Source organism: Fomitopsis serialis, assembly GCF_022376445.1.
Source record: "Fomitopsis serialis strain Sig1Antser10 chromosome Unknown B0H18scaffold_35, whole genome shotgun sequence".
Classification (NCBI taxonomy): domain Eukaryota; kingdom Fungi; phylum Basidiomycota; class Agaricomycetes; order Polyporales; family Fomitopsidaceae; genus Fomitopsis; species Fomitopsis serialis.
In genome coordinates this window covers 1-255,153 of record NW_025954995.1, presented here as the reverse complement: position 1 = coordinate 255,153, position 255,153 = coordinate 1, and the positions used below count along the sequence as shown (strand labels likewise).

Sequence of the window (255,153 nt, the reverse complement as noted above, 5' to 3'; positions counted from 1 at the left end):
CTTTCAAGAACTTGAAGTAGGGTAGGCCTACACCTGCAGTTAGCATCAACCCACACGAAAGATTGTGGTGCACATACTCATCATGGGAAAGTCTGGCAGTGTGTCCACGTTGCGGAAATACGCGTTCGAGACGGCGTAATGAGCATGAAGCGACAAGAACTCGCGCAGCTGTCGATACACCACCCATCGCACGGCACCGTTCGCGTACTCGCACTCGATGCGAAAGACGGCCTTGTTGCCGTGAAGCGGGTGCAAGCTATCACTGACGCGAATGCGCAAGCGGTGGAAGAGGATGGGCACGCGCCTATGGTCTCGCTCGTCGCGTTCAAACCATAGTCTTAGGACGAGCGCGGACAAGCCCCCTGCGATCAGCTCGTCGGTAATGTTCACCGACTGCGGGACTACCGCGGATGCCTGAGCCGGCTGATGGCTCTTGTTCTGGGATGCAATCTGTGGGATGAGGGAGCGCAGCCGATTCCACTTCGGAGCGACGTTCGGATGTTGTTCAGACTGGCTGCGCTGGATGTGCGGCATAGACTGTGAATGCCGAGCGTGATAGCTAGACGGACTGCCGGACGCTTGCGGTGTGCTGGGGTCCACGGTAGGGCTCCCGACCTTGTCATGTTTCTCGTTCGCCTCCGGTTCCACGCCTTCCTCTGCCCTGCCCTTGTCCTTGACCTCAGAACGCTGTTCCTTGTCTTCCTCGCCGCCTTCAACCAGCCAACGAAAATGGGATTGTTCCTCTCGCGGCGTGTCCAGCCGCTTCTTCATCGCGTTCCAAATATCATGGCCAGCGGCGCTATCGCGTCTTCTGGCCATTTTCTCAGCCCTCTGGCGTTCGCGCTCGCGCTGATGCGGATCCTGGTACTCCATGGCATCCCGGAAAGGAATGGTGGTACGAAAGTCACAAGTGCGGTCAGGACCTTCGTCCTCGTCCTCCCCAGGCGGTCCGTGGGGCTCCGACGCACGCTTTTGGTGGATACGTGAATCAAAGCCACCGGGCTGTGAGAGTGAGTAGCTCCGCGAGATCGACCGAGGGGGACCTGTGCGTCCAGAAGGGGTGTTGGGAGGTGGCAGACGAACACCGGAAAGTGACGACCGCCGCGGCCTATGCTTGGCCTGCTCACGCGAGATCAACGGAGATGGGGGTTCGTCGTCTTCTTCTGGTGAGTCCGTTCGACGAGAGGCCTCCTGGACCTGCGAAACCGCAGTCGGGTCTGCTTCGCCGTGCTCATGTGGCGGCGGTTGCTCATTCTCGTTGCCTTGGACCGCTTCAGGATTCACAAGCCGCTCGGCTTGGTCAGTGTTGCCAAGAGGCGGTGTTAGAGGATGCTCTGGAAGGTCCTGGTCTGCCTCGTGGTCCTGTAGACGGTGTTCCAGGGCATCATGAACGATGTCGACGAGGGTGTGCGGAGGTCGTGCGATGCTAGCCATCGCGACGACAGCTGCTGCTACACACGAAGATGGCCGTCAAGATGCAGGGGACAATCGTTATGCAGCAAGTATCAGAGAAATAACATACAGCACAGTCAAACGAGAGACAAGATAGTCAGAGGAGATATGGCAGAGGACGTCCTTCAAGTACTTAGCGTTCGTCACGTACCCCGCCTCAGCGCGACACGCCCCAGCCACAGCGGGGATTAAATTTGGCAGCTCTTGAGGTCATAACCTCCCGAAAGGATCACTCGTGAGCGCGTGCATTATGTAAGCCATAGGCGTTCAAACCGGCTCCACTCTAGGCTCGTTCCCAGCCGTTCTGGCGTAAGAAATTTCAAACTCAGTCGTGGCACTCCTCACGTTCGCCAGAACGGCTGGTCCAATTGGGCGCGCTTTACCTGAGTACCCCCGTGGGAAACGGGACTTAGAGAAATCGCGCACATCGTCTACTGAGCACAGAGCACCGAGAGCTCGTCCAGCGGCCCAAGTCGCTGTCCGTACGGAGGAAAGTGGTTTTATTTTGCATAATAGTATCAGGAACCAAACTCGAAGTCGCCAACACGGTCAGGATCGAGTGCTACATCGCCCGCGGTGTCAAGCGAGAACATGATGTCCTGGGGCTGTGCGTCTTCTTCTTCCTCTTCATCGCTATCCTCGTCGTCGTCGTCTTCTTCGATGTCACTATCTCTGTTCTCGTCGCCGCGTTGCATGCCATCCAGCGCACCACCACGAAGCTCCGAGCTGCTCGGCACTGCTCGACCTACATCGCTCGGCCCAGCAGTCCGTGAAACAGTCTCCGAGGCCAGACTCGACGCGACTGTCTGACCCGGATACTTGCCGCCCACAAGAGGCGTGGTCCGACAGCGGGCTTGGAGCTTGGAAAAGGTCTGATTGAAGTCTTCGAGTGGCCCTTCAAGATTCTCTAGCCCAAGTGTCAATGCGTCGGGGACGACAGGTCGATCATCGTCAATTGTGCGGCCGGGAATGACCTCGTAAACACGATGGTGCCGCAAGGAATTCATGAGTATGTCGATATCCTTCTTGATGCTCGGACTTGTGTGCTTTGACCCTAGCTTTGCACCGAGGGACGCATTCATTTGTGTAGATAGGCGGCGAAGGATGTCGATACACGGTGAGATCATCGCAAGCCATTCCCAAGATGCGTTGCTCCCGTGCGCCCTATAAATCGTCTGTTAGACGGTGAGTCGTGTCACAACAGTCAGCTCTTCGTGCTCTCATGCCTAGCTGTAACGGGCCTATTTGGATGTCATCACAACCTACCCGATATGGGATATCTTATCTATATGCTGTTTGCTTATGTTTGTACTCCCCTCGTATGGCGCGCCAGCGCACTTCCTGTAGTCTCGAACTACCCTTTAATCACTGCCTAACGATACACATAGTCTGTAGACTTCTCTTGAATAGAGATTGGATACAGCGTATCTGCGGGTGTGAACTGGGTCGTTACATATTTTTACGCTCCTCTGAACTTCTCAGACTTCTACTCTGGGGAACTCTACTGGCAACAAACTCTCGAAACTTCGAACTCAAACTCGAAATCTATGCTTTTTGAAACACTCTAGTCGACCTCGCAATATCTCAAGAATATGGCCGAGTCGACAACCAACACTTCCGAGCCCACGCGCAGCAGCCGCGGGTCCCGAAGTGGAACCCGCAGCAGGCTGAAGGCGTTGCGCGCGGAAGTCCGAGCTAAGCTCGCCGCGAGTCAAGAGCGGCTGAACGAAGTGCTCGCGGAATCCATCGCAAGTCAACAGCGAATGGAGGCTGCCCTCGTAGAGGCAGCCGCAAGCCAACAGCGGATCAACTCCGCTCTCGAGGAGTCTCAACAACTCCAAACGGACTTGCTGGAATCGGTCGACAATGCGTTGACCGAGGCCAGCAACCGTAGCAGGTCTTCCCGCTCGAAGACCGCCCGGACTGAGTCCTCCGACCCAGAGAACTCAGCCGGAGCACTCACGAAGCAGGTAGCATCCGACCACGAGGTCGAATGTGCACCGCGCTCTGAGCAGCTCACGCCCGAAGTCGAGCTTGCTCAGAGCCGCCAGGAGACTCCGTCTCCACCTGCTCCAGCCCAACCGACAAGGCTCGGCACCACAGTCAAGAGTGGTGCACGCGCTGGGCTCGACGGCGCCGCCGTCGCCGAGCCCGCGCCCGAGCTCAGCGAGCGGAATACCGACCCGACTCGTATCCGCGCCCGGGAAGGGATAGGCACACTACCTATCCCCCGGCCCAGCGAGAACGAGTCGGAACTCGCAAGAACACGCGTCGCGCGCTCAGAAATGAGCCGCGACAGAAAAAATATATTAATGGCGTCGACCGACGCGCTCGACACGGTCACCGACGCGCTTGACGCAGCCGGCGACACGCTCGACGCGGCCGGCGACGCGCTCGACACCAGAGGCGTTGAGAATCACGAGCCCGCGTCGACGGTGAGCGCTCGCAGCGCTAGCGCCCAGCGCCCAGCTCTCGACCGCCACCACCGCTTCCTCACCTCGCACCTCGTCTCCGATCTCGACTCGGGCAACCACCACGGCCACCCGACCTCTTGTCAAGGCGCTCGCACTGTCCCAACGGGCAGGCGAATTGAAGTCAGCGACTCCCTAGCTGAACTACCGACAGTTCAGTTAGGAGCGCCCGACAACCCCTCTGCGCGCGGTACAAGACCGGCGCGACCTTCCTCTCCCGGACCTCCAACTCCAACCGCGAGACCTACATTCGATCCCCTCACCTCATCTCTCCACCCTGGCGACCTCTACCCCGATCTTCGCGACCCACGCAATACGCAACAAGGCCGCGCGGCCCAGGACTCGCACGACGTGCGTGCAAGCCCAGCGCCGAGCAACAAGGTCGCGCAGCACGCAGAAAACGCGACGCGAGGGAAGCCAAAGAAGGAGGAGAAGAAGGAGGGAAAGAGAGAGGAGGGGGAAGGGTGCGGGGCGAGTAGACAAGACGAGCACGAAGGCTCGAAGACCGCAGGTACGCCTTCGCTGGCCGTCCCTGCCTCGCCGCCTCCGCTCCCAGTGCCCGCGCCAGCAGGCGTATCGACGAACGAGAAGCTCGTCGTGCGTCCTGCTGGTCACCAAGACGGCACCTCCGCTTTCCGGGATGACTCATACGTCGTACCCACCGCCTTGGACGGTACCACGGCAGACGCACAGAGCTGCGCGTCCGACGTGCCCGTTCCATCGCCACTGCCCGCGCCAGCAGGCGTAACGACGAACAGGAAGTCTGTCGTGAGCTCTGCTGGCCACGAAGACGGAACATCCGTCTCCTGGGACGACTTCAGCGTCGTACCCGACATTCTGCAGGGTAGCTCGTCGGACGTACATTGCTGCACGTCTGACGTACCCGTCCTTCTACGAACCGCTGCACAGCGTGTACATCGAGCCTACTACTCGATGTACAGGTTGTCGACGAGGACGACGCTGCGCCCGGCGTACTCGCAAACGTACCCGGCGCGCTCGCCGACCTCTCATGCGCGAGCGACGGCCCCGAGGTACACCCTGCAAAGGTGCACCCGGTACGCACGTCACCAGCCGCAGTGCCCGCGTTGGGAGACAACACAACGAACATTGAGTACGTTGCGTGTCCCTCCGACGTTGATGACCGGGTACTGGGCCTGTGCAGTAGCACTACAAGTGTGCCTGCTGCTCATACCTCGCGAAACGGCGCGTCTGGAGAATCGTCGAGCTCTGCCAGGCCGTCTCCTTCTGTTTCCTTACCACCGCACGCGGCGGATACGTCGAGCCTGTCGCTCGATGTATCCCCCGATGCTTTCTTTCTGGATGCGAGCGACGCACTTCCGTCCGCGCTCATCGCCATCCAACACGCCCCTACTTGGCGTAGCGACGCGCCCGGAGAACACGCTAGATCTACCGGGTCGTCCTTTTCTTCTTCTCTACCATTTCGCGCTATGCGTACGTCGAGCCCTCCGCCCGACGTGCACGCAGCCGAGTCTTGGGACGCGCGCGATGCACCGTCAAGCGTGTTCGCCGCGATTCCTCAAGATTCCATCTCGATGTTTTCACGTCCGGTGCCCACACCAACGCATGGTACAACGAGCATTGAGCTCGCTGCACCCGGTGTTGGCGACCTCACGGAGCCACCGTATCCGTTCGACGCGCTGGCTAACGAGCTCAGCGGCGTCACAACGCACGACGTGTTCGGCATGCAATCGAGCATGACCGACGCGTCTTTTACTTCTAATTCTTATCCTTTCATAGCAACATCCGCGCGTTACGCAGGGAGTACAACGAGCTTGAGGCTCGATGCACCCACTGTCTGTGATAGTCGGACTCCCGTTTCAACGGCTATGTGTCTGCTGCCCAAGCCAGTGGATAGTACCACGAGCCTTGAGCTCGCGGCACCATCCATTCGTGACCCTACATGGGTAGCAGTCCCTCGTAACGGCCTGGCTAGCGAACTCAGCGCCGTCACGATGCACGACGTGTCCGGCATGCCGCCAAGCACGACCGGCGCGTCTCATCCTTCAATTGCAACATCCACTCTTCGTGCGACAAGTATGTCGAGCTCCAGGTTCGATGTACTGGTCGCCGTCGAGTGTCGTAACGCGTGCGACGCGCTGGCTAACGAGCTCAGCGGCGTCACGACGCACGACGTGTTCGATGTGCAGACTAGCACGATCGACGCGTCTTCTTCATTTACTACAACACTTGCTCTTCGTACAGAGAGCACGCCGAGCTCGAGGCTTGACGCGCTCACTGTCGATGAGCCTAGCAACGCGTGCAACGCACGCCCTAACGTGCTCGCCGCGTATTTCAAACCTCATGTACTGGGTACGTCGAGCAACAGCTCGCTCGACGTACACTGTATTATTCCTTTTCTTTTTCCAACTTCGGAGGAGGGGGAAGGACCGCCCACGGTTCTCATTACGAGTCTCAAGACACGAGATATACAGGTACTACACGACGGACTCCGATGGACGTACAGAAAAGCACGTCGATCAGTTCGTCGGTACCTGGTGTATCTGTGAGGCTCGCTGCGTCCAGCGATGCGACCAGCGTGCGATCGAGCACGTTTGGCACATCCACCTCCGCCTCCAAGACTGAGACTCACAACCATGACCAGGTCATCGTCGACGTACTCAGAAGCACGTCGACGACGCCTCCTTCGTCAAGGTACAAGAACATCGCCAAGACTTGGTCCAGCGACGCGATCGGCGTACGATCCAACACGACCGACGCGTCCGACACCATGGTCAAGGCATACTCGTCGAGTACGGCGAGTCTCTCACTCACCGTACATAGCGAGCCCAACGCTTGCGATGATGCCGCCATCGACGTACCTTTGAGCACGTCGATCGGCTCATCCGCATTGACGTCTGCCACTGGTTCGACATCGCGAGAGGCAGACTCGCCCACACCTGTCTTCAAGACATCACCGCATACGGAGAGCTCGTTGCTCAACGTATCCGGCGAGATCAACACCGGTGACAAGGCTGCAGTCGACGCGTTCAGAAGCATGTTGACTGCCTCAATGTCAACGGAATGTAAGTCTCCCGAGTCGACGCTGGCCGTGTCGTCCAGCATCAAGGATCCGACTACGATGGACGAGTGCTCAGCGAAGGACAGTACATCCAACTCGAAGGATGTACTGACTTCGTCGGCAGCCCCATCCTCCAGTACCGTGACTCGTGCGCAAAACGAGCCGTATCGTTCGAGCTCGTACGAGCGGTACAGGCCGCCCGCATTACGCGATCAAGCCCCAGTCCACGCACACCAGGAGCCGACCTCGCAGGCGCAGGATTCCTCGATCGACGAGCAAGACCCAAAACGGTCTGCACCCAAGTCGGAGGAGGAAGTACCAGCTTCTCATCAGTCGGATACCTGCCGCACGCACGAGGAGTCGACCTCGGACGTGCGCGGTACATATTCTCAAGCAAGACATACTCGTCTCGTACGGCGAGCACCTCGCTCACCGTACACGGCGAGGCCAACGTTCGCGATGATGTCGCCATCGACGTACCCTTGAGCACGTCGATCGACTCATCCGCATCGATCTCTGCTACTACTTCGACAATGCAAAAGGCAGATTCGCCCACGCAGGCTGTCAAGACAGGTCCATCGAACACGCAGAGCTCGTCGCTCAACGCACTCGGTGAGACCAATGGCCACAGCAATGCGTGTGGTGTACACTCTCAGGCGTCTGCTTCCGCCGTCAAGACCTCCGACATTGGCGGTACCCCATCGACGCGCTCAGAAGCATGTCGATGGGTCCGCCTACGTCGGAGACTGCTGCTGTGCCGACGACGTGCAAGCCCAGCACATCGACCTCGTCTCCAACGCTGCAGCTTGGGTATTACACGATGAGCTCGCCGCTTATCGTGGGTCCTACGCGCGACAACAGCTACCTGTCGGACGCATGCAAGAGCGTACCGAGCACGTCTGCTGTGTACTCGACCTTGTGCGTGCACAGTACGTCAACCTACATATCGGAGACCGCGCCCCGCGATGCGATCGGTGTGCAATCAAGCACGACCGGCGCATCCCATTCAATCATGAAGACACGACCGTCGCCTACGTTGAGCTCGTCGTTCTGCGTACACGACGAGTTCGAACCTTGCGACCAGGCCGTCGCCGACGTATTCAGAAGCACGTTGGCCACGCCTAGCTCGTCAAGGCACAAGCTCCTCTCGGTCAACGCCCCGTCAAGCGACGCCATCGGCATGCGATCGCACATGTCCGGCGCGTCCTCCTACGCTGTCAAGACACCATCGTCGAGTACGGCGAGCCCCTTGCTCACTGTACACGGCGAGGTCAACACACGCAACGATGACGTGGTCGACGCGCTCAGAAGCACGTCGACCAGTTCATCAACATCGCTGTCCGCATCCGCTTCGACAACATCTGGCACACGGACCCGCAAGGACTTTACGTCCCTTGCAGGCCGTGTCAATGAAAAAGACCCAAGCTTACGCAAGGCCGACCTCGACGTGTCTGCGTCGAGTTGCTACACATCGGATACCGGCCGCACGTACGAGGAATCGACCTCGCGTGTGTTCAAGTCCATCTCCACCGACGAGACGACCGGCATCGGCGACGCCACTATCGACGTGCTCATAAGCTCGTCGACAGGCTCGTCGACCTCAATTGCCGCTTCAACATCGACAACGTGCACGCTCGGCACCGTCAACCAGGACGAGCAGGAAGACGTGAAGTGCAGTACATCCAGATCTCTAGATGTACTGGCTTCGCCATGCTCGGAAGGCCTGTCGACGGTCCTGCAGCTGGACATTCCACCTGGCGCACGGACCAGCAAGGACTCAGCGTCCATCGCAGGCCGTGCTGATGATGAAGATCGGTGCAAGCACGAAGCCCCGTCTATAGTTCTGCAATCAGAACTGTCGCCTGACGCACGGACCACCAAGGTCTCGGCGTCCAGTACAAGCCGCCTCGATGGCGAAGAGCTGCTCAAACGCAAGCTTGACCTCAATGCACCTACGTCGAGTCGGTATGTGTCGGGTACGCGCCGCACGTACGAAGATACGATCTCGTGCGTGCGCACTCCGTCAACCTCCACGTCGACTGGGCGAGTCGTCGAGCAGCCGACGAGGCACAGTACACCCAAACTGCTGGATGTATTGACCTCGTCGTACTCGATAACCAAGCCTACGTCGACAACCTTCAGGTTGGACACATCGCGTCCACCTCAACATCGCGGCGATACTCATCCCGCAATCAATGCCGACCGCCGTACGCACAGGGATGTGACCGTGCGCGTGCGCAACGTACATTCGAGTACCGCGGGCGCATTCCAACCATCAAACGTACTCCGAACATTGGGTACGTCGAGCAGTAGCTGGCTCGACGTGCGCAATGCTACGAAGAAGTGTACCTCCCCCGGTGTACTCTGCGAAGTACCCGGACTACTACCACCTACACCATTACATGGAGCTATGGTGACCTCGTCGGTCACTATAATTCATGCTGGTGTTAAAATCAAGACGGAGGAGGGGGAAGGGACCGTACCGCCGCCGCCTGTCCTCTTGCCGCCGCCGCTACCTCCCTCGTCGCCGCTATGCAGTACGACGAGCTCAATGCTCGTCGTCATCGCCGACCGCAGCAACAACAACATGTCGGACGTACCCGAGAGCGCGTCCAACATGTCTGTTGCAACTACTATGGTCAGCGACACGGTAGAGGTGCGGGTTCGCATGGTCAACGGGCATGTCATCACAGTGACCATGTCCTGCGATCCGCTGCGACACAGTCGGCGCGCGATCGGGCACGACTGACGTGTCCATTTCGCCCACCATGGCTCGCTCGTCGCGTACATCGAGCATCTCGCTCAGTGTATACGTCGAGCCCATGTACCGAAGCACATGCGACACATGTCATACCCGCGGCTTCATCTCTCGCGACGACCGTGATCAATGCGCACGGAAGCACGTTGATCGAGGTGTCTACACCATGTGCTCGTCGAGTACGTTGAGTTCTGTCCTCAATGTACATGGCGAGACCATTTCCCACCACCCATCGTGTACACGAGGGTTCAACCTTGTGTGTGCGAGAGGATGTTGTGGATGTAGACCCCTCTCGTGGTCGTGCCATGTTCTTCTTTCTTCGAGACTACCTGCATTCCTGAACTTGTTGGATGTTCAGGTGCAGGCAAGTAGTATGCTGGCACGATATAGTATGTTTTCTCTCCTTGTATGTCTTCTCATACCTGTTGCAGTATGTTCTACCATCGATGGTTGAACATACTCAACCCCGATGAGATCATGCTGTGTACATCCATTTGGGATGTTCACTACATGGACTGCTCTACTTCAGGTCCGTTTGGGATGTGGTTAATTCACAGAGACCCTGTGGATGCCACATGGATTACTGTGTTCCGAGACCTGGCCCACAGTCTATCCTACCTGGACCTGATGTGAGTACTCTGCTACAAGAAGACAAGCATAGTATGTTATCTTCATTGTCTTTTGCTGGGACTCGTGAGACGAGTCCAGTGGGGGAGAGTGTAACGGGCCTATTTGGATGTCATCACCACCTACCCGATATGGGATATCTTATCTATATGCTGTTTGCTTCTGTTTGTACTCCCCTCGTATGGCGCGCCAGCGCACTTCCTGTAGTCTCCAACTACCCTTTAATCACTGCCTAACGATACACATAGTCTGTAGACTTCTCTTGAATAGAGATTGGATACAGCGTATCTGCGGGTGTGAACTGGGTCGTTACATCTGGCAAGAACATGTATAATTGTATTACTTTACTGATGATTGAAATGTATCTACTGCGTCCACAATTCTCTGCCGTTAGTTTCTTCAATACCGCGCGCTCAGTGTGGCTGCAGTCGGGCGCCTGTACATGGGAGCTTTTCAACTTGCTGCGGCTGTCATTCCACACTCTTGTCGCTCTTCAAGAACTCCCACTCGCTCTTCATTCACTCTATTCGCTCATCTCACACTCTCCATCATGTCCTACGTGATCGACCACGAGCTCTACAAACTCGTCTGGCAGTACATCCGGCCGTTCGAAGACATCGCCTATGCTCGACAATGCCCGGAGAACAAGGTGATATCACATGTCACCGTGCTCTGCATGGAGAAGGAGCACCTGGGGCGCCTTTTCGACTATGTGAGTACTAACAGGGACATGTTATATGATGGCCGTTGACTCACGTCCCATAGTGTCCACTGTGTCTCCCGTCAGACTGCCCCATGAAGGCTTCTTACGTGCAGCCCAAGTTGGCCGCACGGTTGGCATTGAGGGACGCGCTGGAGGGTCTCCAGAACCCTCCCAAGCTCGAGGGATGGCTCTTTCCTGGAGCCATCAAATCGGCGTTCAGGCCGGGGGCGTTGCCGGCAAGCCTCAACGGGGATGGAGAGCTAAGGGTTATCCTTGCTCTGGTATACGTCAAGGTGCATCTCAGATCTTCCACCCTTCTTCTGTCTGCGTAGCTAACCGCCATCACGTTCCCTGCCTGTAGGAGAATGAATCTCCTATGTCCATACCTCTGGTCGTCGAGGTCGTGAAGGATAGGCTGCGGCTCTTCTTCCGCCAGCCCATCACCACCCAGATCTTCACCGGGCTTTGCTGGTGGAGGGACCCTACGCTGCGGTACCGGCCCGAGGCCTTCGACATGTACAACCTCAAGTACAGGACCTGGGAACGCCTGCCATCCTCCCCCGAGCCACCCGAGAGGTGGATTGACAACTCCGTTTACCTCCCCCTTCCTCTTCGCCACATCCCGATCTTCAAACCGGCGTCGCTCGTGACCACGCCATACCCTGAGGGATTTTCGCTCGGGCGTAAGCGTATCACGGCCGTTTGCTCGATGAAGGTCAATTTTATTCCCCACATCGAGTTTTTGTGGCCGCGCGGCCTCAAAAACCTTCCATCGTACGTCAAGGCGAAGTGGACGGTCGGTTCTGACGATGATGGGATCGTCGCGACCTGCCCTGGGTTCGGCGAGGAAGGGAATGAGATGTGGGAGGTTGACCCAGAGCGGGAGGATGAGGACGCGGCTGCGGCTGCTTGAGCGGTGGGACCGTGTGCGTGTAGAGTATAGTAACGAATTTACCTTGTACAATGTAGACTGAGCCTGGAACAACGTGTACTACTCTGCGTCAAATATCTATTCAGCTTACCGTGACTTGGGAAACCTTCAGACAGTGATATCTGAGTGACTACCAAAGTATGTATCCATTTCTATTCACTCTACTCATCATTTTGTGTAGCTACCTGCGACTTCGCGCTGTACAGCGTGCTCGGTGCGGCGCCTGTGGCTGAGCGCCTATTCGTGGGACTTTAATTTCGAACGCTCTGTGGCCGTCATTCCACGCTCTTCAACCTCTAAACACTATCTTTGACTACTCAAACGCGACTTCTTTCTCAACTCCGTTCTCACCTCGCTACTCGACATGGCTTCCTACGACAAACGCGTCTTCTTCTTTGCCTCGAAGATAGTCCTTTCCAACTCGAGCATTATCTCACGCAGCCCCGTCTGCCCCCACCGCAAGACGATCAAGCACATCACCGTTCTCTGCCTGGAGGGCGAACACTTCGGCATTCTTTTTGACTATGTGCGTATAATCCTCGTCTTCTGTATTCAGGTTACACTAATATTCCTTTCAAGTGTCCAATATTCCCGTCGTCACAGTGCCCAACGCTGGTGTCGTACTGGCTTCAGCCGGCGATGCAACAGCGGGAGGCCCTGCTGGACGTGTTGACAGAGCTCGAGGACCCTCCGACGCTGGAGGGCTGGCTCTTCCCGGGGGCCATCAAGGACTTCTACCACCCGCTGATGATACCGGAGTTGTTGAAGGCCGACGATGAGGGGAAGGAGAAGGAATTGAGGGTGGTGGAGGTGCTGGTGTTCACTGAGGTACGTTCGATGTTCCTGCATTCTCTACGCTTATCTAACTGGTAGCGCTATGGGACGCACTATAGGACGAATGCTTGCCCATGTCCCTGCCCCTCATTTCTGAGGTGACTGGGAACGTGCTGACGCTGAAGTTCTGTCAGCCCATCACCGCCCAGGTGTTCCCTGAGCTTCCGTGGGACAGGGAACGCCAACGCCGTAAGGACGACCCGCCGGCCAAATTCGAGTACTACGACCTCAACAGCAGGTCGTGGGTTCAGGCCCTGGCAACCACCTGGAAAGCCGGCCGCATCAGAATCCCTCTCCCCCTCCGCCAGCTCCCCGTCTTCAAGCGCACGGACGTGCTAGTTACGCGGAAGGAGGCCGAAGACTATTCCCTCGGGCTCCTCCCTCTACCGCCTCTCTGCTTGATGCTGGCGAACTTCTCGCCGCATCTTGAGTTCCTGCGCCCTACGGACCTCAAGTACCCGCGGACCTACTCCGACGCGCAGTGGACCATCGACAAAGAACAAGTCGCGACGTGTCCCAGCGTCTGGGACGAGGACGCTACCGCTGCTGGCTCGGAGACGGGGGAAGGCGGCGGCGAGTCAGAGGGGAAGAACGGCGACAGTTTGGAGGAGTGAGAAGGGGCGGCAGATGCTTGTGTAACGTCGTGACTGGTTGTATCGTACAGACATGTAGTGTTCTGGGTCGCAAAAGTCATGTACAATGTACAGTATAATGAGGCGCAAATGATGTACATTCTTCACAGTGCTTGAAAATGTGGTGGAAATCCCATAGCTTGAGACGAGTGTGCTTGTGAAGTGTAGTGAACGGTTGAGACGTACAATCAATTATTATGTGCTTATAGTAGCTACTGAAGCAGATATGTAGTTTTAGTGGTGTCAAGGACTGCTGAATGGACGTATTAACATGGATATAGCGCGTGCAGAGCTGCTCAACCGCGTTTTGTGAGCCATAAACCGCTCTTTGTCGCTCATATCGCAGTTCATGCTAATTGGGAAAAATCCCAAACCATTTGGCGCCGAAAGTGTTTTTCCTGATGTTTCACCTGCCAAGGGTTTGCTTCACCAATGGGCAAAGCATTGTCTTTGGTCTCGGGCCGAAGATTTGAGTACTGCCTCGGGCCGAAGAGTTGGGCATTTTCTCGGGCTGAAGATTTGGCCAAAGCTCGGTGAAAACAGCCGGGCTGTCGGATTGCCATATAAGGAAATTTGGTATTGACTGGTAGTACTTCATTGATAGACTATAGTATCAATTCCCTAGTGACCAAAGATGTCTAGTTAGGCCAGGATGTGCAAAACAAGATTTACTCACAGGCTTCTTTGCACAGCAAGTTAATCAATTTCTGAAGCCAGTTTTCTTTTCCCACACTGTTTGACTATCTAGGATGTGTTGTTTCAATGCATAGAGTATATCCCCAACAGGAATAGTCTTATTCTTTGAAGCTGAATACAGGACAACAGATAAGGGGCATACAGGTATGGTACCGTGCTGAACAATGTTGACTCCTGCAGACAATCTACATTCAAAACACTGTTTCACAACCTCTGATGGTTCATTTACCCATAGGGAGTGAATCCTCCAAAGGAACAGTCTTATTCACATAAGCTGAATGTAGTACAGAGTTAAGGCAAGGGTGTATGGGTATACATGTCATACTGTGTTCACTTCCTGAAGCCAATATGCTTTCCCCACAATGTTCCACAATCTAGAGTAGCACATTTCAATGCAACAAGCAAGTCTCCCAAAGGAATAGTCTTATTCTTTGAAGCTGAACTCGGGGATGAAGATAAGGTGAATATGCATTATATTGTGAGAGACATACTTTGGATTATTGTCTGTCTGGGTGTCACACTGAAATGTTGTACCAGCATGCACATTGCACTTGCCACAGAAACATTTACATTGGTAACAGTCCGGCCGGCCAATCCTCATCCTCATAGGAGATGGTCCGGCCGGAGTGCATGATCCCCTTAACTCTGTACCACATTCAGCTTGTGTGAATAAGACTATTCCTTTGGAGAACTGAGTCCTTGTGAGGAAATGAACTATTCTAGATGGTGAAACATTGTTTTGAATGTACATTGGCTGCAGGAGTCAACATTGTTCAGCACGGTACCATACCTGTATGCCCCTTATCTGTTGTCCTGTATTCAGCTTCAAAGAATAAGACTATTCCTGTTGGGGATATACTCTATGCATTGAAACAACACATCCTAGATAGTCAAACAGTGTGGGAAAAGAAAACTGGCTTCAGAAATTGATTAACTTGCTGTGCAAAGAAGCCTGTGAGTAAATCTTGTTTTGCACATCCTGGCCTAACTAGACATCTTTGGTCACTAGGGAATTGATACTATAGTCTATCAATGAAGTACTACCAGTCAATACCAAATTTCCGTATATGGCAATCCGACAGCCCGGCTGTTTTCGCCGAGCTTCGGCCAAATCTTCGGCCCGAGAAAATGCCCAACTCTTCGGCCCGAGGCAGTACTCAAATCTTCGGCCCGAGAAAATGGTCAACTTTTCGGCCCGAGACAATGCTTGCCCGGTCGGGTGAAGCAAAAGCTCGGCCGGCAAAATGTCTGGCTGCTTTGGCCGAGTTTTGGCTGTACCCTCGGCCCGAGACATTGTGTTTTCGGCCGGCAAAAAGTCCGGCCGGACCATTTGTAGTGGTAGGGCCTGAGGCCGGCCGGCTCGTTTGCAATGCTATATCTGTTGACCGGCCGGACTGTTTGCAGCGTGGACTGCCTGGCCACTTTGAATTCTGCCTGCTCCGGCCGCAACGTTGGGAACGAGGGATGACCGGCCGGCATACCCTCCGGCCGGAGCATTGCAACGTTGGGTGAAAGAGGCCGGGCGGATCGTTGAGAAGTGGGGGGGCGGCCGGGGTGTAGTCCGGCCGGAGCGTTGCAACGTCCAGTGAAAACAGGCCGGCCGCAACATTGAGGAGGGGGGGCGGGGCTGGCATGCACTCCGGCCGGAGCGTTGCAACGTACCATGAAAACAGGCCGGGTGGATCGTTGGGGACAGTATTCAGGGATGGCAAGGCCGGCCGCAACGTTGGAGACGAGGCAGAGCCGGCCGGCATGCACTCCGGCCGGACCGCTGGCAACATGCTCATCAGGAAATCATGCAATCTGTCTGAGGGCCATGTCAGGGGCTTCAGAAGCCTTCAGAAGCCTTCAGATTGCCCCAGATTGCTTCAGATTTTCAGCCCTCATGACCTCGATTTTTTTCGATGCTAACTCGTCAGACAGGATTTTCAGAGTGTTCAGACACCCTGTCAGACTACCCAGCTCGTCAGCCTGATCAGCCAGGACATAGAAATCGATTCAATCATATTTTATTGATTGCTACTACTGTACAAATTAGTGATTGCTAATCATAATGTATCGTACACTTGTACGAGCTACCATCTGCCCAGTGAATGTACGTGGCGGACTCGCTCCCCCACTCGTTGTGTCCATACTCGGCGGCCGAGCTCCTTCTCGGGCTGGGATGCAGCACGCTCATCCTTCACGGGCCTATACACGGCGAGCTGGGGCTCGGCAGGCCCTTGCGTGCCGCGCCGGGTGCCTGGTCAAGTATTGCTTGTCACAATACTGCTCGTTGAGCTGTGTCGTACCGGGCTTGGGCACGTTATGTACGGCGAACTGGCCCGCGTCTTACCAGTGCGCATTGGTTCGTGATCTGTATTCCAATTCTTCGAAGTTCGATGCTGGTGGGTCCGTCCGCGGTATGTGGCGCAGCGTCCGCAGGATGAGGAACGTGCATGTCAACCATTTGTCGGGCTCGCATGTGCCAGGCGGGTCATTGCTCGGCGGACTTGCACGGAGCGGCACTGGGCGGGCTGGCACTCGCTCGGCTCGGACTCGTCAGGCGGGTGTAAGTATAGTGGGCGGGCCATGCTCCTCGCCATGTTCGTACTCAAAGGATAGATCCTTCTCGAGCTTGTGCATGGCAGCTAGCGCCGAGCACGGCTCGGACTCGGACCCATACCAGCACCGGTACAAACCCGCCACGGCGAGTACGGGTGCTACGCGGGTCAGCGGGTCTGGGGGGTCATGCACGGACTTGTGCGGGCATGCGGGACGGTGGGTGAGCGACACAGCGGGTAAGTAGGGCGGCGAGAGGGACACAAGTGTGAGGGACGACAGGGAGAGCGAGACGGTGGGTGAGCAGGACGGCGGGCGAGGGAAGCGACAGGCGAATTGAACAACAGGCGAGTGGAGCGGCGGGCGCGTGAAACAGCAGGCGAGTGGAATAACGGGTGAGCAAGACGGCAGGCGAGCGGGTAGGCGAGCTAGGGAGAGAGCGAGGGCGAAAGCGGGTGACTGAGCGAGCAAGTGAGTTAGCAGACAACCCAGTAAAGGGACGCCGTGGGGTGCCCGTCCTCAAAAGCCTATGCGCGTCGGACTGGGGCATGCCGGGCTGATGCGCGGCGGGCCCTTGCATGCCGCGCTGAGTGCCTGGCAGGCTGTTGCGCATTGCGGTCCTGCTCGTTGAACGGTATCATACCGGACTAAAAAGCGGCGTACTCACTTGACTCGCTGGCCCTGTTGGCCGCAACCCGTGTTCCTCCCTGCATGTTAGCCCTTCGCGAGCCTCCTACGACACTCTTGGTGCGTCGCTGGGGCTCGTTGCAGTTGCGTACAGCACGACCTTGAGCCTTGCAGTGGTCCGGCACGTGCCGTCTCTTGCGGATGGGTCCACCGGTCTGTACTGGGTCGGCGGTGGGCAAGCGAGGGCCAAGCAGAGAGGGAGGAGGGGCTGAAGGCGGACTATGAGACTTGAGTGTCGAGAGGAAGTCCGGCGGGCGCGCGTGTGACGTGTCGTGTCTGAGGCGCTTAGCACTTCTCACCAGCGTCGACGCCTCCTCCTCCTCACCACTGCGCGGTAGCGTCAACTTGGCGTCAACTTCAAAGCACGCGCAACCATCGACGGAGAAGGGAGGGTAACACAGAGCTGACGAGGCGGGGCACGGAAAGGATAGTACAGGTGAGTGCGATGCTTGCCCATTTACGCTCGTCAGCCCATCTCACCAGCCCGCCCATCTTCTCGCCCGCCCATCTTCTCGCCCGCCCGTCTTCTCGCGCGCTCGCCTTCTCCCGAGCCTGTCTGCCAGTCCGCTCGCCCGCCCACCTTGCTCGCCGACCTGCCTGGCTTGCCCACCCACCTCACTCGACTATACTTCCACCTCGCTCCCTCACTCGCCCACCTGTTCGCCCGCCTAGCGAGCACATGCGCCTTGCGGACACATCTGCCTCGCTCTCTTGTTCGCCCACCCGCCGGCCTGCTCGTCCTCCCGCCGCCGGCCTTCCCGCCCGCTCGCCTCCCCATCTCCCCTTCTTCCCGTTCGCTCGCGCCACCTCCCTTACACTCATTCACTGACCTGTCTACGTGTTTGTTCGCTGACCCGCCCACGCGCCGACGTGCACCAGGCCAGCGCGAGCCGGAAGGCGAAGCCGCCTACGCGGTGATGAGCCCTTAGCTCATCTACCCACCAAAAACGCGATTTACGGTCGGTACGACAGTACACTAAGTCAGAACGGTCGACGCACTGTCCGTCCGTTCGAGGGAATCGCCCGATGTTCGAAGCTCAAGCGTCAATGTTCGGAACCCTTAGTGGCAAAGGCAAGCGGTTTAGAAGTGTCGCTACATTGGTAGGACTACGGGCAAGTACACGGCTAGGTCAAACTAACTAGTGACGGCCTCGGCAACTCTCGTATCTATGGCCTCGACCTCCACACCCATGACCACCACCCCTACCCCTACGAACAGACGGACCGGCGTCGAAGCTACGGTCAGTGTTGACGCGCTCGAGCAGGCTTTCGAGCAACCCGACGAGGGTGCTGTGCGTGCGGCGCTGGTCGACTGCGATGTTGTGAATCGCTCGACCCATGGACTCGAGGTTGTCGGGCAGCTGGCGGAAGTCGGACAGGATCAACGTCTCGCGCTGATACTGCGGGTTCGCGAGAGGACGACGTTCGGCCTGGTTGACTTGTTCGAGCAGCACCAAGGTCTCGGACCACGCGATCGTAGGGTAGGGCGAACCTAGGATGTCCCCCTGGTTGCCATCGCGGTGAAAGACCTCGTCGAGGTAACGCATCAACTCGTCGATCTCGGGGAACGACCTAGGAGCAGGAAGCGTATCGTTCGCTAGCAGGATGGCCCGGCTGCGGGACTCGAACAAGAATCGCTGTTCGAAGGTCGGTTCGATGGTTCGAACGATAGTCTAAGTTCGGAGGCACGTACAATCATCCAACGGACTCCGTGGGCCCAAGCCAGCCACTCTCCGGGACTGTTGGCATCGTATCGCGGCTCGACAAGTCCCTCGGTCTTGAGGACCTCTAGGAGGCGGTAGTAGCGGGCAGCGTACGCCTCGGAAGTTGGGTCGAGGTGCGGCATGTTCGTGTAGGTCAGGCGAACTCCTGCAGCTGTCTCATATCTTCGAGGACTGTCACCGGCTCCGGTTATGACCTTCGCCGTTCGGGGACGGTCGCCCGTTATGCGGAACCTGCGGAAGGCCGAGTTGGATTCTCTCATGTGTTAGTAGGTCCGGGTTGAGCGTTGTGACATTCTCCGATTGGCTGCTTTCCTTATCACTTTCATTCATCATTTCTTATTTCTCTTGGCTCTCTTGGTCTTCGGACCGTATTTTCCTGTATATACTCTGGGACTTGTTCCCTTCGAATCGGAGAGACCCCCTTACCCTCTCAATCTCACCTCGCACCGGCGAGGTTCGTCAGTCAGCCAGTACGTTCGAAGTCAGCAAGTTCGCCAGTCAGTCAGTACGATCGAAGCCAGTCAGTCAGTTCGCCAGTACGTTCGCCAGCTCGTAGTTGCCCCGAGAGGCTCTACACTTCTTCTCCTGCCGTCGCTCGCCTTCCTTGTCGCCGTTCGTTCGACACGTCTGTCGAAACTCCCCCTCCTACCTTCGAGGCTTAGCCCTCATCTTCGAACAGTCTTCGACATCTTCGAAGCTCTCCCACGTCGTTCGGAGTCTTGTCCGTCCTCCCCCTTCTTACCTAGACCACTGTACAGTCCCCCGTACATCTCATAGACGCAGAGGCCTCGCATACCACTGCTCGACCTCACGGTTGGGTTTTTGTGTGGCTTTTGTGTTCTTTTCGGTCGCGTCAGCGGTTGATGTTGATGATGTGTTCAGAGCGCGACTCAAACCAGTGGGCGGGAACGCGATGTTCATCGACAGGAGAGGAGGGCTCGGCAGTGGGAAGGCAACGTTCGTCAACGGGAGACTGAGGCTCGACAGCAGGACAGTGAAATTTGTCACTGGAAGAGTGAAGCTCGACGGCGTGAAGTGCGATGGCGAGAGAGTAAGGCTCTAGCGCGAGGTGTGACAGCAGGAGAGCAAAGGTAGGCAACGAGAAACAGTAAGCACTAATCGTTGTGGTGGACAAAAGCTAATTCTTGTGATAAGGACATCGGCAATTCCGTGGGCAGCTGGCAGCGCAGCAACAAGAGCTGCTCCGTGTCCGACGCAAGAGCGTCAACCTTCAAGCATGGCTAGCAGAACATCAAACCCAGAATTGCGCTCGAGAAGACGATGACGACACAATGGTGAAGACGGTACCACACAACAGAAGAAACCCAAATGGAGCTCGACGATGACGAGCCTGGTAATCCTGCGACGCTGGTCTCAACATCCGGGAAGCGGTTCGCAGCGATCGTCAAGCCGTGTCAGTGGATTGTGCCCGTCGTTTGGATGTACATGCGCAAGACAGCCAAGAAGGCAGCCAAGCGTATGAAGACCCATGCGAGCGAGCGAGCCACTCGAGAACGAGACGCGGTGTGCGGACGACGCGGAGCAGCATGCTGCAGCGCCTGCGGGCATTGAAGGACACTTGCGAGGAAGCTGGGGCTCCGCTCACTGAAGCACATTCATGTACGGGTAGAATATACAATATTACAGCTAAACAGAGATGTTGAAGACATTTATTGGATGTGCGACTACGGGTACTGGTAGTACTACAATATCGAAGAATGATAAACGTTCTGATACTTACTGTGCATCTGACGTGATCTGAGTGTCCTGAGGCATCTGGCACTCTGAGGGTGTCTGAGGCCCTCCTATCAGCCCGTCAGATGTTCAGGCAGTGCACAGTTTGCTGATGCTGGCAATGACAACGTCTGCAACGTTGACCCGGACCCCTCCGGCCAGCGCCGGCCGCACCGTTTCAGACGGCCAGATCTCACTCCGGGTTTACCGTTCGGAACGTCAAATCTTACTCAGTAGGCTCGTCGATGGTGGGTACGCACGAGCGAGGAAGATGGTGGGGAACACGGCGAGGACTCAGGACAACGGGTGCCGCCCGCTTGCCCGCGCAATCACTCGCTCGCCCACCCGCCCGCCTGCGCGAGCTTCTCCGCCGTTCTGCCCACTCCCCCACTCCATCACCTATCTGCTCGCCCATCCGCGCATGGAGCCGCAGACCAGCGAACCCGCACATGACCTGTATCCGCTGCACGGGTACGGTACCCGGGCGGGTACGGGTACAGGTACAGGTAAGCCCCCGGCAATTCACAGCTTGCGACGGGTCTGTACCCAGGGCAGGTACGGGTAGACTACTACCACTGGCAGCACTGGCGGCGGGAGCTACGCATACGTACACTTTCAATACCGAAGTTGATTACTATCAGTACTTTAGCACCCAATTGATTAGTATGATCCTAAACCTTATGATGCGACGTCACTACAGCCGCTACACCACGGTTTGTGGGAAGTATCATGCTTATAGTATGAAATAGCATGCAATTTTGTGAGATAACATGGCCTCACCGAGACCATATCTTCCATGAAGTAGTGATAATTCGTTCTCTCTAAGTGTCATTTAGATCTAATTAGAAAGGGGGTAAAGCAAAATGATCTAATCTCTAATGCGGCTAATTAGGTGACATTTTGCACAATTATGCCTCATTTTGCATCATGTGTCCTCATTTGCGAATCTGGATTTCCCTGATGTGACCACAGAGGTGGATGGTGGGCGAGGATGGGTCGGTGACAACGGGCAGGGCCAGCAGACGGGATTGCGAGCAGATTTAGGGCGAGGACGGAGGGCAGGGCAAGGGCAGGGCACGGGCGAGGGCCAGGGGGGTGGTAGAAACACACAAGAGTGAGCGAGCAGGAGGGGGCAAGAAAATGGTAGGCATAGATGAACCCGCGGTTCACCACCAACACTGGCAGTGAATCCGGATGGGGTCTGGGTAGAACCATAGAAGGCCTACATGGTTGGAGTTGGGTCCCTTTTACTAGATTTTTGCCAGCTTTGGTCGGCTCTAGTCGACTTGAACCAACTATAACCAACTTTTGTGAAGTTAGGTTATAACTAGCTCATGACCGGCTATATCAATTAGTCAAGCCTAGCTCGACCGAATCTAAGATAACTAGCTAGGTTACATTAAGCTGCCAAGAAAGTCTGCAAAATATAAGACTATATATGGTTATGGGCTAGTTTCTAAGTCTGTGCATCACTAGTTCTGTCTTCTGTCTTTAGCAAATTTCCCGTACACCGGCTTAGGTTTGGCTTAGTACCAATACGCCAAGCGAATCAGTAGTGTGAGTGCCCCAACTTGATGGGCCCGCTGTGTGCAAGCCCTCACGACGAGCATGAGACTAGGAACTGTGATACCCAGGCACAAGGTGAGTGTGAATCCATGGCACAGAGCTTGATGAACTACCTGCCCATGTCTGCACTTAACTGTTCCATCTGCTCGCCCGCTTGCTCACGCCCTCGTCCCTCGCTTGCCCGCTCTCCCCCTCGTTCACTTGCCCATCTGTCCGCTTTGCTGTCCGCCTGCTTTCTGCTTGCTTGCCCTCTCGCCCGCCCGTGCACCTGCCCTGGCCAATCTCCTGCTTTTGCTAGCTCGACTACCAACCGAACCATTTGCCCTCGCCTCCCCCGTCTGCTCGCCCACTCTTGCGCACGTGCTCACTCCTTGCCTGCCTACTACCGTATCATCTCGCAATTAAATACATTTCCCACACCTAATGTTATTTCTGTGCTCTGTGCTCTGTGTTGCTGACAACTCTTGAGTGACCAGTACAAGCCTGTACGATCAGTGCTAATATTACTGTCATTCTATTGTGTACTATGCTGTTCTACGTCGCAGGCCATATAGGCATATGTTTGTATGAAATCCTTGTAGTGAGCACAAAGGGATCATACATAAATGCCTGTACTTACCTGGGCCTGCTTTCATACATGAGCTGCCACTCGCTCATGTATGAGCGAGGCGCCGTCATGTATAAACGAGGCGCCGTCGGTCATTCCCTGATATGGCAGCTACGCCGGGGCAGCCCGGTCCCTTCGTCCACGGCTGGGCGGCGCCACTGGTGCGTGATGCGCAGCTTCTCCATTTGGATGGCACATCGGGGTCAGGGCATCTGAGATCAGGTACGATCTCGGATCCCCTGCGCCGCCGCCCTGCCGCTGCGTGGTCCTGGCGTGGTCCTCGGACAAGCACGGAATGCCGCAACGAGCCGAACGAGCGACGAGCGGTTCCGCCCGCCGTCTGCGACCTCCACCATCCCGCGTCGGTCACCGTCACCGTTGGACCGCAGCGCACAGCCACAGCCGACGAACAGGTGGCGGGTGCGTCAGCATGGCCTAGCGTCGAGCGAAGGTGAGTGCAGACGCATGAGCGAGCGAGCTGACCATGGGCACAGGGCGCGTCGACGTGCAGCACAACACGCGCGTCGACTGCGAGAACGCAGGGCTAATGCCATGCGTGCAAACGCAGCCGACGGGCGGAGCATAGGCACGGGTACGAGGGTAGGCGGGTGAGCAGGTGGGCGGACAGGCTCCGAGCACGCGGGTGGGTAGGTGGACGGGCGATTGGATGGGCGTGTGGACAGGTGGGTAGGCAGATGGACAGGTGAGTGTATGGGCGAGCACGCGGGCGGGTAGGAGAGTGAGCAGATGGGCTCGTTGGCAGGCGACAGCACATGTTCACCGCGAGCGCGCTGGGAGAATACTCAGCACGCAAATGCAGCCGGCAAATGCAGCCGACAAATGCAGCCGACAAATGCAGACGCAGGAGAGGAGACGGACCATTGGCCGGGCGGACAAACGGGCGGATGGACGAGCGGCGGGCGAACGAGCGGGCGGGTGGACGAGCGGCGGGTGGATGAGCGGCGGGTGGACGAGCGGTGGGTGGACGACAGGCGGGTGGACGACCGGCGGGTGGACGAGCGGGTGAGCAGACGGATGCGTTGACAAGCGAACGAGCGGGTAGGTAGACGGACGAGCAGGTGAGCGGGAAACTGGGAGGGCGGACGGGCGAGAGGACAAGCGGGTGAGAAGGCGAGGGCGAGAGGGCAGGCGAGCATAGGGCGCGGACCAGCACCACACGCACGGCGACGGCGAGCGTGCAGGGCGAACGCCTAGCACGCAAACACGGCCACCGAACGCAAGATGGGCGCATGAGCGAGAAGTGGGTGACCGCGACGGTGGGCAGGGCCGGGACGCACGCAACACATAGAATAGATCCGTCTGTTTGCTTTGTTTAGTTTGAAAACGTCGCGATTGTGGGCAATGTTGAAAGTTCAATGAACTGTAATGGCGGAATATAACCTATACAATGAAAGTGTTATCACCGAGTCCAGTATGTATTGCGCCGCAACACTCATTACGACTCGAGACTCGACTGAGAACCAGTACAGTACACTAGATATCTTTATTGAACGCGAGAATGCTGTCCTACATCTCATCTGCTGTGGTAAATGCTACCAAACATGTCTCTAATCCCCATTCCAGCATACAATACGTGCACACATGGTGCGGAAACGTCCCGATCACAAATCGCCGGTATGTTGCAGGCCTAAGTAGGACCAATAAACGCGTTCTGATTGGACAGGAACAGCCCGAGCACATCGGGGTTGCCAAATCTGGTGAGACAACAAATAGACACAAACGTTGAGTTTACGGGCGCCCGCGAGGCTCGCCTCACTTCCGCATGCTACTGTACCTTTACCGTCCGGCTTTCATGTTCAACTCTGTACGGAAGACGACGGTGGACACTCCGAGATGCATTCAAGAGTGAAATCAATCAGGTAAGCATGCTTGACTTGATTATGTATGCACACGGATTAATCGACTTTCGTCAGAGCGTGTCGAATGGCACGTCAACCAGTATGAACGGCACGTCAGTGATTGCGAACGGCGACGCGCCAACCAGCACGAACGGTACGTTGGTGGGTACAAATAGCGGCGAGCGGGTACAGATGGCAGTGCGTCACCGAGTGCAAACTGCACTGTACACACTAACTCTTGTGAACAAGCCGTTGGCTGGAGGCTGCCGACACGGGTCGCAGTTTTTCTAGTTCACCACAACTCCGGAATGCTGTATCAGGATCGAATGAAGGCCAGCACGTTGGTGTCGCGTCGGGATCAAAACCCGACGAGATCTCCAAATTGGCGGAGGCCGACCACATCAATATGTATGTGTGTGCCTTGCCCACCATCCCGCTGAGTATCGCTAATGCTGTACCTGTTGTACCCGTTCTCTCTCCCGGTGTCTTCTCGCTCCCCGTTTGCTTGCGAGGTCGCGCAGAAGCTGTCGCCCGATTGACCAGTTGGCTATACCCATTAGCCCGGAGCCGCGGGCTGGAGGAGCCCAAGTTGATCAATGCAAGTGAAGCATGGGATGCTGTGGGTGATAGATGGGATGACACGGCGTAGGATGAATTGCATGGGAGATGGGTGGGGAAGTGATGGGTGGGATGGTGATGAGCAGGTCGGCGACGGACAGGAGGTGCGGTCGATGTTGCGTTGTAGGGTGCCCAGTGACCACGCCCGCCTGTTCACGTTCCAGCAGCCATGTGTACTGTATTGTACACTGTCAACCATTTGTGATCAGTGTATGTCATGAGGTGTGACATATAGGGCATATGTCGTGGACTACGACACACAGGCTGTGCACTTTCAGACCTCGATACCTACTGAACTGTCCTATGCTACAAGGAAAACAGTTAGATGTGGTGCTGCGCCTAGCCCGAAAAGATATGTCGTGGAGCCCAACATGTGTGCTGTCCATATCCGAATCTGGATACACGCATCAATCAGGCACCGTAGTGAACCAACTGCTATATATGGCGCAGTGTGCAGCCCGAGAACGGGTGAGATCTTACTGATCACCCATCGCGATCACATTCGCCCGATGGGCCCGCAACAGGACCCAAAGAGGAAGAGCGCGCGACGGCGCCCATTTTGGGTAGTGCCGCCGCCGCGAGCTTTCCCCGGCGCCGGGGGTGACCTGGGCGGTCCATAAAGGGCAGCTGCCCTTTCGGGTAGCGAGCAGGGCGCCGGCTGCAGTGATTACTGCGCCTTCATACATGAAGGGGGATTGTAAGTACTGGGATTTATGTATGACCTGTTTGTGCTAACAACAGGTATTCATACATGAGCATGCCAGCATCTGGTGTACGTCGACCATGGTGGTACTATGACACACTACAGACTACTACAGATTCTGCAAGCATGCTATACACAGGGGGGATTGCAATGAGCCTACATCAACTATGTGTGATCCCTATATTGGCTAACCTAGGGATTGTCATTTTTCCTGATGAAACCCCCCTCCCCCCCTGCCTTCACTCAGGCAACACCATGCTCTGGCTTCAACATGGCAAACAGGAGGAATGAGAGCCCCCCCTAAGGGCTCATTAGAAGTGCTGAGAGACCACATGATCAGCACATGCCACGCAGCATGACCTTTTTTGGGGATGAGGTGAACCCCCCCCACCTCCCATGCCCCCCCACAGGACAGGGGGGTGGGACTTCACCACAGTTGCTGGGAATGCAGCTGATGGATGCTCTAGGGGGGTTTTCTGGGGTGCTGAACGTGATGGAAAGGTCAGATGATGTGGCCAGATAGGCAGGGAGTGGGTTTTGGGGCGGAAATGGCCGGCAGGGTGGTGGGCGGACAAGCATATTGGGTAGGTCCGCTACTTGCGGGAATCCCTGGGATTAGAGAAGGTCGATGGCGTGATGGCAACTGTCATCAACGCGCGCTACGCGGAGCTTCGGCAACGCGGGCGTGTGCCTCGCTACGACCGACGCGTCGACGCCGATACGGGCGTCGTCGATCTCGTTCCCCGAGGATATGTCGAGAATCCCATTGCCGTCCAACTTTGGACGCAGTGTCTCGAAGACGCCTCCTCCTACGTCGAACGTGTCCGCCTCTTCGTCGAAGGGCGGCACCAGGCCGAAGCGGCCAAGTTGGCGAAGAAGAAGGAGATCGTGCGCAACGCTGATGTCGTGATGGCGGATGCCTCCGGCTCGACCCCGAACACCGCTAGTTCGGCGTCGATTGAGAAGATCATCAACGCGCGCGTCAAAGAAGAGGTTCGGAAGAGCCTCGCGTCTTCTTCGGCTGCGGCCAAGAAGAAGTCCGGCGCCGGGAAGGTTAGCGCCTCCCTTATCAGACGCCCACGGACTAACGTTTTGTCTGCTTATCTCCCAGAAGGGCGAGAAGCGCGACGGCAAGAAAACGTCGCAGAACTCTTCCCAGAGCAAGAAGGTAGAGGTACTTCCGTATCTCCCGCCGCCATCTCGGTACTTACCGAAATTCGGCGAATCCGTGCTCAAGGGCTTGAAGTTCAAAAAGAACAAGCCGTCTTCTTCGACATCGAAGGCCTCCTCGTCGAAGCCGAAGAAGCAGGACAAGGGGAAGGGGAAGGCGAAGTGAGCGCGTATCGAGGTGAGTATCACTTCGGCAACGCCGCCTCCCTCCCGGACTATTTTCTCACAGTCCCGTTGCCTAGAGCTATCAATTATGTAATCAGTCGGACTCCGCTGGAGATTGTCGAAGCATCCCGCTTCATGTATTACGTCCATAGATCGCCTGGTGTAACGTTGCCCGATGAAATTGCTTTTCAACTCAGCGTCGGGATGCGCTTTATGTATCATCAACCTATTAAGTCCGCCCTTATTTGGGATTCATGGATGGAATTTCAGCGCCGTTTGCGCTGGAGGTTGAAATTTGAGTTTGAAGGCAAAAATCAATTCTACGACCCAGACTACGATTGCGGCGAGGATCCTGATGAGAATCAGGAAGAGCATCCCCCGCCCACGTTACCGTATTATCTCGAACTGGGACTCGTTGAGGGAAGGAAGTTCGTGCGTAGCACGATATCCAAAGTCCCCGACGAGGATGTGAAGACCTACCTTAATCGTCTCGGTCCTCACACCCCGACCATTCGAGACTTCCTGTTGCGGAATAACTATGTTATAACGGGAACCGACAAGAACCTGGGAATCGCGGTGTCAGAGCGAACCTGGTTAGTAGAAAAAAGTCTAGTGCTTCTTAACTCTCGCGCGGATTACGAACCGCTGCGCGAGACGGAAGCTGATGCTATACTGGACGTTAAATGTGCACAAATGGACCTACTCGCCGCCGACGCGGACAAGTGGGTACCCGCTGCAGGGAAACAACTGGCTAAGTATTTGCGGTCAAAAATTACAAAGCCTAAGAGTAAACATTCGGTACCCGCCTTCTATGTGATCCCTAAGATCCATAAGACGCCGACGGGTTTTCGTCCGATTATACCATGTCACTCTGCCGTCATGAATCCCGCAGCTAAATTTGTCTCAAAGAAACTTAAACCGATCATTGCGTCGGCGCCATCCGTTATACACGGGACCAAAGACTTGGCGATAAAATTAAGTAAGCTTCACCTCCAACCCGGACGCAAGTTTTATATTGTAACCGGGGACGTTGTCGCCTTCTATCCTAATATCGACCTTAACAAGGCGCTGCTCATCGCAGAGTTAGCGTACCTTCAATATTATTGGAGTGATAGAAGCGATCGCGACTACGAAAGTGGCGCAGCGGAACAAAAGGTCTTCCGCGACGCTTTGGAGATTGGAAATACGAAGCTTGTCACACAGTTCCAGGGTAAATATTACCGTCAACTACGCGGCCTCGCTATGGGGGTCGCGGATAGTCCCGATCTAGCTAACCTTTATGGGTGCTATTTCGAGGATAAAGTAGGTATTATGAACGACCCCTGCGTGCCCTTTTATGGGCGGTATATCGACGACTGTCTAGCAATTGTCTACGCGTATAGCGAGCATGAAGCGTTAGCGCATCTGGAGAAAGTCAAGTACGATAACTGTGTGATTGAATGGCAAGCGTCTGAAACGTCCCAAGCATTTCTGGATATGCTCCTCTACCGCGACGGGCAGGGGAACCTGCAGCATATGCCGTACCGCAAGGCGCAAAGTCATCAGGAAAGAATTCCGTGGATATCCTCCCACCCGCTCGATGTTAAGCGGGGTACGTTTATTGGGGAGATGTCACGGTTAGCTACGCTCTCATCGCTGTGGTCACACTATGAGGATGCAATGAGAGGGCTGGTTGCCCTTTACATTAAGCGTGGTTATCCGCAAAAGGTTGTTATATCTTGGCTTAAGGAAAATCTCCACAAGCGTTGGGAAAATAGACTGCGTGAAAAAGCAGCTGAGCACGATGAGGTGCTTGTCCTAAAGACCGAGTATAATACCGCATGGAACTATTTCCATGCCTCGCAGCTTCAAGATGCGATTTTTGGGTACTGGCGGGAATGGTGCGATCGCGCCGACCGTGCGGACTTCAATCTGAAGTTCCCGAGACCTTCGGTGAGGGATGTGCACACCCTTGGGGATCTTCCTCAATGGGTGATATCGTGGAGTGATGAGCTTCGCGATGGCCCGCCCTTGCCGGACGTTAGAAAGAGCAGTATCTTAAATCGTCGATTAATCACGAGTCGCAAACGCACTCGTAATCTCTTCGACCTTTCAACTCTTTGGAAGAAAATCGTTCTTGAGCAGATGGATGAGCGCGTCGCTCAAACCGTCCTGGAAGACTACTTTGAGCCGGTCGCTAAGGCCGCCGACTCAGAAGACGTCCCAGAGGCGGGTCCTTCCACTGGGCCTGTGCCTAAGTTGGACACGACGCTTTCTGCTTCCGTCGATGAATTTCTACATCGTGATGGTCCCCCTCAAAGGGACGACTCGGATGACGATGTGATAATGGTTCATCGGCGCTCATCCCCCGTTCCCCCCGCTTGGCGGTACGGCGGCTTCTAGGAGCTGCAGTAGGACGGCGATTGTGTGAAGATGGGAGAGTGGCTTTCAGTTAGATGGTTGTGTCGTCGACACAAAAAGACTGAGGGCCTGCGGTAGCACTAGGGAGAATATCTCTAAGTCGAGTGCCTGTGGTCCAAGGGAAGTGTTCCCCGGAATCCACTAGTTGAGCGAATAGTTTAACTACTCCCGAAGCCGCCAACGTGCTTCCCTTAGCGGGTGTGGATGTTTCCATAAGTGAACACCACTGTTTGTCCGCTTTCTTCATTGAATCCTCTTTTCCGTTTGAGGAACCTGCCTGCGAGGCATTGTACACATCTTGTAAGTACTACGTTTATGTCATTCACGACAGACGGTATTAACCGGGGTAGTTAGGAACCTTACCGAGACCTAACCGGACCTAACGTACGTATCCATCTTAATCGATGTATTGCTGTACAGCTGACAAATGTCGGATTAGCTAACCTAAACCCTAACCAGGCGCGCTTACCTAATCCTAACCCTAATCTAATCCTAACCGAATCTAACCGTACCTAACCAAATTGGCTAACGGTCGGACCAGTCTGGGCCTAGTCACGTGATGGTATCACGTGTGGCCTAGAGCGAGTCACGTTTAATCACGTGACGCGTCAGGTGCCTTCGGTCACCCGGGCTCCGCCCGGGCTCCGCCGTGGTCACGTGCAGCCAGTGAAGCCTCCGGGCGCTCCCGCTGTCCGGACCACTCCGGAACAGGATCACATGGCGCTGGTATAAGCGCTGATCTTGGATTCTAGATTACTGACGTCACTGCGTTCTAGAGCGACTCCAGCCGGGATCCGGCTCGGTCTAGAAAAGAAGTCCATCACGGACATCGCAGCATTTGCAAGATGATATGTGTCACCCTGCCCAAATCGGGCTTGTTGTGGTACTGTACAGGTAAACGTGACTAAACAATGCCAAAGGGACCTGATGAGGCATATAAGCCGAAAGGGTCGCGCTGTGGATCCCCACTGCGCTCTTGTCCCTTGGCTCCTACCGCCACCTCCTCAGTCTAACGCCGCTTCGCGGCGTGTTCAGGCGATTAAACCACCTAACCTAAGCTAAAAGCTAAAAGCTAAAAGCTGGGAGCTGGAGACTGGAGACTGCGGTTCACACGTGTGTGTACTGTGAACTGTGGGCTGGGGTTCACACGTGCAGACTGAGAGCCAGGGTTCACACACGTGTGTACTGTGGCTGGGAGTTCACAGCCCAGGGGTTCACACGTGTGGACTTCACTGTAAGCTCAGAACTGTGACCCTGAGGTGCAGTTCACACGCACAGACTTCACAGGGAGCTTGGGGCCACAGTTCACACGTACAGAGTTCAAGCTTAGGTTCTACACTACACGTGGGAGCTAAGAACAGTACACTGTGAGCCTGCAAGTACACACTCCTACTTGCACTTCAAACAGTTGTGTACACCCTCTCACAAAGTCCGTGTCTACAGGACGTCAAGAGCTCACCCTAAGCACAGTACTACGGCCCAAGGACTACGCACTTTGAGTACGCACTGGGTACCGGGTACTGTGTACGGTGTTCTAGCTTGTGCGTACTGGTTTCTGTGCTCTACGTACTCGGACTAGGCACTAAGTTCTGGCTCACAGTTTCAGTTACCTACCAACAACCAAGTACTCACACTTGTGTCCTACAACGTTCACACTGTCCACTTCAAGCCACAAACGTACTCCCTGAGAAAACAAAGTCGCTGTTGGCAGTTCAGCAGCCTGCGAAAAACACAAGGAGAGTTCCAAAGGACACACTGTTTGCTCTGTGCGTCGGTGGCGTGGAGAGTGAGTCTGCGAGCCCTGCGAGCCAACGAACTCTCCACCCACCACGCACACAGCAAGCAGTGTCTGTCCTGCGAACTCTCCTTGTGTTTTGCACAGGTCGCTGGACTGCCAACAGTGACTTGTGTTTTCTCAGGTCAGCTCTCCTGTACTCGTAACCAACGTCTCACAGTCTTCTCCGCACACTTGTCCAACTCACTGTTTCAAACTCTCTACTCACACTGGAACACTGCCCACTCACGCGGAACACAGCACACAGCAACTGAGCTCTAGCACACCCACTACTCACGTACGCAGCCCCAACTGCAAAAACAGCCACTCAGACAACTGCACTGTCAACTCACAGCTCACAGCACAAGAGTGAGAACCAAGAAGCTGTGGATTTCAGGACACAACGATTCAGGACAACTCAAGAACAAGTGCACAGAAAAGAGCAGAACAAGACAGTTCTCTACAGTGCTCGTCCTTGCATTGAGGCTTGGCTGTCACGTTCAGCAAAACTCTCCTTCACGGCTGTACTGTTCACGCTTGTTTCCACCAAGTCTGCTTCCCAGCAGGAGTGTGCAGTCGTGTGCACTCCAAAAAAGACAGACTCAGTCCAGAGCAACAGAGCTTGCAGTGACTGGGTTAGCTTGTCGCACAGAGCACGATATCGGGCATATATTGAGCCTTTTTGGAAACAGAACTGGACTTTGCAACCACCCATGCATGCTGTCGCACATCGCCTCCAGGCCATTTGTGCTTGCACAGATAAATCCTGGAACAAGTCAGTCAACTACCAGGAGATGTAAGCACTACTGGGAGATGTAAAGTACACTGTACAGCGAAAGGAATTCACTGATTAAGGCACCGCGCACACAGAACAAACAGTATGAGACAACAGAGCGCAGGTGGTCGTGCACTTGAAACTGAGCAGAGACAATGAGAACACCTGGTATCCGCTAGGATTCCCCACTACACAGCTTGCATTTTTACCCGCGTGACAGCTGTGACATTTGCTCATGAGCTCTGTCAGTGTTTAACCTCCCGTATCATTGTGGCCATGCTCCCGTAAATTGCGAGATGCAGTGGTGTCCAGCCAAGTCCAGTTTTTTTTGCTCAGCTTCAGTGAGAAGGTTATTATGATGAGCTGTCAACAAAGCCCAACACCCAAAGTGCAGAGGCCTACAGCCAACACCCAAACTTGGTAAGGCTGCAAACAGTCAATGATGTAGACTACATGAGGATGTTGGAGTTGGAGGAAAGGTCAGGAAAGATATCTGAACTTGAGTACCAGGAGAGGTCACAATCATTGCCATTTTGCAGTGTTGGTATGAACAGAAGGATTTGAAAAAGAGAGAAGTGGGACTTGGGAATGAATTGATGTGTGCGGCAGAGAACATGGAAGACTGGGTCACGGAGCCTTAAAGAATGGATTGCCAAGTTGTGAGAGTGACAATAATAGACATGTTTGTTCCAGAAACCCAGCCAACTACTATGTGGCCTCCAACTGAGGTGAGCAGGATTTGGACTGTATGAGGAGTTTTGCACAAAAGCCAAGAATGTTTGTCAAGCACTGCACGGACTGTGGCTGAGCATAGCTCTGTAGCTCTAAACAACATGGATGTACTTATAGAGCTGGCGGATATTCCCTTGAAGATGAGAGATTGACTTCTGGACACTCTGGCCTGAGTATGATTGCATAGCATTGCCTCCGACTTCATGGACACCTCTCGTGAGCCCTATCATGGCACTGTGCAAGGAGCATAATTCCACACGAGTCGCGCCCAATTTATTTGAGAGAACCCAGAGACTGTACGTGAGGAATTGAATGATTTTACACAGCTGTCTACAAGACTTGCATGGGGCGGAATTATTAGCTTAGGCCATTTATGTGGCATTTGTATGAGCGTGTAGTGGTGCGTGCTCAGAGTGCTTTGTTACTTGTGCATGAGCATATGAAGCTCCCTCTTATCCCACCCCCATCCAGTGAGTTGGATTGCGAAGGTCTTCATGACATGCAGATAACGACGACTCAAAGCAAGGGCACACATGGGCACCTGTCTAATCACAGGATGCACGGAGAGTGTGTACAACATCACGCAGAATGATATCGCACAAGCACGAGATGAATTTGACAGACTATGCTGTTGATCTTGGACACCTAAGCACCCAACAAGCCCTTCTTCCTCTGCATGGGCCTTTGAAGTCATGTACATAGCTATGTCAGAACAAATAAATAATAGTATCAGAAAAGACACAGTCCTTGAGCGAAGCTCATCCTCTCCTCGAGAATAATAGGGTCAGCGGCACTGACTAGGAAGTCCGTCACATCTAGCTCAGTGCATTGCAGGTACCCAATATATGCCTGTGATTGGAGTCTGTTATGGACAAGGGGTGCCGAGTACCAAGCCAATGATTTTCCCTGCACGCAGATCACCCTGCATTTGCCTTGAAATCAATTATGAGGTAGAGAGATGGATGGGAACAGGAAACAATTTGTTTGATGACTGAGTGACCAAGTTCCAAGGCTGTCCAAGACGGTGACCCAACTCCTTAGGAAAGATAGCATAGGAAGTATACAGAACGGTGGAGGGAATCATCATTGGTTAGGAGAGACGGTGCGGAGGGATTTATATTCGCAGTGTGCGTGTTCGTACACAACAACGCCCACCACGTTTCACGTGACATATATGTGAAATTTAACAAACTCATAGGATGAGAGTATCATTGATAGAATGACGTGAGCGCACCGACCCCCCATTTTCCCGTTTTAACGGTGTATTTTACCCCCTTTCGCGCTGCCTGCACGAGTGCGGGTAAGGAACGACCCAAAGACCATCATTTACCCGCACTCGCGCTGTCGGCGCCAATGCGGGTAAAACAGTCACGATAAGAGCGATTGTAACCCGCACTCGCGCTGGCAACGCGAATGCGGGTAAACACAAATGATATTACGATCGTAGCAGTCCATGAGTGGTGTGCATTACAGGAGCAGATAGTGTACGAATGTATCTAGGACTGCATACGTTCAAGACGGAAGAAATTTCTCAATACAAAAGATGCTGCGGCCATCACCGCTGTGAATACGCATGCGTTTGACCTGCCGCTGGCGACCATTCCCTTCAGATATGACAGACATGCCATCATCACTCACATGCCCCTTGTCTTCATCGTCACGAGCACGCTTGCCCGTGCGAGCAGGCTCAGGTTGAGGGGCCGGTTCAGGGAGACACTTTCGACGACGGCGAGGAGAGACGCTTCGTCCCAAGTCAGAGATGTTGGTTTGGGTCGAGGTTCTTTAGCCGCCTGTTCTGCGTAATGTCGCTCCAGACGAGCCTTCAACCGATCCGTGGAACTGGGCATCTCTGGCAGTGCAGTGCGGGGAGACGGGAACCGGGACATGCCAAACTGAACGTCCTCCACAGGAGGGACAGGCGTGACCGGTGGTCGTGAAGGACGACTGAGACGTGGTGGACGAATGCGTGGGCGGGGTGGCGGCGGTGGAGAGGGCGACTCTGGAGGGCTCTGTCGTCGTGATGGACCAGGCGTAGCATTGCGTGGCGGTGGTGGTGCAGGCTGCACCGTACGAGGTCTTCCTTCCGGTCGATGATGTGCGACGGTGGGTGCGGAAGGCCCAGACGACAAGGACCCACTGCAGGTACTACACGCTTGCTGCCCCTAGAGTCCCGCCGCACGGGCTTCTTCTTGACCAAATTGCGAGGCAGCGGTGGCGGTGGCAGGGCATCCTCATCAGCGTCTTCGGTCAAGTCAATATCAGCCATCTGATGATCCTCCGTAATAGATCGAAGCGGGGGCGGTGGAACTGACTGCTGCTTGATGCGCGGCGGTGCAGGGCCTGGATGAATGCCGCCGCCGCTCATAACACGTTTGAGAGATGCGACACGTCGGGATGTAGAGGGGAGCGTCATGATATCGTCTTCGTCACCCGACGAGATGCTGATCACGTCGTCCTCGAGGGCAGGCAGCCTACTCGACCGTTGATGGGGTGGCGCACGAGAGGACGAACTGGCGGCAGCGTTCGAAGGCTGAGACAGAGGCAGGGAAGATGGCACGGGAACGCCAGGGCGTAATTTCAGCTGGGACCCGAATTTTGGCTTCGTCAACTCGACGGCCATGCGGGGCCCAATCAGGCACCGGACCGCCTCGAAAGCACCATACTCGCCCGCTTTGAAGAATTTGCACACGTCCTTGTACAGGGCGATGAGCACCGCCGGCTCACGGACAGTCCAGTTCACGTTGAACCGGCCTCCGTTGATGATGCCCTTGCCGAGCACGACAGCAACAGCAGCTCGGTCATGTTTATGCCACCGATGCCCTTCTCAGAGTGCTTCTCGACAAACCAGCGGTCGAGGCCTTCAGTCCCTGGGGGCCGAGCTCTGTAAGCCACCATGAGGGGACTGCGCTTGTCCAGGATCGCGATGATGAAGACGGTGACCATCGTGATGAAGGGGTGCTTGTCCTTGACACCGCGCCGGCTTTTGTTGAAGAGCCACTCAGTGTCACGGAGCACTCGGGTCATCTCCTCCTTGCCACGGGCCGGTGCGTCTCCCCACGTGAACGGCTTTTCCTTTGTGTAAAGGAACAGGTGAGGGGCGAGCTTCGAAAAGACAATGGCAATGATGAGAGCCAGGTGATGGAGGGGATTGCTGAGCTTGATGTTCAAGCCCACCCACTCGTACGTCTTGTATGTCACCCACTTCTGGGAACCTGCCTCGGGTTCGGGCCCTGTCAGCCCTAAGCCGCCCACTGACCTGACGTTGAACTCTGCAGGAGGCTCCATCGAGTTGAGCTTGTCGCCAAGGTGCATGAGATGTACGTCAAGCGCGTTCCACTCCGCCTGAACGCTCTGCTTCATGACGCGCTTTGTCACCTTGTTGGCGATGGAGTCGTGCACGTCCTTCACAGTGCGCTGATTGGCAGCACCCTGGCTGGGCACGAGAGCCTCACCGGCGGTCCGGCGGTCCAGATTGATCCAAGCTTTGTAATGTGGCTTGATGGGCTTTGACCCGCCTCGCGCGGATTTCCCCTGGCTCCTTTGTGATCTCATGTCATTGATCCACGGAACGAACATGATCCGCCGCTGGCGAATGGCAGTGTGCAGGACGTTGATCGTCCACCGGTCGAGTGCACCCTCCGTGCTGTCGTCAATTTCGGCATACCGGGCGATGTGTTCGATCGTGAATCGGAGGACGGCAGGGGCGGAACCGGCACGGCTCAACGGTGCGTGCAGCCCACGAGGACGCTCAGAGCGGCAACAGTTGTAGATGATTCTCGCCAGCTCTTCCTGGGATATGTCGATCTGCTGGGATGGGTTGGTCAATCCGAGAGACATGTCGCCCGTTGAGTCGCTGATGGCACAAAGGAGCGACCTGAAAGCCTGCCCTGCGTGGTCGTGAGACAGCGGGTTTTCGGAGCGAACCCACTGCTTCAACGATTGAAGTCGCTGTTCGTGGTGATACACTTCCTTCGCGGGCATCTCCTTGAGCTGCGAGGCTGACACGGCCTTGACGGACTGCTGTACACCGATGGACACCAGCTGGACAATGTCCTCGACCAAGACGTTGAGGGCAATGTGGGCCATCATCAGGGCGCGGCACTGCGACATGTCGCTCTTGAAAGCGAGATACTTGTCCGGCACTGGCAGGTATTGCGAGATGTAGAATTGCATGTACGCTTTGTGAGCCTGTCGCAGAACGACCTTGTCAGATACCAATCGCAAAACGGAGGTGATTTACCCGCATTCGCGTCGCCGGCGCGGATGCGGGTACACGAGGCAACAAAACAGGAACTCTTACCCGCACTGGCGCACTCGGCGCGAGTGCGGGTAAATCATGCAAAAAAGAGACACGTCTACCCGCACTCGCGCCGAGTGCGCGAATGCGGGATAATAATTGCATGGAGAAGAAGACTCACCGCCGCAGGAGACGATCCCCAAGTCAACTGGACTGCACGCAGAGACGCCATGATCGGCTCTCGTTCCGCCCCGCGACACGGCCAGGATTCTGCCTTGATGCGGACTGCACCAGACTCGGCCAAGGCGAAGTGAAATATCTTCGGGTGAAAGACGGGCAAAGAGTCCCACAAGAGACCGCGAGAGATCAGGAGCTGATCCATGAGGGACGTCATGAGGACCTTGCCACTGCCAGTGTATGCGTACGCAAGGCATCGCTCCAGAAGGGCCACCAGCTCAATTTGCGTGGGCGGGATGATGTTCCGCTCGCGCAGGAATTGGCTAAAGTCCTCGAAGAGCTCCACCAGCAGGGACGATATCGGGAAGGTGGTCCAATGATACACAGCGGGAAATACCTGTCACTCACAGGTCAGACAGCAGCACCGTCAGACAACAGAAACGGAGACGTACTTTTGGCTCAAAGACCACAAGGTGCTCTCGCAGGGGCAGCTGGATGTCCGGGCTGAGCGTTCGTGCGATGAGCTGGATGATGATGTTCCGATACAACACCCTGGTGAACATTGAGGTCAGCCCAGTAAATCACAAAGTGCCGCATAACACGAACGTACTCTCCGGTTCGCATATCAGGTGGAAGGTTGTCGAAGTTGACCACGAACATGTTCTCCAGTCGTAGGTCCCGTGCGACGCTCTCATCCATCAGCAATGTCTTCAGGCGTTCGTGCGGAAGCTGCCCAGTGAGACGGCTGAGCAAGTTGGCGAGGACAGCCTGGGCAGGTTTTGAGCGGGCCCATGCACCGGTGAAGGCCTGGGTCATCATTCCCGTGCAGACCTCGTGGGAGCGAGCGGTGGGCCGCATCCTGTGTGAGAACGCGTTGTACATCTGTGACGACCATGCCTCGATGATCGGGCCCAGTCCACCGTGGGCGAGCACATACTCCAGCTCCGCTTCTTCTTGTTCAGACAGAGGTGGGACCCTTGGCCGTTTGCGAGACGACCCAGCATCCCCCGCAGCAGCCGCTGCCTCGTCCTCAAGCACGGCAAGGAACCGACGCATGACCTTTCGAGTCGTGAGAGACTCCTTGGAAAATCCTGCCGGTGGGGGCGGGAGTCCCCTGCGAAGCTCTCGTTCGATGTCGAGGATGGTACTGTTGTACTGCTGGAACATGCGCGTGGACTGCACGTTCCCGTATCTGCCGAGCAAAGCCTGTGGGTAGGAGTGCACAGCGAATGCCTTGCCACTTCCACGTTCCGCCTCCATCGCGTCCAGCTCTTTTGCCAGCCGTGTTTCCTCGTCGTCGACATCATCATCGCTGCCTTCAACACCTTGGTCCTCGTTGAACTGGGCCCGGAACTCTTCGTCTTCGCTGTTGTCCACATCAGATCCATTGCCGTCTCCGCCATTGCCTGCAGCCTGCTGCCGTCGACGTCGGGCAGCTTGCCGAGCATTCGCCACAGTGTCGTACATGTCGTGGATGCTCATCAAGTCGCAGAGCACACCACAGCTGAGCTTCGGGTCGTAGTCTTCGTTGGGCACCCGTCGAGCGATCCGCCGACCCTCGTAGGTGTAGATTGGATTCTCCTTGCCGTCCTGGTCCAGAAGTGGATATGTGTACAGGTCCACGGGGTCATCGCTGTCGTAGCGGTCGTGAGTGTCATAGACATCACCGTGTTGGTCGAGAATGTCGTCCGGGTCAATGGGTGTCCAGTCATTGACCACCCGAGCTCTGTTGTCCAGGTGTCAGAGGCCACACAGCGGGATTATGTGAGATGCCACTCACCCAATGTGTGTCGCAATGGCTAAACTCGCCGTTCGAATCCGAGACCAGTCACGTTCACCACCCCATCTATCCCGCTCATTGGCAAGAGAGTTCTGCACGCCAATCTCCTCGTTCTGCCCATACCGAACTGACATGATGAGGGGTGTGTGATCCGTGAAGAACCTATCTTCCTTCCACGCAGCTGGCATCTCCCGGACAAATCGCTTCCACACTCGCGGCATGCACTCGTCCAACGCCCTTGCCTGAGCGAGGGTCACGTTCATTGCGGGGCCCGAACTGTGCAAAGAATGTGCGTGTCAGTCAAGTCAAGTGCATCACCACCCATATCTTACCCGCACTCGCGCAGTCTGCGCCAATGCGGGTAAATACGAACAACAAAGGCCTGGAGAGATGACCCGTTTCGACAAGCATCTCTTCCCGCACTCGCGCTCGCTGCGCCAATGCGGGTAACCGGCCGGGCTACTACTATATGGGAACAGACCGACTCACAAGATGTTGCAGATATCGTCAAAGGACCACTTCTTCAGGTCCGTCCCTTTCCCATATCGGAGATGGTCGGCCAGAGAGATGTCCCGGTAGTGGATCTCAGCGAGCCAGTGCACGACAAAGAGCGTGTAAATCTTGAACCTCGTGGGGTGAGACGCGAATCCCCTTTCTTCACGTTGTAGCCAGACGAAGGCGGAGCACGTCCAGGATCGTACATGTCCGCAAAGAACACGTTCGGCGCAAAGACCATCCAGAGGTTCTCCAGACCGTACTTGCCAAAGTACGCGCACCGTCCATCCGTATCAAAACCGGCCTTGCCCTTCGCTTTCATCTGGCTGTTCTGCTGCTGGATCTGCAGCACCAAGACATAGTTGTGCATCGAACGTGCCTTTGGCAATGCGACCGGAAGACCCTGCGTGCGAGGTACGTACATCACAAAGTCAAGGTAGTGCGGGCCACCTCGCCAGTGCAGGCGCGGATCGTCCGGCTCGATGATCATGTTGTCGTCCACCTCCACCTTCGTCCTCGTCTTCAGCAGCGACACCGCCTCCTTGATCGTCCGACGGTTGACCCCCTCGCTCATGCGCTTGAGTTCGGACAGCTTGATCCGCCGCTGCTTCATATTCGTCCACACCCGCTCTGTCTCATTTCGGTCCACCGCCGCGGTGTGCGCCTCAAACGTGTGACGACCCACATCATCCTGGCTCATCGGTTCGTCAGTGGTGAGGCTCATCGGCACGTTGTCCAGATTGAAAGGCTCGTCCAAGCCAGTGAGCGCACGGTCGAGCTCTTCGTGGTCTCTGCATCAATTTGAAACGGTGAGTCACAGCAGTTGACGATGACGACGGACGGTAACTCACATGGCAGCATCTATGACCCTCTGGTGAGCTTCTGTCAGTTGGTCTTCGTCCCCCGGGTCCTCGTCACCGCTGCCACGCCCTTAGCATACTCGCACAACAGTCAGATTTGTAGGAGTACGCACAACTCGTAAAAGTCCCTGTTCCCATTTGCAGGAAGGGCCAGCGGTGCGTCGCGCGGGTCCAACGGAGCAGACCGGTCTTCCTGTGGTGCGTCATCGCTCCGGGGCATCGTTGCTGGCAGGCGGGCAACAGGGACAGCAGCGGGCGACAAGGGGAGGGCAACACACACGCAGACTCAAGGAAGGAAGGACGGGGGAGAGAGAGAGAGAGAGAGAGACAAACGGACAGTGAGAAGGATGGGCACGGTCTAGGGTGAGCGGAGACAAATGCCATCAAATTCGAGACAGGGTCGCGTCGCAACAGCGGCGGGATGAGCCTGGAATAACATTTCCGGCTGTGAGCTTGTGCAACGACTCTTCGGGCGGAGGGACACCAAATTAGGCGACGCACTGTGGCTGTGAGATGCAACCGCACCTTCTTGATCGGCGCGTGTTGCGCTGAAACACTCCAAGCCGATCGAGCTGCTACAAATGGTCATGCCGCCGCAGCACCCTCGGGCAGTTCACAAGTCCCCGAAACCGCAGCCCGCGGATGGCGGAATCCGACGTGTTTTGGGCTGAAGTCAGAGAATGAGGGACTGAGCATTGTCTCTGCACTTGACAAGTTAAGTTCAGCAACGGCGAACCACGTCCGATGCACCACATTTGTTTGACCGCGTTGCGTTCGAGCGAACAGAACGGTCAATTGACACACATACCCAGTTTGTTCCGTTTGGACCGTTCATCCTCCCTTGGCCGGTGTGTGCTCTTGTACGTTGATTACCACTGTAGATATACATGATGTTGTCACTGTGACTTAGTCATTCATTTTTGTGCGTGTTCCCAACCGCTCTTGTTGCTGTTGCTCTGGTTAGTCACCGTTTATCATACCTCCGCAGAGTTGCTCTTTTGCAAGTTCAATCGCATCGCCTGTGCTGTTGGTGAATGATTACAGCTGTTTCCAAAACGATGGGCCCCGCATCAAGAAACCGCACTCAGGCGGAGTGTGTCGGTCTCCTATTCCCATCAAGATTGGACCATAACCGGCACGTCGAGGGCGAGCCAGACTACGGCGGGTGGCTGAGGTCGACTGGCAGAAGGTGCGGATCACCTTGAAGGCAAGATCCGACGCTCTCCGCCCGTGTACGCATTTTTGATGAGGGGCCTATCGTTTTGGAAACAGCTGTAATAACGGTGCGTGCTTCAAGACGGGATTACTTATCTGTTGCGAGATGTGTTTGCATCGTGTAACGGCCACGTTACACAAGCCCGCTTAGGGACACGATACAATGTGTCACGGACTATCTAGGACTTGACCGATGAGATAGCTAGGGACGACGGACATGTTGTTAGGGACTTACCAGAAATGTCCTGGCCTATCCCGTACTCGCGCTCTCTGGGATGTATTCCCTTGTCTTGCCAATGGCAGTGTCTGGGGCTCGCGCCCTTCTTTGTTCATGAATTCGTCGTGCGCTCGCTTGCTCTTGGTCATCCTCGTGCCTCGACCTCTCAACTGGACATAACAGTGATCAACCCGATCCGCGCGTTGCACATGGCACTCACTGTTGTAAACTGGCGTGACATGAGCAAAGTCAACTTGGCCATGCAATGGCCATGTTGTCATGCCAACACGAACAGGGATTCTCCACTTTGAGGCACACACACAGACTCGGCGAGATCAGCGTCATGAAATGTCATCACAGAGTCACAGCAGAGTATTGTACATGAAGGGCCACAGCGAGCGGGGAACGACGTGAGAGGCATAGATGGCGGCACTGTACACGAGAAGAGATGCTACTGAAACCAAGTCAGCAAAAGGATCACGTGCAGCCACGTGACACAAGGACGTACCGAGGATATTGATGAGTACACAGTACAAGTGCTGCGTGGTTGCTGCATGCGCGTGAGTAGGTGCGAAAAACGAATGAAAGCGGACTCACAACACGAGTCGCCAAGCAATGACGGTCAGCACGAACAACGAGACGGGAGAACGAACGACACAGTACACCAGCACAGACACAACAGGACACGACGTACAGAAGACGGAGCGAACGTACCAAGGACACGCGCGTGCGACGATCAGAGCGACTGACCAGGGAGGCCACCCTGGATGATAGCGTCGTCGCTCGTATCGGGCGGTTGACTGCCACGCCCTTGCTGACCGCGAGGCCGTGGTTGACCACGAGCACGACGATTTCCAGGTCCACCGCGACCGCGAGGCTGGGGTACCGGCGGAAGAGACGGTCCACGGGTACTGCCGGAAGTGCTCGCGTGCGGCTGAGGTTCCGAGGTGACTGACCGGGAGGCTGCCGTTTTGCCAGCACCAGCTCCGGTCAATCGAGTCGAGCGACGGGGGCCAGCAAGTTGTTGCTGAGAACGATACGTCGTGAGATTGACCGGTTCTACACAGAGATCAGATCACGTACCTCTTCGACGGGTCGCATCGGCTCATCACCGTCCATGTCGAGCGTTTGCTGAACGGGCTCGCTCTCGTCCTGAGCCGGTGCACCGGAGGTCACACCGCTTGGGTCCGTGCTCGGGTTCGCAGTGGCCGGTGGTCCGCGGCAACGCGTTAGCAAGGCCGTTGCAAAGCTGTCGTTCAACAGCGAGGACGCTGCGGGGCGTCGGACGGCTGGATCCTCGAGCCATTTAGTGAGCAGAGTGGCGAGAGACTCTGTACCACGCATGTGAGTGAGATGCTTCAACATTGCCTGGAACGACGCACCGGTATGCTCGCGAGGTAGTCCGCGACTCCTTGAGGGCGATGTTGTCCGCGATCATGTCCTCGAGCAACAGGAGGTAGTACACGCGCACAGTGAGCATGCCCATCTGCGTCGCGTGATACCAAATGTCCTTCTCGATGTCTTCGGCATTGAACGTGGGCGCGATCGGAAAAGACGACAGGAGATCGGAACCTGTGAACCAGGTCGCAAACTCGGACTCGCTGGACGTCTGCTCCGCGATCGCCTTGAACTCGTCGAGCGTGATGCGGATGTCCCAGCGAGGACACTCGGCTTGGGCCTTGGCGGGCTTTCTGCTCTCGAGAATGACCGGTTCCAAGCACAGGAGACGGATGATCTGTGGCAAAAGACCCATAGCGATGACTGGAAGGTAACAGATCAGTGGTATGTTCGGTACAAAGATACCGATCCAACCCGCACTCGCGCCGGCTGCGCGAGTGCGGGTAATGTCAGTAATATCGATGCATCTACCCGCACTCGCGCCGTCGGCGCCAACGCGGGTAGCGACGTGTCAAATACGCTGCACGTTACCCGCATCCGCGCTGTCGACGCGAGTGCGGGTAGTTGCTGTAAATGCATGCACGTTACCCGCACTCGCGCGACAGCGCCAATGCGGGTAGTGACGTGTCAAATGTATGGCACGTTACCCGCACTCGCGCTCGCTGCGCGGATGCGGGTAATAGCAATACAACTTGACGAACGTTACCCGCACTCGCGCTGGCGACGCGAGTGCGGGTAGTAGCAATGAAAATAACGTACCGTCCTTGACGTGGTCGGCCGTCACGTCCGTCGGGAGTACGAGCTTCGGCGGGTCCTCCTGACGGTTCTTCTTCCGGTTAGGCGAGGCCGTCGTCTCCGAACGCGTGCTTTCGTCACTCCGGCGAGGACGCTTGGAGGTCTTCGCGGCGGCAGTCGCGTCGTCCATGGTCACATCCGGGTCGGCCGGTACAGGCGTGTTCGGTGCAGCGACACCGACGGGAGGCGTAGCAGGGCCGGCTTCCTGAGAAGGCAGCGGTGCCGGGGCCCCGGCCATAGCATCGTCCTCGGACTGGCCAGTCGTCTCGGCCGTCGTGTCGGCTGGCGCGCCGCCCGCCACGCGTGTCTGGTCGAACTGCGTGCGGAGGTGCTCGACATCCGCGTCCGCAGCATCTGGCTCAGGCTCCGCCTCGTTGCCGGTATCCATCGCATCGTCCGTCCGGCTGGCAGGACGCACGACCTTGGAGACGAGTTCAGCATCGCCGGCCGAGCTGGGCTCGTCCTCGCTGAACCGTCGCTCCAACCAAGCAATCTGGCTTGGAGACGGAAGCGAACGACCCGTCTTCTTCGAGACGCCCTCAGCCCAAGGGTCTGCGCGAGCGACACTTGGGATCCTCTCGGCCGTACCCCTCGCCTTCTCGATGAAGAACGAGTGCGGACTGTCGACGAACATCCAGTTCGGCAAGCCCGACAGCTCCTCGTCTGGAGAGTCGACGAAACCGTCGAGCTTGCGAGGCCACGCGCCCAAGACATCCTCAAGCGTGATCCGTTCGAACGTGTACAGCTCGTCGTTCGGCTCGTACACCGCGTCAGCATCTCCGGCCTCCACACGGTACATCATTTGTGCAGCCTTGTACATCATCGTCTGCAAACACAGGTCAGTCTCATCATACCGCTGATGGACGATTCTGACGTACGTTTGCAAGGTGCACGGCTGACGACATGATGTGCGCATCGAGCGTCCTGTGCTGCAGGATGTACCGCTCGTTCTCCGTCACCGTCAGCCCGTACATCTGCGGCACCGTCATGACCTGCTGCACGATCGACAGAATGTCCGCGCGCATGTTCTGCAGAGGTACGAATTCATTCTTGACGTGCTTCCGGAACGCTGCCGTCGCGACAGCAGTCGGATTCGGAGTTTTGCCGTCCGGATTGCCCTCGGTTTCGTCCTCTTTCGTCCTCGCCACCTGTGTCGACGATCCGCTCGCGACGGGCAGGTCATCAAACGCGTCAACGTCGATGGGCACGGATTTTGATGCGTGCGCGGGCTGCTTGCCCTTCTTGTTGACCGTGATCGCCGACGTACTCGCGGCTGGCTGCTTCGTCGCGGCTCCAGGGAAGAACATGCTGATCCCCAGCATGGATCGCTGTTCCATGTAGTCGAGCGCCTCCGTCTTGTACCTCGCCTCCTCCGCCTTGATCGCCGCCTTACCTTTCCCCTTTCGCTTCTTCCCTTTCTTGCCCGCCTGCGCTGCCGACTCCTGCTCGCCCCCTTCAAGCGGTGTCCCGTCCGCACTCACCGGTCCCTTCCCAGATCCGAAGCCCGTCAGTCGCCGTATCGCTGGGTGCGTGAGCAACCCGCGAAATCGCCCAATGTCCGACAACCGGCCCTTCGCATACCATTCCGGCCAGTTTTCCGGGTTCGCCGGCTGCTTCACGACGAGCGACCAGCGAGGCCAGAAGATGGCGTCGTGCGTTGGTATGGTCTGGAACTGTTTCATCAGCGTCGTGAGGTCCTTTAGGTACGTGACGATCGGCGGAAGCAAGAACGATTCGCGGGCCATGATGGTCTTGTGAGCCCACGCAGCGATGCACGCAAGCGCGACCGGAACATAGTTCCGCGTCCAGCCTTTCTCCTTTGGCAGCGGAACGCCCGTCCGAGCAAACGCTAACGCGCCCGGTATGTCCCACGTCAAGTCAGGTAAACGGATCGGCGGGCGCGACGGGCCTGCCTGCGCTACCGGAGCTTGTGCCGCAGGCTTCGGCTTGTTCTTCGCCGCCGTGCGTCCAGGCTTCGGGGCAAGCACGACAGGCGGAGTTTCCGCAGTGACCGATGCCCGTGGACCACCGAGCACGTTGCGGTGGCCACAGAGATGGACCACCCACGTCAGGAAGCTGGGCTCCTTCGGGAACGCCTGCTTCAGCGAAGGAAAGAGCTGGCGGATCATGTCCTCCGCCTCTTTCTCCATGTCCGCCGGCTTACGTTCCTTGTTAGCAGAACCGCGCGCACTACCTGGGGCGATGTCCGTGACACCGGCCGCAATCGGCTTGTCCATCCCGGTACGTATGTGCTTGTACTCGGTGTCGAACTCGATCTGCTGAGCGGTCAGCCTCCCGTAACAGTAGGCCAGCAACGGCATGAACCGCGTCCGTTTTGCCCACGACAACATCACGATCTGACATCATCCGGTGAGCACAGTCTCCGATCTGTATGTTGTGTACCACTGACCTTCGCGGCCAGGCTCTCGCTCACCGGCCCAATGTGCTTCTTCAGACCGCCCATCAGCTCAAGCGCAGTCAACGCGCCCACCAAGGCACCGGCCGACTTGTAGCGCAGGTCGTTGCCGACCGCACAAGCAAACAGCGACATCGGCTCGAGCACGAACGCGAGCTGACACCGGTGAGTAACAATCACCAGAGCACGGAGCGATGTACTTACCCAGATCCATCCCAACTCGTGCGTCGCACGGTCAACCAACAGGCACGAAATCAAGCCGTGCGTGATCAGCGGTGCGGCCGTGACAACCGCGGCGCCCTGCGCCTCCACACTCCACGGATGGTACACGAACCGGATCCGCGCGAGGACCGCTGCACGATGCGCAATCTCCGCATCCGTGTCGCATGGCAGGAGGTCAGCCATGGCAGCATGCAACGCATCACCGTACGCACGCATCTGCTTGCAAGCGTCAGTCGTCCGCAGGTACAGCAGGCGCGGATCGTCCTCGACGATGTGCTTCTGGTGCAAGATCTCCAGAGCCTCGAAGACTTCCGGAGTGTACATAGAGTAGTCGGGCACCGCACGCAGGAACGCTGACCGAAGCCGGTTCATCGTACCGTACTCCTTGATGGTGTCCAGCGCGGCACTCTCCTGGCCGTCCGCACCGTATATCTTCTCGCCCTCCTTCGCATGGTGCGCGTGTACGAACTCGTCCCAGTCCGTACATGCTTGCGTAACCTTGTCGTCCGACAGCGGGAAATCCTGCTTCGAGCCGATCAGGCCCATCGTCCGGTGCAAGTCGAGGACGGGGTAGATGACGCCTGTATGACGTAGATAGTTAGCCACAATCAAAATGGATTAACCTGATACTCACTCCAAATGTCGTCGTCGCTTCCTGCTCGAGTTCTCGCCACCGCATGATGCCGGTATTCTCAAAGTGGGACCGAGCGACGTGAGTGCGATGCAGAATCGTGCGAGCGGAAGACAGTGCACGATGCGCGAGAACATCGTGTTCGCGTGGTGCCCGCCCTTGACCTGTCGTTCCGCCTGCTGAGCCTCCTTGTGGGTCTCCTGCTTATCGCGCAGGACTTGGACGAGTTGCGACGGTTTGATCTCACACAGCGACTTCATCTCCATCGTAAACTTCTCTTGATCCCCCTCCACCTTCTTCCGTGCGTCGCGGTTTCGCGCGAGCGTGTTGATCGCCGCAGGTGAGAGTTTATCTAAGGATGGTATGAGTGATCGTGCGAGATTTGTGAGAACGATACGAACGCACCGCTATCGAAGACCTCCGCCAACCACCACGCCCGCTCGTGCATGTACGCATGCGCATTCTCCACGTCCTGTTCACGTTGCTTGAGTTCGGCCCTCCACGCCTCCGACGTCTTGAACGAGGCCTTCCAATCGTCCACGCGCTTCTCCGTGCGCACGATCGCATTCTCACCGTCCTGGTGCCAGTCGGCAGACGCGTGCAGGCGATGCTGCCCGGCGATCACGTCAAGCACGACCTTCGATTTCTCGTCCTCAATCGCCTGGGCTGCAAGCTGCAGCTTCGGCGTCTTCGAGCCCTTGTGACCGGATACGATGAACGACTCGGGGCTGACCGATCCACCCGGTACGGCGAGCAGAAGCGCGTTCTCCTTGAGTACGTTGCGAGGCTCGTGCTTCAGGTCTTTCACGATACCCTCGCGGTGGTGAGCATCGAGCGGGCGCGGGTTCCAACGTTGGTACAAATAGTCGACCTGCATTGCTCTCATAAGCCAGGGCGATGCCGGCACGAGCGTGAAGCCGAGGCATGCTTCCGCCGCTCTGCGAGAAGCTCAGCCTCCCGATCCTGTTCAGCGCCCTGACCGGCCGTCATGGGCATTGGATCCCCCGATCACGTCCAAGTCCGGTTGAATCTACATTGACAACTGTCAGTGTCGATCGGCCACTGATTTGATAACGGTACGTACCTCTTCATACTGCAGCGACTGATCCGAAGGCCCAGGCGACCGAGACGAGCCACGGTCAGACATGGCACAGCACAGATGACAAGCAGAGTGAGATGAAGAGCGTAGAGATGTGCGCGAACGCGCGATCGATCTGTGGGCGTATGTTTAACAAGGTAAGTGTGCCCCGAACGCATGGCTACGGATACGTCCGAAGCACATGATCGTGTGACATTACCCGCACTCGCGCAGCCAGCGCGAGTGCGGGTAAAGATACCGATTAAGATCAATGGATCCGGTCTCTCGATGCTACGGTCTATCGTTATTTACCCGCACTCGCGCCGGCGACGCGAGTGCGGGTAACGGTACATCAAATTGTACTACAATACCCGCACTCGCGTCGCCGGCGCGAGTGCGGGTACTGTTCATGTAATTCTATCGTTATTTACCCGCACTCGCGCTGGCGACGCGAGTGCGGGTAGCGTGTCACATTATTAGTGTGTCGTTACCCGCATTGGCGCCGTCGGCGCGAGTGCGGGTAAATGACTGATTCGTAAGCTTCTTTACCCGCACTCGTGCCGGCAGCGCGAAAGGGGGTAAAATACCCCTACAAAATGGGTATTCGGTAGTAAGTGCATGAGTGACGCATGAATCATTGACGTAGCTATATTATTACTGTACTGTGTTAGTGTGTTGTGTAGAGTAATGATCCGTCTATTCACCCGCATCTGCGCTGTAGCGCGAGTGCGGGTAACAGTCTCGGACAGTGGTCGTTTACCCGCAATGGCGCACGTAGCGCGAGTGCGGGTAGGGAAATGGGAAATTGATGGGTGTTCCTCATGTGCAGAGGTCCAGTTTTTTGTGGAAATCTGCCCCTGACCCCTCCCTGACCCCGAAATTGGTCGAAAATCCCCTATAATCACCGTGGCCGAAGATGGTACCGCGACGTACGCGCCAAATGAAGAAACCGAGAACATGGAGGTTCCGGCAGCATGCGCAAGAAGTGGCTCAGCGTCCCCAAGAAAGCTCCACAGACCGGGAGGCGCGGATCCACGCACAAGGGAAAGCCGTTGCCTCGCGGGCCCAACGCAGCTCCCGTGACGAGAGTGAGAGGTCTGACACGGCGCTGCGTGCGGGCCCAGCCGCAAGCGCCGTCGGCGCACCTCTGATGCTACGTCTTTCGTACCGGTACGTCGATTTACACTCGCTACTTCCTCTTCACTCACCTTCCGATTCAGTCCGATGCTTCGCGCTCGCCCGCGAGCGTTCGGCCCACCAGTAGCAATGAAAGTGTCGACGAGTTGGACGAGGATGCGGACGGGGGCACAGGTGCGGTAGGAGTCACCGCACGGACGAGGACGAGATCGACGGTGAAGACGATAGTGCCGAGGATGACACGGAGGATAGCGAAGCGGAGAAAGAGGCAAATTGATCGCGAGGTTAGGGCCGAGCCGGAGCTCACTCGCAAATGGCTCAGCAAGCCGCGAAGGAGCACGGGGATGGACCGGTACGAGCTCGCGGCTGAAGAAGCCAGTCTCGCGACAGACCGCAGCAAGCTCGCCTTGGAGATTGCGAAGGCCGGCGGGGACAATGCGCATTACGCCGCCAACAAGGTAGAGGCGGCGGAGCGCAGGGTCGCTATTCTCGAGCGCAAGGTCGCAAAGCTCGAGAGCGACCTTGAGGACAGCAACCAGCGCACCGCGACGCTCGAGTCCCGCCTCGCGAAGCTCTCGAAGGACGTCAGGAAGATGCGGAAGTGACTTATATTAGAAACAGTGCAACTACCCGCACTCGCGCCGTAGCGCGAACGCGGGTAGATCGATTCACTCGTGACACTGGGCGTAACTACTGTACATGTATTTGTTGACTGTGGGAGGTCGTAGTATCGCTCGCTAAAATGAATGAATTGACGTGATCGTACTGCCGTTTGGAACCATCAAAATCCGTCGAGCTGCCTCAGATTTGTACCCGCACTCGCGCCGTAGCGCGAGTGCGGGTAGCATGTGTGTTAATTATTCGCACGTCTCAGATCGTTGATCAAGTGCGCGTAGTTCGGTGGTCAGATAAATGAAACAATATGTGAGCATGCTCAAGAAGTGGTAGTACATGTGGTTTACATACATGCAGGATGCGATACACTATCCCGACCTTCCTACTCAATCATCTTCATCACCCCCATACCGAGCACGTTTCTTCTTCGTCGCCTGAAGGCACCCCGCAATCTGGCGACCTCGTTGATGAGCCGCGCGATCACCCCTGATGGACGTTCAATCATTCGGCCATAGGGAGATCCGATGATCGCTTGACATCGCGGATGATCGCACTGGTGTCGAGCTCGTTGAGTTGCCTGTACCAGCATGAGTGTTCCGTTTCTCAATCAAAGAATGAACACTTACGTCTCGCGACACGATGGGCTCCAAAGTTCGAAGGCCCAGCACCTGCGTCAACACTGCTTGATGTTCCTGGCGACACAGGATCCACGTCCATCATCTGCACCACTGAGACGGTCGATGGGCTTGCAGAAGAAGCGGGCGAGTGCGACTGTGCAGATGCAATACGCCCGGCCGGCAGCGGGGATGATGAGTCGGATACAACGTTGGGCGGCGATGCGGGCGTCGAGCGAGTGACAGAACGCGAGGGCGAATGCGATGGAGAAGGCGCGGGCGAACGCGATGACGAGCGTGCACGTGGTAGAGAGTCGGGTGCGGAATTATTCTGCAGCACAGGTGCCAGGGACGCGCGCGGCGAGTCAACCGCCTCAGAGGCTCGTTGGTCTGTAGCGAGTGAGCGCGTCACAGAGAAAGACAGAAATACGACATGACTTACCGTGAGCGAGCAGTTGACCTTCCTCCTCATACAGCGGTGACAGCACGTCTTCGCGAAGGGCACCCTACACTCATCTCGCCGGTCATTCACACACCGCTTGCACCGCGCGGCCTCGACCAGCTTACAAGTCAGTAAGCATTGGCTGCGATTGAGATAAAAAAGGAACCACGTACCACGTTGTCGAGCATGGCGGCAGCGGGAATGCTCCCTGGGGCTGCGATGCCTTCGTTGTTCTTCCTTGCCGCGGCGCGCTCTGCGTCCGACACAATGGCTGAAGTCGAAGTCGTTGGCCTCATGTGAGAGAGGCGGTCCACCTGGGATTGATCGAGCGACTGGTCAGTGCGGCTGGCCAATGGAGAGCGGTAAGCAACCGCTTACCGGACCTGACACGGTCGTTGCCTGCAGTCGAGCAGCTCGCGCGTGAGTCCATAGTCGCGCAACACATGAGGACTTACGGATCCACCACTGCTTCAAGAACAGCGCGAGAGACGCGCTCCTGGTCTCGCGCGAGCTGTCCTCTTCGAGGGTGACGTATGGTATGCGCCTCCACATGAAGTATTCCTCCATCGTGTTCGGGAAGTGCCCTCTGCGGTCCGGTACTGCCAGTTGAAGCAGGTCGCGAGCACAAGGGGGAACTGGTCATATTGATTTGACTGTTTCAGCGACATGAGCCACGGGTCGGTCTGTCAACGTGTCGTTTAGCGCGGCCGTATCTCGCGGCAACACGAAAGCTTGACTTACCAGGATGTGGTGCTGGACGATGTACTGGAATGTGTCCCACGAGACAGCGCTGTTGAGCAACGAACGCAACAGGCGGTTGAGCGCCTTGAGTTGCTTAGCGGTCCATTCGCTGGGCTGCGGCGGTAAGTCCGTGAAAATGTACATGTTGTGCACGCGGCCAAAAGCCGCTTTCCGCGCGTTGTCCGTGAGGTCAGCGTGATTGATGGTGAATGCGCACTGAGCAAGCGCAAATTGTTGGAGGTCGTAGGTACCGACCATAGTGATGCGAGCAAGATTGACAGTGGGATTGGGCAGTGGAAACGGCAGCGGTGCGGACAGACCAGTCCACACGGCGCGCACGCGCTGCACGCCTGGTTGAAGCGATACACCACGTGCGAGAAGCGATGCTGGTGCTCACGTGTACTCTTACCCGCAATCGCGCCGTGGCGCAATTGCGGATAACATACTCGGAGTACCCTACCAGGGGCATCCTTTGAATTAAATTCCTTGATTGCCTGGCACTCTGCTTACTATACAAAATAATATTATACTTGCACCTACGTTTACGTCCCAGAAAACCTTGACACAAACAGTGCACTTACCCGCGTTCGCGGGTAAAGAGCATTCACAAGTACGTCTGAGAGTCTCTCAGAACAGTGCACAGTACCTGTGTTCGCGCCGTGGCGCAAGCGCGGGTAGACGATGAAAACAAGGACAGTGTGCCTATTCGCAATCGCGCGGATAGAAACACACAGGGCGCACCGATAGGGTGCCGCAATGATCATCGAGGCGTACCCAGTAATACGAGCAACAGCCCGGGCAGGTGGTTTGATGCACACTCTCGAGCGAGTCCTGTCGCGAGCAACCCGTCGGTATGGCGAATCATCCAGAACATCGGGAGGTGAGCTTGTCGTGTGTCTCGAAACAAGGACACTCTGCTGATGTATACTCGTCTGCCGCGTTATCAACTTGCGGGCGACCGTGTTTCGCACTCACAGAGGTCATCTTGCGTGCACGTACCTTACGCGCGCACAATCTCCGTGTCGCTGTCTTCATGCGCAGGTACGCACATCACCTCAGGGCGCGGTGGGCTTGCTGGATGTAAAAGAGAGGGAGGCAGGAGGCAGGAGAGGCGGGAGATGGTGGTTGTGGGCAGGAGATCGTGTGAGCGCCCGTTGGTGGCTGAGCAGGTGGCTGACGTGATCTCGCCTGCCCTGTCACTGCACATCACTGACACACAACACAGAATGGACGCTGCATGCGGAGGGTGTAATGGATGATGTGGTACACCACAGATGCATGCCCTCTGTGGCACACGAGCAAGTCGGTGGGTGCCTGTGAGATCGGGCGGGCGCTCGGACTTGCCAAACAAGGCAATGGATGTGCGGACTCATCCGCAATCGCGCCATGGCGCGATTGCGGGTAAGGGTGACTGGCAGAAGGCAGTCGCAGACTCAAATGGAGACTGCATGTTACCCGCGTTCGCGTCATGGCGCGAACGCGGGTAAGAGTACCTCGCATCCGCAGTCGCGCCATGGCGCAAACGCGGGTTATGCACGCTGAGATTCATGCTGCGAGGGTGAGACGTTTAATGCTCAGAACGTGAAAATGCCTTCCTCACCCATCCTCACCCCATCCTCACCCTAAGGATTGGTCAAAAAGCCCCTATAATGTTTGATGTTTGAGAATTCAGAGAGTGTGATACTGAGGTATCCAGTATATATGTGGCTTGGTGAGTTAGAGTATGCAGTTAACAATGTCATTAGATGTGTGCTCCGATATATATTCACATCACAACACAGTTCTACTATTTTCCTCAGCAACTGCCTTATGTAACACCCTGACCCAATGAGTGTAGGAATGTATCCTGTTCTTGTTGTCCTTAATACAGACAGAGAGCAGACAAACACAATGGTTGAAAAAATTACAAATGCCTATAGGTATGAAAAGATGCAAGTTGGGACACATGAACACTGATGTGACCCATATAGCATTGGGATTCATGGAAAGAAGCATCAGCAACTGTTAATGTCACAATAACATTTCAAGAGTGGGACACAGTACATATATAGTGCATGTATGCTGATTAATGATTCTCCATATGCCTGCCAGTTGCTTGAACTGGTGCATTCATCCACTCTGAATATTCTGTCATTTCTACAGCATCTACTGGCCCACAAGGCATTGCCCAGTGTGTGATTTCCCAATGGGAGGGCACCTGCCATATGTAGTAATAATGATTATGTGATAGCTCCTGCTTCACAGATGCTCTCATAATTTCCCTAGCCTTCATGGTTCCTTATGCTATGCATGGAACAAATCATGAACATGTGCAGGATATTCATTCTAGGCCACATAACCTCCTTGTATAGGCTCAGAAAACCTCCAAACACCCCAGAAAATTTATGAAGTATTAATGAATCACATATAAGTGGTCATTGTGCTCACTCAAAGCTCTGGCAGTACTTACCATACTTTGATATGGGACTACAGCTACCTCATTTGAAGGGGTGCAAGATATATGCAGACTGCCTGCTGCTATGCAAGAAAGAAACAGTGATGTTAATGATACAATCCTTGTTTACAGGTTCTTGCTCTCCATTGAATATGAATATTCATAACACTGCCTGTGACATATTGCTTAGGTCATAAATTAGGAGATCTTGGCTGTAACATGGCTTTGATAATCTGTGGATGCTCTCATTTGTTCGCAATGTGAAGTCCTGAGTGTAACTTGTGAAGCACCTGTTGAACATCATGTGCCCACCTAATGCATTTAACAGGTTGCTGTTAGTGACTTGTTACATATACCTGGATTGACAATAACATGGAATGATGTCAGGATAAGGGATGAGGAGAGGAATGCAGATGATCATTCCAGTATACCGCATCAAGAACATGTGACTTACTGTTTTTCCATAGCATGAGCCACAATTCATGAAGAGGTATCATGAGTGTACCAAAATCAGCATGGGTGACATGAACAGACTCTAACATTGGGAGGTCTAGGCCATTGTAGTATCAATTTGTAGGGAAGTATGACTTACTCAGTTCAAATGATACAATTGATTCTGATCATTGTCATTGTTGAGTTACTAACAGTCCCTAGACAGATTCCATGATACAACAATCTCCCACTAGTAAAGTAGTATTGTTGTTCAGTGTTTTGAGACAGTGCATAATGTCCCAGACATGGTGACAGGGCAGCTCAGGTACAGTTGGGCAAGAACAAGTCTGCGACCACACATTCATTGGATAATGGCTGTATAGCAATATTGGCATAGCTATCTATGATCAGTAAAACTTTCTGATGAAGAAATATGCACATTATGGATTCTCTAGGATACTCAACATTTGGGATTTGATGCTTTGTGTCCTGTGGTACTGCAATGAGGAATGAGCTAAGCAACAATAATGTAAGCACCCCTGTTACGACTATGATACTCCTTGATGATTTCAATTTGGCTTGCGTAAGGGCACTGTGATTGTCACAGTTTGACAACTACTTGATAAAGCATAGAAGTTAGTCTCACAGACTAGTATATATCAATGCATTTGATAAGTGAGATTCAAGCAATGATTTTATGAGCCAGAAGACAAAAGACACAGACAATACAACTGGGATCATATTGCCATGCATGGCCCACTCCCCAGCAAGTATTTGTGGGTGTGCTTCAGAATGAAGGGATCATATTCAGGTCTGCAATGATTGCAAGAAAGAAAGCAGACACAGTGCAACATTTCCAGTCAGACTGGCAAGTGGTCATTCTGTCAAGCTGCTCATGCTCAGTAGGAGTGGCACCACTACATGTACCATCCAATCTGAGCAGTCTCCTCTGTGCAAAGGAACATCCCTCCATGCCATGGTACTCATACAGCCCTACTCTGACAGTAGGGCATACTTAAAAGTTAAAATGTGCAACCACAGTAACCAACATGATTACGGTAGATCATCCTATAGACACAGAAGTACCATACTGTGCAGGAGATCAACTAGAACTGAACTGCTTGAGCCCAAGAGAGAAATCAGTGAGAGCGAGCGAAATGAGGACAGTGTCAAAGACTTAGGACAACTTGTTTTGTAGGGTTATCCGAACATTGTTGATATTCATTCTGCCTCTGAAAAGGTTCCCCGTAAAAGCCCATGTTCTTAGCATTTTCGGAGTCTGAATAAGTTGGTTTGCCCGCGGTGATACAAAAGACTCCAACCCCGGACTAGTACTCGCCTCTCTCAGAATACAACAATCGTCTGCTCCCATGTCCGACGCACGATCTCTCCTACGTGCGAAGCGGCAAGAGGTGCGCGTCAACCACCCACTCGCCTCCTATTCCGTCGCCGGACAACTGCGCTGCATCGCATGCGGAATCAACATCAAGCAGGGCACGTCCTGGGAGGGCCATGTCGGCAGCAAGCAGCACCGCACGAACGCCGCGCGGCTGAAGGAAGAGGAGCAGCGGAGAGCGCAGGAGGAGGCACTCAGGCAGAAGCGGAAGGCGGAGGAGGAGCAGTCCGATGAGGAGGATGAGGGAATCGAGGCTAAGCGGAGGAGGGTAGGTGGCGGTTCGGCGGACGAGGACGACGCAGATGACGACCAACCACAACCTGCATCGCCGGCCGCGAAGGGAGGGTTCCCTGCAGACTTCTTCTCAGACCCATCGCGCGCACCGCTGCCGCCCTCCGAGGATACAGACGAAGAAGACGCACCAGGTGCGCGCCCTGCGCCGGCCGCACTGGCCACGAAGGGCGCAATGGACGAAGAGTGGGAGCGGTTCCAAGCATCGGTCGTCAACGCCCCCGACGTCCACGAGGCGTACGAGCGGGCAACCGTCTTCGCTGAGCCTGAGCTCGCGCCAGAGGTCCCGGAAGGCTTCCCGCCGCAGGCAGCAGACGACACCCAGGATGAGCAGAACGCTGTGCCGGATGAGGCAGAGATTAGGAGACGAAAAGAGCAAGATGAACGGGAGTTGATCATGGACAGGTTATGGGAGGAGGAGCGCGTACAGGAGGAGGCAGACGCGAAGGTGTCGCTGTTGAAGTCGAGGCTGGAGGCAGTCAAGAGACAAAGGGAAGCCAGAAAGGCGATGAAGGGAAAGAGCGGACAGACATAGCGGTGAGTGCGGACATTATGGACATTTAGCAATGCGTCTCAGTATTGATACAGTGTACGGCGAATGCGATCTAGCTCTCAATGACCTTGCTCTCCTCCTTCTCGACCCAGGAACCCCAATCCAGACCTCGCTTGCAAACCATCATGAGCCCGAGTACCGCAGGGAGATACGCCAGGTAGTAATGCCAAAGCTTCTTCGCGTTCTTCTCCGTGGTGTGCCTCCAGAACTGCCACGCCGCCCGTGCGCAAATGACGTTCGGCACGAGGCTGACGAGCGCGAACGTCCAGCTCGTCAGCCCTGAGAGCGGAACGAGGACGGAACAGATGGGGATGAGGAGCAGGGCGTGCCGGAGGGAGACGAGGGCGTTCTTCGCGGGCGAGAGGACGCAGAGCATGCGGTAGCCTGCCTGGGCATAGGACTCGCGGACGAGGTAGGAGATGGCGTTGAAGTGCGGGAACTGCCAACTGTAGAGGATGAGGAAAAGGACCCAGGGAGCGAGCGGGTTGTCGATGAGCGCGAGGTCGGTTGGTGTGGAGGCAAGGAAGGAGGGTAGAAAGAGATGTATTGGGTACTCTGCAGATGGGAGAATATTACCCCCGCAAGCCGTCCAGCCCATGAGGGGAGGGATTCCGCCGACGACTGAGCCTACCCAGGTATTGAGGATGCTCTTGCGCTTGAGCCATGTATATGCACCGGCGTACAACGCGATGTTGGCCGCACCAAGCAAGGCAGTGGTCGGGTTGCACATCGTCCAGAGAATGGCGGGACCCGCTAGGCCGGTGGCGGTCGCAAAGCCGACAGCGTGGAGCGGGGTAATGGCTCGACGGACGAGCGGGCGCATGCGAGTGCGAGGCATTTGTGCGTCGAAGGGGACCTCTTGGATTTGGTTGAGAGTATTTGCAGACGCCGAGCAGAGTGCGGTCCCAATGGCGGTGGACAGGAGGACGGGGAGGGTGGTCGGGAGAGGGGAGAGGGCGACGCCGGACATGGCAGTGAGAACGACGAGGACGGTGAGGCGTGTTTTAGAGAGCTCAGAGTATACCTTGAGCAAGCGGCTCGGTGTGAGCACGTTCGTCCTGCGATATGGGAGGACGGAGGGCGGAGGAGGATACTGCCCGAGGTCGACGGCTTGCCCTGCGATAGTCTCTGTCAGTGGGGGCAGCGGCGGGGCTCTGTGTCCTGACGGAAGACGTTGTGCGGGAGCACTGGTCTGCCAGCTTGAGTTGTGGAAGAAAAAGGACGCGAAGCTGGCGGGCCTGTCGACGGCGAGTGACGAGGACGGTCGGTGCAGACTGGGTCGGCCTCCAGAGCGCCGCACGCAGTCACGACATAGGTATGTCCAGGGCAAGCGGTGCGCTGCCCTCATGCTGCGGTTAAGCGGGTAAGTCTCTGCGCTGGCTGATGCGATGAGCACTGACCTCGACGTGGTAGAGCGTGGTCGTCGCTGGTTCACGGTGTGGACTTGCACGTCCGCAAATGAGGACGCCGCCATTGGCGCTGGCCCACCCCGCTGCAGTTCGCAGGCGCTGGCAGATCTGAGGTCGTGCAGGCGCCCGTGCCGATCGCGACTTGCAGCCACAGACGCGCCTCCCTCTCCTGTCGTCTACGCCGTCGCGTTGTCTCTTGCGAAAGCGACGATGGACTTTACAGAGATCTACAAGCAAACGGGGCAGCTCGTCTCTTTCTCCCCCGGTGCCCACTTTCTGCTTACCGCCATCCAGGACCGTCTCGTCGTCCGCCGCGCGGACTCCTTCCAGATCACCCGCTCCTGGCAGCTCGATCCCTCTCTCTCCGCCACCGCCTCCACCATCGCTCAACCAGCAAACAAGACATCTGCGCAGTCTAGATTTACTACCTCGAGAAGACCTCTTGCCCGTACCCTCGCACCCTCAGACGGGAGTTCTAGCGGGACCACAGGCTGCCCAGTGGACCGAGATAGTTGGATCACACACGCAGGCTGGTCGTGCGATTCAGAGTACATCCTCGCGGCGTGCGCGCGCAAAGGTATCGTGGACGTCTTCAAGATGCGTGACGAGGAATGGCGCGCGCGGATAGAGGCCGGCGCTGAAGGTCTTGTCAAAGCCGAATGGGCCCCCGACGGACGAAGCATCATCTGCTGGAGTGAGTGGGCGGTACGTTCCATGCACTTCGTATCCCTGTCGCCCCGACGTCCCTCATATTGCCGCGCGCCGTAGCTAAGAGTGACCGTCTGGAGCTTGGTGACAGGCTCCCCGACGTACATCCAGTATCCTGCTCATCCTGACCGAGGTCCGTCGTCTATCATCGACTCTGACCCACTTGCTAACGTGCTTCAAGGGTATGCCTTCCGCTCCGACGGGCACTACCTCGTTCTCGCAGAACGTCACAAATGCAAGGACAGCATCGGCGTGTACGACGCGACTGCCACATATCGCATGGTCAGGGTACGTCCGAGCCGCCTTCCCTTCTCTCACCACGCCCAGCGAATGGCATGTGCGAGCTCACGAGCAGGATGATGTGTGTCGTTGCATATAGCACTTTCCGCTGCCTACTGCGCTCTTCTCCGCACTCAGCCTTTCGCCCACGGGGAACCATGTTGCAGTTTGGGAGGGCCCGCTCGAGGTTCGTCATGTCTACGCTATTGGGTCTTTGGGCGGCACTCAGCACGGATGCAGCACAAAGTATACGTCTTGAGCTTGGCAGGCGAGCTCCTTGGAACGTTCGCGCCCGAAAAGGACCCTGGCTTCGGTATACGAGCAGTTGCATGGCATCCAGCCGGGATATTCCTCGCCGTTCTAGGCTGGGACGACAAGGTACGCCGATAGGATTTGCGCAGTCAGTATATTCCGACCAATAGCATCAGGTGCATGTCCTGGAGAACCTGACATGGGGCCCGATCGCCACATTCGAGCTGCACAGTCGAATACCGGCGGGTACGGTAAGCTTCCAAGCATCTCGACGTCACCGAAGCGAGAGCGAACAAGATTTAGCAGACGATATGGCGTGAACCATCTGACTGGATCGAGACCACCGGGGGACGTGGTTTCCTCTCATGTGCGTCTTCTGCGGAGATCGTTCACTGCGATTGCTCACTTCGCGTCCCGCAGACGAACGCGTCCAAGCTCCTCACACACTCACCCTGATCTCGCACGATCGTACCAAGCCTCCACCAGGGCTCTCCACAGCATCCAGACCGTCGACCTCTGAGCACCTGGCGTGGAACGTCGACGGAACGACTCTCATGGTGCGCTACGGCGGTGCGCCGGAGGCAGTCTGGCTTTACAACTTCCCAAGCTTTGCCCGACCGTCCGGAGACAAGGCCGGCGAGCCTACGCCCACACCCGTACTTAAGCCAAAGCTCAGGAGCGTGCTGCTGCATGCAAGTGCGGTGACGAGCGTGCGGTGGAATCCCGTTCGGAAGGGCTCTCTCGCCTGTGCGACGGGCGGCGGGGCTGTCTATCTGTGGAGCGATGAGTGGGAGTCCACGTCTGCAGAGGGTGGGGCGAGCGATGGAACAACAGGAGGAGTGGCAGAGGAAGTGGCGGAGTGTGTAGGGGTACCTGCGAGGAAATTCGCGGCGCATACACTGCGGTGGGCGCCGGATGGCCGGGGGCTGGTGTTGATGGACCGCGAGACGTTTTGCTGTGCATTTGAGGTCGAGGAGGGTGAAGATACGCCTGTCCCTGGGTAAGCAGATGATATAGAAGCTTGCGTATCATAGTGGAATTTGTGTAGGATTAGGGCGAGCTATACAGAGACAGTGTCAGCAGTATTGCAGCGCCTTTGCGAACCCTTCAACTATTGACAGTCAGTGTCCTGCGAGCTCCGTGCGCTGTGCACACAGGCGGTTTGGCCTCTTCGGTGTCGCAAGAAACGAGCCAGCTGAATTATCGCACTACGCGGAAATACATGTACTTGGACGGTACCAAGCAAACGGTCATGCAATCTCTGAAAGACGCTCTTTTTGAACCCGAGAGATGTACGTCCGGCTGACAATGTTGACTGGAGAGAGTATGAGCATGAAGCGGGCGAAGATCGACTGACTACTCACAAGCCTCCATGTAACGCTGCAAGCAGTTGCTCAGACATGTCTGAGGCCCACGATTAAGCTCGGCGACAGCGAGGCACGTGAGACGAGGACGTACCTGTTCTGAACCGGAGAGCGAACTGCCGGGCTTTGCGACGCACTTGGCGAAGCATTTCTCGTTGCATTTCTACGCGCCATATAAGGGGTGGCAAGGAGTAAGTAGGGGCTAGTGACATACAGTCATCAGCTCCTGTGCGTTGGTGAGAGCCATTTCCTGGCGGTAGCTGTCCATGAAGGCCTGCTTGCGAGTGGCCATGTCTGTGTGAGCATGCAGTGAGTGCGTGGACGCGTTGCAGGTGAGGCCAGCCTACCTGGCGGAGGGGTCGATTTGCCGGATGAGCCGAACAAGCTGGACATTGTGCACGACGGGAAGCGGGCAGCGAGCGGGAGGCTGAGGTCGCTGTGGCGGGAGAGAGAGACGAGGCTGCTGGCGGCGACTGCCGGCGGTGGCGGCGGGCGGTGGCTGAGAAGAGTCGTCGATCGCGATCGAGATCCGCCGCTGCGAGTACGCTCGGCGCTAGCCGTCTCAGCCTCTCCCGCCCACCACAGCCAGGCGATGGGCAATCGCGAGTCGACCACGAACGGCGCGCAGGACGATGGCCAGGCTGGCGCCGGGGCTCCCGACTACTACGCTCTCCTTGAGGTCGACGACAATGCGACTGCAGATGAGATCAGGGTACGCCTGCAGTCTCCGTCCGCATCCTACATGGAGCTTACTCTGCGTCCAGCGATCCTTCCGCAGGCTCGCTCTCATCCATCATCCAGACAAGAACCCCGACAACATAGACGACGCGACAAAGAGATTCGCGACCCTACAGCAGGCTTACGAGGTTGGTACCTCTCTCCCGCTCCAGCCGTTCCTTCTCTCATGTGTCTCCGCTCAGGTACTCAGCGACGACCAAGTGAGTCTTGTCTTCCATCATCTATACACAAGCCTCACTTATTTTGTCAAGTAGGAGCGCGCGTGGTACGACAGTCATAGGGCCTCTCTTGCCCCAGAGCCCGACGCTGGGTCCGTCTTCGAGGACATCAAGCGCGGCACGCCCCCTCCGCGCGCACGCGATCGCGGTCTGACCGTCCGACATCTTGCTCAGTTCTTCGACGCGTCAATATATACCGGGTATGACGACGGACCCAACGTACGCCATGTTCGCTGCGCTAGGCAAATGACCCCACTCACATCCGCGTCCCTTCAGAGCTTCTTCACAATCTACCGCAACCTCTTCGACCGCCTTGTTCACGATGAGCGCCAATATGCCGATGCTTCCTCCCAGTACCCTGCTTTCGGAGATGCGACATGGCCATGGGTGCCCGCCAGCAAGGACTCAAAGGATAGAGCCACGCGCACGTTCTACAACTCTTGGATGAACTTCGTGACTGCCAAGGACTTTGCTTGGGCGGATGCGTGGAACGTGAACGAAGCTCCTGATCGACGGGTGCGGAGGTAGGTGGCGAACCCCGATGAGCGACCACAGTGTGATTCACGGATCCTACGAATGGCACAGGCTAATGGAGCGAGACAACAAGAAAGCGAGGGATGACGCTCGTAAGGAATACAATGATACTGTCAGGGTATGTTCCCCCATCCTCTACGACTTCCCGTATCCCAATGCAACATCAGTCTCTAGCAACCTTCCTTCGAAAACGTGATCCACGCTACAAGGCTCATTTGGCCGCCCAAGCTGCCGCCGCGTCCTCTACCGCCTCCACGCCGAAGGGCGCACGCACACCCACCACGCGACCGGCACCTCCGTCCTCCCAGGCCGAGTTCGTCGCGCAGGACTGGCAAAAGGCACAGAAAATCTCTGACGCTGAAGACCTCGAGTGGGCCGCTGCAGAGAACGAGCAAGAGGAGTGGGAGTGCGTCGCGTGCGGTAAGACCTTCCGGAGTGAGGCGGCCTGGACTAGCCATGAACGCAGCCGGAAGCACTTGAAGGCGGTCGAGGACCTCCGGAAGCGCATGAGGGAGGAGAGCGAAGAGCTGGGGCTGGGGGAAGTTGATGAGGAGGACGAGGAAGAGAGGGGAAGCGACGAGGAGTATGAGACGTATGAAGATCCCCCGGAAACGCCAATTATCCCCTCGGAAGCTGGAGAGATAGTCGACGAACCAGCAGAAGCGCCGGCACTCGACGCTGACAGCGGCGAGGAGGATCAGGAATCTGAGAACAGCACCGAGAGAGCAACGAAGGGATCTCGAGCAACGTCACCGGGGACGGAGGGCGGTCCCCCACACGGAGATGGCGAGACAAATGTCACTCAGCCTACGTCTAAAGCAAAGACGAAGGGCAAACAGCCGCGCGCCCCCTCTCCGGAGGTCCTCACAAAGTCACGGCGTAGGGCGAAAGCTCGGAACGAACCGGCCAGTGCGGCGGCTTCTGCTTCCGGTCCTCCTTCTGTGCTTACTGCTGAGCCTGAGGATCATACTCCCCACGAAGCAGCCGAGTCTACGTCCACGCCAACGCCGCAGCCGGAACTCTCGAAACGGGACAAACGCCGCGCTCGCGAGGCTGCGAAAGCAGCACGCGCAGAGACAGTGGGCCCTGTTACTGCCAAGGAGGTGAGTACGCACTGCGCAGTTAAGTTGCTAGTGTATTCACGCTGTTTCTCTCTGCACAGCAGTGTAACATTTGCAAGTCGGAGTTTGACAGCCGGACGAAGCTCTTTGCGCATATCAAGACGACCGGACACGCTGCTGCAACCCCGGCTCAGGCTGACGAGGGTCGGGGAGGAGGTACGAAGAAGGGCAAGAAAGGCAAGAAATGACCGACTGTCCATCGGCGATGTCACACTTGGGACGTAGATGCCAGCCAATGTAGCAAGGAAGATGTTGCTGTAGCCTTACTATTTGCACTAATGGAGTTTTCGCTGTACGATATGCCGCTTAAGTGGCCCGAAGGAGCTAATGAAGACGTCTGTCCCCAGTCCTGTGTGTAATTATAGAGCAAACTGTCTGATGCTACGCGCAAGGGCGTTGTCATTCTGTCCCCGCAGGCATGTATTTCCAGTCGCATCAATCATGACGGTGTTGCAAACGACCAATACTAAACTCTGCATTGCTAGTGACAGCGCCATTCATGAAGAATCCTGACTTCTCCATCTGGCTTCATTACGGTCGGACTCGGATTTCAGGAACTGCCAGTGTGCTACAGCCGATACAGAGATATCATCCCGCATGGTGCAACCATCCCCAATGACGAGTCGCTGTTTTTGCGTCGTTGATGCCTACTATTCCTCAATCCGCGGCACATAGAGGACTGACAAGAAGTCAATGAGTTGTTGACATAATAATATGGTTATACACAACGTCGGAACGAGAGAGAGAAAATCATGCTACGCATGGGGCTTTCGGTGAGCTATGAAGAATCCGGTTTCAATGTCGCCAAGTGACAGATGCTTCAGAGCCGTGACATAGAGCTGTTCGTTAAGTCTGTCTCGCGTTGAACAAACTGCGGCTGACACATGTCGTGTTGGTTACGCAGTAGCTTAGCTGGATACCCATGTGGTAGTCCAGTACGCCCCGCCCGCGCCGTTGGGCTGATTCACGTCGGTGCGTTTAGGCGACTGTCCAGTGATTACAGCCGTAGGGTGGGGCCGGGACGAGCGGACGTCGCAGAGCTTCGTTGCAGCTACAGGCCTGTACAGTGTATCGCCGCCGATCGCCATGTGCTTTTTTATGCCTCTGGGAAGAACTGTAGAGCGGACGTATTCGTGATAGCCTGAAGAATCCGCGCACAGTTCTGCTCAAGAATTGTAAAACAAGCACCCCGCGGTTTTGGTCCTTTGGACGGTTGTGTTCGTCTCCTGCTTCCTGTCGTTACGCAGATGATCAGTGCGTGCTTTGCGGATGGTTCATGATCTTCTACTCACAGCGAGTCACAGGAAATCGACCAGCCATTGGTTCCGAGCTCGACGATTGAACGGGGGTAGCACGGAAACCAGGCCATGGTTTGGCGGAACCCTTGGTTTGCAAAGGGGCAGTGCACAGAGAAAAGACCAGCGGCCACGGGTCAAAAACGAGAAAAATGGTTGAAGGGAAGTGATGGAATGGGGAGATCCGAGAGCTGAAGACCCGCGACCAGGAAGCCATAGAAGATGTGGTCGATGAATCAGGGGACGACACCATTAAGCCGCTCGGAGGATATTCAGAAACGTAGAGCGCGATGCGAGATGCCTTTGCGCGCACGAGAACGAACCCGGGCACATCCGAGGGCGAACGAGTGGCATAGGATTTCTTTCTGACGTTTCCATGCAATTTCCAGAGGCACCAGATCGCACTCGAGCTTGAAGCCTGGGTTGGAAGTGACAGGCCCCCTTTGATATTCAGCGACATCCGTCACTAGAATAAGAACACGTTCGAGCTCAACCACTGCCAACGTACGACTTGGATGTTCTGGCACTGCCATGACTACCTTCTTCCGTCCCATGCGCACAGGCGTGGTCGACTTTCCCGTAGAAGTCGACGCGCTGGAGAAGACAGGAGGCGTGCTTGCGACAGGCGATTATATGGATAGTTGCTTGTGAGGTGGATGGTCCGGCGTGTAGTGATGGCACGAAAGATGGCGCAAGCAACAATAGCGTCTTCTGCAGAATTTAGGCCCGACTTGTCGAGATACTGCCACCATGACATCTTAACGACCAGACTGTACTGAAAGACCAAAGCCATTAAATACGATCCATGGCCATCGAGAAACTGACCGACTACAGCATTGCCGTGCAACGTTTCAACCGCAACAACCACCGACGCAGCCCGTGGTGGACACTATACCCTGCCTTGAGTTACCGCGAACGCTGTCGAGCACAATACGCACCTCATTGACCACGCAGATGGCACATCTTTGACACCAGAAACCAAAGAGCACGTCTCATTGATTGATACTCGGCGGCTATGCAGACGAAGCATGCGTTCAAGTCCCTGTAATCCTACACACATACACACATCCTAGCTACACAAAGTTAGAGCAAAACAGTGACGAGATTCAGTATGTCGTGCCTAGATGACCTGATCATCGCTTGCAAAGTACCCAAACGCAAGATGAGTCGGTGATGCGCATGAATGGCTACCCCATCAATTGAGTCACGTCGTATGGCGGGTATTTCGTTTGCGAGAACGTCAGTAACCTGTACGATTGAACGGTGAGCGGGTTATGCAAGAGACACATGCCGTGCAACGTACCGCTTCAGACTCTGGATATACTTGCGGCTGACTTCGTCGTTCAGAACATGCGCAACCTGATCTGCGGAGATCTTTTCTCGTGCGGACCGTTCGTGAATACTATGCAGACCGAAGTCATTGAGCGGCAGTGTTCAAAGTCCGAAAGTGACGACGTACCCAACCATGGTAACACCGATTGGCCATGGCGCGTTGCCGATGGAAAGACGAAGGTATGAATCGTTGGCTTTTTGGTATTGCCGACTTTGCATGTAGTGGACGATCTCAGCTACTCGTGCGAGCATGTCCGGAGGAAGATTCTAATATCCATTTCTATGAGGACAGCGCAGCGAATGTGCCGAAGGAACGTACTCTTGCTCGGATCAGCTTGAAGAGTGGCTTCAGATACTCTGCACTTTGTTTCTGCGTTGCGGCAGCAAGCTTCCCTTGCATAGTACGCTTCACGCTGTCTGTCGGTAGAACATCGGTCGGCGCGGACACACATTATGGCCGCAAATTTACCTGGTCGCTCATCCATCCATTCTTCCCATTCCTTCAGCGTGCGCTTGAGCGCGTAGTAGATGATAGGGTAGAGTTTGTCCGGGTCTGTCTTGACAAGATTCATGTCCAAGACTTGTTGCGCCTCTGCCTCCTTTCCCTCTTTCTTCTTGCCCTTTTCCTTCGTTCCTCCTGCGCTCGCGTATCCCTCAGCAGACGTTCAACATTCTCGACATCCTCAGAGCCTTCTTGAATTCGTTTTGTCCGCCATGCCGTTCGCTGTTCTTCTCCTCAATGAGCTCCAACGCACGGAGACGTAGGCGACGATCCTTGTCGGATTCTCCAAACAGGCGGATGGGCTGGCCTTTGGCTCGGAGACGGCGAACGGTTTCTTCATTTGAAATGTTGAATGCAGACTCTGGGGCTGGAGATGCGCTCGCGGCGGCATCTACGAGGGGGAATCTGTGCGCGCACGAGAAGAGGACGGCTGTTCTCCAATGTCGCATGAGCGGGGTCGTATGCATAGCGATGAGAGAGGAGACACACTTTTGATCTCCTGCGCTCTTCTTCCTCGGGCTCCTTCTTCTCTCTAGCCTCCTTCTCCTCCCGCTCCTTGCGTGCGCGCTCTTCCTTGAGCCGTTCGAGGTCGCCGCGGCGCATGTACTTTGTGGGGCGCTGCGCGAGGACAGGGTCCTCTTGCAGAGCCTTGCGCTTGACTGCGATTTCTGCCTTGAGAGCATCCATGCTCGAGGAGAGCGGCGGGGGGACGGTGGCTGGTGGTGGCTGGAGGAAAGGCGGGGGCGGGGATGGCCGAGGTGAGGCCGAGAGGGAACGAGCCCGGGCGCGTTCCATCATTTCCCGAGGTCGCCTCGTCGCCGCACCCGTCGTCTTCCTCCTCCTCCCCATCCCCCACCATGTCCGACCTCTCCAGGTTAGCCCGCCCTCGTCGCACACCGTGCGTCCCGTTCTGACCGTCTCAATTTGCAGCAAGTACGTTCTGCAGACCGCGGGCTTTGACGGTCGGTATCGGGCCATTTTCTGCGCGCTCGTCTCCTGACGTGCCACTTCACCAGCCCGGTTCCCCAACACGAACCAGACGAGGCACTGGTACATCCCAATCCCTCGTGTTCTGCTCAGTTTATGACGAACGAAAACCGCACCAGCTTCCAGAACTATACTGACTACTTCAAGTGTATCGCTGCCAAGGGTGAGGACTTTGCCCCCTGCAAGCAGTTCAAGCGGGCGTACAACTCTCTCTGCCCCAGTACGTCATTCATTCTCCATTTCCTCTTCACTTTGCCTCACCTTGTTCTCCCGCACAGACGAATGGGTAAGCCTGCATTGCGTTGCACGTTTCCTTATCTCCACTGATACCTCCCCACTTCAGATTTCCAAGTGGGACGAGCAGAGGGAGAACGGCACCTTCCCTGCATCGCTCGAACCCTGAAGGACCGGTCCTTTCCGCAGTCCGTCGGTCGAGGTCACTGTGGTCTACATTGGCCGACGGCTGTTCTAGGAGATCAATCAAATGTCATTCTATTTCACGGGCCAACTATTGAACAACTCTGGCGACCTAGAATTCAGCCGGCCTGGTCATCTATTCATCGCATAGGCCGATTCGCTTCGCGTGCCAGTCCGAAAACTGTTAATTGGTTGGTTGGTGTGGGACCTCTGAGCCGAATGGTTGTCTATCAGAGTGTTGTCATGAACGGCATGTGCCCTTCGTGCACTCTGTTGAACACCGAAACGCGATCCATAAATCGTCTTTGGTATAATTAAAAACGGTGTTGTTCAAAGTCCTGAGAATCCATCAGCGCTCTGCACGCGAATTTTGTGGTGGGGCGTCTTACATACGTCTTGCAAGTTCGCTACAGCCGCGTTGGCTGTAAGTGAGGTCACACTTGTTGCGTCCTCAAGCTCAAGGCCTTAGGCCTTAGGCCTCAATATCAATGCTTGCAACCCACTACGTTGGCTGCCTCCCATTCAAGGCGACGAATGTAAGGCGATGAGCGAGTACGATCGTGGAAAACATGGTCGGTGACTTTGACTGCATAAATACTTCGTTCTGGCAGTAATCAGTATTCTGCGAGCTCCGGGTCACCGACGTGTTGACATGATCTGGCTGTGATTTGGTATACACTCTACTCTAAGCAACTATGGTCACACAATAGGCATAACGAGTAGGTAAGGTGAGCAAACGGTGCCTAAGCGACCGTGGAACAGTATCCCAATCAGTGTACTGCGGGGCAAACATGACGACAGACATTAACGCGAACACAGACCTGGAAAGCAAACAGACGAGCAAAGCGCACGAGGACATCATTTAATAGAGGGAAGGACGTGCGCGCGCGAACGACGAGCGACGGGTTCAAGCCCGCATTTTTGCATACAAGCCGCCGGAGGGCAGCTTGCAGCGCCGGACTTAGATCGTCACCTCGCCGAGCTTCTCCGTAGCTCTTCCACACCGTTCTCCTCCGTGACCTCCTCTGGGAGATCCTTCTTACCTGCAGCAGCGCTCGCAAAGCTGAAGCTGGGTCGGATGCTCGCTTCGGCGGTGTTCCTCGGAAGGGACTTGTGGGACTCTGCGCTCGGCGAGACGGGACTCGTCATGGCGGAGGCGGCGGCGTCGGGCCTTCGCGAGTACGCCCGCGCTGAGACGCCTGCCGCGAGGATGTCCGTGACATCGTGTGCATCGTGCGTTCCTTGACGGCCTCCTTTTCCTTCTCGAGGCGCTGCTCGACTTCGTGCTCCTTGGCAGACACATCCACGGGCCTGCAGGAATACAAACGTCAAGACACAGACCCTGGAATGATGATAGACGACGTACTTGCGGCGCCAAAGGGATTTGAACGCGGGGCGCTCGCGGCGTTGGCAGGGTTGGGCGATGCGAGGGGGAAGCGGTGGCTGAGGGTCCGCCCGTGCGCGGCAGCAGTTCCAGCTTGCGGCGGCCCATCTGAGGGGTCGGCGGTGTCGAGCCGCTCGCTGGACATCACAATAAGACTGACTGCAGAGCGTCAGGAAAGCAACACGGACAGATACGTACGTGAAGTGCTGTTGCGCGAGATCGCGCTTGGTCGCCGCCACTCGCCATCGTCTGGCGGACTCTGCGCGGGTGGACCCATGTCGCCCCTGCCGCGCGAGCTTCCGAACCTGCTGCCGGGGCCCTCTGGGGGCGCTGCGCTCGGCTGGAACCTCGCGCCTCGAACCCAGGTATCATCCGCATCGGCGCGCGAGGGGGGGCGTCCTCTCGGAAGGACGACCGGCTCGCGAAGCGCGGAGGGCTGGGTCCCCGGACCGGCCCGCGGGCGGCCGAACGCCAGTCAGAGGTCGTCTCGGAGACAGAAGGTGGGGCTGGCTCGCGGTCGCGCGGCCCAGGAGGGCCATCGAACCGTCTGCGAGACCCATCGCGAGAGGAAAGGTCTGGCAGGGGCCCATCGCGCCTCCAAGGTTGTCGAATTTCTCGTCATCAAACCACCGCTGCCACCAAAGCCGGAGCGTTCCTTGGCTGTGGTCGAGGTAAGGCTTTGTGGACTTGCAATGGACGAGGCTGGGGACTTACGGGGCTCGGCAACGCTGACTCTGACGGTACGGCCTGCAAAGCTCTGTGGCGGGATCAGCGGATCGTGCCCAGGAGTACCTGGCGGGTACGTACCGAACCAGACTTTGCCAGAGCATCCTTCAAGCCGTCCAACTCTGCAAATTCAATGTACCCAAAGCCTTGGGGCGATCGTCCCTATCCTTGATGATTTTGACCGACTTGACCTGCGACCGTCGTACTGAGTTTACATGCCGAGAACATAGGACGAAAGGGGCACACCTGGACCGGGCCGAAGAATTCCTCGAGCTCGCCTTCGGTGATGTCAAAGGCCAAGTTACCAATGAAAGCCGTGTACGGGGGCTCCGTGGGGAGAGGGAGATCTTCGCGAGGAGGACCGCGATCGGCTAGGAGGAGGCTATAGACGGGAGTACGGATCAACAGTAGCAGTACTCACAGCGCGAAGACATGTAATCATCCCTCCTCATGCGATCGGGGGCGCGTGAAAGGCCACCCATCTCATCCGACCTAGCCGCTGTGGTGGGAGACGGCTTGAGCTCAGGAGACGTGCTGTCAGGAAGCGGGAAGCTTACGAGCGGTCGGGAGGGCGTCCATTTCGTCCGCCCATGATCCCAGGGCTGGAGATGAGAAGGTGAGCTATGCTGGCATGAGGCCTGTGAGAGGAGCACGGACTGCTGTCTTCCAAGAACGCGTTCAGGCTCATCTTCTGTGCTTTCTTGGGCGCTACATGACGGAACAGTGAGACGAGGAGACGGAGTGGGAGCAGATGGCTACGACGCACCCATGTTGAGCGTGCAGATGCAAGTATCGCTGGGCGAGACTGGCTTTTCGGCGAGGACGATGCGCGTGGCGGGAGCGGGAGAGGGTGGTTGGAAGCGAATGACCAAAATTCTCAAGTCCCATCGGGCGCTTGTCTCTCACGCTCGCTGGCCGTGTCCTGTCCTCCCTTCCTCCCCACCTGCCCGCCTCACGTCTCCAGACCTCCTCGCAGGGATGCTGCGTCGCCGCTGCCCTCCCGCTGAGCTCGCTGCGTGCCCCAGCCGCCGCATCGTCGCGAAGAGCGTGTGATGCCGCGGCCGGCATCTCTCGTTCATCACTTGCCATATCGGTCGACCGATGCTTGTCTTACGTAAACAGATCTCGTAGCCTGCTGCCCGCGCGCGTAGTACCTACCTACCTGCCTGCGGCCAGTCCTCCTAATCTCTGCTGGAGCCCTACTCGGAGCACGACCGTCTTTGCTGCCAACCGGCCTGCCTGTAAACCATGATTCTCCTCGAGGTAACACCGCTCATGCCACCTACTCACACACCCGACTGACACGATCCTCTCCAGCCACAGAACTACATCATCCAGAACACCCTCGCGGAGAAAGTCGTCAAGTTCGTACGCATCTTAGGCCTTCATGTCACGCGTCTGACCTCCTGGCTTACAGGCCGGGCTATGTCGATGTCCAATTCGTAGACTTTGACGGCGTCCGCTTCAAGCTCTCTACCCCGGACAAGAAGTCCGTCACCACGCTCCTCTTGTCTATGAACATTCGCTGCTGGGACGAGCTCGTCAAGTACGGTGTCAAGGATGTGCTCCGACAAGCGTACGGTGGGCTGGTCGCTGCGCAGCCGGAGCCCGACTATAACGTGAGCCTCGAGATCAACACCGAACAGCTGCCTCCGGCAGGTGGTGAGTGTCCAGTCTAGCGGAATGCCCGCCGCTATGTTGTCCATGTAGCCAACAATCTCTTGTTCCACGCGCAGAGCAGCGCGACGAAGCCATCAAGTCCATCGCGCTGCTGAAGCGCAATGCCCTCGCCGCGCCATTCGAGCTGGGCTTCAAGGCGCAGAAGCAGCTGGAGGCGTCAGGAAGCGGCCAGGGAGAGCTCATGGCGCTGCACTACCGAGATGAAGAGGTCATCTATGTACAGGCCTCGCCCGACCGTGTCACTGTCATCTTCTCCACCACCTTCCGGGAGGAGACTGATCGCATCTTTGGCAAGGTGTTTCTGCAGGTCAGTCCCCAGCCGATCTCACCGTACTGCCTTGTCTCATCGATCCACCGCAGGAATTCGTCGATGCGCGACGGCTGCCGACAATACAGAGCGCGCCCCAGGTGTTGTATACCACGCGTGATCCGCCCCTGGAGATCCGTCATGTCCCGGGCCTCGTCGACTCCGAGGACGTGGGCTACGTCACATTCGTTCTCTTCCCCCGCCACTTCGCCAACGCAGACGTCGCCTCTGCGACGATCAGCCACATCCAGCTCTTCCGTGATTATCTGCACTACCACATCAAGTGCTCGAAAGCGTACATGCACTCGCGCATGCGGCACCGTGTGAGCGAGTTCCAGAAAGTGCTCAATCGCGCAAAGACAGAGGTCGCGGTCGTAGACCGAAAGACAGCCACGTACGTCCAGATTTAGTATGCGGTGATGCCAGAAGATCCCTCGCTAACGCCCGCTTCGTACAGCGGCAGGTCGATGATGCGGTGAAGGGGATCCACGCCGGGGTGTGATCAGAACCCAGGGTCGTAGCTGATGAATAGAACAAGGAGGGATCTGTACGAGTAGAATTTCGCGAAACGACTTAGCGTGCGTCGCGAACCCCACCCAGGCCTCAACCCTGGTGTTGTCCGAGGCTGTCCGTCTCTGTTGGGAACAGATTGATGACGTGCGATATGGAACATTGATTCGATCTTCATTCGTAATCCAAGCTAGCCAGGATACGCGGACGATGGCTGCGATGTATTCAAATTGGGTTCCTTAGGCTGACATTACGCCTCTACTACTAAGGTGCATGCGAAGATGTGTGAACGGTCTAGTGCGTCGCAGACTGAGCCAGTGATGAGGATGACAACGAAAGCCGAGAACAGAGAGCGAGTGACTGGAATAATGATAACACGAGGGAGAGACGACAGCAATCTCATAAATACTGCGGATAGCCAAAGAGGGACGGGACGACACACCAAAAGTTAGGCTACAGTTTTGACGTTGCGGAATACAGTACAAAGCGCGGAAGTGCTCATTTTTATTTACCAGTCGAAAGCGAAGGAGACCCGTCATCCGTAATGTTTGTCCGGCATCGAGCCCGATGGGTCATATCCGTACGGCGGCATGTCTGTCCCCATATGAGTGCCCATGTGTATTTGCCCACGCATCTGGTCGTAACCCTGTGCGTCATAGAGCGATTGAGGCTCGACGAGAACAGGCTCCCCCCAGCGCTGCCGAGGGCCGCCCATGTCGACGGTGTTCGGTGGACTAGGGAGGTCGAAGGACGATTGGCCGGTAGAGCTGGATGATGCCGGTCCGCTCGACAATGAATTGTAGGACTCGGAGTCACGCTGTGGAAGCCCCTGGAGTTCGCCATAGTACCCGCTCATGAACGGGTTGAGCGTGTCTATCGAGGCCGGTGGCGAGGCAGCGAGAGCCGGAAGTCGCATGGGATCAGGGGGCTGCACGTTGTAAGGAACGATGGCTTCGGTGCAGCGGACATTGGGTAGTTCTCTGCCCAGGCAGGGACGCCATGATGCATCGATACATATTGCTGTGATGACGTGGGCTGGATGGGCGGCGAGTCCCACGGCGCGGGAGAATGGGTCGTTAGGGAAGCTTCGGAAGCACGGCGAGCGAGCATGGTCGGTTGCATGGGATGGTGTCCGGACGCGTAGTCTGTCCGTGGAGGTTGGTACATGCCCATGTGGCCGGCCACGGGTACTGGCGCATGGACGGCGGGGACGGGGTCGAAGGTGACTTGCTCATCGGGATACGTATACGGTTGCGCCGTGAATCCATGCACGGCGTGTCTGCCAAGTTGGTATCTCTCTACAAAGTCTTGTGACAGTTGGGCGGCAGCGCCACGAGCTCGTGCTGGAGCATTTTTGATGCCTGCCTGTCCTCCGTCCAGTCAGAGCACGGTTTCCAAAACCGCGTAGCCGAGGCGTCCGCGCCCAAGGCCGGTCTGCTCTCGAGAAAGAATGAGGGTGGCCGTGACAGCCTCAAGCAGACCATGGCCATCCCGGGTGAGACGCCGTCGATTGTCACGTCCGTTATGGTGCCAAACGGAATCTCCATTTTGAAGCCGGTGCCGTCGCACTGCACGTACCATGCCACGCACTGCTTGGCTTCGCAGACATAGGCCAGCAGGTCGTACCTGTCTTGCAGGGTCGCGATGCGGCGCCAGGTCCCAATCGCCAGGTCCGTGCATGAGATGAGCCTGACAGCTGAGGCACCGCCCATGGGTCAATAGGGCGGACGGGCGACAGGAGACGGACTCACGTCCGTCTTCGTGGATCCGTCCACGAAGCTGTGGGTCGTCGGCGAAGTTGAGGATGGGAGGTATGTCGGGGGACGGGGCGGTCGATGGTCGTCCCCTGTTACTTGCCTGCAGCTTCGCCTTAGCACGCCTGTCAGTGCGGCCAGATCAGCTGCCGCACGGTCGCCGACGCCACTACGCACCTATTTTGGAACCATATCTGCGTCTGGCGCTCAGTCATGCCCAGCATATCGCTGATCTCCTTCCTGCGGGCTGCAGTGGGGCTCCTGTTGGCGGCGAAGAAGGTCTCGAGCTGGGTGAGCTGCTCGGGGGTGACGCGCGATCGTTTGCGCTTCTCGCGAGAGTCTCGCGTGCTGTCGCCTGCGGCCCCGCGCGCAGTGGACCGGCGGCGGCGGTGAGAGGACGATGAGGGATCCCCGTCGATGCGGTCGTGTCGGTGGGTTCATCCGTGCCCTCGGACGGCGGGCTGTCGGGGTGCGCATGAGGCGAGGACGCCGCGGAGCTAGAGGTGCTACTGGCGGCCTCTAGAGCAGACTGTTGTCGTTGAGGCATGTGGAGATGGTGGTGGTGGTAGCAGAAAGGGTCTGGACACGTGGGATGACGCGTCAGACGCGTCGCGGGGAGAAAGCAACAGCGCAACGTGGAGACTCACCGACCTGGGAGAGGAGCGTGACAGCGAACGCGGAGGAAGGAGCGGTGGCTGGGAGGAGGAAGGGCTGGTCCGAGTTAGAAGAGGAAAAAGCTCGGGGGCTCCTATCCGGAAAGGGATGGAGAAGATAGAGAGATGGGAGCATATGAAAGGCACGGACCGCGGCCGGGCCAGTGGGAGATGGGGGTGTGGCAGTGCAGCGAGACGAGGCGGGGAAGGCGCGCAGAAGGCAAAGTCATCGGTGCCCTTGGACGCGGTCTCGTTCGAACGGCGAATCTTGATCTCTGTATGCACTGGCGCCAACACCCCGGCTAGCAGCTTTGCGCTCCGAACGATCTGCAGATCCTCAAACGTTTCCACTGTTTCAGGTGTCAACATGGCCCATTGTCGGCGTGCTGTTCCCTCGACATCAGTGGGCGCGTCAACAGCCGCCGTCAACGGCAGTGTCTGCCACCCACGGTCGACGTCGGCAGCGGACGAAACGCAAGGCCGCGGGCTGCTGCGAGGCAGGCGCGACGTGCACGGTGTCATGCGCCGGGGTAGTGTAGGACAGGCAGGGCCGGCATTGGGTCACCAGGAACCAGGATGCGATATGGAAGAGCTGGTTCGAAGCACGCATGGAGGTGCACTGCGTGGCGCCATGCTGATAGTGGGTGTGACCCCTTTGCGCGCGCGAGCCTGAGAGAAGGCGAAGACGGCCGTCGACTGGGCGCGCTCTGCCTGTGGAATTGAGTGAGCTAGTCGCCACGGAGACGAGGGCCAGTGACGTACCGCTGTGTTTGTGATGAATTAGAGCAGGTCTCTGTGTGTGATCAATCGCCTGCGACAGACTGGATGCAGAAGATGCGCTCGTGCGCAGACGAGATCTCGGACTCGCCGGAACCGCCCTTTCAGGGGTTGTTTGGCAAACGAAGCCCACGGACGAGGTCCGAGCGGACCGGCGAGGGAATGCACCGCTGGGGCTGGGGAGGAGGCGGGGTGGCGGTGCAGGACTGCGACGTCCGCACGGGGCGGCTTGGTTAGTCTCCGTTGCTGACATGCTCGTGCGGGAGGTCAGCAAAGGGCTAGCGACTTGGTAGCGACTGCCAGCCACGGCAGGCAGCCCTGCGCTGGCAACTGGAGGCTAGAACCGCAGGCTGTCTGTGGCAGATGGGGTTGCCTGCCTGAGCACGCGCCGTGTCCCAGGCACTGTCCGCCTCTCGCATCCACCCCGACGGTCGCGCCTCGTCGTCGTCCGACTTACTGACGTCTCGTCTGCGTTGCGTCTGCGTGTCTGCGAGTGCGGGGTGCACGCGCCCTGCTGGCAATCACCGTGCACCAACGCTGCCGCCGGCTAGCAGCAGTGGAAGCAGCACAGCCTCGCCTTCATCGCGCATCGCATCGACCGTGTCTGCAGCTGCCTTCGAGTTGCCTTTGGGAGTGATGAGCCCTTGAATCCCGGCCAACCCAGCAGCACGATCGCTTAGGCGCCCGCAGCCATCAGAGTCGGCCAGTGGGAGTCGAGAACGCAGGGGCAGCGCGAGCTCACTTCCCTCGCCTCTCCCCTGACCATCTCGCCGATGATTGGTCTGCTGGCGACATACCGCCCACTGGGAACAGGCCGCGACAGCTTGGCGATCTTACAAATGCAGAGGCACGGATCCGTCAGCCACCGAGTCTACCTAGTAGCCCTTCTCCATCATATGCACCCCGGATCCATCCCTCTCCTTCGAGAAGGGCCGCCGTACCTGCAAACTCTATCACCACGCGCTCTACCCCGGCCCCGTCCCCGGCCCACCCGATAATGGCCTATCCTCCGACCCGGCATGTAAATGTGAACACTCTGCGATTCGCCCGCCCTCACTGTACGGCACACCTTTTGCGCAGGCCCTACTTCCCGAATCCGGAACTGAGCCGACGTCGAGGCAGCATGCCGTTTCGTCACGTCTGTCGCACACAATTCTCTGACATTGACAGTCAGCGCGGCTACAGGGACTCGGAGCGCGAGCACGTACCATCTCGGCGCTACTTTGCGCGACACTGCGGGCGTTGCAGACGCGACGGCCGCCGAGGGTCCTGGGGGTTATCGTAATGCCAGTAGACAAACTCATCAAGCAGATGCCGATATCATCGCCTCCCGTGAGATCGCTCGGTACCGCTCAACAGCCCTCGAGTCTCAACTTCGCCTTGCGCATCATTTGACGCGCACATCGCCTTGCAGGTCCAACAGATTCCGATTGCGAAGACGCGCCCGTGCACCCACAACTTCCGTTCTCATTGACATCACTGCCCTTCCTCGGCAGTCAACAGTGCACACAGTGCCTTCAGAAGAGCCTGAGAAATAGATTCGGTAAGAGGCGGGTGGACAGCATACTGGTCGCTGGAAACGAGGATGCTTTTCGAGGGCCACATCCAGGTCTCATGACGCCGTCAAAGTTCCTGCCGGAGAAAAGATCGTGTGAGGGGCAAACAGGTAAGACAACGCACGGAATGCACCGGTTTCAGACAGAATCTGAACAATCGACTGGACACGCTCGATGATCGAACAATCCAGTCGAACACGTTGATATTGCGTGGAGTCCTCGAGCGGGGCCGATGAACACAGCTGCAGCCCCTCGATGGATCGGGTCTTCCTTGCACCGTTCCTACGGTCCATGCGCATGATTGGGCCGCCGGTATGCGCCTCGTGTGACTGGCGGCGGCCGCATTCGCATCACCGAGCAACGCGTCGGGGCAAACCGCTGTTGGCACCCGCACACTTGGCCGCGGCCGCGGGGGTCGAAACAAGCTAGACCAGGGTAAAACAAAACGCACCTTGACTTGCACAGAAATAAGCGAGCACTTCACGCTTCCTTGGTGAATGTCGAGCGACTGAACGCGATTGACCAATTCAACCCGCGGTGATATGCAGTACAGCAAAGGCACCATACATACTTGCCTCTTCATTACCTGTGCAGACGATACAGAACAACCATACTTACGGAACCGGCCCAGGGCCGACGAACAACAAAGCAAGAGCAGCACGAAAGAGGGGGGGAATGAGAAACGGATGGCGTCACCTGCGCGAGCCATGCATGAGGGGCCGCAGAACGTACGATCGCTATCACCTATCAAGTCCGCCACGCAGCAGTGCTCCTAACTCCTAACCAGCGGCGATCGCCCTCGCATGGCATGCAGGCCTAGTACCGTGGACGTTTTGCGTCGCGATCGTCGTATCCTCCCGGTCCGCCTTCGCGCTTGAGGTCGCCGCGGTACCCACCCCGCCCAAATCCACCACCACCACCACCACCGCCGAACCCTCCTCCAGGCGGACCATACCCACCTGGCCCGCCATCGGGAGGCCCACCAAAGCCTCCACCAGGGCCGCCAAATCCACCAGGTCCATTGGGCGGACCGCCGTACCCGTTTGATCCGTGGTCGCCGCCGCCGAAACCACCGCTGCCTTGGAAGCCGATGCCTCCACCACGGCCCCTGCGGAAAGAGTGATCAGTCACTAAAGGCGTGAGATGAGACGTCGGCGACTGCGCACCTGTGTCCTCCGCCACCTCCAAAGCCTCCACGACCACCTCCAAAGTCGTCACGATCCCTGAAGCCGCCACCGCCAAAGCCTCCTCTGAAGCCGCCCCCACGGCTGCCCGGAACCCACCTCTGTCGCCTCCACGGAACCCACCTCTGTCGCCCCCCGGAACCCGCCCCGGAACCCACCACGGCTGCCGCCGCCACGACCACCATCACCGCCACCTATGAACGGCGCTGCTGCTGGTGCTTCTGGCTTGGGCCTGCCTCCCAAACCACCACCCAGTCGACGGGGTTTCCATCCCCTCACTGTCCTCCCTCTCTCGACATCCACGAGAACACGCTTGCCCATGATCTGCAGCCTGTCCGACTCCTTGTAGGCAGCTGATAATTACCATGAGAAAATGCGCGGGGACGCTGTTGGGTCAGTATGAAAATATAGGATGGCGAGCTATGTACCTTTCATGTCGCGCTCTCGCTCGAAAACGATGAAGGCAAACCCTCTGCTTCGTCCCTTTTTGTCACGGACGATCCTTACCCGCTCGATGCTGCCGTAACCCTCAAATTCCCTGCGGAGGTCGCTATCAGTGGCGTTTTTGTGCTGCCAACGCATGAACGGTGAGCAGTTTTTGATAGAAAAGTACAACGTACCAGGCGAGCGATGAATAGTGTTTTGTATGGGTCCCCGACGGCTTCGGGGTCATCCGCGGGCTTGTCTGCAACCGGGATGTGAGCGGTAATCGAGGCAGACACCAACACCCACAGTCTCCTTGGCAGCTTGGTACTCCTCCTCCCTTTTCTTCTTGCGCTCCTCTCTGCGCACCTCCCGCTTTGTCTGTTCTGCATACGTGAATGCTGGTTCTTCCCCTCCTCCATGCCTTCGCTGGCGCCCGACTCCATCATGCCCTTCGTCTTGTCCTCGCGGAGCTGGGCGAGTATCTGACCGACGCCTTCGACGTGCTTGGGTCTGACGCGGTCGATGTCCCTGTCGAGGGGACGCGTGTATGGGAGAGGTGGCCGCGGTGCGAAGAGCTTGAGGAGATTCGGCGGCAGTAAGTGCGTGCCGGGCATGCTGGGCAAGCAAGTGGGGGGAGAGTGCGGCGAGGGTGGGCAGAGAAAGATATGTAGTCGGATAAGTTAGGAGCACGACAGACCAGCACGGCGCAGGACAAGACGTCGACGGCGTCGGCAGTGCGGTCGTCGCAGTCGTGAACAAGGGGCCGTGGGAATTCCCGGCCAGCAGCCACACGCACTCAACAGCCCCCCAGCGCCACCGCCATCCCGTCAGTCTTTTCGTTGGCGTAGAAGTCGATTTGGCACAAGCCTGCACGGTCGTATCTCATTCGCCTACCTGTTTGATTCGACAGCGAGATGCGCAGAGCCAGTCATACCGTGACAGAAAGGTCCGCAATGCCAGTGGGTGGACAATACGTAAAGTAATGCAAAAAGAAACTGCGTGGTCTTCCGCACGTTGTAAGCAACGCACGCGAAATTGACATGGGCACGTACCGTAAATTGCACGGTCTGGGTTACCCGGCGAAAGATTCTCCGTGTTATACAGGTGACTGCCATGTGCAGTCACATCTGTCCTGGCTCTGATGCAGTACCGATGCTCAGCTGAGATTTATGGATGTAACGCCCACCTTACTGCCCTCCCCTGAATCTCCATTCTGTCCTTACCAGTGTTCGCTGGAACGGCCGTCTATATCAGCACAACCGCGTGGCCAGATGTACCTTGCTCATTCATGCTGAACGCGCAACATAACTACGCCCGTCTGCTCAGTAAACCGGGAAGTCAGGATCTACATCCGCCGCCCACGCCCTCAGTCCCCCCACCAGATCTTTCACCACGCCATGTGTGGTTTCAGCGCGCAGTGCATCAGCGGCGATCTGAGAGTCATTGCCAAGGCGGCAGACGACGTAGGTTTCCGTGAGACCGTCTTGTCCGTCTCCATCGGAAATCGGAGGCGCGTCTGGGCGGCCGGCAAAAATGAATTTATCTTTGGTTGAGGGTCGGCAACGAGTTGTTTGAGCGGTATGTCTGTGTAACGAGGTCATTGCATGGTCGCCTTGCACCGGACGCAGGACACTGACTGAATGATCCTGGCAGGTGGCATATCCCGAACTCGGTCGGTGGCCTGACGTCGACGACTTTGACTTGCCTTCCCGAGGAGTTCAGCGCTTCATGCAATTCCTGCGGCCAACAAGATGAGCACCATCGCAGGCGGCCGCATTCGAGATGCCACTCACCGTCGCACGTATTCTCTTTATTCCATCGTCCGCGCCTTCCACACCGCGTGCCACCCAGTCTGGCCGTGGTCCTCCGCAGAATGCAACGTAGTCGGTGTCGTTGATCTTCTCCACACGTTCTCTCTCAGGCACCGTCCCGCAGGCAGGACAGGTAGGACGCCGGGTGCGTAGCTTGATCGAGCGGAAAGACGGAGTAGTTAGGGCAGAGTACATCAACATGGTTGGTCTACGATCTGCTCCAGACGCTCAAATAGCTGTGCAAGCAGTGAACACCGTACATACCGTGCAATCCGGTTATGATCTTGATGGTCTCTGTGGCTTGTAGGACGCCGATGACGCCTGTCACCGCACCGAGAACACCGAGCTCCTCGCAGCTCCCAGCATTCTCTGGCGCGGGTGGCTTCGGGAAGAGACATCGGAAGCAGGGGCCTCGTTCTTGACCCGTATCCGACAAAGGTAGATTGTAGACGCAAAGCTGTCCGTCAAACTGTTGCGCTGCACCGCTCACCAACGGCTTTCCGAGACGAACGGCTGTGTCAGAGAGTAAATAGCGCGTGGGCAGGTTGTCCGTGCAATCCAGAATTATGTCATAGGGCGCGAGGAGCGCCAGCGCGTTTTCAGACGTCAAAGCCTCTACTATAGGTGTGACATTGATGCGAGAATTTATTCTAGACTGGCGGAATGAGAGGCAGACACTCGATGGAGGGAACGCATGACACACTGCTTGATGGCATTCGCTGCAGACAAGGCTTTCGGTGTACCCACTCGCGCTTCAGTGTGAAGAACCTGGCGCTGTAGGTTAGAAAGTTCAACGGAATCGTGGTCTATTACGCCGATGGTCCCTATCAGTGCGCAGGTGCTGAGCGTTCGTAGGGTTAGTTAGCATCGAGGGAGGTCGCACCTACGCCCGCGCCGCGAGGTATTGCAGAGCAGGGCATCCGAGTCCTCCTGCACCTACTACAGCGACGATGAGTCTCGCACATTCAGCTGACCTTCACGAGAGGATGAGCAATTCGCAAGTCGGCGGTGAGAAAGTGAGCAGACCGGGGAGACCGATGCCATTGAGAATCATCTGCCTGCCATACCGCCTGTAATCGTCTAGTGGTAGAGGCGCTTTTGACGCGGGAGCAGACATTGCAAGGATGGTTGGTGATTGAGCGCGGCGACAAGTTGGCTGGACAGGTGTGGCTGGATGTGGCTGAAGTTCAAGATCGGCGGCGCGCTGTTCTTCAGCCACTTCAGCCACAGCCGCGACGCTGCCCGCGACAGTCACATCGTCCTCTTCGCCTACGCGCATCTCTCTCACTACTATTTCTCTCGAACCTGAACATAACGGCCCATTTACGATGCAAGCGATGCCTATGCCCATCTCGCTACCTAGCATCAGCGGCACGGGCATGGCCATTGGCAACCTGATGGGCCACATGCCTGCCGATGGCACACCCATCATCCACTCCAGTGCGCTTTACTTTGCCTCCCGTCTCACCCGCCGTGAGCTCAATGCCTGTAGGTAAGAAGCTTCCTCAACTGCCGTGGCCAGACATAGGTCACCTTGCCAAGTGGTCCGTGTCGTCGTACAAGTTTGGGTTCGGCCCGGAGTGTCTGACCGACGACGATCCAGACACTTTCTGGCAGTACGTTGTTGCTTCATCGTGGTAGTTCTTGAGGTGACGCGACAGACTCGTATGCTTAGCTCAGACGGCCCGCAACCTCACTTTATCACCATCGAATTTCCGCGGAAGGTCGCGGTACAGGTACCATACCTCGTTTGTCCTTCGCACTGGAAGCTTACGCCTCTCTTCCTTTGTGCTCATTGCCCATCTCAACAACTGTCCAATTGAATACAAAGAAACTCAGCGTCTACCTATCATTTCCGCTCGATGACTCCTACACACCAGCAACTCTAGCCGTCCGTGCGGGGACAGGTCCTGCCGATCTTCAGGACGTCCGTATCCTCACGCTCGAGAAACCCGACGGCTGGATCACGTTCGACGTGAGCGCTGAGCCTAGTGAGGATGCTGACGGCTGGTGTGTCCCGTTTCCTGCTCAAATTACAGCTCATTGAAGTGTCATGTTGAACTTTAGCAAACCGATCAACGCGTACGTAGTGCAGCTCATCATTCTCGCCAATCACATGAATGGGAAGGACACGCACGTCCGTGGACTGCACATCCTGGACCTGTTGAGTACGTCACTTTGACTTGTCTCTTCTTCCTCACAGTGTCCGCCTTGCAATATTTCTCATCACGCTTGCAGAGACACACCAGCAAATAACGAAGAACCATTCTCCTGGGTTTCTCCTGCGTTCAAGATGTATGAATGTATCCGATGACAAGACTTATTAGTAGCTCGTAACGTTCTGTAGCATTATTGTTGTACCAGTATGTATAGTGTATCTACGATGTTTATTCCCTGATCAAAACAATCGGTGAGTGGCAGGTCCGTTAAAGTTACTCGCTTGAAATTGATCGTGTCGGTGATCGGTGGTATGTACAGGTGAACACTGTGTGGGAACTACTCTCGGTCATCAATGCGAGGCAATCACGGTCAATGTCATACTCATTGTTGAGTGAAGTAACGATTTGAATGTTGGCTCCGGCTGATGATGCTTTGGTTGGCGAAGCGTGGTACGCGTTTCGTCCGCTCACATCGTCACGATACACCTGCATTTCAACCTTCGCATAACTGTCCACCGATCCCACATCTGTAATGATTTCCTCATTTCTACAACTCGCTGACCGAGGGCGACCCCGACTCAGTTGGTGGCCAGATTTCTGCGCAGCGACAGCCGGAAACTTCAACCTTGCGTTCGCCAGTCAACGACGTGGTCAGTTGCCACCGCCATCTGGTAGCTTCTCCGCTGGGCAGGCCGCTCACACCAGAGATCGTGTGCCGTATCGCGAGTGCGAGGTGTGTATGTTGCGTTTCGAGCGGGACCACCGCACCACATGCGGAGCTCGGGGTGCTTCATGGCGCAACTTTTGTTGGGCGCGAGCCACCACATCTGCCGGAGCCACGAGAATAGAGCGGGATGGCGGCATCTTTCCTCCTCCATTGGTGTCATCAAGGAGGGATGCAATGTCGCCGCAGGTGTCTCGCTCACGAAGCCTGAACTGCCCACCAGAAGGCTACTTAAGTCGCGGCTTGAGGTGCGTTGCAGAACAGTCTCACACAACTGTTGTGCTTTCTCGACCGCCCCGCCTCATCGTCCCCAGTGAGTAGGTTCTGCATTCAGGCCTCGGTTCGACTCACGGGTTGTCGTATGTCAATGCAGGCGGACTCATTCTCGAATTTCCCGAGAAACAAACCCTCTCTTTCCCGACCTTCGTCGTAACAATGGCAGACGCGCAATGTTGCTTCAATCAATGCGGCAAGCCCGTAACCCCGACTCAAGACGGCGTGAAGAGTCACCTCGACCAGGTTCATGGAATCAACTTGCAATCTCCGGCCGACTGCACCTGCATGTGGGGGGGCTGCAACAGAAATGTTCCCGGTTCTTCACTGGTTCGCCACGTTCTCGCCCACCACGTGAAGACATAAGAGCGTCGGTGCTGGCCCCCCAGCTTCAAAAGAAAGCACGACAACGCGCAGGCCCACTCGCCTCTGTAATACAATACGTCCTATCATAGCACCAATCTATAATCGTGGTCTAAGTTCGTCATGCCAGATGCATTGCTGCCCAAGTAGCTTCAAGCGCTTCAAGCTTTAAGCTCGTCGTCGACCAAGGACAAGAAGCCATTGGTATCACCGATATCCAATGATTGAGGAATACAACATTGACGATCCGACATTACACGAGAGATATAGCGATGATAGCGAAATCAAGAACACAGTCCAAGGCAAAGACTATCTAGACGAACTTACCAATGACCTATATACTGCCACCAACGCGCGCACGCTATGCCCATTAGCCGTGACGCGAACGTGCACGCTCAGTACATTCCGCCATTCCCCTGCGGTACTGACGCTCCGGGTGTATGATGCCAACCATTTTGCTGAGGCTGGGCATGCCCGCCTATGCCGCCTCCGCCTTGCAGAAATGCGAGCGATTCCGCGGCGGAGCGGACAGCACTGTCATTCGGGGGCAGGTGGCCGTTCGAGCTACTTGAAGACGCCCACTGCGAAGTGCTAGCGGGAGCCTGTCTGTGCCCAAAGTTGGACGGCGGACGCGCAGACGTGGAGGCAGCGCTCTGGTGTGAGGACGATCAGCATACGGGAAGCATAAACAGCGGGTTGAGATGAGTCATACCTGGTACGAGGTTGACCCCAAGCCGTTGTAGGACCCTCCATACTGGTGGCTAGGCTGCGCAGTCGAGTACCCGTTATTCCATCCATGACCAACTGGGGGCGAGGGCGTGCTCTGTTGAGGGTTACGTATGCTCGTGAAGGCGCGATGCTCCGGTTGATAGTGCGAGAACGTGAGCCCGTTCTGCGTCCTCGTATAGCCCGCCGGTGTCGGTGCGTCTTGTCTCGGGTACGACGTGTGATTGAACTCTACACCATTTGCAGATGGACGAGGGACGACCCCAGCTTGTGAACGAGGATGATCAGGGTAATATGTTGTGGCGCGGCCAAAGATTTCTGCGGGTGGATCGAGGGATCAGCGGCAGCCTGGGACCAGGACGATGAATGTGAAGGATGGGGCTGCGGCAGCGGGTATCGTTGATGGTTGGAGGCGATATACGACGTGCCATTCGAAGCGCGGGCACGACATTGCTGGCAGTAGAACTGTTGGCGCTCCCAATCTCTACGCGGACGGCTCATCCGCTGATCAGCCATGTCATGGCAGCCAATGTGCTGCCATTTTGAGCACATGCCACATGAGACCATAGGCAGACCATCGTCCTGTGTGTCACATTGTGTGAGTCCATGAGACTGTTTCACGGGTGAGATATCCTTACGAGATTGGCCCCACGCTTGCCGCAGATCTCACAGTCGAGCATCCAACCGGGCGTCTGGACACCCGTGGGTGTCGGTACACTACTGAGCAAAACCGACTCAGTCGAATGAGTGCCCGCAGCAGGCGTGGTTGTTGAAGCACGCTCCTCTGCTTGTGCACTGTGAACACATCATTGAGACCTTCAGACCCGACGGTGAATCTCAGAGTAACATACCGTCGCTGAGCGCGCTCCTCTTTCTGCCTCGCTCGCTCCTCGCGCTCTTCCCGCTCCAAACGCCGCCGTTCTCTCTCCTTGTCTCGTTTCTGGCGCTCGTCTTCTTCTTTCTTCGCACGCGCCTCCATCCGTTTCGCCCTGGAGAGCTTATCGTCCTCTTCCGCCCTCTTCTTCGCGACCTCTCGCTGTTGTTCCTTCTCGCTCTCTTTGATGGCTATCCGCGACGATCGCTTTCGATGAACCACTGCCTCTTCGATTTCTTCCTCTTTTCCGCTTCCTATTGAAGATGCCATGTGAGATCATGCTGATATATGGTTTCAGAAGCCATACCCTAAGCTCCGCGGTCACTAAAGGTACGATGTTCTGCGTGAGCATCTTGTACAGCGCCTTCTCCAAGTAGTGAGTCGCCTTCTCGAAGCGTTCTGCGATGTGCTCCCATTCATGCAACGTGACGCACACCTAAGGCAACGTCAGGAACCATCGCGCTGCATTGCGTATGTACGCACCGCTTCCCATTCCACAAAATCGTCTGGCAACGCGGCAGGCTCCTCCACGGGTTCTTCCAAGTGATCGGCGTCTGCATCGTGAGTATCCTCTGCTTCTCCCGCACCGTCCTGGCCAAATGTGGTGTCCTGCTTGGCCTGTGACTCGGCAAGCTCAGCTGCGCGAGTTCTTTTCCTCGACCGAGTCGATCGACCCGTCGGTTTCGGAGTAGGCTCCCGCGCTGCTTCTTCCGTACCGACTTGCTCCTCGGTTCTTCCGACACCGACAGTTCCGTCAATTCACTAGCGGCATCGCTCTCCAACCCGGTCTTTGGCTCATCAGACGGCATGACGGGGTCCTCGGGGGCGACCTCCTCCGGGGCAGCGACTGCTTTACCCTTGCCTTTCCTCGCGCTGCTCCGTGTAGGCGGCCGCGCTGACGGCTCGGGGGCATCCTGCAGCCAATCCTCGGGTATCTGCTGCCATTCGTCGCCACCTTCCTCGTCTTGCGCCCCACGAAGCCTCGCGCTCGTCCTCGTGCCGAGCGCCGCTTTCCTCGGCGACCTCGTCGACCGTGTCGGGCTCGAGTGCGGCGTCTCCGCCTGTCCTCTGCTCTGTCTCATCGGTCGAGACGACCGGTTTGCGGCGGCGAGGGTGGCGGCCTGGCGCTGGAACTCGGCGAGCTCTTTCGCCTGTACGTCAAGCATCTTGTTCGCTTGCATTTTGGCTGCGCGGCTGCTGCCACGGCCGCCGGTAGGCTCAGGCTCGGGTTCCGGAGCAGCCTTGCGGCTGCGCGTAGAGCGGACGGCGGGGCGTTGTGGGCGAGCGGCTGCGGCCTTCGCTGGGGTCCGTTGAGTCCGTTTGCGCTTGGGTGACTGCTGCTGCTCTGCCTCGGAGTTGTACTCGTCATCGTCTAACTTGCTTGTGGATGCCTGCGCAATGGACTTTCTCGCGGCAGGGCGTTTGCGCTTGAGACCTTTTGGAGGCTTGGGTGGGACGCGCTGAAGCCATAGTCGATCGGCTGAAAAAGTGACGTTGGGTCAATGTAAGATACACAAGTTGTGAGAGCACGTACGGCCGATCAACCAGTAAGCATTCGTTTTTGCGTCGTATCCTATCGGCTCGATACGCTAGATTCGCGAACAGACTTGGTCATTGAATGGTCTCCGACGTGTCCACGCATCACTCACCCAGCTCGCATAGTCGTCGTCGCTCTTCATGATTTGCCTAAGGCGATGGGGGTTTTGGAAATGCCACTCGGTCAGAAGATACATGGAGTCTAGCTTGTCCACCATGGGGAGCTCGAGCCAGTCCTTGCTCTCTTCGGCGTCCGGTTGCGGAGGTTGCTCGCGGGCGTCTTCCTCCTTGACGTCTTTTGCGGGATGTACAGAGCCATTCCGGACGTCTACCTCGCCCCCTGCGTCCTCGGTTTGAGCGGCTTCTGCGTTCTCTCCGTCAGGGAGTTCGGCAGGTTGGTCGCCGTCGGCGGCAGGGGTCGCTACGGTGCTCTCGTTCTTGACGTCGACGGTCAGAGGCTCTGAGATCTCCCGCGTAGTCTGACGAGACTCGGCAGGAGGCTCAGGGCCGATCGGATTCGCCGCTGGGTCGCGCCTAAGGTACTGTTTGCGAAGGGCGGTCTGCCAGTTGTCGATGCTGCAGGGAGAAGGAGTGAGAACATGTGGGCGGTGGAGGGGCTGATCACGCACGATATCTTCCTGTCCTGGGTCAGGGTGTAGAGAAGCCTGGTCATTATGCGCGGGAGGTAGAGGGTAACGCCTCGGGCGAGGTCGTCCTCGATGTCCTGTTGAATCGCGGTCAGTATGAGGGCCACGACGCGTCATCAACAGCGACGGAGCGAGGACCAGCGGTCAGAGGTGCGGAAAAGGGCGACTCACAACGAGGGAGACATCGCTGGTGGCAAAGAGAGGCGCGAAGGTGTAGAAGAACTGGCTGAAGGCTGCCCATTTCCAGTGTCGGCGGAGGAGGCGGAGGCTGGCGGCCCAGTCGGGGTCGGAGAGGTCGAGCTGGGCGGGGTCCTTGGGGAGGACGGCGGGGGGAGGCGGGGGCGCGGGGGTTGCGGGAGTCAAGGTGCGTCGAGGCATGGGAGGCGCAGGCGTCCGACCTTTTTAGAGCAACTGAACCCGGACAGCCACGAGCCGACGCGAACGAGACAGAACAGGGAGAGGCCGCGCGTGCGATGCCGCAGAGCGTGTCTGGTCGTCGGTCGTCGTCGCTGGGGCGCGGTGAGGGCGGGCGGGGGCGGGGACGGCGGCGGGATGGGTGGTGGGCGGGGAGAGGACTGGCTGGAGAACGTGAGCGCGACTCGGACACAGCGCCCCACGCGCCCTGCCATATCCGGCGCTCCCATCACGGGATCTCCCTGCCCATCTCGATCGCGTTCATCCGTCCGCCACCACAATGTCCGACTCTCTCGCCGCACATCAACTACGCATCACAAACCACGGAAAGATCAATGCATGGGTCCAGTTCGCCTTGCGTTTTCTCCAGGTGCGCATCCGTTTCTCTGCCTGCGACGGAGTTAACGTGCAGCCGTACAGGAAAACCCAGACCAACCCTTGGTCTTCCACACGCTGCCTGCGAAAGGCAAGCAGGTCCACCATGCTCAAGACGACGTGTCCATAGCCCCTGCAGAAGCCCAGCCCAGCGGATCGGGGGCCGTGGCCAGCAAGAAACCTCGCAACCACACCTCAATGTCAACCATCCCGCGCCTCGTCAGCGTAGTGGAGATCGTCAAGCGGGAGTACCTCAAGACCCTCGATCCCGCACTGTCACAAGCGGGGAAGCTCTCTGGCCTCCACCAATACAATCACGTCGGCGAGCTCGAGCAAGACGAGCCTGAAGCTTCTCTCAGCCCCGAAGAGGAGAGGCAACAGGCCATCACTCAAGCCTTGTCCGGGAAGCGGCAGTGGGTCGCTTGCTCCCGCCCGCTCTGCCGTCACTCACTATCAGAGCAGTCTCAGACAACACAAAGTCGCCTACATGAAGGTCACGCTCTGTCGCAAACAGCTGCCGGACTTGGTCGAGGGAGGCGCGACGTGAGTGGCTCTTGCTCGTCGGCTACTCGTATTGACGCTTGTCTCTAGATACCAGCAGCCGGAGATCCGTGCACTGTCCAAGTCGGCCAGGACTCGTCTCAAAAAAAAGCTGAAGAAGCCCGAAGCCACGACCTGAGCTGCCTGTCCTTGATGGCAACCCGTCCGCGTCTGTCCCACAGCTACTCGACGAATCGACATGAACGGCATCCTCACGTCGAGCGTTTATGCTTTGAAGTTACCGCTCTCATACGCATAGGCATCCGCCCATGCGCCTTCTAAGTAGCTACGTGTCAAAAGTAGAAGATTATTGGAGTAGCTCGAAAGACGACGAATATGATACATCGCACACGCCTACCAGTGCATTACTCAGTCCCGTGAACTATGGAGTATCGACATTTCCTTGCCAGACAGCACACCGACATGTACAGAGCAACTGGCCAGAGCAGCCATGGCATCATTGCACACGCATGATCTCAACAATACAGGACAAGCATACACTATCTAAGAAACATGACGACCGTTGTGGAGAAGGACGTGCATCTACAGCTCGGTGACCTTGACGCAGAACAGTCTAACAGCGATGAGAGCATTATGACCGACGGTGCGGTGTGGTAGAATCTATCGTTCAAGTCCCCTAGGAAGATGGGAAGGATGGCGAGAGGCCAGCAGGCGAGTGACGCGGAGCAGCTCAGAGATGGTCATCGAGAGTGCGAGCGACGTTTACCAGCGGTCGTTCCTGCTGCCGTAGCCGTTGTCGTGGCCGCCGTAGCCGCCCCCGCCGCCACCTCCACCTCCACCTCCGAACCGGCCGCCTCCGCCTCCACCGCCACGGCCGCGACCTCCACCACCTCCGCCGAAACGGCCTAAAACGCGTATGAGCGACATTGACCAACAACACATATCAATATACACTTACTGCGACCTCCACCGCCGCCGCCAAACATCGACATCTCCTCGAGTTGAGGCGGCACGTTTGCCTTCGCCTCACGGAGGATACCAATCAGTTCACGAGCGCACTTGGCGTTGTCCGTGGTGAAGTACGTGTACGATGTTCCCTTCATACCAGCACGCTACAAGGTCCAGTCAGTACGCGCGCGCAAGACCCACAAATCTCTCCTACATACCCCAGTACGACCGATACGGTGGATGTAGTCTTCGCAGTTGTTGGGAAAATCATAGTTCTGATAAGGACTACGATCAGCGGAAACCAGGCAAAGCAGAGAGCGACACGTACCAAGACATAGCCGACGTCCTTCACGTCTGCACGTGCAACAAAGCCAGCAGACCCGAAGAGACACAAACCGTGAAAGGGACGCACGGTCGAACAGGGAGCGATGGACGGGACATGAAAGAAGACACAGACATGGTCAGAAAACACAACACGGCACGAACGCAGAGCACAAGCGCTCGACAGCAACATCCGCAGACTGGTCCCAGGTCTCCTCAACCGCGGCTGCAGCTGAGGTCTCAACGTCCGAGCTATCGACAGGCAAGTCTTGTACGCGCTAACCCCAGTGTTGAAGGCGAGCGAACTTTGGTCCTTAGATTCCGCTGCTCGAGTCCATAACCACTACCATTTACCATACGAAGAGCAGTGTTCACTGTTCGTGTCAGGTCAGACCATGTACGTCACGCAACCCAGAGGAAGCAGCGTAGTCAAGGTCCGGTGGGTAGGTCAGAGGGAATCTGGCAACGATCAGGAAGTTCGCCGGTTCTGGGTGCGCGTGTTGAACATCTTGGCCTGTCTTGCTCCGCCAACGAATGACCTGAGTACGCCGTCACTGCCACCCGCAGTTCAGCGTTCAAGCACGACGGCCACTCCGCCGTGCATCCGAAGTCATGCTGCAAAGATGTCGTAGCGCTTGCCACTCAAATGAAAACATACCGAGACCACGCGACGCAACGTCAGTCGCAATGAGGATAGGCGAGCGGCCTGCCTTGAACTCGCCCAATACCCAGTCACGCTCACGTCTGCAGAGAATCGTTGAGGATCAAGGTGACGACAGCGAAAAGGATGACTTACTGTTCCTTGTCACCGTGGATGGCCAACGCTGGCCATCCATCTTGACGGAGATACTTGGTGATGTCGTCCGCCACTCGCTTTGTGCCGACGAAGATGAGTACTTTCGCGTTCTCCTGACTGATTTGGTCGAGGTGCTTGATGAGCTTCGATCGCTTCTCAAAATCGCTGCAGACCTCAACGATCTGCTGGATGTTGTGGTTGGCAGTGAGCTCCGTGGAGCCAATGTTGACCTGAATGAAGTCTTTCAAGAAGTCCTAGCGAGACAGATGAGCAACCAGGACAAAGGCACCAATACGACAAAAAACACACGTTTGCCAGCTTCTGGACATCCTTTGGCCAGGTAGCAGAAAACATCAGCGTCTGTCTGTCCGGGCGAATCTGGGCAACGATCTTCCTGATCTGAGGTTCGAAACCCATGTCAAGCATGCGGTCGGCCTCATCCATGACGAGGTAGGTGATACGCCGGAGGTTCGTCTTCTGAGACTCAAGCATGTCAATCAGGCGACCGGGCGTCGCGATCACGATCTCGACACCGCGCTGCAGGTCGCGGATTTGCGGGCCCTTGGGCGCACCGCCGTAGATCGCAGTGTTGCGGATTTTAGAGTTGGAGCCGAACTTGCCACATTCTTGTTGAATCTGCACTGCGAGCTCACGGGTCGGTGCAAGAATCAACGCGATGGGACCATCGCCAGGTGCCAAAAGCGGTTGCCTAGAGTTTCCATGAGCACGCGCTCCTCCCAAGCTTAGATCAGGGTCGACTTACGCATTGATGTGCAACATGGCAGGAAGTGCAAAGGAAATGGTCTTGCCACTGCCAGTCTGGGAGATAGCGACGACGTCCCTACCGGTGAGCGCCATGGGCCACGCCTGGCACTGAATGGGAGTGGGCGCAGTGAAGCCCTGCGCGCGGATGGTCGACATGATGTACTCGGGGAAGCCGACTTCGTCGAAGTTGGAGACGGGCCTCGGGACGGCGCGCCCCTGCACCTTCATCTCCTTGACCTTCCGGAACTCTTCGATCTCGCGGTCGCTCCGTGCGGTCACGCGCTTGTCTTCGACGTAGAAGTTTTTCTCAAAGGTCGAGAGCTTGTGTGCGCTCCAGTCGACAGAGCGCAGCCCGTTGCCGAGGTGACCCATGCGGTCGTCTCCGCCGCCTCCGCCTCCGCCCCAGCCGCCTCCACCAGAGTATCCTCCACCGCCACCACCGCCGTAGCCACCGCCGCCGCCGCCGCCGCCGTAGCCGCCGTAAGACTGAAGAAAAAAAATTGTCAGTCAAATTTCGTCGCACGAAAGGTAATGATCGCAAGGAAGCATACCATTTTGAGATTTGGTGAAGTAAAGGGAAGAGAATAAAGGCGCAACGAGGTGCGATAGGGAGCCGGGTGATGCTCTGGGGGAGAGGGACAAGAGAGGAAGGATGAGCCGGAAACACGCACCGCACCGTGCTTATATATGGCCCAGACCCCGTGCACCCGGTATCCGAGACCCCGGTAACCGGCGCCTACGTACCGCGCACTCTCATCTCAGAAGGGGCTCACCCGCGCATGTACAATAGCTGCGTGTCACAACTCTCCAATAAATATGTAGTAGAACGCGCTAGGTTGTGTGGCAGGAGTGGGTCCAGCCGTGCAGTCAGACGTATCCACCGCAAGTGCAAAGCGAGCCGTAATTCATACACCGAAGACAAAGCACATACAGATATGTATAGAAAGCATAGTGCGAGACGGGGAATGCGAGTGTGATGATGCGGAGAAAGCGGGGGTGACGATAGCGTTATGTATGCAACAGGGGTATACGTGGGTTCTATAGCGCGATAAAAACTACATCTGCACGGTGAGTCAAGCATAGGCATCGGGAGATGCGAGAGAGACGAGGCGTACCGGGTGGGTGGTTAGCATGGCTGCGACGGGAGACCAAAGGAATGGGATGCATCCGAGAACGACGGGGACGGAACGACGGTGAGAGAGAGCGGCGACGATCCGATCTCACATAACAATACACGGGTCCTTCTTGAGCTTGCTGCGGACTGGGTTCCTGTCCGGGGAGTGCTTGCGCATCTGGCGGACGAGGTCTTCGAAGACGTCTGTGACGTGCCAGTTGCGTTTGGCGGACGTTTCATAGAACGGGAGCTTCCATGACTCGGCGAGCTCGTGGATGGTTGCGCGTGAGACTTCGCGCTCGTTGCTCTGTGATGAGTCTCAGCTGCGGCGGAGAGAAGCCGGAAAAACGTGTTGGGCGTACTAGATCGAGCTTGGTGCCGACGACAACAATGGGAATGTCCTGTGCACAATGCACGGTTAGCGAGAGATGGGCGGTAAGCACGACGGAGCGCACCTTGTCGGAACCCTTGGCCAAGTAGATCTGTTGTCTGAGGTTTTCGATGTCACGGAGGCTAGACTCTTGCGTGAGGCTGCAACGGCGATCATGGGTGAGGGTGAGGACAAAGGAGGCAGGATACAGACCTGAATACGAGGAGGAAGCCGCGGGCGTTCTGGAGAGACGCGGTGATGATGGTGACGCGTGCGAGGAGAAAGGAACGAACCTTGAGGTACTTTTCGTTGAGTGCGGTGAACTGTTCTGTGCCGGCGTGTCGAGGATCTCAACCTGGAGGAGGATGAGCGCGTCGAGGGGTGGATAACACGTGAAGGGACATACGACGCATTTGTGACCGTCGACGATGAGCTCGCAGCGGTACTCCTCTGCGGCACGAGTCAGCGAGCACGAAGGAGGACAATATTTGGAGGGACATGCCTTCGATGGTGGGGTTGTATTGTTCGATGAAGACATTCTTGCCAAAGCGGATGGTGAGGGCAGATTGCCGACCCCTCCAGCTGCGGACAGCGCGTGTCAGCGACGAGCGGGGAGGGAGAGACGGGCGCACCGCCGAGGACGACCGCGTTGAATTTGCGCATGGTGTGTGTGCGCGACGTGTCGGACGAGGAGGAGCAGGTCGTTTTTAGCGGTTACGGCATGCGGGTGGGGAAGGAGGCGAGAAGGCGCGAGCGGGACTGCCTCCCACCATCACTCCCTCCCCTGCCTCCTCCTGCCTAGCCTTCCCCTGCCCCCAGCCGCTAGCTCGCCACGCCGCTCCCGCACGCCATGGTGCGCCCACGCGTGTTCTTCGATCTCGCCGTCGACGCGCCCCCGCCGGCAGGTCAGCAGCCTCCCCTCGTCCATCAGATCCTCACCCAGCCCTGATATACCCTTCCAGGATCATCTTCGAGCTCTTCACCGACGCAGCCCCCAAGACCGCAGAAAAGTACGTCCTTGCGCTCTGACGCGCCACTACGTGCTCATCGTGTCGCCCAGCTTCCGCGCACTATGCACCGGCGAAAAGGGCCTCTCCCCCGTCTCCGACCGCCCGCTCTACTACAAAAATAGCATCATTCACCGTTCCATCCAGGGCTTCATGGTCCAAGGCGGGGGTCCGTAGCCGACCGCACCTTCCATCGCACTCTGCTCACCCGCGCTCTTTACGCAGACTTTACAAGCGCAATGGAACGGCGGCGAGTCCATCTACGGCGGCACATTCCCCGACGAGGACCTCACGCACCCCCTCGACGCCGAAGGCCTCCTCTGCATGGCCAACAAGGGCCCCAACACCAACGGCTCCCAGTTCTTCGTCACCCTGCGCGAGTGCCCTCACTTGAACGGTGCGTGCTCTCGTCTCCTCGCGTTTCACCCAGCGTGCCGACGCGTCCCCCAGGCAAACACGTCGTGTTCGGACGCGTCATTCGCGGCTACGACGTCATCCAACAGGTCGCGGACGTCCCCACAGACGCGAAGGACCGCCCGACCGTTCCCGTCACCATCGAAAACTGTGGCGAGCTCGTGCTCAAGAGCAAGGCCCAGTCACAGGAGCCCGAACGTGCGTCCGCATTCTCTTTCCTTTCTACTACATGTCCCGAACATCACGCCCCAGCAAAAGCTGCCTCACCCTTGTCAGGCAGCCAGAGTGAAGACGAGCGGCGGCATCCTCAGAAGCGTAGGCACCGCCGCTCGGACGGCTCTGACCTCGATCACGACTCCGCCGCCGCCTCCGATGACGACACCGGCCACGACCGCGAGAAGCGACACCGCAAAAAGTCAAAGCACAAGCACAAATCCAAAGGCAAGGATAAGTCGAAGCACAAGAAAGAGAAGGAGCGGGAACCGTCGCCGTCCGCGCCGGTGCCGCCTGGGGAAGAGACGGAGGAGCAGTACGACGCGCGGCTTGAGCGCGAGGAGCGAGAGAGATTCGAGGAAGCGAAACGGCAAGAGCTGGAGAGGCTGCAGCGGCGCATGGAGGAGCGGGAGGCGAGCGAGTCGGGCAATGGTGTGCGGTTTAAAGGTGCGTGCTCTCTGCAGTTGTCGACGAAGCACTGACGAATGTTCACAACATCAGGACGTGGACGGATGAAATACGTCGACCCGGAGCTCAGAGGTAGTCGTGATCTCTGAGGGACTTCTTTCAGTCGGGATTTTGCTGTCAATTTTTGGTAATTTCTGCTGCAACACGCTCTGCAGCCTCGTCAAGTCTACCACTGCACTGCTGCCGTCGCCGCTGCTTGGCCATTCTCATCGACTCATTGTACACTAGTGCACATATAGAACGACTCCATGCCGTAATTCTTTGTCAATGCTGGCATCCTGATATCCCGTGTACTGTACAACATATATGCAAATCTTCGACGTCCAATCGAATCTTCGTGATCACCCCACCGCTTCCCCTACTTCTCTGCAAGCGGACGCCATTTATCAGTACTTGACGCGCCAAGGCCGTATATCACGTACTCGTCCCCATCTTGAACCACTTGGGCATCTTCTTCTCCGCCGGCGGCGCTTCCGGCGCAGGCTGGCCGGACAACGTCCGCCCTGCGGGCGCCGTGGACGCCGAGCTTGCCTTCTCGTCGGCGTCGAAGTTGGGCGGCTTGGGGAGGTCCTCGGCCGCCGCGAGGATGGACGGATCGAGCGGCGCCGGCGCGTCCGTGTCTGTCGGTGTGATGAAGACCCCGTGCGATGAAATTGCGATGGAGACGTACGGTTGAGACTCTCGTCAAAGAAGCTGAGGAGAAGGACGGAGGAGGGCGCCAGTTGCAGCCCGGCCAGGGTGAGGTCGCGCACCGCTGGATCGGACACTTTGAACTCGCGTTTTGGTGGTGTTTGGTCTTTTGAGCGGGCGAGATCAGTGGTGCAAGTGCAGCTAGGAAGGCGGCACATACAGAGCACGAACTTGATCGGCTTCACGTCCTCGCGCAATGAGTTCCGGACAAAGGCATACACGGCCTTGATCTTGTCCGTCGATGGGAACGTTTTCTCGAGCTGACTGCGGTCACTGAACTTGATTCGGATAGTGGTCTGCGATCGCGCTCAGAGGGTCACACAAGCCGTCTGGTGGATGCGCGCACGTACAGTAGGCCATCTCGCACGTTTCGTCTTCTCTTCGGCATCTCGTACCGCCTGGGTCTTCAGCGGAGCATTGACCAGCGCGTGAGTTCGCCGCGACAGCGACGCCTGGGCAGCCTTCAGGTCTGCGGTACTAGGCTGAAATACGAGTCGGGGAGATCTTCTACGGACGAAGGGGCCAATGATGAGCGGCGTGGACGCGATCGGACGAGCAGACCTACATACTGCGCTCTGATCCTCCTTGTGGAGGGCGGAAATACCGAAAGGCAGGCAGCTCACTGCCGTCCTGCGTGCTCGTACTTGTGGCTGCCGTGTGCGACGACGCCGGGGCTGCTGGTACGCTGGATGTGTCCGCCATGGCAGAAGCGATTATAGGATGTATCGGTGGGACAGTCTTTGAGAGGACGGTGTTGGGACGGTGTCTCGAGACGGCGAAGGTGTAGAATGGGTGGGGATCAGCGCTCACTGGATCGCACGCTTAGCTAAGGACGTTGACGGGAACAATCTCGAATTCACCGGTACAGACAGATACACTAGACAACGCTACAGACACAATCCAAGGACCTATGGCGACAGTCTGCAAAGAGGTACTGAGTCAGCACAAAGCAGGAGACGGAGTGGCAGACACAGTCAGAATGATCGAAAGTTGTCTCATGGCCTCCGTCCCAGGGCACGCCGGCGAGCGGCCCCTTTGGTGTGAGACGGAGACATTCGAACGCAAATTACGAAAGTACACATCATGTACACGCACAGAACAGAAGAGCGCACTCACCAAAAAGTCTGCGAGAGTCGACGAACAACTTGTGCACAGAGCGCAATTTGAGGACGAGCGCGTTGTTGGTCCTTGTTTGTCCGCTGTGGCTCCACCGTGCGCTCCTCCAACATCGCTTCGAAGAACTCCTGCATACTTACTTTCACCATGCCTCATGATCACGACCACGGCGGCTGCAACGACGACTCCCACCATCACGACCACCAGCACGACCTCCCGGAAGGCGTAGGGCCCCGGGACAACCTCTACTCTCGCATTGACCGCGACAATGTCATCGCGCTCAACGTGCAGGCTCCTGCAAAGGGCCCCGAGGTCATCAAGCCATGGGACCAGCGGCTGGATGAGGACAAGGTACGTCTCTGCGCTCTTGATGACCCTGAGGTGTCAGCGGCGCAGACCGCTTGTCTCCAAGTACCTCGAGTCCGACGCGGACGACCAAATGTGAGCCTCCGTTCTCTGTCTTCCCATATGTCAAGTTTAATGCCTCCTAGGATCATCCGCATCCCCTTTGCTGGAGCGGTCAAGCTGCGTGCAGTCCTCATCAAAGCAGGCCCTATTGATCAGACCCCCGCCAAGCTGTCCATCGTAAGTCAGGCCTCCTAACGTGAATGAAGGCGCACCTATTCTTTGCCTGTCAAGTTCACGAACCTCGACCACGTCGACTTCTCCACCATCGCGACATGAAAGCAGTACAAGAGTTCGATGTCGCACAAGGGAGAGACGTAGGCGAATATCACGTCATGTGTGTCCGCTCTAATGATCGCATTCGCGTTGACTCACGGCGGCCGGGTACAAGGCCAGCTAAATTCTCCAATGTCACTTCCGTCACCTTGTTTTTCCCCGAGTCTCAAGGTGCCGACACAACACGGCTTTACTACGTTGGCTTCCTCGGCTCATTCAGCGGCGAGGTAAGCTAGACGACTTCGTCGACGATTCAACGCACTCTGAAGTGAAATGCGCTCTAGCGCAAAGGCCAGCCGATCATCACCGTTTACGAGTCACGTCCGAACATTGCGGACCATCCAAAGATCACAGAGGCGTTGCCGAGCATGCAAGGGTGATTGTAGGCATCCCGGTCGAACACAAAGAACTGCTGTAGCCATTCTTGTACATTACTCTGAGACGTCAAACTTCAATCATGGAAATCTCCCGTCATCTGTCGTCGGTCTGCACCAAAGCGATTTCAGAACGTTCAGGTAATAATTAGCTAGTGATACAAGCGGAACAGAGCTACATGATCATACAACCAAACAAGAAATCAAGCCAGTAGACTATGTTGGGCGGCAACAGACGTATCGAAGATGACCGCGCTCACAGACCCATCCCACCACCCATGGCTCCGCCCATGCCCCCCGACCCGTCCTGCCGTCGTTGCATGAAGGACTGCATCATTTCGTGACTGAGGTTCACGTTCCCCGTGCCGCCTCCGCCGCCGCTTGGTACGCGCTGATGCATCCCTTGCCCGTCCATGGAACCAGGAGTCGCGCTGGGCATCCTGTTGGGCATCTGCCTCTGCGCTTGAGGTCTACCTCCACCAAGTCTCAGCATCTGATCCAAAGTAGGCGGCGCGCCACCCATGAACGGGTTCATCGGAATCAACGTGTTGAGATTGTTCGGCGCGATAGGCTGACGCTGTTGGATAGGAGGCTGCTGTTGCGTCATCATGGAAGGTCCCATTGTCGCCATCGTCGGGTCCCCCTGCGTGTTGTCCTGCGTCTGGAATTGCGGCTGTGGAGGAGCCTGCCGATTTTGCGGCGCCTGCTGTAACAGCTGCGCACGCTGCTGTTCCTGCGCCCTCTGGCTATACTGTCGCACAAGCTCGGTGATCTTCGCCTGCTTTTCGTGAGCAGCCGTCGCCTCCAGCTCGGCCGCCTCCTTCGGTTGCAAATTGAGTAGCAGTTGCGCTATGGACGGCGGAACGAGTGATACACGCATCCCTCCCACGATTGACGGCGGGAGTTCCGGAATACCTCTCGGCCCATGGAAGAATGCGCCGGCATACTGCCCGGGGCGAACAGGGAACAGCAGCAGTCGTTTCGCCGGATGAGCGCCGGAGGGGTCAGCCAAGCTAGCTATCGCATACTACTTACGCGGATGAGCAAGGCGAAAACGCACACACGATGAATGGACGTACACGATGCGAAAGATAGACGGATCGCCAGATGACCATGCACTGCTCTTCATTTTGTTTCGGGTCGTTCGTGGTGTTGTTCGGTGCCGCAAACAACATCGTATATTCGGATACGTGTGCTTTCAGCCACTCCTGCAACTTGGGCATTGATACCCTGAACTCGGTTGACGGCTCCAATGTCAAGGTGGCTGGCCAGGGGAACGCTCGTCTGAAGGGAATCAACTTCGTAAATGCGAATTACATGGGGCCGATTGGCAGCTGATGCTTACAACATGTCTGAAGCGTTGACGAACATATGCGCTTGCATCATTCGCCCACTCTTGGAATCAACCCAAGCGGCAGGCCCTTCCCATATGCGTAGGAGGCTAGGGGCTCCTCCACCCTGAGACGGTCCGGACGGCTGCGGGACTTGACCCTTGGCCATTGCTGGCGATATTTGAGACACATCGTGTGGCGGACCGTTCACCATCGGCGGCGGGTTGGGATCACTCTGTCTTGGCGGCTGTAGGGGCATGTGGGCCGTGAATGGCGCAGGGTTCTGCGACGATGACATGGGCTCAGAGTTGGACGATGGCTGATGGCCTAGCTCTCCGATATGGTCGTCGGGGACGGGTAGGGGGTCAGCATGCATGGCACTGCTCGACGTCGATGCAGCATTGTTCATCGTCGGCATAGAGGTTGATCCTGGCATACCAGCTGTACCTGTCAGCATCGAGTCGGTCGCCGATCCAGGTTGCGGGGCGCCAGTGTTGCCCAGAGCCGCAGGCTGCGATTGCGATTGAGCCAACAACGCTTGGTTCTTCATCTGCTGGATCTGAGTCTGTTTGAAGGCCACCAACAGCCTCTGCACATCTCTCTCGCCCTCTGCCGCCTCCTTCGCACGGCCCATTTGCTTGTGTTCACTCACTTCCTGCTTCTTCTTTGCTACGAGCACACTCATATGGTGGAGCACTTGGGGATTGATCATGCGAATGTCAGCATGTGGGGGACGAGGCGGCTGCGGTGCGGGCCGATGCTGCGCAGATGGCGGTGCAGGAGCAGGAGCAGCAACATTGACAGGAGTGGTCTGGACTGGCTGCGGTGGGGATGCGGGAGCAACGTTGTCCATTGGTGGCGGCTGTGGGGGCTGTGGGGGTGACGGATGGGATTCGACCTTGGTCCGCTTGAGCTCTGCGGCTCGTCCCGCCACGTTCGCACCGTCGGCAGAGCGTTTCGCACCTGTTGCATTAAGCATAAGGACCTGGCGGGAACTGGTATTACAGGCAAGCTATCTACCTTTCTGCAGAGCGGTTGGAAAGCCAGTCAGGTGCAGGACGTGATGCGGTCGGACGGCAAACCAAGGCTGCTGTGACGGACCTGCTGCTGCCTGTCGTGAGATAGGCGTGAAGTTCGAAGTAACGAGCTGTAGCCCTTGGCCTTACCGAAATGTGCAGCTCCTTGAAACGGGCAGCTGCCTCAACAGGATGTTGCTGTAATGTATCTTCCTCTGTTTCGCGTTGCACAATCAGCGGTGAACGTATCAGAGGCGTGTTTCATCACCTTCTGGAGCTCAAGAGGGAGAGTGTCCCAAGAGATGTCGTCGAGACCAGCAGTCATATTCCAGAGAGGGTGTTCAGAGCCATCAGGAGGAGCTGCTGCTACATGTATGATGTGCGAGCTCGTGACCTACCAGTGCGTCAGGAAAGGGCACATACCACTCATCGATACCTCACGCACCTCTGGCGAGTCTTTCAGCGCGTCGAACAACTGACCAGACCGTCAGGGTGGGCAATGAGTTCAGACGGCCGACGCACCTCGACGGCGGCAACCAGTCCTTCGAGCGCAGCCAAGCCAGCCGAGTCACCCAAGCTTGAGAGTCCAAGACCCATCTTCTCGGGATCCTCGCGCATGTCCCTGAAGATGACCTGCGGTGGCCCGAAGAAGATCTTTCCGAGCGGCGTTGGTCTTGTCTCGGCAGGCCCGTAGCTCACCACGCCCACGCGGAACTGAACAGATGAGGGACAGATGGCGCGGATCGGTAGGTGAATGTGCTTACATGCGGAGTTGAATGCAGCTCTGCCAGGCGTTGGAGGAGGGGGAGCATGTACTCTCCGAAGATTTGTCCCCACTCCGTGGCGAGTGCCAGCGACGCGTCGACCACATACACCACGGCAACGACGTTCGCCATTGAGCGTCACTACGATGCGCTGGACAGAATCGGTGTGGACGCGGTTAGGCAGTGTCCCCGGACGCGTCGGGACAGGACAGGCCGGTAGCCCCGACGCTGATCTCGGTAGCAAGCTTGAGCTTGACGGGAGAAGAGGACGTCCGTGTCGTAGTGGCAAAGGGTTCCAACAGAACCGGAAGCTACTAATAGTGGTATACGAGCGTGAGGGAGAGCGGAAGGATCGCCAATCCATGACGCTGGCTCCTGTAGCTAGCAGTTCATGGTCCCACGGTATGATATAGGCGCCCCGACATTATCGCATTTGGTTCCCGCGCAGCCAAAGATATAACAGGACATTGTTCACTAGATAGCGCGTAGTACGGGATGAAAATGCCTGTATAGATGTGCTATGGTCCAGACGGGATGGAGGGAAGAGAGAACATGTGAACCGCACACGGTACTAGAATACAAGTCCGCGTGTCCGCACACCGAGCCTACGACAGAATCTCTTCATGCTACCAACAACATTCCACCACCCAGAATTGCGACGAAGGAACCCAAACCACCGAACAGCCAGCTCATGTCTCGGAGCGGAGCTGCGGAACTGACGGCGGTCGCAGCCGATGTAGCCCACTCGCTGTACTGCAGTACCGTGCCCGACGCGGTCGGAGTGCGTGTGGTAGTGGGTGCGAACGTCGGTATGAACGTTGCTTGTTGCACGACCGTGTTACCTAGCAAGGCGTCAGTATCGTGATGCTCGTTGGGGCCAAACTACACGTGGACAGACCTGCAGCGTCGGTAGTCGAGTACTGATACACGGTTTGTGTCGCCGCGCCGCCCGTCGGAGAGTCCTCGACGGCGCCACCGTTCTGTGTGGCCGCCGTGGTTGTGGCTGTGGGCGTCGTTGTCGTGAGCGGTGTGGTGGTGGTCCGCGTTGTGGCCCCAGTAAGCGTCGACCTACGGGGCGGTCAGAGGACGGGTCCAGCAAGGTAGGCAGGTACGCACAGGGTCTCCGTCGTCGCAAGGCCGAGCGGGTTGAGGGTGATCAATTCAACGACCGTTAGGCCCAACCTGCGGGAAAGTGGATGAGAGGATGAGGAAAGATACAGCGGACGCAGAACTTACGCGTTAGTGGTCGTGATGGTCTGGGCATACGCAGAGAGGGCAAAGACAGTGGCAAAGACCGCCTTGAGGAGGGCTGATCTCATGTCGAGTGCGTCGTGCGGGTGAACGCAGGGTGGTGGGCAGCGAGGACGGCAGTGAGAGACGGAGGACGAGCGCAGTGGAGCTCGCAGCGGCAGTGGTCTCCACTCGACTGCGGTCGCTGGGTCATGTGACGCGAGCCCGACTGAAAAGGAAGGTGGGCGCTACTGCCCTTGGTCGGAAAATTGGAGGATGTGGGATCGATTGGGCGTCCGACTCGCCCTCCTCTCTTCCCCCGCCCGCTCCTTCTCCTCCTCCCCCGCTCTCGCAGTCAAGAAGAGGATGCCGCCCAAGAAAGCCGCACCAGAGAAGAAGACGCTGCTTGGCCGCCCGAGCAACAACCTGAAGATTGGCATCGTAGGTCTGTTCCGGTACCACGTCGAATAATGCCCGTCTGACCCTCGCTCAGGACTCCCAACGTCGGCAAATCCTCCTTTTTCAATGTCTTGACTAAGACTGGTCAGCACACGTAGCCCTCCGTGCACAGCGCATCGCGTCTCACCGCGCGTTCTCCCAGACCTCGCCGTCGCGGCGAACTACCCCTACGCGACCATGTATGTTCGTCCCTTGCTCCGCTGCGAACTCTCTCACATCCGTTGGCTTTAGCAACCCCGAAGAGGCGCGTATCCCCGTGCCTGACACCCGCTTCGACTGGCTTTGCGAGTCGTACAAGCCCGCGTCTCGAGTGCCTGCACACCTGACGTGTCTCGACATCGCCGGCCTCACCGCGGTACGTCTCACACGTCTCCCATGACGAGCGTCCGCAAACCATGCGACCAGGGCGCGTCCAGCGGCGAAGGTCTCGGTAACGCCTTTTTGTCGCACGTCCGCGCAGTCGACGGCATCTTCCAGGTCGTCCGTGCTTTCGACGACGCCAACATCATCCACGTCGAGGGCGAGGTTAACCCCATCCGCGACATGGAGATCATACGGACAGAGCTCCGACTGAAGGACATCGAATGGGTCGACAAGCATCTCGACGGCTTGAAGAAGACGGGTCGCTCTCTCGGAAACTCCAGCCTGGCAGACAAAGCAAGGAAGGAGGAGATCGTGCGTGAACAGACCTTGCTGTTGTTGATGGGCTGACGCGTCGTTGCGCTGAAGGCTACGGTCGAGAAGATTCAAAAGGTCTTGACCGTCGATGAGAAAGATGTCCGCAAGGCGGACTGGACAAACAAGGAAGTAAGTGCGCATCTTTCGTGAACCCATGTATGTCGACCATCGTACGGCCCCGGCTGCACCGGACATTCGGCCGTAGCCTACCCGAGAGCGACGCTAGTGACACGGCATCGCACGTCCAACCCTATTCCGTGGAAGTGATGACAAAGAGCAGTATGCTCGATGTAACCCAGCTCATTGAGGCGGGAGTAACGCCCCATTGTGCCTATGAGAACAAATTTTCTTCTGATCCACTTCGTTCCCATATTCCGCAACTACTTTAGTCGACATTACCTTGACAATCTACTTACACAGGTCGATGTGGTGAACGGTCTCCAGCTTTTGACGGCTAAGCCCGTCACGTACCTCGTCAATCTCAGCGAGAGAGATTATGTGCGCAAGAAGAACAAGTGGTAAGTGATATCACTCGGACTACGAAGCATGGATTAACGCAGCGCAGGCTGCCGAAGATCAAGGCTTGGATCGACGAAAACAATACCGGCGACCCGCTCATCCCCTTCTCCGTAGCACTCGAAGAACGGCTGGTCAATATGTCCGATGAAGAGCGAGTAGAAGAAGAGAAGAAGATAGGTGCCGTCAGTGCGTTGCCTAAGATCACTACCGCAGGTTACACGAGCCTAGACGTAGGTGTCTAGACTTGTCGTTCGCTGGTTGCTCTCTGATTTCGCTCATCCATCCACAGTTGATCCGTTACTTCACCTGCGGACCCGACGAAGTACGAGCATGGACGATCCGTCGCGGGACGAAAGCACCACAGGCTGCAGGTGTCATTCAGTAAGCTTTGCTCGTGTCTTGTATGCTGTTCCTTGCGTACTCAATCCCTCGTCACTAGTACCGACTTCGAGAACAAGTTTGTTTGCGGGGAGATCATGAGCTTCGATGACCTCAAAGAGCTTGGTAGCGAGTCTGCTGTGAAGGCTGGTGGTAAGCTACGGCAACAGGGCAAACCTTACGAAAGTGAGTTGTTCTTAGCATTCCTGTGGTACCTTGCTGACCGTCAACTCAGTGGTCGACGGTGATATCGCTTATTGGAAGGCTGGCATGTAGCACTTGTACAGCTGTAGCAAATAGTAGTTGTAATTTGTATGATCATCTCCATTGATCATGCAAGCTGTGTACATAATGTGATCTAAGGTATGAGATCATAGAGTAAACACCAGTTCATTAGGTTTGAATGTTGGTCAGAGATGCTGTCATGAAGGCTTCCTCTGTAGGGACAGCCTAAATTTCTAGATTTGTTTTGGCTGGTAGTAAGCATAATAGTAAGTAAATTGTATGATCTTTAACAACTCACATGTTCTTAGATCAAGTCACTGTGCCACCAGATATTATCAACAGATTGCTCCAAATGGACCACTGCCTATCTTTTGGTTGTTATCACATCAACACCTACACCCCAATACTGGGAAAACCACCACAGCTTATTGATACATTGAGTGATGGCATGGGAATATTTTTCTATTCACAAGAACAGTTGGTGATTGTGAGGCCTGCAAGTTCCCAATACTCACACAACTGAAACATGTCCCATGATCCCAAAATCCATTGCCATGTGATTCAGGATCCCCCATCTGAGGGGAGTGAATGATCCCCAGACCCTACAGCTACATAGCTGTAGTGTAGCCATAGCATAGCAGTCCACAATCATGGCAAATTGGACTGTAGCACATAGCAGTTTTGGTTTGTATTGGATTGTAGCGCATGGTGAATTACAATCCCTGAGGTATGAAGGAATCATTCTTATGACTGGAGAGAATGTAATGCTTGGCATGGAGCCCAATGTGGCAGGTTTTTCCCACAGTGCATGTGACTGTTTGGGCACCAGATAACTAAAGGTAAGTAGCTCTTACTATACTCACATGAGCTGAGTTTTCAAATTTCAGACTCCCAGACGGTGCAAGTTGCACCAACACACCCAAACAGATGCTGTGGCTGACAATTCCCCATGGATTTGGGGCTCCTGTAACACCTAGCTTGGAGCCCAAGATGGAAAGTGGTGAACATGGCATGTGACCTCACCAGCAGCAGCACTGGGCTCCAATATAATCAATCACTTTTTGCAACAGTAAGCATCCACAAATAGATATGGCAAATATATAGTCAACTTGTAGCCATTGTTTCACAGAGTCTACAGTAATTTTGTTGGGGCCCAGATGTGGCTAGTTAGGCTAGAAAATGCAAAATACAAAAAGAAAAACAAGTGACTTTGCAGAATTTGAACTGCTCAGTTTCACCCTAGATATGAAGCACATGACCATGTGTGTCAGACATCATGAAAATGCTTTATGGTGCCACAATAGAGCTCAGAATGGGCAAGGACAGCTAATTTGATGCTTGTACATGGTATTATAGCTTACCTTCCATATATGGTAACATGCTGTAAACATCACAGACCTCATCAACATGCCATAGTACTCTATGAATATCTTCTGATTTATCTGCAATTTATGAACCACCAGACATTCACTTTATGGAGAATTACTGGATTTGGAAGGTTGCTCACCATTTAGGGCAATGTGAGCTTTTGTGATACTTCTTGTGCAAAAGGTCTCCCACAACTTGCCTGGAATGTGTATTTTCCTGGATAACATCAGTTACAGATCACTGTGTATGTGTACATATCTCTGTTGCACCAGAAAAGGGACAGTGGCCACTTGGGTCTAGCCAGTCACATGATCCATGATGTGGGGTTGCAGCACCTGCAGCGGTGTTTTATCGCTTGCAATGCTGTGACATGCAGGCCACCACCTGAACAAAGGAGCAGACCGATTATAGGGGATTTTTGACCAATAGTCAGGGTAAGTATAGGGTGAGGATGGGATTTTTCACCTGTATGATTCATTCATTGCCCTTGAAGCACAAATCTAAGCAGGAACTCATCCTTGTTTGCGCCACAGCACGATCATGGATTGCAAGGTACTCTTACCCATGTTTGTGTCATGGCATGAACACGGGTAACGTGCAGTCTGCATCTCACTCTGCGGCTGCCTTCGGCCAGTTGCCATTACCTGCAATCACACCATGGCACAATTGCGGGTAAAAAGTTCATGTGAGCATGGTGTCACTTCTCGCACATGGTGTGTGGCTTCCACCAGGCGCACAGCACCACTGTGCCTCTAGTCCCCCACTGTTAATATCTGCCAAACCTCATGAATGCCTCAAGCTTGGGCATTGTTTTCATACATGCCCCTGAGCTCATACTCCCTCAAGATTTGTTGCTTGCAATATTCACTGTCACATATTCTCTCCATGATATCAGTGAGTGTCTTGCCCATTGTTCTGGATGCTTTGCTGATGTCCTTGAAGGTTGTCTGGCCTAGAAGTATTGAGCTTACTGGCTTGCCTGTGGGTGTCACCACAGCTCTTGATGCTGCTACCAAAGCACTCAACAGGTTTAATCTTGATGTAACCTGCACCATAAGTGCTGCACCTCCCGACCCCAGCAATATGGCTGTCCTTGGTGCCCCCTTTCTCCCCCCCTGTAATGGGCCCCCTGGCCCACTGACCCTTGATCCTCCTGTTCCCCCTGACCCTGCTGCTCTTGCAGCCCCAGCTGCTGCTCCAGCAAACCCCACTCACCATTCTACTCCACCACACACTGCAGCCCAGCTCAACCGGGCAGCCCAGGCCACCCTCACTCCTGATCACAGTGGGCCAATCAACCACCTGCATAATGTCTTCTTCAAGCAACTCCCATCTGCCCCTGGGAACAACATACACATCACAGCCAGATATCTAGACAACCTGTCCCTTTGGTGGGGACTGGCCCAGGATGACGCACAGGTGACCCAGCAACTACTTCAAACTCCCATCCTTAGGACTGCACCATATGAGCAGGCGAAGGAGGGTGCTGGGCAGAAGGGAGCCCGATATGAACCCGTGCTGCTCTGATGGCCGGGGCACACCTTAGGACGGCGACCCCGGTCGGGGCATCACCAAACTCAGTGCCCACGTCCAGACGCTGCACGATGGTCAACGAGCTCGTCGTGCATTCCTCCAACATCAATAGGGTACTGGGCTCAACTGGCAGCACGGCAATTGCGTCTGTTGCTATCGACTTGCAAGACAGCACGTCCGGAGAGCCTCCTAGCTCTGCTGGGCCGCCTCCTTGTGTTTCTTTATCCAGGCATGCGGTGGATGCGTCGAGCCCGTTGCTCGATGCATCCACCACTACCTTCTTCTATTGGAATGTGTGCGAAGCACGCCCGCCCGTGCACGCCACCATCTACCAAGATTCCACTTCGAAGAGCAGCATGCCCAGCGAACTCTCCAGTTCTACCGGGCCGCCCCACCCTTCCATCATGCTGCATCGAGCTATACGTACGTCGAGCCTGTTGCCCGATGCACACGCAGCCGATCCCCAGGACACATGCAACACCTCTTCAAGTGTGATCGCTGTGCCCCTTCATGCTCTCGTCTTGACTTCTCTGAGTCTGCCACCCACACCAATGTGTGGTACAACAAGCATTGAGCTCGTTGCACCTGGCGTTGGTGACCTTAGGGAGCCACCGAAGCAGTCCGACGGTCTGGCTCACAAGCTCTGCGCCGCCACGACGCACGACGTGTTCGGCGTGCTACCCAGCACGGCCGATGCATCCAGCTCCATCACGAAGGGCGCACCCAGGCAGCCTCGACATCAGGACGAGCTATGTCTTCCATCCATCGACCTGAGGTGAGTCGTTACAGAGGTTCATCCAGTTTAGTTCTGCTCTAAAACTTCGTGCAGTTCTCGTTGATCAAGAACCATTTGGAAGGTCAACGGCTTTATATCCATGTTACGCATACTTGCAACAGACTGAGACTGCTGAGGCACTGCATGTAGTTCAAATCGTCGCAGTAGGATTTAAGCCGCGGTGTGGTTATTTCTGTTGCAGCCGCGGAGAGTACGAGTGTTCAAACACTGGTCGTTGTGAGTGTCCAGGACACTTACCAGAGTGGCAGTGTCCACCGCCCTCAACGCCCTTGTGAATCGCCAGCGTCGCCGCTCTGCATCGCTGCCTGTGCGGTGCCCGCCCGCATCGCACGTGTTAGCGCCTGTACAGCTCTGCACGTGTGCTTCCACAAACCACCTCTCTTGCTCCCCCACTTATATCCGCTGTCGCACGCGCATGTTGACATCACCACACCTACTCACGCCATTGTCCCGCACATTCTGACAGCGCAGGCACACTACTGGCGAACACAGCGCACCAAGCGTGGGACATGCAAGACCGCCGCGTCAACCATGAACACGTCACAAACACATCTCAAGACGCACTTGGTGGGCCGGGAAAGGCCCAGGGTCACTAACGGCAGGCGTGGGACACGTTGACGTGCACCACGACCGTGGGCACGCAGGGGTAGGCACGGCCAACGAACTAGCGGACGAGCGGCAGCACACGCAGACCACGAGCACGCTGGGCAACTGCCCAGCGGGCAGACATGGTCGATGAACGTGCAAAGCTGGCGAGCAGCCCACGGATAGACGGACGGGCACGGGGCAAGTGGGAGCTGCGAGCGGACAAACAGGTCAGTGATCATTCTGACCCCGCATCGTCCATCCCGCAGTCATCTGCACTGCGCCTCACGACGCACCTCGCCGCGCCCACTCGCTCTCCTCCCTCTCCCTCGCTCATGAGCCTCCCATCTGGACCATCAACCTGACGCGCGCGCCGCGTAGCCTATCAAGCGTGGGGTGGCCTTCCCTTGTCTCCGTCTCCGCCTGTGCCGAATCCTGCCCAGGTGCCCTCCCGCCAGCCCACCTCGCCTCTGCGCACGTCCCTGCGCACCATCCCTCCCTCCCACACACGTACGCAAGTGGTTGAGCCATATGCGCGGGATCCAACGAACCCTGGGGTGCGCGCCTCTCCGTCTTCCCTACCTGCCTGCGCACCCAAAACACGTACCTACTTGTGTCCTGGGGCCACTGAATGCGGGCATCGCGCCCTACTCACTCCCCGCGAGCTGCGCGCCCTGCGTCCGGACTGTCCCTCGAACGAACGAGCATGCCATGCCACATGCCGCCACTGGAATACAGGCGATCCGATCTGCACACAGACAGAGGTGAGCAACAGTCGGAAAGGCTTACGTGGTGTGATGTACCCCTTTGCTCGCTAACGAAGACGGACTTGGAGGCAGAGGAGTGGGTCGCAGATGGCAATGCGAGCCAGACACCAGGTGTCATGAGCCATCGCAAACATGCCCGGATGTTGCGACGGGACGACGAGCTTGGGCGAGTCAGCAGCTGAAGACCCGCGATGGGAACGGGATGGCTTGCCACGGGGAGGATGGGTCCGGTGGTGAGGGACGGACAGTGTCAGCATGCGCGAGTGGCAGAGACAAGCGGGAGCACGTACGCAGGCAGGTGAATCTGTCTGCGTTGTTCGCGGGCGAGGCCCAGGTGCATCGCGTGCGCGTGCACGACTTGCGTTCGCGACTGCCGGCTCGCTGCGGAGCTACGACCACGGCGATCAAAGGGTGGACGTGCAAGATCGAGGAGGCGCACCAGGCGCGACGAGTGTGGAGTATGGACGGGAAGGAATGGGCACTGGACAGGGGAGGATGAGTGTCAGCACGGATGAAAGAGAGGAGAGGCGAGACGTACCAGTGGGGCGACTAGGGTACACCTCGGGACACCCGCAGGTGTACCTGTGCTCTGCACTAGAACTCGTAGATTATATGGTAAAACAACAATGATCAATTCATCTACTACCTGGGTCGGCTGGCCCGGGCTTTCTTTCGCAGCAAGCGCGTCACACTCGACAAAGCAAGCGAAGTGCCAAAATGCTTACGGACTTGGAAGCACACCGTATTCGCGCTAATACTATATTATGTAATGGAAATATGTAGGGGGGTGGTCTGAAGTTGTGGAATATGTAGGACAGTCGGCACGATGTACGTATATGTAGTGCGCACGGCCAAAACATATGTAGTGGTGCAGCGGAAATGTATGTAGTGGTACAAAAGTGTATGTAGTGGGCGCCGAACATATGTAGGGGTGGTTCTGAATGTATGTAGGGGGCATTGATTTTTGCATCAAACGGTACGCCATACTTTCATGACACAATAGTAACAGTACCACATTGGGTGTTACCTGTGGCCACTCTATGATATCTTGGAGTGAATGCTCAAGATGAGAGCACAATGTTTAATGTTTGAGGATTCAGACAGTATGACATTGAGGTATCCAGTACATATGTAGCCTGACAAGTGAGAGTATGCACATCTAACAATATCACTAGACACAGCCATGTGTGTGCTCCCAATATGTCTGATATATGCTCACAATCACAACAGAGTGGGTCTACTATTTTCCCCAGCAATTGCATTACATAGCACCCTGTGCCAATGAATGTAGGAATGCATACTATGCTAATTGTCATTGATACAGACAGAGAGCACAATTGAGAAAATTTCAAATGCCTATAACTATGGAAAGATGCAAAATGGGTCACATAAAGCACTGTAATCCATGAGAAGGAGCATCAGCAACTTTTAATGTCTCACAATAGCATTTCAAGAACAGGACACAGGACACATATAATGCATGTATGCTGACTAGGCCCACAAAGCATTGCCCAGTGTGAGATTGCCAATTGGGAGGGCACCTGCCATATGTAGTAGTAATCATGATTGTGTGATAGCTTCTTCACAGACCTCCTCATAATTTCCATAGCCTTCATATGGAACAAAGCATGAACATGTGCAGGATATTCATTTTGAGGCCACTTAACCTCCTTGTGTAGGCTCAGAAAGAAATCCCAAACTCCAGAAAATCAATGAAGTAATGAATGACATATGTGGTCATTTTGCTCACCCAAAGCTCTGGACTACAGCTGATCCTTCTGAAGGAGTGAAAGACTTATGCAGACTGCCTGCTATTGTGCAGGAAAAAACAGTGATGTTGATGATATAATTCTTATTTACAGGTTCTTGCTCTCCATTGAATATTTGTAACAATGTCTGGGTCAGATTGTTGCTAGTAACTTGTTACATATGTCTGTAGTGACAGAGACATGCTATGGAATGGTGTTGGGACAAGTGATGAGGAGGAATACAGATGAGAATTCCAGTATACTGTATCTTGACCATGTGACTGACTGTTTTTCCACAGCATGAGCTAAAATTCAGGAACAAGGATCATGAATGTACCAAACTTAACCTGAACAGACTTTGACATTGGGAAGGTCTAGGCCAGTATAGTAACAATTTGTAGGGAAGTATATGACTCCCTACCCAGCTCAAATGGTACAATGAACTCTAATAATTATCATTATTCATTGATTAGCATGCTCTACACAGATTACGTAATAGAAAAGTCTGCCAGTTTGAGGTGGTATCATTGTTCAGTGTTTGAGACAGTACATTATATCCCAGACATGGTAAAACAGGACAGCTTAGCTACAGTTAGGCAAGAGCAACTGTGCAACTGCACATATCATTGGGTAATGGCTGTATAGCAATATTGGCATAGCTACCTGGAATCAATAATTTTTTTTGAAAGGTTATGGATTGTCTAGGACACTTAGGACTCAGGATTTGTGTTACCACATTAAGGATGATGAGCTGAGCCATATGAATGTAAACATCTCTGTTACTACTATGATACTCCCTGATGAATAAAATTTGGCTTGTGCAAGGTTAGTATCATTGTTAAAGCTTGACAACTGCTTGGTCTAGTCAAGCACAGAAGTTAGTCTCACAGACTAGTATGTATCAATACATAATACATATAATGATTGATAAGTGAGATTGAAGTGATAATTTGATGAACCAGAAAACAAAAGACACAGACAACACAACTGGGATCGTATTGCCATACATGGCCCACTCCCCAGCAAGTCAAGTGTAGTGAGGCACAGTTGGGCAGGTGTAGTTGTGAGCACATCCGGTGCTAGCCAGAGCCGCATATGTGCGGGAAACTCTGGAACCAGTGCTTGGGACTTCAGCTCTCGTGGCAAGCCTTGCGTCTTGCGTCGACCTCTCACCTTGCTCCTCTCAGCCTCCACATCATCCCAAAGCCTGACGGCTCTGCTCCTTGCGTTGACAAGCTCTAAGGTGAGTCCGAGCTAGGTGCTTAGTCTAGGTACATGTTGTCATAGTGGCCTGCCAGCACAACGGTGACATGGCTACGCAACCTCCCTGACGACTCCTGTCCAGCTGCCCGGTATTGTCAGATCTTTGGTCGCAAGATTGTCTGTTCTGTCCATACTTCATACTTACCTGTTATTTCCTCCTGCACACTTGTCCCACATTTGTCATGCCTCTCAGCACTGCTCCTGTCGCATACCTCGTTCACGCACAACATGCCTTCCCATGACGGTGGTGCCGTCCACGTCTTGCACTTGCTGTACATCATGAAGGCCCATGTGCATACCTGATGGGCAGCAGACAAGCCCTGCACCATTGCCGCCTCTCGCGTGTCAAGGCCGGTATACAGACTGTCCAGCAAGGCCAAGATCATTGTGAGTCCACCCGACGGCCCCGAGTCAGCGAGACTGAACTGACCTTTTTACCCCAAGCCAGCATTCCACGCAACGCACCAGACGGCATCCAGATGACCATAGCGAGTGCAGCGTCAACAACACCACACAAGTGCAGCACTCGGACATGTCGCTCACTGAAGACACTGGTCTCTACTAGCCTGGTGAGTCGATTGGTACCGACTGTGGTTTTGTTGGACCTTGGCTCATGAGACCCTCACTCATCAGACCACATTGGATTGGAATGACAGTCATGCACGGATACGTGAGCGTATGGCAGAGCCAGACACACCCACAAGCGGACATGGACACCTCGCCCAACAGCCACACACACTGGTCGCAGCCGCCCGCAATGAGGACAACAGCATCGACCATTGCACTGATTCAAGATTATGGCTGTTGACACTGCGTAAAGACGTGTGGGACAGGCTTACAATGCTTCAGAAGCCTTGCTCAGGTGAGTATATTCTTGAATTGTGTTTCCTCACCGTGCCACTCACTGTCCCTCAGAGACCTCCATTGAGCAGGTGGTTGCAGAGAGGTTACTGGGTGTGTGGCGGTCTTGCACAGCCCAGTGTTCATCCTGCAGATCGTCTGGGCAGGTCATTTTGAGGTCGTCAAGTAGCTGAGCCGTGTCAAGAGGAACAGGGCGTGGGAAGGAGGCGTGGGTGAAGGCGAGCGACATGAGGGTAACGAAGCAGGCGAGCAAACATGCAAGGAAGTCGTGGGCACGTCAGACGAGAGCAGGCGCACTGTGGAGCTTGAATGTGAGGGGATGAATGGCGAGGGTGAAGAATATGCCAGACCTGTACGAGCACCAGGTGAAGGTGTGCAAGATTCTCGAGTCTGATGATACAAGTCTCATCAACAGCGGTCAAGGTACACAACAAACACGTTAAAAAGGAGAAGAAGGTTGCAAAGAAAGTGGCTAATGTCACAGCTGGTGAGTCCTGTGTCGTGTGTCCATTGTGAACCAGAACCAGTGTACTGATGGGTACACTTTGTACTTTGTGAACTGGCAGCTGCACTCACGTATGTGATGAAGAAAGGCATCCTGCTGCCGTACACTGTGGATCCATCATCTGATGGACCCATCGCGGACACGGAGTGCAGCAACCCTACACAGACAAACTCATTCTACATAAGAAGGGTCTCAGACACTGTCTCCCCTTGCTCCCATCCCTGCCTTCCCTACCACTCATCAGGAAGCAAGTCGGCTTCATTGACTGGGTGCGAGGGGTAACTCATCTCGCTGTCTGTGACTGGCTTCAGCACGTCTTGCTCATGCTTGTCGACAGTTGGGGGTACGCTGTGCCTGTTCAACACCTCCCGCACGAGCTGCCACTGTTGTTTCCAGGGCTCTTCAGGCAATGACAGCAGTCATGCTGCTAAACCCACATGACAAAGAAGCAGGGCGGCCTCGTCTCTAACAATGTGATCTGCGAGCTATGTTGTAGTACTTCGTCCCGAGTCATTGTCGTTGTTCTAGAATAACAATTATGCATTATACTCTGTAATGATCCTTGTATGACACTGCATAACCAGAAAGCAAAACAAAGAATGCACATCCCCCAAATTACTCTGATACACGTCAGATAATGTGCAGCGAGTGCGTAGAAGTGGTTTGTATTGAATGTAATTGCCATGAATTCCCACAGGAAGTGCTGGGGGGTAAGAGAAAAAGTGATTCTCTGGGAAACGAAGAACAGGTGGTATTGCAGATCTTTACCTAGAAATGCTGATTATTGTCAATATTTCTTTGTCATTCTCAAATGAAGCTTTTCCAGATGTGTGCGTCCACAGATGCACTGGCGAGCTCGGACGGCTGCTCGGTCAGTGAGTCCATCCAGTGCTGCTGTGGCCAGATGTCATACATGGCGACCAAGGCAGGGCCAGGTGGGAGCTGCACCAGCACATTGGGCGGTGGGTAGGGGTAGTTGACGGGCGGAGGTGGGGAGGTGCGGGTGGGCAGCAGATGTTTCTTCGGGCACCTGCACCTGTGTTGGATCAGCTGTCCGTGAGAGCTCGAGGCCTGCAACAAAGAGGCTGTCGCTTGGAGTGCAGAGCCCACTGTGGACAATCCAAATTTGGAAGCTGGCTTCCTCACATTTGCAGTCGCAGGTGGGTTGGCCGCGATGTCTTTGGGGTGGGGGAGGTAGTCCATGATGGGGTGGTTCCTGTGTGATGGTACAGTGGGTGTAGGCAGATGCGGCGACTCCATGGTTGGAGTAACCGGGGTCATGGTGTTCCCAAGTGTGTATGACTGATTGTTTTGGATTGGCGTGGAGATCCTGGCTGTGTAGTGGACGTGTTCATACAAGTCTTCATCGGGAGGTTGCAGGGGCAAGATATAGGACACATATGGCCAGGATTGTGGCCGACATGCAAGCCATCCTCGGCGATGTAGGGTGTGGGCTAGGCTGCCATCAGGAAAAACCTGGGTTACTTATGTGTCCTTTTAAAGGATTGAATGTACATTTTGAGACTTTGAGCCCTTATACAAGTACAAGAGACAACAAAGCTGCTCAATAGATGCACCTGGCAAGATACCTTTGACCGACAATATTGTCCAAATAACATACTTTGCCCCCCACTCCTCATCCACTAATATTGTCCGCATCCCTCCATTGCTACCTACTGGGGCCCCAACAGGTAGCCTACGACTTACCCAAATATATAGTGTAATTTGTAGTGCAAAACATATCCCACCTTTTAGTGCGCACCTTACCCCGATCCCTAGTGCACAGGTTAGTGCCGATGGTTAGCGCGCTCCATAGTGCACAGTGTAGTGCTGAACATAGTGGTGTATTTAGTGCGACTCCTAATACGTCCATCTTGCTACACGTGCACTGGCCCAGAACCACTTGACGCACGCCGCTGCATGAAGAACGTCAGTGTGCCTTTGACACGTACTATTGCAGAGACTCACCTTCTAGCGCCCACTTGTCCAACGTCCAGCGCCGTGGTATGTGTTGTCCCGCCAAAGCCATGAGACACGCTCATTTTGGCAACCTGTGTTCTCATCAGCAATGACTGGCGGGCGACACTGCTGCTCTGTGAGAGGTTCCAATGAGCAAGGATTATCCGCCGAGGCCAGTCGAACGACCCTTGTCCTGGTGAATTCGTACTCCTGTCATAGTGACTGGATTTTTGCCCTCTTGGTCTCCTTGAGCTTCGCATACCTGGTGTGGGCTTGCTGCCATACAAGCCCGTGTTTTGCGCGCAAAAGAACACTTCAAAATGAAGCTTCTGCCGGATTTTCTTCAGGAGGTCTTTGGCATGAGCATTGCGGAGGTGCCACTCTGCCGAAACGAAACTTTGGAAAAGGGTGTGCTTGCAAACAGGTTGGGGGTACGTGGATGGGACCAATAAAACGACATTTTCCGCATCCGTTGTTGCACGAGTCGGCCACTCACAGTCGCAGAGTTCCTCCTCCAGGATTAGCAATGTCGCGCCCATCACTTGGGCTTGCCACATCAGCCAATCTTGCTGCTTGGTATGGAGCTTGTCCCGTTCGTTGTCGATCTCGTTGTACATCTCGGATGACAGCTCCTTCTCGTATTCTCGCACCTTCCTCTTTAAGGTTTCCCTGTTCTTGGCTGTCACCTATCCATAGACACCCAGTTGTCGTGTTCACTCACTGTAGACGTTCCAGTGCAATCACATCCAAGAGAAGGTCGCCCAGACCTTGCCTGCGAACAGTCACTCCCCCTGCCTCGTCTTCCATACCCGCCGCCTTCCGCTTCACCCCTTGTCTATCCATCTCGGTGTCACACTTGGCTGCGTCCTCTTCCTTGAGTCGTGCGATAATGTCTTGGGTCGATGGTGCTAAACCTGTTGAGCTCAGGGCCCGTTCAACTCAACATCGCGACTCACCTTCATCGACAGCTACCTGGTATTACGATCCCTGAGGTACGAAGGTATCGTTCTTATGATGGACCACCATGAAATGCCTTAGCAATTCCTCTGGAATGGTAGTTTGTTCCCACAGTGCACGTGACTTGCAGCCACCCTGATAAGCAGAGATAAGTAACTGTTAGTATGGGTTGCTTATCTGAGTCTGAAATTTCAGACTCCCAGACAACGCAACTTGCACCAACAGATACAAACAAATGCAGTGGCTAAGCGCTCAGTTATGGATATGAGGCCCATGAAACGCCTTAGCAGTTCCCCCAATAAGGAAACTGGTAAACATATCATGTGACTGGCAGCTGGGTGGCTCAATGCTGCAAGCGCTTACACACTGTAGTGCCTATATAGTCTCAGCCAGTAACAAATCATAGTATACATAGTATGCTCATCTGATAGCCCTTCATTCAGAGAGTATACAGGAATTTTACTGAGTGCATACAGTGGCTGGCTAACCCAGGAAATGCAAAGCAAAAAAATGCACATGTGCCTCTGCAGATTCAATCTGCTTGTTTATGACTCAAATATGATCTATATGTACACTGCAATGTATATGTGTAGTTCAGACACTGTGGACTACTCAGTAGCTTCAATAATACAGGTAACAAGGACTATAATGGGTAATCTGCGCATCTTTTGCCATATTATGGCCCTTGCATACAATGTAATGGTAACCATTGCAGCTCAGGGCAATCATACACTTGTCTTTGATGTGTCTGTATATTTCATAGACTTTCTGCATTTTTCTGAGCCCTACATGCCCCTGTTTGTGTATGATTCCTCTTTGGGGAGGTCACATACGCCATATGGTAATTATGCATCCACTGCTGGCTTTGTCTTGCTCACAGACACAATCTAGGGATACATACCTGAATGTGTACTTACACTATGATCTTATAGGGTTGTCCAGTACATGAGCAGTTCCAAGAGTGAAGTAGCAGGCTTATATAAGCTCACTGGGGCCACAGCAACCATCTTTCCAGGTTATTGAGAATGCTATCTGATCTGATGTCAAACCCATGCAATATACAGCTTCATTCACATTGCCTGGATCATTTTGAATATTGTCTCAATTTTCCGCTTTTTTCGGAGTCTAAACAAGCTCTCTTAAGCACAGTAACAGTCCGCACTTACATCACTTACTAAGCGCCCATCAAGCGCCCAGATGCCGTTCGGAGGTGCAACCGTGCGGAAATTTGGCACGGTTGCACCTCCGAACGGCACAAGAGGGATGCCGAGCTGCTCTGATTGGTGCAACAAGCCCTTTTCTGCCCTAATCAGGCAGGCTGCCGAGGTTTTGAGCTGAGTTTGAATCTCAGCCACAGGCTCCTTAGTGGCACTGTACCTGCTGTACTGTGTGTGGCCCACTAAAATGCGGAAAATTCCCAAAATAATCTCTGTGATAGGTATGATGTCATAGAGTCTATAGCTGCTGTGACTTGCCCATTACCTTCACTGGTCATGGCACAATTCACAAAACAAAAAAACATGCAAATGCCTCTGTGCACATGAGCGCATCCCTTTTCACCTCAAAAGTCTCTCTTTTGAAGCCTATATGCTGCCCACAGATTCTCTGACATCTCAAACCTGCTAAATAGGGTAGCTGACCTTCCTAAAATGGTAATTTTGCTTAACCTGCTCAGTCTGGGCTCACAAAATGCAGATAAAATCAGGGAATATTATGTGTAATCAGACTCATCTGTATTGCCTTGTATATGAAGGCAATTCATCTTGTATGGAGGCCCCCACAATATATCACTAGTATGACTTGCCCAGTTGTTTGAAATTCAGGAAACAGAGAAACACATGCATGAATGTGGCATTTGACTGGGATACACTGACTGAAATCTAATCAACTCTTATAGAGGTTATAGAGATGATAAACTCATTTGATAGCCCATCATTTCAAGGGTTAATCATACATTGGAGGAATGAAGAACAAAGGACAACATTTAGAGAATCACAAGTGACTGTGCAGATATGAATGGCTTGTTGTCTCTGAAACACATTGCCTATGACCTGTATAGATATGTGCATAGTTTACAATGCATGGATGTGTCTGGAAGTTGCACAGCACAGCTATTGGTGGGGAAAATGGTAATAACATGCATGTTTTGATGTCTCAGCACTGAATGACCCTATAGGGAATCTTCTCCACTTTTAAATATGCTCAGGGATGCTCCACATATATCCTGGAATATTGTCTGATTAATCCGCATTTTCTTGACCCCAAAACAAGTGAATTGTGCTGCAGTAACAGTGTGCACTTACATCGCTTACTAAGCGCTCGATTGAGCGCCCGTTGCCGAAGCGGAGTCGTCGACAGGCCGGAATTCCGGCCTGTCGACGACTCCAGTCACTCAAAGGGGATTTTGGAGCACTCCCATTGGCTGAAATGCTGACAAATGTTCCCTTTTAAAGTAATCTTTCAGTGTCAGCTCTTCATGCCGAGTTTTTTGATGGCTTCAAGCCACACTAACTGAGCTCTTACTAGAGCCCCATTAAATGCAGAAAAATCCCAAAATATTGCTTCTCCATGGAATGCCCCTTGAGTACTGACAAGGGTGCCCAGATTAGGTGTTCTTGTTGTTTTTCACAGAGTACTGACCTTGGCAAGTGATACTGGGGATATAAGCAAATGTTGGTGTGTGTATGATGCTTGTACAAGACAGTTCCACATGTACTGGCTATGTGAGGTGGAGGATATCAAACATACAAAACTGCCATATATGGTTAGTCCCCTGCCCATTTGGGAAGTTGGCCATGCATGGCCTCTGCAGGACTGGATAAATAGCAGGAAAATCAGAGAAAAATTAGATAGTACTATGGATTTGTATTGGGTTGACTGTTGAGGCTCCAATATGGCAGAAAACATATGATAGTTCAGAATGACCCATGCATAGCCAGATACAAGACACTCTGTCAGTGAGTCTTGGTCCATCTTGTAAGAACCAGTATCACCTCAGGGACTGGCAATTCCAGACAGGATCCTAGGCTATTCTGTTTGGTTCAGCTATTCAATAGGCCCTGCAAAGGCAGGCTATTGGGCTGAGTTTGAATGCAAGCCACAAGCTCATTAGTGACACTGTATTTACTGTGCTATGGTCTCCCAAAAAATCAAAAACAATTGGGAATATTCCCAGTCATGTATATGATGTCAGAGAGGCTGTACATAGTATGCCTTCCCATGGATTCATATAAACATGGCACCCACCATTCACAAAGCAAAATAAAATACATATTCCTCTGTACACACTGGCTCTTTCACTTTGTTTGTGTTTCCTGTGATGCTTGCCAACTGCCTATGGATTGTGTGGCTATATGAGACCTGAATGAAACCTGCCATATGTGGTACCTGACCTTCTCAAAATGGAAAGTCCGAGTTATCTGCTGTGTCTGGGCTCAGAAAATGCGGATAAAACAAGGGAATATTCTGTATGATTCCACTCACCTTGTACTGCTTGCTATAAGTATTGATTGGCTCATGTCTAAACCCTTTGGCAGGCAATGGCATATGCAGAAAATGGTGAACACCTGTGGCACAAAGGCCACAGTTAATGCTGAGTATGTTCATAATATTGGCTCTGTCTCACATGTGAATGGCATAGCTATTAATATTATGGGTTCGCAGAGCTTTATGACACTGTACTGATCCTAGAAAGTGATAGAAAGACATTGTACAAGTTGTGCATCTACTACTGTTGCTAGAAAGTCTATAGGCTAGCAATGTCATAAAGTAGGGACACCACACATAGGTGATCAAATGCTTTGATGGTCTCTGCAATGCTAGATAAATGGTAGGAAATGAGATAAAATCAGATGATCCCATGACATCATGCTGACTGTTGTAGGCCAATGCATGACAGTACATCTCAGATGTGCTGATGCAGAGTTCACAGCCTGATGTCTACAGCTCTATTGTCCCAGTCCAGTATAAGCATGTCTTTGACTGATTGTATCAATATGAAGCAGTGCCAATTATACAGTATGATGGTGCTATGCTTGATTGTTAATTGCTCATATAATTTTTGCCTGGAGCATATCTAATGTCTGTATGCACTACCATCATCCTATTCTCATGCAATGGCCCTTGGTATGTGAAGATAGAATAGGCAGCTCTTGGCTTGTTCATATGGGCAAAAATGTATTGACAGTGGTGTCTGTTTGTGCAATGTCTACTATCACTCATATTGCAGTGTATGCTGTGATTTCTTCCTGATTGGGCTCAGAAGAAGTCATGGTTGCCATGGAAATAATGCAGACTTGCATTGCTTACTAAGCAACAGTGAAGAGGCCATATTACAATGGACTTCTGAGCCAATATATGGCTGTCCTTTTATGGATCTCTAGTCAACAATATGACTTTGGCAGTACTCTCATTTGCTGCAACTGTTTCCTTTTACATGTGATGATAAAATATCAGCTACTCATGTTGGGTCCTTTCATGTTATATGGAAAGTGGAAATATAACACTTTAGACCCAGGTGTGAACATGTGTGTGTGATATTTGAACAGCATTGGAAATTTGTGGCAGTGTGCCTACCAGTACACCATTTGGCAGTTGATCCTGGGTGGTATCTGCCATGCCCAAGGAATGTCAACATGAAAAATATAGTGTGTAATCCAAATATAGTACCATACATTGTATGTGCACACAAAATAATGAACAGTCAGCCAGAAAATGACCCTGGTGATTATCTTGGGAGTATGTCTGAAGATATAGAAATCCTTGGACTTATGATCAGAGAGCATGACCACTGATAGTAGGCATTACTAGAATACCCAGGAAAGGCCCATGTGCAAGTCTTAGTATGCAGTCCGTTGTTAGGGACAAGGCATTGAAAACCCTTTTTCTACAATAGATATGGTCTTTGAATAGGGTAGGCAGCAGGAATTGTTATCACTCCTGGGCTTTGTTATCTTTATTGTAGATCCTTTTAATGGACTTCATTTGGGTTCACAATGCCTTCTGACCAGATTTCAGTGATCTTTTTTTCCCACATTGTTATGCTTTGTGGCACCTATTGGTGTATGTTCTGACTGGACTATTACCAATCTCCTTAGACCCTTGTGACCAGATGCTTTGAAAGATATTACTGGGGTTCTATTAGCTCAGACTATGTTATCTATTGATATATTATCCCAGCTGGCAGGCAATCTATGAGTGACTAGTGTTCATAAGGCTGTGCTAGTGTTTCAGGACAACATGCAAGTGGTGTGTCATGAATCACAGAGCACATCCTTGATGATCAGTGAGAATTATTGGCACATCTACCCTTGCCTTACAATGAGCCTGTGAGCTTATTGTGCATTTGAATGGCCTTGGAAAGTGGTGTACTGAGTCTTCTACTATTTTGTAGAATTCTATGAAGTATTTTATGTAGCTAAAAGGCTGTGCATAATGCACAAAAGGAGCATCCCTATGAGCAAGTCCAAACATTTATCTCATCTACCACTTGCTTCTGTACTCTTATGCCAGTGTACCTTCAATTCATCAGTGATCAATCCTGCCCATGACTCTCTCAGTCTTGATGGCACTTACTATGGTGATACATTGCTTCACATTGTACTACATGAGCCCATTACTATTGACTCAGGAGCTGAGCTCCAATCCAGTAACATACCTTAGTATGGCTTTGTACTACTGGTCAGTGTCTGGTAACTGTTCACTTATGGTGAGAGCAAACTGCACATTCTTTGGTTGTATTCCTTGTATAACACATCAATTCTTGACAGGCCTTTTTCAGAATTCCTTACTGGTATACTTCTCCTCTGTATATTGGTTCCATCCTCCACTGTTGATTGGTTTGGACTTGGGGAAATACTGTTAACAATCTACTGAAAGACATCCTTTGGTATCAGAATTTCTCTGATCAAGGGCTAATACTTGGACAACAGCACTGACAGCAAGTCCCACCTGAGTAGTGGTTACTGTAGTCAACCCCCAGATTCCCCTTCCTTGAGTTCTAGTTGATCTAGAGGCTCACCTTACTTCTTTGCAACATTCCCAAGCTATTTGCTCTATGTTACTATCAATACAAACCAGTAACACTGCTCATTAGTATTCAGATCATGTTGATAAGCAACTTGGCAATTTACCAAGTAAGAAACAGATCCATAATGTCTGTTGCTCATGATTGCAAGCTATGATCCTCATATGACAACAACCTAATAAATTAGCAGGCTACTCTGAAGTGCAAAATGTGGAAGATATGTCAGTACTCTATGCATAGGCAAAATACTAGCAGTCTTGCCAAGCATGACTTCTGATGTGGGCAGCATGAAGTTGTTCATAAATTGACATGTATCCTACCAAAGGGATCGTACTGCCAGCTATGGCCCTCTCCCCAGCAAGTATGCTGCTGCCAGTACATGTTCTGTTCTCGGTAAACACAATGCAAAATGCCCAGCAGACTGTCAAATGCACAGCTATATGTTTCTTCATTCCAGTCAAAACAGAGTGGCATATTGCTATTATTTGCCAGTGGTCGTGCTCTCTTTGCTGGCCTGTCATTACTATCTTTATGTGTCCCTTGTCCCAGGGGCCTCTTGCGCATGTTACCACCAGTGTCTGTACTCACAGTTGCAAGCTGTACAGCCCCTTTGGCAGGAATATACTTGGCTGTTTGCAAATCCTGTTGGGAGATCTGTTGTGTATCTTCACTTGCTGCTTGCTCAGCAAGCTCATCTGTGCTTCCTTGTTTTGCATTCTTCTTCTTTGGATGCTCTACTATATCCCACTCAGCTTCCTTGTATGGAGCCTCAATGTCAAAGGGCTGCTTCTCAGACCATCTCAGTGCAGTGTGCATGGTCTTGGGCATGTGTTTAGCACCCTTTGTGTTCCTGTAAGCATGGATGAGGGCTACACGGGTGACCCCTTGTACTGTTGGAGACAATGTTCCTTCATATCTCAATTTTGTGATCTCATCTAGCAGCTCCAGCTCTCTGAATTCCTGTCTGAGCCAGCCAGTGACACCGCCCATGAATTTAGAGTTGTCAAAGCCCTGGACAATAATGGTCCCCTGATAGCTTGAACCCCTGGACAGACACGTGTACACAGATTGGTGATTTTTGCAGTTCTGGAGGTCCACCACATTGTATGGCCTGGTACGGCCTTGGGAATTGAAATCAGTCATGGCAAAGTTGGGTATGAGAGCCACTTGAGTTCTGTGGATAGTCAGTGTGCGGTCATTGGGCATCAAGCAGGGAATCTTTATTGTCTGAGCAGCAATTGGGACTACATTCTCTGGTAAACCATCAAGTTTGACAGGAGTGGGAGCAGCAGTAAGCTTCACAAATACCACATCCAGCATTCTCTTGTCTCCTGTGAGTGGCTTGGATTCCCATCCTACAACTACTGCCTCTGCTCCATTGGTGACATTGCACTCCGTGGCTTCATTGGCTTTAATCATGACAGGAAGTCCTACACAGAGGGATATTATCCCTGGGTGATTATTGGAATTTTTATTTGGCAATGCCCAGAGTTGATTTTGCAGATGAGGATGGATCTTGTCCACCTTGCGCCTGACATCCGCATTTTTCTTCATTTTGCGTGTTTTTTTACTCTCCTCAGGACTCCCATAATGGTCTAGAGAGTAAAAGGATTCCAGAGTCTGGCCTGTGTCCTTTGCAAACCTGGCTACACCAAGTTCATTGATTCGGTCTCTGTGGGAATTGTATGACAGTATGATAGACACATTCCGGAAGTTGGGATCACTAAGCTTTGGTTTGCCTTTGCCCCGGCCAGCTATACGGCCTCGCAGAAAATTCACATCTGCCATTGTGCAAGCTTTGTAGCGTAAGTTGTCCAGCAGTTTTCTGAATTTTGCATCTTCAGCACTCTGAGACTTCTGTCTCATATTTTGTCGGAGAATCACAACTGTAGTAACTTGATGCCAAATTGCCTTCCCAAGGGATGCCTCCTGTTGTCTCCAACTTGACGTAGAGTGTCTGACACTGTTGACCTTTGCTGAGAACAGAGAGTACCCTGTTCCTGGTGGCTCAAGCTGTGCAAAATCACCAGCAAAGATCATATTTTTGCCACCAAATGGCTCACCAGTGTTGCTATATATGCGGCATAGACGTGCAGAAATATCATAGAAATGGTTGCAGTCAACCATGGAAATCTCATCCAGAAATATGTAGTCCACATCCTTCAGTCTGTCACGGACATTACGCAGAGTCCCATTATTAGCATCACCATATTTGGAGAATCCCAGCATGGAGTGGTATGTAGATCCAGAGATGAGGGATGCTGCAGAGCCAGTGGGAGCCATGCATGCAAAGTGATAGCCTTCATTGCGATCTTGGAAGAACCTGATCAAAGCCTTGATGACCTGAGATTTCCTGGTTCCAGCCATTCCTCCAAGATACATCTTCAGCTTCTCTGCAGGAGGCTGAGTTGCATGGTTAGCAATTACACGAAAAGCCCTTTCCTGCTCCTCATTCAATGTGAAGCTTTTCACTATGCCATCAATAAGTGACTGGAGCTTATCATCTGCTGCTCTGAATTTGACTGACATATAGTTGTAGTCTACCGCCTTCACATTATCCACATAGTCTGCAGGTTTGTCATTGCCATTGTTGTGGCTACCAGGTTCATCTCTGGGCTTGCTTGCTGCCTGCTCCTCTCGCTGATGGAGAATATCTTCCCGCTTCTGGCTGAGAACACTTTTCCACTCTGGTCCTGTCATGGTGCTCACGGGCTGGAACTGGTCCATTGGTGAGAGTGATGCTTTGTCTTTGGAGTCATCAAGCCAGCCACTAGCATGAGCAATGTTCTCTGCCTGTTGCATCTGTGCAATACGGGTCAGGGACTTCCTCCCGAGAACATCCCATTCTGGATCATAGTCAATTGCCCCATCATCACCTGTTACACTGCTCTGCACAACATCAATGTAATCATCATTGTCAACTTCCTCTTCTTCCTCAAAGCCCAGGCCTCCATGTTCTCCTTTGTCCTGTCTGTGCTTGGAAAAGTCATCTCGACTATCATTGCACTCATACTTTATGTGGAAGAACTTCATGACCTCTTGCTGCCGTTCTGTGAATTCATGGCTAGCAAATGCATCATCCCATGTCTGAGAAGTATCCTTGAGGTCTGAGCCTTTATGCCAAGGCTTGAAGAGCATGAGCATGGTCATGCAATATTCCTCTCTATTACCTTTGTCTTGACGTGGCAATGTGCCTCCAACAAAGTTGGGCACCCGAGCACAATGATCTGGTAGCATGACAGCCATGTGTGTTTCATACTGAGGATGAGTGGGCTGGAAGCGTGTGGGCTCATGGTAATTTGTGATAGCATCCATTTGCTCATCCTCTCTAGCCTTCTGTGCTGTCTCCTTTGTGAGCAACAATGGGTCATCATCATCAGACTCTTCCTTCCATTTATCCTGGCCACCACCTCTGCGACTAGGCAATGGCTTTATATCTTGTTTGCTCTTGTCCTCATTGTTCTCCAATTTAGCAATCTTCTCATGTACTGGCTTGAGCTTCTGAGTAGCACGTTTCATGGCACGTCCCATGGTTTGTTTGTCACTCAGTCTGATCCAGTCGTACAGACACACTTGGGCATATTTAGTTGGCCTGTACATGTAGTCCATTTGTTGTGTAATGCCTACAAACTTATCATGGCTTTTGCCTATGACTACTTTGGCTGGTTTCTCATGTGGAGTGTACACTGGCTCCTCAGTCGGCCAGGCCTTGAGGACCTCATACATGTAGCTCCTCCAGTAGAAGGGCCGGAATGTATGGCTGGTGTAATGGTCTGGCTGATTAAGGAGGTACATGCAAGCCATTGGTGCACCTGTTTCTGCACTGGCAGTGAGAGCATTGACAATTTTAGTGATCAGCTTCCGTGCACACACCTTGCGGTTGCTATCTTCACCTGCTTTGAGATCAGGATTTCTGCTGAACACTGTCTTCACAGCTGAGAACATCATATGTGTCTTCAAAGGAGTCTTTGTGATGTAATCTGTAACATATGCAGTGATTGTTGAGCTCGGAATTTATTCCGCATTTCTGCGAATTATTCTGAGCGTCATTGCCCTGTCCAAGTCGTGGAATGTGTCCTGGTGTGTTCTCCTTTATTCTACATGGACGCCATCACTATACCTTGCATACTGTACCTTTTCCGACGTCATTCCCTTCAGTCTACCATTTTCCATAATGTTTGCATCTTCAGGGATTTGAACCCCTGCACTCATCCGATTTTTTCACTGCTTCGTTGATTTCCACTTTGTGGCTGTTTCTACTGTACAGTTATGGTCACCTTACGTAACGCACACCGTAGACAGTCCGCCTCGTCGAGCTCCAAGTCCCTAAGACTTTACAGAGCGCGACTTAGGTGTGTATCTTTGATTCCTAAATATAAAAGACTTTACAGAGCTCGACTTAGGCCTTTGGAATCACTCTGAGGTGCACTGTAGCCAACAAAAACCGTGGCCACTTCACGGGAAACAGTTGAGCATGGGAGAGCCTGACGCAACTGGGTGCACAGATCGCACCCAGGGCCATTGGACAGTGGCGGATTCGTGCCGAGCGCTTAAGCACAACTCTCCTGGCATGGGAGAGTCACATCCATCGGTTGTGTGCAGGAAGCGGGGTGGGACCAAGGAGTGGAGGTGGGAGAGCAGGGGTGGTCGGTCACAGGCACACCAACTTCGATGGCAAGCTGCAAGGCAGGGAGTGTGGGCGTGTGGACAAAAGCGGGTTGGTCAATCTTTCATTGTGACATACAGTACTAACCATTTCTAGCACCTCTGCTGCATATCCCTTTGTCTAGCACCTCTGCTGCATATCCCTTTGGGATCCCTGCAAGCATCATCTTGGATGCGCCTGGGGAGTGGGTCCCGGTGGCTAACCGCCCCAAGTCAGCTCCTCCGCTGTTCATGGTGAATGAGCACCCGCGTAACCCATACAGGGGAGATGTGAACACGACGTGCTACCTCACGTTCGTCAATAACAGCGAGCGCGCCACCACTGCAATGACCGCGAGGAAGCCGTCAGATTGGGATCTCCCACATGTCTCGGAGGACGACGTGTGGGACAAAGGTAAGCATGCAATCCATCTCATGAATGAGAGCTTATGTATTGCTAGGGTGGCACGTTCTGCGCCCACGAGACTCGCTGTTTGCACGGCCCGTCTACGTTGCGTCGCCGGCCGGCCCAGGCTGGGATGATGATGTCCTGCGCCAACAGATCTTTGCCCAGACATAAGTATTTCTGTTTCTATATTGTTTTTCATGCTCACTGCTGCGTAGGGACATGCCCTTGGAGCTGCAGGAGCGCTACCTCAGCCTCCGTAGCAAGATCATTGGTCCCGTTGACCAGTGTTCTCGTGAGGCGCCCATCAAGGAGGACGGGGGCTGGGTGAAAGGCACCGAGTTCGAGCATCTCGTGCTCGACAAGGGCCTGAAAGGTACTGCTGACCGTAAGCGTATCTATGCTATCACCCAGTCCCAGCAGGCCCAGAATGGTGTCCTGTCCCCCAACGCGGAGGCTAAGTCCTTCATGGGTGGCGATGGTGAGGATGCGAAGATACGTAGGGAGCTTGCAAAGGTAAGAGTTGTTGCATCTCACATTTTTTGACTTATCATTTTGCAGGTGGGCGGTGAACTTGGAGTTCACGTCATCCGCACTGTCCAGCCTGAGCTTCACCACTGCATGGAGCTGCAGGCCAAGCTCCTCGGGTACTTCCGCCCGGGGAGTGTGGACAATGTATGCTTTGGTGGGAGCCAGTTCAACATCTCCACGCCTGATTACCTGACAGAGCTGTTGGCTGCAGTGCGCCTCAAATTCCAAATTCCAAAGGCCTAAGTCAAGCTCTGTAAAGTCTTAGGGACTTAGAGCTCGACGAGGCGGACTGTCTACGGTGTGCGTTACGTAAGGTGACCATAACTGTACAGTAGAAACAGCCACAAAGTGGAAATCAACGAAGCAGTGAAAAAATCGGATGAGTGCAGGGGTTCAAATCCCTGAAGATGCAAACATTATGGAAAATGGTAGACTGAAGGGAATGACGTCGGAAAAAGTACAGTATGCACGGTATAGTGATGGCGTCCATGTACAATAAAGGAGAACACACCAGGACACATTCCACGACTTGGACAGGGCAATGACGCTCAGAATAATTCGCAGAAATGCGGAATAAATTCCGAGCTCAACACTCCCCCCTGACCTGTCAAGTCCCCAGCCCAAGCATCCTCACCATCTCCAGCACCTTCGGCTTAGCCAGCGACTTTGTCAGGATGTCAGCAGGCATGTCAGAAGTGCGAAGGTGTATGATCTCAATTCGACCTTTGGCGACTTCGTCCCTGAGCCAGTAGAAGCGCAAGTTGAGGTGCTTCATGCGTCCGTGGTGCTCGGGATTTTTCGCCACAGAAAGCGCGGAGAGATTGTCGATTCGAAGCTTGGAGGCAAGGGAGACGTCGAAACCGAGCTCTGTGAGGAGATTCCGAAGCCAGAGAATTTCCTGGCCTGCTAAGACCGCTGCAACGAACTCTGCCTCCATCGTGGAAAGCGCCACAATCGTCTGAAGATGACTGGACCACGAAATCGCACCTGTACCCATTTTAACGACATATCCAGAGGTGGATCAACCAGTGTCAGGGCAGCCAGCGTGGTCAGTGTTGGTGTGGGAGGCAAAAATCTCGGAATCAGATAAAGGGGAGTAGGTGAGCTTGTAGTCGAGGGTGCCCTTGATGTATCGGAAGGGGTGCTTGACCACTTTCCAGTGCATCATGCCAGGGTTCTTCGTAAAACGCGCCAGGTTGCCCACAGCGCATGCAATGTCTGGACGAGTTGCCACAGCAAGGTAGAAAAGCGAACCCACAGCCTGATCATATGGGATGTTCTGCATCTCCCTGACCTCAGACGACGTCTTGGGAGCCATGTCTGCGCTGAGACGAAGGCCAGGCTCCATTGGGGTGCCCACAGGGTCACAGTTTGCGAGGCCATAGCGCTCCAGGACGTCGAGAGTGTACTGCTGCTGTGAAATTGAAAGTGAACACTTCGCTCTATCGTGCTCAATCTTGACTCCTAGAAGCCAGGACGTCGGCCCAAGGTCCCTGAGCTTGAAGTGCGTACGAAGGTCGTCCTTGACACGCTGAATGCGGTTTTCGACTTCGCTGCAATGGTGATATCGTTGACAAAGACAGGGATGATGATGCGCACTCCATCTCGATGGTAGACCCAGACACTGTGTTCGCAAATCAGCCGCAAAAGTCTGAGTTTCATGAGTACCTCGTGCAGCCTTTCATGCCACCAGCGTCCAGCCTGCTTCAGACCGTAGAGGGCCTTCAGAAGATGCCATACCCAGCTCGGAGTTTTCTGCTCAAAGCCCTCTGGCTGCTGCATGTACACCTCCTCCTTCAGCTCGCCGTTTAGATAGGCTGAGGAGATGTCCACAGACTCGAGCTTGAGGTCCTCCAGGGCTGCAAGCGCAAGAATGGCTCGAATCGACGCCCACTTCGGTGTAGGAGCGAAGGTCTTGTTGTAGTCGAAGCCAGGACACTGGGAGAAGCCTTTGGCGATGAGGCGGCCCTTGTACCGCTCGATTGAGCCATCAGCATTGCGCTTGACGCGGAAAACCCACCGGGAACCAATGGCTTTGCATCCGGGAGGCAGCTGAACGAGCTCAAAGGTCCCATTTTGATGAGGGACTGGATTTCGTCCTGAGCAGCCTTGAGCCACTTCTCTCGCTCGTCTGGGGATCTCTTCATCGCATCTGCGAAGGTCCTAGGCTCGCCGGAGTGCTCCTGGTCCGCCTTGCATGCATTCTGAGCCAAAGACTCGAACGCAAAATCGAGGGCTTTGTCATAAGACAAGAAATCCTCGCTTTCAGCGGAGTACACGTGCTCAACGCCTGCAATCATCGCGTCAAGCGAGCAGCCAAAGGCGTCCTCATGTCCATCTCCACACAGGAAATTGAGTTTGTCGTCGCTGGAGGTAGGAGAAGGTGGATAAGCAGGCTCTGGAAGCGGAGCAGGTGCAGCAGGTGGACTCAGTGGCGCTTCAATGAGGGGATCAGGTGACGGAGAATTGCGCTGAGGCGTTTCGTCGCGTTGGCCAGGCTCGGGCGTCGAGGCAGGGGACTGAGAGTCGACTCTAAAACACTGGGGCAAGAGATTTCTCCGCTGCAAGTCGTCGTCATTCAGGGAGCCTTGAAAACACGTAGAATGAGCTGGGAGTCGACGTGAAGGCGCAGGATAGGGCCTGTATCCGTCATACTTGTCGAGTTGTCGACGAACTGCCGGACGCTGTGGAGCCGGCGGAGGCGCAGGAGGTACAGGAGGGCTGGGCAAACGTGCCGGACGGTCAGGGGAATTTTTGCGGACATCCTGGGGCACAGGGAGCGGATTTTGCAGTGCAGGAGGTGCAGGATCATCAGAGTCGTCTCCCCCCTGATCATGCAGCTCTGGCGCATCAGGGACGTCTTCAGCGTGTCTGCTGTCGTCGTCCGCGGGTCCTGGGACGTCGACCTTGTCAAGAGAAGGCCAAAAACATGTATGAAGGGTGAATTTCCAGGGAAACAGTGTTCATCAAAGACAGCATGTGACGAAATGATGAATTTCTTCGCAGCAGGGTCCCAGAATCGCCAGACCTTGGTGCCCTCAGGATAGGCGACGAAAATACACTGCGGTCTTTCTTCCGTACCAACACATAGGCAAGACAGCCAAAAATGCGGAAGTAGGAGACATCTGGCTTGCGCCCATCGCCTTTCCAGGCAGCCCAGGGCACAGCACCTCGCAGGGACGACGTAGGCTTGTGCGGTTCCTTGTGTGGATGAAGGTAGAGATGGCATGGCCCCAAAACGACGGAGGGAGCTTCAACTGAACAAGGAGAGCAGTCCCACCCTCAGCAATCGTCCTGTTAGCTCACTCTGCAACACCATTCTGGTGGGGCTCCTCTGGTTCAGTGTGCTGACGCTGGATGCCATGCTGAGCGAAAAATCGACAAACTGCTTGCCCATGAGTAACCCACCCTTGTCGTCATGCGTAGCCTTCAGGACGAGGCCTAGGACGTTTTCGGCGTACACCTTGAACACCTGGAACACAGAGAACGCGTCGCTTTTGCACTTCAGGAAGGCTACAACCCAAAACTTCGAAGAGTCGCAGATGAACGTCATCCAATAAATGTGCGCCTCCGGCGTAGGCGTCGGGAGAGACCCCTTGAGGTCGGTGTGGACGAGGGCGATGCGGACAAATTTTCTGGACGCAAAACGAGGGATAGAGTGTCAATGCAGCTTACCAACTAGGCAAGGCTTGCAGATGGGATCAGGTGTACGCTTCGAGCGAATGGTGAGGCCAGAAACGAGCTCCTTCGATGGCGCCATTCGGAGGTCGTCGAGGTTGACGTGCAAGCAACGCTGGTGCCAAAGCGCGAGGTCCAGATCGCAAGTCGTCGAAGCGGACATCACATTCTTCGTTTGAGACACAGTCTGGCCTAGCAGGTAGCCGATGTTGTGCTCGTTAACTCCCGCCTTGAAGCGGAGTTCTCCCTCCTGGTAAAAAAACGCGTTCGCAGCCTGCAGCTCAACGACGTAGCCCTTCTCCAAAACGGACAATAAATTGCAGGCAAGCACAGGGACATGAAGGACGTCGTGCAGTACAACAGCTGGCGGTAAAACTCCGTCCCTCTCCGCAGGTTGAAAGACCACAGACCCTAGTCCAGCCGAATAGATGACGTGCGAGTTGGCGAGGCGAATGGGGATGGAATGGGGAGAGTAGGAGCGAAACTAATGGTGGTGAGGTGTCATGTGTGCAGAAGCACCTGTGTCGGTGTTCCAGTTAGCTGCTGCAGGCGTAGAAAGCCAGGAGGCGCGATCCGAGGTGGATAGGAGGGCAGAGGCGCAACCAGCACTCACAGTGGCCGCTCCAGCGGACTCCTGGGACGCATCCTGCACATCCTGGATGGTTTTCGACCTTCCTTCGCCTCCCTCGTCTTGTCCTTGCCCTTTCCAGAGCGAAACTGCGTGCGCTGCGACGCCTTCTCCTTCGCTTTGACGCTAGCATCACGTTTGGAGAAGCACTGCTCCTCGGAGTGGCCAGAGCAGCCGCAGAAAGTGCAGATGATGGCAGCAGCGACCTGGGAGAGGACAGGGATCGTCGATAACACACCAGGCTGATTTTCGAGGGCGACAAACGTGTCCTGGAGCTTCTCAAGCGTGAGGGCGTCGTCCAGCAAGAGGGTCTGGCGAAGAGAAGCGAATTCGGCGGGCAGGGCGCGGATTAAAGCCATCAAAACGAGCTCATCGTCGAGTTTAGCAATGTCGAAGTCCTGGGGACGAAGGGCTTTCATATCGGACTTGAGCTGCGAAGCTCGTGTCAAAAGCGTCGACAGGGACTCGTCCTCGGCCTTGGAGAGGCTCAGGAGCGCGGTGTAGGTGTTAAAACATGTACCAGGTTGTTTCTGCATGTGCACAGACTCCAGCTTCAACCACATCGCCTCAGGGTCATCCCTAATCGCCTCCAGATGTGTCTGCTGCTCCCTCTCCACACACCCCCAGATCTCCCCAGCTGCCAGATCCCTCCTGTTCTCCAAATCACGCATATCTCGGTGTTCTGAGGCGTCCAGGGGCTGGGTGAACGAAGGCCTGGTCTCTGAGCCCTTCACAATGCGAAGAGCTGCAAGAGTGCGAAGTCTAGCCTCCATGTCAAGCCTCCATTGCTGATAGTTGCGGTTGGTGAGCATGGGGAAGGAAGCAGGGGACGGCGCCATGATGACGACTCAAAGGGCGACGTGCGGATGGGTGGATCGAGCGAAAAACAGGGTAAAACGGCGCAGAGACGAGCAAGATATCGACCAAAGATCGAATGGGGGCGAAGACAGGGGCTTAAAAGCGCAGGAAGGCTGTGAGAGCGAAGGGGGACACCTTGGGAGGGCCACAGAGCGTTTGGAGGGCGGATATGGACGTCTGGAGGCCTTCAGAGTGCAGGGCTCATAACCTGTTGGCTGCAGTGCGCCTCAGAGCAGATTCCAAAGGCCTAAGTTGAGCTCTGTAAAGTCTTTTTATTCAAAGAAGCGAAGATACACACCTAAGTCGAGCTCTGTAAAGTCTTAGGGACTTGGAGCTCGACGAGGCGGACTGTCTACGGTGTGCGTTACGTAAGGTGACCATAACTGTACAGTAGAAACAGCCACAAAGTGGAAATCAACGAAGCAGTGAAAAAATCGGATGAGTGCAGGGGTTCAAATCCCTGAAGATGCAAACATTATGGAAAATGGTAGACTGAAGGGAATGACGTCGGAAAAAGTACAGTATGCAAGGTATAGTGATGGCGTCCATGTAGAATAAAGGAGAACACACCAGGACACATTCCACAACTTGGACAGGGCAATGGAGCTCAGAATAATTCGCAGAAATGCGGAATAAATTTTCTTACATTGACTGAGATTGCACTACCTAAACAGTCAGTCAGACTCTGTGTAGGTAGTGAGTATGTGACTATTGTATAGTCATGAAAGTCCTCACCTCAGTCGCGGTAGAACAATGAACACCCCCGGCGGTACATCACGTGCTCAGTGGCTGAGATTGAGATCGTGGCGCGACCTCAACAGAAGGCTGATCGCCGCCTTCAGCTGTGCCCCTGAGCGGGCTGGCAGCAGGGTTTTGATGGGCCCCAAGTGATTAGGGGGAGCAGCTGGGGGAGCAGGGAGCAGGAGGTGGGATGGCTACAGGAGTCATTCTCAAGACAGCAACCCCAGGGACTGCATTGGCTGTGTTGGTGGCTGCTGTCACCATGGCCTGGGTTCCCAACAAGGTGAATGATACAATGACTTGAGGCATTCTGTGAAGTCCAGTACCTTGGCAGGGAAGCTGTATATGTGCATCAATAGCCCCGCCATGACGTGTGCCAGCATTTGATGTCCATCCCAGATGTCTCAGTGTGGTGAGGAGCATCAAGGTGCCCTACTGATGTTTTTCAAATTTCCAAAGTAAATTTAGTTAGCCTCTACACTGGTGACTGCTGCGCAGTAGGAAATGACCTCCAACGTATGTTATGTTTGGTCAAAGGCTTGGAGTCTAGACCAGTTCTTTCCACTATGTCTGCCTGCCAAAGGCAGTCATGGTACTCATATGGAAGGCTTCTCGGGAAAGGATGCCTGCATCTTCCTGCATCCTAGCAAATCAAGAGACTGGGTGCCTAAGAAGTTGAGGTGACTCACCTGGAAGTCCTTTACGATCCCTGAGGTATGAAGGAATTACGATCCCTGAGGTACAAGGAAGCATTCTTATGACTGGAGAGGATGTAACACTTAGCATGGAGCCCAATGTGGCAGGTTTTTCCCACAGTGCATGTGACTGTTTGAGCGCCAGATAATCAAAGATAAGTAACACTTACTATGCTTACATTAGCTGAGTTTCAAATTTCAGACTCCCAGACGACGCGACTTGCACCAACACCTGCAAACAAATGCTGTGGCTGACAATTCCCCATGGACTTGGGACTCCTGTAACGTCTAGCTTGGAGCCCAATATGGAAAGTGGTGAGCATGGCATGTGACCTCACCAGCGACACTGGGCTCCAATAGAATCAATCACTTTTTGCAACAGTAAGCACCCACAAATGGATATGGCAATTATATAGTCAACTTGTAGCCCTTGTTTCATAGAGCCTACAGTAATTTTGTTGGGCCCCAATAGTGGCTAGTTAGGCCAGGAAATGCAAAATACAAAAAAACACAAGAGACTTTGCAGAATTTGAACTGCTTATTTTCACCCTAGATGTGGAGCACATGACCTATACAGTATAGCCATGTGTGTCAGACATCATGAAAATGCTTTATGGTGCCACAACAGAGCTCAGAATGGGCAAGGTTGGCTGATTTCATGCTTGTACATGGTATTATAGCTTACCTTCCATATATGGTAACATATTGTAAATGGCACATCCCTCATAAACATGTCATAGTGCTCTATGAATATCTTCTGATTTATCTGCAATTTATGAACCACCAGACATTCACTTTATGAAGAATTACTGGGTTTGGAAGGTTGCTCACCATTTGGGGCATTGTGAGCTTTTGTGATACTTCTTGTGCAATAAGCCCTCCCACAACTTGCCTGAAATGTACATTTCCATGGTTCACATTAGCTACACATCACTATCTTTGTATACATGTCTCTTTAGTACCAGAACAGGCACAATAGCCACTAGCCAGTCACATGACCAATGAAGTGGGGTCGCAACACTCGCAGCGGTGTTTTCGCTGCAACTGCTGCGACCCCACGTCATTGGTCATGTGACTTCGAAAAAGCAGTCAAAAATGCGCAGAATATTCATTCTGAGGACAAAACCTACTGATTTGGGCCCAAGAAAATCGCATAAATCCCCAATAAATTGGAGGACCTCTCTGTAGCTATCTTGAAGTACCTTGAGGTTGTATGATACCAATATGTCTATAATTACTAGTGCCACAAGGATGCCAATTAGCTTTCATATGGCGTACCGTTTGACGCAAAATTCGATACCCCCTACATACATTCAGAACCACCCCTACATATGTTCGGCGCCCACTACATACACTTTCGTACCACTACATACATTTCCGTCGCACCACTACATATGTTTCGGCCGTGCGCACTACATGTTCTGCAACCAACTACCCTACATATATCACGCCATCATTACGTAATCCACTTTCGTCTGTCCTTTCTATGGACTCGAATCAGGCACGGTGCAGAGACTTCGCTTCGTCAAGCAGATGGCCGGACCCACTGCTCAAGCGCTCACCTCGGACGACGTGCTCATTGTGAACACCAGCCCGCTCGACCTGCAAGCCGTCCAGCATTGCGAGCCCGCATTGACGATGAGCGCTCCGAGCACCAGCACCTTGCTCTCGACCGCCACCACCACCTTCTCGTCTCTCACCACCTCCCAGGCAGCCACCACAACCGCTCGATCTCTCGTCAAGGTGCTCGCGCTGTCCCAACGGACAGGCGAGCTGAAGTCCGCAACCACCTAGCTGAACATCCGCCCGTTCAGCTAGGGGCCCCTGACAACCCTGCGCACAGCACAAGACCGCCGCCTCCTTCCTCTCCTGGGCTTCGTATTCCACCCGGGACCTCTCCACTCAACTCTACCCTCTCCTCTCTCGGATCTGGCGACCTCAATCCGGATCTTTGGGACCCTGGCGACACGCAACCCAGCCGCCGGCCCAGGATTCGCACGACACGCATGCAAGTCCAGCGCCGAGCAACAAGGCCACGCAGAACACCAGGAACACGGAGCGAGGAGAACAGAGGAGGAGATGCAGAAGGAGAGGGAGGGAGAGGAAGAAGAACGCGGGCGAGCAGGGAGGACGAGCACAGAGGCTCAGAATCGCAGGTACACCCTTGTTGGACGTCCTGCACCGCCGCCTCCGCTCTTGGTACCCGCGCCAGCAGACGTATTGACGAGCATGAAGCTCATCGTGCGCACTGCTGGCCACAACGTTGTCCCGGGAATTACGGTCGTACCCGCTGTTGTGCACGGCAACATGGCGGACACTCACAGCTGTGCGTCTGACGTGCCCATTCCATTTCCAGTGTCCGCGCCAGCAGGTGTATTGACGAACAAGATGTCGTTGTGGCCCTGCTAGCCAAGAAGACAGCATTTCCGCCTCTAGGGTCGACTCTACCGTTGTACCCGTTCCCCTGTCTGCAATTCGGGATGACCTCAAGGTCATGCCCTTCACTACACATGGCGACACAGCGGACGCGCTGTGTCACGTGTCTGACGTGTCCTGTCCTGTCATCTCTATCTGTCGAGCTATGCGTATGTCGTTGTTTCTGCTCGATGTATGTGTTGCCGACGAGAACACCGATGTGTCCGGGGTGCTCGAAGAAGTACCCGGTCTGTTATTCGACCTCTTACACGCGACCAAGGGGTACCCTATGATGGTACACCAGGTACATACGTCACCAGCCGCAGCGCCCACGTTAGAAGGCAACACAACAAACGTTCAGTTCGTTGTGTGTCTCTCCAACGTCAACGACGGGGTGCTGAGACCGAACAGCAGCAGAGTGATTGTGCCTGCTGCTCCCACTTCATGAGATGGTGCGTCATGAGAACATCTTCGCTCTGCCAGGCCGTCTCCGCATGCTGTGGATATGCCAGGCTCGTCATTCGATGCATTCACCACTGTTTGTTCACGCAATGCGCACGACGAATGCACACCGGTGCCCGCCATTCCCCGTGGCAACATGTCAGGGGCGCATCACTGCACATCCGACATGCCATATCTATGTGATCCGTCACACAATCGGTACGTCGAGCCAGTCGCTCACGTACACACTGTCGATGAGCCCATTGACGTGTCTGGCATACTCAACGACGTACTCGGCGTGTCCTTTGACCCTACACAAGGGATTGATACATAAATGAGCTGCACATTCAGCCCCCGCATATCATTCATATCGATGAAGCCTCCATCAGACATGACTGCGCTGAGTACTTGAAAGTGCATGATGGGAGAAGAGTACTTGTCCATATGCGCACCTGAGGAGGTCTGCGCAACAAGGGAGAACAGCAAGGCATGCAGAGTAGTCTGCAGGCTAGAATCATTGGACCCGCATCAAGGGATATACCCCTGCCTTCATAGCCTCCCTTGTCAACCTTGACGAGATGGACCGGTGAAGTTCAGTGAGTGAGTTGCTTCATTTTGTTTTTCCTAAGGATGTTGCTGATTTGGGATGACACTCAGGCAGTCAACATCCAACAGCTCATTCAGCTCAATTGGCCCCAGTGCTGCTCAAAAGTACTTCAAGTACCTCACACAGCTGGTGTTCTTTGTTCTTTGTGCGGTGCTCTCCCCTGACCCTCACTATGATGCCCCCCTGACAGCAGGTCAGCGTGCAGCCTGCCAGGCCTTTGCTGACTCCCTGGTCACATCAGGCAAAACTGAATTAGCTTTCAGGACTTTGTAGAGCAAATAAGGGTACAAAGGCATAAAGGCAACCTCCCTTCTTAATTCACTTTGAAAGTCAACACAAGGCTTTACTGTCTTGGTGACCATTCACATACATGTAGCTAGAGTCACTTTTCCCATTCAAGACTTAGAAGGCCTCAAAGGCATGTAGCACTTTCATGTCTTTTCAAATGATATGATTTCTAATTATGATCCCTGAGGTATGAAGGTATCATTCTTATGATGGATGGGCCTGAAACACTTCCAGTGGTGCCCAATGCGGCAGTTTCTTCCCACAGGTACAGTCATTTGCCCTCAGCTTATCATGTATAGTTATGGTCAGTAAGCAGAGTTCGAAAATTTCAGACTCCCAGACAACATGACTTGCACCAACATCACCAAACAAATGCTGTGGCTCAGTGCTTTGTCCCAAGGTGAGGGCCCAAGAAATGCTTCGAGTGGTGCCCAATATGGCAACTGGTGAGAATATCACATGACTTGAAGCCAAGCAGCACACTGCTGCTGGCACTCACACTGATAGGCGGCCCCGTAGTCCTGAGTAATAACAAATTGTAGTGTACATAGTATACCTATCTGATAGCCCTTCATTCAGAGAGTATACATTATCATTATTGAGTAGCTAGAGCAGCTGGTTGGTCCAGAAAATGCGAAGTCAAAAAATCCACATGTGCCTCTGCAGATGTCAAAGTGCCTATTTGTGCCTCAGATGTGTTCCATATGTCTGCAATGACATAAATATGTGATTCAGACACTGTACAACTAAGTGGGTGCTGCACTACAGCCAAAATCAGCCACAATGTGCCATTTGACCCTCTTTTCACATGGTGTAGTCCATGTACATGGTGTAGTGATGTCTATGATAATTCCAAGCACTCACATTCTCCTATTGGGTGCTTCTGTATATTTGACAGATTTTCTGCATTTTTGTCAGCTCCATGGGCACCACATCTTGTCCTACTTCCTCTTTGGGCAGGACACCTACTCTATATGGTAGTTGTGGCATGTAGCTGGCATATAGACACATAGATACAGTCTGGGGATATATAATGGCCATCCATACGTATTCATGCTACTATGATGTCAGGCTTTGTATGCTGCAGAGACACTGTCTGAAGTGTGATCATAGGCATATATGAGCTCACTGAATGTGAATCTCACCGTGTTATTGAGTATACTGCCCTAGTTGATGCAACAATTGTATCATGGAAGGCTATAAGGACTTGCTGGGGAGTGGGCCATGCATGGCAATATGATCCCAGTTATATGCAAGTTGTCTGTCTTCTAGCTCATGGAATCATTGCTTGAATCTCACTTATCAAATGCATTGGATATATACTAGTCTGTGAGGCTAACTTCCATGCTTTACCAAGCAGTTGTCAAACAACAATAACCTCACACAGGCCAAGGCAGTATTATAGTAGTCACAGAGGTACTTGCTCAGCTCACCATCCTCATTGCAGTGACACAAGACACAAGAGCATTGAATCCTGAATATTGAGTATCCTGGAGAATCCATGATGTGCATATTTCTTCATCAGAAGGTTTTATTGATCATAGATAGCTATGCCAATATTGCCACACACCCATTACCCAATGATATGTGTGGTTGCAGACTTGTTCTTGCCCAACTGTAGCTGAGCTGCCCTGTTCCACTATGTTTGGGACATTATGCACTGTCTCAAAACACGGAACAATAATACTACTTTACTAGTGGGAGATTGTTATATCATAGAATCTATTTAGGGACTGTTAGTAACTCAATAACGACAATGGTCAGAATCATTGTATCATTTGAGCTTGAGTAAGTCATACTTCCCTACAAATTGATACTTTATTGGCCTAGACCTCCCAATGTTAGAGTCTGTTCATGTCAACCATGCTGATTTTGGTACACTCATGATACCTCTTCATGAATTGTGGCTCATGCTATGGAAAAACAGTAAATCACATGTTCTTGATGTGGTATACTGGAATGATCATCTGCATTCCTCTCCTCATCCCTTATCCCGACATCATTTCATGTTACTGTCAATCCAGGTATATGTAACAAGTTACTAACAGCAAATGCATTAGGTGGGCACCTACTGTTCAAAAGGTGCCTCACAATTTACACTAAGGAGTCCACATTTCTAACACTGAGGAGTCCACATTGCTAACAAATGAGGGCATCACAGATTATCAAAGCTATGTTACTGCCAAAATTCCCTAATTCATGACCTGAGGATCTGTCACAGGAAGTTATGAATATTCAATGGAATGCAAGAAATTGTAAACAAGAATTTTATCATCAACATCACTGTTTTTTCTTGCATAGCAGCAGGCAGTCTGCATATATCTTGCACCCCTTCAAATGAGTTAGCTTAGTGCCATATCAAAGTATGCTAAGTGCTGCCAGAGCTTTGGGTCAGCACAATGACCACTTGTATGTGTCTCATTAATACTTCACTGATTTTCTGGGGTGTTTGGACTTTTTCTGAGGCTATACAAGGAGGTTATGTGGCCTAGAGTGAATATCCTGCACATGTTCATGATTTGTTCCATGCATAGCATAAGGAACCATGAAGGCTATGGAAATTATGAGAGGGTCTGTGAAGCAGGAGCTATCACATAATCATTATTACTACATATGGCAGGTGCCCTCCCAATTGGCAATCACACACTGGGCAATACCTTGTGGCACCAGTAGATACTGTAGAAATGACAGAATATTCAGAGTGGATGAATGCATCAGTTCAAGCAATTGCAATATGCAGAATCATTAATAAGCATACATGCATTATATATGTACTGTGTCCCACTCTTGAAATATTATTGTAACATTAACAGTTGCTGATGCTTCTTTCCATGAATCCCAGTGCTATATGGGTCACATCAGTGTTCATGTGTCCCAACTTGCATCTTTCCATACCTATAGGCATTTGTAATTTTCTGAACCATTGTGTTTGTCTGCTCTCTGTCTGTATCAAGGACAACAAGAACAGTATACATTCCTACACTCATTGGGTCAGGGTGTTACATAAGGCAGTTGCTGGGGAAAATAGTAGAGCCACTGTGTTGTGATTGTGAATATATATCAGAGCACACATGGCTGTGTCTAGTGACATTGTTAACTGCTTACTCTAACTCACTAAGCTATATATACTGGATACCTCAGTATCACACTGTTTGAATCCTCAAACATCAAACATTGTGCTCTCACTTCAGGCAAATCACTCCAAGATATCATAGAGTGGCTACAGGTAACACCCAATGTGGTAATGCTACTACTGTATCTTGAAAGCTGACTGGCAGCCTTGTGGCACCTGTTATTAAGATGATATTAACTTCATATGACCTGGAATTACTTCAGGATGGCTGCACTGAGGCCTTCCAGTTTATTGGGAATTTACACAACTTTTCTGGGCCCAAAATAGTAGGTTTTGTCCTCAGAATGAATATTCTGCGCATTTTTGACTGCTTTTTCGAAGTCACATGACCAATGACGTGGGGTCGCAGCAGTTGCAGCGAAAACACCGCTGCGAGTGTTGCGACCCCACTTCATTGGTCATGTGACTGGCTAGTGGCTACTCGGGCCGAGTAAAATAAAGTGGGTGCCCTACTTTATGCACTTAATGCACTTAATGATTGGGCAGGTGCTGCCCATCACATTTACCGCGTACACGGCCGCTTCTACGGGCCAATCGTGGGCCTAGAACGGCCAGGCGGTGTATCACACACACCGTTCTATGGGTGCAACGTTCCCACGCACTGACGGCGCCGCAGGCGCGCTCAACGCGATGTGCACTGACATGCCTACCGACGTGTTGCACCCGTGTCATCCTCGTTATGCAATGCTGGCGGGGTGTAGCGCCCGTGTAATCGTCATTAGTCACAGGCGACGCGTGTACGCGGTCGCTTCTATTGGTTACTCGCGGGTCTAGAGTACCTCGGGGACAGCCACGCCCATCAGCAGCCATTAACGCGCGCTTTGTATCGTCTTATGGCGCCGCAGGCGCGCTCCCGAGCGACTCCCGAGCAATGTATCCCCGCCACCGACGTGCCCCGTGTGCCCCCGCCCGATTAGGCAACCCCAGCCACCTGCCACCACAGGTCCTGAGTGGCCTGGGAATGTGCTAGGCCCAACAGCCAGCGCCTGCGGCGTTCTTCGCACTCACGGCACCGCAGGCCCGCTCTACGCGATGTATATTCGCGCCCGACACGTCACGCCCTCGCCCTTCCCGATTAGGAAACCCCAGCCACAGCCGCCACTCGCCACGACACCAGCCACCTCAGCCACCCGCCACAGCTTGCCGGTGGCGTGCCGAATCTGAGATTGATCGGAACACTGATCGGACGGACTTGCCATACGAGGCAAGCCGCTTAGCGCCTCCGCCAAGCGACGGTAAATCTCCCGACCTAAGTTCTTTTTATCTGTAGTGCATCTAACAGCCTACTGGACCTTTCAGTATCCTTTTCCCACATTTGTGTACACTATCACAATACTGAAACAACATTTAGATCAGCTACAGCATAGGTTGTCTATCTCACATACAGACAGGCAATCACAAGGGAAGATGGTAAATTTCTTTCACCAACTTCACAATTGCCGTATCGCCAGTGTTCTAGATGTGACAGACCAGTCAACGCGGATCAAGCGAGACACGACAAGTCGCAGCCTACCTTCGTGAGCTCATCACTGATTTTGACGCAGGGCTTACCATCCACGGCCGCGAGCTTGATGACCATATTCAGCGCCTTGCTCTTCTCCTTGCCGCCGCTCGACACCTTCTTGAAGTCATTCGTGAAGGTCGTCCCGATCCCGAAGGAAGCTGCGTGGCGGGGTCTCAGCGATGAGCGATGCGCCAGACGAAGCGAACGAGTGGTGAACTTACCGGTGAAACCGACTTCGTCGCATTGCGCTTTGAGCTTCTTTGCCTTCTCGACGCTGAGAGCGTCGGAGAAGATGATGATCTTCTCGCGATGGTTAATACCGAGGGACTCGTAGACCTCTTTGGCCCGCGGTGCGTAGATGAACGGGTCACCGGAGTCCTGGCGCAGGCCTTTCCATCTCCTCGCTCGTTCTGGGTTCGCGATGAAGTCCTACGCGAGTTCGTCAATAAGAAGACGATGGACACGAGCAGTGCGGAGGTCACCTTGTAGAAGACTTCCGTTGAAAACGTATCGGTCAGGGCGAGCTGGAGAGCGTCCGGGTAGACCTCTTCCCACAGGGCGAGTGCGGTGCCGTTGGCGTGTTCGTATCCCTTCAAAGCGCCGATCTGGGAGATATGGCGCGGTAAGTATGCTGTCGAGAAGTAGGAAGTGAACAGCGCTTACTCCCATGAACCATTCGCTGCAGTCGAGGGCAAGACATCAGGCATTGCGGCGCGCGGGGGAGAAGCGCACGCACTGGGCTATCGTTCCAACCGGCGACAAGCCATGTACATGCGCGAGATGAACCTGAAGCATACTATACTTGAACAGGGTGGTGGACGGAGAGGGACTGACGAACTCACGTTACTCGTCCCAGTCAACTTTCCTGGCCCCGGGAACTCTTTGGACGCGCGGACGAGTCCGCGGATGACCGTATCTTGGGTGCGGCAGGACCTTCGCCTGCGTGTGCCGAATTCGCTGAAGGCGCAGCCTGCCTTGACGAGATCTTCGGCCTTGGCGTACGCTTGCTCTGAGCGAGCGAGCGGGTATGCTTCAGCTGCGTGGACGATGCGAGCGCGATGCGGAACGGACCTTCCTGCCCATCGTAGTTCCAGTCCGTGTCCACAAATTTGAAGTAGAGCTCGCTCAGGCAAGCCATGAGGGGCACTTCCCAGAGGATGGTCTCGAGCCACGGGCCGACTGCTTCGATCTCGAGGTGGCCTAAGGTGGGATTCTCGTCGAGTGGGAGGAAGCGAACGGAGACTTGCTCGGGCTTGAAGCGATACTGGCGGAGGTACTGCAGATATTCGTCGTTGAAGTACGGGCAGGTAGTCTTGAGCCAGGCGTACTCCTCATCAGTCAGACGCAGCGAGCCAAACTCTGGAGTGATCGAGTAAGTCACGAGACGGGAGGATGAGACGGTGTGGAGGCGTACTGGAGACGGATTCACGGAAGGTGTCGACGCACTCGCGGGTGAAGGGGACGTCCTTGTCGCGGTGGGTGAAGCGGTACGTAGCCTGTACGTCCGGGAAGTGACGGAGGACAGCTTGCTGCATTGTGAACTGTGCGAATGAGGTCGGCGCGCGATAAGCAGCGTACTTGAGGGACTGAGCGCACCTTGTAGAGATCGGTGTCAAGCAGCGACGTTGGGAGGATGCCTGTCGACGACATGCTGGGCGACTGGAGAAGGAGAAGGAGGACGGGTGATAGGGAGGCTGCGGACGCGATAGTGGCTCATAGCCTTCGAAGCAGCCAGTCTTTCGCCCGTCGTGTCATATTCGGGGCGCGGTGGCGGTCGACCGGCAAGGCGCGCGCAAAACGCAGCGGCTGCTGGCTGCCCAACGCGTCTTGAACGCGTCCACCACAGTCTGCCATCGCCGTCCACGACAAACACGCGGGCAAGAGTGCTTGGCAGCCACAGGCATGGTCAGTCGTCATTCCGCCGCATCAACCATCGAGCCACCGCTAATGGCCCCGCCAGAGCTCACGAGTCGAGATCCTCAACGACGGAGGCTACCGTTCAGACGGCCGTCGCCAGTATGAGCTTCGCGACATCGACATCGACCTCTCTCAGCAAGGCTCCGCAGATGGCTGCTGCACCATGAACCACGGACTCACCCAGGTTCTTGTCACCGTTTTCGGCCCGAGAGAGGCCAAGATGCGCTCTCAGACGCTGCACGACCGCGCCGTCATCAACGTCGAGATGAACGTGCTTCCCTTCAGTACTGGCGAGCGACGTAGACGAGCACGAGCAGACAGGTGAGTCCCTCGCCAGTGCTTGTTCGTCCCAGCGTAACGGTTCGTGCAAGCATCCAGGCGTATCCTTGAGCTCGCCGCCACGATCAAGTCCACCTTTGAGCCCGTCGTCCAGACCACGCTCCACCCGCGCTCTCAAATCGACATCTTTGTCCAGGTTCTGCAGCAGGACGGTGGGCTCCTACACGCATGTATCAACGCGACCACCCTCGCCCTCATCAGTGCCGGCATCCCGATGACCGACTTCGTCTGCGCGGTCAGCGGCGGTGTGCACTCCACCTCGCCGCTGCTCGACCTCACCATGCTCGAAGAGAACGATCTGCCGCACATGACCGTGGCCGTCATGCCGCGGACGGGCAAGGTCACCCTCGTCGCGCTCGAGACGCGCCTGCACGTCGATCGGTTCGCGGATATATTCAGGCTGGCGGGCGAGGCGGGGCAGGCACTGCACAAGGAGATGAAGCGAGCTGTGAAGAACCGCACGAGTCGGTTGGTCGGCGCGATGGAGACGGGCATGAAGCTGCCAGTAGGCGGTGGGGAAGCCCTCGAACGAGATGTTGTAATGGAGGACAGAATGGATTTTTGATTTCCGTGAAAAGATGGTCTAAGGCTACAACATATGGGTAATCGTACGGAAGCCGTTCAGTCCCTCGACACCTCGATCCTCCGAAAGCACGCCAGCCACTTGTCGCCCTGGTTCCGCTCGACCTTTTTGCCCTCCTCCGTGCTAGTATACACCGCGTCGAGGATCGTGCCTTTGCCCTCCTTCCTGAGATCCTCTTCACTTACATATTCAAACAGCGGAAACCCCTCGAGGTGCGTCCTCATCCAGTCGTGCAGGTCTCTCACGTCGGTGATGGTGTACACGATGCCGCCTGGCTTGAGGACATACGCGTACTCCGCGAGGAGGGTCGGTGAGATGATGCGGGCCTTGTGCTTGCGGGACTTGAAGTGAGGGTCGGGAAAGAGGAAGAACATGGCAGAGAGGGAGTGCTTGGGGAAGTAGTTGGGCGTGAATTTCATGGAGTTGGCGCGCACGATGGAGACGTTCTGATACGGGCCTGGAGAGGTGCTGTCGGGGGACGGTGCGGAGGTGGCACGGAGGGCGGCGATGCGGTCCTGGACGTACTGCGAGACCTGGACGCGGATCTCCATGCCTGTGCGCATCAGGGTCAGCGACAGACGGATGCATGCAAAAGCAGGAACTCGTGACGACAGCGAGGGTCAGGTGGTGATAAGGGCGCAGCGGGCGACGTCGGGAAGAAGGGGAGAGGATGAGGTCGGCGATAGACGGACGACAGGACTGACCGAGCATGAGGGAGTCCGGGAATAGAGGGGCGAGGGCAATCAGGAGACCGCCAAAGCCACAGCCGACGTCTGCGAACTCGGGGGTCTTGCCAGAGCCCGCGAACGCGGGGTAGAGCTCGGCCCAGTCGATGGCGCGCGGCGAGGACGGGTAGCTGAGCGCGTGGTCAGAGAAGGGTTGGCGTGCGCGCGCTGGCGGTAGTGTCTTTTCTGCGGCGGCTCAGCGGGGGCGCGGGGAGAGAGCAGGCGGCGCAGGACGCACCTGAGGCAGCAGCGCGTTCTGCTCGGCGGCGGGGTCAGCGGCGGCCTCTTGCGTTTGGCCATCGGGTGGAGGACGAGGACGTCGGGGATGGAGAGGACGACCGGGACGAGGACGAGGAAGAGGCCGGCGCGCAGAAGCCGACAAGTCCGAGCGCACGTGAGAAGTGGCCGGGGTGAGCTCATAAGTGTGCGCTGGCGGCGACTCTCCAACTTTTCCTCCTCCTCCCTCGTCGCCGTTAGAGTCCCCGCCGTCGCCGTCGACGCCATGCAGTCTTCGCTCGTCCGCTCCGCCATCGCCCAGGTATGTTCCCCACCCCCGCACGCGCACGTGTCCTCACCCCGCACGCCCAGTCCCGTCGCAGCGCCTTCGCCTGCCCGGCCAGGCTGGCCTCGACCAAGGCAACCTCCCTCAAGGACAGGGTCGCCGAGCTCATCCCCGCAGAGATCGAGAACGTACGCACCGCTCTGCACCGTCCGCCCGCGCGCGTCATGCTGATCGTCGATCGTACCAGGTCAAAGCCACGCGTGCCGAGCACGGGAAGAAGGCGTTCGGCCCCGTTCTCGTCGACCAGCTCTATGGGTCCGTCCTATTTGTATCCAGACACCACCGAACCCATGACTGACTTTCCCCGGCAGCGGCATGCGAGGTCTCCCGGCCCTCATCTGGGACGGTTCCGTCCTCGACGCTGGTCCGTCGGTTTTCCGTCTCCCCGAATCGGCGCCTTTTCTCACTCACGCGCGTCTTCTCCCTGCACAGAGGAGGGCATCCGTTTCCGCGGAAAGACCATTCCCGAGTGCCAGCAGGCCCTTCCCAAAGCACCCGGCGGCCAGGAGCCCCTTCCCGAAGCCCTTTTCTGGCTTCTCCTCACCGGTGAGGTTCCCACCCCGGAGCAGACTACTGCCCTCTCCCGCGAATGGGCTGCCCGCGCCGAGCTGCCCGCCTTCGTCGAGGAGCTCATCGACCGATGCCCGTCCACCCTCCACCCGATGAGCCAGTTCTCCATCGCGGTCACCGCCGTATGTCCTCGCCGTCGACATCACTTTGTCACGCTCACACGTCTGTTATAGCTCAACCATGGCTCCGCTTTCGCGAAGGCGTACTCCGAGGGCATCTCCAAGAAGGAGTACTGGAAGCCCGTCTTCGAGGACTGCATGGACCTGTGAGCGCAACGTCATCGCTCGGGAGGATCCGCGTGCTCATTATTCTGCGCATATAGCATCGCCAAGTTGCCTAACATCGCTGGTCGCATCTACCGCAACACCTATGGCCGCGGAAAGCTGCCCGCCATCGACCCCACCAAGGACTACTCCTGGAACTTGTCTCACCTGCTCGGCTTCAGCGACAAGCCCGGCTTCGTCGAGCTCATGAGGCTGTACATCACCATCCACAGGTGCGTGTCCGTGCACCGTAGTTCGTCACGCAGCCATTAACGCAACACAGCGATCACGAAGGTGGCAACGTCTCCGCGCACACCGGCAAGCTCGTTGGCTCCGCTCTGTCGGATCCCTTCCTCGCCTTCAGTGCCTCCCTCAACGGTCTCGCCGGTCCGCTGCACGGTCTTGCGAACCAGGAGGTGCTCCTCTGGTTGCGCAAGATGCAGTCCAAGATCGGCAAGGATGCTTCTGACGAGGCTGTCAAGGAGTACGTCTGGTCGACGCTCAACGCCGGCCAGGTCGTCCCCGGCTACGGCCACGCCGTCCTCCGCAAGACGGACCCGCGGTACACGGCGCAGCGCGAGTTCGCGCTGAAGCACATGCCGGACGACCCGCTGTTCAAGCTCGTCGGCCAGGTGTACAAGAACGTCCCCGACATTCTGCTCGCTGCTGGCAAGGCGAAGAACCCGTGGCCGAACGTCGACGCGCACTCCGGCGCGCTCCTTACCTACTACGGCCTTGAAGAGATGCAGTTCTACACTGTTCTCTTCGGTGTCTCGCGTGCGTTCGGTGTGGCTGCGCAACTCATCTGGGACCGTGCGCTCGGTGCTCGTAAGTGTCCATCCATTACTCGTGGATCCGCTGTTCTTGACATCATTTGCTTCAGCTCTCGAGCGTCCCAAGTCGTACTCAACCGCCGCGATCCAGAAGATATTCAAGGACAAGCAGTAAGGTGGGTTGGTCCAAAAGGCTTGATGGAGACGTGGATAGCGTGTTCGGAGCCGTGCGTTATGGGATGGATCAGTAGAGTAATAGTAAACTATGTCAATGCTATTCGCACTAGTGGCAATGTAATGCTTGCTTCTTCGACACAAGTGTCCCGCATGCCATTGTGGTATCATTAGCATCGTTCAAAGTTGGCGTATAAGTGCAAAGTACGGACTGTGTGATTGAAGCAACAGTAGCCAGATGGTAGTGAAGGGTCATCATCTGAAAAGTCGTTCAATTGCAAATGCATTGGGAGTCCGACTCGATCATGGGAAGTAACGCTGAGGATGGTCAGATTTGCAGTCCCGACGGGACCGCTCGATAGGGAAAGTGGTGAATTGCCGCGTTGGGAAGGCAGCCGCCGAGGCCAGCCACAGCTCAGTAGAGCAGAGTACAAAATATGCACTCGGGGCTTCTGTGATGCAGGAAAGGGCCACAAAAATTCATACAAATATATTTTGGGTTGTTACAAAAGGTTCTGTCTACAGTACATGGGAACAGGAGGCGAGGGAGCGCAAAAATCGCACTGCCAGAGGCACCAGAGGCAGGGAGAGGCAGGCCGAGGGCATGCCGAGGCACAGTGGCGAGAAAGTGGGCAGCCACCGGGGGACCGTAAATTGGCGCCTTGGGACCGTAAATCTTTCGGGACGAAGAGGGCTGATGACGGGGTCAATTTTGGCGCGAGCCCGCGCGAAAACGCGCAACGAAGCGGTGGCGGACCGCCAGATTTACGGTCCCAAATTTGGTCCCCTCGGCCGGCAACGGGCGCGCGCTGTTCCGTGGGCAGGACCCGGTGGCTTGGGCACTTATTTTGCGGGACCAGATTAGACCGCTCAATACATCCCAATCAGGCAGGTCTCGGCACACCCTCTCAAATAGGGGTTTGGAGCTCTACCAGGACTGTACATTGCCCCCCTAAGGGACCGCAAAGCTTACGTAATGGGACTGTGAATCTTTCGGAGGAAGCAGGCCGGAGTGGTTTCCAATTGGATGGTGAGTTGAAGCAACGCTGACAAGCTAACAGATTTGTTTATTGGTATTTCAATTGTCTGCAAGTTATTGCACATCTGTGTAATTGTAGTAAAGTGAGATAAGTCCAAGCTGGAGGTGGATTCAAATACACTGGCACATGTGAGCACAAGAAGTGTTGGATGCGGTGGCACAGTTGCTGAGCCCATACTATATTGAAAATCTGTGAGCAGCTGTGTTTGCTGGTTATCCTCAGGACTGGGTGATATACTGCCTAAGTTCCAAATTATAAGCCTTAATCTTCCATGCTGGAATGAGGTGTGTTAAGGCAGGCACTTATACTGGGACAAATGCAGTGGTTCCCACTGCAATCTCTGGCTCTGTGTGCATGCTGCCACTCAAATTACAATGTTAGGGTACATTTTCTATATCTCTTAGATCATTCTTTCATTGTATATTTCTATACATGTATGCCACAAACCTTCATTCTACATGGGAAGGGCCCAGTGTATTGCTTTCCTGGACCAGTGGTCAGGCACTCAGGCTAAGTATGCATTTTGTGACCCATACACACTGCACAAAAAAGTTTACATGTTGTCAATATTGTGGAACACTGCCAGGCTTGTCCGGCGGCAAGCACTCAATGAATGCAGTCAGAGAGCTGTGTGAGATGAGAGTATATCTGTTTAAGAGTGAAAGTGTTGTGGAAGCAAACCGGTGGCACACCAAATGGGCACACACAAACTGGATATGGTAAGTAGCAATAGTAGTAAGCCGTCTGGCTTACATATTGCTGTCAAACCCCAGCTGCACTTCCACACTTCTAGAGCCAGTGGTGGCAGGCCAGGGGTGACATCAGTTGCAATGGCAGGTCCCAATGCCCATCCCCTGGCCACATCAGTATCAGCAACTCATCTGTTCATATTTATATGTACAGATGCACCATCTGCGCTGAACAATGTTGACAAACAAACTCTGGTAATGCACATTTCTTTCCTGCTTCAGCTGACTTATGAACTTGAGGAGGGACTCACAGTGCAATTTGTATACTTCACAAGAGAAGTTCCTGGGATTGTGCACACTTGTCATGCACTTGTCTAAAGTGCATAGAGCTATTCAGCTCGCAATTGCAACAATATTATCAGGGACACCATTGGTGAAGAGATGTGGCTGTCTACCAAGCCCATCAGGGCATTGGAATAGAACAGTGTCAAGGATTAAGACAATGAGGCCTCAACTCTTGAAGGTGCCTGTGACATTATCTAGTTAGTATTGATGCAGAGACATGGTTTTCCAGCATACCTGTGCATCAAGAGTGTGAATCAGTTGGCTCTGCTCTACATCCTGCTTCAGCTTCTGTTTGACCCACAAACACCTGAGGTCACAGATTATGTGTATTGTGGCATATCTCAATGGGAGATCCTCTGTGATTGAGTGGAGGCCAGGGGAAGCTCACTGAATGTCACAGGCAGGGCAGTGGCAGTGATCTTGAATTGGCTGCAGAATGTTGAGACAATATTCTGGCTCTGTGGGATGATAATGTCAGTTCACCACAGAGTGCTGTCTAGCAGTACTGGATATGATATCTTGGTTAGCAGTGTCTTATCAGTGAGGAGCATGAATTTGAGCTTCCCGGCATGTGCAAGTGTTATGACAACATCTGTTTTCCTTTCATTTCATTTGCTTGACTCGTACTATACTGACGTGAGTGCAACCTCACACAAGCACGCACTGTCAATAGGAAAGTTGTTTCCTCTGTGTTCACTGGGTGTTTAGGTGAACACCAAGCTTATACAGTTGTTCATGGGAAAACCAAAGGTTCACTATAGGTGTTTTAGGAGTGTGTATGGGAGTTGGTAATATTTGTATATGTTTTACATATTTTCTGGAATGGTTCAAGATGTACTGAGACAATACTTCCAAATGAAGACTTGCTCAGTGAGAGTGATAGCATTAGTAAGGTGCTATTGGACAAACTACTGATTGTTAGACCAGAAGATACTATCAGAGGTCTCACACTGTGTGAGATACTGCCTCAAATAGTAACTGATTGACTTAAATGGGAACTGCAGATCTCTCACACCAGATGTCTGAGAGGGGACTACTGGGATTGCATGTCTTTGCCTGCAAAACACAGAGCTTTATATACACTTTGTGAACTGCTTAATAAGCAGCTAAGTAAGATAATGAGTAAGCAAGCACTCAGATTAACCAATCAAATCCTATCATGTGATCAATATCATCCAACTTGCCAGCCAATCCCATAATTTTTTCCATTGTGGCCTGATCTCCAGTAATTACTCATGCTCTTGGCATTGCTGACTGAGCACCTCTATTGTGCTGACAAAGCACAATAAAATGAGTAGGCACTGCTGAATATCATGGACTGGATCTAGGCACTCAGCTGACTTTGATCTGACTTTAGATCTTCAGCCACTGGTCTCCCTAATGTGTGCACGCACTGCCATGTCACTGCAAACCACACTCTATCCACCCTCAACCACAGTCATGCCACTCTCCCACAACATACTGTTTGACAAGTCTTCTGGCTGGGACATGTGGAGTGAGGTCACTGATGGGGAGGGCACCTTAGTGTGTTATTACTAAACTCTCTCCCTTCCTTCTCTAACTCTTTCTTCTCTCAGTGGCAGGCTCAACAACAATGGCCCCGCCTCATTGGTTCTCTGCCTGTCTTTGCTGCTGCAATGAGGTATGTTATATCTTTTTAAATGTGTTGAAGAGTGGCCTGAATGGCCCAGCTGCTACAAAGTGGTCCATACATACTATGTGGATACAATTTTCATCTTGCATACCACTTTTGTTTCTTTTGAGTTCATTCTCCCTGATCTGGCTCTTGACCATCTCCTGGCCTACTTGACATGGTAGAGCAGCACAACCACCTTGTTTGATTTCATTGTTGTTTGTCTTGTTCATTATTGTGCTATCATGACACTCTTGTGTTTTCAACTATCAATATGTCTTTCCATTGGCCATCAACACGTGACATCTACCCAACACAAAATATTGCAACTGTCCCCAGTTGTTCTCAATAACCCTTTCCTACACTGGCAATGTGTTTGCCTGGTTGGTGTCTATAGAGTGCTTTTGATCAAAAGAATAGATCAATATTGTAATTTGAAGTGTACTGGTCTGATTGTGTTCAACAAAATGCACATCATAACTGATGAAACTAGCCATGCTAGGGCAGCTTGGATGGACAATGGGATGAAGATGCACACCTTCCATCTAAGGAAGAGGGCCACAGCAGAAGAGGATGATGAGCATGATGATAATGATAGTGCCAACAATGATAGTGCTGATCATTTTGGTGGGGAAAAGAAGTTGCATGCAGTGAGTAATGGATTCTATTTGTGACGCTGATCTGTGTGGATCTGTTTGTGTCTGTGGGCATCCATATCCATGTTTAGGTTAATTGGCTGTTAAAGCAATGCCTTTTCCCACAACTGTCTGTGCATAGTGCTATGTCAATTCCTCAAACATCACTGTCATTTTTGCTGTCTGTGTCATTTTCATCAAGTGCAAGATCAGCTAAATGTGGATCATGATGGCTGATATAGGGCATAATGTGAAATGCTGCAACTTTCTGTTTCCAGCCAGCACCATCCAATTCTTTTGGCCCTAAATATTAGGGGCAGTCAGAGTAGTGATCTTGACGGGGATTCACACGGTGATGTAAGGGCGATGTCAAGGTGTTTCATGGCTGCAAGATTGCTGAAGGATCGCTTGAAAATCACCGGCTACTCTGAACTCCCCATTTTTCCACTCTGGAGTTATGTTGATTCTCCGTTGATGTAGTGTAGACAAAGCAAGTAGATGCAATATGATCAAATTTGACCTCGCAGGGTCCACTACGTCTACAGTCCACTCTATCCGAGTCTTGTCACAGTATGGCGCGTCGCACTGCCCGCCGTCGGCGAGCAGAGAACCTCCTCAAGGCATACAAGAAGTGCTACACCCGGCGAGGCGCACGACTCGTACGTGCACAGGCCCAGTTCCGCAAAGTCTGGCGACAGCCTCGTCAGCAGCATTCTCCTTTGCTCTCTTCTCTCAGCTCTCTTTCCACCGACTCTTCTCTCACTAGCAGTGGAAGCTCCTCATCTACTACCCCTTCCGAGTCAACAAACTCTTCAAGCTCTGATGAAGTCGAGGACTCACCTGATGACATTGCTGACCTCAGTGAAATTGAGGCCATATACTTCGCCAGCTCGGATGACTCAGACAAAGATGGTGCTATCATGATGCCACCCATTGTGCCATACGAGTTCGACCCGGAGGGTGATGAGCTTCCCCTTGGTGATGGATGGGATGGTTGGGGGACAGATGGCTCTACATCAATGAGCTCGGGGGATGAGGCAGATGATGAGGGTGCAGGTGATGAAGAATTCGAGTCGGATGAAGACGACAACTTTGATGAGCCACTGGGGGCGAGTCGCATAGGCCACCACGTTCGCAAAGCAATCAAGAGGATGTACAGCAAGTGTTATGAGAAGAGTCGCACTCAGTATCCTTGTGGGCCCCCATATATGCCTCATGTACTCACTGTTCTCAAGGAGACTTGTCTGGACCTCTTTCGCAAGGAGCTCTGCATCACACCCTTCACCTTTGACCGTGTCCTTGCCCGCATCTGCAATGATCCCGTCTTCGCCAATGAATCCAACAACAAGCAGATGCCCATTGCTGATCAACTGGCTATTGCACTCTTCCGGTTTGGCCATTCAGGCAATGGTGTCCGCTTGACAAGGGTTGCCGCATGGTCTGGATATGCCAAGGGCACCATCCTCCTGGCGACCCGCCGAGTCTTGACAGCCATCCTGCGAAAGGAGTTTATGGAGGCCGCAGTTCCACCAGTGATGGAGCATGAGAAGGAGAGGGCTAAGCGTTGGGTGGAAGCACGCTCGTGTCGGGTGTGGCACAACGGCTGGCTGATGGTCGATGGCACGCTGATCCCGTTGTACACACGCCCATTCTGGTATGGCGAGAGCTATTTTGATCGCAAGTGCAACTATTCGATGAACATCCAGGTATGTCTAATTAATAATGTTTGTCTTGTGTCGTCGGTATCTCACAACAAACACCAGATCATCTCCCTACCGAACCTGCGCATTGTTGACTTCAGCTACGGTCACACCGGAAGTACGCACGATGCATCGGCATGGGAGGAAACTGACCTCTGGATCAACCATGCTGATATCCTAGACCTAGATGAGGGTGAATTTGTGTGGGCGGATTCTGCATATCCGGTACATCGTAGACTTCAAAATTGCTCTGCCAAAGGCTTACAATCATATACATGACTTGAAGATTGATGTATGGGTGGTCGCACCATACAAGTGGCCTGACCGTGACCTCCCAGACAATGAGAAGTTCAACAACCATGTATCCATCATCCGAGTTCGCTCCGAGCATGCAATTGGCTTCCTCAAGGGCCACTTTCAGTCTCTCAAGCACCTTTGCATCAACATCCAGGACGAGAAGTCCCACAAACTCGCTACCTACTGGATCAAAGCTTGCATCGGCCTCCATGCTTTTGCCATGCAGTGCGAGGCGGAGGAGCGAGGAGCTGATGGATCAGACAACAGTGACCTTGATCCCTTTGTACGAGAAGGCCTGTCAGATACGACCTCAGATTCAGAACACAATGCACACTTGCAACCACGACATCACTACCCGGCTGGTCGACGACTGCAAGCTGCGAGGCAGTGGCATGAGGATCTGAAAGCGGTGTTGTTTAGAGCTCAAGAGAGGCATCGTCGTAATAACCGAGATCACGAGTCGTCTGCGTCTGACTCGGAGTAGGAGTAGTGTACCACATATCTGTATAGCTTTGTATGATGAAGATAAATTTTCGAACAAGACAGCCTCAATACTATGCATTGGTGCCATCACGATCATCCATAAGAGGCCAGTTATCTGCACCACCAAAGTCTGCGGGCGGGAAATTGAAGTCGTGGTGCTGCATGGGATCAGACATCACAGGTGTCACACTCCTGGCTCGCTCCGGAGCTGGTACACCATGGTGAATTGATATGGATGGAGCCGTTTTAGAGTTGGTACCTACTGAACTGCCATGGAAGTTGCTCGTCAAGCGACGCTGGGGCGCCACGGCCATGCTGACCTCGCCCGTCCGTGAATGCTGACGGACCAGCCTGGGCTTGTTCGCTGAAGCCTGTGAAAGGGCCTTGAGCAGGAGCCGTGCTGCCCCTACCGTACTTGAGCTTCGCCAGCCGGTACTCCATGGCAGCCTGTAGCTTGACCTTCTCGAGCTCAGCCTTTGCTCGGATTGTCTCCTTCTTCATGTCGGCCTTCATCCTCAGCTTCTCCAACTTGTACTGCTTGTCCATGCGCTTCAGGTCGAGCTGCTTCTGTTTTGTATGCTCTTCAGTGATTGCGATCTTGGTAAAGTCCTCCGAATACTTTAGCTTTTTGGTGCCCTTCACATCAGTCGCTTTTGACTTCTTGCTGCTCGTGCCTTTGCTGCTCGTCGACGTGGGGTGAGTCTTGCTCGGCGTGGGGTGAGTCTTGCTCGGCGTGGGGTGAGTCTTGCTCGGCATGGTGGCTGGGTTGGCTGTTGCCTTCTTGCTTGTCTTGGCCAGCTTGGGGCGATCCTTCTCAGTCGAAGCTACCTTAGTCGTGGCTTTGCCCTCGCCCACATCCGCATCATCCTCCTCTCCATCACTTAACTCCGTGGACGGCATCTTCCGTTTGTGCTTTGCGGGCTCAGGGGCTGCTGCACCCTCTTCAGCAGACTCGGTGCCTTCGTCTCGAAGCATTGGCGGTGTGGACGAGGTGGCATAGAGCTCGTCATTGTCATGGAAAGGTGAATAGTGTACGTCCGCGGTGTGTTGTGCAGTGTTTGGCTCATCAGTCGTAGCGGCCACATCCACCGTGAGATCGACGACATCCGCATCCTCAGACTCTGTGTCAGAGGTTGCCTGGGGACCATTTGAGAGCACAGAGACGTCCACATCACTCCTGCTATTCCCTAGGCCCACTGGATTACTGTTCAGACGGTTGCCAATGAGGTCTCGCAGCTCCCTATACCATGGGAACTCGGCCTTGATGACCTCTGATTGAACCCGAGGTGAGTACACTTACTATCCACAGAACACGAGGATAGCAGACACTTACACCACTTATTGTACAGGTCAGGATCTGTAACCTGGAGCTCCTCAAGCTCTTGGGATGTGAGACCCTCGCCGGTGTCACACATCATGGCCATGTGCTTGCGTGTCTCCCTGATCAGCCTAACACCCAGCCACAGCAGCACTGATCAGTGCTGTTTCACGGTACGTAGTTGATTGACACTCACACACTGATCTTATTCTTTATCTTACCAGTCCATGTCCTCCGCAGTGCTGTCTTCACCTTGCCCTTCTCTGCCTCAATGCGCGCAAAGTCGTCTCCATACTCTTCGTGGTTCTCGAACAGGATCACAGTGAGCGCGAAGTGGAACTCCGTCTTCTTCTTCCCACCCCCATTTGTTGTCGACGTGTTGGCTCCGGGGCCCGGGAACAGGCTGCAACTGATATCACCATCCTCGCCAATGGCAGTGATCAGAGCCCAGGTGAGTGTTTGGTCCCATCTTGCCGCGAATGGCTTAGTGTACTGATAGTTCTGGCAGTGTGAAATCTACGCACTTGACTTCAATTGTCTCTGCGTCCGAGCCACCCTTCCTTCGCCTTGTTCGCCTCTGCGGGCGGCACCGGATTCGCAGGTGCTTCCTTGCGGCCCCTTGCTGTATGGGCAACAGGTGCCGCTCCTGTTGACACGACTGAAAAGAACACAAAAGCCACACAAAAACCCAACCGTGAGGTCGAGCAGTGGTATGTGAGGCCTCTGTGTCTATGAGATGTACAGGGGACTGTACAGTGGTCTAGGTAAGAAGGAGGAGGACGGACGAGACTCCGAACGACGTGGGAGAGCTTCGAAGATGTCGAAGACTGTTCGAAGACGAGGGCTAAGCCTCGAAGGTAGGAGGGAGGGTTTCGACAGACGGGTCGAACGAACGGTGACAAGAAAGGCGAGCGACGGCAGGAGGAGAAGTGTAGAGCCTCTCGGGGCAACTACGAGCTAGCGAACGTACTGGCGAACTGACTGACTGGCTTCGAACGTACTGACTGACTGGCGAACTTTGCTGACTTTGAACGTACTGGCTGACTGACGAACCTCGCCGGTGCGAGGTGAGATTGAGAGGGTAAGGGGGTCTCTGAGATTCGAAGGGAACCAGTCCCAGAGTATATACAGGGAAACACGGCTATTACCACTACGGAGCTCCGACGGCCCCAAACATCCGGCTATGGCTTCTAACACGTGACAACTGCTCTCGGGCTCGCTAACCAGTGGTCCGAAGGCCGACCGGCTATCACATGACGCCGGAAACCGAGACCACTCGTCAAGGATGTGAGACGACCTGCAAGGACTCACTGGACATCCTGTAGCATCCTATGGTCTCGCAGGAGATCTTCTAACACCGTAGCACGTCTTCTAACATGTTCGAGTGTCTTCTAACACATAGTGTATCTTCGAGTGACCTGCGTGCTCTGGGGTCATCTAGATAGGTGGGTAGGTGCTCCTATAGCGTCACTGAGGTGCCGGAAGGTCGCGGATAGTCTTCTAAGGTGAGCCAGGGTTGGCTACGAACTTCGAAATCTTCGAACAGTTGTAGTGGATCTTCTAAGAGCTTCGGAGCATCGTAGAGGCCTAGATTGCGTTTTCGGGGCTTAGATAGCCTAGAGGCGTATCACCGTACAATCTCCCGGTGCCGTGGTCTGCTTTTGGGCCATTTATTGGCAAGGGCAGGCTGGTGGCGAGGCACTAGTTGGCAGTGACGAGACTGAAGAGGGCGAGCATGGTGCACGCACACAGTAAAAGGCATAGAATGTATTATATATATATATATATGGATATTTTGTCACTAAGGTGCTGTATACCAAGGCGGTAGCGAAGCACAGACCAGGATCGTCAAGCGATGCTCAGTGATTTCGGATGTTGAAGCACCTCCGGAGGCGCTTCGAAAGTTTGGGCACGATGCACAATTTTGGCCGGTTTCACTCTGCTCAAATCGTGTCCAACATCGCACCTCGGATAAACCCTGAATCGCGCCAAAATCCCGTACTCTGACCCCCCTATTGAGGCAGATGCTTGTGGCTATGATGCTTTTCTATCTTTGAGTTCCTTATCAATACCAACTCTCCTGGTTTATATGACACTCTTCTCAATCTCCTACTATACCACTGTTCAAAATCAGCTTTTGATTGCAATCTAGTTTTCTTTAGGACTGATGCAGCATGAGCTACATCTTCAGGCTTCTTTTGTAACTGCCTGGTACATAATGCCAATAATTCTGTAGTGGATAGTCCTCTCCTGTAATTTTCAAGCATGAATGTGGCTTCCAACAGGTCAAATGGCAGTATGGGATGTACACCATACAACAGGTAATATGGAAAATACCTATAGATGGGGTGATTGTACAGTCATCGACGGCTCCTTGAGACACCCCCAGTCCTTGAGACAGCGGGCTTCAGCGTGTGCTCAGTGAAGCCTGCTAGCCTAGAAAAATGACAACAATTTGTTTACAGTTGTCATGTACCTACTGAGACCGTGTTTGCGATGGTGCGAGCGCTGGTCGCTGCACGGTATGTCGAAGAACATGGAAAACCACATTTCATGAATTTCATTACCCAATTTAGCAAATACCATTACATAATCATACCAGCCCATAATCCCTACTATGCGGAACAGCGCGAAAGTGGGGGTTAAACACAAAGGAAGTTTCCTTTGTACTGTCAGTGATCATTCCAATGGTTTGTAAGGGTATTTCACTTGAGGAAAGAGTCTGGAAGAGCCATCTGCACTGATGAGCACTTGGAATAGTTACCATTTTAGGCAGGTGTCTCAAGGACCGGGAAAGGTCTTGATAAGAAAAATCGCGACTGATCTCCTTAGTGTGCAACGCTCACTCTATGGATAAGGATACAATTTTTTTGTAGGATGCCTTGGACATGCCTGATTGTGCATACACCGTCCGATCTCGAAGAGTACGCGGTGTTTCGATGCAAGACGCCAAACACGATTTGGGCGTCTCAAGGAGCCGTCGATGACTGTAATGCAATCTGCAAAGAAAACATGATGGACATAATCTGGCTACTTTGTCCAATCTCCTTCACAGGATTTGATCAATGCTTCTCTTATAATGAAGTGACTTCTCTCTACTACTCCATTAGCCTTTGAATTGTAACTGGATATGTTGATGTGAGGTAATCCATATTTGTCCATGAGTTCTTTGAAGGCTTCTTTGAACTCTCATCCATTGTCTGTTACTACTTCTCCTACAGCACCATATCTGCATAATATTTCTTTACGATCCCTGAGGTACGAAGGTATCGTTCTTATGATGGACCACCATGAAACGCCTTAGTGATTCCTCCAGAATGGCAGTTTGTTCCCACAGTGCACGTGACATGCAGCCACCCCAATAAGCAGAGATAAGTAACTGTTAGTATAGGTTGCTTATCTGAGTCTGAAATTTCAGACTCCCAGACGACGCAACTTGGACCAACAGATACAAACAAATGCAGTGGCTAAGCGCTCAGTTATGGATATGAGGCCCATGAAACGCCTTAGCAGTTCCCCCAATAAGGAAACTGGTGAACATATCATGTGACTGGCAGCTTGGTGGCTCAATGCTGCAAGCGCTCACACACTGTAGTGCCTATATAGTCTCAGCCAGTAACAAGGCATAGTATACATAGTATACTCATCTGATAGTCCTTCATGCAGAGAGTATACAGGGATTTTACTGAGGGCATACAGTGGCTGGCTAGGCCAGGAAATGCAAAATATAAAAATGCACATGTGCCTCTGCAGATTCAAAGTACTTGTTTATGGCTGAAATATGTTCTGTATGCACACTGTGATATATATGGGTGGTTTAGGCACTGTGTACTGCTCAGTGATTTCTATAACAGAGCTAACAAGGTCAACAATGGGTCATTTTACCATCCATTGCCATATTGTGGCCCATGGACACCATGTAATGACCGAAATTGGGACTAAAAGTAACCATGCACTTGTCTTTGATGTGTCTGTATATTTCATAGATTTTCTGGATTTTTCTGAGCCCCAGATTCACCAGTTTGTGTATGATTCCTCTTTGGGAAGGCAATATACTTCATATGGCAATTATGCAGCCACTGGCTTTGTCTTGCACACAGATGCAAACTCAGAATACATATATGGATCTGTACTTACACTACCATCCTATGGGGTGTCCTCAACTACATGAGTAGTTCCTACAGTCAAGTAGCAGGCTTGTATGAATAAGCTCACTGAGGTAACATCAGCGATGTTACACAGTTATTGAAAATGCTGCCTTTATTGATGTCAAGCATATCTCATAGACAGATTAAATCACATTCCCTGGTCCATCTCCAATATTCTCTGATTTTTCCGCTTTTTCCTGGGTCTAAATAAGCCCATATAAGCACAGTAATAGTCCGCACTTACATCACTTACTAAGTCCTCCCTAAGCGCCCAGATGCCGTTTGGAGGTGCATCTGTGCGGAAATTTGGCACGGTTGCACCTCCGAACGGCATGAGAGAGATGCCGAGCTGCTCTGATTGGTGCAACAGCCCCTTTTCTGCCCTAATCAGGCAGGCTGCCGAGGTTTTGGGCTGAGTTTGAATCTCAGCCACAGGCTCCTTAGTGGCACTGTACCTGCTGTACTGTGGTCCCACTAAAATGCGGAAAATTCCCAAAATAATCTCTGTGATAGGTATGATGTCATTGAGTCTATAGCTGCTGTGACTTGCCCATTACCTTCAGTGGTTATGGCACAATTCACACAATAGAAAAACACACAAATGCCTCTGTGCACATGGGTGCATACATTTTCACCTCAAAAGTGACTCTTGTGAAGCCTATAGACTGCTCATAGATTTTTCATGACTCTATGACATCTGAGACCTGCCATATAGGGTATCTGACCTTCCCCAAATGGTAACTTTCATTCACCTATTGAATCTGGGCTCAGAAAATCCAGATAAAATCAGGGAATATTATTTGTGATTGGAATCATTTGTGATGTCTGCTGTATGTAAGAAAACAATCCTGTATGGAGGCCCACACAATATATGACTAGTATGACTTGCCCAGTTGTTTGAAATTCAGGAAACAGAGAAACACATGCATGATTGTGTGGCATTTGACTGGGATACACTGACTGAAATCCAATCAACTCTTATAGAGGTTATAGAGGTAATAAGCCCATTTGATAGCCCATCATTCAAAGGGTTTATCATACACTGGAGGAATGAATAACAAAGGACAACATTTAGAGAATCACAAGTGACTGTGCAGATATGACTGGCTTGTTGTCTCTGAAACACATTGCCTATGACCTGTATGGATATGTGCATAGTTTACAATGCATGGGTGTGTCTGGAAGCTGCACAGCACAGCTATTAATGGGAGAAGATGGTGACAACATGCATGTTTTGATGTCTCAGCACTGAATAACCATATATGGCAATATTCTCCACTTGTGTATATGCTCAGGGATGCTCCACATATCTCCTGGAATATCATCTGATTAATCTGCATTTTCTTGAGCCCAAACAAGTGAATTGTGCTGCAGTAACAGTGTGCACTTACATCGCTTACTAAGCGCTCAATTAAGCGCCCGTTGCCGAAGCGGAGTCGTCGACAGGCCGGAATTCCGGCCTGTCGACAACTCCGGTCACTGAAAAGGGATTTTGGAGCACTCCCATTGGCTGGAATGCTGACAAATGTTCCCTTTTAAAGTAATCTTTCAATCTCAGCTCTTCATGCCGAGTTTTTTGATGGCTTCAAGCCACACTACTGAGCTCTTACTAGAGCCCATAAATGCGGAAAAATCCCAAAATATTGCTTCTCCATGCAATGCCCTTGGGTACTGGTAGCAGTGTCCAGATTAGGTATTTTGAGAGTACTGACCATCATAAGTGATGATACTGAGGCATATAAGCAGATCTTGGTGTGTGTATGATGCTTGTACTAGACAGTTCCACATGTATGAGAGGCTCTGTGAAGTGGGGGATATCAAACATACAAAACGGCCATATATGGTCAGTCCCCTGCCCATTTGGGAAGTTGGCTGTGCATGGCCTCTGCAGGACTGGATAAATAGCAGGAAAATCAGAGAAACATCAGATAGTACTATGAATTCATATTGAGTTGACTGTTGAGGCTCCAATATGGCAGAAAACATATAATAATGCAGAATGACCCCTGCGTAGCCTGATGTAAGCCACTCTGTCAGTGAGTCTTGGTCCATCTTGTAAGCACCATTATCACCTGGAATTCCCGGGGACTGGCAGCTCCAGACAGGATCCTAGGCTATTCTGTTCAGTTCAACTCTTCAATAGGCCCTGCAAAGGCAGGCTATTGGGCTGAGTTTGAATGCAAGCCACAAGCTCATTAGTGACAATGTATTTGCTGTGCTATGGTCTCCCAAAAAATCAAAAACAATTGGGAAAATTCCTAGTCATGTATATGATGCCAGAGAGGCTTTACATAGTATGCTTTCCCATAGATTCATACAAATATAGCACCAGCATATGGCTCTGTGAACACTGGTTCTTTCACATTGTTTGTTTTCCTGTGATGCTTACCAACTGCCTATGAATTGTGTGACCAAACCTGCTATATGTGATAGCTTACATTCCCAAAATGGAAAGTCTGAGTTACCTGCTGTGTCTGGGCTCAGAAAATGCGGATAAAACAAGACAATACTTCGAATGATTCCACTCAGGCTCACCTTGTACTGTTGCTGTAAGTAGTGATTGGCTATAGCATATTCAGAAAATGGTGGACACCTGTGGCACAAAGGCTGTGGCACAGTTCATGCTGAGCATGTTCATGATACTCACTCTGTGTCACATGTCAATAGCATAGCCATCAGAATTGTGGGTCCACAGATCTTTTTCACACTGTACTGATCCTAAAAAGTGATACAAAGACATTGTACAAGTTGTGTTATGCAGTTACTACTGTTGTGAGAAACTTCATAAACTAGCAATGTCATAAAGTGGGGCCACACATTACCACACATAGTGTATCAAAGTCTTTGATGGTCTCTGCAATGCTAGATAAATAGTAGGAAATAAGATAAAATCAGACATCCCATGACTTCACATTGTGCTGACTGTTGTAGGCCAATGCAACAGTACATCCCACATGTGCTAATGCAGATGCACATAGCCTGATGTCAGCAGCTCTATTGTAGCAGTCCAGTATAAGCATGTCTTTGACTAATCTTGTCAATATGAAGCAGTGCCATTTATATAGTATGATGGTGCTATGCTTGGTTGTAAGTCCTCAGATAATTTTTGCCTGGAAGATATCTAACCTCTGTATGCACTACCATCATCCTATTCTCATGCAATGGCCCTTGGTATGTGGAGATAGAAAAGGCAGCTTTCTTTCTGATTGGGCTCAGAAGAAGCCATGGTTGCTCTGGAATAATGCAGACTTGCATTGCTTACTAAGCAACAGTGAAGAGGCCATACTACCATGGACTTCTGAGCCAATATAAGGCTGTCCTTTTATAGATCTCTACTCAATAATATGATTTTGGGAGTACTCTCATTTTCTGCAATTATTTCCTTTTACATGTGATTATAAAATGTCAGCTACTCATGCTGGGTCCTTTCATGTTATATGGAAAGTGGAAAAATAACACTTTATACCCAGGTGTGAACATGTGTGATGTTTGAACAGCATTGGGAAGCATGAATATGTGGCAGTGTGCCTACTAGCACCAATTTGGCAGTTGATCCTGGATGGTATCTGCCATGCCAGAGGAATGTCAATATCAACATATGGTGTCTAATCCAAATATAGTACCATTGTATGTGCACACACAGTCAGCCAGAAAATGACACTGGTAATTAATTACCTTGGGAGTGTCTGGAGATATAGAAATCCCTTGACTTATGACAGAGTGCATGACCATTGATAACAGGCATTACTAGAATACCCAGGAGAGGCTACAATGACCCATGTGCAAGTCTTAGTATGCAGGCTGTTGTTAGGGACAAGGCATTTTCACAAGGAATTCCACACATGTGATCTTTGAATAGGATAAGCAGCAGTTGTTATCATTCCCACACTTTGTTATGTTTATTTGATTTCCTTTTCATGGACTTCACTGTAGTATTCACAATGCTTCTCACCACATTCAGGTGATCTTTTGTTCCTCACATTGTCATGCTGTGTAGCACTTCATTGTGTATGTACTGACTGGACTATTACCAGGCTCCTAGTACTTTCCTTAGACCCCTTGTGACAGATGATCTGAAAGCTGTTACTGGGTGACTATTAGCTCAGAATATTGATGATAATATTCCAGCTGGTAGGCAATCTATGAGTGGCTCATCAAGCTGTACACTATTTCTGAGTTTTCATAGGGCTACACTAGTGTTTCAGGTTGACATCCATGTGGTCCCTCATGTTTCACAGAGCACATGCTTGATGATCAGTGGCAATCATTAACACACATACCCTTGCCTTGCTTTTTCGCTACTTTTTGAGCCTTATTGTGCATCTTGAATGGCCTGGGAAAGTGGTGGACTGAGTCTTCTACTATTTCGATTCTATGAAGTATTTATGTAGCTAAGGGGGAGTGCACTTGGGAAATGCTCAAAAGGAGCATCCCTGAGAGAAGTCCAAACATTCATCTCATCTACCACTTGCTTCTGTACTCCTCTGTACCTTCAATAGTCCCAGACCTCAGTGATCAATCCTGCCCATGACTCTATCAGTCTTGATATCATACATTGGCCCATTACTGTTGGCTGAGCTCCACTCTAGTAACATACCTTAGTATGGCTTTGTACTACTGGTCAGTGCCTGGTAACTGTTCACTTCAGTGTACAAATGGTGAGAGCAAACTGGACAGTCTTTGGTTGTATTCCTTGTATAACATGACAATTCTGGAAGGGCCTTTTTTCAGAATCCCTTACTGGTATACTTATCTGTCTATTGTTGATTGGTTTGTACTTGGGGAAGTACTGTCAACAATCTATTGAAAGACATCTGCCTGTATCAGAAGTTCTTTCTGATCAAGGGCTAATACTTGCACAACAGCAAGTCCCAGCTGAGTAGTTGTTACTGTAGTCAACCTCCAGATTCCCTTCCTTGAGTTCTAGTTGATCTACAGGCATACTTCTTTGCAACATTTCCAAGCTATTTTCTCTTTGTTGATATCAACACAAGCCAGTGATACTGTTCATTAGTATTCTGATAATATTGGTTGAAACTTGGCTATTCACCAAGTAAGAAACAGATCCATAATGTCTGTATTCTCAATGGAGAGTCTCATATGGAAATGCAAATACTTATCAATTGGCATGTTGCTCATAATTGCAAACTATGATCCTCACATCAGAACAACATCATAAATTAGCAGGCTACTCTAAATGTTTATGCTATGAGATGGCAGCTGGATGGTGCAAAATGCGGAAGATATGTCAGTACTCTATGCAGGCAATATACTAGCAGTCTTGCTGAGCTTAACTTCTGATGTGGTGAAAATGATTTGTTCACAAACTGACATGTATCACAAAAGGGATCGTACTGCCAGCTATGGCCCTCTCCCCAGCAAGTCAAAGAAGAACTTTGCAACTGCTTTGGCTGTTTTATTTTGCAGTGCACGTCCTTCAGAAGCTCTGTTAAATCATCTTGAGCTGCAATCATATGGCTGAATCCCTGGCCAATGGCATTTCCATAATGTCCAAATATATCTTGTGAAAGATGGTGAGAGGTGCTGATATTCTTAAAGGGACCTCTACTTTGGTAGTGCTTCTTAATTGGCACTGATTGCATGATGCAACATGATGCCTAACATCTCTCCACATTCCTGGCCAATCAATCTTTCTTTTGACATCTTCAATACTGCATATTCTACTCTGTGTCCCAAACCTTCATGAGCATCCATAAGGATCTCTGCTCTAGCCTCTGATCCAAATATGACAACAGTAGGAACTTTATTCCCATTCCTCCTATATAGCTTTCCTCCTCTGAGTAGATACCTTGTCGCTTTTTAATAACTCTTTTATTTTACAATCCCTGAGGTACGAAGGTATCATTCTTATGATGGACCACCATGAAACACCTTAGTGATTCCTCTGGAATCACAGTTTGTTCCCACAGTGCACATGACTTGCAGCCACCCCAATAAGCAGAGATAAGTAACTGTTAGTATCTGAGTCTGAATAATCAGACTCCCAGGCAACACAACTTGGACCAACAGATACAAACAAATGCAGTGGCTAAGCACTCTGTTTTGGATATGAGGCCCATGAAATGCCTTAGCAGTTCCCCAATAAGGAAAGTGGTAAACATATCATGTGACTGCCAACTCATGTAGTGGACATCCCCATAAGATGATAGTGTAAGTACAGATGCATGTATGTATACCCTGTATGTGTCTATGTGCAAGAGAAAGCCAGTGGCTGCACAATTGCCATATGGAGTATGTGACCTTCCCAAAAGAAGAATCCAACACAAACTGGGTGGGCTGAGGAAAATACAGAAAATGTGTGAAATATATAGACACATCAAAGACAAGTGTATGACTGCTTTCAGCTGCAATGGTCACCATTACATTGTATACAAGGGCCATAACATGGCAAAAGATGCTCAGATTACCCATTATAATCCTTATTACCTGTATTATAGAAGCTACTGAGTAGTCCACAGTATCTAAACCACACACATACATTACAGTGTACACATCAACCATATTTGAGTCATAAACAAGCACTTTGAATCTGCAGAGGCACTTGTGCATTTTTTGTTTTGCATTTCCTGGGTTAGCCAGCCACTGTATGCACTCAATAGAATTTTTCTATACTCTTTGAATGAAGGGCTATCAGGTGAGCATACTATGTATACTATGATCTTTTACTAGCTGAGACTATATAGGCCCTACAGTGTGTGAGCGCTTGCAGCATTGAGCCACTGAGCTGGCAGTCACATGATATGTTTACCACTTTCCTTATTGGGGGAACTGCTAAGGCATTTCATGGGCCTCATATCCAAAACAGAGTGCTTAGCCACTGCATTTGTTTGTATCTGTTGGCCCAAGTTGTGTTGCCTGGGAGTCTGATTATTCAGACTCAGATACTAACAGTTACTTATCTCTGCTTATTGGGGTGGCTGCAAGTCATGTGCACTGTGGGAACAAACTGTGATTCCAGAGGAATCACTAAGGTGTTTCATGGTGGTCCATCATAAGAATGATACCTTCGTACCTCAGAGATCGTAAAGTCAAATGTTGAAAGGAGGATACAGATTCAAGATGTTGAAGTGTGTGCAAGAAAGACATGAATTGGGACTGAGTAGAGTTATTTGTAGACACAGTCTCAGCCATGACACCAAGTATGAGAACACTCTGTTGGGGGGTGTCAACTTTGTTGAGTCTTTGTTGAGGATTTCCTCGTCAACACAAGTCATTGGATTTCAATAGGGCGGCCAATGAAGACTGGACATGTGTTACATTCCCTCCAGTCATAAAGAATGATTCCTTTGTACCTCAGGGATCATATGAATACAACTTCTGGCAGTAGCCTAGCTCCCACACTTTCAGTGCAATAATCAGTCAGAGATGCAGGCCAATTGATGCCAGGTGCTGTGAAGCCATACTAGTGACAGAGTGCAATCAATATGATTGACCACAAATCCACTGATTGGCAGTCTTGTGTTTGACTGTGGCTTTGTATCACCCCATAGTGCTATTGCTGCTATTTCCTTGAACACCCAAGTTTGACTGCAACAATCTGTTGTCAGCTTGCTTACTTCTATCATGGTGTCAATCAACAACTCACACTGTCTTGATTGTCTTGTATGAATGGATGCACCAATCAAGATATTCAGTGTAACCAGTATGTGCGTGCAGTCCAAGGCCATCCACTGCCTCCACTCTAGCTCTGCCTTAGATGATTGTGGAAACATGTCCTGCAGCTCAGCAGGCAAATCAGCAACACACACGAAGCTGTGCAAAACCTGAAAAACAGTGAGCAATCATTTATTCTCAGTAGAAGTCTGTGTTAAACCTGCAATATATATAACCAAGTGTTGCTTGCGTATGACAAAGGACATGTTGAACCCAGCTTGTTGGGTGGCCTGATTAGTTCCATGGTTTATTGCTGCTGTCTACTTTGTATGACCAACCATTGAGTTGAAGATGGAAGATTCCTGTAGGTAGTTCTGGCTAAGATCATGGCCAGATGGTTTGAACTTGGCACCTGAATCAAGCAAGACTGCTCAGTGTCACATTCAGGTCAGGAGTGGTCCAAGATGTGTGTGCAAGGCCCTTGTTGGACAGTCAGTAAGTAATAAACATGTCTGAAGGACCTTGCAGGGAAAACCCCTGTGCTTTGGAAGTGTGGTAAGCATTGGCCAAACAATCCTGACGTACACAATGAGGACTTGGGAGGTTTGATGAGTGAGAGCCCACAAGGATGCCTGAGCTAGGACAGCAGAGGACAGCAGTTTACAACATCAGATACAAGTGTCACGAGGAACCCTGGCACCTCCAGTAGTGCACTTGCTGGGGAGTGGGCCATGTATGGCAGTATGATCCCAGTTGTGTCTTTGGTCTTCTAAGAAACTCATTAATCCACTCCTTGAACCTGGCTTAATTAAATATATTGACATATGCTCATCTGAGAAACTACCTGCCTTCCAAGATTTACCAGAACAAGCAATGATCAAACTCTGACAATAAAAATAATCTTGCACCAGCCAGATTGAATTTATAGGGAGTATCATGATTGTCATGGTGCTCAGCTCACCATCCCCATTGCAGTGACACAAGAAACAAGAGCATTGAATCCTGGATAATGAGTATCCTAGAGAATCCATAATGTGCATATTTCTTCATCAGAAAGTTTTACTGATCATAGATAGCTCTGACAATATTGCCACACAGCCCAATCATATGTGTAGTTGCAGACTTGTTCTTGCCCAACTGTAGTTGAGCTGCCCTGTTCCACCATGTTTGGGACATTATATACTGTCTCAAAACACTGAACAATAATACCCCTTTACTATTGGGAGACTTTTGGATCATGGAATTTGTATAGGGACTGTTTATTAAGTCAATAATGACAATGATCAGAATTGTTTGTATCATTTGAACTGAGTAGGTCATATACTTCCCTACAAATTTGATACTACATGGGCTTAGACCTCCCAATGTAAGAGTCAGTCTAGGCCAACTATGCTGAGTTTTTTACACTCATGATGCCTTTTCATAAACTGCAGCTCATGCTGTGGAAAAACAGTAAGTCACATGTGTCATGTGTAGCTGCAACCTTATAGATACAGTATATTGTGCTCATCTGCATTCCTCTCCTCATCTCATAACCTGACATCATTCCATAGCATGTTACTGTCAATACAGATACAGGTAACAACATTCCAGCTAAATGCATTAGGTGGGCACCTGATGTTGTTGCCTCGTAGTTCATACTGAGGAGTTCACATTGCTAACCAATGAGGGCATCCACAGATTATCAAAGCCATGTTACTGTCAAATCTTCATAATTCATGACCTGAGTGATATGTCACAGGGATTGTTATGGATATTCAATGGAGAGCAAGACCCTGTAAATAAGAATTTTATCATCAACTTTCTATTGCACAGCAGCAGGCAGTCTGCATAGGTTTTGCACCCATTCACATGAATGAACTGTGGTCCCATACAAGAGTATGGTACTTATGTTGCAAAGTGCCGCCAGAGGTTTGGGTGAGCACAATTACCACATATATAGTACTTCACTGATTTTCTGGGGTGTATGGGGCTTTTCTGAGCCTACACAAGGAGGTTATGTGGCCTCAGAATGAATATCCTGCACATGTTCATGCTTTGTATGCATAAGGAACTATGAAGGCTAGGGAAATTATGAGAGGGTCTGTGCCAGTGAAGCAGGAGCTATCACACAACTTGAATCAGGATTACTACATATGGCAGGTGCCCTCCCAATTGGCAATCTCACACTGGGCAATGCTTTGTGGGCCAAGTAAACACTGTAAGAATGATGGAATATTCAGAGTGCATGATTGCATTAGTTCAAGCAATTGTCATATTTGCATCTTTCCATAGCTATAGGCATTTGTGATTTTCTCCATCATTGTGTTTGTCTGCTCTGTGCTTGTATCAAAGGACATTTAGAACAGTATACATTCCTAACTGGTTCAGGGTACTACATAAGGCAGTTGCTGGGGAAAATAGTAGAGCCACTGTGTTGTGATTGTGAATATATATCAGAGCACACATGGCTGTGTCTACTAGTAGTGCATAGCGTGGGTGTACCCATGGGTGTCTGAGGGCATACACATACCCATACCCACATGGGTTGCATACCCATGCCATGGGTATGGGTTTTGCATGGGTATCATGGGTACCCTTGGGTATGGGTACTATCATGGGTAGATCTATGTGCAGTTCATGGTACTCATAATTTTGCATGATATGGGATGTGTTTGTTGGTATCATGCTGGCCAGGTGAGTTTCACTGATTGCATGGTCAATCACAACATTGTTGAAGCTTCCACTTTTGCAAGCCAGGACACATTGATTAGATGGGAGTCACTTACATGAGGGCAGTTACTGTACCTATATTTCCAACATATATGGATATTCAGGTGGGACAACCACAACATTTGGGGAATAGCAAGGCTGTATACACAAATAAGTCTTACACATCACAACACAAAATGTATAGTGATACCATGGGCAGAACCCTCTAAAGCCCATCATATTGGATCACCCAAATGTAGTGGGATTACAATGGGTCAACATTGAGCAGAACAAATGTATCTCAGGGTATACAAAAATTGAACTGAAACACAGACAAGATGTTGCATTGTGTCATGAATATGATAATGTCTGTCAGACTAGCCCCTGAGAAGAGGATCATATTAAAACTATTTGAATTTATTTCTTGATCATCATCACTGAATCCTGTCTTATGTCACAGGCTTCCACTAATATATGATAAGTGGGGCCAGGGGATGAATGTGACCAGCCCATTATGCAATTACTTTCATTCAAGCCTAGTTAATACATTGCCAGGTGATAAGTGACACAATAAGGAGCATGATGTCTTATAGAAAGCATGATCGTAGACCTACTGTATTCAATGGCCTGCCACCTGCATGTAACTGTGGCCACTGGTCACTCTGCTGAAATCCTGGATTTAGAAAATTAACTAACAAGGCATCTATGCTAAATGTAGTGCTGGAACTGCAGGTCTAGGCTCACCTCAAGGGGTCCATGACACAGTATTCATACTGATTTTTCAAAATTCTAGAGTGGCCCTGTAACATGTACCTAGCAAGGAATTAAGTATACAGTATTACTGGCTGTCCAGCATGGACAATTGCATGGTAAGATTCAGTATGATAATATTTTGTGCCAGTATAGTATCTCAGCTGCACTGGGCTACCAAGCACATGGCACTGCATTGAATTGAGCATAATGGTACATACACTGTAATGCACTTGTTGTTGTCAATAGGACAACCTCAGTAGTCTGTGTATCATTGGTTGGAGCATAACAATAAATGACAAAATCTGTCTTCTGGTTACTTATAAGAAGACAGGATGTGGCATAGGCAGGTCTTGCACAAAGTTGGTTCCAGTCACTCAGGGTATTGCTTGGGTCAGGAGAGCTAGATAGGTAGATGAGATGAACAAGGAGAGAGTTAGGTTAGAAAGAACAGTGCATTGGTCTAACTACAATGTACAGAGTACTGTAGTTGTTAGTTGTGGGTCAAGATAGATGGTTTGTTGAGCAAAAGTGTGTCGTCCATGAGCAAGTTGACACTCCTTATATTCCTGCAGGTTGGCCTTGCTGAATCATCCTCATAATCATAAGTTGAACATTATTGAATGTTTGAAAATGGACTCAAATATATAATGCAATTCTAGCAAGTACCAACTGTATCTTGAAGGCTGACATTACAGAAAGGGAACACTTGTCAACTTTCCCATACTGCTATTGCAAAGTACTTTGAAGCAAGCTTCAGGATCACCATATAGCTGTTGAACTGTGAGAGAAACATAGCACAGACTATCTAATCAACAGTTGCCAAATTTTACCACTGAATTATTACCACAGAAGTCCATGGGTTGCATGGGTACATGGGTCAGATTTTGGCTACCCATACCCATACCCATGCAATGCACTAGTGTCTAGTGACATTGTTAACTGCATACTCTAAATCACCAAGCCACATATATACTGGATACCTCAGTATCACACTGTCTGAATCCTCAAACATCAAACATTGTGCTCTCACCTCAGGCAAATCACTCCAAGATATCACAGCTCAGTACCCAATGTGGTACTGTATCTTGAAAGCTGTCTGGCAGCCTTGTGGCACCTGTAATTTAGATGATGTTGACTTCATATGACCTGAAAGTACTTCAGGATGGCTGCACTGAGGCCTTCCAATTTATTGGGAATTCACACAATTTTTCTGGGCCCAAAACAGTAGGTTTTGTCCTCGGAATGAATATTCTGCGCATTTTTGACCGCTTTTTCGAAGTCACATGATCAATGATGTGCGATCGCAGCACTGCAGCGATAAAACACCGCTGTGAGTGCTGCGACCCCACGTCATGGATCATGTGACTGGCTAGACACAGTGGCCATTGTGCCTTTTTTGGTGCAATAGAGATATGTATACATACTCAGTGATCTGTCACTGATGTTATCCAGGAAAATACACATTCCAGGCAAGTTGTGGGAGTGCTTTTGCACAAGAAGCATCACAAAAGCTCACATTGCCCTAAATGGTGAGTAACCTTCCCAATCCAGTAATTCTCACTGAAGTGAATGTCTGGTGGTTCATAAATTGCAGATAAATCAGAAGATATTCATAGAGTACTATGGCATGTTGATGAGGTCTGTGATGTTTACAGCATGTTACCATATATGGAAGGTAAGCTATAATACCATGTACAAGCATCAAATTAGCTGTACTTGCCCATTTTGAGCTCTGTTGTGGCCCCATAAAGCATTTTCATGATGTCTGACACACATGGCTATACTGTATAGATCATGTGCTCCATATCTAGGGTGAAAATGAGCAGTTCAAATTCTGCAAAGTCACTTGTGTTTTTTGCATTTTGCATTTTCTGGCCTAACCAGCCACTATTGGGGCCCAACAAAATTACTGTAGACTCTATGAAACAAGGGCTACAAGTTGACTATATACTTGCCATATCTATTTGTGAGTGCTTACTGTTGCAAAAAGTGATTGATTATATTGGAGCACAGTGCTGCTGGTTAGGTCACATGCCATGTTTGTCACTTTCCATATTGGGCTCCAAGCTAGATGTTACAGTAGGCCCCAAGTCCATGGGGAATTGTCAGCTTTGAGCCCCAGATAGTCTGAGATCAGTAACACTTACTATGCTATCATTAGCTGAGTTTCAAGTTTCAGACTCCCAGACAACGCGGCTTGCACCAACACACCCAAACAAATGCAGTGCAGTCACATACATTGTGTGAAAAACCTGCCACATTGGGCTCCATGCTAAGTGTTACATTCCCTCCAGTCATAAGAATGATTCCTTTGTACCTCAGGGATCGTAATCTCTACAAGCTGAAACATGTAGGTTACCAAATGTGAGCTGCAGGATGTTATGGTCTTCCTTCAGAAAGTTTTGCAGAACAGTGTTGCAGTTGGCAGAGTTGTCTCAGACATTGCCACCAGCAGAGTTGCCATCATCACCATTGTCATTGTTGCAGTTGTTGGTGTCATGGTCAGTCAGCATGGATGATATTCCAGAGATTTGCCAAGGCAGAATCCTTGAGGGGTTTAAATGTGAGGTCCTCTGGGGTGTGTGCATTGGTGTCTTGAACAAATGCTCCATGTCTATTGTCACTGCATCAAAGAAAGAGGAATGTGATTTGCAGTGACAGAAGGAAGAATGTGGATGCTGCAGTTTCACTCTGTCCATTATGCAGGAACCAAGCGACGTGCAACAGCATGTCCTCATAAGTTACCAGCCAACCATAGTATTCTTGCTTGTACATGTTGAGGGGGGACTTTAGCTGATATATGAAATAGAAAGGGAGTGATTGTGTTGTATTAGATGGTTTGAGGTTTGAAGTTACCATACTGGGGACATTTGTACTCGAATTGGAGGATGGCTGGACAAACTTGTCCCCAAACCATCCCTGATGTGGTACCAAAGTCACAATGAGTAGATTACTGCAATACTCAATGGTCTCTCCAATCCTATACTTGGTATAGCTCCACATATGGATTCAGCTTAAGTGCACTCAGTTGCTCTTTGAGTTGGACTTAGAACAAGAAAGACTCTTGAACCTAATAATTGTCTTCTGCACTCTTCACTGTTGTCAGCAATAATAGTTACAACTCTCTTAACTATTGGTAAACACTTTGTTACTAATCCGCTGTAATGAAGTAATGTCCTCTTATCTTTCTATCTGATTTATAATTGCCAAAGGCATACAGCCTTTATCAAGGGTACATAATCATAAGTAATAAGTAAATTCGTATGTACTACAGACATAGCCCCAGGTCTTAACAACCACATGAAAACTGCTCATAGCCTGGTTCACCTCACTGCTCTTGTGTTTCTGAGCAAAACCCAATTTTCCTGGTCAATGGATGGACAAACTGCTACCATGAGCAGTGTGGCAAGTGGATCACAGGCAATCCCTATCTCTAGCCTCTGCTGTGCAGCAGGGCATGCCACTTCAAAGCTTAGGGCCTCACTGGATCACCTACTTCAGTCATGTGTGACCTTTTGTTCTCTGATTTGATGCCACCAGACAACCTGCTCACAGATAGCATGATGAATCCAATTAGCTTCCTTGACTCCCTTCAATTATACCTGGGTGGTCATGCTGTCAGTACAGCTGCATGAACCAAGAAACGTACAACACTCTGGAGAGTGTGGACACTGTGGAATGTGTGTGAATAAGGTTTCATCTGCTACCCATTTCTGATGTTCCCACCCAGTGTCCAACATGGAGACAAAAGAGAAGACCCTCTTTCAAGTCAACAATCATGTGATTGTTCTTCCTTTAATGCCTAAGACTGTTGCTCAGGAGACCTTTCACACTGGAGCAGAGAATATGATCTACTGGTTTGCAACCATTGCAGGACTTCATGGCACTATGCAGAATGGGTGTTGCATCTTCTATGTGTGGCTGAGATGGATGTACATGTGGGCTGATATTGGGGATGTTATGGTGGACAGAAGGACTGACAGCCTCATGTGGTGGGTGTATTGCTATGGGCACAGCTTAGCATGCTCACGACATTGTTAGCCTTTCACACATCATGGGTGATCACAAGCTAGTATATTCAGATCACTATGATGTCCAGCAGGCTGATGTTCTTGAGAGTAGGTGCACAGAATCTATGCATGTGCCATTCTGAGCATGTGTATAGCCCACCTACTGATCATCACCCTTTCCCCCCTGCTTCCAAGCACCCAATACATGCACAAGGATGTCTGGTATTGGCATGGCATCTCCATCAAATTTGTAATCAGGCGACCTGTTTCTGTGAACACCTTGGTATGTGAGTGCTCCTCTACATAGTGTTTAGCACAGCACATATCAAATCACCTTGACAGGGGGATCAGATCTGCATCTGGGATGGGTGCAAACATCTCCATGGCTCTGCACCTGAACAGCATATCCTGTGCTGGTGTCCACAGTGTGCCCAGTGGTTCCACCTTGACTGCCTGGGTCTCATTGACAGTGAACAGGCAGCAGAGTGTGAAAAACATCTCACCTTAATCACAATAGTGTATGGGGTTGAGGTCTCCAAGCTGATTGGCCTTCCAATCGAGAGAAACCATGCTGCCTCTGCTCCACTCTGGAGCAGCAAGGCCCTTCTTGGATTTTCTCAGGAGAGGTTTCTCTCGTCATTGAACCTGTTTTCCAAGATGAACTGGAAGAAAGAACTGTTTGCTGATGCACTCAGGCAGGGAGAAACAGACAGTGGCATCAGCAAGGACAAGGTTAAGGATGCTATGCAGGTGTGTTTTGACTAGTACATAGAAGCACCACCACCTAGTCCTTGCTGTGACTACTGCTTGTAGATGTTTCTGTGAAGTAGCTTGCAATGCAACACTGTCTGTGTTGGTACTGGAAAAGAATTTGAACAGCTGAGGACATCCACAGATTATCAAATTCATGTTACTGCCAAGATTTCCTGATTCATGACCTGAGGGATCTGTCACAGGCATTGTTATAAATATTTAATGGAGAGCAAGAACCTCTATGTGAAGAATTTGATCATCAGTACCACTGTTTTTTCTGTCATAGCAGCAGGCAGTCTGCATAAGCCTTGCACCTCATATGAATAAGCTGTAGTCTCATACAAAAGTATGGTACTTATGTTGCAAAGTGCTGCCAGAGCTTTGGGTGAGCACAATGACCACTTATATGTGACTCATTAGTACTTCACTGATTTTCTGGTGTGTTTGAGTTGTTTGTTGGAGCTTGGGCAAGCACAAGCCCATCTCAGATGTTTCCATCTGAGATCAAACCTCAATACATACATGTAGAGTATCGACACACTGCCTGTATGTACCTTAGGGAGTGAATTACTAGCTGCTATGCTTGCGCTCACACACAATGTCCAATATTATTCTCTGAGCCTACACAAAGGTGCCCTCCCAATTGGCAATCTCACTGCGCAATGCATTGTGGGCCTAGTAAATACTGTAGAATTAATGGAATATTTGGAGTGCTTGATTACATCAGTTCAAGCAACTGGCATATGGTGAATCATTGAACAGCATACATGTAATATATATGTACTGTGTCTCATTCTTGAAATGCTATTTTTTGAGACATCAAGAGTTGCTCATGCTCCTTCTCATGAAGCCAGTGTTATATGGGTTACAATCCCTGAGGTACGAAGGTATCATTCTTATGATGGACCACCATGAAACACCTTAGTGATTCCTCTGGAATCACAGTTTGTTCCCACAGTGCACATGACTTGCAGCCACCCCAATAAGCAGAGATAAGTAACTGTTAGTATCTGAGTCTGAATAATCAGACTCCCAGGCAACACAACTTGGGCCAACAGATACAAACAAATGCAGTGGCTAAGCACTCTGTTTTGGATATGAGGCCCATGAAATGCCTTAGCAGTTCCCCCAATAAGGAAAGTGGTAAACATATCATGTGACTGCCAGCTCAGTGGCTCAATGCTGCAAGCGCTCACACACTGTAGGGCCTATATAGTCTCAGCTAGTAAAAGATCATAGTATACATAGTATGCTCACCTGATAGCCCTTCATTCAAAGAGTATAGAAAAATTCTATTGAGTGCATACAGTGGCTGGCTAACCCAGGAAATGCAAAACAAAAAAATGCACAAGTGCCTCTGCAGATTCAAAGTGCTTGTTTATGACTCAAATATGGTTGATGTGTACACTGTAATGTATGTGTGTGGTTTAGATACTGTGGACTACTCAGTAGCTTCTATAATACAGGTAATAAGGACTATAATGGGTAATCTGAGCATCTTTTGCCATGTTATGGCCCTTGTATACAATGTAATGGTGACCATTGCAGCTGAAAGCAGTCATACACTTGTCTTTGATGTGTCTATATATTTCACACATTTTCTGTATTTTCCTCAGCCCACCCAGTTTGTGTTGGATTCTTCTTTTGGGAAGGTCACATACTCCATATGGCAATTGTGCAGCCACTGGCTTTCTCTTGCACATAGACACATACAGGGTATACATACATGCATCTGTACTTACACTATCATCTTATGGGGATGTCCACTACATGAGTAGTTCCTAGAGCGGTGTAGCAAGCTATATGAATAAGCTCACTGGGGCCACAGCAACCATCTTACCAGGTTATTGAGAATGCTATCTTATCTGATATCAACCTCATGCCATAGGCCACTTCAATCATATTGCCTGGGCCATCCCCAATATTCTCCAATCTTTCCGCTTTTTTCTGGGTCTAAACAAGACCATTTGGGTGCAGTAACAATTCGCTCTTACATCGCTTACTAAGCGCTAAGTTAAGCGCCCGTTGCCGAAGCGGAGTCATCGACAGACTGGAATATGACTCTGGTCACTCAAAAGAATTTCCGGAGCACTCTCATTGGCTGGAATGCTGACAAATATTCCCTTTCAAAGTAATCTTTCAGTCTCAGCTCTTCATGCCCAGTTTTTTGATGGTTTCAAGCAGCACTAACTGAGAGCCCCATTGAATGCGGAAAAATACCAAAATATTACTTCTCCGTGGGATGCCCCTTGGGTACTGACAGGGGTGCCCAGATCAGGTGTTCTTGTTGTTTTTCACAGAGTACTGACCTTGGCAAATGGGGGATATAGGCAAATCTTGTTGTGTATATGATGCTTGTACTGTACAGTTCCACATGTATGAGAGGCTCTGTGAAGTGGAGGAAATTAAACATACAAACCTACCATATATGGTCAGTCCCCTGCCCATTTGGGAAGTTGGCCATGGATAGCCTCTGCAGTCCTGGATAAATAGCAGGAAATTCAGAGAAAAAAGTCAGATTTACTTGGAGAAGTACAGTTAACAATCTGTTGAAAGACATCCTTCTATATGAGAAGTTTTCTCTGATCAAGGGCCAGTTCTGCATAAGTACTTGTACAACAGCACCAGCAGCAAGTCCCAACTGAGTAGTTGTTACTGTAGTCAACCCTCCCCCAGATTCCCTTTCCTTGAATCCTAGATGCTCTCCTTACACTGAGCTCCCCTTGCAACATTTCCAAGTTATTTGCTGTTTGTTACTACTATCAATACAAACCAGTAATACTGCTCATCAGTATTCTGGTAATATTGGTAATTAACTTGGCAATCTACCATGTAAAAAACAGATCCATGATGTCTTTCCTCTTAACAGAGAGTCTCATATGGATATGCAATTAGCTCATGGTTGCAGACTATGATCCTCATATTGAAACAACCAAATGAATTACCAGGCTACTTTGCATCTCACCTGTTTTGCAAGCTAACTTCATGTACTATGCAATCTAGGAGTGGAAACTGCCCATCCCACTGCCTCTAATTGCAGAGGTGGGTGATGACTGCCATCTACCTGAGTGCCAGCTCCCCACGTTCAACCTCTGCCAGCCAATGACCATGCAGGTCTTTCCTGCCCAGCAGGGGTGCAAGACACTGCCCACCCTGCATTATTATACACTGGCAGTATGATAGTGTATAGTGCTATGGTCTGTGTCTGATAAAGGTGTGTACAATGTATTGGAACTGCATGATTTTGACACTATGCTGCTCATCCTTTGGGAAAGTTTTTGATTATGTGAGTACTAATAGTTCCTTGTTCTAAAATGGCTGTTAATTCATTGGTTGTAGTGTCCAGCACATCTTATGTCAGATTGCACCATGACAGTTTGCCAAGTGCAGCCACAGGAGGCAAAGCAGTTGGCATTGAGGGATAGTATTCATTGCTGCCTAGCCTCAAAGGGAATGAAGAACAAAGGGTGATTATCAAGTGGTGAATAGTATACATCAGGATCTGTCTGATATCTCTACCACTGTCTGCATAACTCACAACAAATTCTAGGAGGCCACAACTCCTATCTCCCTGCCTCTGGTTGTTGAGGTAGCGGCAGGTAGGCTGTGGCTCTATTTCCAGCAGCCGATCACTGCCCAGGTCTTCTATGGCCTCTGCTGGTGGAGCAATCTGTCCCTAGGTACTGTCCCAGGCATTTGATATATTCAACCTCAAATGCAAGACATAGGAATGTGTCCTGGCCTCTACTCAGTGTTACGCGAAGCTGGGCGAGTGGAACACTACAAGCCACAAGCTTGACAAGGCTACTAACTTCGAGAAGAGTTCTGTATCTTAGACCTAGGAAGGACACAAGTCCCTTCGTCCTAGTCAAGTTCCGAAGCGGTAGCGGTATGAGAAAGCTAGCGTCGATTGCTAACCAGGTCAAACTGAAGAGTCCAACCTCTACTGTACAGGTATATATACAAGTGGGCGAGTCTGAATATGAACGTATAGTAAGCATGAGTCAGGATGTGTCATCGCTGACGAAGGGAGTGATGAACATGACAAAGAAATGAGTCAGCAAGAGTCAGCTATCACATGATAGTCCGGGTGCGGTAAAGTACATAACTGGTCCTTGTGCACGCAAGGTGGTTAAGGATACAAAGTAAAACAAAATGAAATGTACGTTAGATGGCGACTTGTAACACTCAGCAGGACCATGTGATTTATCTTCCCCTTCCCCTTCACCACATTCCCATCTTCAAGCTGTCATTGATCATGACCACACCACATCCTGAGCAGTTTTCATGTAGTGGTAGGAGTTTCAGAGTGATTTGCTTGATGAGCCTGAGGTCAAATTCATCCCCCACATCAAGTTCTTGTGGCTGTATGGCCTGATCATACAACAAGATGACTGTATGATAGAAGGATGCAGCATCCAAGACACAGGACACATGACAGTGAGATGTACAACAGTAAGACGGGGTGTGACAACGTGTGATGTCTTCTCACTGTCATTGAGTGTATAAGCTCACTGGCAAGGGATATTTGGACCATTGCAGCAAGCATCTTCCAGCTCATCCTCAGTGCCAAGATGCTTGTGCTTGCATGCCAGCTGGGCAATGTCATCCCATTGCTCATTGACAACATCCATCTCCTGGAAGAGGGGGAGGGGTTCATGATAGCCTCCTTGGACACCACCTCCTGCTTGGTGTTGAGCCAACAAATTGTCAACCAGGTGTTCGGTGGTGGTGCCTCTTGCACCCAACCTGATTGCCTTGAGGAATTGACTGATATGGGATTCAAAGCATACATCTTCTTCTGTGCATAAGTCTTCATCTTTTGGATGGAGCAGGAGTTCATTGTAAGCTTTCAACTCCTCAACTTGTTTGTCTATTGCAGTATCATAAATTCATGTGGGTGCAGCCACCACCTTCTCCTTGTTGTCTGGTAGGGTCAACACGCATGGATAGCTTCACTTTGTAGCCATCCTTGACCTTCTTCAAGAAGTCATTGACCTGGTTCTTGACCTGCCCTTCGTACACATCAAGAATAGGCTTGTCACCAACAGTCAGTACATAGATTCTTGCTTAGCAGAAGACAGTTGCTTATGATTGTAAAGCCCTTGGCAACCCACACCTCTATGGGCCACCACTTACTCACGCCAAGCTTGAACATTGCTAGCTCCGAGTATGGGATATAGAATCACCAAACTTGAGCAGCACCAAAGAATACGGTGTCATGCTCTGTGACCCATGGACCTGTGTCCGAGATCGATCCATTGTTGGTCTCCAACCATGGTGGGGTACTGCTCCCTGCTGATGTGGAGGTTTGCATCAGTATAGTGATGTGTGCCTGGCAGCACCCATTTTAACTTCGTCTTTGTGCCAGAGTCAATGGGGATCAGCTTGTTGATATTGAAGCATGTGAGGGCTACAAAGGGGGGGAACACTTTCCCACTGCTACTGGTGTGCGGAACCTCACTATTTTTCACTAGTCCATCCCCCAGTTCCACAAGCTGTTCAATAGTATGAGCAAACATGTCAAATCACAATGGGCAGTTCAAACATACCTTAGGAAGCACACTGTCCTTTCCCTTGCTGTCATAGAGCCCCTGCAACTTGGATGGTTTGTTCACCTGGGTGATGTACACCTTCTTGCCAACTGAGCATGCCTTGACCAGATCCACAATCTTCTTTGTATCACTTGTTCCATCAATTGATGCATACTCCACATGTTTGTCTGAGAGATCCAGCACAGTCTTCAAGACACCAGGAGGCAATGTATCCACCTGTCAGTGTAGGACTTCCTCTCTGCAGCAATCATGTGGGTGGGGCCCATCATTGTTGATGTCTTGTGCTTGCTGCCATAACAAAATATGTGATTGCTAAAGTCAATAGGATCTCCACATAGACAAGGATATATACTCACTGGAATTGATTCAGAGTGTCATGATCCACGAGCCACTGCTGCAACACCTTCCAATTGTCCAGTGTGAAACTAGCAATCTTCTGAGCATGCTGCATGCAGAGGTCAGTCACTGCCACTGGAATATGAAAGACACAGAAACACTTACAATCTCCCCAGAGACGTGTGGGAGATCTTGGTACTTGTCTCCAAAGGCCTTCTGAATAAACTTGAGGTACTTGTCTTTGTTGTCAGGCTCATTGATGGCTAGCGTGTAGTGAGGCGGGTTGGCGGATCATATACACATAGTCACGCTTACCTGCCTCAGCAGAGTCAGACTTGCCTACAACAATCTGCATGATCTCTGCCTCTGTTATACTGATTATTAGATGCCAGTGTTGCATATTACAATACACATATGTTTTTGATACCTACCCTGTTCAGTGGCATTAGGTTATGATCCCTCAGGTATGAAGGTATCATTGTTATGATGGACAGGCCTGAAATGCTTCCAGTGGTGCCTGATGCGGCAGTTTTTTCCCACAGGTACAGTCATTTGCAGGGGCTTACCATGTATAGTTAACATTTGTTATGATCAGTTAGCACTGCAAACTGTTACTGGCAAGTCACATCCTCTGTGACATGGGGTCATATGATACTGAAACAGTGGTCCAATATGTACAATATGTTCATTCTGAGGCTAAATTACCTCCTTGCATGCTCAGATAAATCACATAACTCCCCAGGAAACATTGAAGTTCTAATGGATCACATATGAGCAGTCATTGTGCTCACCAAAAGCTATAGATGCATCATGCAACATGGGTATCATACTTCTATATCTGACTACCATCAAGGGGTCATGCTGGGTACAAAAGATCAGTGTTGTTGATCACAAAACTCTTATTTTTAATTATTCCTGCTCTCCATTGAACATTCCTAGTGATGCCAGTGACAGCTCCATGAGGGCATGATATGGGCAATTTCAGCAGTATCTGTAACGGGACGTTACCGTATGGACATGTGTAATCCCGTTATGGACTTATTGGATCGATATGCTTGTATGTATATACGTTTGCGTGTGTTTGGCGTCGTACCTTTATAGGTCGTCGCCCGGCGAGTTGAAGGAGAAGTCCTTTAAACTCGTCGTCCTCCGGATACATCGCACTTCTCAATGGAGATTGGTGCACTGTATCTGCGGGATTGAGTAAGGCAACGTTACACTTTTTTACAGTCCTTCGATAACTCGAACTTCCACTTGGAAGGGCGCTCTATCAAGGAACTGCACGCTACGTAACAACCCCCATCACAACATTCATCATTACAAAACCTAAATCGCAACAACCGCGTGATAGTCGCGGACACTTTCTACCACGAAAGAAAATGGCGGACCAAGCACCTGAGTCCCCCTCTCCGAAAGGAGCTAACTCGCCCGTGGATCCACCCCAATTGGGTGGATCACCGAAGCGAGGTGAACAACCTTACACGTCGAGAGTATCGCCGAGAGGAGCTCGCGTGTTTAGTGACGAACGATTGGTTGCGTCACCAGACAGCGGAGCCAGACCTCATTCAGCGAGGATATCTCCGGCACGTCCGGAAGGAAGCGGACGTGTCCGAACGCCCGAGGAAAAGAAGTCGAGCAGCGCCAGTAAATCTGCACGCTCGACGTCAGCCAAACCGAAGGGTTCGCCTGGGTCCCGTCGCGGGACTCAGTCGGGCGCATCGGCGATGATCCTGGCGATTCGAGGCCACGCTAAGAGACTCGGAGCAGCCAACACGGAGGCTATCGAGGCTCTTCAGCGTGAATCCGAGGCCAAGTTCATCCAGCTAAGAAGGGATCTCAACGCGGGAGTTGAAGATTTCATGAATGAAATGGTCAACTACGTCGAGGCAAGAATCCCGAACAAGCCAGGAGGAGAATCGGGAACGGAGGCCGACAACGAGACAGACGAACCAAGTTCGTCGCCTCGGAAGTCGAGTCCGCCCATGAGCAAAGGCAAGGAGCGTGAACGGCCGGAACGAGCAGAAAGCATGTTCGGCGGATGGGGGAAGGCTAGGCCTACGACCGTTGAAACTGAAGACGAGTCGTCGAATGATATACCGACGCAGCGACCGCCGCCAAGGACGCCCCCAGCGGCGACCTCGACACCGGCGCGGCCGGATATCAACGCGGATCCCAACATGAGTTTCGCAGCAGCAAACTTGGTCCTCCCCAAGGGAAGGAACGAGTCGGACGCGGAATTCGCGAGGCGAATGGCAGCCGCGGAACGGCTAGCCAGTACCCTAGGAGGCACTGCCCAAGCAGTACCCCCAACCCCGGGTCCCGTACCAACGGAACCACGGAAACCGAGACCTGGTGAACCGGGATTCACTAGGTCTCCGTACCGTACATCGGGGCCGGGGTACGCGTTCTTCCAGACGAAGGACGGACCTGTACCATCAAAGGATCCGCCCCCTCACATGCCGGGTCCCGCACCTCCACCGAGAACCGGCGGCGGTGCAACAAGGACCGAGAACGACGGTTATAGGTACACAGCAAGTGGGGTACCTATACCGCCAGTTCCCCAGAAACCGAACGTTGTGTTCGAACCAGGAGTTGGAGGCTCAAGCGCTTCTAACTCCGGGAACGACCCAACCAAGGAGAAGGAAGGCGGGGTTGGCTATGGGAGATTCCAGGCGTACTCATACATGGGTACGAGCCGGGACCCTCAGAGCGTAAGCACCGCCCCAGCACGCACGCAAACCGCGTTAGATCCCTTGGCAAGGTCGAGGGAGAAGTGCTGGAACATGATCCAGACCATGGTAGGGGATCCACCGATGGATGACCCTCCCATGTACCTGCGATCCGTTAAGCTTCAAACCCCTGCGGCCTGGAGCGGCGAAGACGATCTGTACAAGTTCGAAGAGTGGCTCTACAAGCTCCTCTCGTACTTCCAGACGCTCCGCGTAACAGGACCGCGGATGGACGCGGATAGGCTCCGCATGCTAGGTGACTCACTTACTGGGGAACCCAGTATGTGGTACATCCGTAGCATAAACTATACGAAACCGAACCAGCCCGCCTGGATGTTCGCCGATGTAATAATGATACTACATGAGCGGTACATCCGACGGGATGGTGAGATCGAGGCGGCCGAAGCATTCTATGGCGCGAAATACACCCAGAAGGGCGGTGCCATAGATTTGATCGACCGGTTGACTCGGTATGGCGAACGTATGGCTGAGAAGCCAAGCCCGTACGTGTGGAAAGGCAAATTTATGTCTGCCCTTCCCCGCGACGTCGAGAACCACCTCAGGAACACTTGCATGCTCACACCGGAGAGGTCTGAGCTGCAGGAGATCATTGAGAAGACCAATGAGTACGAGCACGCCCAGCGATCTCAGAAAGCGGGATCGGCGCTGTGGCTGCAACGTATGGTAACTACCGCCAAGGATGGTGGTAGTGCCAATACGAAGGCAGCAACGCCTGCCACCACCAGTAACAAGAATACCGGCGGTGGTCAGTCGTTGAACAAGGGAAGAAACCCTTTGTACCACGATTCAAGACAGGCACACAGATGGACGGTGCGAACTTCAGGTCTGGGAACCAGATGGATGGATCGGCCAGCAGGTTCCAGAAGACTCCTGCTCCAACCGGCAAGACGACCACCGATGGTCGTCCGTACGGAGGTTACAGCAAGACGTACCCGAAGAAGGTCCAGATGCATGCCGGACGCGTCGCTGAAGAAAGCGATGCGGACGCCATGCATCAGACTGACCAGCCGGTCGAAGAGACGTCGGAACGGGAAGAAGTCAACGCAGTGGACACTGAGGATGCTAGGACAGGTATCGAAACCGACCAGCACCCTCAGTCCGACTACGGAGACTACGCATACGATGACCCAGGAGAAAACTCTCCTGTGGACGATCGTAGCGAAGATGACGAAGAGGGACACACCGTCCACATGGGTTCAATGTGGATGGGTGCGATGCGGATTGAGCGACAACAGTCGACCCAACAACGCCATGAACAGCTGGCCCACCAGTCGTACGATGCCGCAATGACCGACATCGTGCGCTCGTGTGCCATGCAAGTCATGCCCTCGGCGAGGTCGATGAAGGCAGCCTGGCTATATGACTCGAAGATTCGACGAACGTCGGATCCGAAAGACCAGCCCAAGCGCGCCCCCGACTCGCAGCGAACACTATGCGCGGAAGTCGACGTCAACGGCGTGAAGGCGTACACTCTGTTTGACACAGGGTGCACGACCGACACTATATCACCGGAGTTGGCGTACCTGTCCAAGGCTGACAGGTTGATCTCAAGGAGCAGATCAACCTGCAGCTTGGAACGAAGGGCAGTCGCACCACCATAAATTATGGTGCGCTGCCGAAGATTACGGTTGGCCCCGTCAACAACGTCAACTACGTCGATGTCGTTGACATCGACCGGTATGATATGGTGCTAGGCACCACGTTCTGCAATGCGCATAACGTGGTCCTAGACTTTCGTACGCGGAAGATCTGGATTGACGGCGTAGACATCCCTGCCTACACCGCCGTCCAGGAGGCTGAGGTGTGGGAACACCGCCGAAACAATCGTCAAGACAGGGTAGCGGCGCATTTACGTGCTGCTACCACCTCAAGACAATAGGGCAGCGTAGCGAGATCCACCGCTGCGCAGCCCCCCCTGTCTCGCTATGCGGAAGAAGGAAAAGGTCTTGAGGGGGGAAGGGAGCGACCCAAAATCGCTTCTATTGTGGATAGAACAACGAAGAAGTTGGTACCACCTACGGCGCCGCAGGTGGTACGCAACCCAACATTGAAGGCTTCAGACCGACCGCCACCACATCTAACAGTAGAAGTGGTGACGCCTCGGCGGAAGGTGCCTGTAAACAGAGGAAATCAGTTTACAGCGAAACTGCCACGACTGAGCGAGGACAATCCACCGATGCCTCACTCATCGCAGCAGCCCAAGCGAGACAAACTCGGTCGATTGGATCCGTATGGAACCAACGACGAGGTTGACAGAGCTGTGCGTAACTTCCTTGTCGACGAGGAGATACGCCAGTCCCTGAATGAAGACCCACAACTCGACGCACTGCGCGAAGAGTGGTTGAAGAAGTGCGAGGATATAATGAAGCCTCCACCTCCCGGATTGCCGCCATTCCGGGAGTGAACCATTATATTCCGCTCATCGACCAGGACAAGCAGTACAAGTACCGCTTGCCCAAGTGCCCGGATGCTATGAAACCACAGCTACTCGACAAGATAGAGCGGTATTCAGATGCAGGATGGTGGGAACCAGTATCAACGTCGCAGGCCGCTCCGCTACTTTGCATTGCAAAGAAGTCGGGCAAACTGCGTACTGTCGTTGACGCAAGACAGCGTAATGACAATACCCGAAAGGACGTGACACCGTTTCCCGACCAGGACCAGATCAGAATGGACGTGGCTCGAGCGAAGTACAGATCGAAAATCGACCTGTCCGACGCATATGAGCAGATCCGTATCGTTGCAGAAGACGTCTGGAAGACGGCGTTTCTACACCGTACGGCACGTTCCTTAGCCTGGTAATGCAACAAGGCGACTGCAACGCGCCTGCTACATTCCAGTCGCTAATGACTGCGATCTTCAGAGATTGCATCGGACGCTTCGTCCACGTTTACCTTGATGACATCTTCGTATTCTCCAACTCGGTTGAAGAACACGAGAAACATCTCGGTATCGTGTTCGACCGACTGAGGAAGGCCAAGCTATACCTCAGTCAGACGAAATGCGATTTGTACTCGAAGCGAATGGACTGCCTTGGTCATCTCATAGACGACCGAGGACTGCATGCCGATCGAGACAAGATGGATCGCATCCGCAACTGGCGGACACCTCGTTCGTACAAGGAGGTACAGCGGTTTCTTGGACTAGTCAACTACCTCGCGCATTTCCTGCCCGAGGTAAGTGGCTATACGTCCCCGCTGGCCGACATGTGCCATAACGACCGAGCATTCGTATGGCGAGCACTGCACGACAAATGCTTTGAATCAATCAAAGCACTTGTGAGTCGGGCTCCCATACTGAAGCCAATTGACCCCTCGATCGACGAACCCATTTGGGTGATCACGGACGCATCACTATTCGGAGTAGGCGCCGTGTACGGTCAAGGACCAGAATGGCAGACTTGTCGACCTGCAGGCTTTCTGTCCAAGAAATTCTCGAGTGCTCAACGCGCGTACAAAACGTATGAGCAGGAGGCACTCGGAATAATGGAAGCCCTGCTCAAGTGGGAAGACAAGTTGCTTGGTCGTAAGATTCACATCATTACGGACCACAAAGCTCTCACTTTCTTCACGGGATACCCAATCCGTCAAACCGCCAGGTTCGATGGTATGAGTATATGTCCCGCTTCGACTACGACATCACGTATGTCGAAGGAAGAAAGAACAAGGTAGCGGATTGCCTGTCTCGATACTACGAAAACGACACGTCCGACGACGTCACTCCGATACACCACATGGTGAATGCGGACGTGCGTCTGGACCCCGCTTTCGATGACCTACCCTCGAACCGTGTTCTCGAGTTGCGAATGGGAAGACTAGCATCCCATCCACTCGTCGAGAACAAGCACGAACGCGAGGCTGAGGCAGCAGCATTGTCCGCCGCCCAGCCCACGTCCACGCCGGTTCAGAAGGAACATCAAGGAATGGCAACCCAACGGTTGCTGAGTCACTGACCAATGGACCATCCTTGCGAAAGAAGGTTGAACGGGACACGGACTTCATCTCCGCGATGAAGGCTGGGTACTCGGACGACCATACTTTTCGGAAGGTACTGGAGTCCCCGGACCAGTTCAAGACCTTCGTAGTACGCGACGGACTGATATACACAAAGAACCGTCAACATGAAGAGGTTCTCTGTGTACCCAGGACGCTGATCAAGCGCCGCCTCCTAACGGAGGTGGTGATTGACCAGGCACACACCACGATAGGGCACTTTGGATCTCAGAAGACTTCTGAGTACGTCCGTCGGTGGTTCTGGTGGCCGAAATTGGGACGAGACGTAGACAAGTTCTGCATTACCTGCGGAACCTGTCAGACGTCTAAGCCGCGCAACCATCTCCAAGCGGGATGGCTGCATACGCTCCCGATTCCGGTTCGACCATGGATATCGATGTCCATGGATTTCGTGGGACCGTTCCCACAAGTCAACGGATACGACTACCTGTGGGTAGTGGTATGCCGTTTGACGTCCATGGTACATTTAATCCCCATCAAGACCACGACCACCGCCGCCGAACTCGCAGAGATTTATGTCCGCGAGATCGTGCGACTGCATGGACTGCCTGAATCCATCGTATCGGACCGCGATTCGAAATTCACGTCCAAATTTTGGCGTGAAGTTCATCGCATATTGGGCGCGAAGTTGCTGATGTCCACTTCATTCCATCCCCAGACGGATGGATTGTCGGAAAGGACCATCCGCTCCGTATCCCAGATCCTACGCTCCATGGTGTCGCCGGACCAGCTGAATTGGGTGGATAACATACCCCTCGCGGAGTTTGCTATCAACTCATCCACCAGCGCGACGACGGGATTCGCACCGTTCGAGCTCAACTACGGGTACATGCCGCGCATGTTGAATGGATTCTCCACGAGCACCACATATGCAGGTGTTCGTGAATTCGCCCAACGAGCACAATGTTACCTGGAAATGGCACACGACGCGATCATTGAAAGTCGAGTGCACCAGACGTTCCAGGCCAACAAGCACCGTCAGCAGGAACCTGAGTTCGACGTAGGATCGCAAGTATACTTGAGTACGCAGAACCTGGCGCTGCCTCGCGGCCGTGCTAGGAAACTGATGCCCAAGTTTATTGGACCATACAAGGTAGCGGCGTGTAATCCGAGTACGTCGAACTACACGCTGGAACTACCGAAGGAACTACGTGACCGTAGAATCCATCCGACATTTCACGTCTCCCTCCTAAGGAGACACGAACCGAATGATGATTCAATGTTTCCTCACCGGGAGGCACGGTCGTACTATGACTTCGGCGACGACGAAGAACAGGAATGGCTCGTCGACGAAATCATAGGCCACAACTGGGACGGCAAGCGCATCAAATTCCACGTCCGGTGGACATTGGGAGACTGCACTTGGGAACCGTATGCCAATTGCAAGGACCTCGCAGCGCTCGACGAGTACTTGACACTACATGGCGTCAAGGACTGGAAGAAGCTGCCACGGAAACCCAGGACGTAGAACGACGCACTACCACCACTAATGGGGTAGTACGACCGTTCACGAAGGCGGCACTTCGAAGCGAGCACCACCACTCGAAGCAGTGGTGGTACTGGACTTGAAGTGGCGGCGAGAAGAGAGTGTAGCGCCAGAAGACGCGTCAAAGCCCAATCGGGCAGTGACGCGCCGTCAGGAGTCACATGATGTGGCAATCGCCTCAATACGCTGTGGCTGCACTCACCTTCTCCCAAACTTCAACTCTCCACGTCAAACCACGACAACACCGACTTCACCATGTCCCGCCCATCCTCGCCCATGAACACCGACGAGCCCCCGCGTGTCGCCGCACCTACTGGTGTGGTGGCACCGTCGGCGACTCAGTCGACTTCAAGCCCGCAGTCGCCGCCAACGGTGACTTCGACATCGGACGCCGTTGTCCAACCGCCGCCTATTGGGGTGGCTGGGCACGGCGTGCCAACCATCAACGCGTCTCGTCAACAGGCGCGTGAGTCGCGCGGACTACGCGATGACCCCGTCACACCGCAGTACCAATTCGGGACTGTGGGTGGCTCGTCGTCGTTGTTTGCCCCGTTCGCGCAGACTTGGGTGCCACGTCACCCGCCAGCTCCGCTGGTAATCCACACCCCGGGGTCGTGCACCGTGTGCGACGCGTACCTCGCCCACCTCCCTCGGTCGGAGAACGAGGACGCGAGCTTCGGTGTGGCTGTCAACGGAGTGGAGGCCCAGATCCGGGCCCGCTTTGAAGCCGACCTCCTTCAGAGGGGTTGGCTCCAGGGGGGGAGGGAGCTGGTAGATTCTCTCCAGCGTCAGTACGACCAACTGGAGCAGAGGTCGTTTCGCGCCCAGGACGAATTGGCCGAAACGCGAGCTCGACTCCATCAGAGCGAAGACGCGGCCCAAGCACTCCGGTCGGAAGTCCGAGAGCTCAAAGACCGCGTAGACAGGCGGGACACCTCCCTCACGTACCTCGAGGACAAGTTCGACGACGCTCAACGCCAGCTCAGCGAGTACCGAGCAAAGGAGAAAGAGCGTCAAAAGGCCAACGAGATGGGCCCGCCGAAGACGAGGCCTCCGAAGCAGACAGCATCCCGAACGGAGCTGCCGGCTTCGTCGAGGTCTGAATCGAGGACCAGGAACGCTGCACCGGAACCGGCGCAGCCAGTACGGTCCGAGCCGAGGACGAGGCAGACTGTGCCAGAGAGGACACAGCCAGCCCCCCCTCCGCCACGAACGCGCTCCCCAGTACCCGTCATCCCGCCGCCGCCACGGTCTGCGCCTGAGTCAAGGACTGTCCCACCGCCGGCACCAAGCAGGCCGCCTGCGCTGCCCGCCATGATGCAACCCGGAGGATGGGACGAGGACCAGAGCGACGACGATGACGTAGACGAAGAAGAGGAGAAGAAGCGGATTAGCAAGGCAAAGGGGAAGCAGAGGGCGAAGGGGAAACCGGTCTCGCGGCCGCAGACGACGGGAACCGACGACGGTCGTACCCAGTACATGTCCAGTACGGGTGCGCCGCCGGTCGCTCCTGAAGGTTGGCCCGAGGACGTACCGCTACCGGCCAACTCGCTGGTGATACACGCCGGACAATGGCACAACTTCATCCCCCGCCACGACGTGGACGGACGCAATCTGTTGCGCGTCGCACAGGCCGGGGATGAGGAGGCCGCTTTCCGGGTCCGGGACTTGATCCACCAGACCCACGACGACGCGGGCCTGCGATACGTCGACGGGATGTATCACCTCGTGAGCAACTGGCGTCCTCCGCGCGCGACTCCGGTCATCACGCCCACCAGTGGACGTGATGCCGAGATTGACGCGGATGAGGTCCGCAACATCGAGTGTGCCGTTCGCGAGAGTCGAGAAGAGGAACGGAGGCGAGCAGCTGCACCACCAGCGGGAACCCCTGGTGCCGGATCCTCTGGCAGTCGGACGACGACTACCGTACCCACGTCCACTGCCAGTGGTCCACCGGCTTCGTCAAAATCGACGAAGCGTCGCGCTGACGCCGAGGCAGGCAGCCATATGCGTGCGCCGCCCACCAAGAAGGCGAGACTGCCGCAGCCTGACCCTCAAGACCCGGTCAGTCGATGGGTGGATTGGTACCGCCTCTACCCACACAACATACCCGATGGGGTGCGTGTAGAGGACGGCGAGCCTAACGTCGACGATGCCGAGGCGGTGCATCTGATACGCCGCCTCGCACCTCGATCCCCCAACGGACGAAGGCCTTGGGATATCGTTGTCGCTCAGCTCTTCTCCATTGAAGGGCTGTACGGTCTCATCGTCGAGAACGGACACTATCCCATCGGCGACGGACGAGCGACAATCCCGTACGCGTGGAACGCCTCCAACGCTACCATCTATGATGCAGCGCGGTGGTTCGCCCGCATGGGTATCCAGCCCGGCGAGGCACAGTTCCTCACGGACTACGCTCGGCGACGCCGCAATATTCACGAGAGCCGGCCTCTGGATGAGGGTGCCCCTTTCAGCACCTTCCCCATGAGTCCGGGCGACGTCAACATCGTGGACGTGCCCGATATCGCGCAGTTGCCGGCAATCCCGCCTACGGTGCACATCCCGACAACGGTTGTGGATGTGCCCATGGGAGACGGCCAGGCTGAGGAGAACCCCCAGCCTGCCGCGGATGCACCTCCTCCTGATGAGAACCACCCGGGGGATGGTCCTTCTGGCCACTCTGACTGATCGTCTCGATCGTCAGGCTGCTCGACACGTACCATGTCGTCGCTGTACCCCGCACTTACGGGCGCGTTGTACTTCTCGATCACGGCGTCGCGAACATTCCCGTCTCTTCAATTCCGTCCGCAATAGACTTACTGGCCGGCGCGTCGCTGGCGCCTTCACCTCATCATTCCTCTCACCGCGCAGGCTGTCGCCGTCGGCACTCACGTCGTCGCCGTCGTCATCCTGTCGCTTCGCCTCATCATCACGGTCCAATGACCTTATATATTCGCGCATACTCTACTATCGTGGACCCGTGGACGAGTCCAGGGAGGAGGAGTGTAACGGGACGTTACCGTATGGACGTGTGTAATCCCGTTATGGACTTATTGGATCGATATGCTTGTATGTATATACATTTGCGTGTGTTTGGCGTCGTACCTTTATAGGTCGTCGCCCGGCGAGTTGAAGGAGAAGTCCTTTAAACTCGTCGTCCTCCGGATACATCGCACTTCTCAATGGAGATTGGTGCACTGTATCTGCGGGATTGAGTAAGGCAACGTTACAGTATCATAGCTTGAGAAATCTGTGTATGTGTTCATTTGCTAGTAATGTGAGCTCCTTGGTTGAATTGTGAGGTGCCCACATCAACTGCCCACCTAACAGATTTAGCAGAATATTGTTACATATATATGTTGACAGTCACATGCTATGGAATCACATCAGGCTGAGGGATGATGAGAGTAATGTGCATGAGCATTTCAGTATACTGTATCAAGAAGGTTGCAAGATATATGTGACTTACTAATTTTCACAGCATGAGCCACAGGTTATGAAGAGGTATCATGAGTGCACCAGTTGACTTGAACAGACTCTAACATTGGAAAGTCTAGGCCAAGGTGGTATAGATTTGGATCACTGTCATTATTGGGTTAAATAAACACTCCCTATGCATCTTCCCTGATATGAGTGTCCTGCTATGCAAGTAGTATCATTGTTCAGTGATTTGAGAGAGTACATAATATTTCAGACATGGTGAACCAGGACAGCTTAGCTACAGTTGGGAAAGAACAAGTAACATGTGCAGTCATACATATCAGGCTGTATGTGCACTACAGATGAGAATCTCTAGGATACCCAACATTCAGGATTCAATGCTCTTGTGTCTTGTGTTACTGCAATGAGGATGATGAATTGAGCACTATGACTAATATAATATTGCCTATGAATTCAATTTGGCTTGTGCAAGGTTATTGTTATTGTCACAGTTTGACCACTGCTTTGTCTAGTAAAGCATGTAAGGCTTGAAGGTAGTGACAGAAGGTGTTTGGTCGGATATATAAATTCAGACCTTTGCACCAAGGAATAGGTTGGTCCTGAACAAGGACAAACTTCTTCCTGTGTTCTTTGGTAGTTAGCTAAGGCTATGGGCAATAGTATTGAGTATATAGATATTACTCACCTTGAGTAATATCTAAGAACTGAGTTGAGTATATAGGAAAGTATATGACTTGACTTTCCTAATATGGGAATGGACTTGTGTACTGAACTCACACCCTTGGTTAGTTATGACTTGATAACTGATTATCACTCTTTCATAGTAAACCTGAATGATATACTAACCTACTTGTTGGCTAGTTCTTGAACTGTCTTGCTATTCCAGTAAGCAAAATTCACACAGAGCCACAGTTTGGCTAATTAGAGATAAGCAGATTTGTTATTGAGAGTAAGTGTGGGTAAGTAAACTGGCAGAGTATCAGTACTATGCAACTGCTCCAGGATAGGCAGGCACCCGCCTTATATACCCTGGAGTGCAGAATTTGGAACAATACAACTATGTGAACAAAGGGAATCTACCTATTGTATCCAAATTGGTCTATCAAAAGAACAATGTACTTGATGAGAAACAAAAGGGAAGTATTGTCTTGATTTACCTATTGTCCTATTGTTGTGTATTCATTCCCAAATGAGTCAGATTAATCAAGTTTTAGTCCATTGTCCATTTCAGAGAGCATGAAAACAAGATAGCAACAAAGCAACGAGAACACAGAAACACTCTATCTATGCATAAAATCACCCATTGCCATCCTTATGCAAAAGCCACCTCATCCATCATGTTGAGCATCTCGACTTAGGAGTCGATCACGTTTGATTGTCAAGGTTTTTGCGTGTAACGAAAATGTCATATCAGTATAAACTATTTACCCCATTGGTCAGTAGTCAGTCTCTCAGATGAGTATGAGTCAATGCATTTGGTTAAGTAAGATTCAAGCTGTGTATTAATGAGTTTCTTAGAAGGCCAAAGACACAGACAATCAATTGGGATCGTCCTGCCATACATAGCCTGCTCCCCAGCAAGTTCCTTACCCAACAAATTGACTGCAGGCTGTATTCAGACAGACATTTGACTTGGTGCTATAATGCTCAGGCCAGTGAAATACAAGCTGTCTGTTCTGAATAGCCTCAAGTACAGACTTGTAATCTGGGTAATTGTATCTCACAAACTTGGTATGATCTGTGTGTATGTAAGAGTAGGTGTAGCGGCTTGAAAATATACTGGGTGTGAGCAAGTTTGTGAGGTCTGACAAGTCTGATGGGCAGTCTGAATGAGTCTGAAAGGTGACCTGACATCAGACATCATGTCTGAAGTCAGACATGAATCTACCCTTTTCAAACTCTTTTCAGACCTGAGATCTGATATATCTGGAGTGCCTTTTTTGACTAATGTCAGATGTCTAAGGCATGTTCAGACAAAGCCGACCTCACACCACCACCACCTACCTTTAGTGCCCATGCTATTGGCCCCCATCTGCCCTGTCTCCTGCCCGTCCCATCCTCCCCATAGTCAAGACTTGTCCAACTCAACCCCTACATTCCTTACTACGGCCTTACATTGACCAACTCGATAACAAATCGGGACCACGGACAACCTAAAAAAACCAGTTGTGGGTTGCAGACCTGATCCCTTTCCTGTCCCATCAACCCTGCTCCCACTACGCCAGGCCTGAGCTTGCCCCTCACTATAAGAAAACTGTCAGCTGCTGGGGAGGTCTCTGAAATTACACAGCACCCACGGTTGGCAGGGTGAGGTGCCTCTTTGGCAAGGACTGGATCATGTTGGTGGGCCCCTGACTCACTTAAAAAATCCTTCAACACAAACAATGCCATTGGGGGAGTTGACACCAGCCCTTAGGGTTCTTGAGTGTGCTACACATTGGGCTGCAAGCAGCAACATGAAGGGCAGACATGGTCACTTGGTGCAGGGGGGGTGGGGGCTCTGGGAGTGCCCTTGGTGATTTGATGAATATGTGCTATGTGCCTACGGGTGTACAGGATGATGAAGACCAGGACACACCTACAGCTGTTGTCACCCCAACATGCCTTGGATGCAGGAGGGGCAGGGCTGGGAGGGTGGTGCGTCACAGGGAGGTGGGGTTCCTCAGGATCTAGGGGTCCCAAGACTGCAGCATGGTCTGTTGACATCGACATCTCTACTATTGTGCCCACATGTACTACCCATTGTACCAGCCTAAAACACGGAGAATTTTTTTTAATGTTCAGCAAAGCCACTGTTTTGCTGATCAGTGACTAAAGTGTCATATTCCATTGGTGATGTTCCTTGTGCAGTCATTTTCACCATTGAATATTGATCAATGAGTGATTATGTGAAGTCACTCTGATCAATTGTTGTGATGATATCACACAAGTACAAAATAATAATTGACACATTGAAGCCAGCATAACTATGTCATGACACAAAGACCATCTAACACCTACAAACCTTCCGTGAAACGAGATTCAACAGGTGCAGGACCTGCTCCAGAGGGTGCGTCGTTCGTATTCGCACCCTCGGCAGCTTCATCATCGTCCGTCACTCGAGGCGGCTTCCCCTCAGGAGCCTTCTCCTGCTGTCTCTTGCTGGGTCGCCTCGAGACGTTGGCGCCCCCCGAAGCCGCGTGGCCATCTACGTGAGGTTTCTTATCCACCTAGACAACATGTGAGCAACTCAAATCAGCGACGCAGATTCACGACGTACGGGGTATCCGTTCGGGCCAAACTCCGTCGTATATCCCGCATGCGTGTACTCCGGCGGGCCCGCTTCGTCGTCACCCTCGCCCATATCCCTCGCCTGTTCGTACACCTCGTCGTCCTCCACGTCCTGCTCCTCCTCCACACTCGAGCCCTCATCCTCGTCCTCGTCTTCTCGTCGTCACTCGTATAACCGGCAGCCCGGACAGCAGCCGCGACCGGGCCACTGCGTTCCATCTGCTCGCTCGCGACGAGGTACCGCGCGCAGAGCATCCGTATGTCGTTCCACCACTCCATCATGTCGTCGTGCGAGCGCCCCCGGAATGCCCACGCACGGCCGCTGTTGCTGCCTCGCCCCGTCAGCGATCGGCCCAGTCCTTTGAAGGATCCCGTCTTGACCGAGCCGCTGCCGTCCTTGCGCTCCTCGATGTGGAACTTGTGGCTCTTCGCGCTGGGCGCCGACGGAGGCCCGAGGGTGCACAGGGGCAGGAACAAGCTCCAGGCGGGCTTGTCCGCAAGCGCAGGGTCCGAGGATACGTACTCGTGCAGGAATCCGGCGGGCGTGAGCACGTAGTAGGCCTCGCGGTACGCCCTCGTGTAGCGTTTCTTCCGCTCCAGGAGGCCGATATGCACGGGGATGACGGAAGGGTCCTCCTTCGATGGGTAGACGATGTGCTGTGGGTCGCGCAGCGGCGTCTCAGGGTCAACGAGGTGGTCCTCCCTCGCTGCGAAGGCGATCCACTCCCTGTCAGGGGGCAGCGCGGACATGTCGCGCTCCATAGAGTTCCACGTCTCCCGGATGTTCGTGTCCATGCGCGTTCGCCATTCCGCATACGTCGACCAAGCGGACTGGAGAGCCTGAATCAAGGAAGCTTCGAAGACGGCCGATGATGCTTGCGTCAGAAGTAGGGACTTCTGGAGGGCGTTCTCGGTGTGAACCTGCTTCACGAGTTGTCGCCCGACGACCTGGTTCGCGACATACGGATCCGACTTTGAGGTAACGCTGAGTGGTGTATTCTTGAGTATCGAGATGTTCGTCCCGAGATCGCCGATAAGCTTTGCGGAGAGCTCACGCTCTTTGGCGACTGCGGTGGCGAGCTTGCCCGTGTCGTTCTGGATGTTCTGTGGGACGCGTCTACTTCACAGGCAACAGTCACGCGTTCGTATTCACACACCTTGATATGGGCCTTAATCTCAGCGCGAAGCTTTTGGAGATGCTGCACTATGGAACCGTCGACGGTCCGACCAAGGTTGGCATATTCATCTGCGATCGCGCGCGTCCTGTCTCGTATGCCGTAGTAGATATCCTGTGCGCGGCGTTATGGTGCAGGTCGTGGAATACGGCGCCCATACGCGCACCTGAAGCCCGGCCTCTCCCAAAAACTGGTTGCCCGAACGGAACGGGACCTGGATGACGCCCGCCAACTTCGTCATTTCGCGCGCAACGTTGTTCTGGATATCCGCAATGCCTTCGAAGTACGCGATGAGCTGCTTCACGATGATCTTCCACGCGGTGAACCGCTCGATGAGGATGTCGGACGGGCGGAGGTCATGAGGGGCGATGCTCTTCTTGATGAGCGACTGGGAGCGCGAGACGGTCGAGCCATGTTTACTGGCGCGCGAAACGGATCTGGCGCGGGAGATGGAGACAGCGTCGCGGTCGGTCTGCATGGTGGCGAGAGAGAAGAAGCGGCGGGTGGAGAGGGGCCGATGGGCGGTATAAGAGGGCGGCCATGGCGGCGCGCGGATACATGTGTTCGTGCCGCGCCGTCCTGACGTCACCCCCGCCTTGCCCGCATTAGGCAGGTCTCCGCACATCATAACTTACATAGTAACTTACTCATGTCAGGCTTCTGTGTGCATGTCTTCAAATGTTTCTTAACACGTCGAACATCGCAACCTTATACTGTACAAAGTTTTGCTATGCAATCACCATCGCGCGTCGTCCGTTCTCGTCGCGCCAAAGTCCCAAAGCTACGCGCCGACGTCTGCATCATTTCCCCCAGCGGCCCCGCTCTCGAAATGCTTCCCCCTCGAGTCCGCATACCTCGACGCAAGCATCTCGCCCGCCTCGCTCCTGCTATCCGGATTCTGGCCGTACGGGTTCAGACCCGCAGCGCCGTTCTTCCGGTCAAAGTCTCTCTCGGCTTCGTGTTTGAATTCGCGTCGAGACGACTCGTCCTGACCCTGCTTTGCGTCGTCGATCTCCTGACCAATGGGCCCGCCGTTCAGTGACTGGTCGACTAGGCCAGTCTCGGATTTGTTGTTCACCAGGTCTTGTCGACCTCTTTGCGTCGAGTCGGAGAAGGTGTCTGCAGAGCCATATCCGCCTGACGAAGTTGCTGTATGGTTGTTGGTTCAGCGCGAACTTGTGAACTCAACGCGAAGCACTCACAGTCTCCTGGAGGAGGGTAGTTTCCTGTCTGGTACGCGTCGCTCATGACAAGATGTTTTATCTGCGAATATAGTCGTTTTTGATATATGGTGATGGTGCGGAATGAAGGCGTGCGGTAGAGAGCGCGACACTGGCTGCAGCGTTAAGTGCAGTCTGTTGGTGCTCTATGACGTCATTTGGATCCACAAACGGTAAGCCACCTGCCCCATCGAGCAAATACGAGGCCGTACGCTCCGCTTTGTCCTGCATCAGAAGCACGACAGATGCGGCAATGCGCTACATGGGTATATTAATGTAGTAACACACAAGGGTGCGTCAGTCCTCAACCTCACGCAGAACTCTGACACGTACGTAGGACACAAGACGCGACAGTTCCTGTGTAGAAGAGTCGTACGGGCCCGGGGATGCTTGTCATTGAACGTTATCCTACGTTGTAGGGAAGCGATAATCTTATAAGATGTCGAGTCCGAGCTGCCGACATATGCAGCTATCACGCGGTACAGCGTTTGGCGCACACTACTGTAAAAGTGGTCAAGGCCTCTTCACCAAATATCGTAATGATACATACACAACTAGAAGACTATACAATACACATATGACGACACAAGCAGACCCTCACCCGAGCAAAACCGCGTCCAAATGTTCAGTATGTCTACCAAGCACGATGTCCGCCATCGACAATAATGCTACACGACGCACGCAATCAGCAGGTAATCCCAGCGGTCGAGAAAAGAGCATGACGTACTCGCTGCCTGTGCAGTACGTGCTCGCGTCGCTCGCGAGCCAGGCGACGACGCCCCGAAGCTCGTCAGGGCGACCGAGTCGGCCGGTGGGGTTCTGGGCCGACCAAATATCGAGCAAGTGCGGCTGCGAGTCGAGGAACAGCGACGTCAGACTGCAAAAAAAAACGCAGAACGGGTTCAGCGCGGGCAGCCAGATATGCAGATCGAAGACTATGGCGCACGTAGTGTAGATATAGCCTGGGCTGAGGGTGTTGACCCGGATACCCTGTGCGGAGAGCTCGCAGGCCATGCTGCGCGCCATCTGCTTCACCGCGGACTTGGAGGTGTTGTAGGAGACCCATTTCTGGCCCTGCACCACGCGGTGGGTTAGCAAAGCTATCTGAGCGATAGGGCACACAGCAGACGTACTATGTTCGTGATGCTTCCGCTCATGCTCGCGATGAGGATGATGCTCCCGCCGTTGCCAAAGCGGGCCATCTGGCGGCCGGCGGCCTGGGCGGTGTACAGCACGCCGTTGACGTTGACGTCCATGACCTAAGGACCGGGCCATGCGTCGTTGACGGGAAGGAAATTAGAATGTATAATGAGGTATACCTCCTGGAAGGTCTTAGCATCATAGTCGAGGCAGTCCTTGTCGGGTCTCAAAATGCCCGCAGCAGCGACGCAGACGTCCATCCTACCCTCCTTGTTACCGATCGTCTCGCCCACCTTCAACATCGTTTCCTACAAGACTTCAGCTCGCTTCGTCACTTCAGCCCAAGGGACCTCGCGCACCTGGTCGCGAACGTCGGCGCTGATGTACTCAATTCGCCCTTTGCCGTCCATACGGTCAATATACTGTTTGACCTTCTGCCACTCGTCGCCGGGCGTCTTGTGGATATCAGTGCAGTAGACAACATGCGCACCGGCCTCGACGAGGGACATGGCCATCTCGAGGCCGAGTCCGCGGTTCGCCCCAGACACAAGGGCAACGCGATCGGAGAGGGAGAACTCCTTCTCGAAGAGCGTGGGCTTCGCGGCTACGCGTTGAATGTGTGGTAAGAAACCGGTTTGAGGTTCAAGGTGGAAGCGTACTCACGCGACGAAGGCGATGCTTCGAGCGCGGCCGCTACGCCGACAGGTGCGTACGGCGGGAGAATGCTCCTCTTCTTTTGGGCGGAGGTGCTCGACGTGGATTCGGCACACACAGCGCGAGCCGTCGAGAAAGCCGCGCACCGCGAAGCAGCACCAGCATACCTGCCCAGACGCGTGCCGGAGTATATGGCGGAGCGTGCGATACGTGGCTGCTGCATGGCGAGTGAACGTCGAAGATGGCCAGAGGGGTACCGTGGACAACCGTCAAAGTTCGGGCTTTGCGAGACTGCTGTGATTGACGACGGGCAGTGTTGTTTATATCTGGGCTGTAGGCGGGGTCAGGCATTAGGGGTAGCTCTGAAAGAATTTGTGGATAGGTGGATCGTCAGGTGGAGGTCATGGAGGGGCTCAGCTGACAGTCATGAGAGCATCACCCAGCCCCCCTACCGTGACTAACCCGAGTCTCAGGCAGCCATTGCGATAGCGGGGGAAGCAACATTTGGCCTGTTTCACTGGCTCGGTCGTAATCTTGCCATGCTAATGCATTATGGTAGTCAGGAGGCTGGGTGAGTGGTTCGCTGCAGATGTGAACGGTACCGTACATGTACACTGCCAGGCTGCGGGAATGGCGGTGGCTGAGCGCGACGCGCCTGTGGCGGAAGTCGGGAGGTGCCGGGACACGCCTGCGCGTCGCGTCCATCAATCTCACTTGTTCTTGTTCTTGTCCTCGCCCTCGGCCCGCCGCAGTCAAACCGCCTTTAGTGCCTTTTACGGGACTCATGACCGCCTCATCATCGCCTGGTCTCCCGGGCGGTGATTTATGGAGCACCGTCTCCGACGTTGTCGAGGTCACCGCCTGGCTGCCACCAGCTGCGGTGTCCTCTTGTTTTTCCGGACCGGTTTGGAGGGCCCTGTGTTCCGGACAATCTGGGAGACCAGTCATTGACGTATCGGATGGACGCTCGTGAGTGGGAACCGCATGACGTCGAGAGACTACGAGTCCGGATGCAGCAGCGTTACGTCGCTCCTGTGTCGCGTTGGACGCTGGCTGAGGGCGTTCTTCGCGAACTATACATCCACAGCTCATCTATGCACTGGCCATGTATGGACATCATTGTTCTGAGCATGTGAGTTCGCTCTCCCCTTGGAAGGCTCTGCAGTCGTGACGCGTCGGAGGCGCTCACGATTGCCCAAGGTTACTCGTGCAGACCAAGCCGAATGCCCGAGGGATGCAATGTACCGTGCCAGAGCCAGCTAGTGACCCTCAAAGGTATATTACTTGGTGATGCTGTGCCTTGACCCAGTTTGGACACCCACCTGATAAACGATTCCCATCCAACTCGTTCCATCGCGGAGGTATATCATGTACGCCAACCACCACTTCAATGCACCTAGTCCCCATCTCAGACCATAAACCGGAAGGGTGTCTTCGAATGGACCACATACTTCACACTGTGGCTCCATCAGCGTGGTCGGCGCTCATCCCATTCGGGTACCCCAGCAACCATTCGCAAAATACCTCAGGGCGGCCGCGCAGCCACATCGTTAATTGTGAGACAAGGCCGATTGTATGGTGCTGCGGCCGCTGGACGAAGGCCGACGACTGAAGTTGCCCAGCCTACAATGTGGTCTCAAAACACGAGGTATGCGTTCACTCCATTGATCAGGTACGTACACGCAGGCTTCGATGCCAGCGGGCGGTGCATACTTATCAGTAGCGATATTTACTGGCCCGGATCTTGCTCGTGCTGCTTATATCCGTTGCCTTCCAAGGGCAGCTGAGTGATCCGACTCTGTCCAGGTAGACAGTGCGGGTCCCCGGCCGCGGACAGAGCCAGTGAACATGATGGAGCGAGTCATGTTCGGTGGCGTACATATATGGACACTGTAACTGGCCCGGACCCTGCTATCTTACCTCCAGACTTCCTTCATCCCCCGCTCGACGGTGTCTCGCCCCCTCACCTAGGCCACGTTGTGCAACGGTTCGAAGCTGGGCTTCGTTGACATTGAGTTCCGATCACCGATCAACGACACCTACAATGACGATCCCGTCGTGCGTCGCTTCCAGCACCAGGGTCGAAGATGTTCATTCACCGGCATTCTTCGTTCATTACAGGGATGCCTCCGCTGCGGTCGAGAAGATGGCCATTTACCGGGTTCATACATTCCCTCCAGTCGCTCTGTAACACGCGTGCTGACGTCACAATCCACAGGAGTCGGCTAGGATGCTGCTGTCTCTTGCGTCGCGGCACCCGTTCGCGCTCGCGGACCCAGGACCCTCCTCCCAGCCACACGCGAGTGGGTCAACTCTCTTCATGCCTACCTGGACGGTCTTGGATCTTGGAGTGTTATCCCAACCCTTGTTCGGTGGATGGAGATCGAGGCGGGGCTCGTAACGATGTACCGGGCGTGCCCCTTCCTAACCGTCTTTGTACGCTGAACATCGCAACAATGTTTTGCTTCCACACTGATTCGTCGGGTCCTCTTAGGAGCGCGATCCCGAATGGCGTCCCGACATGATCGAGACTGTGAATGCGATCATGGAGGTTGTGTCCACCAAAACCTCCGTCAAGGCGCTGCTCGATCTTCCACGTCAAGATGCCTTCGCCATCATTAATCTACTCTACGAGGTATCTGATACTTGTTCCTGGCGCCAATAGTCCGTTAACGCGTCACTGAAGGTGCTGGACAACCAAATACGGTTGTCGATCGCCCCGCGCCTGGCCAACCGCGTTTCGGACGCTTGCGGCGAATGTGCGCCAAGTATGAGTGGCTACCCCGTAAATGCATTGTCCCCGCTGGATGTCTTGTCATCGTAGGTGACACCGCCGTTGATTGCGGTGGCTACTCCGATGTCTGGCATGCTACATACCACACAGAAGGTCGTTCTTCTACTGTCGCGCTGAAAGTGTTCCGCGTCTACGCGAAAGACAAACTGCAACGCGTGCGTAAGGTCCGCCATCCTCCCTACCTCGGTTCGCATCATGCTCACGCTCGGTGCAATAGAAGTTCTGCCAGGAAGCTATCCTTTGGCTCAGACTGCGTCACAAGAATATCGTCCCCTTGCTGGGCGCAGACATGACGCTCTTCCCTGTCTGCCTCGTCAGTGTCTGGATGAAGTACGGCAACATATCTGGCTACCTACGCCAATATCCTAACGAGGACCGCTTGCGACTCGTGCGTTTACTCGTACCTGTCGCGGTCGTTTCGCTTATCGCGTCCTGTTCAGCTCATCGACGTAGCTGAAGGCCTCGCGTACCTGCACTCAGAAAGCATGGTCCACGGCGATCTCAAATGCGTACGTTGATGTTCTCCCCTGCTTGGATCCATCTCACCGTTCTTTTTCTCACCCTTCTTTTCATAGGCTAACATTCTTATCAACGATGAGCGCCAGGCCTGCATTGGCGACTTTGGTCTCTCCGCGGTCATCCATGACCCCGAAACCATCATGTCTATCACTCCTAGCCCCAACGCCGTCGGAACCCTCCGCTGGACTGCCCCCGAGATCCTCGACCCGGAAAGCTTCGGCCTCGAACACGCCGTCGCGTCCCCGGAGACCGATGTTTACTCCTTCGGCATGGTCACGTGGGAGGTACGTCTTTATGCACCCCGCAAGCGTATCTGAAAGCTCATTTCTCCAGACATTCTCGGGCCATACGCCGTACGAAGAGTACCGCTTCGATGCACCGCACAGTGGAAGATCCTGTCGGGCATCCGCCCAGAGCGGCCCCCGCACGCAGCAGCTCTTGGGCTCTCGGATCTCGTCTGGGACCTCATCCAACGTTGCTGGTTGCTGATCGTCTTAGGCGACCATCAGCCGATACTATCCTCCACGAGCTCAAGGCCGCCCGTCGGCTGTCGCAGCTCAGCGCTGCACGGCAGACCGTTGAACACATGGAAGAGCCATCGCTTGGAGGCACCTCCCTTTTGTCTCGGTTGCGCAACGCTAACAACGGGGCCTTCCCGCGTCCTCCTCGCAAGCCCAGCTCGCTCTCTAGTCAGCGCACCCTCACCCCGTTAAGCGTCGTGCCCAGCAAGGGAGGGCTGTCTTCTGCTACAACTGCGCAGGAGTCGGCTTCTGCCGTCTTCACGAGCATACCCTTGACTGCTCAGGTCGGACTGTCTTATGTACCCAGCCGATCTCGCTTGCGGGCAGAAGCTTCAGAGCACACGCTGGTGGGCGTGACTGTTGGCTCTGCGGATACAGTGAAGGCAGGCGACCGCCAGCTCACACCGCTGCTCACCGACGTTACCGCCCCGATTCCATTTGTGAGGTCCCCCGTGAGGTAAGCTGTGTCCAGTGCTCACGTTGACGAGTGCATACTGATTCTGGTTCTTCGTTACAGCATTCCTGCACCGCCCATTGCCTTCCAGACGGCACCGAGCAATTGCCCGACACCTCAGCTGACATGGGGCGGCACCCCGCTACCCGTGCACGACAGCCATATCGATGCCCGCCGCGGCTTCTCTGCGCCAGAAGCCAATGCGGGCCAGCACTACCCGAGATCCGCGCATGACCCGGGCCCGTCCAAGGACGCCATCCGTGCGCTCGAGATACAGCGCGAGCTATCGGGCAACCGGAACAACAGCTGGGTCCACGACTGGGGGTATGTGGGTGGCGGCTGGTAGCTCTTCGCGTTCAGCCTTGTGAGCTAGCCATGCTCGTACACCAGCAGCCGTCTCTCCCGTCTCTCACTGCTGTGCAAAGTCAAGCACACCGTGCCGATCCTACGATGTGACGGTCATACAGCCCGCTCCAGGTCTGCCTTTTCCACATCGCGTCCCTACTGCTTGGCTTTTCAGTGTCCAGTCGCGCCCGAGAAAGGACGCGTAACCTCCTTCCGACTTGCCCGACTCACGTTCCGCGTCACAGTGGCCTACACCATCGCGCTCCGATCTCTGCGGCCAATGCCTGAATTACCGGACCGATTTATATATTGCATCCCATGGCCGAGTCTGCGACCGGGTCCAATTTTCGTCGCAGTATGTCTAGGCAAGCCGACGGCCTCTGTCAAGGTCTGCATCTGAGCCTCATGCTGTCGTCTTACCTCGTCGGTGCCTTGCAGGACACACCACGTAGAGTAGACCTATACCGATACCCTACAACTCGATTGCATACTCCATGATAATGCATATGTGCGTTCATCCAGTGTCCCTCGATCAACAACAGTGTGGAGCGAAAGACAACCCACTCGGCGATACATCACCCAGACGGGAGGTTGGAACGACCATCCATCCATCTACCACCAAGAGCTGGAATCCACCACCTAGTAGCAAGCACAACCCGCGTGCCCTCGCAGTCATAAAAAGGTCTGCATTTAACTTCGCAGCACGTCTACACGGGTTCGGTAAGTGATACAACACACACTACTAATCATACAGGGTACAGTACGTTACGTTCATCTCGACTCGGCGGCCGCACTTGTAGTATCAACATAGGCAGTCATTGACAAATGTGCAGGAACTCGACCAGTAACAAAGTGACATGGGGGGATGAGAGGAGGGGGCAGGGGGACAGCGGGAGAGCAGAGGGGGAGGGGGGGAGTGCGCGTCACGACGACTCACAGTATATAACTCGGGGGCGCCGTCCCGAACACCAGGTTTGAGGACGGCGCGCGGAGCACAGACACAACCAGCCACAGACACAAACACAGGGAGAATCAAGGTATACGCTATGCAGCACGCAGGCATGTCGCCACTCAAAAGGTGAACGTCCGCATGGAGCCGTCATTAGGATGAGAAAATGTACAATAGAGAACAAGCCGCGTCCGATCAGCATGTCCTTGGGACGCGGCGGGAGGGCCTGCTGCCCTTCCCTGCCGATACGCAGCCAAGGGTATACGCACACATTTCAGCTCGGGGCAGCGGACTGCTCCATGCGCCCTAGCGGGGGCAGGTCCTGCGCGGGCACGCTCGGCCGGCGGTGGCGGTCAGGCAGGGGGCCATCAGTCTGTCGTAAGCACCGTACTTGTTTGTGTGTGGTGCCCCTGCCCCCTCGTCCGCGCCCACGCTCAAGCTGCGCTGCCCGAAATCGCCATCTTCGTCATCCTCATCGTCCACGCCATCGTCATCCCAGCCCGCAGGCCCGAGCAGCGCACGCTTCGTGTTCTCAGGGCCAAGGGTCTGCGACGCGAGCCGCTTGAACGACGGACGATAGGATGAGTCAGAATCCGTGCCAGCGTCGCTGCCCACCGCGGTGGTCGACGTCGATCCGCCCGACGGCGGACGCATCGCCTGTGGCTGCAGCAGCGGCCCGCTCTGCGACGACGGTCGCGAGCCGTGTGGTGGTGGTGGCATCTGGCCTTCCTTAGCTCCAAACGCGTATGCGAGCGACGAATTCGTGGATGTCGACGACGAAGGGCGGTTGAGCAAGTCCGGTATCTTGTTAGACGGCGGAAGCTGCGGGAGGTGCGGTATGTTCGGGCTTAAACTGGTCGCCTTGCTGCTATCCGAGCCCTCCTGCGAGTGCTGAGGCTGCAGCCCGTTGGGCGGCGCAGTCCCGGCGGGCATCGTCCCTCGTCGTTTCGGCACCAAGTTCAGGTTCATCGGTGCCTTGCGCGCGAGGACGGCCTGCTCGTAGCTCCTCAAGTCATCCGCATCGTGCAGGGTCGTCCGCATGCTCGAGAACACACCCGGGTTCCCCTCGTTGCGCTGCTGACCGCCTCGGCCATCCTCATGTCCCCGCTGGGCCCGCGACATGTCACTGGGCATATGAGCTGGAACCGACCCGATGCAGGGAACATGTTCGAGCTCCAGTCCGGGAGCGTCGTGGGCGTCTTGATGCTCGGAAGGCTCGTGACACGTGAGTGCCTGCGGGTGGGTGACGGTCTGCCTGCGCCCAGGATCTGACCCGGGCCCGTGGGCGTCGCGAGAGGCATTCCATTGCTCGAGCCTGGACCGCTTAGCGGCGTCCTGAGGTACATCTTCCAAAAGTCGCGCATCTCCTTGCTGTCGCCGTCACTCCGGCCCGTTTTGAGCGCCGCGATCATGTCCTGCGTTGGTGTTTGGAGGTTGAGTCCGGATGCTCCGGGGGTAAGATTCGAGAAGAACGGTGCGGAATCTGAAGCGAGCCCCGCGAGAACATTTGGATCATCAAGCGACATGAGCCCAAAGGCAGACGAGAAGCCTCCCTCACCCTGGCCCTCGTGTTCATACACATGTCCGTTTTGTTTGCTCGAATTGTGATGCGAGTCGGGGTCGTTCGAGCTGCCGTCATCCCGATCGTCGTGATTCGCCGAGTCAAGATGCGTGAAGCCGGGCAGGATGTATGACTGGCGTGCCTGTGATTGATCAGGCAAAGGCAGATGGACATTGCTAGACTGCGCACTGCCTGGCAACGAATGTGAGTGATGCGTGCTCCCGCCATCGCTATTGAAATCCTCGCTCAAGTTCTCGGATCGTGGGTGATAGACGTTGGCACCGTGGTAGCCGTTCGCATTTCCTGAGCCGGAGGATAGGGACGGAAACGCTGATCCGTACGCGGGAGGATGGGTCTGAAGCGACGGTTCGCCTGCTCCTGAGGATATGTTGTTGTCTCGCGCAGGAAAGGACTCCCGCCCTCCCGCGTAGTTGGACCCATAATCCTTTCGATGTCCGTCGAGGGCATGAAAGGAATGCTGTGGCTGCGTGTCCTGCGCCCAGTCGGACGCCGCGGGCATGGGGACGGAATAACCGTTGTATCGTGCCTGTTGTGCCTGAGGATCATTGTATAGGGTGTGCGAGGGCAACACGCCGCCGTCAGTGTTCGCAGCGGGGTGCCCGCCATTCAAGGAGAGGGCAGATTGATGAGGAAGCACGCCGGCACGTGAGAGAAGCTCAGCCTGGGCACGGTAACGGGCAACTAGCTCCGGTGACGCGCCGGCGGGGAGCGTCAGCCCTGGATTGGCGGAAGCGTCTGCCGCATTGGCATAGCCGGCGGGATACAGAGACGACGTCGGCGGGAGCGCATACTCGCCGCCGGTTGCCGAGTACATGGAAGGGAAATTGAATGACGACTGCGGGGGGCGAGCACAAAGTCCTCGGGGAGACGGGACGTGCCAGGGATGAGGCCGCGGCCGCCAGGAGGGATCTGGTTTGGAACTGGGTGCCCTGGGCCCTGGGGCATGGTCTGGCGGTGAAACTTGACGTAGGTGCATCGACACTTGCGCTGGACGCACTTGGCTGTAGGGTCTTAGTCATCAGCAGACCGAGGGATTTGTGGGAGGAACGCACAGCATGGGTTCGCGCCATCGCAGGGCAGACTGGAGGTGACGCACTGGTCGCAGGCCTGCTTGGAGGAGGTCGCCCTGGAGGCAGCGGCGGAGCCCTTGCGCCTGTTGGGGACTGTGGTTGTTGGGGGCTTCTCTGATGCGTGGCACTTATTTACGTGCCGGGAGAGAAGATCGCTGGGGGAGGCGAGGGCGTGAGGAAGACGGACGGGGAGGCGAAGGGTGGCGCTCACCTGCGGGCGAACTGGTCGCCGCAATGCTGGCACTTGTAGGGCCGATCGCCGGTGTCTGTGGGGAGGAACATCAGCATAGGTGTGCGGAAGAGAGGAAGCAGGAGCGCGACGTCGGGTCGGACTCCATGGCGGCGCGCCGGTGGGACGAGGGAGAGTGGGAGTGGGTGGGTGGAGCGGAGACTTACGCGAACGCATATGTCTCGCAACATGCTGGGGCCGGGTGAAGGTGGACTGGCAGACTGGACACTGTGGGCGGCGGTGAGCACGACGCGGCGGACGACGAGGACGACGCGGGAGACGACGGACGCACCTTGTGGTCGCCGGCCATGACGATGACGGGGAGAGGAGAGATGTGGTGGAGACTGGGAGAGAGCAAACACGGCCCAAACACCTCCCACTAGTCCTGCCACCGCCGTGGAGCAATCAGGCGCCCCCGCCTGACGTCACTCTGATCGACGTCACATCCCCAGCGCGTGTCACGCTCACGCCTCTGCTGTCGTTACAAGTTCAATTGCGCCGTCACGCCCGTCATGCTCTACGTACACGTCCGTAGGTACCCCGTCACACCCGCCCCACCGCGCGCATTCGTCGCCAGCCCGTCGGGCTGCCCGACGCCAGATTGGGAGCCACAGATACGTCCCTTGACCCACCCTGACGTCACTCTTCCATCAGTGCCGCGAGATTGTGGCCGAGATCAGGCCGCTGCAAAAGGAAACCCGCGTCATCCCATCGACCCCGCACCGACCCAGGCTAGACCGCGTACCTTGGCGCCGTCAGCGGCACAAACACCTCCGCCTCCGATCTGCACACAGTCCAGACCCGCGTCAGCGCACTGTCCTCGACCCGCCACGCCACCCGCCGCCCGCCCCCGACGCCTGCTGCGCACGTCACGCTGACCGTGACGCGCACGTGGGTATCACCGTCGCCATCGCGAGACAAGCGTCGCGTGGCCACTAGCGTCCGATACAGCACCCGTGGTTTACGCGCAGCCCTCGTACACTGCGCACACAAGCGTCATGGGAATGTCTGCCCCCATCGCACCCCCAAACGCTGCAATCAGATGGCGCAGAGCCCTCTGCACCCTCGGCTGCAAGCGGGATCTCTTCCCCGGGGGCTTCCTATTCTCTCTCTCATCAGACAGACGCGCCGTGAACGGTGCATCCCTGCCCACGCACATCCGTGCTTCTTGCCAGACAACCTCCGCACAGTGACGAAGTCGCTGCTGCGCACGCACGCCCGGGCATCCGCTTCCCAGCGCTCCGGCGGCCACTGGAGGGCCTCGCAGCTGCCTCTCCGTCTCCCCAGAGAAACCAGTCCAACTGCGGCGCCGACGCCATCCACCTGTGTCCGGCACCGACGCGATCAAACCCGACCACGAGCGGGCTCAGATGCGCCCGAGATCCATGCATCCCGATGTTCTCGGACCGCCACAGATCTGCCGAGGCATAGATAGCCGGCACCGGCCCCTCGTTCCAGCCATGCCGCGTACAGCAGTTGCGCGCACCGGCAGCTACCATCGACGCAAAGCGCACGGGCGGCCAAACAGAAACAACCGGCGAAAATGGATACTCAACGGTGTCTGGTTGTCGATCCCGATGTACTTCATGTCCACGGGCACGTAATGCTTGTTCGGCAGCGAGTACGAGACCTGGTCCACGAATTTGTTTGTCGAGATGATCTTCTGCGCCATCTTGTACAGCGTCGCCTACACATTCGACACCAACGTCAGTCCCTAATGCCGTCAAACAGCGGCGGAGTAAACGCACCTGCACGCTCGCGCTCTCGTCGATCGCAAACGTCTCGAGCGTGATCTTCCGCGCACTATCCGCGACGGTGTCCGCCTCCCACGCGGTGCCCGCCTGCGCGTCCTCGCCGGCGACCTCCAGCGCGAGCAGCAGGTCGTCCTTCAACGCGGGCACCGCGAACGGGCGGTAGACATACTCGAGGTCGATCGACGTGCTGAGGATGCGGTCGTTCACCTCGCCGAGCGTCGTGTACTCGTCGCGCACGAAGTTCTCGAACGCGGAGCCAGTAGACTTGAGCACTGCGGGGAAGGTCAGATCGGGGTCGCGACGGCGCAAATCCCCGCGCGGTGCGCACCGAGAAGATCCTTGATCCCAGATGTCACCTTCGCGATGATCGCGTCCTTGCCCAGCGTCGCGTCGATCTACGACCCGTCAACGATCGCACTTCACTCCATTTTCGCAGCACGCACCTCGACGCTCGTGAACCGCTTGTCCTCGCCGTCGCGGAAGTACGAGTGCGGGTGGAGCTGGACGGGCTCGAGGTCGTTCACGATGGGGATGCGCGCCCAGCGGAGCTTCTCGATGGTGATGAACGCCTTGTGGAGGTGCGGATACTTCGAGACGAGGTGCGTGCCGAGGTGCACCGCGAACCGTTCGGGGCTGAGGATGTGCGGGGAGACCTTGGCGAGGTCTGAAACGCGAGGGTCGGTGCGCTGTGCGGGCGCGGAGGCGGGTCAGGATACATACAGTACGTGATGTTCTTGACTGCGGGCTTCGTGAGGTGGCGAGCGCACAAGAGAGGAAGGACACGTACTAGAGTCGGTAGCGACGACGACGGAGTTGTCCGCCTGTGTATAGCTGCGCATAGGATGTCAACCCCGCTCTTCGTTATAAAAAATGCAAATTGATAGCACAGCGCGAGGGGTTGGAGAAATGTCCCCTAAGACCCCCGGTTATAGGTGGGGATGCCTGATATAAGATCCCAGTACTGGGCCTTCGTGTTCGGATGGAATTTTACAAGATTTCGATTCTTGAGCTGGGTGAAATCAAGCCTCTGTGCATACTACGATTCGTTGTTTGGACTTCGCAACACACATTGTGCATGCGAACATTCATCCGGATGGAGGGATCAAGCCTTTCACGGCCCCACTTGTTGTTCCCTCTATCAACCGGCAGGTTTCGCGGACCCTCGCGTATCGGTAGGTGTCTCCGAGACAGGTCATAACCCATTGCGCAAGTCAACCGTCGGGCATGACCAGAGTTGATACATCTTGTGGTCGGCAGACTGAGTATGTTTGGTACATGCTCAGTACCACTGAATGCCTGCCGGGTGCGGATCAGGCCTTCCTGAACGCACCCGAACGAGTCTGTGTCCGGATAAAATCAGGCATGCCCCCTCCGAGAACCCAATCTCGTCCGGATGGGGATTTCCCACAAATAGCCGGGGGTCCTCGGGCCCTCTGCGTGCGATCACAGACAGTGCTGCTCACCTGGTTTCGATGTCTCCCTCTACGAGCGCAGAAACGTTGTACTCGACGACGCGATGGCACGCGCCCTCGCGGACGATGCGGAAGACGCGCACCTTTTCCTTGCCGTAGCGGGCACGCGAGAGGTAGGATTCTGAAGACATGAGTACGGGCAGCACGAGAGAAACCAGAGGTGGACGCAGAGCAAGAAAGAGGAAGAAAACGAGCCAGAGAGCCAGGGACAGGGGCAGCGGGGCGGATGAACGAACGGGCTGCTGAGCAATCGAGGTCGTCCGTAGCGCGGTGGACAGCCTGGCCGCTGCTCCAGATTAGATAACACCCGCCGAGGGGCGCGATCGGCCTGGCCGCTGCCGCTCGGCCGGGAGCGCCCGCCGGACGCCGGACGGCGCCGGGCCCTTCCGAGCTCGCCAGCACGGCCCACGGCCCACGGGGAGCGGTAACAATTTCTCGTCACCGTCACCGTCCACCTCCAAGTTCGCGAGGCTCGTCCTCCGCATCCCTCCTGCAGCACCCCATCTTAGACCGTACGTTAGACCCAGGGCGATATTGCTAGGATGCGCGCGTCCGTTCCCTTCCGGCTCGCACAGCTGCGCCCGCGTGTGCATGTGCAGAAACGCTTCGCGTCGAGCACACCCGGCGGAGGCTTCAACGTGAACACGGCGGAGGCGCAGAAGAAGGCCGAGGAGGCGGTGGCCGCGGCGGGCAAGAGGCTCGGGCAGGCGGTGGAGGTGGGCAAGAAGTACATGGGCCCCGTCGGCGAGAAGGCTGGGAGTATGCTCGGGTGTGAGTGTCTGTGCTCTCTTTGCTGTTCCTGCCTTCAATCTCCTGTACATGTGTGAACTGCTCTTGTTCCGTTCGTTTCACTTTCGGCAATGACTGACGCGGTTTGGTCAGCCTACCGAGAGCCTCTCCTGTACAATCTCTCCGTCGCACGCGAGTTTCTGAAGCAGGTCTACGTCGCGGAGCGCCTCCAGCCACCAACATCGCTGCCCGTGTTCCAGCACGCGTACTCCACCCTCTGGTCGCGTGCGAGCAACCCCGCGTACTGGCGCGAGCTCGTGCGGTCGGGCGACTGGACAAAAGTCGGCGTGTATGCGCTTGAGGCGTACGGTATCTTCAAAGTGAGTGGGCCGCGCTTACTCTCGCGCACGAGAGGTTACTGACGGGTGTCCGTGAACTTTACCCGTTGGTGCGTGCAGATTGGAGAGATCATTGGGCGGAGGAGTCTGGTCGGATACAAAGTGGAATGAAGTAATCGCTAGCTGTGCTTTGACCGATGCAGTCTCTCGTTTGCCCCGCGACTTAAATTATGGACCATATGCCTCTGCTGTGTCCCAGCTGTGTCATCTCTCGAGACCGTCGTTGGCGTGTGGGAGACCTGTCCATTGCGGGCACGGTGGGGTGACCTCCACTCGTTCGGCGTCTTCGTCGGGCGGTCCACTACGCGTGACAGAAGTCATCGTCAAGCAGCTCACAGCGCCCTGATTGAAGTGTATACTTGAGTATATTATGCCCTGATAGCAGTGCGCATGGTCCTGATATCTGGCTTCGAAAATCTGAGGCCTGAGGCGTTGATGTTCAGAACGTTCGACGTGTCACTGTCAGAGGTGTCAAGCGTATCGACGACGATGTACACAGCGGCATTGGACTGAAGATGAGTCGTACAACAGTGGTGTGGACAGTCGTAAGGTATTGGCACGTTGCTGAGTTCGAAGTGGCTACGGAGCGGGTGTGGCACTGGCAGTGGTACGTCCTGGTCTGGAACTGTCGTGAAAGCCATGGCAAGGGGTCGTTAAGTTACTGAGCAGGACGTGCACTTGAATGGAATGTGTCTGCTGCACCACGTCGCATCGCATTCGACCGACATTCGGCTCAGACTGCGTGTGCGCACTCATGCCAGTGGTGAGAATAAGTCATGGCCAAAATTATAATGGCCAATGAGTGTGTACCTTGCACACGGAGCGACGCTCCGAGTGGCGGATCTCATCGAGAGTGAAATCGCACACATGCTCAGAAGAACAGTGCTCGTACGCAGCTAGTGCATATGTGAGCTGTGGATGCAGTTCGAGAGTCTGCACTTGTTGTCTCTCGACGCCATGCAGTCCCCACTCAAGGCGGGCAGGGGCCTAAGAAGAGAACAAGGAGAGCTCCGTAAGCTGACGGACGCGACGCGCAGGCTGTACACACATCCATTACCAAAACGCAGCTCAACAGTGGAAAGGCTGAGTCGATTGACACCCTGATCATAAGCAGCGCGTACGAAACCAGATAATCTCCGCCTCCCGGGTGAATCGGATTTTGTGGAACGCACCCTCGATTGCAACCAGGTGTCTGCGTAGCCGCCTCATCGGGCGGATAAGGCTCTGCCCACACGGTGTCATGTCCATATCTGCACAGAGAGGTGTCCGAAACCCGGTGAACAAGTCAGAGACTGGTCTAGTCGACCAGTCGCTCAAAGGCGGGTCCGTTGACCAGGAGATCAATGCGCGAAGCAAGGTCATGACAAGGCGTCTCGACGTGAAACCACACACAAGGCGGGGGTATTTGACCGGAGGGACGGCGCTGCGGCGTTAGGCGTGAACCCATACAGCCAGAACTTTGCGAGACGGGCGAGATACTTGTGATATGCGGCCTCCGGGGAAGGCATTTCGAGACGGGGCTGCTGAGGGGAACGATGGCGATATCGACGCGTAACTTCGGGACTTGGGCGCGACGGGAACGGACGATGCACGATGGTGGTTGTATGATGAAGCTCTTGTACTGTGACAGTACTGTTGCGATGTGCGATGCTGCGAACAAGTGTTCGCGCCATGCGGACAAGCACTTTGGTATAGGTAACATCAGGTAACATCTCACGCTGTCTGTCGCTGGGGCCAGGCTTGAGCTCACGCCAGTGTGTGCCCTGCTCGCGCAAGTGTTCCGAAGCCCGAGCCGGATGTCACTGCCAGACGTCGGCCATTTAAATGTTTACTAATTGGGGTTGGTGAGATCCCTGGAAGTTGTGGGACGGATACACTGTGGCTTACCTATCCTTGGCCCCTCGAGATCATGCGTTTACTGACACTACATGCATCAGTGTCCGTTGTTGATGTACTTTACTATGGCCAATGTCTGTGATGCGGTTACCAAGAGTGTCGTGCCAGCGCGAGAGCACTCGGCCATCGTAAGGACTCGGAGCATCCGATGGAGGTGAGTAAGGCAGAGCGTGCGAGTGGTGTTCCACCCGAGCGCTGCTTAGTCATCGAGTGCGCGCTCCGGAGGCAGTCGCAGCCCAAACCGGCAAGTGGGCGGGCCGCGGTGCCTGGGTGGCCACTCGCAAACAGGGCCACATATCAGTCAGATCGCACCGCCCGACCGGCAGACGACCTCAACATCCTACTCGACGACGTCCACCGCACGCTCGCCGCCCGCCACCCCGTCCCCCATCGTCCCCACCGCCCTCAGCAACACAGACAGCGACACCGTCTCCATCTCTACCCACCCACTCTCTTTCGCCTCATGCGGGAATCCAACTTCGCGTTCCCAGCCCAGAATCGGGCTTGCGTCTGCATCTCCTCCCAGCTCTATGACAGACGAGGTGAGTTGCGCGTCTTGTTGGTCGTCCTCGGCGGGATTGTCTGGTTGGGTTTGCACGTCGAGTGTGTGCGGCGGCGTGAGCAGGGCTGGGGGTTAGTCAGAGCGCGAGGGATCCGGGTCTACGCGCCGCGCAGCATACGACAGCCGCGGTGCGCCTTGTCGTGTGTACGCTGCCCTCTGGTCATCGACGGCTCATCAGCAAGTGTGGTCGCCTCCGGTGGGGACGTTCGTCCCATCGCAGCCGGACCTGTGATAGTTCGTATTCCCTTGGCAGCGCCGCGTTCCCCCGCCTGCTGCTACCGCTCCTACTTTCTATCGCTCATGCACGTCCGACATCTCTTCGCGAGTTACAACATCAGCTCCTCGCTGCCACCCTAGTGTCTCTGAACGTCGGAGAACGGGGAGTCCAGGCTGTCCGTACGCGGCGGTCATTGTTGTGATGCATTATGCGCAAGGTCCCTTGTACTCCCCGTTGCCCACCTATCCTGGTCGCTCTTGATTATCTGCGCGCGTATGCCCCGCCCAAAACCACGCTCTCTGTAGCGGGCATGCGCGTGCTGTGCAGATCTGTGATCCTTCACAGGTCCGTCCCAGTCGAGTCCATATCGTGGAGCCACACCCAACAGGCACATGAAGCGGAGGACGGAGTTCTTTGCGTTACAGCGACCCGTCCGCTTCGTGCAGCCTGGCTGGGGGTATTCCATATCGAATCCGCCGGAGACTTTCGGCGTGATCTGTAGCATCTTACAGCGGAAACGCGGGTTCGCAGGGTGACTTCCCGGTGATACTTCGTCAGCCGTTGGCGGATGAGCTTCATCAGTTTGAGGTCATCACTCGGGCGTTCTCGAGCGAGGTGACTGATCCAGGGCCAGCTGGCTCACTCGATGGAATTGATGGTCATTGTCTGTCTTCCGCCAAAGTGTTTGCTTGAGGCCGTCCCTTCGTGGTTATGGCCACAATACGCGTGGCGACGCGGGGGTTCATGTGGTGGCCTCCCTGTGATGCTTCGACAATCGCTGGTGGATACAAATCAATGAGTCGTTTCCACGCTCATTATGTGTATGGGTACGACGGATTGAGTTCTGGTGTTTCGCCGAGGACATTCACTTCCCAACCATGATCAGATTTAGTGGCTAACGTTCTCTTCTCAGCTCTCGACACGAATTCGCCCCTTCCGCTGTTCAATTCCCTGACGCACCTTACCTACCTCACATCGACGTCACCACGCATCCGCGAGATCATGACCATGGACGGGGGCCTCGAGCGGCTCGTCCGCATCCTGCACGACTTCTGCATATGCCCACCGCCTCCCGAAAACCCCATGCTCTTTTACGGCCTATCGCCACCATCTGCCCACCCGCCGAAACTCGTGCCGACGTTGAACCCAAAGTCTTTCGACAAGCAAGCACAGTACCGCTTCACCCTCGCCTTCCAGTGTATCGTCAACATCGGTGTGCGCGGCAGCGAGTTCATTCGAAGTCGGGTTGTACAGGCAGGGACGCTCGATGTGGTCGGATGCATTCTAGAGGCGTGGTTGGCCGGACGGGGATTTGCCGTAGGGCCCAGTGTAAGCGCAAGTGGTCTGCCGAGGGAGACGAAGGAACAACGACTCGCAAGGCGGCAAGCACAGATGGAAGCACGTCAGCGAGAACAGGCAGATCAGTTGGCTCGGGCGCTGCAGCAACAAGTAATCGAGCCAAGTCGACGCCTAGCCCCGCTGCCCCCGGAGGTGAGTGGACTTTGCATATTGGCGGGCCTTAGATGGCGAATGGTGTTCGTAGGACGAGCCTATGGAGGCGGAAACAACATCTCGGGCAGATACCCCAGCAGATTCGTCGGCGAACCCGACACCGGGTGGCATCAATACGCCGACGGGGAGTGGACGCGAGCGCAGTGGCACGATCATCGCCCGCCCAGCGTGGGACCCGCCTGCAGGCCCTGTGGGAGGCGGTCACACACATCGCCGCACCTACCGGCGGCGGGATCCGCCTCCCGAGTCTGCGGGCGCATCTACGTCGACATCTGCGGACAATTCTCGGCCAGAGACCGAGACCGAAGATGACGGGGACGTTGATATGGATCAAGAGAGTGCCCATGGCGACGAGGCGTCGACGTCGGGGACGCCACCTCCCGAGCGGCGCGGACCGCCCGCGGGCACGATTCGCGCGCCCACTGTGCATACCCGACGCACGGTGGGCATTGTTTCTGATGCGGGTAATCCCGCTACTACAGGCTCTCTGGACATGGACAACGACGTCCATATTGTTATCAATGGCCAGGGCGATGGCGGCGTGGAAGGTGTAGGCGTGGAGGACGGGCTGGTGTCGATGGAGACGAACGACGATTTCGCGATGGGCGCACCACCAGGAGCGCCTGGTGCTATTGACGGGCCACCTGCAAGAATAGGCCCCGATCCGCCGATGCCTGGAGAGCGAACACCGAGGGCGCCCACAACCGCCCTCCCCCACGCTATCTCCATCAACGTCCCCCCTGTTCCCAGTCCCAATATCCGAGTCACCACCGCTGATCCTCCGACCACTCGCGCTGGGCGCACTCATGTCAGTCGTGGAACGAATACGGGTGGTGCGGGTGGCAACGCCGGCGCAGGTGCGGCGGGCGGCTCGCATGGCCACCATCACCACCATCATGCCCGCGAGTCGGAAGGCCCGTACCGCGATGAGGACGTGCTTCTCAGCCTGCAGCTCCTGGCATATCTCAGCAAGTACCCCCACGTCCGGCAGGCGTTCTACAAGCCGCGCACGACGTTTCACCCCGCGACGGCGCAGCTCCCAGTTGGCGATGGTCGGTTCGCATCATCATCGTCTGCGGCGGGCCCGAGTAACAAGGCGGGTGTAGGCGCGGGCGGGTTCGGCCCGATTGGGCCTGCGAAAGAGCCGAATTCGTTCATCAGGGCGTACAACACCGTCACAGGGCGGGGAAAGGAGAAGGCGCCAGCGAGCCCTGAGCCTGCCGCGCCGATTGCGGCGCCTCCGACGCCTCAGCGGATGACGAACGTGTTTGCGTTGGTGGAGAGGTTCACGTTTCGCCACAGTTCGGTGGATATGGAGAGCTCGAACCCGCCGCCGTCCTTGCCACCAGAGATCCAGTACTGGGCGGGTGTCATCATGCGCAACGCGTGCAGGAAGGACGACAGTCGAGGTGGGATCCGGCAGTGTGCCAACAGTAAGTGCAGTTGTCTGTGGTTGTGTCGCGCGCAGGTGCATGTGGCTGACGTCTCGATCTTGCAGTGCTGTGCGGTCGGTGGGAGTCGTTCCCGCGCGAGTTCGCTAAGTGCAGGAGATGCAGAAAAGCGAAGTACTGCGGGAAGGAGTGCCAGAGCCTGGCATGGAGCGAGGGCCACCGGTTCTGGTGCAGCGCGAAGGACCCCGAGGAGGACGCCGAGCACCACGCCGAGAGCTCACGGACGGGCCAGACCACGTCGACGGGTACGGTCACCGCAGACGGGACGCCGGTGCAGACTGGACGACACGAGCGCCGGGCGGAGCGCGAGCGCGAGAGACATACACGGACACTGGCGACGGAGGTGCTTCGTCAGGAGCGGCGGGAGCAGATGATGGTCGCCGTTAGGATGGGCGGGACTCTCATGCGACCGGGGGCTCCAGGCATCGACCTCGGTATCCGCGACGGTGTCACGGTTGTCAGTCCGGACGAGACTCCCAATGATGGAGCGGGCCCAGCACGCGTGAACGGGAACCCAGACGACATGATGCTGGGCTAGCTGCACGTTCGCTCCCCTTCGCCCGACACCTCTCCCCCTTCCCCTTCCCCGCTCGTCGATCATCTGGAACGCCAGGCACGCCGCAATGGACTAGATACATATCGCACTACACTCGTTGGCAATGGTCGATTCATCTTTTCTGTTCATTTCTTGTGCCACTGCTGCTGGTGGATTGTACCGTGACATACCCGTGTCTCTCCCGCATCGTGATCTCTGTCCTGTGTCCTCCGCATTGTAGTCTACACACATACAATCTACCGCAACGCAATACATTTACCTCTTATTAGAGTCGTGGTTTATTTCTACTCATGCGTGGGTGCCTATGAGTCGGGCTGTGAGCGTGGCTAGTTCGAGAGCCTTCGAGTCCGAGCGACCGACGTTGTTTGGCGCGGCCAAACAAGAGGGCAGAAATTGTGACGCGTGTTCTGGGCGCCTGACACACCTCCGCCAGCGTTCTCTCCGCCGAGTCCTCTGTCCTCTGTCACAAATGGTGCGCTGCCCTTCCTCGTCGCTGTGCTCAATGTGCTGACCATGGCTTCGCGCGATGTTTAGGCTGCCCAGGCAACGTTCAAGTCCATCAAGGCCGTCGTGCCCCTCCTTGACCGTGTCCTCGTCCAGAGGTTCAAGCCCGAGACGGTGCGCTCTCCCCGCTCCTGTGCACATCTCCTGTGAAAGACTGATGGCGGTTGGTACAGAAAACCGCGACGGGCATCTTCCTCCCTGCGTCTGCTACGAGCAGCCCGCTGCCCGAGGCGACCGTCATCGCGACCGGCCCCGGCGCGCCGAACAAGGAAGGCAAGGTCGTCCCGACGGTCGTGAAGGCGGGCGACCGTGTGCTCCTCCCTGGCTGGGGCGGCAACTCGATCAAGGTCGGCGAGGATGTGAGTCTGTCCTCGGGTTGTATGTGGGGGCTGCGCTCATGTGTGAAACAGGAATTCTTCCTCTTCCGGGACTCGGAGATCCTTGCGAAGATCCAGGAGTGAGTGGATGGAGGTTCGTCGCGGGGTGCGTGAGGGGTTGGATTAGGGCGGCCGGTATGGTGTATGGGCTGTGGTCCGGGTGTAGGGCCTGACAAAAGTTTGCTATCATATATTCGGTGCTATGGTTAATTGATCCAGCATGTTTTCGGCGCATTGTGTTGTTCTCCATTGCAATCCACACATCTCCCCCACTCATTGTACGTACTTACCGTTCGCCCAGGGGTGATACTCGGCAATGAAAGGGACCCATCAACGATTCAAGCAAAGATGGAAGTATGGATCCCCGTCGTTGCACTCTATCTTGCATTACATATATGTACCCAACCAATGACACCGAGCCCAGACAACGAGCCACTTTTACACAGAAAGCGGGCTAACCCAAAGGGAGTCCGAGCAGTCCAACGGTAGTCTACTCGTCCTTCGCGATCCGCTTCTCCGCCTCGTCGATCGCGGCCTTGTCCGTCTGAGGGTTTGCGGCAGCTGTCGAGCGCAATGTCAGCATCTGTTCGGTGGACGGAGCACAGCAGAGAACACGAACCGCCCATGAAGCCGCCGACCTTGAAGGGCCGCTTGAGGTCGCCCTCCGCTGGCCGACCGAGGACGTGGATTGCGACGGGCTTTGCGTCGTAGAGGTTCTTGAGGCCCATGAGCGCCTGGACGAACAAGGGCTGTGTGTACCTGCACCGTCGTATTAGCACTCTGAGTCTGAATGAGCTGCGGGAGAGAGCATGCGCACTGCATGTATAGGTGCATGAAGCCCATCATGGCGACGCCCATGAAGACGGAGCGGATGAGCTTGGAGGTCTCGGCGAGGTCGTAGTCACGGATGGTTGTCGTTACGAGGTTGCCCTGCTCGCCGCCGCTCTGCGCAGAACGGGTGTCATGTGAGGTGGGGGAAGGGCTCTGGCCGTGTGCATGCGTACCATTGGACTTGCAGGCTCGACTGTAAGAACCTGGTCAGTATCCGGGTAGAATAGGCACGGAAATCGTACGTACCATACTTGAGGACCGTCATGTCGTTCTTCTGCTTGATCTGCAGGTCCGAGCCACGTCAGTCCGACAAAGGACTTCAGTCATATAATACACAGACATACTTTGTACGATGCGTAGTAGTACGCGCCCAGGATGACTGCCTGCACGGTCACATACGCAATGCGCACGCCCAGCAGCACCTGTGGGTCGTCAAAGTCCAACTTCCTCGCGACTTCAAGGGCGCATGCGCGGCCGGGTCAGCATGCGTTCCTCCTCATGTTCGTTAGCTCACGCACCCTGCATCGCGCCGAGGGAGATGACGAGGTTGGAGGCGGCAGCGTTCATGATGCTGGGCGAGTGTGCGGCGAGGAGGGGAGGGCAGGAGGAGGAGACGGCAAGGGGTGGTGTGGCGGGGCTGTTGGCTGGGGAGGATCGCTGGGCGCTCGTCCAAATTCTCTCCGCGACGTGGCAATGTCCTCCGAGTCGCCCAGTCAGGAAGGTGCTGTCCTTTGCAGTCTCTCCCGAGCCTGATCTCGTCGCCCGACTCCTTTGCACCATACCGTCCTGTTGGCGAGCAAGTCTGCGCCGCGCAGGTACATGTCTCCGGTCGTAGTGAATAATCGTGTACTCACACTGGAGGCTAGGTACAAATGAGGCTGTCAAGTTCAGACCACAACGCACTCCTTCCACGAAATGATCGAGTACAATTACATAGCGCACAACGTAGTAGGTACAGCCTTGTCACTCACACAGCATCAGGTTAAATACGGTATAAAAAGGTACCGAGGACGCATTGGACCTTTCACATCGGCGCGGGGATCCCATGTAACATATCCCACAACATAGGATCGGATGTCTCCGACCAGAAATGGGCTGGCGGAGAGTTGACGACGACGTGGTGGTGTCGTTCGCTCTGGTGGGTACGACCGACATTCACGTTCTCCATTTCCGTCTCGTCATCCGACGGTATCTCCGGATAATCTCCCAGAGACAGCGCAGCCTCATCGGGCTTCTCCTCATGCGGTAGGCAGCCAGACGAGACATCGTCTTTGACCACCCTTGCTGAACTCTTGACCGCAGATTACCGTGGTCACCGACCTCCGTTGCCAGCTCCGGGATTGCCCCGGTGTCTTTGGCATCGAGCGCGGACACCTCGTTCAACGGCTGCCCATCTTCCACAAAAGCGCCCGATATTTCGATGGACAGCTCTGGCTCAGTCGTCGCAGCGACAGCACGCTGCGCCCCCTCGAAGAGATCAACAAAGTTCCTCCTCTTCCTCCTGAAACACTTCCTCTTCTTCAGCCGCTTGATCGGGATACGCGGCGACGATGGGAAGAGGTGCTTGCTCCCCCACCGCTCCTCTGGAAGGTGCGAGAGCAAGGGCCGCGCGAGTTCGTGTTCGTATTCGACGATCTCGTTTTTGTTTGACCATGCGCTGTATTATACAGTCATCCACGTGAGCAAACAGCTCAAGCTTCGGTGGCGAAGACATCCAACACGTACCGGCTCGTCATGCCCATGATACACAGTTCGTGCCACAAGGACATGTTCTGCCTCCGATCCAAGATCACCTCGGGCAGCCTCCGGTTGATCAGCGAGTTCTGGGACTCTGCATAGAGTTCGGGGTCTACCCCGAAGAGCCATTGCAGGTCTAGGTCGGGAATAACCCGCCACCCGCCATCTTCCTCTTGGTCGTCCTCATTTTCGTCGTCCTCTTCATCGTCCTCTTCGTCATCCGAGTCATCGAAGAAGGTGCTATCACCATCGTGGTTTTCAAATGGATCCACGTCCTCCGCTGCCACGATCGGCGGGGCGATAGATGGGGCGCCCGACGACCCTGCTCGCCAGGTGAGTCCCAATAACCTGCAAGCCCATTACAAAGACTCGACTTACCAGACGAAGGCCGATCCACCTCAGGCGCATCCGCCGCACTGTCATCTTCCTCGTCGTTGACGACTATCTCCGGGATGTCGTCAATGAAAGGAACTGCGTCCGCTTCCGTAACGCCATGGGCACCAAGGACGTCTTCACGTTGGACGTATACTACCGCGTCCTCTTCAGCTCGTGGCCTCTTCGGCTGGACGTTGTCCTCAAGGTTAACGTCCTTCCGTTTCCTGGATGGTTCTCCGGCCATGAAGAAGAACGGAAAGCGCTGCAGGCATCGCGTGAGCCAACTGATCACGACGCAGAACACAGAACATCGACGACTCGGAAGGGTTTGTGGCAGCGGCAGTGGCACCACAAGCCCGAAGCGTCAAACAAAGGAAGGGGACGGATCCGCACTCACAGGCTTTGTGGTTTCGACCGCGGGACAAAGCGGGGAGGGGAGAGGAGTGCGGGGAAAGGTTCAGATCAGGACGCGTCGGTCCGGTGGGGGTTTATGAATTGTGGCTGCAGCTGCAGCCACAAACGCGTTCCCCGTGCATCACGTGTGGAGACCGGCCACACGCACTCGATTGTGCCACTCATCACCACGTTTTCCGGGATGTACAGCCCCCCGGAATGCCAAGACGGTGGTTGTTGAGTCTGGGTACGATGATAGCTGGTAAGGTGAGTCCGCTACGCAGTCAAGGCTACGACACTCACTTCGATTGTTCTGCAGAACGTGGCTCGACGCCTTTGTCTCTCAAGAAGACATGCGCAGCCTCTACGGTTTATATAATGCATGCCTCCATTGGCGAACATATGCATGGACGAAAATACTAGTACGTATGGCACTGCCGGCTCCGACGTCACAGTGATTGAACGGCGATGTAACGGTGAAAACTTGGTCGTTTGAAGGGTATGGGTCGCCACACACCCGCTAACTTGAAGCTTCTAGCAGTCTTCTGCCTGGTAGAATTTCTGGACATACCTGCTCAGAAGGACGCGTGTGTAGATGGTCGTCGCATCGAACGGTAGTGGAAAGGTGATTAGCTTGAGGCCAACTGCGTACGCTGCCTTCATATTTAATTTTGGGGGCGCAATAAATTCTCTTCTGCCAGTCTGTCCCCCCGAATGCACATGACCGTCGTGCTATTTGTCTGCGCTGATACAGATGCTTCAGGCTCACATAGGAGAATGGAAGGTGGTTTGGTCTGCTACAGAGATGGCTGGGTCGCCGGGGCGATGGGGCCTCGCGCTCGATATGTCCATAGGCAGATGTTGTGCCAACGGAAAATCAACGGATAGGACACGTATTCGTGCTGATGTCTCCCAGAGGTCGACGCTCTCCGTTACATCCAATCAAGCATTATTCTCCCTCAAAGACGGCGTGCTCATTGTGCACGAGGCTCCGAGTCGTCTCTATCCTTCTTCTCGCCGAGATCGCGGACGTCGACTTTGTGTGCTTCCGTCCACCATTCGACTTTGATGTGATTCTTCTCCGAGTCTGCCTCTCCGTCGTCTCGGAGGATGTACAAGTGTATTGATCTTTTCTTTGCAGTTTATTCTCCGAGATGATGTTGATGGGTGGTACGTAGGCCCTGCTGCGATCAATGCGGCGCTGATATTCTGGACGTAGGCCAGTGTATTGACCGCGTTCTCTGCTCCCCATGTTTCTTCTTCTGGACGATGGCCGCGAGGCTGGCCAGCCTGAGCATACTATATTTGCGTCGAATCAACACGCTGATTGATTGTTCTACTTGGAAAGTGACTATGGTCTGGACAGTATCAGTTATTCTCAAGACGATGACCAAGGGTTCGTTGAGTAGTATCGGAGGTGACTGACAGGGCATTGGGGAATACATGATTTTTATCTGCACTACACACCGTACAACAGATTAGCACCACAACCTAGGCAACATCTACAACCGTAACCGCATACAACAATCCTGTACCGAACATCACTGGAGCCAAGACAAATACAACGCACTCGTCTTGTACACATACTAGGTGGAAGACGATATCATGGATGTCAAGTCCGTCTCCCAGGCATACGTACTCTTGCGCTTTGTGCGCGGAAGGCACCTCGTTGGCGTCGACTTCATTTTCCTATGCCCCCCATTGCCTAACGGCCACCGGCGCTTTCCACAGCGGATGTAGGCTCCGCATTGAGACGTATTCCACCTGTAGTACAGCACCAGAGGTGTTGATGGCTGGTGTAGGAAGCACATCACCCGCCGAAGCGAGTAGTATACGAAGCCGACTGGGGCTTCTTGGATTCCTTTGCCGCTCGAGCCGGTCCTCGTAGAGCACTGGCACGGTGAGCGGCGGGAAAAGTCGGCTATTTTTGAATTCCTTGGGGAGATACGACGTTGGCTCCAGAGGATCTGGTCCTACGCGCACACTTCCGCTCGCTTCGTCATTCATTGTCGATTCCTGTAAGTGAAGGGCTTGGCCATGAGCAATGTGTCCGTGTAACAAGGACAAAGCTGGCACAAAACACTTACTCATTCGTCTCATCAAGCTGAGAAAGCTCCCGCCAGAGGCGAGGCTCTCCGTTCTATCCAAGAGCTCAGGTATTTTCAAGTCTCGCAACGAGAAGCATGCCTCGGCGCGCAGCTTGTCTTTGTCCTCCCCCTCCTCGGAGGGGTCTCGGACGTTGTTAACCTGGGGCACCTCAGTCCACCCTTCGGCTTTCTTTCCTTCAGGCTCCTGCGTCTCTCCCCTCTCTTCCGGTCTGTCGGATTCATCCTTCGCAATGATTTTCTTGTCAATATCATTCTCGTTCGGGTCTTCGTCTTTCATGTCTTCCTCGTCGTCCCAATCAAAGAAGCTTTGACCAACTTCGACATTACACATGCCGCCCTTAGCCCGCACCGCTGAGACAACGGACAGCGGTGAGCTGTTAGCGGCATCTGGTGCGGAGATACAGGACCCTGCTCCTCCCGTAGTGAGCCTGCAAGTCCGACCATCATCAGCATAGAGATTGAACATACCCGACAAAACCTCAAGCCGTTGCATCATAGTCTGCAGGCCGCTAAGCTCGAGCTCAATGGCCTCTTGCTTCTTGGAGATCTCGGCTGTCATCACTGGGATACTATAATTGCTGGCATAGTGTCAGCGAGCCACCCAAGCCACATGTCAAAAGATATGCGCAATGAAAGTGAACGTCTCCGTAATGGTTCGAAAGGGTCAAAGCTAACAGAATAAGGGGCCAAAGATGTACTCACTTAAAGTATCTACAGCTGGTGCCGCGGGGAAGCGAGGTGCAGAGAGGGGAGTGAGTGGTGCAGAGGTAAGTGAGGGATCAAGACGCGACGCGCCGCGTTGGGCTTATGAACTATGGGCGCGTCTGCAGCCACAGACGTCTTAAACGCGTGTCACGTGCAAACACGGACCACACGCACTCGACATTCTCACTTACCATCACACATTCCTGGCCTAGATGCTGGTCGAAAAGTTCAGAGGGCATGCAAATGGCCTGGGAACGGTGATATGAGTTGCTTGAATCACTGCACAGTGAACGCAGCAACACTCACATTGATTATTCCACAGAATGTGGCTTTGCGCTTTGGTAGGGTCTCTGTTCGAGGCAATCCCTCTTCCTACGACTCAAAATTACGCGGTGTCCCTTGTGTGGATCCCACAGATATCATGATAGGATCGATGTAACACGGAGCGGCTCTGTCGACAAACTGGGTAGTGCGAGCGGCAATGTACAGTATTCGGCACGGGCGAAGCTTGGTGCATAATAGTCGAACTAGGTTCCTGCATCTAACTGCCTTCGCTGCCTCTGGGAAGTATGTGTCTCAGAGTCTAAACCCGCGTGACGGATAGCTGGCTCACCTTCGAGAATCGACGTGGCTCTTCTGGCACGGCATGCTTCTTCGCACTCTTCGCGCTTGAATCCTGTGAAACATCTCGAATTTGTGCATCCTCAATCTCACACGGTGTACACACCTTGGATACGGACGGAACTTCTGCGTCGCCAATCGTACGGACAACCTGCGTAGGAACACGGTCTTCTACGTCGCTCCACAGCAGGTTCTGGGACAACCACGGCACATCTTCCAGCAACTTAACTGGGGTATATATCATTCCTCTCGGAGCAATCCCAACGCCGTACTTTTTCATGAGCATCTCCAGGGACACCGGGCTCCGAAGCTGACGCACGCTCCGGACCCTATACGCAAAGTCCCACCTATCCATGTCAGGATGCCGCTCGTTGAACCTCCTGTTGCCTATGCCGTCCTCAGGCAGCGGCGGGTCACCAGGACACCGCGTCCGCGCTGGTCTATCTCGCACACGTACGAGACGTGCTCAGGGCGCCTTCAGGTAGAACCAGACGCGTTTGATGGAGTCTTTGATTCTGTACCGTCGGAACTCGTACGTCTGTACGTCGATGTATTTGTCGTTCATTGAGTCACACTTTCACGCCGTTCACAGAGTGCTACTCACCTTTTCGCGTTGCACAATTTGCTGCATGCACTCATCTGTCATGGGAAGGATGATATCGGTTTTCATGGATTTGAAGTGACGCTGAGAGCGTCGTGCGGCTCAACAAGATAATCTCAAGTCCGCGTTGAGTGCATGCGCGCAACGAGCGTTGTTCAGGCCCAGAAACACGACAAAAGGTATGTGGTGGTGCGTGGTAACAGTGTGTGGTCCACCAACTGATCATTGTATTTCTGACTGCTGGCAGCTGCTCCCCGAATCACTCGGCTTATTGACGTGGCGCGCATAAACGGCGCTTGTCCCTTTTTCAAAGACGTTCGGGGACCGAAGAGCACTGGAACGCCAAATGGATTGATCCATGCAGAGCCCATGAGCTCTAAATCAGCAGTACTATCATCAAATGCGTCGTCTACTAGTAGAAACAACATCCGGGCGAGTATCGTATAAGCACTAAAAGCGGCACAGGTATGCACTACACTAGTATGTAGAGACAAGGAGCATCGAGACGTGAGAGGCGTGGCGGAACCATACGTGTCGGTAAAGCAATAAATTATGTGCAGAGTCGGTCTATGTATGTATGAATGCGTGGCGAAGAAATACGTCTAGAGATGTGATTGCGAGTGCAAGCTTAGGCCTTGAGCAATGACGACGAGCCGATGACACGCGACCGGATGTGCGCGAGGAAGCGGGCCATGCATGGCTCCGAAGCGTAGGTTGAGCTCCTTCCCTGACGTCCTGTGCGTAGTGGCGTCGGCACCAGCACCGAGTGTTGAAACTGAGGATCCGGATCCGGGGATTACACCTTTTTCTCCGCCTGAGCCTGCGCCTTCTCGTCGCGGATCGTGTCTCCGCTGATCGTCGAGCCGTGCTCGGAGCCCTTCTGGTGTCCGACAATGCCCGCGCCGCGGAGGATCAACACAGACAGGACCGCCCCTACACAAAGCATGGATCAGCACGCCACCCGACGAGGAGCAGAGACGGGGCACATACCAAACATGGCGATCGCACAGGCCGTCCAGAACGCGTCCTTGTACGCTGAAAGCTGTGCCTCGGCAGGCGCGTTCGTCCCGTCGACGTTGATGATGACCCCGTCCTTCGCGGACACCTTCTTCAGCTCCGAGTCGTACACGATCGTCGTAATCGCCAACCCGAACGACGCGCCGAGCTGCAGGACCCACATGTCAGCCATACGCATACAATACGGAGACGCGACACGCACCTGGGTCATGGTCTGGAAGAGCGCGCCGCCGACGCTCTGCTCGTGCGGGAGGCACACCTTCGCGACGAAGAGCGTGCCCGCCGCGAACACGAAGTCCGCGCCGAACACTGAGAGGATCGCCGCGGGGAAGCCAAACGCCCAGTACGTCGCCGCAGGATTGATCAGCGCGAACAGCAGGTTCGCCACGCCCGTCAGAGCCATACCCATCGCTGCACAGTGCACCGATCAGCACGCACTCAAGATCCTTTGCCGAAGAGTACTCACTGACGAGAACCACGAGCGGCACCCGGCCCACGAACAGCGCCACGATGATGTTTGCGACGATGCCCGTGACGAACATCGGCAGGAGCCTGACCATCGTCAGCACGGGGTTCAGGCCCTGGTAGTCCTGGTAGTAGAGCTGGATCCAGAAGCAGAAGCTCATGAACCCGCCGTACTCGAGGAGCGCGAGGCAGAGCGTGACCGCGAGCTTGCCGCGCGCGCGGCCCCAAAGCGAGACGCGCATAAGCGGTGGCGGCGTCCACCACGCGAGCGAGTGCGCGTCGAGCTTGCGCTCGAGGAAGTGCTCCCAGGCGACGTAGGCGAACAGGAAGGACGCCGATGATGAGCAGGGCGATGATGTCTGCGGGTGGGCGTGTAAGGGACGTCGAGACGCGGGAATCACGGAGACTTACATCCAGTCTTCCATCCGTCTGGTGCGATGGTACCGTCGCTCAGCACGAAGACGATGAGAACGAGGCCCGCCGTGACGAGGAATGCACCAACCAATCGACGCGCCTAGATTCCGTGATCGAGTGTGGGCACACGCAATCAGTCAAAGTCATCAGATTCATCGCCGAGAAGGTCGGGACGTAATCGCATCGCCAAGGAGGGTTGGGAGCGAGCAGGGAGCGAGGATCGACCATCAGAAAGGTGGGGCGAGCGTCGCAAAAAGGAAAGTGAGCGGTTCGTCAGTACGATCGCGTCCAAAGAGCCCAAGATGCGCACTTGTCTTTCTCCGTCGACGGCTGGTCCGCGTCGAACGAGAGCATTCCGCCGAGGAAGTCGCGGCGCTGATACCTGCCATGAACCAGAACGTCGAGCGCCACGTCTTCCTGAGTTCAATTTTGATCAGCGTCTCGTCTGCAGATGGAAGGGAAAGCGGCGCACTCTGTCAGCTGCGTCAAGACACCTCCGATCGCACTGCCGATGGCTGCACCGACGGGTGCGCCTGCAGCGAAAGTCGCGAACGCGACGGAGCGTGTTTTCGAGGGCGGGAATGAATGCGCGAGGATACCGAGCTGCAGTGTGAAGGCTGTCAGTCTGCGTGCCCCCACAGAACGCAAGGGGAGACGCACCGAAGCGGGGATGGCAGCGGCGGAACCAAGACCTTGCACACCGCGCAGAACGTCGATTGTGATCTCATCTGTCAGAGCGATTAGCACCATATGGGCGATACACAAGATCGAAGAGAAGTCAAATTCATTCGCTGTCCGACAGCCGTGTCCAAACTGCGCCGCCCGTATCGAGCCCAACGCGCGAGCTCACAGAGCGTGTCATGACTCGTCAGGTACAATGCGTCGCACCAGGACTGCAGCCAAAGGAAGATGCCAATCATTTCGCTAGCCGCCTCACCCAGCCGTTCTTCCCGCTTCGCGCACGAGAGCGGCGTACTCTGGAATAGAGCGCATGTGTCAGTGCTTTCCGCCGGTCCTCTGTGACGCTGTCAAGCCGTGCCAGTCGCGCCACGGAAGACGGCGGACAGGTCAAATTTGGACTTTGAGCCGCCGCCCCGACGCTTGCACCGGGTGCCAGGCAGCCAACTCATTAGAGACGGAGAGCGCGGTGATTCGTGGGCATAAATAGCACAGGGTTTCGCCGTTATGTCCAGCGCGTGAGAAGGTCTCATGGGCCCTGGACGAGGCCAGCACTCCGGCGGTACTTCCGAAACCCGCATACAGTGATGGCTTCACACCGGGAACCCTAGGCCGAGGTCGCCTGGAAGACGAAGGCGACGGACCCACCAGACCCGTCTCCGCGATCGCACCAACAGCCTAGACTAATATCGACCTCCCCGATTAAAATTGGCACTCACTTTGCGCAAAGCCACAGCCCAAGCTCAGGACACCGAGGACAGTGATACCAGCTAGGAAGGCTTTCTTGCGGCCGTACAAATCGGCTAGTCGGCCAAAGAAGAGAAGGAGGCAGCCCTGGTTAAACAGTGAGGACCGTGGAGCAGCATCGAAGAACGCATAGACGTACAGAGCTAAGTGTGTATGCGGAGATGACCCACTGCAGCCTGTATTGCGGAATGTTGAGGTCATTACCCATCGTTGGCAACGCGATCGCGACTGCCGTGTTTAGAGACGTCTGTAAATGCGCGTAAACATGACAAAAATACGTGGAACGAGCACAATGTTCACGCACATTCAAAAGCATGGCAGTCGTGCAGGTAGCAATAAGACCGACGGTCTGCAGCCTACTGAGGGGACGAGGAGCAGGTTCGCCGTCAGGCATCCTATCCAGAGCCTCCGGGTCGCGGGGGTCTTGGAGTTGGGCCTTGCGTTCTGTCGCGTCAGGCATGGGCGTGGCCTTTGGGAACTCGGAGGATGGCAGCTGAGAACCCATGTGTCGGCGAGGGCCAGTCAGACTGAGAGCGAGCGCAAGGCGAGGGCAGCGGGGCCGGATGGACCGGAGGGGAGATATATAAAGGACGCGTCGCGCGTCGCATGGCAAAACGGTAACGGACGAAACCCTCCAGGCTCTCCCCATTTTCCAAAATCCCTCTGCGCGCCATCGCGGCCGCCGCCACCGCGCATGACCGTTTCTCCGCGGCTTCTGGGCACGTGCGCGCCCTAAACGGCAGGAGACCTGCCTGGAATGGACGACAGGCGCGATCGAATCTCAGCAATGGGCGTCTGTTACTCAGCCTAGGCGCCCGCAGTGATCGTCTTCGTTGCGCATCCGACCAACGCCCGACGCTCGCCGTCCGCCTACGCAACTTGCCCACAGCGGTGTGGCCTGATTTTAACTCTCTCGGCGCCGCTCTGTCTGATATATTCTTTCATCATCTGACATCAATGCTGTGCTCGTTCTTGTTCACTCCATGTTGCAGCCTCCACGGCGGGGTCGGCCCTCTCGCGCGTCCAATCTCACTGCTTCGAAGCAGTGAGATTGGACGCGCGAGAGGGCCGACCGCGTACTGTTGTTCCGCGCTACCGTGACGACTGTAGTGCGACGCCTGAGATGATCGCACCGCATCACACTACTTACTCATCCCAGACTGACTCGGCCAGGGTCCAGTCCAGACTCTCCTCAAACTCGGTCGCGCCGCGCAACGACGGGACTGCCGGTATGTATGTGCGTTGGTCACTCGTACTAAGCGTTCTATTCCTGACAGTGGCCTCCCCATCAGTCGATCCTCGCATCGAAGTGTCTCGCCGTCATCGTCCGTACGCCTGCGCAAGTGGTAGCGCGCTCAGCCGGGTTTCGTTCCGCGCCAGGTGAAGCCGACCTCACTGCTGACTGGGTATTAGTCTTCGCGTCACGTTCCTCCGTTCGTCCTCGTATACCATTGGTCGTTGAAGCTTGCGAGTCAGCACGTCCTCTCCGTGGTGATCCGTTCCGCTCGGCCAACGCGTGTATGTTCGTAGTCACCCACTGCGCTCTGCTACTTTCTTGTGTCCGGTAAGTAATCTGGAATGCATGGTCACCTCGAGGACCCGCCTTCACCCCTTCTGAATTGAACGTACTCCGCCTGACGTCCACCGTTTCCCGTTGAAGCTGGTACGTCCTCCCAGTCGCCTCGACCATCCAGTCGGCTGATGCTCCGCTCCACCCTTCGCCGACGCACCTGCTCCCTCACAATCAGTTTTCAGGATGGGTGTCACTTAACCTTGATACGCACGTCATCCGCACACTCAAGGCGTCACCTAGGGTCCCCATTGAACCCATCGCTCGATAGGCCTGAGAGGTTGTGGACGAGCACATCACCTCTGCCAGTGGATAACGGGCAGCCCAGGAGCAACCCACCCAATACGCCCTTCATCTAGACCACGTTGTACAGCCCCAATAGCGCGCGGGCGTGCGTCAGACCTGAGGCGCTTGCGAGCCTCAGGCGTCCCAAATGACGGCCTATGCATCCAAGTTGGCGAGTCTAATAAGGTCCCCACAGCGCGCCGACCTCTTAATCGTCGCCGACCATAAGTAAGAAGAGCGGTCATCAAGCTAGCAGATCGCGGACGAGCAGCGATCTGGAGCATGTGCCTTCATATATGCGGGCAAGATGCGCAGTACTTGATTCGCCATACTACGTGGATGACGAACTTCGGCGCGATGATAGTGTGCTAATAGCAGGCGCTTCCGACTCGGGACTCCGGGTGGGATGGATGCACGTAAGTGCGCCTACTCCTCGCACCGAATATAGGCGTACTATGAAACTCGTCTTCCTTCAAGTCCTTTCCGCTGAACCCTCTTGCAGAGATTTACGATCCGCTGACAGTCCGTCAGCTGCTTACCAGAGGATGGGGATACTGCCCAATGCTCGCCCGCTTGTCAAGGACTGTATTGTACGTTACATCGACGAACTCGCGCCTGATCCCAAACTCGGAACGATCAGGGTGTCTAGGTGCGTGTAGGTTTGCGTCATGCGTACATACACTGCATTAACTTGTAGGCGTGCAGTGCGGATTACAGCAGAGGTAGCTACGCGGGACAACATGGCAGCCCCGCCATGCTGCTATTTTCGCCTCATCAGCTGCTCGACGGATGACTGACTCGCCCAACGATTCGCACCACTCACCGCTGTCATCGGGCCACGTTAATGCGAGCATCGGCGCCAAATTTGTGCAGGCTTGACTTAGAGAATTCGGTAGCGATGTGGGGTCAGCATGCTTCAGAGACAGGATGCCTTATAAAGCCTCAATTGCTTGGATGCTTGACTTCTGTCTCATCCAGAGAATATTCTGCTGGAACCTACAGACTAACATGCCGTCGTACGCCGTCGTCGGTGCCTCTCGCGGGATCGGACTCGAGCTCGTCCGCCAGCTCGTAAGTGCACGATATCAGCGCCATCCGTACTGTTTATGTCGTCGACGCGCCGCTTGCTGACCGCAGACGTCCGCAGGCTCTCGAACCGGACAACACAGTCTTCGCCACGGCGCGCAACAAGCAGACGTCCACGCACCTGCATGCCGTCTTGCAGGCGCTTCCACACAAGAACGTGCACGTCCTAGGGGCGGACGTGACGGACCACCGCACGCTCCAGGTCTGTACGACAGTACTTCTTGATCCACAGTCATATTGACCTCATCGAAGAATGCGGCCGCAGAAGCGGCGGAAGTGGCGAACGGTTCCTTGGACGTACTCATCTACAACGCTGCCATCTTGGACCGCGAAAGCGTGCTGCGGAGTCTCCTAGATTAGTATGTTCTGCCCCAGTCGATGCCCCCCGGGCCTGGCGAGTCCTGGACACTCACATGCCCACTCTACCCCTTATGCAGTCCGAGCGAAGATAAGCTTCATGACGATTTCATCCAGTCCGTGAGTATCCACCAATCCACATTTCACACCGCCAGCCCTGACCCAACTCTCCGCAGTACGAGGTGAACGTCCTCGGCGCCATCCATGCTGTGAACGCCTTCCTTCCGTTGCTCCGCAAAGGCACGACGAAGAAGATCATCCTAGTCGGCGGCGGCGCCAGCACGCGCGAGTTCGTCCTGAAGGCACAGGTCGCCACGATGGCCGCGCTCTCCATCACCAAGGCCGCGCTGACCATGGTGGTGCTCAAGTACGCGGTGGGGCTCAAAGACGAGGGCTTCACCGTCGTCTCTGTCAACCCGGGGTGGGTGGACACGTCCGCCACCGCAGAGACGTCGGCAGGTGCGTAGTGCCTTCGCGCGCGCAACGAGTTACGACGACGAGTTTCTCTGCGCAGCGGCGTCCGCGGAGGACATGGCGAAGTTCGGCAGACTGCTGGCGAAGGTAAAAGCTGTGTACCCGCAGGTGCAGGTCCAGACTCCAGAGGCGGCAGTCCGTCAGTTCTTGGCGACTGTCAGCAGTGTCGGTCCTGCGGATACTGGGGCGTACCTCTCAGGTCCGGGCTTCGGAGACGAGACAGCCTGAGAGGGCACGCGGTGATCGCCGCGAAGCCATGGATACATGGACTTAAGTACGTAGTTTCTCGGAATGCAATGGGAAGCCTCGCTTGGCAAGCACTTGCGTGATTTGTGCTGGTACAAGAAACGTGGTGCTCGTGGCGGTCACTGTTCTGGAGGCCTCGCATCTCATCCTGTCTGCAATCGTCGGAGGCCGGGATAGGCCAGTGATGTACAAGCAAGCGACTTCGAAGATCAGGCAATGCATATGCTTCACCGTGCGCAGCTTGGTAGCGTAGTACGAGGTGCACAGTCCTTCGCGGCTCGGATTAGATGGGAACATGATGTCAATGGGACTGCGTGGTATATTTCATGCCTCCGCGATCGAGCGAGCCTTGCGCATCATGACAAGTACCATAAGCATACTGTCCCTTCAGAATTGAACAGAACAGGTATGTACGTTCGGGAATAGAATGAATGTATGTCCAGAAGAATTACTAGTAGTTATAATACTAATCACACGGGCCTCCTGAGTCCTCCGGCGCTTGAGTCGATCGCAGTGGGCGCTTACACTTGCACGATCGAAATTATCGCACGGTTGTTGCCCGGCGCCGCCTCGATTGTCGACCGCCTCCTGGGGCTCTTCGACTTGCTCCCTCACCGGCATCGCTGCTGGTCAACCTGCTCTCTCACTTAGAACTGTTCTCGTTGTAGCGGAGGAGAAGGTTTTGGCGCTATTTCTGGCTGCCAACTAGACACTGAGCGCCTTGGTAGACGACGACCTCACCTACGCACGTGGCGACCTTGAGGACGATTGCGGCACAGGGAGTCAGAGTCAGGGACCAAGCTGCTCATCCCGAGCTCGTGAGCACCAACACGTCGCGTCATATCCCAGAGAGCATCCCGCTCAGGACGCTCAGTCGTCCACACCCGGGATCCGACCTCGCCGCCTTCGCCATGAAGTTCAGGCGAGTGTGTTCCAGTTCCTCCCTCGTAGCCGCTTGACGCAGTCTCTAGCTCGTCTCTCAAGTTCAATGCCGTCCCCGAGTGGTGGGACGAATACATTGCCTACGATGCTCTCAAGAAGACAGTCTACCAGCTCGAGAAGCAGCAGGCCGGCCTCGGCGACTCGTTCTACAGCGAGCACCGCGACCTCGAGGCGAGCGAGGAGACTGCGCTCATGAGTGGGGTGACTAGTGCAGCAACAGACAGCATCTTCGTCCCACTGCTAGATCGCGAGCTCAAGAAGACATGCCTCTTCTACGACACGCAGGAGAAGGAGTTGGAGAGGAGGTTGAGCATCTGAAGAGGCTCGTCCAGGAGCAGGAGGAAGTCGGGCCGGACGCGGGACATCAGTACATGGACGCAGGCACAGACGACGACGACGAGGATGATGATGACGAGGATGACTTCGATGCCCACAGTCCGGTAGCCAGCCGTGACCCTACTCGCTCGCCCTCTCGCCCTCCAGGCAGTCGTCGACACGCACGTTCCGCGAGCTCTGCTGCCGGGGCCTCACGAGGCAGACGAAGGTATGACTCGCAGCCCACCCGACGATATAGCATTTCATCCGTAGAGGACCACGGCAATCTCGAGGCGAGCATCGCTTCGCTCAGGTCGCAGCACTATGGGCAGGCATCCGGCTCGTCCCAGATCGGGTCGCCACACTCGCCCAAGGTGACGACCAAGACGATCGCGGCCAAGGTCAAGGGCATGAAGGACAGCATCACCTCGCTCACGAGCCCGCAGACTGTTTGGACGGCGAAGAACAACTACGCGACGGATATCCAGCTGCTCTTCAAGCGGCGGATAACCAACCTTTACCTCACCGCGACATCGATGCGGTCGTACGTTGAACTGAATTACTCCGGGTTCCGTAAGATTCTCAAGAAGTATGACAAGGTGACGGACAGCGCGCTGCAGGAACACTACCTGCACGACGTCGTCGAGCAGGCGCAGCCGTTCTCGCAGGCGACCAAGGACCACCTTAACGCGACGATTACGCTCCTCGTTGAGCTCTACACGAAGTGCGTGACACACGGCGACCACCGGGCGGCACAGCGCCAGCTCCAGCTGCATCAGCGCGAGCACATCGCTTGGGAGCGCGACACGGTATGGCGGCAGATGATTGGGCATGCACGACGAGGGGGCACTGAGGACAGCCCCGCCGCGCGCGGCGGGACGCTCTGCTCGAGCCCGAGAAGGGCTTGCTGGACATGAACACGAAGGCGGGTCACCTGCGGTTGACGATCAAGCAAGTGTTTCTGTTCGTATCCGTCCTCGTGTTCGTCATCTTGCTGAACGTCAAGGTGGTGGACGGCGTCGAGGCGAGTCGATGTCTTGCGGTGTTGGTATTTGCGACGATCATGTGGGCGACGGAGGCGATCCCGCTGTTCGTGACTTCCATCTTTGTTCCCCTGCTTCTTGTAACGCTCCGCGTTATCCGGTCGCCTGACGGTGAGGAGCGACTGAGCACACCCGATGCTACCAAGTGAGTCTTTGTGTGTGTATCTCCGAGAAGTCTATTGACGATGTCTGTGTAGATACATCTTCTCCGTCATGTTCTCGCCGACGATCATGCTCCTCATCGGCGGCTTCACCATCGCATCCGCCCTGAGTAAGACTGCTATCGACCGCGTGTTGATTACGAAGGTGCTCAGTCTCGCTGGTACAAGACCCAGTATTGTCCTGCTTGCATTATGGGCGTCGCATGCTTCGCAAGCATGTGGATCAGTAACGTTGCAGCGCCTACACTATGCTTCTCCCTCATCCAGGTAAGGCCTTCTGCACGGCTGCAAAGAGGGACGTCGCACTCAAGCGCATATAGCCAATACTTAGGACACTTCCGCCCAAGTCCAAGTTTGCTCCATGTCTGATCGTGAGTTTGAACAATGATTTTCACGATTCCGTCCTCAACATGATTCTGTAGATCGGCATCGCCCTGGCGGCCAACATCGGTGGCCAAAGCTCGCCCATATCCTCCCCGCAGAACCTCATTGCGCTGCACGAGATGGACCCACAACTCGACTGGGCGAGCTGGTTCGCCGTCGCGCTGCCCGTCTCGGGCATTTCTGTTGTGCTCATCTGGTTGCTGCTCCTCGTCTCGTACCGCCCCGCTCGCTCACCAGACGGCGAGGGCGATATTGAGATCCGGCCAATACGTGCGTCGCGCGAGCCGTTCACGATGAAGCAGTGGTGGGTCACCCTCGTCTGCCTTGTCACGATCGCGCTGTGGTGCTTCGAGCACCAGATCGAGGACGCCGTTGGTGATATGGGCATTATCGCTATCATACCCATTGTAGCGTTCTTCTCGACGGGTGTGCTGAAGAAGGTGCGTCTGGATTGTCCGAGCGTCCATAGAAAGCAGCTGATTGAGCGGTGTGTGAGTTTGTAGGAGGACTTCGAGCAGTTCTTGTGGACGGTAGTATTCCTCGCGATGGGCGGCATCGCCCTGGGCAAGGGCGTTACGTCTAGTGGCCTCTTGGAAGTCATGGACGACGGCATTCGGGAAATGATCTCTGGGCTCTCGCTCTACACCGTTGTCATCGTACTTTCATGTATCGTCTTGGTAGGTGCTGCTCAGTCTTCCGACATCCGATCTAGCTGAAGTCTGCGGTCCAGGTCGTCTCGACATTCATCAGCCACACAATCGCCAGCGTTCTGCTCGTTCCCATCGCCAAGGAAGTGGGCGCGAACATGCCAGGAAACAGGCAGAATCTGCTGATCTTCTTGACCGGTCTGCTGTGTTCGACCGGAATGGGCATGCCGGTCTCCGGCTTCCCCAACCAGACGGCGTACGTCATGTCCACATCCGTCCTTAGTGTGCTCTGTGCTAACATCTACCGTCGTATGAAGTGCGAACCAGGAAGACGATATGGGCCAGTTGTACTTGACTAACATCGACTTCCTCAAGAATGGCGTGCCTGCGAGTTTCATTGCGATGATGGTAGGATAATCACTGTCTCTGCTGCAATGCTCCACTCATGCGTTATCTGAAGGTGGTCGCAACCGTCGGGTTCCTCTTGATGGAGGCCATTGGGTAAGTCTTAATCACCGAATCAAAGTATTTTCTCTGACGTCCTCCTCCAGTCTCTAACACGCATGTCGTGCCACTCATCCATGCTCTCGGCCATCATAGGCCCTGCAGCTCTCATCCATCTGGTCCGCAGATACCTGCACGCTGATATGTAGTATAATAGAGCCTCGTAGGGATTGTAGAACATTTGAGCGCAGTCTCATTACACTAACTGGATTGTAGTTGCTTCATTAGTTGCTATCCACCTCGTGCTGCACCTGTGCCTACGTACTGCGATGCAGACTGGGAGTCTAACGTGAAGTAACCGACAGTGCGACTTGTGTTGTCGACGTAGCTATGAGGTCCGTCTAGTGCGTATCATGTGCTCCGATCCGCGCGAACATCAATGCTGCTACCATACTCAGTCGTCGTAGGTTGTCAGGTACAACGGAGGAAGATGTGAGTGCAGCGAATCTGGCGGTTGCAAATGAAGCAGGCCTACCGCGAGATGGGAGGTAGCACATATATAGGTAGTCATCTGGTGAGTCGCTTTCCCCTACTACTGACGCAACGGGCGTGATTGCGGCGGCACTACACCTTGTTCAGGTTTAGGTCGTTGACGGGTTGCCATCGTACATCCACAATCGACATACCTTTGTGCGTCGAGGAGTACGCAGGAATACGAACTCTCATTATGTCTTAGCTGATTGTCGTTTTTCTCAAAAAGGTATCCTCGTACCGAATGCCGAGCTGACAACGAACACTAGCTTGAGTTCCCAATGGCTCTTCGATCCAGGTCCATAGGATTGGTCTATCATTCCTGTTATGCACTGTTCCTATCCGTGCCCTACGAAGGTTGGTACTGACTGCGTCCCCATCAACATACGGTGTAGTCAAGAATTGCCCAACAACCTCGAAGTACCGCACTGGCTCCTCGAAGAACGCTAGGTGAGAACTATTCGCGAACTGCACCCACTTCGCTTTCGGGATCCGCCAGAAGAGAGGACCGACGACGAAATCCCTCGCCTCGTCGTCGGCGCCGTTGATCACCAGCGTCTCCTGGGAGATCTTGTGCAGGTCGTCGAGCACCGACCAGCTCTTGATGGTCCCAGTGATGTAGAATCGGAAGGGCCGTTCCTGATCACAGTCAGTAATATACGATGGTAATTCAGTCTAAGTGTCACTCACATGATCGAATACACCGTAGGGTCTTCCTCTTTCGCGCGGAGTGCACCTTGTGCCAACTGGGGGATCCACCGGGACGACTTTCAACATGTGCTTGCGAAAGTAGACCTCCATCCCCGCCTTGTACTCCTCACTGTCCGTCGTGCCCTCCCTCTCGTGCTTCTTCAGTGTCTCCCGTGTATCCTTCGGCAAGCCCTCGAGCAGCTCCCTCGTCCCCTTCTGCCATAGCTCCATAGACGACGGCGTTCCCACCAGGACCATCCGCTTCAGTCCCTTGGGCTGCTTCGCGAGCACATACGACAGGGCGAGCATCCCGCCCCACGAATGGCCGCACAAGTCGAAGTTCTCCGCGATGCCGAGCTTCTCGACGAGGTTCGCCAGCTCGTCGACGAACAGCTCGACGCTCCAGAACTCCTTCGGCTTCTCGCGGAGGTGCGTGCTCTTCCCGATGCCAAGCTGGTCGTAGCATATGACGGGGATGCCGCGGGCTCTGTGCAGCTCATAGTGCGGGAGCATGGCTTCGTGTCCGAAGCCGGGTCCACCGTGCAGCGTAACAAGGGGGCGTTTGCCAGAGTTGAGGTCGCCTAGGAGGCGGTACCAGGTCTGGTAGGTCTCCCCGTTAGCCGTGAAGTCGACTGTCCCAGTAATCTCAGAGTCGGTCATAGCGCGGATATTGATGGGGTTGTTGTCTTGTCAGTCGGAGCGCACGAGTGTTTATGTACGTCAACTGAAACCTACGTAGCGACGTTGTGCGAAGCGGATTCATGGACTCGCCGGACGATAACACTGTCACACTCGAGGCCTGACTCGGAGGCCTCTGAGTCCATCCCGCTCCCGATCACGGTATATGGTCTTCGCCGGTGAGTACGAGTACTGAGTTCGGAGCTCTGCGTCGCATCACCCAAACATCGCTCCCTATAGCAGGCCCCTCCAGATCTGCCTTCATGGAGTAGAGAGGAAATATTACAAATCTAAGTGCAGAGTCACATTCCCAATCCCCTCTAGTATCCCCGAAGGTGGATGGGGAGGAGCAGCAACGACAGGGCCCAGCGCTCCGCAGCTTGAGAGCCTGAGGCCTGAGATCTTGAGATCTTGAGGCTTTACGCGCAGTTAGACACCCAGCGGACACTATTATACATCACTAGAGGCGCGACGTAAGTACAGTATGATACATCCTGGAGGAGATCAAGTTGAGCGAGTAGTGTTGGTACAACCTGTACGGAATGATGAAAAACGTGGATGCGATGCTCCAACATGAATCGGTGGATATACATAAACATCAAGACAAAATGAACGACTCAGGCTCTCCCAGGACGAAGCAGAGATCCAGAAGCTATGGACGATACGACCGCGTCCCCGCCTCATGGCCGCACTATTCACTGTCTGCTGACAAAGACACTGGGCCATGTGCCATGTGGCCAACGGTGGCTTTGTGGCTGCATCCGAACTGCGTCGCGCCACCATTTGGGCAGTCGCGCTCATCTCAGGACCATTCCTGAGCTCGAATCGCCAGCGGGTAACCTGGAGACGTCGACTGCCAGGCCCAGTACTGCGAACAACGGTACAACGTTCCACCGAAAAGGGCCTTTCCTGAGAGCAGGTATGTGGACTGCGCTACAGTTGATTTCGAACCAGACTCACGAGAACCGAGAACACAGCGTAACCGTCACACTCTGCAGGGCTACCACCGCGAATCCCTTCGCATATTCTGGTATGGCTATCCCAATTAGCATCGTACAGGATTGTACAGGATTGTACGAGCTGACAACGCATGATGTTGTACGGGTTTGGAACAGCAATACAGAAGCATGTCTTCTTCGCAGAGGGACCTCCGACCCCGAAAGACACAGCCGACTTCTGAGGCGCTTTCCAAGGCAAGTCAACTCAGTGGCTACTCGCTGGCACAACTCCAACTGACGAGGCTATCATCTAACCAAGTGTCAAGCGAACCAGGCATGCACGACCGAAGCAACCTGCGAAGAGCAAGTCAAGTCACTGCCACTCGAACTGATATCCCTCATTCTCGAGAACCTCGACTCTCCGCGCACGCTCGCTGCCGCGAGTCGTGCCTGCCGTGCTGTTCAATTCGAGGCCGAGCGTCTATTGTACCGAGAAGTCCATATGGAACGCATTCGGCACGTTCGCAGTTTGCATCAGGCTCTCACCAAGTCATCCAGACGGGCATTCTTCGTAAATGCATTACGGGTTGAAATGACTAGAGGCCTCAGTCCAGTGTTTCCGCTGGTGAACGACATACTCCCTTTGCTCACGAACCTCGCGCACCTGGAAATCAAACGATATGACTATGGCATTTACAAGATCGTGCTGCGTACACTCGCAAAGTGCACATTTAGACTCAGGTCACTCGAAAGCTGGACAGTCAAGGATAGCGACTTCGTTCAATTCCTCCGACAGCAGACTGGTCTAGAATCACTCAGCCTACACAGGCACGACTCATTTGACTGGGAGATATCACAAGAAGCCCTCCCACACCTCAAATACGTGCAGACATCTCAAAGGTTATTCGTGCAGCACATACGAGGCCCTCACGCGATCACACACCTCGATCTCTCCATGTGCGAGTTGAGCGGCCAGACGTTCGCTGAGACCTTTCGAGCTGTGCGGCACCGGCTGGTCAGTGTCAAGTGCACACGGCATGGTGAAAGGCGACTTCGAAGACCATTCTGGTCTGTCATATCGCACGTACTCGGTTGCGGGCCCATGCCCCACCTTAAGTATCTCGAGGTCATGGACCATCGATCTAGTGATTCCAGCGTACGCATTCGTTCTCCCAGCCATTCTTCTCTTCACTGACCCTCTGCGCAGTTCCGGCCATTCATGGACGGTCGTTGGCGTCTGCGTGGGTCGGCCATCGCGTTGGAAACATTTGTTTGGTCTTCAATGTATTGCCGCGAAGACTTCGACAATGCTCCCCACACTGTACGCGGCCGGCGGGCCTATCTCCGTCTTTGGGCCACGGAATTCCTGAAGAAGAACAGCGCTGTGGAGCGTTTCTTCCATGTCGATCGAACGCCGACCAATGTGCTCTGCGCGACGCTGTTCACGCTGTCGTCGGACAACAGGCTCGTGGAGGAGATGAAAGACGTGAGGGATGTACCTGTCTGGACTGATAACTGAATAGATGTATCGTGGGTGGGTCGGGGGCGCGTAGCACATTGGTGTGTAGGGCAGTCTGAAGTCATTACGTCGCTTCGCAGTCCACTTATTTGAACCAGACCAGAAGTATGTACATACGCAATTCTCACATGTGTATGTAAAGAGACGATCAACCACTGCTTTGTGTCTATGATAGCATAAGTACACTTGTAGCGATGTCTTCAAATTTGCATGAAGCCCTGGCCACGTCCGCCGGCGCCGATCGTTTTTGGGAGCGTACGAGTCCTGGATGTTGAGGTCAGTATGGTAGTGCTGCTTTCTGGCACCTCCAAGTCGTGGCTCTGTGGCCGTCACAACATCAAGACACGCTGTCTTTGTGTCAGGAAAGATATACCTGACTACGCTGTCAGTCTGAGATTCGTCGAATCGGGAGTTCGAAAGGTCACATGCTTGGCCGGTTCCGGGCGCCCGACGCGCTTTCGTTCATTAATTTGTTCGAGATCGTTCGCGTGTTTGCGACCATCCTTGTGAACGTTGTACTTAACTTGTCTCAGATGCATAGCACTCAGGTGTGTACGGTATAGTGGTCCACGTCACAAGCTCATGGGATTCGCTGTCTACACAGTCTCATGCTCTGTAGAACACACATAAGCGTAACATTCGTCGAACCATACTGTATCCGGAGTCAGCAGTATAGTAGTTCCGTCGCACTGCCCACGCCGGCGAACGGGTTCGTTCTCGCAAGCTTCATACCGCAGCATTGGATGAGCTGAAGTCATGGGCCCTAGGAACCGTGATACATAACCATGGCCCCTTCGCAGAGAGTCCCCCGATCTAGCAGGACGAAGCCGATTTTGGAGGTTCTTGCCCAGGTAAGTCAACATTGGAACCATTCCGTCCCAAATGACGAGCCGATGATCTAGCCCAGCGTCAAGCGGGTCCGGCGAACACGACCGAAGCAACCTGCAGAGGGCAGCAACGCACCAGTGAAGTCGCTGCCACTCGAACTAATAACACACATTCTTGAGGACGTCGACTCTCCGCGCACGCTCGCTAATGCAAGTCGTGCATGCCGCACCCTCCAACTCGAAGCCGAGCGTCTCTTGTATCGCAAAGTATACGTGGGGCGGGTTCCACACGTTCGCAGTCTGCACCGGGCTCTCACGAGGTCCTCAAGACGGGCGTCCTTCGTCAACGAATTCGAGGCTCATGACAATGGGCGCATGACTCCCGTGATTCTCCTGGTGATGGAGATACTCCTCATGCTCACAAGGCTTGAGCATCTGAAGCTCAACCTGCACACACAGGATTCTTGGCTTTGTAACTGGAAGATGCCACACGATGCCCTCCCACGCCTCAAATATGTGCAGACATACCACTTTTTCTTCGTGCACACCATCTGTGCCCCTCACGCAATCACACACCTTCATCTTTCTTTTAATGAGGGGGAAAACCCAGCTCTCAACGAGATTCTTCGAGTTGTGCGGCACCAGTTGATCAGCTTCAAGTGCGAACGAGCGTCTTCAATGGTCCGAACTCCCGTTTGGTCCTTGATATCGGACACACTCGATTGCGGGCTCATGCCAAAATTGAGATATCTCGAGGTAGAAGACATTAGTGATGTCAGTGTATGCATCTGTTTTCCATTGCCGTCCGCATTCACTTTGCTAATGCTCTCCACAGTTCCTGCCGTACTCAGACGTCCGTCGCGTGCAGATGGGCAGGATTACATTGCACACGGTTGTCTGGTCTGCGTTGCATGATCAGTTCGACTACATGTTCCCCGGCATCGTCGGCGTCAACTACAACGCTGCCACCAGTGACAGTCGGCTGGCCTGTATCCGTCCCTGGGTGCAGAAGATCCTGGAGAGTTACAGCTCCTTGCGCCGTTTCTTCTATGTGGAGCCAAGCGAGGGGGATAGCGGCATATGGTCGACCTACGTGTGGTTGTTCACGTTATCGTCTGATGACAGGCTTGTGGAGGAAAAGAAAGAGGCGAGGGACTTACCTGTTTGGTCGGATATCTGAAAGCATGCATGTATCACGGGTGGCCCGTGGGCGTTGTAACTATAGGAACAGCATGCATTCGCCCTGAAGTTTGTCATGACTGAAAGCCAGCATACTTTGTGGATTGATCATCGGCGAATAGTTGAGGCATTCCAGAAAGTATTGTACCGACTCTGCACCAAGCAGACAGACTAGTAGGAAACGCGGACCGAACCGTATGCTGCGATGTATCTTTGAGCGATATGCCCGGCCCTCAATACAGTCGTCCTCGTCTTGAGCTCACGCGTCTCATGTCAGGTTATTCCATCTTATTATAGATGACGAGCTCGAGACTGTCATGTAGCCTAGGGTCAAACGAATCAGGCGCGTGCGAACGAGGCAGTCTGCGAATCCGGAGCAGAGCGATGCAGTACTTGGCACAGTCAAGTATACTGGCAACCCGTGCCGAGTCCTAGACAGTCGATGAGATGCGACAACGGATGAGGCCAGTACAACGGGCGCCCGAGCACGCCCACAGCAGTGAGAGGAAGCTATAGATACAGCAGGCGGATATCACGACGGGGCGAGCACCAACAACAAAAACAGACAGTGGATGATCACTCAAGATCCGAAACACGGAGGAAAAGAAACGCGCGGAGGTGGCGGGGTCACTCGATAATAGCCGGGATGTAGAATGTCAGGATGCCATCTGCCCCCGCCATCTCGTCGATGTACACGTACAGTATGATGCAGTGGTTCTGGCATATGCCTACGGACACATGGTGCGTGAGCAATGGTGGCGCTAGGACATTCCGACAAGCACGACTCACACGCAATGGTCGTCGTCGACACGACGTGACTGCTCAGGAAGTTCTGGAGGCTTCTGAGAGACACGAGAACGCCGTACAGCGTCGTTGGGCCGCGTGCGTCCGAGGTATCCGGATCCTGCGTGCTCGGATCTTGCGCTCAAACAAACGACGGACGACACGCCCTTCGTATCCCAGTAAGACAAGAAATTCCGGAAAACGACTTACCCATTCTGGGATTAGACAGCCCGTTCCATGCCACATCTACGCGCGAGTTGTCGGTCTGGGCGCACAGCTGCAAGCACCCCGACAAGTTAGCCCGGATGCCGATCACGTCCGCCGCGAGCGGGCGCATACGCTCCACGACGGCGCGCAGCTTCGCAAGGGGCGGGAGGATTATATGGACCTTCAGATATCAAATATTCATCTCACCGACACCAATGGGGAATGCAGGCGTAGTGATGGACCTCAGGCTCAGGGCACATCGGCTCCTTGAGCCAGCCCACGTCTTGAAGTTCAGGACCACGATCCGGACGTCGTGCGTAATCCGGACGTACCGGCCCATCCGTGTCGTCGTCGCGATCTCGAACGTCAGAACCGCAACCTCGTCCTTCTTCGCAAGCCTGTTTCATCAACCAGCATGAGCAATGACAGAGCATTCAAGCAGACACTCAAGGATCACGTAACAGTACGCGGCTGCGGCCTGTCAGCCATCGAAAGGCGCAACTGTCTTACTCGGGTATCTAATGATCAACCACTGCCTTGTGTCTATGATAGCGTGAGTACACCTGTAGCGATGCGTTGAAACTTGCATGAAGCCCTGGCCACACGGTCCGCCGGCAATCGTTTTTGCAAGCGTACGAGTCCTGGATGTTGAGGTCAGTCACGGTATGGTGCTGCTTTCCGACACCTCCCAGTCGTGGCTCTGTGGCCGTCAGCATCATCATGCATCAGGCCTTCAGGCCCAGGGACACGTTGTCTTTCAAGTTGTGTTATGAGAGAGATACCTGACTCCCGGGGCGTCCACTCTCAGCGGAGATTTCATCGAATCGGGAGGACGAAAGGTCACATGGCCGGTTCCGGGCGCCTTGTTCGAGTTCGCGTGCTTGCGACCATCCTTGTGAACGTTGTACTTCAGATGCATGGCACTCAGGTGTGTACAATACAGAGGCTAGTCCACGTCACAAGCTCAAGTCATTCGCTGTACATCTATACAGTCTTATGCTCTGTAGAACACACACGAGCGTAACATTCGTCGAATCAGCAGTAGGTTTGTCGCACTGCCCACGGCGAACAGGTTCATTCTTCCAAGCTTCATACCGCAGCATTGATTGAGCTGAGGTCATGAGTTCTAGGAACCGTGATACATAACTATGGCCCCTTTGCAGAGAGTCCTCCGATCCAGCAAGACAAAGCCGGTTTTGGAGGTTCTTGCCCAGGTAAGTCAACATTGGAACCATTCCGTCCCAAATGACGAGCCGATGATCTAGCCCAGCGTCAAGCGGGTCCGGCGAACACGACCGAAGCAACCTGCAGAGGGCAGCAACGCACCAGTGAAGTCGCTGCCACTCGAACTGATAACGCACATTCTTGAGAACGTCGACTCTCCGCGCACGCTCGCTGATGCAAGTCGTGTATGCCGCACCCTCCAACTCGAAGCCGAACGTCTCTTGTATCGCAAAGTATACGTGGGGCGGGTTAAACACGTTCGCAGTCTGCACCAGGCTCTCACGAGGTCCTCAAGACGGGCGTCCTTCGTCAACGAATTCGAGGCTCATGACAATGGGCGCATGACTCCCGTGACTGCGCATGACTCCCGTGACTCCGCTGGTGATGGAAATACTCCTCATGCTCACAGGGCTTGAACATCTGAAGCTCAACCTTTGTGCCAATTACGATGAGCCCGCAGCTTATGACTCCGTTGTGCTGCTTGCGCAGTGCACATTCAAACTCAAGTCGTTCGATGGCTGGGTCACCTCTCCTAGCGACTTTGTTCACTTCCTCCAACAGCAGACCTGTCTAGAGTCACTGCACATACAGGATCATTCCTGGCTTCCTAACTGGAGCATACCACACGATGCCGTCCCACGCCTCAAATATGTCCAGACACACTCCTTTCTCTTCGCGGACGCCATCTATGCCCCCCACGCAATCACACACCTTCATCTTTCCTTCAACGATAGGAATAACCGAGATCTCAACGAGATTCTTCGAGTTGTGCGGCACCAGTTGATCAGCTTCAAGTGCGAACGAACGTCTTCATCGGTCCGAACTCCCGTTTGGTCCTTGATATCGGACACGATCAATTGCGGGCTCATGCCAAATTTGAGATATCTCGAGGTAGAAGACGTTAGTGATGCCAGTGTATGCATACGTTTTCCATTGCCATCTGCATTCACTTTGCTAATGATCTCCACAGTTCCTGCCGTACTCAGACGACGGTCTCGTGCAGATGGGCGGGGCCAACATTACGTTGGACACGGTTGTTTGGTCTGCGATGTATGATCAGGTCAAGTATATCTTCCTCAACGACAACCACAACGCCGCCACCAGCGCCAGGCGGCTTGCCTGTATCCGTCCCTGGGCGAAAAAGATCCTGGAGAGTTTCAGCTCCTTGCGCCGTTTCTTCTATGTCGAGCCAAGCGAGAGGTTTAGCGGCATATGGAGGACCCGCGTATGGTTGTTCACTTTATCGTCTGATGACAGGCTTGTGGAGGAAAAGAAAGAGGCGAAGGACTTACCTGTTTGGTCTGATATTTAGTAGCATCCATGTATCACGGGTGGCCCGTAGGTGTCGTGGCTATAGTAACAGCGGGCGCCCTGAAGCTCGTGGGCCTCATGGCTAAAAGTCAGCCATGCGTAGAGAATAAGTATACTCGGGACTCTGATCCACCATTTCAGTGTCCCTGCACTGCCTGATGCTGTTCCCAACCCTCCGAGTCGAAGCCTCTATTTTTTTTCCTGCTCCACGGTTGTCAACTGAGACTCGAATCATCTGCAATACTGCTCACCTGTTCTCGGCGGCCATGCATCCTTGGGGTTACGTGTTCCCCTCCATCGCTCTGACAATGCCAAACATAAAGTAACCGTGAGTAGTCCAACGGTGCCATTTACACCAGGGGTTTTGATCTTGATCCACTGACAGGCCATGTCATGCCTGGAATACAGGCTCGTACCCACATTGCAGAAGGAATCAGATTTAATCCATGCGGCGCACGCACGCATCACGAACATGTACTGCTAAGCATTTCCTTGCCTGTCCGCTTGTTGAACGGCGAGTGTGGATCCGGGCTGACACTTGGCGAACATGGATAGTCACAGAGGCCCTGTCAGGCTTGAGGATGAGCATTCTGAATCCGACGACAGGTTCCATAGTATGATGCATGTAACGAGTACTACTCTGACAGAGTGACACGCTCCGTCCTCAACGGCCATGTGCCAAAATCTATCTCGGACTCGTCCTTCGAGTACCCGCGGATTCCTCAATAGGATGCAGCCACCTAAGGGGGATGCATACTCAGGCTAAACAGCCTATGGTTGTACGGCACCAGTGCCGGGATACGTGTATGATATACGAAGGTGTGCGGTAGTAATGTTACATATGCAAGGGCCATCTGGTGTAGGATGTCGTAATAGGTCAAGCTGACGTAGCGATGCCTTCATCGCCCTGCGACGAAGGTCTTTCCTCTTCATACGGCTTTGAGTCCGGAGCCCACTGATCGCGAGGTGTTTCTATATCGTCAGAGTCCGAACCGTCTTCGGTCTCTGCATATGTATCCTGGAACACTGCTGAACCGGACATGGTTTGACCGTGTTCCAGGTGCTCGCCCAGATTGCCTACGACCGCGGAGGCGAATCTCAGCCCTGAAGCGCGAGAAGCGATGAAGGACGGTTCCGAGCCAGCCATGTCGTCGGTCATGTGTACCTGGCGTAGGTTGAGAAGGAAGCGCGAGATGACGATCGAGGAGAATCTAGAGCATAAAGGTTGATCAGTATGTTCGCGGGCGTGTAGTATGACCAAGAAGGACACGAACCCTGTAACAAAGTATGTGATGTCCCAGAAGACCTACCAATCAGAGTCGCTGAGCAGTTGCTGATAGTGATGAATGTGCATACGTACGTTGGTGATCTCTAAGGCCAAGTGTAAGACATTCAGGACCAGCAGCATGCTACAGGCAAAGCGTCGCATTTTCGGTATTAAGTGACTGAAAATTCGCCGGAACAGCTCACGTAAAATATATTGTCCCTGCCATTGCATGCTTCAGCGAGGGGTAATTGGAATACACTAGCGATACGCACCATCTCTCAAGAGCAGAGTTATAGTGGGTGTCCTCATGTTCATGACGCTAGCTTCTTTCTTGATCTTGTATGTGTTCCTCCAGGTCACGGCAAGGACAAACACGTCCGCTGCTATAAGGCATGCGCGAGTCAAGATGAGCACTACGATACCATATTAGTTTCTGCGGATGGTATAGAATCCAACAATGCGCGCACAACTGTCGCGAGCACGTCAATAACGAGACGTCAGTCACACAGAATATAGACCGAACACGCACGTTAGGCTAGTCTTCGCTGATAGGAGAGAAGTGAGGTCGCAGGCAGGGCCATACCACGGCACCTCGATGATGGCGTATGTCTCCCGGATGTCGCTCGCCTATAGTACTGAGGTCAAGCAGACGCAACAGATGTCACGCGGATGGAGCCTACGAGGTTTGTGCCAACTGGCACCATACTCAGGGCAAATACGAAGCTGGCGAGACGCCAATTCCGACCGCTGACAGCAAAGACGCGCAGGGCCGAGAATGCTATTGCACTGGATGAGCGGCATTATACACGGCAACACTGTGCATGGACGACGAACCTGCCCAGATCATGGACAACAGGAGCTGAAAGCTCGGCAACAGCAAGTTCACGGTTTTGCAGCTGTTTCGTTCCATCACATCAATAGAGGTCTTTACACCATTTCTCGGTGAGCTTACGCCTGGCACAGTATCAGATTCACGCATGCCGGATCAAAGGCAATACACTCACGAGTGCAGTTCCCCAGTTAGGCATTGTGAGTATCATCGCAAGCCGAGACCTGCCGTAGCGATCCGATTGAGTAGGAATAGTAATGTGGCGCCAGTCTTCTTGCGGTTCCAAATCACGTTCGATCTCTTGGGGTAGCGTGCATAAATGTTCGTAGAATATGAGTGCTGAATTCCAACCGCGTCAGGCTAGCGGTGCTCTCAGCTATTAACAACGCTCACCTGTCGTCGCAACCGCACAGTAGTTTTGTACGTAGCTGAAGGGAACCACTATAGGTCAGCGGCAAGTGTTCAGAATCAAGTGGATCACGTACCCAAGCTCAAGATTGTACACGACGTCAGCTAGTTCGGCAGCAACATCACTGTCGGACGACATAATAGAGGATAGAATGTGGGCCGAGGCTATGATACAGAGAAAGAAGCTGAAAGAGGGTAACAGAACCGCGGACCCGAGCTATAACCTTCTTGTATCCGTCCCATATGAGCAGAGCCGTAACGACAAGGGTCCGCAGAGGCTTGGCATCTCCTTCATAGAGAACGATCAATGCGCTCGCGACTAGTGGCGGGCGCGAGGCGGGTCTTGAGACATTCAGTAGTCAGAATATGGTCAGAATAAGTCATTCCACAGAGCTTCCTGACGGATCGTCGACGCCACATCGCGTAACATAGACGGCGCATCGAACACTGTCGTTGACAGCTGCTT

General features: G+C 54.0%; 73 protein-coding genes across 73 annotated transcripts in view; 35 read left to right on the top strand and 38 right to left on the bottom strand.

The window, feature by feature from the left end:
- The window catches only part of B0H18DRAFT_1008946 (uncharacterized protein), a 7,014-nt gene extending 5,392 nt beyond the window's left edge, over positions 1-1,622 (bottom strand). Inside the window, exons 1-2 of the mRNA XM_048028828.1 lie at positions 78-1,622; positions 1-27 (exon numbers count right to left, since the gene is read on the bottom strand). The exon at positions 1-27 is cut by the window's left edge and continues 89 nt beyond it. Of these exons, the coding sequence (XP_047893172.1) occupies positions 1-27; positions 78-1,434 (1,384 nt within the window). The 5' untranslated portion in view covers positions 1,435-1,622. The remainder of the gene's footprint in view (positions 28-77) is intronic.
- Positions 1,623-1,970: 348 nt separating this feature from the next.
- Positions 1,971-2,534, bottom strand: B0H18DRAFT_1170201 (uncharacterized protein; the record flags this gene model as incomplete). Its single annotated transcript, XM_048035881.1, has 1 exon — positions 1,971-2,534. The coding sequence occupies one exon, from the start codon at positions 2,532-2,534 to the stop codon at positions 1,971-1,973; it is 564 nt and encodes a 187-aa protein (XP_047893171.1).
- An 8,364-nt stretch (positions 2,535-10,898) lies between these two features.
- Positions 10,899-13,430, top strand: B0H18DRAFT_955066 (uncharacterized protein; the record flags this gene model as incomplete). The annotated part of the gene is made up of 7 exons (XM_048042328.1): positions 10,899-11,060; positions 11,114-11,344; positions 11,413-11,847; positions 12,164-12,196; positions 12,389-12,508; positions 12,586-12,810; positions 12,876-13,430. 7 exons carry the CDS (start codon positions 10,899-10,901, stop codon positions 13,428-13,430), a joined length of 1,761 nt encoding a protein of 586 aa, XP_047893170.1.
- Positions 13,431-16,685: 3,255 nt separating this feature from the next.
- B0H18DRAFT_1119391 (uncharacterized protein) lies at positions 16,686-19,218 on the bottom strand (the record flags this gene model as incomplete). Its single annotated transcript, XM_048033936.1, has 3 exons — positions 16,686-17,144; positions 18,590-19,009; positions 19,066-19,218. The coding sequence occupies 3 exons, from the start codon at positions 19,216-19,218 to the stop codon at positions 16,686-16,688; spliced, it is 1,032 nt and encodes a 343-aa protein (XP_047893169.1).
- Positions 19,219-24,787: 5,569 nt separating this feature from the next.
- On the bottom strand, positions 24,788-25,688 carry B0H18DRAFT_1008936 (uncharacterized protein). Its single transcript, XM_048028827.1, has 4 exons — positions 25,384-25,688; positions 25,112-25,270; positions 24,938-25,060; positions 24,788-24,883 (listed from the first exon to the last, which is right to left on the bottom strand). Exons 1-3 carry the CDS (start codon positions 25,417-25,419, stop codon positions 24,977-24,979), a joined length of 279 nt encoding a protein of 92 aa, XP_047893168.1. The 5' UTR covers positions 25,420-25,688; the 3' UTR covers positions 24,788-24,883; positions 24,938-24,976.
- A 9,066-nt stretch (positions 25,689-34,754) lies between these two features.
- B0H18DRAFT_955064 (uncharacterized protein) lies at positions 34,755-40,968 on the bottom strand (the record flags this gene model as incomplete). The annotated part of the gene is made up of 12 exons (XM_048042327.1): positions 34,755-34,803; positions 34,838-35,259; positions 35,337-35,992; positions 36,013-37,387; positions 37,618-38,010; positions 38,066-38,165; positions 38,224-39,339; positions 39,394-39,669; positions 39,883-40,013; positions 40,055-40,679; positions 40,740-40,808; positions 40,862-40,968. 12 exons carry the CDS (start codon positions 40,966-40,968, stop codon positions 34,755-34,757), a joined length of 5,319 nt encoding a protein of 1,772 aa, XP_047893167.1.
- A 976-nt stretch (positions 40,969-41,944) lies between these two features.
- Positions 41,945-43,666, bottom strand: B0H18DRAFT_955063 (uncharacterized protein; the record flags this gene model as incomplete). The annotated part of the gene is made up of 7 exons (XM_048042326.1): positions 41,945-42,020; positions 42,199-42,350; positions 42,401-42,409; positions 42,689-42,730; positions 42,931-43,143; positions 43,264-43,429; positions 43,563-43,666. The coding sequence occupies 7 exons, from the start codon at positions 43,664-43,666 to the stop codon at positions 41,945-41,947; spliced, it is 762 nt and encodes a 253-aa protein (XP_047893166.1).
- Positions 43,667-49,694: 6,028 nt separating this feature from the next.
- B0H18DRAFT_955062 (uncharacterized protein) lies at positions 49,695-50,462 on the top strand (the record flags this gene model as incomplete). The annotated part of the gene is made up of 3 exons (XM_048042325.1): positions 49,695-49,808; positions 49,941-50,031; positions 50,110-50,462. 3 exons carry the CDS (start codon positions 49,695-49,697, stop codon positions 50,460-50,462), a joined length of 558 nt encoding a protein of 185 aa, XP_047893165.1.
- A 396-nt stretch (positions 50,463-50,858) lies between these two features.
- B0H18DRAFT_1119386 (uncharacterized protein) lies at positions 50,859-52,527 on the bottom strand (the record flags this gene model as incomplete). Its single annotated transcript, XM_048033935.1, has 8 exons — positions 50,859-50,958; positions 51,010-51,049; positions 51,099-51,476; positions 51,529-51,592; positions 51,702-51,842; positions 51,907-52,072; positions 52,129-52,211; positions 52,270-52,527. The coding sequence occupies 8 exons, from the start codon at positions 52,525-52,527 to the stop codon at positions 50,859-50,861; spliced, it is 1,230 nt and encodes a 409-aa protein (XP_047893164.1).
- A 3,978-nt stretch (positions 52,528-56,505) lies between these two features.
- On the top strand, positions 56,506-57,357 carry B0H18DRAFT_877034 (uncharacterized protein; the record flags this gene model as incomplete). The annotated part of the gene is made up of 1 exon (XM_048040526.1): positions 56,506-57,357. One exon carries the CDS (start codon positions 56,506-56,508, stop codon positions 57,355-57,357), a length of 852 nt encoding a protein of 283 aa, XP_047893163.1.
- A 70-nt stretch (positions 57,358-57,427) lies between these two features.
- Positions 57,428-58,849, bottom strand: B0H18DRAFT_1119384 (UbiA prenyltransferase family-domain-containing protein; the record flags this gene model as incomplete). Its single annotated transcript, XM_048033934.1, has 2 exons — positions 57,428-58,724; positions 58,776-58,849. 2 exons carry the CDS (start codon positions 58,847-58,849, stop codon positions 57,428-57,430), a joined length of 1,371 nt encoding a protein of 456 aa, XP_047893162.1.
- A 39-nt stretch (positions 58,850-58,888) lies between these two features.
- Positions 58,889-61,127, top strand: B0H18DRAFT_1008929 (YVTN repeat-like/Quino protein amine dehydrogenase). Its single transcript, XM_048028826.1, has 8 exons — positions 58,889-59,489; positions 59,553-59,625; positions 59,674-59,780; positions 59,872-59,958; positions 60,012-60,149; positions 60,200-60,274; positions 60,330-60,390; positions 60,444-61,127. The coding sequence occupies exons 1-8, from the start codon at positions 58,995-58,997 to the stop codon at positions 61,025-61,027; spliced, it is 1,620 nt and encodes a 539-aa protein (XP_047893161.1). The 5' UTR covers positions 58,889-58,994; the 3' UTR covers positions 61,028-61,127.
- Positions 61,128-61,194: 67 nt separating this feature from the next.
- B0H18DRAFT_1008926 (Tim10/DDP family zinc finger-domain-containing protein) lies at positions 61,195-61,879 on the bottom strand. The gene is made up of 5 exons (XM_048028825.1): positions 61,735-61,879; positions 61,602-61,681; positions 61,482-61,550; positions 61,388-61,427; positions 61,195-61,338 (listed from the first exon to the last, which is right to left on the bottom strand). Exons 1-5 carry the CDS (start codon positions 61,778-61,780, stop codon positions 61,274-61,276), a joined length of 300 nt encoding a protein of 99 aa, XP_047893160.1. The 5' UTR covers positions 61,781-61,879; the 3' UTR covers positions 61,195-61,273.
- Positions 61,880-61,979: 100 nt separating this feature from the next.
- Positions 61,980-64,186, top strand: B0H18DRAFT_876978 (uncharacterized protein; the record flags this gene model as incomplete). The annotated part of the gene is made up of 8 exons (XM_048040524.1): positions 61,980-62,099; positions 62,152-62,253; positions 62,308-62,325; positions 62,380-62,562; positions 62,620-62,867; positions 62,929-62,995; positions 63,045-63,980; positions 64,043-64,186. 8 exons carry the CDS (start codon positions 61,980-61,982, stop codon positions 64,184-64,186), a joined length of 1,818 nt encoding a protein of 605 aa, XP_047893159.1.
- A 2,294-nt stretch (positions 64,187-66,480) lies between these two features.
- B0H18DRAFT_1085239 (Prp18 domain-containing protein) lies at positions 66,481-67,814 on the bottom strand (the record flags this gene model as incomplete). The annotated part of the gene is made up of 7 exons (XM_048031889.1): positions 66,481-66,541; positions 66,597-66,695; positions 66,753-66,892; positions 66,945-67,042; positions 67,095-67,267; positions 67,305-67,562; positions 67,615-67,814. 7 exons carry the CDS (start codon positions 67,812-67,814, stop codon positions 66,481-66,483), a joined length of 1,029 nt encoding a protein of 342 aa, XP_047893158.1.
- Positions 67,815-67,920: 106 nt separating this feature from the next.
- On the top strand, positions 67,921-68,928 carry B0H18DRAFT_1008898 (cytochrome c oxidase, subunit VIb; the record flags this gene model as incomplete). The annotated part of the gene is made up of 4 exons (XM_048028824.1): positions 67,921-68,001; positions 68,058-68,089; positions 68,144-68,177; positions 68,234-68,928. Coding segments are annotated over exons 1-4 (282 nt in total), but the record flags the coding sequence as incomplete, so codon positions are not given.
- Positions 68,929-69,091: 163 nt separating this feature from the next.
- B0H18DRAFT_1008889 (uncharacterized protein) lies at positions 69,092-71,513 on the bottom strand. The gene is made up of 14 exons (XM_048028823.1): positions 71,408-71,513; positions 71,299-71,349; positions 71,199-71,243; positions 71,063-71,140; positions 70,888-71,012; positions 70,723-70,803; positions 70,630-70,672; positions 70,543-70,575; positions 70,328-70,490; positions 70,114-70,262; positions 69,898-70,052; positions 69,729-69,820; positions 69,534-69,702; positions 69,092-69,513 (listed from the first exon to the last, which is right to left on the bottom strand). The coding sequence occupies exons 1-14, from the start codon at positions 71,409-71,411 to the stop codon at positions 69,493-69,495; spliced, it is 1,209 nt and encodes a 402-aa protein (XP_047893156.1). The 5' UTR covers positions 71,412-71,513; the 3' UTR covers positions 69,092-69,492.
- Positions 71,514-71,804: 291 nt separating this feature from the next.
- Positions 71,805-73,391, top strand: B0H18DRAFT_1008886 (actin-like protein ARPC2). Its single transcript, XM_048028822.1, has 6 exons — positions 71,805-71,904; positions 71,959-72,005; positions 72,059-72,303; positions 72,378-72,628; positions 72,682-73,022; positions 73,086-73,391. The coding sequence occupies exons 1-6, from the start codon at positions 71,890-71,892 to the stop codon at positions 73,105-73,107; spliced, it is 921 nt and encodes a 306-aa protein (XP_047893155.1). The 5' UTR covers positions 71,805-71,889; the 3' UTR covers positions 73,108-73,391.
- B0H18DRAFT_1008884 (uncharacterized protein) lies at positions 73,392-75,723 on the bottom strand. The gene is made up of 6 exons (XM_048028821.1): positions 75,292-75,723; positions 75,070-75,247; positions 74,890-75,017; positions 74,473-74,834; positions 74,135-74,434; positions 73,392-74,066 (listed from the first exon to the last, which is right to left on the bottom strand). Exons 1-6 carry the CDS (start codon positions 75,437-75,439, stop codon positions 73,674-73,676), a joined length of 1,509 nt encoding a protein of 502 aa, XP_047893154.1. The 5' UTR covers positions 75,440-75,723; the 3' UTR covers positions 73,392-73,673.
- A 2,971-nt stretch (positions 75,724-78,694) lies between these two features.
- B0H18DRAFT_1085236 (uncharacterized protein) lies at positions 78,695-80,102 on the bottom strand (the record flags this gene model as incomplete). Its single annotated transcript, XM_048031888.1, has 7 exons — positions 78,695-78,986; positions 79,045-79,146; positions 79,217-79,415; positions 79,491-79,632; positions 79,683-79,747; positions 79,791-79,901; positions 79,976-80,102. 7 exons carry the CDS (start codon positions 80,100-80,102, stop codon positions 78,695-78,697), a joined length of 1,038 nt encoding a protein of 345 aa, XP_047893153.1.
- Positions 80,103-80,331: 229 nt separating this feature from the next.
- Positions 80,332-82,491, bottom strand: B0H18DRAFT_1008862 (uncharacterized protein). The gene is made up of 8 exons (XM_048028820.1): positions 82,326-82,491; positions 82,187-82,238; positions 82,003-82,140; positions 81,564-81,949; positions 81,282-81,514; positions 81,126-81,225; positions 80,541-81,031; positions 80,332-80,492 (listed from the first exon to the last, which is right to left on the bottom strand). The coding sequence occupies exons 1-7, from the start codon at positions 82,414-82,416 to the stop codon at positions 80,811-80,813; spliced, it is 1,221 nt and encodes a 406-aa protein (XP_047893152.1). The 5' UTR covers positions 82,417-82,491; the 3' UTR covers positions 80,332-80,492; positions 80,541-80,810.
- Positions 82,492-82,524: 33 nt separating this feature from the next.
- Positions 82,525-84,052, top strand: B0H18DRAFT_1008857 (anaphase-promoting complex subunit 10). The gene is made up of 7 exons (XM_048028819.1): positions 82,525-82,739; positions 82,792-82,915; positions 82,975-83,047; positions 83,131-83,309; positions 83,367-83,462; positions 83,538-83,709; positions 83,778-84,052. Exons 1-6 carry the CDS (start codon positions 82,628-82,630, stop codon positions 83,611-83,613), a joined length of 660 nt encoding a protein of 219 aa, XP_047893151.1. The 5' UTR covers positions 82,525-82,627; the 3' UTR covers positions 83,614-83,709; positions 83,778-84,052.
- B0H18DRAFT_375809 (uncharacterized protein) lies at positions 83,843-84,974 on the top strand. Its single transcript, XM_048037810.1, has 2 exons — positions 83,843-84,430; positions 84,556-84,974. Exons 1-2 carry the CDS (start codon positions 83,991-83,993, stop codon positions 84,908-84,910), a joined length of 795 nt encoding a protein of 264 aa, XP_047893150.1. The 5' UTR covers positions 83,843-83,990; the 3' UTR covers positions 84,911-84,974.
- Positions 84,943-88,915, bottom strand: B0H18DRAFT_1008850 (uncharacterized protein). Its single transcript, XM_048028818.1, has 12 exons — positions 88,773-88,915; positions 88,584-88,678; positions 88,068-88,530; positions 87,953-88,007; positions 87,162-87,898; positions 86,902-87,141; positions 86,726-86,854; positions 86,396-86,658; positions 86,183-86,339; positions 85,821-86,126; positions 85,531-85,773; positions 84,943-85,471 (listed from the first exon to the last, which is right to left on the bottom strand). The coding sequence occupies exons 2-12, from the start codon at positions 88,625-88,627 to the stop codon at positions 85,214-85,216; spliced, it is 2,895 nt and encodes a 964-aa protein (XP_047893149.1). The 5' UTR covers positions 88,628-88,678; positions 88,773-88,915; the 3' UTR covers positions 84,943-85,213.
- Positions 88,916-89,273: 358 nt separating this feature from the next.
- B0H18DRAFT_1008846 (uncharacterized protein) lies at positions 89,274-90,396 on the top strand. Its single transcript, XM_048028817.1, is given in 5 exon segments — positions 89,274-89,385; positions 89,436-89,803; positions 89,853-89,933; positions 89,982-90,071; positions 90,087-90,396. The coding sequence occupies 4 exon segments, from the start codon at positions 89,296-89,298 to the stop codon at positions 90,067-90,069; spliced, it is 627 nt and encodes a 208-aa protein (XP_047893148.1). The 5' UTR covers positions 89,274-89,295; the 3' UTR covers positions 90,070-90,071; positions 90,087-90,396.
- A 354-nt stretch (positions 90,397-90,750) lies between these two features.
- B0H18DRAFT_375711 (uncharacterized protein) lies at positions 90,751-91,617 on the top strand. The gene has a single exon (XM_048037809.1). It carries the CDS (start codon positions 90,982-90,984, stop codon positions 91,498-91,500), a length of 519 nt encoding a protein of 172 aa, XP_047893147.1. The 5' UTR covers positions 90,751-90,981; the 3' UTR covers positions 91,501-91,617.
- On the bottom strand, positions 91,618-93,365 carry B0H18DRAFT_375710 (RNA helicase). Its single transcript, XM_048037808.1, has 5 exons — positions 93,273-93,365; positions 92,720-93,207; positions 92,266-92,665; positions 91,957-92,210; positions 91,618-91,904 (listed from the first exon to the last, which is right to left on the bottom strand). The coding sequence occupies exons 1-5, from the start codon at positions 93,273-93,275 to the stop codon at positions 91,736-91,738; spliced, it is 1,314 nt and encodes a 437-aa protein (XP_047893146.1). The 5' UTR covers positions 93,276-93,365; the 3' UTR covers positions 91,618-91,735.
- Positions 93,366-93,498: 133 nt separating this feature from the next.
- B0H18DRAFT_1008836 (P-loop containing nucleoside triphosphate hydrolase protein) lies at positions 93,499-94,947 on the bottom strand. Its single transcript, XM_048028816.1, has 9 exons — positions 94,830-94,947; positions 94,708-94,744; positions 94,612-94,655; positions 94,499-94,528; positions 94,419-94,447; positions 94,291-94,366; positions 94,198-94,236; positions 93,837-94,142; positions 93,499-93,782 (listed from the first exon to the last, which is right to left on the bottom strand). Exons 1-8 carry the CDS (start codon positions 94,866-94,868, stop codon positions 93,942-93,944), a joined length of 495 nt encoding a protein of 164 aa, XP_047893145.1. The 5' UTR covers positions 94,869-94,947; the 3' UTR covers positions 93,499-93,782; positions 93,837-93,941.
- Positions 94,948-95,055: 108 nt separating this feature from the next.
- Positions 95,056-96,396, top strand: B0H18DRAFT_1085230 (cyclophilin-like domain-containing protein; the record flags this gene model as incomplete). Its single annotated transcript, XM_048031887.1, has 6 exons — positions 95,056-95,110; positions 95,149-95,215; positions 95,266-95,381; positions 95,448-95,609; positions 95,663-96,286; positions 96,341-96,396. The coding sequence occupies 6 exons, from the start codon at positions 95,056-95,058 to the stop codon at positions 96,394-96,396; spliced, it is 1,080 nt and encodes a 359-aa protein (XP_047893144.1).
- Positions 96,397-96,721: 325 nt separating this feature from the next.
- On the bottom strand, positions 96,722-97,699 carry B0H18DRAFT_877077 (uncharacterized protein; the record flags this gene model as incomplete). The annotated part of the gene is made up of 5 exons (XM_048040528.1): positions 96,722-96,927; positions 96,978-97,103; positions 97,158-97,293; positions 97,348-97,504; positions 97,563-97,699. 5 exons carry the CDS (start codon positions 97,697-97,699, stop codon positions 96,722-96,724), a joined length of 762 nt encoding a protein of 253 aa, XP_047893143.1.
- A 490-nt stretch (positions 97,700-98,189) lies between these two features.
- B0H18DRAFT_1008818 (galactose-binding domain-like protein) lies at positions 98,190-99,288 on the top strand. The gene is made up of 7 exons (XM_048028815.1): positions 98,190-98,464; positions 98,526-98,554; positions 98,605-98,698; positions 98,753-98,770; positions 98,812-98,855; positions 98,910-99,021; positions 99,079-99,288. Exons 1-7 carry the CDS (start codon positions 98,261-98,263, stop codon positions 99,172-99,174), a joined length of 597 nt encoding a protein of 198 aa, XP_047893142.1. The 5' UTR covers positions 98,190-98,260; the 3' UTR covers positions 99,175-99,288.
- Positions 99,270-102,595, bottom strand: B0H18DRAFT_1008817 (uncharacterized protein). Its single transcript, XM_048028814.1, has 9 exons — positions 102,280-102,595; positions 102,038-102,229; positions 101,961-101,990; positions 101,784-101,909; positions 101,689-101,730; positions 101,520-101,646; positions 100,514-101,462; positions 100,248-100,452; positions 99,270-100,195 (listed from the first exon to the last, which is right to left on the bottom strand). Exons 1-9 carry the CDS (start codon positions 102,409-102,411, stop codon positions 99,425-99,427), a joined length of 2,574 nt encoding a protein of 857 aa, XP_047893141.1. The 5' UTR covers positions 102,412-102,595; the 3' UTR covers positions 99,270-99,424.
- A 411-nt stretch (positions 102,596-103,006) lies between these two features.
- On the bottom strand, positions 103,007-103,666 carry B0H18DRAFT_1008810 (uncharacterized protein). The gene is made up of 3 exons (XM_048028813.1): positions 103,516-103,666; positions 103,396-103,461; positions 103,007-103,347 (listed from the first exon to the last, which is right to left on the bottom strand). The coding sequence occupies exons 1-3, from the start codon at positions 103,596-103,598 to the stop codon at positions 103,122-103,124; spliced, it is 375 nt and encodes a 124-aa protein (XP_047893140.1). The 5' UTR covers positions 103,599-103,666; the 3' UTR covers positions 103,007-103,121.
- Positions 103,667-103,783: 117 nt separating this feature from the next.
- Positions 103,784-105,964, top strand: B0H18DRAFT_1008808 (cytoplasmic protein; the record flags this gene model as incomplete). The annotated part of the gene is made up of 11 exons (XM_048028812.1): positions 103,784-103,964; positions 104,003-104,052; positions 104,111-104,147; positions 104,200-104,323; positions 104,374-104,643; positions 104,698-104,775; positions 105,067-105,164; positions 105,212-105,395; positions 105,455-105,546; positions 105,605-105,729; positions 105,779-105,964. Coding segments are annotated over 11 exons (1,280 nt in total), but the record flags the coding sequence as incomplete, so codon positions are not given.
- Positions 105,965-107,930: 1,966 nt separating this feature from the next.
- Positions 107,931-111,157, bottom strand: B0H18DRAFT_955046 (uncharacterized protein; the record flags this gene model as incomplete). Its single annotated transcript, XM_048042324.1, is given in 14 exon segments — positions 107,931-108,088; positions 108,108-108,475; positions 108,678-108,952; positions 109,002-109,086; positions 109,255-109,346; positions 109,393-109,439; positions 109,558-109,573; positions 109,703-109,857; positions 109,907-109,941; positions 110,347-110,411; positions 110,541-110,636; positions 110,706-110,798; positions 110,840-111,023; positions 111,108-111,157. The coding sequence occupies 14 exon segments, from the start codon at positions 111,155-111,157 to the stop codon at positions 107,931-107,933; spliced, it is 1,719 nt and encodes a 572-aa protein (XP_047893138.1).
- Positions 111,158-113,365: 2,208 nt separating this feature from the next.
- Positions 113,366-115,663, top strand: B0H18DRAFT_955045 (uncharacterized protein; the record flags this gene model as incomplete). The annotated part of the gene is made up of 14 exons (XM_048042323.1): positions 113,366-113,390; positions 113,431-113,442; positions 113,528-113,808; positions 113,853-113,945; positions 114,191-114,215; positions 114,273-114,397; positions 114,462-114,690; positions 114,744-114,782; positions 114,836-114,854; positions 114,882-115,060; positions 115,105-115,176; positions 115,256-115,340; positions 115,439-115,537; positions 115,591-115,663. 14 exons carry the CDS (start codon positions 113,366-113,368, stop codon positions 115,661-115,663), a joined length of 1,356 nt encoding a protein of 451 aa, XP_047893137.1.
- A 338-nt stretch (positions 115,664-116,001) lies between these two features.
- Positions 116,002-119,605, bottom strand: B0H18DRAFT_955044 (uncharacterized protein; the record flags this gene model as incomplete). The annotated part of the gene is made up of 12 exons (XM_048042322.1): positions 116,002-116,653; positions 116,816-116,890; positions 117,163-117,346; positions 117,416-117,822; positions 117,875-118,067; positions 118,110-118,125; positions 118,474-118,485; positions 118,804-118,924; positions 119,012-119,028; positions 119,100-119,117; positions 119,286-119,539; positions 119,593-119,605. The coding sequence occupies 12 exons, from the start codon at positions 119,603-119,605 to the stop codon at positions 116,002-116,004; spliced, it is 1,962 nt and encodes a 653-aa protein (XP_047893136.1).
- Positions 119,606-128,806: 9,201 nt separating this feature from the next.
- On the top strand, positions 128,807-129,359 carry B0H18DRAFT_1119359 (uncharacterized protein; the record flags this gene model as incomplete). Its single annotated transcript, XM_048033933.1, has 3 exons — positions 128,807-128,852; positions 128,898-129,194; positions 129,241-129,359. 3 exons carry the CDS (start codon positions 128,807-128,809, stop codon positions 129,357-129,359), a joined length of 462 nt encoding a protein of 153 aa, XP_047893135.1.
- A 48-nt stretch (positions 129,360-129,407) lies between these two features.
- On the top strand, positions 129,408-129,959 carry B0H18DRAFT_1119358 (uncharacterized protein; the record flags this gene model as incomplete). Its single annotated transcript, XM_048033932.1, has 2 exons — positions 129,408-129,701; positions 129,747-129,959. The coding sequence occupies 2 exons, from the start codon at positions 129,408-129,410 to the stop codon at positions 129,957-129,959; spliced, it is 507 nt and encodes a 168-aa protein (XP_047893134.1).
- A 7,890-nt stretch (positions 129,960-137,849) lies between these two features.
- On the top strand, positions 137,850-140,052 carry B0H18DRAFT_955043 (uncharacterized protein; the record flags this gene model as incomplete). The annotated part of the gene is made up of 6 exons (XM_048042321.1): positions 137,850-138,059; positions 138,135-138,642; positions 138,896-139,098; positions 139,134-139,183; positions 139,215-139,391; positions 139,830-140,052. 6 exons carry the CDS (start codon positions 137,850-137,852, stop codon positions 140,050-140,052), a joined length of 1,371 nt encoding a protein of 456 aa, XP_047893133.1.
- A 4,353-nt stretch (positions 140,053-144,405) lies between these two features.
- Positions 144,406-146,514, bottom strand: B0H18DRAFT_1008797 (nicotinate phosphoribosyltransferase). Its single transcript, XM_048028811.1, has 11 exons — positions 146,301-146,514; positions 146,119-146,245; positions 145,776-146,063; positions 145,547-145,713; positions 145,441-145,490; positions 145,368-145,383; positions 145,187-145,309; positions 144,926-145,133; positions 144,714-144,862; positions 144,586-144,655; positions 144,406-144,535 (listed from the first exon to the last, which is right to left on the bottom strand). The coding sequence occupies exons 1-10, from the start codon at positions 146,352-146,354 to the stop codon at positions 144,596-144,598; spliced, it is 1,242 nt and encodes a 413-aa protein (XP_047893132.1). The 5' UTR covers positions 146,355-146,514; the 3' UTR covers positions 144,406-144,535; positions 144,586-144,595.
- Position 146,515: 1 nt separating this feature from the next.
- On the top strand, positions 146,516-147,525 carry B0H18DRAFT_933580 (ribosomal protein S5 domain 2-type protein; the record flags this gene model as incomplete). Its single annotated transcript, XM_048041756.1, has 3 exons — positions 146,516-146,609; positions 146,665-146,942; positions 147,000-147,525. Exons 1-3 carry the CDS (start codon positions 146,607-146,609, stop codon positions 147,523-147,525), a joined length of 807 nt encoding a protein of 268 aa, XP_047893131.1. The 5' UTR covers positions 146,516-146,606.
- B0H18DRAFT_1008790 (guanine-N-7 methyltransferase) lies at positions 147,524-148,601 on the bottom strand. The gene is made up of 3 exons (XM_048028810.1): positions 148,507-148,601; positions 148,248-148,399; positions 147,524-148,096 (listed from the first exon to the last, which is right to left on the bottom strand). The coding sequence occupies exons 1-3, from the start codon at positions 148,566-148,568 to the stop codon at positions 147,582-147,584; spliced, it is 729 nt and encodes a 242-aa protein (XP_047893130.1). The 5' UTR covers positions 148,569-148,601; the 3' UTR covers positions 147,524-147,581.
- An 8-nt stretch (positions 148,602-148,609) lies between these two features.
- Positions 148,610-150,754, top strand: B0H18DRAFT_1008784 (citrate synthase). The gene is made up of 9 exons (XM_048028809.1): positions 148,610-148,806; positions 148,857-148,958; positions 149,018-149,085; positions 149,142-149,194; positions 149,263-149,522; positions 149,574-149,665; positions 149,723-149,896; positions 149,947-150,491; positions 150,547-150,754. The coding sequence occupies exons 1-9, from the start codon at positions 148,771-148,773 to the stop codon at positions 150,609-150,611; spliced, it is 1,395 nt and encodes a 464-aa protein (XP_047893129.1). The 5' UTR covers positions 148,610-148,770; the 3' UTR covers positions 150,612-150,754.
- A 180-nt stretch (positions 150,755-150,934) lies between these two features.
- On the top strand, positions 150,935-151,736 carry B0H18DRAFT_955040 (uncharacterized protein; the record flags this gene model as incomplete). Its single annotated transcript, XM_048042320.1, has 2 exons — positions 150,935-151,640; positions 151,729-151,736. 2 exons carry the CDS (start codon positions 150,935-150,937, stop codon positions 151,734-151,736), a joined length of 714 nt encoding a protein of 237 aa, XP_047893128.1.
- A 4,415-nt stretch (positions 151,737-156,151) lies between these two features.
- B0H18DRAFT_842701 (uncharacterized protein) lies at positions 156,152-156,658 on the top strand (the record flags this gene model as incomplete). Its single annotated transcript, XM_048039513.1, has 1 exon — positions 156,152-156,658. A coding segment is annotated over one exon (507 nt), but the record flags the coding sequence as incomplete, so codon positions are not given.
- Positions 156,659-156,812: 154 nt separating this feature from the next.
- Positions 156,813-160,487, bottom strand: B0H18DRAFT_955038 (uncharacterized protein; the record flags this gene model as incomplete). Its single annotated transcript, XM_048042319.1, has 6 exons — positions 156,813-157,197; positions 157,505-157,640; positions 157,696-158,727; positions 158,766-158,881; positions 158,947-159,251; positions 160,467-160,487. The coding sequence occupies 6 exons, from the start codon at positions 160,485-160,487 to the stop codon at positions 156,813-156,815; spliced, it is 1,995 nt and encodes a 664-aa protein (XP_047893126.1).
- A 14,597-nt stretch (positions 160,488-175,084) lies between these two features.
- Positions 175,085-176,749, top strand: B0H18DRAFT_955037 (uncharacterized protein; the record flags this gene model as incomplete). The annotated part of the gene is made up of 10 exons (XM_048042318.1): positions 175,085-175,180; positions 175,264-175,286; positions 175,409-175,485; positions 175,612-175,631; positions 175,748-175,922; positions 175,970-176,060; positions 176,279-176,306; positions 176,353-176,457; positions 176,484-176,534; positions 176,663-176,749. The coding sequence occupies 10 exons, from the start codon at positions 175,085-175,087 to the stop codon at positions 176,747-176,749; spliced, it is 753 nt and encodes a 250-aa protein (XP_047893125.1).
- A 1,194-nt stretch (positions 176,750-177,943) lies between these two features.
- On the top strand, positions 177,944-178,791 carry B0H18DRAFT_1119347 (uncharacterized protein; the record flags this gene model as incomplete). Its single annotated transcript, XM_048033931.1, has 6 exons — positions 177,944-177,948; positions 177,998-178,074; positions 178,122-178,249; positions 178,309-178,435; positions 178,484-178,716; positions 178,780-178,791. 6 exons carry the CDS (start codon positions 177,944-177,946, stop codon positions 178,789-178,791), a joined length of 582 nt encoding a protein of 193 aa, XP_047893124.1.
- A 4,152-nt stretch (positions 178,792-182,943) lies between these two features.
- Positions 182,944-185,192, bottom strand: B0H18DRAFT_955035 (uncharacterized protein; the record flags this gene model as incomplete). Its single annotated transcript, XM_048042317.1, has 12 exons — positions 182,944-183,093; positions 183,171-183,210; positions 183,235-183,592; positions 183,633-183,784; positions 183,859-183,912; positions 183,961-184,217; positions 184,272-184,404; positions 184,491-184,562; positions 184,631-184,719; positions 184,776-184,873; positions 184,926-184,976; positions 185,177-185,192. The coding sequence occupies 12 exons, from the start codon at positions 185,190-185,192 to the stop codon at positions 182,944-182,946; spliced, it is 1,470 nt and encodes a 489-aa protein (XP_047893123.1).
- Positions 185,193-199,117: 13,925 nt separating this feature from the next.
- Positions 199,118-201,285, bottom strand: B0H18DRAFT_1008778 (uncharacterized protein). The gene is made up of 5 exons (XM_048028808.1): positions 200,912-201,285; positions 200,728-200,859; positions 199,760-200,674; positions 199,560-199,718; positions 199,118-199,509 (listed from the first exon to the last, which is right to left on the bottom strand). The coding sequence occupies exons 1-5, from the start codon at positions 201,221-201,223 to the stop codon at positions 199,297-199,299; spliced, it is 1,731 nt and encodes a 576-aa protein (XP_047893122.1). The 5' UTR covers positions 201,224-201,285; the 3' UTR covers positions 199,118-199,296.
- A 47-nt stretch (positions 201,286-201,332) lies between these two features.
- B0H18DRAFT_1008774 (uncharacterized protein) lies at positions 201,333-202,058 on the bottom strand. Its single transcript, XM_048028807.1, has 2 exons — positions 201,948-202,058; positions 201,333-201,894 (listed from the first exon to the last, which is right to left on the bottom strand). Exons 1-2 carry the CDS (start codon positions 201,991-201,993, stop codon positions 201,527-201,529), a joined length of 414 nt encoding a protein of 137 aa, XP_047893121.1. The 5' UTR covers positions 201,994-202,058; the 3' UTR covers positions 201,333-201,526.
- A 153-nt stretch (positions 202,059-202,211) lies between these two features.
- B0H18DRAFT_1008770 (sorbose reductase sou1) lies at positions 202,212-204,177 on the bottom strand. The gene is made up of 8 exons (XM_048028806.1): positions 203,769-204,177; positions 203,465-203,709; positions 203,285-203,413; positions 203,099-203,224; positions 202,912-203,039; positions 202,693-202,842; positions 202,516-202,633; positions 202,212-202,466 (listed from the first exon to the last, which is right to left on the bottom strand). The coding sequence occupies exons 1-7, from the start codon at positions 203,980-203,982 to the stop codon at positions 202,600-202,602; spliced, it is 1,026 nt and encodes a 341-aa protein (XP_047893120.1). The 5' UTR covers positions 203,983-204,177; the 3' UTR covers positions 202,212-202,466; positions 202,516-202,599.
- Positions 204,178-205,470: 1,293 nt separating this feature from the next.
- B0H18DRAFT_1008755 (kinase-like domain-containing protein) lies at positions 205,471-208,772 on the top strand. Its single transcript, XM_048028805.1, has 13 exons — positions 205,471-205,920; positions 205,978-206,018; positions 206,039-206,195; positions 206,254-206,394; positions 206,446-206,496; positions 206,529-206,717; positions 206,771-206,941; positions 206,994-207,062; positions 207,129-207,356; positions 207,406-207,457; positions 207,487-207,546; positions 207,582-208,050; positions 208,111-208,772. Exons 1-13 carry the CDS (start codon positions 205,804-205,806, stop codon positions 208,391-208,393), a joined length of 2,028 nt encoding a protein of 675 aa, XP_047893119.1. The 5' UTR covers positions 205,471-205,803; the 3' UTR covers positions 208,394-208,772.
- A 360-nt stretch (positions 208,773-209,132) lies between these two features.
- Positions 209,133-209,551, bottom strand: B0H18DRAFT_375063 (uncharacterized protein). The gene has a single exon (XM_048037807.1). The coding sequence runs from the start codon at positions 209,453-209,455 to the stop codon at positions 209,195-209,197; it is 261 nt and encodes an 86-aa protein (XP_047893118.1). The 5' UTR covers positions 209,456-209,551; the 3' UTR covers positions 209,133-209,194.
- On the bottom strand, positions 209,486-212,703 carry B0H18DRAFT_1008747 (uncharacterized protein). The gene is made up of 4 exons (XM_048028804.1): positions 212,315-212,703; positions 210,488-211,852; positions 209,733-210,467; positions 209,486-209,676 (listed from the first exon to the last, which is right to left on the bottom strand). Exons 1-4 carry the CDS (start codon positions 212,329-212,331, stop codon positions 209,616-209,618), a joined length of 2,178 nt encoding a protein of 725 aa, XP_047893117.1. The 5' UTR covers positions 212,332-212,703; the 3' UTR covers positions 209,486-209,615.
- On the bottom strand, positions 212,699-215,710 carry B0H18DRAFT_1008740 (uricase). Its single transcript, XM_048028803.1, has 9 exons — positions 215,440-215,710; positions 214,764-214,807; positions 214,697-214,714; positions 214,420-214,640; positions 214,305-214,371; positions 213,971-214,248; positions 213,779-213,909; positions 212,968-213,006; positions 212,699-212,906 (listed from the first exon to the last, which is right to left on the bottom strand). The coding sequence occupies exons 1-9, from the start codon at positions 215,577-215,579 to the stop codon at positions 212,873-212,875; spliced, it is 972 nt and encodes a 323-aa protein (XP_047893116.1). The 5' UTR covers positions 215,580-215,710; the 3' UTR covers positions 212,699-212,872.
- Positions 215,711-215,990: 280 nt separating this feature from the next.
- B0H18DRAFT_877018 (mitochondrial ATP synthase g subunit-domain-containing protein) lies at positions 215,991-216,686 on the top strand (the record flags this gene model as incomplete). Its single annotated transcript, XM_048040525.1, has 3 exons — positions 215,991-216,219; positions 216,331-216,557; positions 216,636-216,686. 3 exons carry the CDS (start codon positions 215,991-215,993, stop codon positions 216,684-216,686), a joined length of 507 nt encoding a protein of 168 aa, XP_047893115.1.
- Positions 216,687-218,799: 2,113 nt separating this feature from the next.
- On the top strand, positions 218,800-223,054 carry B0H18DRAFT_1008717 (uncharacterized protein). The gene is made up of 4 exons (XM_048028802.1): positions 218,800-219,013; positions 220,164-220,741; positions 220,794-222,195; positions 222,261-223,054. The coding sequence occupies exons 1-4, from the start codon at positions 218,935-218,937 to the stop codon at positions 222,749-222,751; spliced, it is 2,550 nt and encodes an 849-aa protein (XP_047893114.1). The 5' UTR covers positions 218,800-218,934; the 3' UTR covers positions 222,752-223,054.
- A 129-nt stretch (positions 223,055-223,183) lies between these two features.
- Positions 223,184-223,881, top strand: B0H18DRAFT_374916 (hsp10-like protein). Its single transcript, XM_048037805.1, has 4 exons — positions 223,184-223,241; positions 223,304-223,387; positions 223,447-223,632; positions 223,684-223,881. The coding sequence occupies exons 1-4, from the start codon at positions 223,239-223,241 to the stop codon at positions 223,732-223,734; spliced, it is 324 nt and encodes a 107-aa protein (XP_047893113.1). The 5' UTR covers positions 223,184-223,238; the 3' UTR covers positions 223,735-223,881.
- Positions 223,882-223,965: 84 nt separating this feature from the next.
- On the bottom strand, positions 223,966-225,138 carry B0H18DRAFT_374939 (inorganic phosphate transporter). The gene is made up of 7 exons (XM_048037806.1): positions 225,000-225,138; positions 224,826-224,935; positions 224,728-224,764; positions 224,655-224,674; positions 224,468-224,595; positions 224,270-224,409; positions 223,966-224,211 (listed from the first exon to the last, which is right to left on the bottom strand). The coding sequence occupies exons 1-7, from the start codon at positions 225,046-225,048 to the stop codon at positions 224,141-224,143; spliced, it is 555 nt and encodes a 184-aa protein (XP_047893112.1). The 5' UTR covers positions 225,049-225,138; the 3' UTR covers positions 223,966-224,140.
- Positions 225,139-225,482: 344 nt separating this feature from the next.
- B0H18DRAFT_374854 (uncharacterized protein) lies at positions 225,483-226,468 on the top strand. The gene is made up of 2 exons (XM_048037804.1): positions 225,483-225,726; positions 225,784-226,468. Exons 1-2 carry the CDS (start codon positions 225,572-225,574, stop codon positions 226,223-226,225), a joined length of 597 nt encoding a protein of 198 aa, XP_047893111.1. The 5' UTR covers positions 225,483-225,571; the 3' UTR covers positions 226,226-226,468.
- On the top strand, positions 226,078-227,699 carry B0H18DRAFT_1008705 (uncharacterized protein). The gene is made up of 4 exons (XM_048028801.1): positions 226,078-226,138; positions 226,207-226,551; positions 226,606-227,248; positions 227,306-227,699. The coding sequence occupies exons 2-3, from the start codon at positions 226,523-226,525 to the stop codon at positions 227,225-227,227; spliced, it is 651 nt and encodes a 216-aa protein (XP_047893110.1). The 5' UTR covers positions 226,078-226,138; positions 226,207-226,522; the 3' UTR covers positions 227,228-227,248; positions 227,306-227,699.
- Positions 227,700-230,105: 2,406 nt separating this feature from the next.
- Positions 230,106-231,215, bottom strand: B0H18DRAFT_1008700 (uncharacterized protein). Its single transcript, XM_048028800.1, has 4 exons — positions 231,021-231,215; positions 230,527-230,885; positions 230,427-230,475; positions 230,106-230,382 (listed from the first exon to the last, which is right to left on the bottom strand). The coding sequence occupies exons 1-4, from the start codon at positions 231,088-231,090 to the stop codon at positions 230,327-230,329; spliced, it is 534 nt and encodes a 177-aa protein (XP_047893109.1). The 5' UTR covers positions 231,091-231,215; the 3' UTR covers positions 230,106-230,326.
- Positions 231,216-231,817: 602 nt separating this feature from the next.
- On the bottom strand, positions 231,818-234,847 carry B0H18DRAFT_1085213 (efflux transporter; the record flags this gene model as incomplete). The annotated part of the gene is made up of 13 exons (XM_048031886.1): positions 231,818-231,954; positions 232,012-232,186; positions 232,241-232,449; positions 232,505-232,805; positions 232,828-232,862; positions 232,915-233,017; positions 233,246-233,247; positions 233,300-233,334; positions 233,390-233,520; positions 233,578-233,645; positions 234,315-234,429; positions 234,482-234,589; positions 234,647-234,847. 13 exons carry the CDS (start codon positions 234,845-234,847, stop codon positions 231,818-231,820), a joined length of 1,620 nt encoding a protein of 539 aa, XP_047893108.1.
- A 2,358-nt stretch (positions 234,848-237,205) lies between these two features.
- On the top strand, positions 237,206-238,342 carry B0H18DRAFT_1085212 (NAD-P-binding protein; the record flags this gene model as incomplete). Its single annotated transcript, XM_048031885.1, has 6 exons — positions 237,206-237,268; positions 237,345-237,485; positions 237,536-237,642; positions 237,721-237,760; positions 237,817-238,099; positions 238,155-238,342. The coding sequence occupies 6 exons, from the start codon at positions 237,206-237,208 to the stop codon at positions 238,340-238,342; spliced, it is 822 nt and encodes a 273-aa protein (XP_047893107.1).
- Positions 238,343-238,938: 596 nt separating this feature from the next.
- B0H18DRAFT_1008684 (SPX domain-containing protein) lies at positions 238,939-242,832 on the top strand. Its single transcript, XM_048028799.1, has 14 exons — positions 238,939-239,039; positions 239,089-239,282; positions 239,332-239,595; positions 239,625-240,426; positions 240,510-240,805; positions 240,858-240,966; positions 240,996-241,088; positions 241,142-241,192; positions 241,244-241,645; positions 241,709-241,882; positions 241,936-242,108; positions 242,170-242,260; positions 242,313-242,357; positions 242,404-242,832. The coding sequence occupies exons 2-13, from the start codon at positions 239,272-239,274 to the stop codon at positions 242,355-242,357; spliced, it is 2,511 nt and encodes an 836-aa protein (XP_047893106.1). The 5' UTR covers positions 238,939-239,039; positions 239,089-239,271; the 3' UTR covers positions 242,404-242,832.
- B0H18DRAFT_955027 (Alpha/Beta hydrolase protein) lies at positions 242,698-244,177 on the bottom strand (the record flags this gene model as incomplete). The annotated part of the gene is made up of 3 exons (XM_048042316.1): positions 242,698-242,827; positions 243,069-243,466; positions 243,518-244,177. The coding sequence occupies 3 exons, from the start codon at positions 244,175-244,177 to the stop codon at positions 242,698-242,700; spliced, it is 1,188 nt and encodes a 395-aa protein (XP_047893105.1).
- Positions 244,178-244,967: 790 nt separating this feature from the next.
- B0H18DRAFT_374594 (uncharacterized protein) lies at positions 244,968-246,757 on the top strand. The gene is made up of 4 exons (XM_048037803.1): positions 244,968-245,114; positions 245,173-245,388; positions 245,453-246,289; positions 246,341-246,757. Exons 2-4 carry the CDS (start codon positions 245,323-245,325, stop codon positions 246,650-246,652), a joined length of 1,215 nt encoding a protein of 404 aa, XP_047893104.1. The 5' UTR covers positions 244,968-245,114; positions 245,173-245,322; the 3' UTR covers positions 246,653-246,757.
- Positions 246,758-247,185: 428 nt separating this feature from the next.
- On the top strand, positions 247,186-248,787 carry B0H18DRAFT_374585 (uncharacterized protein). Its single transcript, XM_048037802.1, has 2 exons — positions 247,186-247,503; positions 247,555-248,787. The coding sequence occupies exons 1-2, from the start codon at positions 247,438-247,440 to the stop codon at positions 248,392-248,394; spliced, it is 906 nt and encodes a 301-aa protein (XP_047893103.1). The 5' UTR covers positions 247,186-247,437; the 3' UTR covers positions 248,395-248,787.
- Positions 248,788-249,052: 265 nt separating this feature from the next.
- On the bottom strand, positions 249,053-250,046 carry B0H18DRAFT_1169995 (Hus1-like protein-domain-containing protein; the record flags this gene model as incomplete). The annotated part of the gene is made up of 4 exons (XM_048035880.1): positions 249,053-249,386; positions 249,448-249,576; positions 249,652-249,829; positions 249,891-250,046. Coding segments are annotated over 4 exons (564 nt in total), but the record flags the coding sequence as incomplete, so codon positions are not given.
- Positions 250,047-250,555: 509 nt separating this feature from the next.
- B0H18DRAFT_1008670 (uncharacterized protein) lies at positions 250,556-251,786 on the top strand. Its single transcript, XM_048028798.1, has 4 exons — positions 250,556-250,576; positions 250,641-250,720; positions 250,779-250,862; positions 250,914-251,786. The coding sequence occupies exons 3-4, from the start codon at positions 250,797-250,799 to the stop codon at positions 251,286-251,288; spliced, it is 441 nt and encodes a 146-aa protein (XP_047893101.1). The 5' UTR covers positions 250,556-250,576; positions 250,641-250,720; positions 250,779-250,796; the 3' UTR covers positions 251,289-251,786.
- Positions 251,787-252,962: 1,176 nt separating this feature from the next.
- B0H18DRAFT_1008659 (uncharacterized protein) lies at positions 252,963-255,153 on the bottom strand. Its single transcript, XM_048028797.1, has 10 exons — positions 254,765-255,153; positions 254,673-254,707; positions 254,455-254,618; positions 254,285-254,375; positions 254,131-254,228; positions 253,980-254,077; positions 253,918-253,919; positions 253,719-253,863; positions 253,544-253,592; positions 252,963-253,348 (listed from the first exon to the last, which is right to left on the bottom strand). Exons 1-10 carry the CDS (start codon positions 254,824-254,826, stop codon positions 253,061-253,063), a joined length of 1,032 nt encoding a protein of 343 aa, XP_047893100.1. The 5' UTR covers positions 254,827-255,153; the 3' UTR covers positions 252,963-253,060.

Coding starts and splice junctions, on each gene's coding strand:
- B0H18DRAFT_1008818 (XM_048028815.1), top strand. CDS start 98,261: ATGCCTCATGATCACGACCACGGCGGCTGCAACGACGACTCCCACCAT. Junction 98,555..98,604: donor TCCGACGCGGACGACCAAAT/GTGAGCCTCCGT, acceptor AATGCCTCCTAG/GATCATCCGCATCCCCTTTG. Junction 99,022..99,078: donor TCGGCTCATTCAGCGGCGAG/GTAAGCTAGACG, acceptor AATGCGCTCTAG/CGCAAAGGCCAGCCGATCAT.
- B0H18DRAFT_1008846 (XM_048028817.1), top strand. CDS start 89,296: ATGTCCGACTCTCTCGCCGCACATCAACTACGCATCACAAACCACGGA. Junction 89,386..89,435: donor TCGCCTTGCGTTTTCTCCAG/GTGCGCATCCGT, acceptor GCAGCCGTACAG/GAAAACCCAGACCAACCCTT. Junction 89,934..89,981: donor TTGGTCGAGGGAGGCGCGAC/GTGAGTGGCTCT, acceptor GCTTGTCTCTAG/ATACCAGCAGCCGGAGATCC.
- B0H18DRAFT_1008857 (XM_048028819.1), top strand. CDS start 82,628: ATGCAAGCGATGCCTATGCCCATCTCGCTACCTAGCATCAGCGGCACG. Junction 83,310..83,366: donor AGTGAGGATGCTGACGGCTG/GTGTGTCCCGTT, acceptor GTTGAACTTTAG/CAAACCGATCAACGCGTACG. Junction 83,463..83,537: donor GGACTGCACATCCTGGACCT/GTTGAGTACGTC, acceptor TCACGCTTGCAG/AGACACACCAGCAAATAACG.
- B0H18DRAFT_1008670 (XM_048028798.1), top strand. CDS start 250,797: ATGGCCCCTTTGCAGAGAGTCCTCCGATCCAGCAAGACAAAGCCGGTT. Junction 250,863..250,913: donor TTTTGGAGGTTCTTGCCCAG/GTAAGTCAACAT, acceptor CCGATGATCTAG/CCCAGCGTCAAGCGGGTCCG.
- B0H18DRAFT_1008936 (XM_048028827.1), bottom strand. CDS start 25,419: ATGGGTATAGCCAACTGGTCAATCGGGCGACAGCTT. Junction 25,271..25,383: donor GGTCAATCGGGCGACAGCTT/CTGCGCGACCTC, acceptor GCACACACATAC/ATATTGATGTGGTCGGCCTC. Junction 25,061..25,111: donor CGGCAGCCTCCAGCCAACGG/CTTGTTCACAAG, acceptor TCGGTGACGCAC/TGCCATCTGTACCCGCTCGC.
- B0H18DRAFT_1008810 (XM_048028813.1), bottom strand. CDS start 103,598: ATGAGATCAGCCCTCCTCAAGGCGGTCTTTGCCACTGTCTTTGCCCTC. Junction 103,462..103,515: donor ACCATCACGACCACTAACGC/GTAAGTTCTGCG, acceptor ACTTTCCCGCAG/GTTGGGCCTAACGGTCGTTG. Junction 103,348..103,395: donor CTTGCGACGACGGAGACCCT/GTGCGTACCTGC, acceptor ACCGCCCCGTAG/GTCGACGCTTACTGGGGCCA.
- B0H18DRAFT_1008770 (XM_048028806.1), bottom strand. CDS start 203,982: ATGCAGCAGCCACGTATCGCACGCTCCGCCATATACTCCGGCACGCGT. Junction 202,843..202,911: donor CCAGGCTATATCTACACTAC/GTGCGCCATAGT, acceptor TTTTTTTTGCAG/TCTGACGTCGCTGTTCCTCG. Junction 202,634..202,692: donor ACGTACTGCACAGGCAGCGA/GTACGTCATGCT, acceptor TGCGTCGTGTAG/CATTATTGTCGATGGCGGAC.
- B0H18DRAFT_1008836 (XM_048028816.1), bottom strand. CDS start 94,868: ATGCGCAAATTCAACGCGGTCGTCCTCGGCGGTGCGCCC. Junction 94,745..94,829: donor TCGTCCTCGGCGGTGCGCCC/GTCTCTCCCTCC, acceptor CGCTTTGGCAAG/AATGTCTTCATCGAACAATA. Junction 94,656..94,707: donor ATACAACCCCACCATCGAAG/GCATGTCCCTCC, acceptor CTCGTGCCGCAG/AGGAGTACCGCTGCGAGCTC.
- B0H18DRAFT_1008929 (XM_048028826.1), top strand. CDS start 58,995: ATGGACTTTACAGAGATCTACAAGCAAACGGGGCAGCTCGTCTCTTTC. Junction 59,490..59,552: donor TCTGCTGGAGTGAGTGGGCG/GTACGTTCCATG, acceptor CGCGCGCCGTAG/CTAAGAGTGACCGTCTGGAG. Junction 60,150..60,199: donor TTCTAGGCTGGGACGACAAG/GTACGCCGATAG, acceptor CAATAGCATCAG/GTGCATGTCCTGGAGAACCT.
- B0H18DRAFT_1008817 (XM_048028814.1), bottom strand. CDS start 102,411: ATGGCGAACGTCGTTGCCGTGGTGTATGTGGTCGACGCGTCGCTGGCA. Junction 102,230..102,279: donor AGCTGCATTCAACTCCGCAT/GTAAGCACATTC, acceptor TCATCTGTTCAG/TTCCGCGTGGGCGTGGTGAG. Junction 101,731..101,783: donor TCCCTCTTGAGCTCCAGAAG/GTGATGAAACAC, acceptor AACGCGAAACAG/AGGAAGATACATTACAGCAA.
- B0H18DRAFT_1008705 (XM_048028801.1), top strand. CDS start 226,523: ATGGGGCGCCCGACGACCCTGCTCGCCAG. Junction 226,552..226,605: donor CCGACGACCCTGCTCGCCAG/GTGAGTCCCAAT, acceptor TACCAGACGAAG/GCCGATCCACCTCAGGCGCA.
- B0H18DRAFT_1008774 (XM_048028807.1), bottom strand. CDS start 201,993: ATGAGCGACGCGTACCAGACAGGAAACTACCCTCCTCCAGGAGACT. Junction 201,895..201,947: donor CTACCCTCCTCCAGGAGACT/GTGAGTGCTTCG, acceptor ACAACCATACAG/CAACTTCGTCAGGCGGATAT.
- B0H18DRAFT_1008784 (XM_048028809.1), top strand. CDS start 148,771: ATGCAGTCTTCGCTCGTCCGCTCCGCCATCGCCCAG. Junction 149,666..149,722: donor TTCGAGGACTGCATGGACCT/GTGAGCGCAACG, acceptor CTGCGCATATAG/CATCGCCAAGTTGCCTAACA. Junction 150,492..150,546: donor GGACCGTGCGCTCGGTGCTC/GTAAGTGTCCAT, acceptor CATTTGCTTCAG/CTCTCGAGCGTCCCAAGTCG.
- B0H18DRAFT_1008797 (XM_048028811.1), bottom strand. CDS start 146,354: ATGTCGTCGACAGGCATCCTCCCAACGTCGCTGCTTGACACCGATCTC. Junction 145,491..145,546: donor AGTTGACTGGGACGAGTAAC/GTGAGTTCGTCA, acceptor AGTATGCTTCAG/GTTCATCTCGCGCATGTACA. Junction 145,134..145,186: donor CAACGGAAGTCTTCTACAAG/GTGACCTCCGCA, acceptor GAACTCGCGTAG/GACTTCATCGCGAACCCAGA.
- B0H18DRAFT_374585 (XM_048037802.1), top strand. CDS start 247,438: ATGGCCCCTTCGCAGAGAGTCCCCCGATCTAGCAGGACGAAGCCGATT. Junction 247,504..247,554: donor TTTTGGAGGTTCTTGCCCAG/GTAAGTCAACAT, acceptor CCGATGATCTAG/CCCAGCGTCAAGCGGGTCCG.
- B0H18DRAFT_374939 (XM_048037806.1), bottom strand. CDS start 225,048: ATGAACGCTGCCGCCTCCAACCTCGTCATCTCCCTCGGCGCGATGCAG. Junction 224,675..224,727: donor CATGACGGTCCTCAAGTATG/GTACGTACGATT, acceptor AGGTTCTTACAG/TCGAGCCTGCAAGTCCAATG. Junction 224,212..224,269: donor GGTCGGCGGCTTCATGGGCG/GTTCGTGTTCTC, acceptor TGCGCTCGACAG/CTGCCGCAAACCCTCAGACG.
- B0H18DRAFT_1008889 (XM_048028823.1), bottom strand. Junction 71,013..71,062: donor TGATTACATGTCTTCGCGCT/GTGAGTACTGCT, acceptor GCCTCCTCCTAG/CCGATCGCGGTCCTCCTCGC. Junction 70,263..70,327: donor CCGCGCTTCGCGAGCCGGTC/GTCCTTCCGAGA, acceptor TCGAGGCGCGAG/GTTCCAGCCGAGCGCAGCGC.
- B0H18DRAFT_374854 (XM_048037804.1), top strand. CDS start 225,572: ATGGGCTGGCGGAGAGTTGACGACGACGTGGTGGTGTCGTTCGCTCTG. Junction 225,727..225,783: donor ATCGGGCTTCTCCTCATGCG/GTAGGCAGCCAG, acceptor TCTTGACCGCAG/ATTACCGTGGTCACCGACCT.
- B0H18DRAFT_1008926 (XM_048028825.1), bottom strand. CDS start 61,780: ATGTCCAGCTTGTTCGGCTCATCCGGCAAATCGACCCCTCCGCCAG. Junction 61,551..61,601: donor ACGCACAGGAGCTGATGACT/GTATGTCACTAG, acceptor TATGGCGCGTAG/AAATGCAACGAGAAATGCTT. Junction 61,339..61,387: donor GCAGCGTTACATGGAGGCTT/GTGAGTAGTCAG, acceptor TACTCTCTCCAG/TCAACATTGTCAGCCGGACG.
- B0H18DRAFT_375710 (XM_048037808.1), bottom strand. Junction 92,211..92,265: donor ATGTCCAGAAGCTGGCAAAC/GTGTGTTTTTTG, acceptor CTGTCTCGCTAG/GACTTCTTGAAAGACTTCAT. Junction 91,905..91,956: donor ATCCACGGTGACAAGGAACA/GTAAGTCATCCT, acceptor GATTCTCTGCAG/ACGTGAGCGTGACTGGGTAT.
- B0H18DRAFT_1008747 (XM_048028804.1), bottom strand. Junction 209,677..209,732: donor GGGGCACCACACACAAACAA/GTACGGTGCTTA, acceptor CCGCCGGCCGAG/CGTGCCCGCGCAGGACCTGC.
- B0H18DRAFT_374916 (XM_048037805.1), top strand. Junction 223,388..223,446: donor AGAGGTTCAAGCCCGAGACG/GTGCGCTCTCCC, acceptor CGGTTGGTACAG/AAAACCGCGACGGGCATCTT. Junction 223,633..223,683: donor CGATCAAGGTCGGCGAGGAT/GTGAGTCTGTCC, acceptor TGTGTGAAACAG/GAATTCTTCCTCTTCCGGGA.
- B0H18DRAFT_1008755 (XM_048028805.1), top strand. CDS start 205,804: ATGACGATCCCGTCGTGCGTCGCTTCCAGCACCAGGGTCGAAGATGTT. Junction 206,395..206,445: donor TCATTAATCTACTCTACGAG/GTATCTGATACT, acceptor GCGTCACTGAAG/GTGCTGGACAACCAAATACG. Junction 207,063..207,128: donor TCCACGGCGATCTCAAATGC/GTACGTTGATGT, acceptor TTCTTTTCATAG/GCTAACATTCTTATCAACGA.
- B0H18DRAFT_375809 (XM_048037810.1), top strand. CDS start 83,991: ATGATTTCCTCATTTCTACAACTCGCTGACCGAGGGCGACCCCGACTC. Junction 84,431..84,555: donor TACTTAAGTCGCGGCTTGAG/GTGCGTTGCAGA, acceptor ATGTCAATGCAG/GCGGACTCATTCTCGAATTT.
- B0H18DRAFT_1008862 (XM_048028820.1), bottom strand. CDS start 82,416: ATGTCTGCTCCCGCGTCAAAAGCGCCTCTACCACTAGACGATTACAGG. Junction 82,239..82,325: donor CAATGGCATCGGTCTCCCCG/GTCTGCTCACTT, acceptor TCGTCGCTGTAG/TAGGTGCAGGAGGACTCGGA. Junction 81,515..81,563: donor GATCATAACCGGATTGCACG/GTATGTACGGTG, acceptor CGTCTGGAGCAG/ATCGTAGACCAACCATGTTG.
- B0H18DRAFT_375711 (XM_048037809.1), top strand. CDS start 90,982: ATGTTCCCTTCATACCAGCACGCTACAAGGTCCAGTCAGTACGCGCGC.
- B0H18DRAFT_1008717 (XM_048028802.1), top strand. CDS start 218,935: ATGCGGGAATCCAACTTCGCGTTCCCAGCCCAGAATCGGGCTTGCGTC. Junction 220,742..220,793: donor TAGCCCCGCTGCCCCCGGAG/GTGAGTGGACTT, acceptor TGGTGTTCGTAG/GACGAGCCTATGGAGGCGGA. Junction 222,196..222,260: donor GATCCGGCAGTGTGCCAACA/GTAAGTGCAGTT, acceptor TCGATCTTGCAG/TGCTGTGCGGTCGGTGGGAG.
- B0H18DRAFT_1008884 (XM_048028821.1), bottom strand. CDS start 75,439: ATGCCTCAACGACAACAGTCTGCTCTAGAGGCCGCCAGTAGCACCTCT. Junction 74,835..74,889: donor ACGGATCCACGAAGACGGAC/GTGAGTCCGTCT, acceptor GCGGTGCCTCAG/CTGTCAGGCTCATCTCATGC. Junction 74,435..74,472: donor AAATGCTCCAGCACGAGCTC/GTGGCGCTGCCG, acceptor GACTTTGTAGAG/AGATACCAACTTGGCAGACA.
- B0H18DRAFT_1008886 (XM_048028822.1), top strand. Junction 72,304..72,377: donor ACAGCTGCCTCCGGCAGGTG/GTGAGTGTCCAG, acceptor TTCCACGCGCAG/AGCAGCGCGACGAAGCCATC. Junction 72,629..72,681: donor TTGGCAAGGTGTTTCTGCAG/GTCAGTCCCCAG, acceptor GATCCACCGCAG/GAATTCGTCGATGCGCGACG.
- B0H18DRAFT_1008684 (XM_048028799.1), top strand. Junction 240,427..240,509: donor TCGCTTGGGAGCGCGACACG/GTATGGCGGCAG, acceptor GCTCTGCTCGAG/CCCGAGAAGGGCTTGCTGGA. Junction 241,646..241,708: donor CGACGGGTGTGCTGAAGAAG/GTGCGTCTGGAT, acceptor GTGAGTTTGTAG/GAGGACTTCGAGCAGTTCTT.
- B0H18DRAFT_1008700 (XM_048028800.1), bottom strand. CDS start 231,090: ATGAAAACCGATATCATCCTTCCCATGACAGATGAGTGCATGCAGCAA. Junction 230,476..230,526: donor AAGTTCCGTCCGTATCCAAG/GTGTGTACACCG, acceptor GATGTTTCACAG/GATTCAAGCGCGAAGAGTGC. Junction 230,383..230,426: donor TGCCGTGCCAGAAGAGCCAC/GTCGATTCTCGA, acceptor ACGCGGGTTTAG/ACTCTGAGACACATACTTCC.
- B0H18DRAFT_1008850 (XM_048028818.1), bottom strand. CDS start 88,627: ATGACCAGGCTTCTCTACACCCTGACCCAGGACAGGAAGATATC. Junction 87,899..87,952: donor TGCTTACTGGTTGATCGGCC/GTACGTGCTCTC, acceptor TCACTTTTTCAG/CCGATCGACTATGGCTTCAG. Junction 86,127..86,182: donor GCAAGCGTGGGGCCAATCTC/GTAAGGATATCT, acceptor TGTGACACACAG/GACGATGGTCTGCCTATGGT.
- B0H18DRAFT_1008740 (XM_048028803.1), bottom strand. CDS start 215,579: ATGTCTTCAGAATCCTACCTCTCGCGTGCCCGCTACGGCAAGGAAAAG. Junction 214,808..215,439: donor GAGGGAGACATCGAAACCAG/GTGAGCAGCACT, acceptor TCCTATGCGCAG/CTATACACAGGCGGACAACT. Junction 213,007..213,778: donor GGGATCGACAACCAGACACC/GTTGAGTATCCA, acceptor GACTGTGTGCAG/ATCGGAGGCGGAGGTGTTTG.
- B0H18DRAFT_1008659 (XM_048028797.1), bottom strand. CDS start 254,826: ATGTCGTCCGACAGTGATGTTGCTGCCGAACTAGCTGACGTCGTGTAC. Junction 253,593..253,718: donor CTGCTCTTGAGAGATGGTGC/GTATCGCTAGTG, acceptor CTTTGCCTGTAG/CATGCTGCTGGTCCTGAATG. Junction 253,349..253,543: donor TGGCCTTAGAGATCACCAAC/GTACGTATGCAC, acceptor AACCTACGCCAG/GTACACATGACCGACGACAT.
- B0H18DRAFT_1008778 (XM_048028808.1), bottom strand. CDS start 201,223: ATGCAGACCGACCGCGACGCTGTCTCCATCTCCCGCGCCAGATCCGTT. Junction 200,860..200,911: donor TGGGAGAGGCCGGGCTTCAG/GTGCGCGTATGG, acceptor CGCCGCGCACAG/GATATCTACTACGGCATACG. Junction 199,719..199,759: donor GTGGCCCGGTCGCGGCTGCT/GTCCGGGCTGCC, acceptor CGAGAAGACGAG/GACGAGGATGAGGGCTCGAG.
- B0H18DRAFT_374594 (XM_048037803.1), top strand. CDS start 245,323: ATGTCTTCTTCGCAGAGGGACCTCCGACCCCGAAAGACACAGCCGACT. Junction 245,389..245,452: donor CTTCTGAGGCGCTTTCCAAG/GCAAGTCAACTC, acceptor CATCTAACCAAG/TGTCAAGCGAACCAGGCATG. Junction 246,290..246,340: donor ATCGATCTAGTGATTCCAGC/GTACGCATTCGT, acceptor CCCTCTGCGCAG/TTCCGGCCATTCATGGACGG.
- B0H18DRAFT_1008790 (XM_048028810.1), bottom strand. CDS start 148,568: ATGGCCAAACGCAAGAGGCCGCCGCTGACCCCGCCGCCGAGCAGAACG. Junction 148,400..148,506: donor AGAACGCGCTGCTGCCTCAG/GTGCGTCCTGCG, acceptor CCACGCGCTCAG/CTACCCGTCCTCGCCGCGCG. Junction 148,097..148,247: donor CCCGGACTCCCTCATGCTCG/GTCAGTCCTGTC, acceptor TGATGCGCACAG/GCATGGAGATCCGCGTCCAG.
- B0H18DRAFT_375063 (XM_048037807.1), bottom strand. CDS start 209,455: ATGCCTGCGTGCTGCATAGCGTATACCTTGATTCTCCCTGTGTTTGTG.